The sequence below is a fragment of the Bos javanicus genome, chromosome 14, assembly GCF_032452875.1.
Source record: "Bos javanicus breed banteng chromosome 14, ARS-OSU_banteng_1.0, whole genome shotgun sequence".
Taxonomy (NCBI): Eukaryota; Metazoa; Chordata; class Mammalia; order Artiodactyla; family Bovidae; genus Bos; species Bos javanicus.
In genome coordinates this window covers 24,803,283-25,091,640 of record NC_083881.1, presented here as the reverse complement: position 1 = coordinate 25,091,640, position 288,358 = coordinate 24,803,283, and the positions used below count along the sequence as shown (strand labels likewise).

General features: G+C 42.5%; 4 protein-coding genes, 1 long non-coding RNA gene and 2 other non-coding genes across 11 annotated transcripts; 5 read left to right on the top strand and 2 right to left on the bottom strand.

The window, feature by feature from the left end:
* Positions 1-237: 237 nt before the first annotated feature.
* On the bottom strand, positions 238-29,085 carry LOC133260454 (uncharacterized). The gene is made up of 2 exons (XR_009740816.1): positions 28,806-29,085; positions 238-486 (listed from the first exon to the last, which is right to left on the bottom strand). It is a non-coding gene; the product is annotated as an uncharacterized LOC133260454 (long non-coding RNA).
* A 73,813-nt stretch (positions 29,086-102,898) lies between these two features.
* Positions 102,899-168,714, top strand: NSMAF (neutral sphingomyelinase activation associated factor). Its single transcript, XM_061438792.1, has 31 exons — positions 102,899-103,122; positions 121,371-121,460; positions 127,199-127,277; positions 127,376-127,443; positions 127,530-127,566; positions 133,617-133,667; positions 136,462-136,533; positions 136,818-136,865; positions 136,969-137,021; positions 142,482-142,611; positions 145,242-145,313; positions 147,233-147,341; positions 149,425-149,601; positions 151,219-151,298; positions 151,834-151,924; positions 152,021-152,084; positions 153,325-153,376; positions 153,476-153,596; positions 154,343-154,474; positions 155,191-155,233; positions 155,993-156,156; positions 157,676-157,784; positions 159,482-159,540; positions 161,981-162,048; positions 162,861-162,928; positions 163,512-163,635; positions 164,910-164,993; positions 165,791-165,941; positions 166,552-166,654; positions 166,770-166,879; positions 168,019-168,714. Exons 1-31 carry the CDS (start codon positions 103,064-103,066, stop codon positions 168,111-168,113), a joined length of 2,763 nt encoding a protein of 920 aa, XP_061294776.1. The 5' UTR covers positions 102,899-103,063; the 3' UTR covers positions 168,114-168,714.
* Positions 137,032-142,475, top strand: LOC133260452 (S-phase kinase-associated protein 2-like). The gene has a single exon (XM_061438799.1). It carries the CDS (start codon positions 139,582-139,584, stop codon positions 140,089-140,091), a length of 510 nt encoding a protein of 169 aa, XP_061294783.1. The 5' UTR covers positions 137,032-139,581; the 3' UTR covers positions 140,092-142,475.
* Positions 168,715-169,247: 533 nt separating the features above from the next.
* Positions 169,248-222,562, bottom strand: SDCBP (syndecan binding protein). Of its 5 annotated transcripts, none has more exons than XM_061438797.1 (9): positions 222,463-222,562; positions 187,881-187,946; positions 180,784-180,862; positions 179,409-179,518; positions 176,582-176,743; positions 174,838-175,013; positions 172,120-172,291; positions 171,376-171,467; positions 169,248-170,349 (listed from the first exon to the last, which is right to left on the bottom strand). In XM_061438797.1, the coding sequence occupies exons 2-9, from the start codon at positions 187,929-187,931 to the stop codon at positions 170,295-170,297; spliced, it is 897 nt and encodes a 298-aa protein (XP_061294781.1). In that variant the 5' UTR covers positions 187,932-187,946; positions 222,463-222,562; the 3' UTR covers positions 169,248-170,294. The 5 variants fall into 5 exon arrangements, with proteins under 5 accessions (XP_061294781.1, XP_061294777.1, XP_061294778.1 ...); XM_061438793.1 differs by lacking the exon at positions 222,463-222,562 and adding an exon at positions 203,551-203,832; XM_061438794.1 differs by lacking the exon at positions 222,463-222,562 and adding an exon at positions 203,551-203,656 and having other exon boundaries at positions 176,582-176,740.
* Positions 222,563-236,364: 13,802 nt separating this feature from the next.
* LOC133260831 (U1 spliceosomal RNA) lies at positions 236,365-236,528 on the top strand. Its single transcript, XR_009740977.1, has one exon. It is a non-coding gene; the product is annotated as a U1 spliceosomal RNA (small nuclear RNA).
* Positions 236,529-257,934: 21,406 nt separating this feature from the next.
* On the top strand, positions 257,935-268,438 carry LOC133260448 (cytochrome P450 7A1). The gene is made up of 6 exons (XM_061438791.1): positions 257,935-258,171; positions 260,329-260,569; positions 261,761-262,338; positions 264,446-264,576; positions 265,981-266,156; positions 266,971-268,438. Exons 1-6 carry the CDS (start codon positions 258,095-258,097, stop codon positions 267,268-267,270), a joined length of 1,503 nt encoding a protein of 500 aa, XP_061294775.1. The 5' UTR covers positions 257,935-258,094; the 3' UTR covers positions 267,271-268,438.
* TRNAG-CCC (transfer RNA glycine (anticodon CCC)) lies at positions 261,163-261,235 on the top strand. The gene has a single exon. It is a non-coding gene; the product is annotated as a tRNA-Gly (tRNA).
* Positions 268,439-288,358: the final 19,920 nt, after the last annotated feature.

Genomic DNA, 288,358 nt, shown 5'->3' with positions numbered 1-288,358 from the left:
CTTGCATGAAGTGACAAGATCATCAAAAACCTCCCAAAGTCAGCAGAGGTGGGAACCTGCAGTAGGAGCACTGGTGAGGTATGAGAACCATCCTCCCATCCTCTCCCCAAGAGTGGATTTCCATGGGATGCAGAAATCGGGCTTTGAGTAGATTTGACCAGGTCTTTGGAACAAGTAAATTTTAGACAATATGTGCATGCGCCATCAACATTACATAATAAAGACAGAGTCTCAAAATCTTTGGGCAAAGTCTAACTATGGCTTTAATAGTCAGATTTGCATTCTTCCTTCTGTTTATTTCATTACAATATTACATTTCCCCCTTGATATATCATGATTGGGCTGAAGAAAAAAAAGACAGGAAATTTTCCAGATTGTTGTTTTCTATCCCAAGAAAAGTTTTGACTCCAGCAGGCCTTGCTCTGGATTTCACAGCATCTCGAATGGGACCAAGGCAAATCTTCAAAATAATATAAAAGAAGGATGCTAAAAGAGAAAACAAAAGATAGGGCAGCTGCTTACAACCAGTTTGGAATTCTTTACATCGTAGTTTTGGACATATTATTCTTTTTTTTTTTTTTCTCTAAGATGGCTTGTTCCACAGCCACGCACTCGGGGAAAGATCATCTGAAGCTGTCATATCAAAACAGGTGAGTGAAAGTGTAAAGACAAGTCTTTGATCCCAACTAAGGTGCCCTCTGCATACACTCACCTCTTGCTCTTTCCCAAAGGCTCCAGCTGGGACCAGAGGACAAGATGGCACAGAATAGGTTGAGCTCATGAATAAGGTAATAATGTCTGTTTCACACATCATCTAGTAATTTGTTAAGAGCTGGAGGGGATGGTGGCGACTGAATTATTTTATGTGATCACATGCATGCATGCTAAGTTGCTTCAGTCATGTCCAAATCTTTGTGACCCCATGGACTGTAGCCCACCAGGCTCCTCTGTCCATGGGATTCTTCAGGCAAGAATACTGGAGTGCAACGTTGCCATGCCCTGCTCCAGGGGATCTTCCCAAACCGGGGACAGAACCTGTGTCTCCTGTAGCTCCTGCATTGCAGGCAGATTCTTTACCGCTGAGTGATCACTGGTCTAACCAATTCTGGTGAGACATCACTCAGAGACAGTTTTCTGTATCCATGGCAAGCTTAACCTGAGACCTCACTCTTCTCCTGAAGCCACCAGGAAAGTAATTCAGGAGAATAGCAACAGTTAGTTGACCCCTCCGTTCTTTTCTTTTGGCCTTTCCAATGCTTTTAATTTTCAAGTGAGTCATTTATTTAATTGAAAACTGTCTTCTGAAGCTGTATAGGAAAGAATGCTTGGAAACCAAAATGACAATCCATTGTTTTTATTGAAGGGTAAGTGGCATTTTCCATTAATTTCTACACCTGAGACAAGAAGGTTACTAGCTGGATTTGCTAGGGCCTTTCTAACCTTTGGCTTTTACTTTTGGTGTATTTGTTAGTTAAAATTGGGAGCTTTCTAATTCTGCAAGTTAGCTGGTGTATTTTAAGACAAAGTGAAAATGCAAAAGAAACTTGGTTTTTTTCACACACACATAAAAGAGCCTAGTGTCCCTCTCTCTATTCTTCCCCTCCGCCTTGCGCTCCTTCTGTCAGCACAGTAGGTTAAAAGTTCACTTATGAAAAAAAAAAAACTCCCTTTTCTCCTTCACCATGTGATGGAGAAACTATTGAAAAGCATGATCTTAAGGTTTTTTCCAGATTCCTGTCTCTTTAAGACCACTCAAGTTAATTTAAACTAATTGTAACCAGAAAGCCTCTTTGTTTATTCCATTAACGGGAGGTGGAGGGGGGAGGGTGCCCTTTTGAATAAAAAACAGAAATCTATGCTCTCTGCTGAGCTTCCCAGGTGGCACTAGTGGTAAAGAACCCACCTGCCAATGCAGGAGACTTAAGAGACATGGGTGCGATCTCTGAGTCAGGAAGATCCCCTGGAGCAGGGCATGGCAACCCACTCCAGTATTCTTGCCTGGGAAATCCCATGGACAGAGGAGCCTGGGGGACTACAGTCCATGGGGTCACAAAGGGTTGGACAGAACTGAAGTGACTTAGCACACAGCATGCATGCTCATTACTAGGATAAGCCTCATCTCTTCTAGGCGAGACCTCAGAGGAGTTGTAGGGCTTCTCTGATAGCTCAACTGGTAAAGAATCTGCCTGCAATGCAGGAGACCCCGGTTCAATTCCTGGGTCAGGATGATCCACTGGAGAAGGGACAGGCTATGCACTCCAGTATTCTAGGGCTTCCCTTGTGGCTCAGCTGGTAAAGAATCCGCCTGCAATGTGGGAGACTTGGGTTCGATCCCTGAGTTGGGAAGATCCCCTGGAGAAGGGAAAGGGTACCCACTCCAGTATTCTGGACTGGAGAAGTCCATGGACTGCATAATCTATAGGGTTGCAAAGAGTTTATTCTAAGTGGGGACGCAAAGAGTCAGACATGATGGAGCGACTTTCAAGAGAAGTTGTCCTAGTTCCTACAATGAATAGATTTCTGCCACAATCAACTAGTTCCTCTGAAATATGTCCTATTAAACTAACATAAAGTAGTTTTTTGAAGTCATACCCCATCAAGGGGCTTACAATCAAAAAAGGCTGGCTGACTCGAGACTCTTTGAGGGAGGGGAATTCGTGAGACGTTTATCTGTGGCTTGTAGTGCTGTTCTCTCTCCTGCTGTGGAGAGGCTGATGCTGGTGCATTTCTCACTGTTGAGATACTCTCCAAATGCCAGCCTCATGCCCACAGCTGCCACCAGGAGAGCACCAGCAACACCACACTGGCAAAGCAGGCCGGGTTCTCCCCACTGGTAGCCGTGTTCACAGTCCTGTTTCCTGGGAAAACACCAAGCATCTCACTGGGCAGATGGTTGAAGATGACTTTCAAAGGCTAAACTGCTAATCCTCTCCTCAGACTGTATGAAAGTTGCTCAGTCGTGTCTGACTCTTTGCGACCCCATGGACTGTAGCCCACCAGGTTTCTCTGTCCATCGAATTTCCCAGGCAAGAATACTGGAAGGGAGGGTTGCCATTCCCTTCTCCGGGGGATCTTTCCAACCCAGGGATTGAACCCAGGTCTCTGACACTGCAGGCAGATTCTTTACTGTCTGCGCCACTAGGGAAGCCCATTATAGCTCCTTTATAAAAATCAGCACAGAGAGAACAAGATGGCGGAGGAGTAAGTGGATGTGGAGTACATCTCTCTCCATGGATACATCAGGAATACACCTTCAGACACAGAAGCACATGCAGAACACCAGCTGAGAGTGGACAGGGACTGCGGAAAAGAATATACAGACCCACGCAAACCTTGGTAGGATGAGGTACTAGGGGGGAAAACAGGAGTGTTAGTAGGACTGGACCTGCCCTCAGCGGGTGGGGGAACTGAAGCAGGGGTCCCATCCCCACATCGGGGGGATTGTCTGAGTCAGAAGAGAAACATTTAAGGCTTGAGAGTGAAACAGCTGATCTGTGGCAGCCTAAATGGAATGAGAATCAAACGGTCCTGGCTACAGCCATACATACCCCGGACAGGGATGTAGATTCCCTGGAATGTGCAGTGGCTGGGAGCTGGAGTTTAGGGATTGTGGCGCAATCCCAGGGCGAGGGCTGCTGTTGACTGCAGAGAGACAGATCAAGGGGATGTGAGGGAGGAGGTCGTGGTGGGGAATGCCTGTGGAGGAAAGCCAGGCAGCAGTCGAAGCAAGGCTATCGCTGAGTCACGCGAAGGGAGTGGAGCCATCACCATAGCCTCCCTCGCCCTCAGGCCAGCCTTGGCAGATGAACAATAGAGAAGCCGGCCCATCAAACGCCTGACTCACTGAACTACAGAGTAGGACCCCACCCAGGGTGCCCCTTTAACTGCCTGACGGGCGGATCTACAGAGTAGGACCCCAGCCAGGAGGGCCCCTCTATGTGCCTGATGCACCAAACAACAGAGAAGGATCCCAGACAAGGGAGCCCTCTCAGTGCCTGAATGGGCGAAGCTACAGAGAAAGACTGGCCAAAGAGGCCTTCTGATCAGCAGCTACAAGAGGCTCAAAAGAGACTCTGATAGGGCCATAACTCCTGCAAAGAGGCAGTTTGTGTCCGTGCGCACTTGGCACTACCAGGGTCCTCACAAGCCAAGCAGCTGGGCCACCTTCACGCTCAACTCTCACTGGGGCAGAGCTGCCACAGGCAAAAAAAAGTCTCTTGCCTATGCACACATGCAGGGTCACTTCGGTAGTGTCAGACTCTCTGCAACTCTTTAGACTGTGGCTTGCCAGGCTACTCTGTCAGGAAAGGGGTTTCTCCAGGCAAGAACACTGGAGCATATTGACCAATACTGGTTGCCCTACCCTTCTAGAGCACTATATTTCCTGCTGCCCTAGCCACCAACTCCCCTGAGTACCTAGCGCTGCCAGAACCCCTGCAACCCAAGCAGCTGCACCACCTCCACACCTGGACCTCACAGGGGCAAACCCAGTCCTCCAGGGCAACCTCAGGAGCAAACCCCAGTGGACAACCCACATGCAGAGGTGGAAATAAGACTACAGTTGAAACCCAGGGGCAGTGTGACTAAGGAAGAAGACCCAAAACCTTCCCATCAGCTGTACAGGCTGCAGATTAAATCCACATGATCAACTAGGCAGACTCTGTGTCTATGAAATATATAAAAGGTCATTGAGAGCTCCCACAAAAGAAAAGGTGTTCTGATGGTGGACATTGGAGGCAAGAACACAGAGGAGTAGGACCAGATTAGAATCTGAGCTGCCCCCACAGCAGGTCCAGAGATCAGCACAGTGCTGGAGGGCATCGCAGGGAGGGGAAGTGGACTGTGACTCCCAGCAAGGGAAAGGACACTGACAGCAGTGGCACGAGAAAAACATTCATTATTATGTTTTGATTTGTTCTGTAGATTCTTCTGGATTTTTTCCCCTTCTCCTCCCCCCACCCCCGGTTGTAGTTGTCAATTATATTGGCACTGTGAAATCTAGTTAAACTTTTAAGCGTTTTTTGGGTTTCTTTCCTCAATCACATTTTTTATAGTTATGATAAACCTCTGCCTCTACGTTGGGCTTTTGCACTTCTGGGGAGTTTTCCTTTTTTTTTTTTTTTCCTTTTTTCTTTACTCTTCTGTTTTTGTTTTTTTTTTCTCTCTCTCTTTCTTATAATTTTAACTTTTACTTTTTTTAACCTATTATATTTTTTCTACATTTATTTGTTTGCCTTTCCTCTGCTCTTTTCCTCTTGCAGTTAATCTTTAATGTATATAAATCTTCTTCATCTACCTCTATTTAACTTTGCATATCTATTCTTTCTTTCTTTTCTTTCTTTCCTTTCCTCTCCACGTATTTGTTAGTTTTATTTTCATTGCTTTATTCCCCACTTGGCACCTTGCTTTAGTTTTGTTTCCAGTTTGTGCTTTAGTTAGTTTTATTCCAGTAGATATGCTTTTTGGTTTCCTTTGTTAGCCAGGTCAATCTATTGTACTTTATTTTTGCTGGACTGTTTGATTTTGCTTATGGGTGTATATGTATATGTGTATATTCAGCCACATTTTTTACTGTTGTTATAAACCTCTGCATCTGTGTTGGACTTTTGCAGTTCTGGGGAGTTTTTCTTTTTTTCTTTTTTATTTCATTTTTTTTCTTTTCTCTTGTATAATTTTAACTTTTAATTTTTAAACCTATTATATTTTATTCTACATTTATTCCTTTGTTTGCCTTTCCTACTGCTCTTTTTCCCTTGCAGTTATCTTTAATATATATAAATCTTTTTCATCTATGTCTATTTAACTTTGCATATCTATTCGCTCTTTCTTTTCTTTCTTTCCTTTCCTCTCCACATATTTGTTTCCCATGCAAATGGGAAGCAAAAGAAAGCTGGAGTAGCAATCCTCGTATCAGAGAAAATAGGTCTTAAAATAAAGATTACAAGGGATAAGGAAGGACACTACATAATGATCAAGGGATTAATACAAGAGGAAGACATAACAATTGTAAATATCTATGCACCCAATATAGGAGAACCTCAATACATAAGACAAACACTAACAGACATAAACGGAAAAATTAACATTAACCCAATAATAGTAGGAGACTTTAACACTCTACTCACATCAATGGACAGATCATCAAAACAAAATAAGGAAGCACAAGTCTTAAATGATACATTAGCTGAGATGGATCTGACTGATATCTTCAAGACATCACATCAAATACAGAAGAATATACCTTCTTCTCAAGTGCCCATGGAATATTCTCCAGGATAGACCCCATCTTGGGTCACAGATCAAACCTCAGTAAACTTAAGAAAATTGAAATTGTATTAAACATCTTCTCTGACCACAACACTATGAGACTAGATACCAATTACAAAAAAAAAACAACTGTAAGAAACACAAATAAATGGAGATTAATTAACACATTTCTAAATAACCAACAGGTTACTGAAGAAATCAAAAGGGAAATCCAAAAATTTCTAGAAAAAAATGACAATGAAAATGACAACTAAAAACCTATGGAATGCAGCAAAAGCAGTTCAAAGAGGGAAGTTTACAGCAATACAATCCTACCTCAAGAAACAAGAAAAACATCGAATAGACAACCTAACTCTACACCTAGAACAACTAGAAAAAGAAGCACAAAACAACCCAAAATTAGTAGAAGGAAAGAAATCCTAACGATCCAAGCAGAAATAAATCAAAAAGAAATGATAGTAAAGATTCAGTTCAGTTCAGTTCAGTCACTCAGTCGTGTCTGACTCTTTGCACCCCATGGACTGCAGCACACCAGGCTTCCCTGTCCATCACCAACTCCCAGAGTTTACTCAAACTCATATCCATTGAATCTGTGACACTATCCAACCATCTCATCCTCTGTTGCCCCCTTCTCCTCCCACCTTCAATCTTTCCCAGCATCAAGGTCTTTTCCAATTAGTTAGCTCTTCTTATCAGGTGGCCAAAGTATTGAAGTTTCAGCTTCAGCATCAGTCCTTCCAATGAATATTCAGGACTGATTTCCTTTAGGATGGACTGGTTGGATCTCCTTGCAGTCAAAGGGACTCTCAAGAGTCTTCTCCAACACCACAGTTCAAAAGCATCAGTTCTTCAGTGCTCAGCTTTCTTTATAGTCCAACTCTCACATCCATACATGACTACTGGAAAAACCATAGCCTTGACTAGATGGACCTTTGTTGGCAAACTAATGTCTCTGCTTTTTATGCTATCTAGGTTGGTCATAACTTTCCTTTCAAGAAGTAAGCGTCTTTTAATTTCATGGCTACAGTCACCATCTGCAGTGATTTTGGAGCCCCCCAAAATAAAGTCTGACACTGTTTGACTGTTTCGCCATCTATTTGCCATGAAGTGATGGGATCAGATGCCGTGATCTTCGTTTTCTGAATGTTGAGCTTTAAGCCAACTTTTTCACTCTCCTCTTTCACTTTCATCAAGAGGCTCTTTAGTTCTTCTTCACTTTCTGCCATAAGAGTGGTGTCATCTGCATATCTGAGGTTAGCGATATTTCTCCCGGCAATCTTGATTCTGGCTTGTGCTTCATCCAGCCCAGCGTTTCTCATGATGTACTCTGCATATAAGTTAAATAAGCAGGGTGACAATATTCAGCCTTGACGTACTCCTCTTCTTATTCGGAAACAGTCTGTTGTTCCATGTCCAGTTCTAACTATTACTTCCTGACCTGCATACACATTTCTCAAGAGGCAGGTCAGGTGGTCTGGTATTCCCATCTCTTTCAGAATTTTCCACAGTTTATTGTGATCCACACAGTCAAAGGCTTTGGCATAGTCAATAAAGTAGAATAGATGTTTTTCTGGAACTCTCTTGCTTCTTTCAATGATCCAGCGGATGTTGGCAATTTGATCTCTGGTTCCTCTGCCTTTTCTAAGACCAGCTTGAACATCTGGAAGTTCACGGTTCATGTACTGTTGAAGCCTTGCTTGAAGAATTTTGAGCATTACTTTACTAGCATGTGAGATGAGTGCAATTGTGAGGCAGTAAAGCAATGGCAACCCACTCCAGTACTCTTGCCTGGAAAATCCCATGGACGGAGGAGCCTGGTAGGCTGCAGTCCATGGGATCACTAAGAGTCGGACACGACTGAGTGACTTCACTCTTCACTTTAGCATTCTTTGGCATTCCCTTTCTTTGGGACAGAAGTGAAAACTGATCTTTTCCAGTCCTGTGGCCACTGCTGCATTTTCCAAATTTGCTGGCGTATTGAGTGCAGCACTTTCACAGCATCATCTTTTAGAATTTGAAATAGCTCAACTGGAATTCCATCACCTCCACTAGCTTTGTTCATAGTGATGCTTCCTAAGGCCCACTTGACTTCACATTCCAGGAACAAAAAGAATTAAATATCTTTAATTCGCAAAACACCATTGCAACAAAAAGAATTAAATATCTAGGAATAGACTTACCTAACTAAGATCATGACATCTGGTCCCATCACTTCATGGAAAATAGATGGGGAAACAGTGGAAACAGTGTCAGCCTTTTTTTGGGGGGTCTCCAAAATCACTGCAGATGGTGACTGTAGCCATGAAATTAAAAAACGCTTACTCCTTGGAAGGAAAGTTATGACCAACCTAGATAGCATATTCAAAAGCAGAGACATTACTTTGCCAACAAAGGTCCATCTAGTCAAGGTTATGGTTTTTCCAGTGGTCATGTATGGATGTGAGAGTTGGACTATGAAGAAAGCTGAGCGCCGAAGAATTGATGCTTTTGAACTGTGGTGTTGGAGAAGACTCTTGAGAGTCCCTTGGACTGCAAGGATATCCAACCAATCCATTCTAAAGGAGATCAGTCTGGGTGTTCTTTGGAAGGACTGACGCTAAAGCTGAAACTCCAATACTTTGGCCACCTCATGCGAAGAGTTGACTCATTGGAAAAGACTCTGATGCTGGGAGGGGTTGGGGGCAGGAGGAGAAGGGGACAGCAGAAGATGAGATGGCTGGGTGGTGGCATCACCGACTCGATGGACAAAAGTCTAGGTGAATTCTGGGAGTTGGTAATGGACAGGGAGGCCTGGCATGCTGCAATTCATGGGGTTGCAAAGAGTTGGACATGACTGAGTGACTGAACTGAACTGAAGGAGACAAAAGAACTGTACACAGAAAATCATAAGACAGTGATGAAAGAAATCAAAGATGACATAAACAGATGGAGAGATATTCCATGTTCCTGGGTAGGAAGAATCAATATTGTGAAAATGACTATACTACCAAATGCCATCTACAGATTCAGTGCCACCCCTATTAAATTACCAATGGCATTTTTCATATAACTAGGACAAAAAATTTCACATTTCATATGGAAACACAAAAGGCCCCAAATAGCCAAAGCAGTCTTAAGAAAGAATACTGGAGCTGGAGAAATCAACCTTCCTGACTTCAGATTATGCTACAAAGCTACAGTCATCAAGACAGTATGCTATTGGCACCAAAAAAAACCAGAAATATAGACCAATGGAACAGGATAGAAAGCCCAGAAATAAACCCACGCACCTATGGGTACCTTATTTTTGACAGAGGAGGCAAGAATATACAATGGGGCAAAGACAGCCTCTTCAATAAATGGTGCTGGGAAAACTGGACAGCTACATGTGAAAGAATGAAATTAGAACACTTCCTAACACCATACACAGAGATAAACTCAAAATGGATTAAAGATTTAAATGTAAGGCCAGAAACTATAAAACTCTTAGAGGATAACATAGGCAGAACACTCAGTGACATAAATCAAAACAAGATCCTCTATGACCCACCTCCTAGAGTAAGGGAAATAAAAACAAAAGTAAACAAGTGGGACCTGATTAAACTTAAAAGCTTTTGCACAGCAAAGGAAACTATAAGCAAGTGAAAAGAAACCCTCAGAATGGGAGAAAATAATAGCAAATGAAAAAAATTGACAAAGGATTAATTTCCAAAATATACAAGCATCTCATACAACTCAATACCAGAAAAGCAAACAACCCAATCAAAAAATGGGCAAAAGACCTAAAGAGACATTTCTCCAAAGAAGACATACAGACAGCTAAGAAACACGTGAAAAGATGCTCAACATCACTCATTATTAGAGAAATGCAAATCAAAACCACAATGAGATATCACCTCACACCAGTCAGAATGGCCATCATCAAAAAGTCTACAAACAATACATGCTGGAGAGGGTGTGGAGAAAAGGGAATGCTCTTGCACTGTTGGTGGGAATGTAAATTGATACAGCCACTATGGAAGATGGTATGCAGATTCCTTAAATTACCATATAACCCAGCAATCCCGCTCCTAAGCATATATCACAGGAAACTAAAATTGAAAAAGTCACATGTATCCCATCATTCATTGCATCACTATTTACAATAGCTAAAACATGGAAGCAACCTAGATGTCCATCAACAGATGAATGGATAAAGAAGTTGTGGTACATATACACAATGGAATATTACTCAGCCATAAAAAGGAATGCATTTGAGTCAATTCTGATGAGGTGGATGAATCTAGAATCTGTTATGCAGAGTGAAGTGAGTCAGAAAGAGAAAGATAAATATAATTCTAATGCACATATACAGAAATTAGAAAAATGGCACTGAAGAGTTTATTTATAGCACAGCAGTGGAGAAACAGACATAGAGAATAGACTTATGGACATGGAGAGAGGGGACAAGAGGGTGAGATGTATGGAAAGAGTAACATGGAAACTTACATTGCCATGTGTAAATTAGATAGCCAATGGGAATTTGGTGTATGGCTCAGGAAACTAAAACAGGGGCTCTGTATCAACCTAGAGGAATGGGATGGGGAGGGAGATGGTAGGGAGGTTCAAAAGGGAGGGGATATATGTATACCTATGGCTGATTCATGTTGAGGTTTGACAAAAAAAACAACAAAATTCTGTAAAGCAATTATCCTTCAATTAAAAAAATTAATTTAAAAAAATCAGCACAGGTCCAAATGAACTTAGTCTAGAAAAGAATGCAAAAGGGCCTTCACTAGGTTTACTAGACCATTAATACTAGATTAATGACAACCTAGTAAAAACTGGCATCTCTCTGCTTTATACCAGTGTGTCTTTGGGTTCTGACTTTTGTACTCCTGTATGTTTGAGAAAAAAAAAAAAACCTTAGTGGAAAATATGTTCAATGCCAGTTGCTCCTGGTCTGTCTTTCGGAGAAAGACAGGAGACGTGGGCAGAGCCAAGGACATTAGGCATGTAGACGGTACCATTCCAGATTGTTTAGGCCACGTACCATGGACAAGCTCCACCTCCCTAAGGCCATTTGCAAGGCCTTAGAGGAAGCCTGTGAGATTTGGTGTCAAGAGGCCTCAACTCAAGAACCAGATCACACATCATCTGAATTAAGAAATTTGTGTAGATGAAAAGGGGTGATGTTCACAATTACACCAGAACAAATGGGGCCACATGAAACAGACTGGCAGGCCAAGAGCCATGCAGACCCTGGACATGTGGGTTTAACCTCACAGAGCCTCATCCTCTTCCTCAGTAAATCAGAAAGAATTCTGGCATCTGGGGGGTTGACAGCAAGCTCTGGGCAGATCTGAGGGCCTCATCTGTGACAAATATTTGGAAATGGGTCATTCAGGGGCTAGACCAAGGCTGTGTGCTGTCCCCCACAGAACAGCCTCTAGAACTCGCCAGCTCCTGGCAGCTGACACCTCAGAGCCAAGAGATAAGATGTGTGTTTCTCTGGTCTGAGAGCCCACATCCCTGTCCAGGCTCCACAGATCCACCACAAACTGCTCTTCGAGTGAAAATGCTCGCTTATCGTCCTGTGGCTGCGAACGCTTGGGATACTGTGGTCCTTAAGGCCACACCCAAGCCTGGCAGAAGACTTTAAATCAGATACACTTTTAAAACTCATTTCAAAAGCACCTCCCCGCTGGAGGCTTTGCATGCCTCTGAACACCCAGAAAGGCCCACAACATGTGAGCACCCCAGCATAGCACACTTGGGTAGATACAACCACAGATCATGTGATATGGCAGTAGATATGGATATATGAAAGCTGGATGTGTCACACACACACAAACACACACACTGCATAGAAAGACTAAATAAATATTGGTGGGAAATGAAGAGTCCCTTGGGGAAGAGCTGCACCAGGCTTTGCAGAAAACTGAGAGCCAAACGTTGGTTTCCATGATGCACCACCTGGCCTCCCCTGCATGACTCCAACCTCACTCTCTAGCTGCGGAGAGGGTTAGCTTCTGGGCTCTCAGTCAGGTCCCTCTCTGGGAATTGCTCTGCCTCACCTGAGTTCATGACCCCTTCCCAGGGGCAACGTATATCCACTGGCTGGAGCCTGTGTTCTTGCCTCAAGCTAGAATGACCCTTCAGGACTGTCCCCACCCTGGAGCTCCCCAGGGTCAGCACCAGCTGCAGCCTGTTTGGTGGATATGTTGCGGTCCTCCTTCATTCATCCTGCATGGATCCATGGAGCTCTCCCCTGCCATATTCTTGCACACGAGGCTCTGTTCCAGGGGTGGTTTCCTAGGAAACCCAACCTAAACAATGCATCGTTCATCTTCTTGGTTTCTTGGATGAAAGATGTACTAATAAATAAAAAGAAACTGTGTTAAAGATGGAGCCTTCTCAGGAATAAGCCAACCTTCAGCCATGCTAGATTCAAAAGAAAACCAAGGCACCACTCGCACCCAGAATAAGGGCTTGTACCTGAAAGGCTTTTTCTTACTAACAATCACTGAGTCATTTGACTCTTTTTTTCTTCTTTTTGACCATTCTGTGAGGCACACAGGATCTTAGTTCCCCGAGCAGACCCGTGCCCCCTGAAGTGGAAGGGCAGAGTCATAACCACTGAACAGCCAGGGAAGTCCCCATTTGACAGTTACTTTAATAAAGTCATTAAAAAAAAACAAAACTTAAATATATAAGGCCATATTTTTTTAATTGCCTATTTTGTCTTTCCTTTCTCCAGGGGATCTTCCCAACCCAGGCACCTAACCCAGGGCTCCTGCATTGCAGGCGTTCTTTACTCTCTGAGCCACCAGGGAAACCCCTCCAATTATCTGACATCACGTTAATCATGTCTGAAAATAAAATCTATCCAGTTATTATCAGCCACCTGCTTCTTTAGGGAAACCTACCTGGGCTCCCCTGGTGGCTCAAATGGTGAAGAATCTCCCTGCCATGTGGGAGACCCAGGTTCGATCCCTGGTCTGGGAAGATCTCCTGGAGGAGGGCATGGCAACCCACTCCAGTATTCTTGCCTAGAGAATCCCATGGATGCAGGAGCCTGGAAGGCTACAGCTCATGGGGTCACAAAGAGTTGGACGTGACCGAGCAACTAACACCCGAACCACAAGTAACTCTAAGGAGGAAACGTGTCTCTCTGGCAGTTTTGGAACACAGATATTGGAGTACTAGTCCTGGGTCCCAGAACCCAATTCCAGGCGCTTCTCTTCACCAGAGTTCCCCACTCACTCATTTTCTTGGCTGGGCACTGCTGCGGAGAATGCACCTCGTATTTGACCTTCTGTCTTTCTACACACATCTGTATAAAGAATCTTGCCAGAGGGTTTCCCCTCAGGCTTCTGGTTGGCCCAAAGTTTTACAGTATGATGACAGAAATGCTCTAAAGCTGATCAGAAAGCTCGCCCTCTGCACAAGGCAGAAAGTACCTTCAAGGTCTAGTTTCTCATCCTCTCCGAAGCCCTGTGAGCTGACGGGCAGGAAGATGCTACAGAATAACAACTCCTGAGTCCACTTTTGAAACTGCACTGTGCATGTAAATTCTTCCTTTTAAATGATGAACCACCATCCATTTGTAGTGAAATCGAAACTAGGTGAGTGAAATTCAGGGGTCGGAAATTATTCCATAGGATTTGCCATGTGGGATCCTGGTCTGTTTGAATACCTAAAGGACTGTGAACAAAAGCTTCACAGAAGCAGTGTTAGCACCAACCCCGACCCCACGGGTCTTGTGGCCACAGATGTAAACCCTTCCCTTTCACCCACAGGCCTGTACCTCGAACCCAATGGCGAGTGCAAAACCACAGGCTTCAAAGGTGGACCGCCCTGGCCTCCCCGCCGACCCCTACAAGCTGTTCAGGGTGCCTCCCCTCCAAGAATGGGTTGAGAATTAACGTTGTCTGCTCCTGTCCTGTTAACCTTTCGTGTGATTGATGATTTCATTTGATTAGTTAGTTTGGTACAAGCTAACCTCTAAGAGCAACATGGAGGCCTCTCACTGGCGGCCTGGTGCAGCCCCTCCCCAGATCCATAGCCTTTTGTTGTTGTTCAGTCTAACTCTTTGCAACCCCGTGGACTGCAGCACACCAGGCTTCCTTGTCCTTCACTATCTCTCAAGGAGTTTGCTCAAACTCATGTCCATTGAGTCAATGATGTTATCTAACCATCTCATCCTCTGTTGCCCCTCTTCTCCTCCTGAACCTTTCCCAGCATCAGCCCAAGAGACACACCGCAACTCACTAGTGACAGAGCAGAGAGAACAATTCAGAACGCCTGCTTCTTACTCTGTCTTTTGCTATTTGAGTCCAGATGACCTCTGTCCTGCCCTCTCATGTCTGGTCCACCACCAACAGATTGTATGCTGCTGCTACTAAGTCACTTCAGTCGTGTCCGACTCTGTGCGACCCCATAGATGGCAGCCCACCAGGCTTCCCAGTCCCTGGGATTCTCCAGGCAAGAACACTGGAGTGGGTTGCCATTTCCTTCTCCAATGATGAAAGTGAAAAGTGAAAGTGAAGTCATTCAGTCGTGTCCGACTCTTCGCAACCCCATGGACTGTAGCCTGCCAGGCTCCTCCATCCATGGGGTTTTCCAAGCAAGAGTACTGGAGTGGGGTGTCATTGCCTTCTCCGAACAGATTGTATACCATATTTCAAATCTCTCTGGTTAACCCAACATAAAAATATTCACTAAATTCATATTTTTCTTCTGAAAAAAAATTAAGGAGCCATATTTTTCCAGGATAATATCCAGTGAGATTAATGAAAACCAAAAAAAAAAAAAAAATATATATATATATATATATATATATATATCAGTTGAATTCAGTCTCTCAGTCGTGTCCGACTCTTTGCAACCCCATGAATTGCAGCACGCCAGGCCTCCCTGTCCATCACCAACTCCCGGAGTTCACTCAGACTCATGTCCATCGAGTCAGTGATGCCATCCAGCCATCTCATCCTCTGTCTTCCCCTTCTCCTCCTGCCCCCAATCCCTCCCAGCATCAGAGTCTTTTCCAATGAGTCAACTCTTCGCATGAAGTAGCCAAAGTACTGGAGTCTCAGCTTTAGCATCATTCCTTCCAAAGAAATCCCAGGGCTGATCTCCTTCAGAATGGACTGGTTGGATCTCCTAGCAGTCCAAGGGACTCTTAAGAGTCTTCTCCAACACCACAGTTCAAAAGCATCAATTCTTCGGCGCTCAGCCTTCTTCACAGTCCAACTCTCACATCCATACATGACCACTGGAAAAACCGTAGTCTTGACTAGACGGACCTTTGTTGGCAAAGTAATGTCTCTGCTTTTCAATGTGCTGTCTAGGTTGGTCATAACTTTTCTTCCAAGGAGTAAGCGTCTTTTAATATATATATATATACATACATACATACATACAAGAAAACCCAAAACAAAAAAATTTTTGAGTCTGTTAGTTTCACTACAGCAGCTGAGGTTTTATGTGCCTGGGGTTTCTATTATGTAAATATAACTCAACCAATATGGGTACTTTCCAGGTTTTTTGGCTTGATTTTCAAAACCGTTCTGCATTCACACTCTCCCTGAAACATAACCCCTGCTACGGAAGAAGAGAGGTAGTTTTGTAGGGATACAAAAATCTTTCATTAGAACATCTGCTCCACATAAGAGTTTGTTTCAATCCTAGAAATTATTCCAGGAACAATTACAACTGAGTCTGGAGAACTGAGTCATTTCTACATTAAATGAAGGCCAAAACTTCTGAGCATCGGTTCAGAGACAGAGTTGTTCGCAAGTGGCCTGTCATGGGCTGTCGGATGATTGAATCTATCGACTTTTCACTTATTAAACAACAACAACAAATTATTCAGTGTGTTTTTAACACTGGGCTAAAATAATGGCCATATGTTCACTACTTTAAATCTCCAAATTCCATTTATATGATCTTATTTCCTTAGAGTGACTCTTAAACTACATGAAATTTTTGGCAAGTATTTCTGGTAGGGTTGAGTGCTCTTCCTAATTGGGGTTTAACCCTTCCTCTTTCTGAATTCCATTCAAAATTTACAGGAGACATACTATGAGGAAGGAATGATTTTAAGTACTAGAAATATACAATATAGCTTTTAACTGCCCCCTCCCTAAGCACCACGACCTCACCGCCCCCCCCAACACACACTCCTTTACCTGCATCCTTCATTGGTAACACCTGTACCTCCCTTCTCCACGTGGAAGTTCCTCATCAAAATGTAGCTGAATTACCTTTGCCAAGAAACCATCATGACTCCTGCTCTCCCTGCCCTCTCCCTCTCACATAATTTTATTGTGCCATTTACTTCAGTGAATTTAAACCATTTTCATCTCTCTCCCACACCATGTTGAAAGTTATGTGAAGGTAAGTTAGTTTTTGGATTTTCTCTGTATTCTTAGCATCTACTATAGCACCACATCCCACGTATATTAATAATCCACTTTCATGAAGCAATGGCTAGGGGAATGCTGATCTTCATCCTCCTCCTAGTGCAGTAGCATTAGCACAGCTGATTGCCGATCTTTCTAGAATGTTCTAGGTGTGTGTTCTCCGAAACACTTTTCTTCTTATCTCCCCATACCTCTCTGGACATCCTTTATCCAGATCCCCTGATAATTCCTATTCTTTCTCTTATTCCTGTAATAGCTGACATTTTAGTGGTTTCTACATTGGTTCTTCTCCTCCTGCATCCTTCCCCTGGATGGTAAATTGAGACCTTTGCCTGTGAACATCAGTTCAGTTCAGTCGCTCAGTCGTGTCCAACTCTTTGCAACCCCATGAACTGTAGCCCTCCAGGCTCCTCTGTCAATGGGATTTCCCAGGCAAGAACACTGGAATGGGTTGCCATTTCCTATCCCAGGGGATCTTTCCAACCCAGGGACTGAAACCATGTCTCTTTCCTCTCCTTCATTCGCAACTGGGTTCTTTACCACTAGTGGCTACCTGGGAAGCCCTATATAAACATTCAGTTCAGTTCAGTTCAGTTTAGTCGCTCAGTTGTGTCTGACTCTTTGCGACCCAATGGACCACAGCACACTAGGCCTCCCTGTCCACCACCAACTTCTGGAGCTTGCTCAAAATCATGTCCGTTGAGTTGGTGATGCCATCCAACCATCTCATCCTCTGTTGTCCCCTTTTCCTCTTGCCTTCAATCTTTCCCAGCATCAAAGTCTTTTCCAGTGAGTCAGTTCTTCACATCTGGCCTGTGAACATTGTCTGAGATGTAATCAGCATTACCATCAGCCAGAAGCAACCAGCCCTGAAGCACAACTTCTCTGATGTTTCTGTCTATTCTCAGAGGTGTTTCTCCAGCAGTGAGGTATGTTTTCAGTCATTTGTGGCACAATGAGTATCTATATTTTTATATATATTCTAGATTGAATGAAATAAGTATCTTTTGTCATTTATAAGGAATCAGTAAATCGAAGGTCTAAAGAGATTTCAAGACCAAAATAACCATGGAAATAAACAAAGCCTGTGTACATCAGAACCAAAAATATCAGGGTGGACCTAAGAGAATTCAGACAGAAAGTACAAACAGGTCACCTTACTTTCTATTTCTATTTAGGAGGCCATTCATGGCAAATTGTTGTGATTACTCAACTCTTAGAATGATAGTTCAGTTGCTCAGTCATGTCCAATTCTTTGTGACCCCATGGACTGCAGCATGCCAGGCCTTCTTGTCCATCACCAATTCCCGGAGTTTACTCAAACTCATGTCCGTCGAGTCGGTGAGGCCATCCAACCATCTCATCCTCTGTTGTCCCCTTCTCCTCCCACCTTCAATCTTTCCCAGCATCAGGGTCTTTTTTAATGAGTCAGCTCTTTGCATCAGGTGGCCAAAGTATTGGGGTTTCAGCTTCAGCATCATCCTTCCAATGAATACTCAGGACTGATTCCGTTTAAGATGGACTGGTTGGATCTCCTTGCAGTCCAAGGGACTCTCAAGAGTCTTCTCCAAAACCACAGTTCAAAAGCATCAATTCTTCATGGCTCAGCTTTCTTTATAGTCCAACTCTCACAACCATACATGACTCCTGGAAAAACCATAGCTTTGACTAGATGGACCTTTGTTGGCAAAGTAATGTCTCTGCTTTTTAATATGCTGTCTAGGTTGGTCCTAACTTTTCTTCCAAGGAGCAAGCATCTTTTAATTTCATGGCTATAGTCACCATCTGTAGTGATTTTGGAGCCCCCCAAAATAAAGTCTGCCACTGTTTCCATTGCTTCCCCATCTATTTGCCATGAAGTGATGGGACCAGATGCCATGATCTTAGTTTTCTGAATGTTGAGTTTTAAACCAACTTTTTCACTCTCCTCTTTCACTTTCATCAAGAGTCTCTTTAGTTCTTCTTCATTTTCTGCCACGAGTGGTGTCTCCTGCATATTTGAGGTGATTTATATGTCTCCCAGCAATCTTGGTTCCAGTGTGTGCTTCATCCAGCCCAGCATTTCTCATGATGTAATCTGCATACATGGAGAAGGCAATGGCACCCCACTCCAGTACTCTTGCCTGGAAAATCCCATGGATGGAGGAGCCTGGTGGGCTGCAGTCCATGGGGTCGCAAAGAGTCGGACACGACTGAGTGACTTCACTTTCACTTTTCACTTTCATGCATTGGAGAAGGAAGTGGCAACCCACTCCAGTGTTCTTGCCTGGAGAATCCCAGGGACGGGGGAGCCTGGTGGGCTGCCATCTATGGGGTCGCACAGAGTCGGCCACGACTGAAGTGACTTAGCAGCAGTAGCAGCAATCTGCATACAAGTTAAATAAGCAGGGTGACCATTTACAGCCTTGATGTACTCCTTTCCCGATTTGGAACCAGTCGGTTGTTCCATTTCAGTTCTAACTGTTGCTTCCTGACCACATACAGATTTCTCAAGAGGCAGGTCACGTGGTCTGGTATTCCATTCTAAAATGTGAATCCTACTGCCTTGGCCTTACCTAACTGATAAGGTGTGAGGGCTTTCATTGGAGTCCAGAGTCACTTGAGGCAACAGCTTAATTCTGGTCGAGATAAAGCCTGTACAACACTTTCCTTAGAAGACTCTCCTGGGAAGCCAGAAGCCAGTGTGAATCCTGCTCTTGGAAGGGCAAACTTCACTCTGGCAGTGGTTGAAGGTTTTTATAGCTGATCTTTTGCCAGCTTCTCTGTTTGTCTTAATGGGATTAGAGAAAGCAAGGCTCATGTTCACTCATCACTCAACTCACAGCCTTATCATTGGCAATTGTTTTTATATTTATTTGGCTGCATCAAGCCTTATTTGTAGCATGGAGGGTCTGTACTTTGTGGCATATTGGCTTCTCTCTAGTTGTTGTGCACGGGTTCAGTATTTGGGGTGCACAGGCTTAGTTGGCCTGGCAGCACATGGGATCTTAGTTCCCCGACTGGGGATTGAACCCATGTCCCCTGCTTTGAAAGGCAAATTTTTAAGCCCTGCACCACCAAGGAAGTCCCATCATTGGCAGTTTATTCAGCTGTGGAATGGTACCCAGGTCTTGGCCTTAACAGGGAAAATTTTAGGATCTGAAAAAATAGCACTTATTTCACAGTTCAGTTATTTCACCTGATGGATAGAACACAATTTACCAGAAGTTCTAGTACTTTATTATGTGTTTGTGTCTGGGTTTGAAAGGTGTGATACAATCTTGGTCAAAGAAAATCTGCTAGGGGCAGTGGTGGCGGTTTTTCAGAAAGGTTTCTTTACTGATAAAAAGATACATACATAGATGTCTTGCTTTTCTCCTGGTGCCTCATGTGACATGACATTTATTTTGTGATATATTAGAAAGATAACAGACATCAATAGGCATGAAAGTTACAACCTTTTGGCAGTGATAATTTGAAGAGACAAGAACTTATGTGAAATAGACATGTCTATTTAACATTCATTATTAATATCTTTGATTAAAACTAGCCTTTATGAGGTTTAAAAATTAACTGGAAAATTTAAATTTACAGAATAATAATGGGTCTGTGTCCTGAAGATTAAGTAAAAGAGCCCCTACACAGGAGACTAAAGGATCCTCCAGCGTTGACATCCTGGTTGATGGTGTTGGGTGTGGGAAGGAATAGGTCCAGTATCCCAGCCTCAGGACAGATCTGATTCTGTAGCTCCCCAAGTGGGTAAAAATCACCCACAGTAAAAAAGAGCCCCAGTGTGTGACGAGCAGGCCGAGACCCCAAGCAGCCCCATGGTGAACCCTCCATGACCTCACTTCTCTTAAACAAAGGGTTGAACTTGTTGATTCAGAAGCCCCTTCAATTAGAGACCGTTCACTTTGCTGGTGCTGACTGGTGGCCCCCATCCCAGGAAGGGGTCCCCGGCTAAGGCGTTCAGAAACTCAGGGGTATGAGAAGGGACTTCCTAGACCGTCTCGTTCTTTTCTTCTCTGCAGGTAAAGATCTAATGGAATGTGCTCCTCCTCACACCCTGCTCACCCCCCACATCTGTCCTCTTTCCAGGCCCTGCTGCTTCTTGGCCAGCTGTATTCTCTCTGCTCAGGACAGAGGCAGCCTGGGTGTCCCTCTGCCCAAGCCCTCCTTGAGGCCACTGACTCTCCCACATGGCAGGTCCTGTTTTCCTACAGAGGTTCATCACCCCAAAGGCCTAAAGGCACCAGACCCTCTCCCCTTTCACTCAGTGACAGTCCTGCTTGAAAAGAAATTACACCCCTTGTGATGATGATTAATGTCATGTGTCAGCCTGGTTAGGCCCTGATACTCAGTTTCGGGTCAGACAGCAGTTTGGATGGTACTGTGAAGGTATTGGTCGGGTGTGATTAGCATTTAAACCAGTAGACACCGAATAAAGCACATCACTCTCCATAAAGTGGGTGGGCCTTGTCTAATCAGGTGAAGGCATTAAGAGTAGAAGACTGTGGTACTCTGGTGGTTCAGATGGTAAAGAATCTGCCTGGAATGCAGGAGACCCAGGTTCAATCCCTGGGTCGGAAAGACCTGGAGAAGGAAATGGCTACCCACTACAGTATTCTTGCCCAGAGAATTCCATGGACAGAGGAGCCTGGAGAGCTACAGTCCATGGGATCACAAAGAGTCGGACATGACTGAGCAGCTAACACACCCCTGGAAATAGGAGTTCTGTCCCCAGATGGCTTTCAGACTTCAGCTGCAACATCAGCATTTCCCTGAGTCTCCAGGGTTCCTGACTCACTGCAGATTTTGGACTTGCCAGCCTCTACAATTGCATGAGCCAATTCCTTCAAGTAAGTTCAGTCTCTCTGTGCATGTGTGTCTGTCTGTCTGTCTTTACACACACAGACACGCACACACACAACACAACACACCCCATTGGTTCGGTTTCTCTGGAGGACTCTGACTGATATACCCTCAAAGCACAAATCTAAGGCCCTCCTAAAACTGAAGGAGAATCAATAGAACAGCCTCTTTTCTGACTCGTCAGTGCTTCACCTGGCTTTTATGCCCCACCACTTACACGGACCTCTTTGTGAACGATCATCCACAGGAATTTTAAGATTTCCCTGGAGGAACCATGTGATTATGAGACTAAAGGAGGAAACTTGCTTTTATGTCTGAATTAAATTTTCAGATACAGTGATTTACTAAAGCAGCTTCCTCTCTCTGGATTGTGTTTTTGGTTGTTTTGTCTAAAATTCGCGTTCTGTTTCTCTGTTCTGTTGTAAGGAACAATTCTTCCTGTCTTTCTGTAGAATCACCCTGGTTGGTCTCAGCGTTTTGCCTAGTGTCTGGCACTCTTTTCCATTTTTAAGTCTGGTATTAACGTCTGGCACACAATAGGATCTCAAACTCTTCTAGTGCACTGACCACACCAGGTTAGGTGTGCCTGGTTAGGTGAGATGGGACAGTCACCTCTGTGCTTGCCCGGCAACCCCTCAGACTGCCCCTCCTCATCTCTTCTCTGTTCTTCTCTGCAGCTGTGGGTGCAGCGCTCAGCTCCTCTAAATCTATCTGCTTGGGAAATACCAACAGGAGAGAAAGGGAGGTACAGTCAAAAGGAAAGGAAATTCTAAATGTAAATTTTAATTTCTGAGCACTTGAAATTCTCTCTCTTTTCGCCCACTCTTTAACAAATAAGTAGGTGATTTTGTTTAAGACCTGTATCAACCTTAAAGCAGCAAAGAATTGCTGAGGAAAGAGAAGTGTTTACTCTAGATTCCAAAGAAATGAACCAGTGACTTGGGGACACAACCAAAATGAAAAAAGGATTTTTCCCTCAAAAAGTCCAGAGTCCAGAGGAAATAAAAACAGGTACACCTTAAAAAAAAAAAAAAAAGGGTTACTTGGGATATATTGACAGGTTAAAAGGATAGATGAAAAATAAATCTTTAGGAAGGTGTAAAGTCTTGATCAAAGTCTCATGTTTCAAAGATATCTGAAACAGAGATGGTCCCTACTGGGGGAATAATGGTAGATTTAACCAGTCAATATGCATAAAACCCATAAGCATATTTCCTTTATCCAAGCAGCTTTACTTTTAATCACTTGTCTTAAAGAAATAATAAGATAGGGTGGAAACATGTGTATGTAATTCATTTGATTACAGTGTGGCATATAATGCAAAAAGCTGGAAACACATTTGTAAGAGACTGATTAAATTATGGTGCACATATATCAGGTCTTCCCGGGGGCACTAGTGGTAAAGAACCTGCCTGTCAATGCAGGAGACATGAGATGCAGGTTCCATCCCTGGATCAGGAAGATCCCTTGGAGGAGAGCATGGCAACCTGCTCCAGTATTCTTGCCTGGAGAATCCCATGGACGGAGGAGCCTGGCGGGCTACAATCCATGGGGTGGCACAGAGTCGGATACAACTAAAGTGACTTAGCATGCACGCACACACACACATATAAAGAAAAGCTATGTAATGATTGTAAAAGACAAGGCAAAACCATATGGGTTGAAATGTAAAGGTATTTACTATTTACAGTGAATGATAAAAAGAGATTACTTATATAGAGACTATACTAAATTATATATCATATTAAATAGAGGGGGTTTGAGGAATTGTCAGTTATTGTATCATCATTATCATTGTTACCATCTTTGTCATTTGGGGTCACATCCTAAGTATCAGATGATTTACAAATGTTACCACATTAAATCCCCATGACAACTCTCTGTCAGAATTTACATATGAAAAAAATAAAGTATGGAATGCCAACTTGCCCAGGGTCTAACAGTTAGTGAGAGGCACAGCTGGACTCAAACATCTCTGCCTGACTTAAAAGCTCTCACTCTTTCAAGACACCGTAAATACATAAGATACACTGCCCACTTCTAAAAAAGTAAGTTTATAATCTAATGGGGCAAGAGGAGAGGAAAAAATATGTGTAACTAAGGACGATGGTGGTGATAATGATGATGATAATTACTGAAGCTAATTTAGGTCTGTTTGCCAAACTCTATTCTAGGTGTTTTATGTTTAATCACATGTGTGAGCTTCATGGTTACTATGGTAACTATGTGAAAGGTATGACTATTATCATACTTTACAGAAAAGAAAACTGAGGCCCTAGGTCATACAGTTGTAGGACCTGGCCGTTTAGTTACTCCATTTACACCACCACCAAAGGTAGCACAAGGAAAGAACAAGTGAATTTTCACGAGACATCTAAGGACGTATTACTTCCAAATAAGGATTTATAAACTCGTAGGCTGGGAACCTCATCTGCCTGTGTTTTCAGGACCTAAAACAGAGCCTGACAAAGAAGACTGCCGTAAACGTCCACTGGCTGGACTAAGCATTCTAGCCCAGGCATGCTTAGTCCAACCAGAGGAAGCTTTTTATCAGGACCTTTCAGAACTGTGAGATTTGGGTGGGAGGGTAGGGGCCGAGGAGTGGGAAGGCCCATGAAGACACAAAATAAACCCTGTGAGTTCATACTCAGTCTGTGAAGGGCAGGTCCCGGAGAGAGAAAATGGAAAAGAGACGTCTGGTGAAAGTTCAAACCCATGAAAGGGCCTGCGGAAGATAAGTTTGGAAGTTAGATGAGCACTAGGTGACAAAGGGCCTTGACTGGCAGGCAAAGGAGTTTGAATTTTAATTAGTAAATAAACCCAGATTTATTAAGAAAAAATATATATATTTTTTTTTTTTAGCAAAAGCTTGACAGACACGGGATGGCACATCAGTTAACATCCAGTAAGATCAAATGAAAGGGAGAGAAACTAGGAACAAGAGACCAGCTAAGGGCATCATCCAATAGTACAGATAAGAGACTGAGAATCTGAGCTAATGAAGTCATAGTGAAGATGGAGAAGAGGAAAGGATGTGAGAAAGGTATTCAGAACGGAGATGATAAGTCCTTGGGTCCTGTCTGTAAGCATGCATTGTGCTTTTTAAAAAATGACTGTAATTCTGCGACACTCCTCCTACTGGACCTGGGGTTTATGCCTGCCCTACTTGAACATGAGCAGAGTGAGTCAAAAGAGACACCATGTGACTCCCAGGGCCAGGTCGTAAAGGCCCACGTGGCTTCCAACTGGCCATGCACCACGTTAGAGGTCTTACCACCCTGAGACACCCTCCAGAGGGGCCACGAGGGCACCAGGCAGTTATCCCACTGACTCCTCTCTCAGCCTCTCTGCTGGAGTCTGGGAGGAGAGTCTTCTTGAGCCCTCCTGCCAGTCAACACCACCAACAGCTGCCCTCAAGACAAACAGATGTACAAGAATCGACCGTCTGAGCCTGCATGAGTGCCTGACCTATGGTATCAGGAAGTGTATTAAAACTGTGTGTGTGCTTAGTCGTGCAATCATGTCCGAGTCTTTGCAACCCATGGACTGTAGCCCACCAGGCTCCTCTGTCCATGGGATTTTCCTGGCAAGGATACTGGAGTGGGTTGCCATTTCCTCCTCCAGGGGATCTTCCTGACTCAGGGATCGAACCTGTGTCTCCTGAGTCTCCTGCATTGGTGGGCGGATTCTTTACCTCCAGTGCCACTTGGGAAATTATTGTTTTTTTAAGCCGCTAAGTTTGGGGATGGATTTGTTACATAGTGATCACTAACTGGTGATAGGGGAGTGCAAGTAGGTGTTAGTAATTATGGCAAAAGAAGGGCTCACATGGGATATGGTTATCCTATCTGTAACTTCAGTATTAGATCAGCTGCACCTAGCATTGTGCATAAGCACACCTTTATTGACTAAATAAATCAGTTTCTTCTTTCGTGCTAACATGTAACCTCAATAAAGTTTACAAATCTCAAGTGTACCGTTCAGGGAGATTTTAAATATACATAGGTCCACGTGACCACTACCCAAATCAAGATTAGACTATTTCCATCTGTTTGGAGGTCTCTCTTATGTCCCCTCCTAGCCTATATTCCACCCAAAGGTTCTATTGTTCTTTTTTATTTGAGGACAATTGCTTGACAATGTTGTGTTGATTTCTGCCAAACAATATCGTGAATCAGCCGTAAGTATAAATATGTCCCTTCCCTCTTGAACTTTCCTGCTACCCCACTACCCTATCCTATCCTGCTACCCTATTCCACCCCTCTAGGTTGTCACAGAGCACTAGGTTGAGCTCCCTGTGTTTACAGCAACATTTGTTGTTGTTGTTGTTCGGTCACCCAGTCGTATCCAACTCTTTGCAACCCCATGAACCACAGTTCGCCAGGCCTCCCTGTCCCTCACCATCTCCCAGAGTTTGCACAAGTTCATGTTCGTTGCATCCATTAGAGGAGGGAATGGCAAACCACCCCAGTGTACTTGCTATGAGAACCTCATGAACTGTATAAAAGGCCAGACTTCCCATTAGCTGTCTATTTTAAGGTAGCATTATTTTAGTCTCTAATGCCATAAATCAGTTTTATCTGTTGATAAACTTCATCAAGATGGAATCCTCTCATATGTACCCTCTGCAGTTGTGAAAGTCCTTGTGCGGTCAGACCTCTGCAGATGACCATCCTCTCATTCTCTCTAGAGTCTCAGCTTCACCCACATGACTATCCAAATCCTCTTAATTATAGGGCTTAATTAGTCCCTGGGAACTGAGTCTTTCTGACCTCAGTTCTGCCTGTAAATGGTAGCCTCCTTCTCCCCAAGTAGAGAAGACTGCTCCACGTCCAATCTGCTAGCTACCTGCTGTAAACGGGAGGGTGTCACTGGGAGATCTGGGTGAGATGTCCTGTTCAACAAGCCATTCCTGTCTGTGTTGTTTTCTCCAGGCTCTTTCTTCGGTCTCGAAGCTGAGCAACCACAAAGCTTGCCAGTCTGCAGTTGCAGCCCAGTGGGCGTGTGTGTTTTGTGTAGTGATAGCTTGCTTTTCTTCACTGCTACGTAGCATTTGCCTGTACCACTGCCACAATTTATCCTACTGTTGGTGGAGCTTTGGGTTAGTAACTCTGGGTTATTATGAATAATGCTGCTATAAACGTGTTTGCAAATCTCTTTTGATCTATCCACTGACAACCCAATTACATCCTCCTTTTTTTCTAACAAGATTTTGGAAACCACTAACTCGCTCATTATATTTGTTTGCTTGATCAATATCTAGGAAGAATATCTTAAATTTTTTTACTGATATACAATAAGTGATTATTAATTTACCTGCTACACTTTCACTAAGAGGCACATTTTAGCCAAGTATTCTCAGAAGGGGGGAAGGGAATTATAATAGCATTATCTTTAAAACATCTTTGTCAGTGTTAGTTATCCCAAGTTAATGATGTGTAGAGCCTATGTTTCTTGCTCAGGAATGCCCCTGAGGCTTGGATGGTAGGTTTTATGGTCACCTGAGCTTCTCCCACTCCAGGTAGGATTCACACTGTGTGGGAAACATGCCCCTTTTTACAATAAAAGTGGAAGAAACATGATCACAACTGTGGAAGTGATTTATATGTGTGTTCTCAGGAAAACTAATTTTAAGAAAAAGAGCATATGTAGAAGTCAAAGATCTGCATGTTGATTCCTTTAAAGTGATTTTGTCTGTGGACCACCTGGAAAATCTTTTCCATCCTCAGAAAGTACTTGGATCCCAGTTTCAAGACAGTTGGCTCAGTTCATCCCAAGTGGAACTCACCTGGAGATCAGACAATTGAATTTACTAACTAAAAAAATTAAATTAAATTAGCTGTTCAAGAAAAACTCATTAAGCATGGAAAAAGAAGTCCTGGTACAAGATCCTTTGTTCAGTAGTTATACTTCTCAAAGTCACTCATTCATTTATCCAGCAAACATTTCATGAGCACCAGGTGTGGATCAGGCATAGAACTAGGCTCTGAAAAGACAGCAGTGAACAGGACCCAGTATATCCCCACATGCAGAAGTCTACAGTCAATAGAAAATGTTGCAAATAAAGGGAATTGATGAAGAGTCCTACAGAAGGAGCTCTGAGAAGAGACCGTGAAGTTGATCTCAAAGGACATTTTCATTGCTTTGGTTTACAACTTAAAAGATGTGTCATATGCACGTGTATATAAATGTGTGTTTAAATGTAACTTACTAATGAAAGCCATCAATCCTATAACCCCATGTGACTCAGACAGTAAAGAATCTGCCGGCAATGCAGGAAACCAGGTTCAATCCCTGGGTCAGGAGGATCACCAGAAAAGGGAATGGCAACCCCCTCCAGTACTTGCCTGGGAAATCCCAAGGACAGAGATATAGTCCATGGGGTCACAAAAAGTCGGACATGACTGAGCAACTAACACTTTCACTTCTTTCAACCCTATAGCAGATAGAACAGAACTAACCCACGCGGACCTCAGAGCCTGCAATGTCATTGTTTGGAACCCTGTTTGCAGTTCTATTGGTGTCTCTCATTGGGTATTGCCACCTGTCAGTAAACTTGATAGACACATTCAAATTTCGTACATTTTACTTTCAAACTTAGGAAGAGACTAATAGTTTACATATTAACACTTAAAATCAAAGCCATGGTGGTTTATTTAAATTTACACATTATGATCCTTCACAGAGCTATGAACAGAACTCTGGTTCATTAAATTGGTAATGACTGCTCCCTGCAGAGAACATTCATTTCTATTTAGTCCTGAGCCACAGCCCATGCCTACCCACAAGCTCAGGGACCTCGGGTAAGCTGTTATCTGAGGTTTGCCAAAAAGTTTGTTTCAAAATAACTGTCCCTGTTAGGCTGCAGAGTTCCACAAAGGAACCAAAACTGCTATTGTGTTTCCAAGAGCCAGCAATTCTGAAATCACCTAACATAAACGTTTATGAAATCTGAATAGCAGATAAAAGATTCCTTTAAAGTTGCAAATGTATTAGTCAGAAGATCAATACATTAAGCTCTTATCAGTCTAAGTGAGATTGTGTTAATATTATTTAACTGTCCAGTTGCCTAATAAGGAATCAAGGAAGTGGAAAGAGTAGCTTTTGCCCTAAAACCTCTCTGCCTTAAATGCCACAACCCTGATTAGAAAATTTAAGAGGAAGCTGAGACAGTTCAAGGTATTTGGGGAAAAAAAAAAAAAATCACTCATTTTAAATGCCCCATAGACCAGAGCTGCACCTTGAACTCCCCTTTTCCAGTCCCCCAAAGTGCTAGAGGACCAAAAACAGTGTTGTTCTCACCAAAAGTCTTTCCAGTCATTTGGTTCCTCTGGACTCAGCCGAAACAGATTCCTGACCACCTCTGGGCTCCGTCGGTGCTGTGGTCTATTAGTACTGTCTGCCATGGGTGTGGCAGGGAGGACAGGCAGGACAGATGGCATGTATCTGCCATTTCTGAGCCCCGCAAAGAGGTTTCTGGCAATGAGCTGGGTAAACTTCAAAGTTCAGGAAATGAAAACCATCATCTCCCTGGTAAATGAGATTAGATGATTAGATGGATCATTTAATGCCTCACCCTCTCCTTTAGGTGAGTCATCCAAAGAACAATTTATTCACTGTAACTGCTTTGGGTATTTTCTTCCTTAAATAAGCCTGCAACATTTTTAATGGAAAAAAAAACTTAAAATTTAAGTGTCTTGTAGTTTTTTTAACTAAGGTCTATCAATCCAAAGTAATACAATTCCACAATTCAGAACATTTACTTAAAATACCAATTCATACAATGTAAACCATAAATTAAACAGCAAATTGATGAACTGACTGGTTACATTCACATGTATATTCCAGCCAGCCACTTAGTTTCCTTCCTGTTTCTTTCAGTTCCATCCCCTATAACTTTAGGCAAGTTGTTTAAATCCTCTAAGCTGTGTATTTCCTTATTGTAAAATGAGTTTATAATAATTCCTTCTTTGCAGGTTGTTTTGAAGAAATACTGAGATAATCCTAATAAAGTACATATGACACATTGCATGAGTAAATATCAGCTCTCATTATCACGGTTTAGAAAAACCTGGAAGAAGGCTGAGTTTTTAGCTCATTCAATAGCTAAATGGAAGTAAAATTAATTCATTTGTTACATCTCTTCTTCCTTCCATGATCACAAACCACTGACTTCTGATTTTGAAGGTTTTATATATGTTTATGTTTAAGAATGTTCTACATGTGGAAGGTCCTATAAGATCCACATAAATAAAGTCAAAGGGAAGTAGAAATTAAATTATATTTGAGCACAAAACACATCTGCAGAGACTGTAATGTTTGGAAAATCTTCTCAGATGTGCGGGATTTCTCAGAGAAATTCTGTAATTCCACAAGCTATCATAGAGGCACAAAGAAGAATCAGAAATACGGCTCTAGTTACTCTAAAGGGAATAACTATATTAAAGGTAACTACTCAGTTGCCTGGTAGCTCCCACCTTGGCCTTTCCCGCACATTTTATCTTCCTCTCCTTGTAACTATGAACTGGCCTGATGGTGGATTAAGCTGTTTATCGTCTTAGGATTGTTGTTTAGTCACTAAGTTGTGTATGACTCTGTGACCCCGTGGGCTGTAGCCCACCAGGCTCCTCTGTCCATGGGATTTCCCAGGCAAGAATACCGGAAAGAGTTGCCATTTCCTTCTCCAATCATCTTAGGATATGTATGGGTAGCTCTTCTTTCAAACCCATTGATCATGTCTACATTTACAATGTGGGAGTAACATACAAATATTAACGTCTGATCATACTTGCTTTGTATAAAAATGTTTACCTGAAGTACAAACACTGCAGCTTTCATAGAGCAAAGGTTCCTATTCATTTTGTGATATTATTTTTAATGTTTGGTTCTTTTGTGTGTGTATGGGTTGTGTATGTGTGTGTTTCTTAATCATAAAAGACCTTAATTTTCCTGTTTAGAACTCCCACTTGTTTTATTCTTCAAATATAATGGCCTTCATCATTTCACTAAGTAACTTAAATACTTGTTCACTCATGTTTAGAAATTAAAGAATCAGTTTACATTAACCTTAATAGTATCTTTTTAATTTTGTGAATCAATTTAATTGTGAATCAATTATACTTAATTTTTTTTTAATTTTAGCATAATTGATTCACAATGTTAATCAAATGTATTAAACATAATTTAAAAAGTATTAATTTTGCTATAGAGCAAAGTGATTCCATTATATATATATATATATCTTTTTATATTCTTTTCCATTATGGCCTATCACAGGTATTGAATTTAATTCCCTGTGCTATGCAGTAGGCCCTTGTTGTTTATCCATCCTAAATATACATAATAACTTGCATCTGCTGACCCCAAACGCCCACTCCATCCCTCCTCCACCCCCATTCTTAATAGTATGTTGATATATGTTGCAAGTTCTATTCTCTGAAATCAGATGCTGAGATGGAATTTGGGTGTAAATTTTTTTATTAGGAATCCATACCCATGAAAGGAAGGAAGTGAAAGTAGACTCAGGCAGAGAAAGAAGCAGAACCGCAGTGCAGGCCAGACAAAACCTCAGCCGCAGGGCAAGAAAGTCTGGAATGAGGGCGCTGACCACCTGTGCCCCACAGCCAGCTAAAAGGGCCACACTTTCCCCACCCATCACACTCAGTCACCAACACCCCAGGAAGGCCATGACCCCGGTGAGGTGGCTGTTCACAGCAGGCAGGTCCCAGGGTGGCTGGCAGCAGGCTGTCCAGTGAGCACACTGCCACAGTGACACGTGCCCTTCCTTACAGGGAGCTGGGGGTGTGGCTCTGTGTGCATCACGGTCAGCCAACGGACATACTGTAAAACTGGTGGCCTCCAGACTGAGGTAGTAAAACTGATCCATGGAGACAGGAAAAAAAATTAAGAACTTGAATGTATCTTCTACTTTATCTTCTGTTATTATGATTTGTTGTTGTTGTTGTTCAGTCATTAAGTCATGTCTGATTCTTTGCAACCCCATGGACTGCAGCAAGCCACGCTTCCCTGTCCTTCACTTTCTCTCAGAGTTTGCTCAAACTCATGTCCATTGAATCAGTGATGTCATTCAACCATCTCATCCTCTGTCGCCCCCTTCTCCTCCTGCTCTCGATCTTTCCCAGCAAGTTGTTTCACACTTCATGATATCCATTCTTTATTAGTCATAAAATTGTTAGGTCATAATGGAAAAATAAGATAACCTTGTAAGGCTTTTTTCAATGTGAATATGCATCATTTATTTAAATATTATGCTAGAATGGACATAGCATAAAACTTAACCATTTAAACCATCTTTAAGTGTACAGTTCAGTAGTGCTGTGGATATTTACATTGCTGTGCAACATATCTCCAGAAAGTTTTTCATCTTCGAAAACTGAAACTGTATTAAAACTCACCATTCTCCCCTCCCCCCAACTCCTAGCAACCAACCTTTCCCCATTTCTATAAACTTGATGTTCTAGGCAACTCATGTAAGTGGAATCATAATGGCATTTGACTTTTTGTGACTGGCTTATTCACTTCACATATTGTCCTCCAGGTTCATCCATGTAGTAGCATGTGGCAGATTTGCCTTCCTTTTATAGGCTGAATAATATTCCCTTGGATGGATTGACCACATTTTGTTTATCCATTCATCCACTGGTGGACACTTGGGTTGCTTTCACCTCCTGCCTAGTACAAATGTTGCTGTTCTGAATATGGGTATACAGATGTCTGAGTCTCTGCTTTCTGTTCTTCTGCACATGCATCCAGAATGGATGCTGGATCATATGGTAATGCTACTTTTAATTTTTGGAGGAACTTCCACACTGGTTTCCATGTCAGCTGTACCATGTGCATTCCCACAAGCGGGACACAAAGCTTCCAACTTCTCCATCTCTTCGCCAACACTTGTGATTTTCTGCTTTTTTGATAATAGCCATTCTAATGGCTATGTGTTGATATCTCACTGTGGTTACTTCGTCTTTTTAGCTTTTGTCTGTGATTGTAATACAAATGCTCTATTTCTACAGTGGCAGATGCATGAGTTCACTCACTCAACCAGGAGTTCTGAGCAGAAGTAAGGGCCAGAGAATGTATAGCCTTGCAAGTCCTGGGAAGGGAGTTTCAGCATCTGCACGCCAACCTGGAAACTGTTGAACGATCAGATCAGATCAGTCGCTCAGTCGTGTCCGACTCTTTGCGACCCCATGAATCGCAGCACGCCAGGCCTCCCTGTCCATCACCAACTCCCGGAGTTCACCCAGACTCACGTCCATCGAGTCAGTGATGCCATCCAGCCATCTCATCCTCTGTCGTCCCCTTCTCCTCCTGCCCCCAATCCCTCCCAGCATCAGAGTCTTTTCCAGTGAGTCAACTCTTCGCATGAGGTGGCCAAAGTACTGGAGTTTCAGCCTTAGCATCATTCCTTCCAAAGAAATTCCAGGGCTGATCTCCTTCAGAATGGACTGGTTGGATCTCCTAGCAGTCCAAGGGACTCTCAAGAGTCTTCTCCAACACCACAGTTCAAAAGCATCAATTCTTTGGCGCTCAGCCTTCTTCACAGTCCAACTCTCACATCCTGTTGAACGATAAGTATATAAAAATATATTGGGATGGTGATGAAATATCTTATCAATAACATTAGAAGATCAAAAGCTTCTAGGCAATTGTTTTAAGGGAAGTTCTTTGGAGCTCCAAAAAACAATCTAGGCTCCTGAGACAAATGCTTGCTTCCTGGTTTTCAGCCAAAAACACACATAAAATTATTATTTGGCTTGTACAACACATATACACATTAAGACCTAAATTAAAATGTGCAAAATTCATACTTTTGGCAGAGTAGTAAAAGTTGCATGCATAGCAATAAAACGAAATAAAACCCAAATACATTTAAATTAATGTTAAAGAATAAAACCAAATAAAACTCAAAGACATTTAAATTACTGATTGGAAGAGAAGCATCTCTCCTTAGCTTTCTAGTTGTTCTCAAAAGCAAAAACCCAAGTTGGCACATAGAAAATGTCATGGTTTAGGTGTTTGAGGCAAATTTGAAATTATCTGCACAGGATTACCCAGTTTTTTGGAGACTGGAAACTCAAATGACTGCATACCAAAAACAGCCCTGCAAGATGATAACAAAAAATAAATAGAATCAGACAGTCCCATTAGACACAGCTCTCTTCCACATGAGTTTACCTACTGAGTGAGTATCAGAAGACACCAGTGTGCAAAAGAATGTTCCAAAGGTTCTCTGGTGGCTTTTGTACTAAAAGCCAAGTCATCTTTTCCTATCCAATTCCTTTCAAACATTAGAAAAGCCTGAGCAAGATTGAAAGCAGATAGATTTCAAAGAGATACTTGGAGAGCATGAATGTTAGATATAATTATGAGCTCCTTAGGGCTTCCCTAGTGGCTCAGATGGTACGGAGTCTGCCTGCAATGCAGAAGACCCAGGTTCAGTCCCTGGGTTGGGAAGATCCTCTGTAGAAGGGAATGGCAGCCCACTACAGTATTGTTGCCTGGAGAACCCCATAGACAGAAGAGCCTGGCAGTCTACAATCCATTGGGTTGCAAAGAGTTGGGCACAACTGAGCAACTTTCACTTTCATGAGCTCCTTATAAAAATACAAAAGACTGATATGGGTTAATCAATTACTACATTAAGTGCTACAGAAGAGTTACATTTATTCCACCAGAAAGCAAAAGGTGACTTGAGACCAACAGAGAGTGAACCAGTGATGTGTTCCAAGAGAGACCTTGGACTAGATGGCAGCCATCACAGCCTTTCAAGATCTGATCTGGCTCTTACAGGAGTAGCAACAGTGAAAGAAAGCACTAACAAATCTGCTTTCTAAGGCTTTTATTCTTGTTGCTGCTTAGTCGCTAAGTCATTTCTGACTCTTTGTGACCCCATGGACTGTGGCCTACCAAGCTCCTCTGTCCATGGGATTTCCCAGGCAAGAATACTGGAATGAGTTGCCATCTCCTTCTCCAGGGGATCTTCTAGACCCAGGGATCAAACCTAGTCTCCTGCATTGGCAGGCAGCTTCTTTACCACTGAGTTACCAGGGAAGCCCTTTTCTAAGGCTGTATTTGCATATATTTCCCATATATTTCCCACATGCTTTACAAACCCAGCTAGCTCATATTATCTCTAACTCCTAAAAGTCGTAGAAATAAAGTACTACCAGTGAGGCCTGGACCATTTATGAGAGTCTAAGTGCCTGAAAACTACTCAGAGTTAGTGAAACCCTTGTAATAGTAACCTGGACGTCGCCTAGGGTGCGGGCCCAGGTGTGTTATTCTCCACACTACCAAACGCAAAGCCAAATGTTCCATCTTCATAAAAAATGCATCCAGACCTGCCACATATTCATAAGCAATATGTGCAGGCATGAATTTTCCATTTCTTGTCATAATAGAGCTATGATAAGGTAGTAAAACAACTCTCCTAGACGACGGTTAAAAGAAGATAAACCTTTACAATTAACATCGGCCACTTCCCTGAGATAAGGGATGTTTTGTGGGTTTCTTCATGATTAAATTGACACAGTGTGAAAAAGCAGATATAAGCCCCCAAACTGAGGTCAGTGCCATTCCTCATAGGTGATCCTGTCATGCTTAAAAAGATAGGTTGTTTAGCAGTGATGATTTTATGATCAGATTGTTTCAATCCATTCTATAACAGTAGATAAAGTTATTTAAAAAGAAAAGCAGATTTTAAAACTAGTCTGAGAGCACTGGTGTATGAATACTAAGAAGAGGGCCTTAGACTTTGTTGTGTAAAATTCAGCTAACTTGTGTGCTCTGGGCCCCTGCTAAGGGCTGTTAGCTGCCAGAAGAATCACAGTGGGCACTGCCTAGACCCACAGGGTGCCCAAGCCTAGAGCCTAAAGGACGTAAAGGACACACGAGGGTACAGCTGCTCTGGGTTTAGAGTCAGATCTCATTTACTAAGGGATCCAGATGTCATATATCCACTTTTTAATGGTCACAATATGGGCTTCCCTGGTGGCTCAGTTGGTAAAGATCTGCCTGCAATGCGGGAGACCTAGGTTCGATCCCTGGGTTGGAAAGATTCCCTGGAAGAGGGCATGGCAACCCACTCCATTATTCTTGCCTGGAGAATCCCCATGAAAGAGGATCCTGGCAAGCTACAGTCCATGGGTCACAAAGAGTTGGACACGGCTGAGTGACTGAGCACACAATGGCCACAATATAATATCACTAATGATGACTTCATTTGTGTTTTCTTTTTTAGTATGTGCTCATCAATAAGGCACTGTGCTAAGCACTTGTACATATGGATTTTTCTTTTCAGTTTAACTCTTTAAAAAATATGAGGTAGGTACTATTACTGTTTCCATTTGACAAATGGAGAAATTGATACATAGAAATAGTAACTAGGAGGTAAATTTTATTACATTATTCATCTATTTAAATTTGTATGTTGTAATTAGGAAAGAGTCACCAGGGTCTGAAGCCTGGCAGCCTGGCAATTAAAGCCCCAATTTTCAAAACACCCCTGGGAATGGAAGTGTGTGTACACTGAAATATATATATATATATATTTATTATATATATGTATGTATGTATATGTAATTCTTTTCTTTTGGCCCCACTGCCCAGCTTGTGGGATCTTAGTTCCCCAACCAGGGATTAAACCTAGGCCACAGAAGTGCCGAGTTTAACCACTAGACCACCAGGGAATTCCCTGAAATATATATTTTTACTAAATGTATATTCTTTTCCCCCCTGCAATGTCTGGTCATAAGGAGAAGTTCCCTTTAAAAAGAACTGCCAAAGCATCTTGAGTTAATCTGGGTAAACCTTTCATTTTGAAGCCTAATGAACATCTTAACTCACTCTTTCCTTTTACCATAAATCTTTCCAGTTTCTCATGTCCAAGCTGTCCTCTTTTTTTCTGAGGTATCAAAACACACGTGGCCAAATCAAACAATAAATTTCCAGGAGCTCTGAATTTGCAGAGCCCTGTGGCTGGGAGCAGACTTGCAGGGCTGCAGGCACAACCCTGAACCAACCAGGCTCCTTCCCACATTTCCAGTTCTTATACAATACACACAGGCCCCGTCTCTGTTACTAGAAGAGTTAGAGGAATTGGCAATGTCCTTCCAGATAGACCTGTTTGTCTACTGGCTACATCTTGAAATGAGCTTCACTTAGATCCAGTGGAAAAGTCCAACAGAGGAGAAGGCAGGGTTCTGGCTGAAGAGAAAGCCTTGGGTTTCCTGTCTGCAACCTTGACAAAGCTGTTAAATGTCCAGGGATGACAGCAAAGAGCGCAAGGAGAATTCTGAATATGACAGCCAGTCTGCCAGCTATTTCATCTACACACCACAGGCTTCACCCACTGCCCAGAAACACTCATGTCTACACAGCAAGAGAGAACCCTGGGGCTGGGTGCTGACCAGGGAGGCAGCCATGGTGTCATCAGAGTCATGCCGAATTGCATCTGGGACTCAACCCATTGTGGTTTTTAACAGTGTGGGGGCCATGAGGCAGAAAGCTGGGTTAGAGTCTGTGCTCTCACTACCACACATGTGATTTGGAGAAAATAACCTGAAACCTCACTTTTCTCATCTGTATAATAGGGATACGTCTCCTTCTCAGGTTTTCTGACTATAAAAGCAGATAGTGCATGAAAAATTAATAGAAATCCTGGCATGTGGTCAGTCACTCAGTCGTGTTCGACTCTTTGCGACCCCATAGACTGCAACACGCCAGGCTTCCCTGTCCATCACCAACTCCCAGAGCTTGTTCAAACTCATGTCCATTGAGTCCGTGATGCCATCCAACCATCTCATCCTCTGTCATCCCCTTCTCCTCCTGCCTTCGGTCTTTCCCAGCATCAGGGTCTTTTCCAATGAGTCAGTTCTTCTCATCAGGTGGCCAAAGTACTGGCATTTCAGCTTCAGCATCACCTTAAAAATGTTACTTTTTCTTTTGTTTGACTTTGATAACACCAGCATTGGTATGTTTTTCCCTCAGTAAATCACACTGGATGCTTTGGTATCATCACAACAGACTTTATCTTCCCAACACAACTGTTTAGTGTCTCTTATTGATGTTTAAAGTAGATATCAAGTTCAAATATGTTTTTTAATAAGGAAACCCCAGTGGTAATAATTACTTTAGTCCTGACTGTGGAATAATTTCTTACAGATAAAAATATATATTGAACGTAATATAACAGCAATTCTATTTTTTAAACTCAAATATTTAAAAATTTAAATAAGCCAACCAGCTTTTGAAAATTCTGCAGGAAAGATTTTCTTCTCTAAAATTGATAAGACCCTGTTAGGTTACTTTTAGCTTTTCAGAAATAGGACGGCATGAATAAAAGATGTTCATCTGAAATATTTTTGTCCTTGAGGGCAAAAAAAGAGAAACCACATCCTAACTTGCCTGCACCCTCCTCCGGGACCCAGTGCCTGGTACCAGATACTGGCCTGTAGAGGGCGCTGGGCGGTGCCCCCCACTTGCTCTTAACTGCCATGCCACCAAACACCCCACCTTGCAATTTTATCTCCCCAAACCTATTAGCTTTCCAAGATACTCTCCAATAAGCCTTTCCCTGCTACTGAACTCACTTTCTTCAGCTTCTACAACTTTTACAGTCTAAGCACATAGTGCTCTGTCAACCACTGTTGATCTCAGCAATTCAGCTTTGTCATCCCCAAGCAGGTTATAAATTCCTCCGTGGTCGAGACTTCTTTTAACCCCCACTGATAAGCTGGAGTAATTGTTCAGTGCCTGTACTCTAAAATGGGACAGTCTGGGTTCAAATCCCAGTTTCCCACTTGGTAACTGTGACCTTGAGCAAATGGTAGGAATAATAAGAATACTTTGCCTCATTGGGACGTTGTGATTTAATAACATGAAATCTTAGGAAAGGGCCCAGCCTGTCTTAAGTGCTGCGTCATTGCTAGCATTTGTTATTGTCCTGGGCCACATAGTGAAATCTCTTGGATCTCTGTATCAGTGAACGTGGGAAGCTGCAGATGAGGCCAAGTATGGGATGAAGAGATGGTTCTGCACAGAACACGTGGAACACAGAGGAGAAGAGTCAGCCAGGCATTTACGGAGTAGAGAGTGCACCTCACGAGCTGTATGAGACTCATCTCTCTCATGGTCCAGTCTGTGGCACATGGAGGGTATTCAATAGATGCCTGTTGAATTAGGCAATCACTAGACTACCAAAGGAAGCCCATTTGGTAGATGCCTCCAAAGGCACACTGCTGCTACATGATGGTCCAAGAACAACTGTAAAATGAGAAACCTTATTGGACTGAGAAACATGGTGGTGTTTGAAAATGGGCCAGCAAATTCATCATCTCACCAGGTCTTGCTTGGCTCCATTAGTGTCCTTGGATTGGCTTCTGAATAGACTGACTGTTATGAACTTAGCGAGCTTGGAGCATCATGACAGCAGCAGCAAAGATCACAGGGACCACATTATAGGATCACAGCATCACACCTTCTCATCACCCCACCCACCACCAGGCTTCCCTACCTGTGACATCTTCTAATTGAGACCCAGCCTGGAGATGCCCTCTCCATTAAGTCAGCTAGGACTGAGGACACAGCTAATGAGGTTCTGAGTTGAACCTCATTAGTTGAATCAAATCAGATTTGATTTCTGAAGTCAGTTGTCCACACACCTCTCTCTCCCATGTGTCCCAGTCTCAGGAAATAATACAGAGACCCATCTCTCAGAGCTCCTCCCCCACTCTGGCAACTTCTTCCTTCTTCCTGAATCCCACCCATCCCAACCCCTGCTTCCAATGGGGAGGCCTCTTTCCTGAACCCCTGTCTGAATCCTACCATTGTCTTTGCTCTGCCCACCTAAGAAGACACACCTGGATCCTTTGGTGCTGGTTATTGACAGAAACTATGACTGAAGGCTGAGTTTTTTAGATACCATGCGACCTGAACCTCTACTTTTACCCAGGCCGCTCCCAAGGATTAATGGCAGTCCAGCAAGTGAATCTCATGAGAGGTCATAGCTCCTTCCCCATATTCCTGCCTCAACATGGAATCCCAAGATGTCACAACTAGAGCAGGGTCCTACCCCGATCGCCCCTCTGCTAAAGTCCCAAGTGTGGAGAACGTCCAAAAGCCCGCTCACGACTCATAGGCCGCTCACCATGAAAGTCATTTCCCAAATGCCATCCACAGTACTTTGTTTTTTGTTTTTTCAGTCATGCCAGTTAGTAAGAAGAAAATGGTGCTGAGAATGATGTAGAAAATTTTTTTTTCAAGCTTATACCATATACCATCATACATTTATATATGAATTATCTCTGGATGAATATTTTTATTGTTTCCCCCAATTCTTATTGTAAATTACTCTGCAATAGCCTTTTACATACAAATTTGTACATGTGTCCATTTATTTCTGTAGAGTGTATTTATGAAGGCAGAATTATGGAATCAATATCATTTTTAGGGCTTTTGATATATTGGATATGTATAGTCCTTCAGAAAGATTTTACCTTTCAGAATTCTGTTGAGTATGTATGAGTCATAGAATTCTAAGACTAATAGGAGCCTTGGGAATCACCTGCCTAACTTTTACTTTGAAGATGTGGCTATTAAGACCAGAAATGGTAAGCCATTTACCTAAAGATGGAAGTCAGAATGTAATTTTCGACTTGTGCATTTTTATGACATTTTTCCTTGCACACTGCTTGCATAAGATTTAAGCAGCCAAAATTGTGAACTTAAGGACTTAAATTTAGACAACACATTCTGTGTTTTCACCATCACTCCTATTTCTAAGTCTTAATATTCCATGCCACATTATAAACTCATGAAATAGAGTTTCAATATTCAAGGAAGATCTCAAGCTTTCAATTACCAAGAAGGAAATTCTACTTGGAAAAATGCCTGAGTTTAATCCATGGTCCAGCCTTCTGGTCTCTCTTTCAAAACCATCTGTTTTATTGATGGACAGAGCTGGGCTCAGAAACCAGATGTGTTTTCCAAAGAAGTTGCTGTTATTCTAGAGGACAGAATGTCTGACTCATGACAAAAGGCAGGAATTTTCTTGTTTATATTAGTTGTTAAATGTGGAACAAATCGACAATATGTCTCTTCTTAAAAATACTTTGGCAGGCTGTAGCTCTTTTCTATTTACAAATCTTTGCTAACATAATTATAAGATTGCTTGCCTTAAATATCTTTCTCTGAAGTTTGCTAGCCTGTAGCTCCCACCACACAGCCCAGAATCCTGTGTGCTCTGTGGAAATTTTCACAAACACAGCACTAACAGCAAACAAATGTGCCTTCTCATTTTCGTTCTCACATAATAGGGCCCAAGGACAGAAAGATTGACTGGATGCAGAAAGTTTCTAATGATCACAAATATTTTAAGTTTAAGGCAATAGAGGAAAGGTAACTAGGCTGATCATTCGGTATGTTAATTCAACAAATATTTATTGAGTCTTAATTATATATCAAGTACTTTGCCAGACAATAGAGCTAAAATATGAAGGTGAACAAAACAGATGTGAACATAACTTAACAGTGATGTTTTCTTTGGGGGAGGGTTTTGATTGCTTTGCTTAAGTCTAATTTACAAAGAATCAGTTTAGCTTTGTTTCCTTGTAAGTCCAAATATAACATCTTAAACCTTCAATCAGTCCTCGGTGAGGTCTGTGCTGGATCTCTCTCTTGCAGCCTAAAAGCTTGAAAGTATCATGCATTTTTCCTCTGTCAGGTAGAAAGTACACAGGGCTTTAGAAAAGAACAGATGTGACAGTTTTATTTTCCCCCGAGTCTATTCCAATAAGATCGACAATATCCCATTCATTGATGCCAATCTTGATCTGCATAGAATGGAGAATCCATTCTAAGTTAAGATGGAGTCTTGGTACGATGATTTGGCTTATTATGCACTGCCAGGAATCTGTAATTCCAAAATATGTTCAGTAGGTCTTGGCTGACTCATGCTTTTTTAAGTTCTAAAATTTCTTCTAAGAGATCTCTCTATCACTGTAATAAGTTGTTTTCTTCCACAAAATGTCCTTTTAAAAGTTATTTGCACTCTTCAGTTCAGTTCAGTCACTCAGTCGTGTCTGACTTTTTGTGACCCCACGGACTGCAGCACGCCAGGCCTCCCTGTCCATCACCAACTCCCGGAGTTTACTCAAACTTGTGTCCACTGAGTAGGTGATGCCATCCAACCATTTCATTTGCACTCAGGCAAATCAGTAAATGTTTTGCAGGCTCAGGTTAGGGCATAATCATGCAAATTATTTCTTAACTTTAATCCAGAAAATTTCGTTTTGGCATATCCTTTAAAAGAGCTAACAAACTCCCCTCCCCACCCCCTACCCCCGCCCCAACACTGCTCCAGTAAATCCTTACAAGACAAACAGGATTCTAGGTCTGAAGAGTTCCAGAACCTTCCTGACCCTCTTGTCTCCCCTCTCTCCCTGCAAATCCACTGTTAAAGGTCATTTTTCAGTGTTCCATTTCTTTTCATGTCTTCAGGTGTTTCCTATGACTATAGGAAGACTAAGTCTTCATTCATTCATTTTCCATTTATTCAACAAATATCAGGAGGGAAAATTTTAAATATCTAGCACTGTACTTCCTTTGTAGTGTCCAGAGTGATTTAAGAATCGCTGTGTCGTAATAACCTATAATGGGAGAGAATCTGAAAGATACTCTATATATGAACCACTACACCTGGCACTAACACAACAGTGTAAATGAACTAAGAAATCAACTGAGAAAAAGAAAACGGCTAACGTGTCCACAGAGCTCACCTTGCTACAGGACAGCACACAGGCTCAGACTCTGTGCAGATGCCTGTGGATTATGCCTGTGGATTCAAGCTTTAGTAATAATGTCAAAGATACAGGTCACTGTGAGTCAACACGCACAGCAGAGTGAGGTCCATCACCCTCACACAGTCTCGGGGGTCTTCACAGCCATAGCAGGCCTTCCCTGGCCACATTAATTCAGAAAGCCCCCTAAGAGATGTGCGTCACTGACACCGAGGAGCGCCTTCTCAGGCAGGACGTTTTTCCATCAAAGGTAGGGAGTCGCACAGCTTATGTGAGGAAGTCCGGGATTCTGGGGACACCGTGCCCCACAGATCCCAGCTTTGTTTCCCACAAGCAGTCAGTCCTGCACAAACGATACCACCTAAAAAACACTGAGCTTGTTAGGGACACCACTAGGGTGTTTGCACAAAGCTTACGAAGAGATCCCATGGGAGGAGAGAGAAGGAATTGCAAACCTACTGCTTCGTTTATAAACTTCCCATTACCCAATGTGAGACCGGCTCCAAAAGGAAGACGGTGTGACCCGCCCCTTCCACTCTGGCCCCAATTAAGGTCCTCCTGCCCCGTGTCTGTCGGCAGCAATAGGAGACCAAAACTGGGTTTAGAAGCAAAGGAAGGCTATATTCTTTGGTTAAATGATGAACAGGTGGGAGCTCTCTGGCTGGAGCACAGGCTTTCTCCCACACAGGTTGCGGGAGAGGCTGTTTTAGAGGTCAGAGGGGGAAGGGGTGGTGTTCTCCAGGGAAAGACAGAGCTGTGCTGTTCACAGCCCCAAATCACGGCATCTGGCATAGGCCCCTCCACCCAGTTCACTGACGCCATCTTGGATCCAGGTGCCGTGTGCAGCCCTGCTGCACTCAGCTCGCAGATGCCAATGCCGCCATCTTGAGTGGAGATGGCATAGCCTCCCTTTGGCACCAGGAACTCCAGAGGGAAGAGCCTGGGGTAAGGCCTCCACGCAGCATCCCAGGAGCAAATAAAGCTGAACTAAGACAAAGGAAAAAACAAGGTAAGACTTTATTATCTGGGGGTCTAGCTTTATCCCATGGGGATTGTTAATGAGCTCTGTGGTGAGGATGGAAGACCAACAGAGACCTAGGGGGGATAAGAGTTGGTGATTTTTGTCCAGCATTGGCCTTGACAAGTCAAACTGAACCATTGTGTTAGTTGCACAGGAGGTGAGAGGGGAGAAACTGCCCACTGTTACATTTCATGGGGATTTTGCCAAACATTTTTGCAGCAAGGGTCCACCCGCCCCAGCCCCCCAACCCATGCCCCACATTCCCTTTCATGTCTTAGAACAGACACCATTTCCACCGCAGCTCCTGGCATGGAGGGTCCCTGCAGGGCAGGCCTGGGGCTGAGTGTTTGCAGGTAGCAACTCATGGAATTAACAGGCCTGAGGGCTGGTACTACTAACCTCTCACCACCTCTGAGCTCCTGAGGCTCTGAGAAGTTACACCCTCGCTCCAAAGCCTGCCAGTCTCCACCCAGGCCAAGGTCAGGGTTTCAGTCACCACCCTCCTCCAAGTCAGGGTGGGGGACACAGGTGGGGGTGCCCCAGACGCTTCAGGGGCCCTTCACTCTCCTGAGGCCCCAGAAGCTGTAGAAGAGAATCACCCCAAAGAGCCAGCTCTCTTTCTAGACCCTTCTCTGGATTGGGGGGAGGGTGACCCACATACCCAGCAGCCCAGTTTGCTAGGGAGAACACTGGTTAAAGTGTTCTGTAGAGCACAGGGCCTAGATGGGAAAAGCACTTCTTGGTCTATACCAATCATGAATCGTGACTCACCTCTGAAAGGTCCCAGAAATCATTCATAACTTTCCCTATTCAGGCATCTTCTAAAGTTTATGATAAACTGTCAATTATTATTGCAGTTACTATGTTGCTGCTGCTGCTGCTGCTAAGTCGCTTCAGTCATGTCTGACTCTCTGCAACCCCATAGACGGCAGCCCACCAGGCTCCCCCATCCCTGGGATTCTCCAGGCAGGAACACTGGAGTGGGTTGCCATTTCCTTCTCCAATGCATGAAAGTGAAAAGTGAAAGTGAAACTGTAAATTAATCAAAAGACTTCAGTGTTGGAGGAAACTGACAAGGCGGGGGTGATTCCTAGCAGTACAGAGTATCTCCTGAAAGATGCTCAAGGAGACACTATGTTTTGATGGCTGTGGCTGTACACACGAGCAAAAATTGAAGCCTCTCCATTCCTATTCCCAGGGCTAGTGGGGTTTCAGGAGAAGGCAATGGCACCCAACTCCAGTACTCTTGTCTGGAAAATCCCATGGACAGAGGAGCCTGGTAGGCTGCAGTCCATGGGGTCGTGAAGAGTCGGACACGACTGAGCAACTTCACTTTGACTTTTCACTTTCATGCATTGGAGAAGGAAATGGCAACCCACTCCAGTGTTCTTGCCTGGAGAATCCCAGGGACGGGGGAGCCTGGTGGGCTGCCGTCTCTGGGGTCGCACAGAGTCGGACACGACTGAAGCGACTTAGCAGCAGCAGCAGCAGTGGTGTTTCAGAGCATTTCCTTGAACTCAGAACTCTTTGTACTGAATGAACTCATGTTACACTGCAAAAGGCCCTTCTGGCATTGTTCTTAAGTCCTAAAGAACAAAATAAGTAAAGATTTTTTGTGGCGATAATACTTTTCCAGGAGTAAGACACAAAAAAAGACTTTAATCATATCAATTTTGTAATTGAATTTGGGTATTTTTTTCCTCCTGCTGTAATGGAGACAATTTTTAGAAAGAAATTGGATGTATGCAACCAAGACAAAGAACATTTTGAGGCAACACACATCTGTGGCTACTGAGTGCATGTTTTGAATTACATTTAAATTGCCTGAAGAGCATTTGGCAAATGGAAAATTTTAAGTTGGTTTAAGCTTTTCCATGGACAATTTAGGTTTTGTACTGTTATTGTTATATCTGTGCTTTTGCATTCAAATCTTTTCAACCAGCCTGGAAAAGAGAAAAAACATTGTGTTAAAGGCTTTTTAATGACATAGTAACTCCTCTTGACAAACAGTGGATCTGTTCCATTATCTTATCTGCCAAAAAAGAAATATCTTCCAGGAGAATAATATGTGCTTAATCATGAAAGCTTTCAGCTTTGAAAGCTTCAAATGATAGAATCAGCAACAGAAATAAGTACTCTACATCCCCAAATTAGATGTGTTCTTTTGATTATCTTGCAGTAACATCTGTGGTAACAATACTTTCTGGAAACCACTGCTGATATACTCAAATAGCTTTACTAAGTTGGCCTAGTTTGTCATATGAAAAATCAATGACTTAAACAAACATGGGATTGCCCCTCCCCTCGCCATTTGCCCTTTGGCCTCTCTGCTCCACTGCTCCATGGCGGGGTTGGGGGTGGGGTTGCCATCAGCACCAGCTCTGGAATGGCATTCCTCAAGTTCAAATCCCTCGCCATGGAGGTGACTGGAATCTCAGGAACAGTGAGGCCAGTCAGCTCCAGTGAAGCCATATTTATTTTATTTTTGTTGCCTTGAGAATGGCAGAATTATTATCAAAGCACAATTTATAAATTAGAAAATGCACCCACCCAGAGTGGATATATTGTCCTGCTTCTAGACCACTCTTAGTAGACCTTTTCTTATCCCCAAGGTCAGGCTACTTTGCAGGTGAGAACTCAGGTTCAAGAGTTCTAAAGCCCATCTTACCTGGGTAGGCCCAGATAAGGGGTAGCACAGATACATGGCAGTCTGGCAGTCTCTGATCATGAACAGGAAATTCTATGATTTGACCTCGTTAAGAAGTAGTTCCTGGGGACTTCCCTGGCAGTCTAGTGGTTAAGACTCCACTTAAGTGTTTCCACTTCAGGGGGCATGGGTTCAATCCCTGGTCATCATTGTCATTTGGTCACTAAGCGGTGTCCAATTCTTGCCACCCCATGGCTGTAGCTCGCCAGGCTCCTCTGTCCATGGGATTCTCCAGACAAGAGTACTGAAGTGGGTTGGGAGAACTAAGATCCCACACACACTGTGACAGGGCCAAAAGAGGGAAAAAAAGAAAAGAAATTGGGCCTGTTCTCCCTCTGTGTCTGTAGTGTTTTGTCCTTTGGTTGTACATTTACTGGAACGACATTGTATATTACAGTACTAGAAAAGACAGTCTCCGTTTGGAGCAGTGTCAGGGTTGTGTGGTGCTGGAGGGTAGTTTGCTGATTTGAGGAGAGGGTGAGTGGAGAACTGATGAGAAGATTACAGAACTATCAAAGTTTTGGATACAAATGTGTTCTTGGTTGTCAAATGGATGATAACAGAGGCTAAATTTCTGAGAAATGTTGAACGTTTCATGGGAGACTAAGAATGGGAGACTAAGGGAACGCTGAGAATTTCCACGCCATTGCCTTAGGACTTTTCATTCCTGGCCCCACTTCACCCCTCCACATGGGAGAACCTGTACTGAACAGCAGAATTGGAAAGAAGCCCTCAGCCTTCCAGAACCACCAAGTAGTCTATTATTCATGATCTGCATTAGCCCCAGTAGACAGAAAAAGCTTCCCTGTATCTTAGGTGAAATATTATCAGTGCCGAGACAGAATCAGGGGATTTGCTTTCACAATGTTATACTTCATATGGAAAGTGTAGAAACAGAAAACCCTGAACAGATGATATAATCTGAAAATAAATTTCATTGACTCTGCCTCTTTCTCCAAAAAAATAATAATAACACAATCAAAATACAGCCAAACAATATTATCCACGAGAAGGATTGCTGTATTCTTACAAATGCCTCATTGGTAAGATTCATTATAGCTCGTCTTACAAAATATAAGAACTTTAATATAAAATCATTCTGATAGTACATTAGGTCTTTAAGTAACATACAAAATTTGGGTTCTGAGTATGCTTCTATGTGTTAAAAATAAGTTCACTTTACTCAAATTATTTACGCATGTGTAATGCAAGGAGTTTAATGATGGTGATGGTGGTGATAATGTTTGGAACAGCTGTGGAAGTAGATTCATACACTGATTTGGTCTATGTGACAATCCAGATGCAGAAAGATTCCACCCAAACTTGGGGGAAAATGTATGGCCATTCAAAATGAACTGAAACGCACTTTTTTGAAAAGCATATTAATAACAATGCAAATGCTTTTTCTATCTGAATTTTGAAAAGCAGAATAAAAATGAAACTCATTAGAGAGTATGTGTGGAAAATTTAGATGTTAAAAACCTGACTTAATTGACTGAAAAACAAAGACTGCTGAAGTGAATGTGCCTTGAGTTAGGGTTTATTTTAATTAAGAAGGAGCTAGCAGTCCTAATGACTTTGAAGGAAACTATGTAATTCTCTGCACTTGAGCGAGGCTAATACGGCCAACTGCCAACATGTGTGCCTTTCTGCAAATGGGCATTTTAAGCAGCGCTTTACTGCAGTGCTTACAGGGCTCAGCCGAGTCAGTCACAGTTTGGTTGTCTTTTTCTTGGTTGCCACAGAGGCCAATCACTGCTAAGTCGCTTCAGTCGTGTCCGACTCTGTGGGACCCCATAGACAGCAGCCCACCTGTCCCTGGGATTCTCCAGGCAAGAACACTGGAGTGGGTTACCATTTCCTTCTCCAATGCATGAAAGTGAAAAGTGAAAGTGAAGTCGCTCAGTCGTGTCCGACTCCTGGCGACCCCATGGACTGCAGCCCACCAGGCTCCTCCGTCCATGGGATTTTCCAGGCAAGAGTACTGGAGTGGGGTGCCATTGCCTTCTCCAGAGGCCAATCACAGCATCCTCAAATTACTCGTTAAAGGTTAATTTGATAGGAATGCTAAAATTATCTGGGCTAGCCATATTGTGCCCCACTTATTGTGATAATTGGAACTGGGTGAGTCGTGTGTTGATATAAACAACTGTGCTACCATTACCCTGAAAATGGTTGATCTCAGAAGCTTTATACACATGGACATTCTCATCCCACAAATCAGGAGTGTGGCTGAGTTGAGGCTGGTCAGCTCCAGAGTTCTGAGAGATAAGCTAGTTTCTCAACTTTCCACAGTTTTAAAACCAATCAAAAATATTTCCTAGAAAACTTTCTGACTAAAGCAGTGAAACTAGTTCTTGCTTATTGAACTGACTTAGAAAAATGCCGTAGGGCTGAATGTTAACCTGCCCGTTTTTCTATTATTTCTGGTACTGAAACAGGGGACTGATTTCAGGTCATGTTAAAATTCCCCACACACATTTACCACCATCTCTGGGTGTGTGGCCGGAGAAGGCAATGGCAACCCACTCCAGTACTCTTGCCTGGAGAATCCTATGGACGGAGGGGCCTGGTGGGCTGCAGTCCATGGGGTCGCTAGGAGTCGGACACGACTGAGGGACTTCACTTTATTTTTTCACTTTCATGTATTGGAGAAGGAAATGGCAACCCACTCCAGTGTTCTTGCCTGGAGAATCCCAGGGACGGGGGAGCCTGGTGGGCTGCCGTCTATGGGGTTGCACAGAGTTGGGCACGACTGAAGCGACTTAGCAGCAGCAGCAGCAGCTGGGTGTGTAGCAGAGGAAGGTGAGAATTCACCCCAAAACAAATTTTTACTGCCACCCACATTGTCCCTATGGTAAGCCTGGTCAGCAGGGTAGAGATGCAGTCATCTGGAGAAAACGTAGAAATAGGAAATCAATCCTGAATATTCATTGGAAGGACTGATGCTGAAGCGCCAATATGTTGGCCACCTGATGCAAAGAGCTGACTCATCAGAAAAGACCCTGATGCTGGGAGAGATTGAAGGCAGGAGGAGAAGGGGATGACAAAGGATGAGATGGTTGGATGGCATCACCAACTTGATGGACACGAGTTTGAGCAAGCTCTGGGTGCTGGTGATGGACAGGGAAGTCTGGCATGCTGAAGTCTATGAGGTTGCAAAGAGTCAGACACAACTGAGTAACTGAACTGAAGTACAAACAAAAAGCAAAAGATAGTAAAAGTATTAGTCATTCAGTTGTGTCCGACTCTTTGCAACCCTATGGACTGTGGCCTGCCAGGCTCCTCTGTCCATGGGATTTCCCAGGCAAGAATACTGGAGTGGGTTGCCATTCTCTTCTCCAGGGGATCTTCTGGACCCAGGATTGAACCCAGGTCCTCCTGCATTGTAAGTAGATTCTTTATTCTCTGAGCCACCAGGGAAGCCCAAATAAAAAGTAACATGCCAGGAACTCTCCTTTCCTTGGCCCAGAAGGAATTTTTAGGCAATGACTCAATGAATTCTTCTCTCATTCTTGTCCATGACAAACTAAGCCAACTGCAGACATAGGGTGAGATCTGGTTTATCCTCTTTGTTACATTACACTCACACAGAGAAACCATCAGAGTTAAGAGACATTCTACCATTGCTCCAGAAGTCATGGTAAAAGTCAACCTTGGAATTTGTGATAAAGAAGGAGCATATCTTTAGAGGAATGAAATCTAATAGCATCTTTCCTCCACAGGACAGGCAGTCAATCAAACCGTATCTAAGCCCAGCGTGGAGTGGAGTACAGAGACACACTCTAAACTCACTCTAAAGCCACTCCTGTGGCTTATCCTGTTTTGTTAGATAGGTTCTTAAGGAAACAATGAGTTAAGCTTTAAACTTGGTGCTCCAAATTATTGGTTCTTTCCCCCCCACTTTATGTATATCTGTATACACATACATATCTTTCATCTTCTGTTTTTTCTTACGATTGTGACTGTGTAGTTTAGATAAAGTAGACATATAAATTGGATAAGTCAGGTATCTTTTATTCTCCCTTAATTATGCTATGCTCAATCAACATGAAAAAGGATAGGGAAATTTCAGTGTTGAATAACTACACAGTTAAACAGAGTGAATGGTGGCTGTCTAGTCTGATAAAATAACCCCCTGAGAACTGCCTTCTTACAGAGAGGCTCTGCTGTGGTTCTCAGGGAAATGTCTGAAACAGTGAATGCTTACTGGAAGAAGGAGCACAGTGTGAGGGAAGCCTTTCTCCTGAAATTGTTCACCTGCTGTGTAAGAGGGGGATGGTGACTAACATTTATTATCCCTGAGATATGGAAAGCCAATCTGGTACTGAGAACAACTCAATAATCTGTCAAAAATTGAACACGCTCTGATGTCCTGGTTTCCAATTTTCCTTATATCAAGTGTATGGGGAAAGGATTGGAATAGATGAGGGGACAGAAAAAGTGCTAGAAAGGGGTTTTCACACATTCATGAGTGGATAGATTTACAGAACAGACCTGGGTCTGACTCTGTGCCTTGTCCTGTGTTAGGTGAGTCCTGGCTGTTTGACCCAAGTTGTGTCTAGCACATAGAGAAGAGTGTTTGAATCAGAATTTACCTCTTGGGAGGAGAATTGGTTCTAAAAAAGGAATTCATCTGGAAGGAGGAATGTGGTACTTAGCTCCCAGGTCGTCAGACATCTAAGGAAATATCCTTGTCTTGGCTCATATCTGGTATGGTCAGAGATACGAGTATGTGAAAGAGGCAAGTCTACACCTGTGCCCAGGAAGGAGTATTTTTTGTGATCATACAGAGACAGTTCCAGAACGGAAGTGTATTTGCAGAAGCTGTCTGGTTATGGAGACCCAAGGCTAATTATCCTAAGTAAGTGTTCATAAACTAAACTGACTGTATCTTCTTTGGGGCCTGAGGAAAGGTCTCAGCATGGACAGGTAGCCTCTCCTATTGCAGACTTCTTATTCTGCTGCACGTTTCATGGAGAATGTGACCCCTATGGACTATATCACTGAAGCTCCTTGCCTGCCAGTGGATCTGCCAGTAGGAGGCATTAGCAGGAGAAATAAGAGGTCCAGATATTTCTCTACTTCCTCTCTGGTGTCCCAGTGCTGGCAGTACTTTTTTCTATTGAGTACTTGAGTTCTTTTTATATTTAGGATAGTAATCCTATTATTTATGGTCTTTCCTATTTGGTAGGTTGCCCTTTCAATTCATAGATATTTTCCCCTTTGCTGTGCACAGGCTCTTTGGTTTGATATAGTCCCACTTACTCTAGCTCTTGTTGCCTGTGTTTTTGTGTCTTACTCAATAAATAATTGCCAAGACCAATGTCAAAGGGCTTTTCTGTGTGTTTTCTTCTAGGATTTTTGTGGTTTCAGGTCTTATATTTAAGTCTTTGATCCATTTCAAGTTCATTTTTGTCGAGGGTGTAAGATGGTCCAGTCTTACTCTTTTTCATGTGGCTGTTCAGTTTTCCCAGCACCATTTATTGAAGAGGCTGTGCTTTCCCTATTGTGTGATTTTGGTCAAAAATTAGTTGACCACATACATGTGGATTTATTTCTGGGCTCTCTATTTTGTTCCATTGATCTATCTGTCAGTTTTTATGCCACTGCCATGCTGTTTTGATTACTATAGCTGTATAGGGTAACTTGAAATCAGAAACAAAGCCACTTGCTTTGTTCTTTCTTAGGATTTCTTTAATTATTTAAGGTTTTGAATTTTTTTCTACTTCTGTAAAAAAAATGGCTTTGGGATTTTGTTAGGAATTACATTGAACTTGTATTAATAATATTACTTTGGGTAGTATGAACATTTTCACAATATTCTTCCAATCTGAGAAAATGGGATATCTTTCCATTTATTTGTGTCTTCTTCAGTTTCTTTCATCAGTGTGTTACAGTTCTCAGTGTACAGGTCTTTCACCTCATTGGTTAAGGTTTTTTCTAGATATTTTAATTCCCTTTGATGCTGTTATAAATGGGATTGCTTTTTCTGTTTCTCTCTTTCAGATAGTTTCTTATTAGTGTATAGAAGTGCAGCTGGGTTTTGTGTATGGATTTTGTATCCTGAAACTTTGCTGAATTTATTTGGAACCAATTTGTTAGGCAGCCTCATTTTGATAAATTTAGTTTTGTGGTAAAGAGCACAGATGTGGAGACTTCACAAGTCTGAAACCCCCTGTCTAATCTTGATCTCAGTCAAGATTTTGTAACTCGAATCATATGTAGATCATATGTCAAATAATAGTGATAATAGTAACTGTCCCAGAAGCTAATGTGATATTTTAATGAGAAAATACATACTTAGCACAGCAACTGAACTATGGTGAATTTCAGTATATGTTCACTACTTCTACCCTTTCCTTCACAACCCCACCACCACTGAAAATGTTCCTTGTAGCAGAGGCCAGAAGACACAGACAAGTAGTTAATTTATGCATCCGTAATGAAATTGCCATGACTTCTCATATTTTCATACATATGTGACTATTAGAGTGTCAGCAGATTTCCTAACCTGCCCTGAGCAAGAGTCTTATTTCATTCATTGTGCATGAATCTCATACATAAAGAGAAGGAAGAAGAAAAAGAGTGGTAGGAAATGGAAGAAAGTGGAGAAGCCAATAAATAGCATAGCAGGGAAGGAGAAAGTCACTTGCATCTTCTTAGTCTGCTTTTCCTAGAAAAGGTTCAGTCAAATAAATACTGTGTTTATCTTCCAGCTAAAAGGTCTCTCTCTGCAATTCCCATTGCAAGAATAGGTAGATGTGGGGAGCTGGCAGAGCCCTGGATTGGTCCATGGAATTCAGATTGCATAAGCCTACATGTTCTCTTTTTATTTTGCTCACATCTTTTTCCCATTGTCAACATTTATTATAGCTATCTTTAGCACCTCTAGAAATTGAAAGAGAAACATTTAATATCTCTTTATTGAGGAAACAAAGCACAATATGAAAAAATTAAGCCACTTTTTTCTTGAAAATTTGCATTAGTGTGCAATTAGAAACTTTATCACCACTGCTTTAGTATCTTCTCATCAAACACACATTAAGAATTTGAACTTTTAGAGCAGATTTTCATTTTTCCTTGTCAATATAAGTGTTTCCATTATATGATGGAGCCACATAATGATCTCTAAGAAGGTAGTGGAGGAGGTGAATAGGAACATGACGTACTTCTCGTTTAGGGGACGGGTTTCCATTAAACGTGCTATTCAAGTGAGAAGGGACGGTTCAGATGATCAGTAATAGGCCACAAAGCTTTTCACCTACACGTCAGTGGGTCCAGCATCTCTGTTAGAAAGGTCTGACCATATGACAAGCTTTCAGTGATGCATAGATATAATTCCAGTAGGGGTCCCTGTAGAACAGCCCATTCTCCAAATGACACTGAGAGGAAAGAGCACTAGATTAGGAGTCGTAAAACCTGAATTCTAGTCTCAACCATCACTATTTTATAATTTCTAGCTCACTTAACTTCCTAGGGGCCTCTATTTCTGTCAAAAGAACGTATATTAAAGCCCTATGAGTGTCACAGAAGCCCTATTAACTTCACACAAGAGAGGTGCTTTTAAAGTGCTGTGGAAAGTAGTCGTTGCTATACAGACTGTAATCCTGTAATCCCAGAGCAAGGTGACTCTGGTCAGCGCCACTTGTCCCTGAGGTTGTGGGAACAACCACCAATAGAACATAGCCCACGTGGGCCACGAAGGTGACTGCTGTCTCTTCTACAAACCTGGGGAGCCTGGAGCACACCTATGTACACAGCGTCTCTGCCACTTCCACACCCACAACACGATGCCTTGCATTCTTCTCTCCTCACTGGGATGCTTTTTAAAGTCAGAGTCCTAGTGATTGTATCTAACTGATGGGAAATAGATCATAACCCTCTCAGCAAAGTCTGGGAAGTGTAGTTTTTAGTTTTTAGCATTTTAAAAGGAAGTTGGGATGAATATTGCCACAGACAAGAGTCAGATTCTACCATATGTGCCTGTAAAATTCCTGGCACATCAACAGACATTCTTGGACTGAATTCAATATAATTAAAGAAAACATTATAAAAGCAATCAGGCAACAAATAGTAATTGGATTTCTACTATGTGCAAAAGACATTCTACCCAAGTGAGAAAATCTGAATTACCAGAACAGGAGTCCGGTACAAAACTGCCTGTACTTTCTCAAGCACTCCATATTGCTTTGTGTTTCTAAGCTTTTGAGCAAGCTCTTTCCTCTGCCTGGGGTGACCTCTCCCTCTCCTTCATCCTCCAGGATTGAATATCTTTGGTCCCTTATGGCATTACTCAAGCATCACTTCTTTGGGTAACCTTCCATATCTGTTAGTGTACTTTTGACTTCATATAATGGAATAACTGAAAGTGGCTTAAATAATAAGGATTTATTATCTCATTATAACAACAACAAGAGGGAATTCCCCAGCGGTCGGGTGTTCAAAACTTTCTCTTCTAATGCAGGGGATGTGGGTTCCTTCCCTGGTTGAGGAGCTAAGACCCTACCTGCCTCGCAACCAAAAAAAAAAAAAACCAATAAAGACTTTAAAAATGGTCCACATCAGGGGAAAAAAATAACAAGAAAAGATAGAGACAGAAGATTCCAACTTTGTAATTTAGCAACATGATGATGTCAACAAGGACCCAACAGCTTCCCTTATTTCTGTTCTTCAGTCCTCTGAAGAACAGCAAGGCTGTCCTTTCATGATGAGAACATGAATGACACAACTCAAATATCACGAGGTCACGTGTGCGTGTGTGCTAAGTCACTTCAGTCATGTCTGACACATTGCGACCCTATGGACTGTAGCCCACCAGGCTCCTCTGTCCATGGGACTCTCCAGGCAAGAATACTGGAGTGGGTGGCCATGCCCTCCTCCAGGGGACCTTCCCGACCCAGAGATCGAATCAGCATCTGCATTGTCAGGCAGGTTCTTTACCACTAGCACCACCTGGGAAGGCCCAAGTTGTCACACAACTGTGAGCGAAGCCAGAAGAGAGGTTTCTCCTTGCAATGGTTCCTTCTGTCAGGAGAAAAACCTGTCCTGAGGCCCATCTGTAGAATTACTTCTGCATTTTCTTTCTAGGGGTGTCACATACCCTCATCTAAAACAATCATTGAAGATGAGCATAGGAGTACAGTGATTGACGGTGACTGAGTTAGACTTGTGAGCATTCACTTCCTGGCCCCACCAGGGAGGAGGAGAGGGAATCATCAAACCAGGGCTCTTCCAAGAAGGAAGGAGGAGGGAGAAGGTCAACCACAGCATCAGCTACACCTTCCCACCTGCAAACATCACACTCGCCTGGGCTGTGTGAGGTTCCCCACCTCTGTGCTCTCATAGCAACCGGTAATTAGTATAATTGCAGTACTTACCACATTGTCAACTTGCTTATCAGTTCTGCCTCCCTCTGAGCTCCTCGGGGCAGAAGCTATTTATTATTCATTTCTGTCTCTAGACTTAGCTCAGTGCCTAGCACATAGAATGTATACAGTAAACACTGGATGAACTCAAGTTAGATTACATAGATCATAATTCCGTCCATGTAAATGGATATTAGCCACTCAAAATAATTACTTTATTACCCAGCTAGATCACATTTAGACAGATCACCTCAAGTATTCTTGCACAATTAAAAGTAGTTATTTCAAAATGCCAGTAAAGCAACTAGTAAGATGGACATTAATAAGTAAACCAAGAGCTGTCTTGCTTATCTTGTTCTTTATCTTGCTTATCCTGTAGAGTAGCTAATCTTTGTAGTTAATCATTTCACATTCAGCCCTTTCATTTATATCATGTCTATATAAACAAAAGTTTGGTAACTTGACTAAATGAAAACAATTTTGAATTAAGTTCAAAAACATGTCAACAGCCACTAAATTTGTGTGCTAATATGTGGAGCCACAAGAAGGGAGAACAAACATTTTATGATCATTTATCCATCACATTCTGGTCTCACACCGCCACAATGAAGAAGCAGAAACGGGACTTATCCTCCACCTGAAACAGCCAATAAACAAATACGTATGAAGTATTGGCTCATAACACACAAGGAAGGCGACAAAGAACAGTGGTTCTCTCAGAAACAGACAAGTGAGATGAGCCCTACAGTTGTCCCAGCTTACTGCCCTGAGAGACTTTCCAGGCACTGGTGCAGGATGGGGGTCTGGTTGGAACCCAGAGGACTTGCTAGATTTGAGATGAGGCTGAAGGCTGGGGAGACCAAGGCAGCTAGTGTTCGTAGAACAATACTAGAAAAAAAGAACGCTGTGCAGTGAGAGATCAGTAGAGGTCCTCCTTAAATATTCAGCTGAGTCCAGATCAGAACATGGGAAAAAGGGAACTCTCAGGGACTGAGAAAAGAACCGTCCAACAGACCAGAGGTAATGGAGTCGAGCACTTGCAGTGGGCCAGGAATAGTGCCTGTTCCCACCAGCCAGACTGGAAAACCTCATATCCATGGGACTTTAAGAAGAGTACCTTGAAGGGTCACATCTCAGTAGAGAGGAAAGTTATTCCTAGGCTGCTGCTGCTGCTGCTAAGGCGCTCAGTCGTGTCCAACTCTGCGAGACCCCAGAGATGGCAGCCCACCAAGCTCCACTGTCCCTGGGATTATCCAGGCAAGAACACTGGAGTGGGTTGCCATTTCCTTCTCCAATGCATGAAAGTGAAAAGTGAAAAGGAAGTCGCTCGGTCGTGTCCGACTCTTAGCGACCCCATGGACTGCAGCCCACTAGACTTCTCCATCCATGGCATTTTCCAAGCAAGAGTACTGGAGTGGGGTGCCATTGCCTTCTCCAATTCCTAGGCTGAATGCTGTTCAAATTCTGCCTGACAAACATTAAAATCAAGACCTGAAAGGATTCACCTGTTTCTAAGGAATTTAACTGTCTTCTGTTTATAAGAATAGAAGAATTTTACCCCAAAGATAAAATTTGAAATGTCATCCTTCTAATCAAAAAGTACCTACAGATTGAAGACAATCCCTAAAAAAATTTAAGTGGCATTTATTTTCACAGAAATAGAATGAAGAATCCTAAAATGTATGTGGAACCACAAAAGACCCCAATAAAGCAATCTTGGGGAAAAGGACAAATCTGGAGGCATCATACTCTGATTTCAAGCCATATTACAAAGTTATTGTAATAAAACAGTATGCTATAGGCATAAAAATAGAACAACAGAGGAGAATAGAGAGCCTTGAAATAAACACATGCATATTTGGTCAACTAATTTACAACAAAGAAGCCAAGAATATACACGGGGAAATTCTTCAATAAACGGTGTTGGGGAAACTGGACCCCTTATCTTATACTAGACAAAAGAATCAACTCAAAATGACTTAAAACTTGAACAATAGACTGAAACCATAAAAATCCTAGAAGAAAATACAGGGGGTAAGCTTTCAGACATATATTTCAGCAATGATTTTTTTGGATTTGACATCAAAAGCAAAGGCAACAAAAGTAAAAATAAAGTGAGACTACATCAAACTAAAAGGCTTCTGGGCAGCAAAGGAAACCTTCAACACAATGAAAAGACAGCCTACAGAATGGGAGAAAACATTTGCAAATCAAATATTTAATAAGATGTTAATACCCCAAATATTTAAAGAACCCATATACTGCATTAGAAAAAAAAAAGCTAGTTTAAAAATGGGCAGAGGACCTGAATAGATATTTTTCCAGAGAAGACATACAGATGGTTAACAGACACATGAAAAGATGCTCAACATCAGTAATCATCAGAGAAATGCAAATCAAAACCACAATGAGATATCACCCACACCTGCCAAAATAGCCATTATCAAAGAGACAGCAAATAGTAAATGTTGGCAAAGGTTTGAAGAATAAGGGAACCCTTGTGCACTATTTGGGAGAAGGTAAACTGGTGCAACAGGTATGGAAACCAGTACAGAGGTTCCTCCAAAAATTAAAAATACAACCACAGTAATTCCACTTCTGGATATTTATCTGAAGAAAACAAAAAACATCATCTCAAAAAGATATTTGCAGTCCTGTGTTTGTTGCAGCATTATTTACAATAGCCAAGACATGAAATGATCTGAGTGTTGATCAACAGATGAATGGATAAAGAAAATGTGGTATATGTCTACAGTGAAATATTTTGGGAGCATAAAAAAGAAATTCCTGCTATTTTTGACAGTATGGGTGGATCTCAAAGGCCTTATGCTTAAGTGGAAAAATCAGACAGGAAAGCTAAATGATCTCACTTTTATGTGGCATTTTATGGACGTGAGTCTGAGTGAACTCTGGGAGTTGGTGGTGGACAGGGAGGCCTGGTGTGCTTCGATTCATGGGGTCGCAAAGAGTTGGACATGACTGAGCGACTGAACTGAACTGAACTGAAAGTTAAAAAAAAGAAACACAAACTCATAAAAGCCAGAGGAGAAATGTGAAGGTGGATGAAGTGTAACTGGTGAAGTTGATCAGAAGGCATAAATTTTCAATTATATGATAATAAAAGCTTGAGAATATAATATGCAACATGCTAACTATAGTTACCAATAGATTACTAAATATTTGAAAGTTGCTAAAAGAGTAAATCTTAAAAGTTCTCATTACAGGAAATAAAAAGTTTAGCTTTGTGAGGTGGTTGTCTGTAACTAAATTTGTTGTAATAATCATTTTGTCATATATACATACAGCAAATCATTATGTTGTACACTTTGGACTAATACAATATTATATGTCATATCTCAGTAAAACTGGAGAAAAACAAAGGAAATAAGGCAAGCAAGAATTCTGTAGATAAAAGAAAAAAGAATTCTGTAGATCAAATGCTTTAAAATTCTGAAAGAAAAATTGTAACTCTATAATTCTATTTCTTTTCATTCTATTTTCTTTCAAGAGTGAAATCAAAATAAAGACATTGCAGATATACAAAAGCTGAATTAGCATCACCAGCAGACTCACACTATAAGAAATATTAAAGGAAGCCCTTTAGGCAAAATGAAAAGAATACCAGATGGAAATCTGGATCGATGCAAAGGATTTTTTTAACCAGGCTGTCCTATTTTATTTTATTTATCTATTTTTGGCTGCATCACACTGGCATGTGGGATCTTAGTTCCCTGACTAAGGATCAAACCTGTGCTCCCTGCAGTCTAAGCGTGGAGTCTTATCCACTGGACCACCAGGGAAGTCATCAATCAAGAAGGATTGATGAGCACAGAAAACAGAAAAGAATTTTCTGTTATTTAAATCTCTTTTCAGAACAATTGACTATTTAAGTAAAAATATTAGGAATGTAGTATGGGATTTATACCATAGGGAAAAGTAGAATGTATGATAAAATAGGACAGGACTTGGGAGGGGAGAGATGAAAGTACACTAGTATAAAGTTATGCTGTGTGGAAGGTAACCAACTGCTTCAACTGACCTGGGACAGAGGACCTTCTTAGGACACCAGACTTTCAGTGCTGCACTGAACCAGCTCCAGGCAAATTGAGATCATCAATCACCCTCTTCTAACAGGCGCATAATGTCACAGAAAGGTAGCTCTGCCAGAGCCAGACTGGTCTCTCTGCTTGACCTCTCTGTGCCTCAGTTTACTCATCTCTAGTCTCAGGAGCCTTAATGCCTTCTTATCATTGTTGCTACAGGAGTTTAATTATGTGATGCATGTGAAGTTTGGCACATACTAGGAATTAATAAATATTAGCTCTTATTATGACCTGATTTGCTTTGGAAAAAAATCAAAGTTATATTGTAGAGAATGAATAAGAGAAAACATGGACAACAACCAAAGAGATAATTTAGTAGGCTAGTGTTGGAGAAGACTCTTGAGAGTCCCTTGGACTGCAAGGAGATCCAACCAGTCCATCCTAAAGGAGATGAGTCCTGGGTGTTCACTGGAAGGACTCATGTTGAAGCTGAAACTCCAATATTTTTGCCGCCTGATATGAAGAGCTTACTCATTTGAAAAGCCCCTGATGTTGGGAAAGATTGAAGGCAGGAGGAGAAAGGGACGACAGATGAGGTGGTTAGATGGCATCACTGACTCAATGGGCATGAGTTTGGGTAAACTCTAAGAGTTGGTGATAGACTGGAAAGCCTGGTGTGCTGCAGTCCATGGGATTGCAAAGTGTCAGACACAACTGAGCGACTGAACTGAGTACAGTAAACAGACCAGAGATGATGAGAACCAGAACTGGGACAGTGACTTTAGTGTGGAAGTAAGCAGAAGGACTTGAGAGAAAGTAGCACCCACCATGTGCAGTGGTTCCTTCTTTCAGTAAGTACTCATTGAGCTCTGACTGGGTGTCAGGCACTGTGCTAAGGCAATGAGGGCACATGTCCTGAACAAGAGACTTTTATCTGCACCAAATATTAGTTTATAGACTCAAACAATGAATACCTTTTCTCCTCTGTGTGTTAAATTTTTTTAAAATATAGAAACAGGCAGCATTTAAAGTCAAAATATGAAAACATTTCTAAAGCAAATTAGAAAGACCCATATGAACCATTGTCTTAGCAATTTTTCTTATATGATAAAATTATTGTATTTTTTTATTCATAAAGCACATGATAATATTTGATATTGCCTGTGAAGATTTTTTTCTACATCAAGAGAAACTGTCATTAAAGATAGGATTTTTTTTTAATATATACAAATAGAGCTTATTTACAAAATTGAATGGACTCACAGACTAGAAAACAAACTTAATGGTTATTGAAGGGGAAAGGGGGCAGGGAGGGGTAAATTAGGAGTTTGGGATTAGCGGATATACACCACTGTATATAAAATATATAAACAACAAGGGCATACTGTACAGCACAGGGAACTATATTCAATATCTTGTAATAACTTATGATAGAAAATATGAAAAAGAATACATATATGTATGAATCACTTCGCTGTACACCTTAGAGTAACACAATATTGTAAATCAACTACACTTCAACTTAAAAAACAGAAGGTTTTTTTATTCATAGCTTTTAAATTACATATTTTTAAATTTTAGGAAATATACCCTGTGATCCTTTCCTATTGTTCTAATACTTCAGAGAATTTGTATAGGCCCATGGGGTCGCACAGAGTCGGACACCACTGAAGTGACTTAGCAGCAGCAGCATGAACACAAATTTGGTTCACAGAGCTCTGCCTGCCTGAATTCAGGTTATAATTAATATCCTACCTGTGTATAATATTGCTTTTGGCATTTTGACAAATGCTTTATGATTCAAGAAATATAAAGATTAAAAGGATCAGATTTTGTGTGTCTTTTTAGCCCGTGTTGGGTTTTTTTAAGTCCAAAAGACCTACTTATTTTTAAATTCTTATTGTTCAAATACATTTATTTTTTGTTTCTTACAGGATATATTTTATTGTCAAATAATGCTGAAGGAGTGCTCACAAACTTTTTCAATTCTTGAGGGAAATAAATGTTATCTGAAGTATTATGGACAAAACTGCTGGTACTTTGCAGCAAAAGAGGAAGGAAGTGGTAAGGAAAGTGCAGAGTGGGGCTTTATTTTTAAAAATGTATAGCATTTAGATTTAAAAGTATGCACACAAAGCATTTCGTTTTCTATCACATTTTCTTCCTTTAGGCTGGGATGACCTTACTTCATATATAGACACGCTAGACAACCAGACCTTCACAGGAAGGAAGGAAATATAAGATCAGATGTTAGATTGAACATAATGACAATCCAGTTGTCATATTCATGTTTATTGAGCAGCCATCTAAGTCATTGGGTTTTCTGCTGCCAGGACTAGAGATAAACATAAGGCACAGTTCCTTCTCTCCAGAAGCTTCCTGTCTCCCCGGAAACAGAGCCCACCATCTCCTGAGGCCGTTGACAGGCAAACAGCACCCCGAAGTCTTCACACAGAAGGGAGATTCTCTGCAGGATTTTTAAAAAAGCACTTAGATGAACTATTTCACTGTATTACAAGTCAGGGAAAGGACCAGTTACAGGTAATGTAAGAACAGAGATCCCCATAGCTCTCTTTTAGGGTCACTATTGATGCTCCATGCAGCACTCACAGGTTTCCTGATTGTTTTGCAATATCATACATTGATACACGTAAAGCAAAATTATTTCACTCAGAGAAAAGTGGGACAGTTTCTTTCTTTACAGCCATGTGTACTGTGAAACTAAAAGTCAAGACCACTTAAATTACTCTGTTTTCAATAAAGGCACCCAAAAGGAGCAGTGCACTCAGTCGTTCAGTCATGTCCGACTCTGCGGCCCCGTCATTACAGCTGCAGCTCACCAGGCTCCTCTGTCAGTGGGATTTTCCAGGCAAGAATACTAGCCTGTGTTGCCATTTCCTCCTCCAGGGAAAAGGATCAGTAGCCGCTCCCATTTCTTCAGTGTCCCAATTCTCTTCACCAGCAAAGAACCACTTCCCACTGCTTATAGATGAGGAGTCATAGCAAAGAAGCCTTATTCTGCTTTAAGAGCCAAACAAAGATGTTCCTCTGAGAAGGAAGTTGCAGAGCCTAAGCCTGTGAAACTGCATCTTCGATGCCAGGGTGCAGAGGCTCCACCCCTTCCTGTGTCTGCTATGCAAAGCATCCTAAACAATGTTGGTGTCCCCCAAGATCCATGTGCTGAAATCCTCATCCTCTCTGTGATGGCATGGGGGGACAGCAGGTCAATGGGTCATATGAATGGAGCCCTCATGAATGGGATTTGGGCCCTTTTATAGAAAGTCAGGAGAGCCTTCTTCCCTTCTCTCCTCTCTGCCATCTGAGGGGACCTGCAAACCAGGAGGCAGGCCCTCACCAGACACTTGGTCTTCCAGCATCTTAATCTCAGACTTTGCAGCCTACAGCGATGTGAGAAATAAAGGTCTGTTGTTTCAGCCCCCAGTCTGTGGTAGTCAGCCCAAGCTGACCACGGGGGCAAAATCATCTCCATTTCATTCTCCTCACAAAAGAATTCAGACTGTAGTGCTGCAATGCATATATATCTATCATGCCATCTAAGAGCAATGGTAAGGGTACTTCAGTGAGCCAATGAGATCTGATTCTAAAATCTTACAGCCCAAAATTATTTATTTCTTCTTTCTAGGGTACATAATTTGGAGATGTGGGAAAGGCAAGAGTAAAGAAGACATGAAAAGCCCTGTTTGTCCTGAGACTTTTAATGTATCTTTCTTTAATGCTCAAAACCAGCTTTAATTCTTTAAGAATTTTTAATCCTTTTTTTCCCTACTGAATGTATTCAAAGCTCTAAGTCAAAAAAGACCTTTAGATTTCACAAGGTCTAAGATTATGAAAACATATTGAAAACACATTAATGCATCAAATGTCTATAGAGGATTAGTGCACATCCCGTGTTAGTTTAGTGCCATCAAGTGGACTAGCTAAAGAAGTACCATCTCTGAAAGCTTTCATTACAGTCTGATTTGTAGACACTTATGCCTGGAGGCCCCCAGTTTTCATCCCCACTTATGCCTGGAGGCATTTACTGAAAATGGAGTAAATTAAGGAAAATCTTGACTTTTAGTTTCACAATACATATGGTTATAATAAAAGAAGTTGGCCCACATTTTCTACAAAATTTGATTAAACAGATTGTCATTGTCAACAAATTTTGTGAGGAATCTTTCTGTCTATAGCACTTATGGTAAAAAAAAAAAAAATGACTATCAAACTTCAGAAAAGTCTTAAGTATTTATGATTCTAAAAATTAAATACTTGAACACACTGCATCATTAAGTATTTTTGTGTCACTCAGAAATTGTCATTTGCCCAAAAGCAGGCTGTATGGATATCATATTCTTTCTTTTTTAAATAAATAAATGTATTCATTTAACAAGTTATTATAAAAGTTATGTGACCACTACCTACATTATGAAATAGAATATTCTCTGAACCCCAAAAGGCCCCTGGTTGCCCTTCCCTTTTGTTTATAATTAACTTCAAACTGAGTATCCTTAAATAAAATATTAAAGTTTTCCCTAAATAAAATCACAAGATATGTGGTATGTGTGTATGAGATTACCTTCTTCCCCATAACCATGGATTTTTAAGATTGTTCTACGTTGAAGAGTATATAATGATCCCATTTTTGTTGCTACATAATATTCCATTGCATGAATTATTTATCCATCCTGCTGTTGGTGGACATCTCAGTGCTTCCAAGTTGAGGATACCGTGAATAATTCTCCTTTTAATGTGTTCATTCATGTGTTTCAGTACCTCTCAGCATACAGTTCTGAAGATGTACAGGAAGGGTGTACACATAAGAGAGGGTTTGCTTTGTCTCGGAGGATATATATGTTCAGTTTTACTTACCAAGTGCCAACAGGTTTTCTACAGGAGCTGTATAAATTTACACTTCCACCAGTGATATGAGGCTTCTTGGTGGTCCATATCCTGACCACAGTTGTTATTGACAGGTCTCTTTTTCATTTATTTTGAACAGTTTGCTGTGAGCTCGTGATTATTTCTTTTTGGTTTTAGTTGGTGTTTCCTTGATTATCAATGTGGTTAAGAGTATTTTCATGTTTCGTGACCATTGTGATTTCCACTTTTTCAATGGTTTGTCTCATGCTGGTTTTTGGAGTGCTTCACATATTCTGGCATGACCTTTGTCACATATATGAGTGGATATCTTCTATTTTGTGATTTGCCTTTTCAGTCTCCTGTGGTATCTTGATGAGTAAATATTATTAATTTTATTATAGTCTATTTTAATGATTACAGTTTCATATTTTGTTTTTAAAATTCCAAAGTAATGTCTTATCACCAGTTATGTTTGACTTAAGCACTTGGCTAGGTGGATGTCTGCTGGATTTTCCACTGTAGTTACTCCCTTTCTCACTGAACAGGTAATATCTTGGGGGAGATAATTTGAGACTAGGCCTACTTCTCCCCAAAATTTTGTCAATCAATTTAGCATCCAGCAGTTTTCTTGTCTGTGACATGTGTTACTGTGGTATTTGCCTACTGTGATTCTCTATTTCCCACTTTTAAAAAAACTTAGTAGTTGGAATTCTTCTGTGAGAAGAAGCTGTCTCCTCTTTGATTGATTAATTCAATTGTTTATTTACATCAAAAATCACTTTTGCTATATTGTGCTTGTTAAAGAGAGTGACTAGAACCAGCCCTCAAGAGGAGGAGATTACACAATGGCATAAATTCCAGGAGGGAGGGTCAACAGGACCCTCTTCAAGTTGCCAAAAATGCCAGATATCCCTTTAAAAAGTACCCACCATATTTGACCTTTAATATTAATGCCATCTGAAATAACAATTTAAGAACTACTGTATTAGTTAGTAGTCAGTACAGTCCTACAATCAGAAATCATTTTTTATACCTGGGCACCATATAAATTATCTTTTTTCCAAATAAAAACCAAACTATGCACAAGTAAGTTGGTAATAGCAATCATTTTTAGTCCAGCACAGGGATTAAGAGTTGGATATAAGTGGATTAAAATCCATGTTCTGCAGTCGGTACAAACTAGTTAACTTCTCTATACCTCAGATGTTCATAAGTCAAGTAGGAATGCTATTAGAATGCTATTAGGATCTTCCTCTAGGTTTATTGGGTCTTTCCAGGTGGCTCAGCGATAAAGAATCTGCCTACCAATGCAGGAGACATGGGTTCTATCCCTGGGTCAGGAAGATCCCCTGGAGGAGGAAATGACTTCCTACTCCAGTATTCTTGCCTGGAAAAATTCCATGGACAGAGGAGCCTGGGCTCCTGTCCACGGAATCACAAAGAGTCAGACATGACTGCGTGACTGAGCACACACGCACACTAGAGTTATTGGACTGGGCATTTGTCTTTTGGGGTATGTCTAACATCTATGTTATTTCTATTCGAAGGAATCCTGTTGTTTGTGGTTCTGTATTTACCCTTGAGAATTATTACTACTACAGTCTCAAAAAACTTTTTTTTTTTGCCCCATTTTAAGGCTGTTGTGGGAGAAAGCAATGGCACCCCACTCCAGTACTCTTGCCTGGAAAATCCCATGGACGGAGGAGCCTGGTAGGCTGCAGTCCATGGGGTCGCTGAGAGCCGGACATGACTAAGCAACTTCACTTTCACTTTTCACTTTCATGCATTGGAGAAGGAAATGGCAACCCACTCCAGTATTCTTGCCTGGAGAATCCCCGGGACGGGGGAGCCTGGTGGGCTGCCGTCTGTGGGGTCGCACAGAGTCGGACATGACTAAAGCAATTTAGCGGCAGCAGCAGCAAGGCTGTTGTAACTTATTCAGATTTCCATCTTCCTTTTTATGTGTCTGTCTTCAATGGGGCAAGGATCTGATTTATGTCCACAACACTTGGGAAAAGCCCTGGTTTACAATTATTGGTGATCCCTATATTTTTGTTAAACAAGTGAATGAATGAATAAATGAGGCAGAAAGCATAGATTTACTTCAGTGTTATCTGTGTCAGCATCAGGAGCAAACTTTGAATTGAAAACCAACCTAAAACATTTGACCTTTTCGGTGAAGCACAAATATACATAGAACAGCATTTTGTACCATATTATAAATGAAACTGTTAGACCATGGCACATTCTCTTGTCTTTTCCCATTCCCACCAGAGCATGGAGGCCGAACTTCTTGACGGCAGTTTCCCACAGCAGCACTGAGACCAGACTGAAACACGCAGTCAGTTTTTGTTAAAGTCCTGAGGAAATTACAGCTCAGAGCAAAACTCCCAATGACCTTTTGGATGTGGTCACTCTGCTGTGTGAACCTGTGGGCACGAGACCTTGGGTACTTGAGGTCTCCAGCTGGCCTGCCTTCTTGCTGCTATACATGCACGTCCTTGCTTAGAACACAGCTCCCTCCGTGAGGAAGAAGCCCTTGTTTCTACACCAACCAAGAATGTCCTCAGTGACATGCAGATGCCCCAAAGTCCAAGCCTGAGATTCCCAAAGACGCGAAGGCGACTTACCCAGCTCAGAATCAACCTCCAGGGCCTCACTTCTGGGTCAGGATATTCTAACTCCAAAGGTGGCTCACAGTAGGAACTTCATTTCTCTTCAGTGGACACCCAAGATGAACAGGGTGGGATCTTAGTTTGTGGATTTGAAAGGACAATTTTCTCATTATCATAAGAGCCAGCAGTTACTTAGGAATGCTGAGACTTTATAGACAGTAATTACACTTACTCATCACAGTAACTTTGTGAAGTCAGTAGTATCCTGCCATATACTCAGATAAGGAAATGGGTATGCTTATTTAACTTGCCCCAAATTATATACATAATGAGTAGCATAAACGTGTATCTGATGCTAAAGTCTAACTTATTGCCCAACATTAATGCAAGGGCTATACCCATGAATTAGCCAGGCCTATAAGATAGTCAGAAAGGTCTCATTTCATTCCCCTGAGGTATCAGGGAAAACCCCTAGAATTGGAGCTGGACACACCTGGTTCAAATCTAACTGTAACTTACCAAGAGTGTGGTTATGCTAAACAAGATACATAAACTCTAGCTTACTGTGTGGATTAAAAGAGATAGTGCAAGCAAAGTGCCTATAGTGCTGGGTCAGCTGTGGGTATTTAATAAATGCTAACTGTAATGTTATAACAGAATTACTTCCTGATTTCTGTTCTCACTGGGCCCATCTGCATTTCCACACATTTGGAAAAATTCACGTTTAATATACTTACTGAGAAATGTGTAATATAATTTTAAATCCATAAAAACATGATATTTTAAATTATGACACAATCATATTCTTATAGGTCAGGTGACCTTATAAATTATTGTATAAACTGAGGCACCTAAGAGCAAAAGAAAGCTTTATTACACTGATATAAAAAAAATACTTGCAGTTACAGGCTATAAATATTTTCCTGTTTTTGGAATAGGCAACAATAAAAAGAAAAAAAATTGATGACATGTGTGTAGTGATTTTAGGTAACTATACCCTTACTCTGGCAATAATATATCTATATATGGATGAAACAATGTTTGTTTGAGAGATTTGTAATCAAGTCTTGTATAAATATCTACACTTCTCCCACATACTCATCATAGCTACCTTACATTTCTATTTATAAGAACACACAGGGTTTTCTTCTTTGTTCTTTTGAATATTCTTTATGGGTTTAATGACATTTTTGCTGTAATAACCTATAATGGAAAAAAATCTAAAAAAGAATATATACACATATACATAATTGAATCAGTTTGCTGTACACCTGAAATTAACACAACATTGTAAATCAATTGACATATATTTATATGTCAATAAATTTTTTTTTAATTTAGTGACATTTTGGGATGAACTAGATACAGTATTTCCTTCACTCTTCACCTAACACTTACCCTTAGAAAAAAGTGCCCAGACACAGATAGCAGGGGCTTATTGTTCCAGTCGAGGAGTGGCTTTAAAACAGTCTTAATTGCTATTAAGAAGAAAATATTCAGATAAACTATTTCAAAGTTGTACTTTCATAAATATTGTTTAACATTTAATGGGTTTAAAGCTTACTATCTATTCTGTAAAGTATCCTACTTACCAGGATTTTCCAGCCAGTTAATCTTTTTAAAAATTTTTTATTTTATATTTGAGTATAGTTGATTAACAATAGTGTGATAATTTCAGGTATACAGCAAAGTGATTCCATTAGTATCTATTCTTTTTCAAATTCTTTTCCCATTCAGTCTGCTACACAACATTGAGCAGAGATCCCTGTGCTATACGGTAGGGCTTTATTGATAATTTTTAAATATAGGAGTGTGCCCATGTCCACCCCAAACTTCCTAACTATCCCTTCCCCCTAGTAACCCTAAGCTCGTTCTCTAATCTGTGAATCTATTTTGTAAGTAAGTTCATTGTATCTTTTCTTTTTAGTTTCTGCTATTAAGTGATATTATACAATATCTCTCTCTCTGACTTATTTCAGTCAGTATGAGGGTCTCTGGGTCTGTCCATGTTACTGCATCTGGCATTATTTCACTCTTTGTAATCAGGCCAATTCATCTTGCAGGGCACACTAGGTTGTGTCATCCAGAATTACACATCTTACTGAGTCTTTTAGTGAGATTATTTCTTTATCAAAGTTTAGATTCTTGCTTAAAATTTCTTTGAGAATTCCTCAAGTAGTGCAGCCACATTCTCTGAGATTTTTGATTGTGTTATAGCAGAAACAAAGTAATTTAAGTATTTTTCTCAATACAAAGTTGATAGATACTCACTGTAGAAAGTACTGATGTATAGAAAGAGAAATTTTCTAATATTTATAATCCCACCAAGGATAACTGCTTTTTTTGGAATATTAATTGCTTTACAGTGTTATGTTAGTTTCTACTGTACAACAAAGTGAATCAGCTATACACACACACATATCCCCTCCCTCTTGGACCTCCCTCCACCCCACCCCCATCCCACCCTTTAGGTCATCACAGAGCACTGAGCTGTGCTTCCTGTGCTTTATAGCAGCTTCCCACTAGCTAGCTATTTCATATATCATCATGTCAATCCTCATCTCCCAGTTCGTCCCCCGCACCTCCTGAGTCCACGTGCCTCTCCTCTATGTCTGCATCTCTATTCCTGCCCTGGAAATAGGTTCATCTGTACCATTCCACATAAATGTATTAATATGCAATAATTTGTTTTTCTTCACTTACAACACTTACCCTTACACATATTTTTCTATGTATGTAAAAGTATTTTATAAAATAGGATCATATCTGTTATTTTATAGATTGCTATTTTTATTCAACAAGATATCATAAATATCATCCCATGTCAATAAATATTCACCTACTAAAATTATTTTTTACTAATTAAAGAGTATGTCATAATGGGTGACTTTTAGTTTCAGCTCCAACATGTAAAAGTCATCATTCCTATTTTTTTGAAAGAGCTTTGTAGAGATACAGTTTATACACAAAATCATCTGTTTAAACTGTACAATTTAGTAATTTGTGATATGTTTACAGATATGCACAACCATCACCACAGTAAATTTTAGAATTATTTCTATCACTCCAAAAAGAAAAACTCTTTAAGCTTTAGCTCTCACACTCATAACTCCCTAGATTTCGTTCCTGCTACCCCACACAGTGGCACTGTGGTCAAGAATCTGCCTGCCAATGCAGGAAACACAGGAGAGATGGGTTCGATCCCTGGGTGGGGAAGATCCCTTGGAGAAGGACATGGCACCCCACTCCAGTATTCTTGCCTGGAGAATCCCATGGACAGAGAAGCCTGGTGGGCTACAGTCTATGGTGTCTAGAGAGTCAGACACGACATGCACACGCACACACACACACACACACACACACACTCCACACAACCAGTACCACTAGCCATGAGCAACCACTAAGCTACTTTCTGTCTCTACAGATTTTTGTGTTCTGGCCATTTCACAGAAATGCGATCACATAATATGTGATCATCTGCTGAGGACTTTTTTCACTTTTCAGCATTCGTTCATGCACGGCATGTATCCATATTTCCTTTCTTTCCATGGTCAAGTGATACTCCATTCGTGGATGTAACACATTGTGTTTATTCATTCATCAGTTGGTGGACGCTGGGGCTGTTTTCCCACACAGGTTTCAGTTTGGATATGTTTTCATTTCTCTTGAGTCTATACCTGGGAGTGGAATTGCTGAAATCATATAGTAACTCTATGTTTAATCATTTAAGGAACTGTCAGACTCTTCCAAAGTGGCTGCGCCAGTTTACATTCCCACCAGCTGTGTATGAGGATTTTGATTTCTCCATATCCTTTCCTACATTTGTTATTATCTGATTTTTTGATTCTAGATATCCTAATAGGTATAAAGTAGTATCTCACTGTGTGTTTGACTTGCATTTTCCTGATGGCTAATGATGTCAGGCATCTCTGGATTGTGCTTATTGGCCATTTATATATCTTCTGTGGGTTATTTACCTTTTCATCATCAAGTTATAAGGGTCCTTTGTATATTCTAGACACTAGGCCTTTACTAGATACATAACTTACAAATATTGTCTCTCCTCTGTGGGCTGTCATTTTACTTACACGATAGTGTCCTTGAAGCACATGGTTTTAATCTTGGTGAAGTCCAGTTCACCTAATTTTTCTTTTGTTATTTATGCTTTGTTGTGATATCTAAGAATCATTTGCCAAATTCAAAATCATAAGTTTACCATTGTGTTTTATTATAAGCGTTTTATAGTTTTAGCTCTTACATTTAGGACTTTGATCTGTTTTGAGTTTACTTTGATATGGTGTAAAGTAAAAATCTAACTTTATTCTTTTACATATTGTGTTACCCAACACCATTTGTTTAAGAGTATTCTTTCCTCATTGAATAGTCTTGGCACCCTTATAGAAAATCAGCTGACTATAAATGTATAGGTTTATTTCTGAACCCTTAATTCTTTTCAACTGATCCATATATATGACCTTTCTCATGTCAGTATCTCACTGTCTTGATTACCATTGCTGTATATTAATTTTGAAATTGGGAAGTATGTGTTTTCCTTCTTTCTTCTTTTTCATAATTGTTTTTGGCTATTCTAGGCCCTTTGGAATGTCACATGCATGTTAGAATTAGTTTGTCAATTTCTAAAAGTCAGCTGGAATTCTGATAGAGATTGCACTGAATCTGTAGATCAGTTTAAAGAGTATTCTCATCTTAACAGTAAATCTTCCAGTCCATAAACATGGATGTTTTTCCAATTGTTTAGATACTCTGTCAGTATTTTCTTTCAGTAATTTTCCTTCAGTATGGTTTTATTATAGTTTTCAGAGTATATGGTTTCTAGTTTTTTTATAAATTTATTCTGAAGTATGTTCCTTTTTGATATTTCAAATGAGATTTTTTCTGAACTTCATTTTATTATTCATTGCAAGTATATAGAAATACAACTGATTTTGACATATTGATCTCATAACCTGCAACCTTGCTGAATTTGTTCTATAAGCTGAATCTTAACAAATTATTAAGGTTATTAAGAAAAATTAAAGTATAATAAAGCATATTTTTAAGCTTTTCATACATTTGCTGAATTTCCTTAGAGAAGTAGTACACTAGTTTGTACTTTCACCAGAAATCCAGTCCATCAAAATTAAGTTTTAACTTGTCTTCTTCTTTACAAATTAAAAAGGTAAAACAGTTTCTAATTTTTATTTAAACTTGCAATTTTTAGATTACATCTGTACTCATTGGCTCAACGGTAAAGAATCCTCCTGCCAGTGCAAGAGACAAAGATTTGATCCCTGGGTCAGGAAGATTCCCTGGAGGAGGAAATGGCAGCCCACTCCAGTATCCTTGCCTGGAAAATCCCATGGACAGAGGAGCCTGGTGGACTACAGTCCATGGTGTCGCAAAAGAGTTGGACTTGACTTAGTGATTCAATGACATCAAAACTCATTTAAGGGATGCCTTCCAGAAAGTAGGAGCCCAAATGAAATCAGGAACACACAGTCATCATAGCATGGTCCCCCTGACAGCACAGTCCCAGCCTTGTCAGTTGTTCTTTTTGGTGTTTAAAAGCCCGTGTTATCAAGACAAGCTTCCTACTATAACTCTTCTATCTTTTATATAATTTTTGGACAATAATATAGACTGTAATGATATTTATGAGGCTTCTCACAGTGTCGGTAGATTTCCACCAGTCCCTAACTGCACACCAATCTAGTCTTTCTGTATTATCCACTGCTGCTTGACAAATTAACCTCAAAGTTTAGTGACTTCAAACAGCATTAATCACCTCATGGCTTCTGAGGGTCAGGAATGCGGGAGCAGCTGGGTGGTTCTGTCTGTCTCAGGTTTTCTCGTGAAGTTGCAGGCAAGCTGGCCGCATGGATTGCAGTGATCTGAAGTCCATTTCAAGGAGGCTCACTCAGGTAGTTAAAGCTGGGATGCACAGTTGCTGCTGGGTTGGAAGTCCTGTTTCTTTCCCACATGGCCTCGCGTCAGGTTGTCTAGTTGTCTTTAAGACCCGGCAGCTGGATTCCTCCAGCATGATGAGTGATGAGGGGTTGGGGGTTGAAGCGGGGGGGCGGGCAGAGAACTTGAGATGGCAGCTGCAGTCCTTTATAACCTGACCTCATCACTTGTGCTCTATGTTATTGGTCACAACAACTGAGGGAACTAAACAAGGCTGTGAGCACTAGGAGAGGGGCATCACCGGGACCCCTGTGACAGAAAGAATCATGCCGCTTATGAATTGTGATTTATTGCTGTTCGTTGCTTAGTCGTGTTGGTCCCTTTGAGACCCCATGAACTGCAGCATGCCAGGCTTCCCCATCCTTGCATATCTCCTGGAGTTTGCTCAAACTCATGTCCATTGAGTTGGTGATGCCATCCAACCATCTCATCCTCTGTCACACCATTCTTCTCCTGCGATTTATAATCAGAACATTCATTTAGTCTTCATCCCTATTTCTGGCCCAGAGCTCCTAAAACCCTTGGAATTTCCTAAGAAGTGCCATAAAGGTATCTTTTGTTCTGTTCAGGCAGTGACTTTTGGAAAGCCCCGAAGTAACCTAAGCATGAGGGCTGGTCACCAGAGGAAGCAATTATGTTATTAGAGGATTGGAATTTACAGTCACACCCCCCCCCCAACCCTTCCAGGGAACAGCTGGGCAGATCAAACTGTTATCAGTGGCCAGCAGTTTAATCAATCACGCCTGTGTCATGAAGCCTCCATAGAAACCCCAAAGGACAGGGCTGGTGGTGAACACATGGGCTTGTGGGGAGAGTGGACTGCTCCACATTCCTTTCTCCATATCTTGGGCTATGTGTCTCTTACATTTGGCTGTTCATGAGTTAAACCCTTTTATAATAAACTGGTGACCTAGTAAGTAAAGAGGGATTTGTTGGAACCCTCAATGGCTTCCCTCGTAGCTCAGACAGTAAACAATCTGCCTGCGATGCAGGAGACCCATGTTTGATCACTGGATTGGGAAGATCCTCTGGAGGAGGAAATGGCTACCCACTCCAGATTCTTGCCTGGAGAATTCCGAGGACAAAGGTGCCTGGCAGGCTATAGTCCATGGGGTCACAAAGAGCCCAACACGACTGAGCGACTAACACTCTCAATCTATAACTAGTTGGTCAGAAGCACAGGTGACAACCTGGATTTGCAAATGGCCTCCAAAGTTGGGTCAGTGGTGGGATGGGGAAGGGGAGAGTCTTGTAGGACTGAGCCCTTACCCTGGGGGATCTGAGGCTGTCTTTAGGTCAACAGTGTCAGAATTGAGTTGACTTGCAGGACATCCAGCTGGTATCTGAGAATTGCTTGGTCATGCAGGAAGAAACCATGCATTGTGATTGGGGTCAGAATCTTGTTCCTCATCAAAAATTTGTTTTTGTTCAGTCACTCAGTTATGTCAGACTGTTTGTGACCCCATGGACTGGAGCATGCCAGGCTTCCCTGTCCTTCACTATGTCCTGGAGATTGCTCAAACTCATGTTGTTTGAGTCGGTGATGCCGTCCAACCATCTCATCCACTGTTGTCCCCTTTTCCTCCTGCCCTCAATCTTTCCCAGCATCAGAGTCTTCTCTAATGAGTCAGCTCTTTGCATCAGGTGGCCAAAGTATTGGAGCTTCAGCATCAGTCCTTCCAATGAATATTCAGGACTGATTTCCTTTAGGATGGACTGGTTGGATCTCCTTGCAGTCAAAGGGACTCTCAAGAGTCTTCTCCAACACCGCAGTTCGAAAGCATCAATTCTTTGGTGTTCAGCCTTCTTTATGGTCCAAAAACTAGCAAGTCCTAATTCCTGGAACCTGTGAACATTACCTTATATGGCAGAGTCTTTGCAGATGTGATTAAGTTAAGAATCCTGAGGAATTTCTCTGGTGGTCCAGTGGTTAAGAGCTGGCCTTGCAAAGCATGAGACACAGGTTCAATCCCTGGTCATGTAACTAGGATCCCACTGCAGGATCTAAGCCCACACACTGCAACTACTGAGCTGCACACCACATGAAGATCCCAAGTGCTGAAACTAAGACCTGATACAGCCAAATTAAATATTTTTTTAAAATCCTGAAATGGGAAAATTATTCTGCATATTCCAGGTGAGTGACACAAATAAATTCCATCACAAATATCCTTGTGAGATAGTGGTAGATGGCATTTTCACAGACACACAGAGGAGAAGGTAATATACATATGGGGCAGAGACAGAGTTGAAGATGTGGCCCCAAGTCAGAGTAAGCTAGGAGCCACTAGAAAATGGGAGCGGCAAGGAGTGTGTTCTCCCCAAGAGCCTCCAAAGGATGCATGGCCCCACCAACACCTTGATTTTGACCCAGTGATACATTTCAGACATCTGGCCTCCAGAGCTATGAACAAATACATTTCTGTTTTAAGTCACCAAGTCTGCAGGAAATTTTTTTAACAGCCACAGAAATCTAGTATAGCCATCTTAGAAGTTGGCTACCACGCATTCTATATCCTCAAACATTTTCTAAAAGATTCTTTAAGCAACTGTTGTGAAATTTCCCTTTAAGCATTTATCTTAGATTACGTGATTCAACACTACAACTTGCGTGCATTTTTCAGCCATTATAAGTAAAAATTATTTTCACACACAAAATAAATATCTTATAGGCCAAGCAATAAATATCACATTTAGCAGAACATATTTAATTTGGCAGAGCACTTGCTAGTTTAGAGTACAGTTTGGTGCGTCAAAGCTCAGGGCGCAGAGCAGGATTCATTCTGCTTCTAGCTGGTTTCAACATTTGAATTTTGAGGTGATATAGTTGAGTATATAACAGCATAATCTGAAGCTAACTGCCATTGAGTACTTATGGAAAAAACTGAGCACTTTTCTCTTCTATTCCTCCAAATGAAATCAAATGATAGAAATACATTAAGATAATATTTTATAATAGCAACGAGCATGAGAAGTATCAACAGCATATGAGAGATATCAACAAATCGGTGGACCATGTAAAGGGAGGGAGCATATTGTCAGGTGACACAGCAGAAGGATCAGCCATCAGGACTGTGCTCCGAGGATGCTGCAGGACAGGTGGAAGCCACATGCCTTCTGGAGCTTGGATGAGCCTCTGGAGGCTCAGAGTCAGAAGACCTGATGGAGGACAGGAGTAAGAACCAGGGAATTGATAAAAGGTCTGATACACAAAGGATGGGCTTCCCAGGTGGCTCAGTGGTAAAGAGTCCACCTGCAGTGCAGGAGACCCGGGTTTGATCCCTGGGTGGGGAAGATCTCCTGGAGAAGGAAATGGCAACCCACTCCAGTATTCTTGGCTGAAAAATCCCAAGGACGGAGGAGCCTGGTGGGCTACAGTCCGTGGGGTCGCAAAGAGTCAGACACGACTGAGCAACTTCACATACAAGCCTTCTCTTAAGAATGTCAATCATGAATCACTAGAAATAGGAGAAAACCCAGCAGCATAAAAATCAAATATAAAGACAGAAAATTTAGAAAACAGAAAGATTTATAAATGCATTTTTAGTATATTCGGGAAGAACTGAGATATTATAACCACAGAAAAACAGAACAGTATGCTATCAAAGAGAATAATCAGGAACAAAATAAGAGCTCTTGGAAAAGAACTTCAATGTTAATAGTAAAAGCAGAATTTGTAAAGCATAATAAATGGATAAGGATATGCCCATAAAAATAGAAAATGAGAGAAAAGAGGCATAAAGGATCAATTGACTATGGAAGGTTGGTAAGTAGAGAAAATATCCCAGGAAGTAGAACAAAAAAGACTAGAAAACAGAGAAAAAATATAAGAAAATTAAAGGATCATTTCCTTAGGCTTAGCATCTGAATAGTAAGTCCAGAAGGGCAGGATCTACCAATTGAACAGGTCCATGGAATAAGGGGAAAACATCTACACACAATGCTGTGAAATTTAGATCATGCAGGATAAGAGGTCATTTGAGTTTTTCCAAACTTTCGGCCAACCCAATAGTAAGTGCCTCTGAAGAATGAGTCTAAAGGATGGGGAGGATCGGGGAAAATTGTTGCTTGTGTCAAAGCTGTTATCTACTATTTGATACTGTCCATGAAAAATTAGCCAGCCAATCTAAGAAATAAATGGAATATTTTACTGGAGCCAAGTTGAGGATTATAACTCGGGAACAGAGTCTCAGAAAGCTCCAAGAACTCTTACACCCACAAGAGATCAAGAAACAGTTATATAATTTTTCTGAGACAGAGGGCTATACACCAAATGACGCATTATTGACAGTTTACAGAATCCAGTCCTGGCCCCTTACATGATCAAGAAGGAATGTTTCCCTTTAGGTGATGGCGTGTTGATGCTGGCTGAGCAGGTATTTCTGCCCTTGGGGGAGGCTCGATGCATAGTGCAGACATACAATGCACAGCGGTGGGGAGAACCAAAAGGGAGAGGAAGTATTTCATGTTTAAATTTTTCATGTCTTACCACAAAATGTGAACTTTATTTCACACTGCTTTACCATGTGCGTGTATTATTCTGGGAGACCTTTTAAAAATATTTACAAATGTCATTGAGAAAAGCTATCTTTGTGGAGGATACCTGAAGGACACAGTCTAACCCTTCCGCTACTCGTATGGCTGGACCGAGGTCAGAGTGCCCTAGTGTTGGTTATGGTGGCCATGTTGCTTAGGCTCCCCACCCAGAAAGTTACTCACTGAACTGTGATGATCTTTCTTGAGATCTTTTCTATAAGAGGCAGCCCTGAGTAATTCATTATTGTGTTTACAGTAGGCATTTTTAAAGACATTGTTCAGTCCACTGCTCCTGTCCTCCTGATGAGAACCGCCAAGAAAACATTTTCTCTGGACTTAGTGCCGAAAATAAATGTGCTTCTCCTAAGCCCTGATTAAATCTTCTCTTATGATCACTGACTCAGCTAAGATACCACATTTCCTTCCCTGTGTTACCATCTCAGAGTATATTTTTATAGTCATAGCATTTGCTAGAGTGATTGTAACCTGCCCCCACAGAACTTTCCTGTCCTTTGTGGACAGTCACACTTTGAGTCATTGTTCTTCATTTGTAAAGCTGAGCATCATTCTGCTGCAGTCTATTGCAAACAGAACTTCTGTGATTGTTTGGGTTAGCAGGTCTTAGCAATCACCGCAAGCTGAAATGGATGCAGAGGCCACAGATGGATGTGTCATAACAGCTTTAAACCACCAGGAGGAGCTCTAAAACAGACTACTGGGGACTATTAGACCTTCTGGCAAGGAGGGGGAAATAATACATTGTCTACATATGGAGAGTTTAAACCACGTTAAAACTTAATAAAGAATTGCAGAGGGGTTGAGGGAATTATCACACTAAAAAGTCTCCAGAAGACAAAATACAGGTGCCTAAAGGCATTAGGTTAGTTCTGTCTTTGGATTTTTTGTTTTTAAGAGAAAAATAGACACAAGAAACTGATTCAACTAGTGAAGTCAAACAAGTCATGAGATTGTAAATGAGTAAATTTACACAGAGCTTCTCAACCCCTCCATCTGCCAAAATATTTCTTTCAGTGGAATCATCCTTTTGGATGAGTTTTGGAGAATGATTCAAAAGATGCTGAAAGTTTCCTTAACTCAGAAACTCTCTTCTGATTAACTCCTGGTACCTGACATCCTTTAAGAGCTTTAATTATGTCTTAACATTCTTAATGTCTTTGAATTAAAGGCTTTACCTCAACTTGGAGGGCCCATATTGATGATTGCAAAGATTAGCTTGAATGGCTTAATCTTCTGCTTTGCATCACCATGTGGTAGGAAGGAAAGGCTTTGAAGATTAACTTGACAATGACTTTTATTTACGGGAGAAAACCAGGTGTAGAAAGCTCTGGGTGTAGACAGCTCTGATACAACCCTACAACTGGAGGCTTGTATCAGGAAATCTGCCAGGAATGGGGGCATCTGTGGAAAGAAAACAGTCAACCACAAAGAAACAGCAAAGAAGGTGACACACCTCCCAAGGGGGCTTCTTTGCTCCAGGCCGACAGACAGACAAAGCGCCGCAGACAGACAGCTCAACCGTCAGAAATAGGTTTCCTCACAGTTCTGGAGGCTAGAAGGTCAAGACCAAAGTGTCGTGCACTTCTGATGCCGCCTTCTACCTGTGTCTTCACGTGTACATGTCTGTGTCCAAATGTCCTCTTTTTTATTATTATTTTGTATTGGGATATAGCCACTTAACAATGTGATAGTTTCAGGTGAACAGCAAAGGGACTCCGCCATACATGTACATAGATCTGTTCTCCCCCAAACCCCTCTCCCATCCTGGCTGCCACAGAATATTGGATGCTCCATTAGTTTTTGACCAGGGAATGCACAGGGACCAGAGAGTATCGTATCTCACTTTATTTTTTTAATTATGAAAGTATGATAACACATTTACAGGAGACTTGGAAAATACAGAACAAAGTTACATATAGTTCCACTATATACTACAATTATTTTTATTAAATAGGTAAATTGGGCTTCCCGGGTGGTGCAGTGGTAAAGAATCTGCCTGCCAATGCAGGAGATGCAAAAGACTCAGGTTCAATCCCTGGGTTGAGAAGATCCCCTGGGGGAGGAAATAGCAACCCAACTCTAATATTCTTGCCTGGGAAATTCCATGGACAGAGGAGCCTGGTGGGCTATAGTCCATGGAGCTGCAGAGTTGGACATGCCTGAGCAACTGAGCATGCATGCATGACACAGACAAAAAACGTAAAATCAAGATTTTTAGTTGGAGTTTCAATATCAAACTCTTAAAAATTAATAGAACAGACAGAAAAGTAGATGGATATAGTTGACCAGAAAAGCATTATGAACCAATTCAACATAATTATGATTTATACAGTTTTCACACAACAGTAGGATATGCATTCTAGTTGAGTTCCCATAGACTGTAAACTAGGAGACACTGGAACATATCCAGGGCAAATGTCCTCTTTTTATGAGGACCCTGGTCATGCTGTTAAGGGCCTACTCTACGTACTCATTGTAACTAAAGACCCCCATCTCCAAATATGTTCACATCACAGATAGTAAGTGTTAGAACTTCAAATATTGAATCTGAGGGGCTGCAGTGCAGCCTGTAACACTGCCCTTCTCTCCAGTGGTGCCCAGTATTTCTTAAAATTCTGCGGGGCAGTGCAGTGGCCATAGGCAGTCAGTGGAGGGGGCTTGAATTTGGGAGTCAGGCCTGTACTAGTCTGCTGGCTTGACCATTTCCAGCAGTGTGAACTGGGGAATTATTTAGCCTATTCTTAGCCTTGGTTTCCCCATTTGTAAAATAAGGCTAAAAATACTCCCCTTGGCAGGCAGCGGAGAAAAGAGGACAGAGATGATTAATGTGGAAAAACGGTCACAGCGATTCTCAGGTGTGGACCAAACCCCTCTGAGGCCCCCACTGCCCTGGAGAGAGGAGTCCAGTCCTGCCACAGCCAACAAGGCCTGTGTGACCGGCTCCCAGCCCCCAGCAGAGGTGAGAGGGGCCCAGTGCCTGTGGGATGTTAGATGCTACGAAGAAGAAAGCCCCCAAAAGATAAAATGGGGAGTCAATGGGCATGTTTACTTAATAAACCAATGCTTTAAATACTCATGTACAGTGCAAGTGTGTGCACAACCTCAGCTGGAGCTAGGTATCTAAATTTGAAGCTTGTGTGAACTTGAGGCCACAGATCCCCACAGGGGATGTGTGTCTGTTTGGCTCTTCTGTCCACTTTTTGATTGGGTTGTTTGTTTTTTGGGTATTGAGCTACCAGAGCTGCTTGTTTATTTTAGCAAAATAGATAGCCAGTGGGAATTTACTGTATGACTCAGGGAATTCAAACCCACGCTCTGTGACAACCTCAAAGGGTAGGATGGGGTGGGAAGTGGGAGAGCGGTTCAAGAGGGAGGGGACAAATGTATTCCTATGGCTGATTCATGTTGATGTACAGCAGAAACCAATACAATATTGTAAAGCAATTATCTTCCAATTAATTGATAAAAAGAAGTTTTCTGGACAGGTATCAGGAATTTGGAGAATCTGTGGCTGAAGAAGCAGAGTTCTATGGACAGGAGCCCAGGTAACTAGAGAACACGAAAGGCAGGAATGAAGTGGGAGTGAGAACAGCTTTTCCTAGTTTGTGCCTCGAATAAATCACTGAAGCTGTTCTCAGTTTCTGGCTCTCTAGTCAAGATTTAAGTTGCATGGAAGGTGCATCAAGTTTGGGTCGTGTGCCCAGCCATCAGCTTGGCAAGGCAGAAACATCTGTCTAACAAGTTCCACCAGATTAAATTCAATGGGAGATGAGATCATCCTCAAAAGGCAATGAGTATTCTATGGCAAAGAGGCAACGGATGCTGATTGCCAAAAATCCACAAACACCTTCTGCGTTTGTGTCCTCAATTATCTGGAACCCAACATCGTAATGATTGTTATAATGCAGTTATTATTAAATCATATGCTTTTTCATCCATAGCTTCTCACTCAGAGTAGACCACTAATCCAATTTTTTTAAAAACAAGCTTTTGTATTTTCTCTTAACTGCTAACTTATGAGACAGTAGATATGCTGTGACAGGGCTTAAGTGAATGAGCGTTAAAAAAAAAAATGGCCAGTGGTACAAAGACATCAGTGAGTTCCAACCATCAGCCTCCATCTGGATCACCATCAAGTCGGCATCCTTGCGGCTGAAGGGTGTGCAGTGATGGAGTTATTCAATAGCCCTTTCGGGCCAGCGCTGTGTTACGGTCCATTGAGCTCCTGCCTGTAGCTAGTGAAGCCAGAGTGTTGAGGGAATCACCAGCTCAATTAACTAGCATTAAAATACTGTACCTCTAGAATCATCTTCAGGGGAATGTGATCATTTACTCTGGAAAATATCTGAGACATTTTCCCTGCTGGATAGAGAGGGAAAATTAAATTACCTGAAATGAATTCCCAGTTCTCCATATGTGAACTCTCTGTATTACAGATTGTCAGTTTAAGGGCTGTTATTTGTCACCATGGCCATGACCCAGCTAGTGGTGACAAGGCAGCTGAGAAATTATACAGATAAAAATTGTTTTCTCTGGTTATCTACATTTATGTTATACTTTATAAAAACTACAGGAATACAGAATGTTTCTTAACTTGAGGTTTTATTTTAGCTGACATATTAACCCTTGTTTCAAATATCTCTTCAGCCAAGTTAGAGATTCCAGTCTTTTCTTGGTATGTAATTCTGTTTATTGCAGAGTTTATATCTTCTTTTTTTGGCTGCATGGCATGTGGGATCTTAGTTCCCCAACCAGGATCCAATCCCATGCCTCCTGCAGTAGAGATGGGGAGTCCTAACCACTGGACTGCCAGGGAAGTCCCTATCACAAAGTTTCTTAGTGGCTATTTTCTCTAGAACAGCTCCAAAACTCTTACCTTCTAGTATCAATTTCCCTTCTTATTTTTTTTCTTCTTTCTTTTAATAAAGTACCATCTTCTCCTGAAGCAAGGGATCAAAATCTTTCATACTTTTGCACATTTTATTACTTATAGGATAGGAAAATCTCTTTTATATTAAAGTAATTCATTTACAATTCAGTTTATCACAACAACTAGACACCTTAGAAGTTGCGTGGATAACTGGAACTGTTCTTAGAATTGTGATTTTATTGATTGATTGATAGGTGCACTGGGTCTTCATTGCTGCATGTGGGCTTTCTCTAGTTGCAGCGAGCTAGGGGCTGCTCTCTAGTTGAGGTGGACAGGCTTCTCATTGCGGTGGCTTCTCTTGTTGCGGCTCCCTGGCTCTAGAGCACAGGCTCAGTAGTTGTGGCTCGGGGGCTTAGTGCTCCATGGCATGTAGAATCTTCCTGGATCAGGGGTACAACCCATGTTGCCTGCATTGGCAGGTGGATTCTTATCCACTGAGCCATGAGGGAAGTCTGAATTCTAATATTCTTAACCCTTCCTGAGACAACAGGTGTGTCAAATAAACAAGACTCCTTGCTAACAACTTTTCCGTCTCTCTGTCAGAAGTTGTTAGAGTCTAGAACTTCCTAATGGCTTATTTAGCCAGTCTCAGACTTCCTCTCCCAAATCCATTTACACCCTTAAAAATTACTGAGAACTTTTATGTGGATATTTACTATCTTAGAAATTGATAGCTAGATGTTTTTAAAATATTTTTAAATGACAGTAATAAATCTACTGCCTGTTAAAATAAATATTTGCATAAAACATGTTTTGGAATAAAATTAATTAGAAGAATGTCATTGTTTCAAACTTGACAGCTTCTTTAATGTCTGGTTTAATAGAGGAAAACTGGATTCTAGCAGTATCCTGGGCTTGTAATCCCTTGTGATATGCTGTTCTGGTTGAAGTATCTGAAGAAAATCTGATCTCAGAGGGATATTTAATTAGAAAAGGGAAGGGTATTTAATAGTCTTCTCATGTAAATGAACTTTCCTCTTTGGTTCAACAGTAGCTCAGCAAGTCGTAACTTCTTAAAGGCTGGTTGAATGGGGAAACTGAAACTATATCAGTGAACTTTTCAGTCCATCAATCTGTCTCCCACTCTGGAAGAATCTTTCACCCACATGTGATTTTGTAACTTCCAAATGTTGACAAATCTCATTATTACTATGTTTTTAAAAGAAATCACAGTTGGTAATATCCACACTGACTCCATCAAGAATATTCTTTTGAATATTAGGAAAATATAAAGCGTATAGTGCTATATGAAGGTTTTTTAAAATTCTAATTTTTGATTCACAGATGTGTGTGTGAGTGTGAGTGTGAGTGTGTGTGTGTGTGTGTGTGTTGCACCTCAGAGTATTTAGAAAGAGAATTTATTACTGACTGGAAAACTTGGTCTTGGGTCATGATTTTCAGTATGAATGACCTGAATGACCTTTGAACCAAATCTTTTTGCAGTAAATAATTTCTTCTTTTGCTCACTTCCATTTTTTTTTTTTTGTTAACATACAAAGTGATATATATTTGTTGTACAAAAATTAAAAAAGCTAAGCAAGTATATGGATAAATGGATAGGGGAAATATGTATACATGTGTACAGTGTCCACCGTCATCTGTGGGGAATAAGTTCCCCCAGCTGCCAGTGGGTGCCTGAAATCATATGTAGGACCAAACTCCATAGATACTGTTTTTCTCTTAGACATGCATACCTATGATAAAGTTTAGGTTATAAATTAGGCATAGTAGGAAATGGCAATAGGCATAGTAAGAGATTAACAATAATAACTCATAATAAAATAAAACAGAAAAGTATGCTGTAATAAAAGTTATATGAATGTGCTCTCGCTCAAAATCTTTTATTGTACTGTTCTCACCCTTCTTGTGACAGTGTGAGAAGATGAAATGCCCATGTGATGAAAAGGAGATAAGTCAGTGGTGTAGGCAGCGTGTTAGGTTACTACTGACCTTCTATCGGTGGGTCAGAAGTAGGGCCTTAAACCTTGGGTTGACTGTCAGGAGCTGACCATGTCTGTGGCTGGGACCCCACGTAGGGGCATGGAACTGGACAGGAAGATTGCATCACACTGTTAGGTAGTTAGAATAGGAAAAAGGAGTCCAAAATGGCAGTGGCTAAAAGACAAAGAAGGGAAAAGCCCACAAAAGTAGAACAAAGGAAGGTCTGAGGACTGGAGTGAAGACCTCAAGTAAAACAAACAGCCCTCCTGGCTAGCCCAATTTACATAGTGCAGGATGGAGGAGAAAAAGCATATAAAAAGAGGAGCCAAATTGAGCCAGGGATTTCTCTTCCCATCTTTTGGGTCTACTTGCCCTCATGCCTCAAGGATATATTTTCCTTTACTTGCCAATAAAACTGAGCTATAACACTGGTCTGTCCATCACTTCAGATTTTTGCTACGGCAGGACAGAACTGAGGAAATTACACACCCCCCTGACATATATGGTGCTGTTTCTTGGATTTAACCTGGCTGAAACAACCTCGGCTTGGCCCCTGCAAAGTGGAGGCCAAGCACAGCAGAAGCCCAACTCGGTGAAGCTCCTGTGGCAGAAGCTGAACACAAAGAAAACCCAGCACAGTGGAAGGGACAAGACGCCCAGCGTGCTGGAAACCAGGACAGCAAAAACAAACTCAGCAGAGAGCTCATGCGGCTCAGTCTCAGATTCCAGGAGACCTCCTGTTCAGGTAGGAATCCCTCATTCCTATGTCTGGAAGGACATATGGCTAACAAAATCTTAATTCCTTTACAATCTCTCATTTCTTGTTTCCTTGAACCCCCCGCAAACAGGCCAATGGCAGTGGGTGCAATTGAGTGACTCTGGAGAGGCTACTCCCCAGTGTGTCCCAAAGGCTCCATTATCCTTTGCGCTCTAGTAGCTGTTGCCCAAGTGGGTGGGAGTTCTTCTGTCCTTAATCTTCTTTGTGCCAAGGACCAGGCCAATGAAAACTGTGAGCATAGGTCAGGTATTTTTAGCAGATTTTCCAGCAGGTTATGAAGGGGATTCCTCAGTACAAATTTCCCACTGCTTTTTCCTCCCGTCCTTCAATTCCTCTCTCCATCTATGCCACTGCTTACAAACTATTGGGCAGGTCATCATCTTTTCATTTCTGAAAGTTGTGCTTGAAACCGTTGGGACTCAAACCCACGTGGCAGGAACTCTGCTATGTTTAGTCACTCAGTCGTATCCGGCTGGGACTTGCGCCTGGCCGGAACCCACAGTGCCTGGCTTCAGGACCTAATGAAGCTCAGGCTCTGATGTCTCATTGCAAAATTTCTGTGAGAGACACAACAGTAGGCAAGAGGTGGATTTGTTTGGATTCAGAGAGAAGCACACTCCACAGGGTATGGGCCATCACAGAGGAGGGTGCAATGCCCGTGGAATGTGGTGTGGTTAGTTCCCACCCCACCAACTGGGTGATTTCATATGCTAATGAGTGGGAGGATCATTCCAACATTTCAGGAATCACCCCCTCCTCCCTCTTTTGACCTTGCCTGAACTGTCCTGGCACCTCTGGGTGTGTCATTTAGCTTGCAGATTGAGGATCAAGGTTTAGTTGAATTTGACTTGTCATCTCGGACCCATTTGATTTTAATCAGCTTGTGTTATGCCCTTGGGCTATGTTATTCTTTCAAAAGTTGTGCCCAGTCCCCTTCCCTCCTGTTTCTTGTGCTTTTCCTGAGCCCCGTCCGGGCCCACAATGTTGCCTCTACAATCTTCTGGAGGGTCAACCAGAAAATAGCTGACCTTTGGGAGAGAAATGCCTGGGGTCCCAGGAGGTCGACCTGCCTAGGGATCCAGTCCCCAGGAGGTTGTTACCTCTCAGCCTGCTCAGGGATCCACCAGCCTGGGGTCCCAGGAGGTCGACCTGCCTCAACCTGCCTGTTCCCTGGGAGGTTGTCACGCCTCAACCTGCTCAGAGATCTGCCAGTTCAGGGGCCCCAGGAGGTCAACATGCCTCGACCTGACCAGGGACCCAATTCTCGGGAGGCTGACATGCCTCGACCTGCTTGGGGATTCGATCTCCAGCAAGTTGTTACGCCTAAATCTGACCCGGGGATACCTGACTCACAGGTTGCAACAGTACTGGGTAGGATACGCTTCAGAAAGACTCCCCTCTCAAGAAGTCCACCTATGGAAATAGAAGGAAGCCTATTAGCTGTGGGACTACTCCTGGTCTCAGCAATAACTCAGGAGTCCAATGAGAACCCCATTGCCTTTCTGGAAAGGCTAAAAGAGGCCCTCCAAAAGTTTACCAATCTGGACCTAGACTCTTATGAGGGACAGGTGATTTTAAAGGACAAATTCCTGTCCCAATGTGCCTCAGATATCGGGATAAAGTTAAAACCGCTAGAGCAGCAGGACCCTGCTGCCTCTTTAGATGAGATGGTCCAGACAGGCACCAATACCTTTTATTACAGAGAACAGGATAGGGAGGCCAAGGCCCAGGAAAGGGAGAAAAGGAAAGAGACAAGGCATGCCCAGATGCTGGCTGCCCTCCAGGGAAGCCCTATGGCGAACCCCGAGTCCTTAAAGGACAAGGCACAAGGCAAAAGCCTAATCTGTAGACAGGCGCAACATCGGGCCAAAGAGTGTCCAAACAGTGACAAGTCTCCTAAAATAGCTTGCTACAAATGCCATCAATTGGGACACTGGGCAGCACTCTGCCCTCAGGGCCCAAGAGCCTCGAAGTCAGGTGCCAAGCCTTTCTTCACGATGGTTCAACAGGACTGAAGTGGCCTGCTCCAGCCATCCTGCCTGTCACATATAACCATCACAGAGCTGGAGCCAAGGGTGCAACTGGATGTGGCAGGTACATCTGAGAATTTCTTGTTGACACAGGGGCTACCTACTCTGTCCTAACCTCTTACTCTGGAGCCATCTCCTCCCAAACCTGTACCATTTTGGGTGCTACAGGAAAAACAGTTAACAAAAAGATTCACCTGAGCACTTCTTTGTTGCTGGGATGGACAAATATTTTCCCACCAGTTTCTGGTGGCCCCTGAGTGTCCTGTTTTCTTATTGGGAAGAGATCTTTCCCTGCCTTTGAAATCTTGTATCTATTGCAGTCCTGATAGAAGATGCTTTAAGACTCTCTTATGGGGGCAAACTATTTTTACCAGCCACCAAGTGAAACAACTCCTGAACGGGAGAGGCCATTTATGGATGTGTGATCAAAGAATCCTCAGATATCAAGTAGTGCTGATGGAAAATCCAGGCCTGAATATATCCCCTTGTGAGGTTCTTAACCCAGCTACCCTCCTGCCTACCCCCTAGAGCTCTCTACCCTTTCACTCTTGCCTAGAAACTTTGGACCACTGGACAAAACCCCGAGAGGGACTGTCAGAAGATCCTCTGACCAATCCTGAGGAAATCTGGTACATTGACAGAAGCAGCTTTGTCTTGGATGGAAAAAGAATAACTGAATTTGCTGTAGCCTCCAATTTTGAGACCATAAAGGCTAAACCTTTGCCACCAGGTACTTCAACCCAATTAGCTGAGCTCATAGCCCTGACTCGAGCTTTAGAGTAAGGAAAAAGAGTAGCCATTTACACTGACTCCAAGTATGCCTTTCTGGTGCTATATAAACTGCTGCTATTTGGAAAGAAAGAGGCCACTTGACCATCTGAGGGACCCCAATCAAATGTGGTGATCAAATCCTTAGGCTCTCGGAGGCAGTTCCTCTGCTCTCTGAGGTTTCAGTCTCCTGTTGTAAAAGACACCTAAAAGGGAGCATGGAAGTGGCACGAGGGAACCAAGCAGCTGATCAGGCAGCTAGGAGAGCAGCATTACAGAACAGTGACCTAATAGGGGTTGCCACCTTAGTTCCACAGACTAATTTGCCAGAAACTCTTTCATATCCTGAAGGTGAGACTCTTAAAGCTACGAGAGAGGGCTTTCAAGGTCATATGGGTGGTTCCACAAGGAGGGACTCCTTTTTCTACCTGGGAACCTCCAATGGAAGCTGGTTAACTCCTTACTTGCCACCACTCATTTAGGGGAGAAGGCCCTCCAAAGATTACTAGAAAGGTCCTTTAGAGGAACAGGCCTCCAAACGACTATAAGGCAAGTGGTCTCCTCTTGTCCCACTTGCCAATTAACCCCCAAGGAGCTCAAAGACCCCAGCTGGCCCAGCCTGTCCAGTGATGTGGGACATGCCCAGGAGAGGACTGGCGTATGGACTTCACCCAGATGCCAGTTTTTCAAGGGTATAAATACCTGTTAGTCATGATAGATATATTCACAAGATGGATAAGGCTTTCCCACCTAGACTGAGAAGGCTGAGGAGGTGGTTAAAAAAAAAAAAAAAAAACTGCTCCATGAAATCATTCCAAGATTTGGTCTGCCCAGGTCATTACAAAGTGGCAATGGGAAATCATTTACTTCTAAGGTCACGCAAGGGGTCTCTAAAGCATTGGGCATTACTTATCATCTCCATTGTGCCTGGAGGCCTCGGTCTTCAGGAAAAGTAGAAAGAGCCAGCCAATTATTAAAATTGGCAAATAAAAAAGATAACCCAGGAGGCCTCCCTAGGATGGAAGGAGGCTTTACCAATAGCTCTCCTCCACACCCATATTGCCCCTAAGGAACAGGTTGGTTTTAGTCCTTCTGAGATGCTATATGGGAGACCTTTTGTTTATGTCAATAACCTCTTCCTAGATCCAGAGGCTCAGACCCTCCAGTCTTATACCATGGCCATTGGACACAGTTCCAACAAGATATGTACTTTGGGGTGTCAACCAGGACCCAAAATATTCTAAAGAGCCACCACTATATGCTCCAGGGACTCAAGTCCTAATTAAAGTCTGGAAGGATGGGTCCCCAAAGGCTCAACTCCATCCCACATGTGAGGGCCCCTATCCTTATTACTTTCTACCCCTACAGCAGTGAAGGTACAAGGACATGACTCCTGGATTCACTACTCACAAGTCAAGCCGTGGAAGAAAACAGAAGAGGACACTCAATACACCTGTGAGCCCCTGGGAGATCTCAGATACCTATTCAGGACTGCAAATGAGTGCCAGTCTAATGAACACCCCCAAAACTAAGTTTCTGGGGATAAGATTTCTCAGGATAGTGCTAAAAAGCCAACACAGCTTGGCAGGGGTTATACTCTAAAACAGACAGGAGGTAGATTTCCTGATCCCTGAATGAGGAGGGGCTTGAGTCAGCTTGAATGAGACATGATGCTTCTGGGTAAATAGCTCCAACTAAGTTAAAGAAAGTCTCACAGTCCTCAAGGAAAACATTCAGATTCTACAGGATCTCAAAAAATGAGCTGGAGAGTTCTCAGGGTGGCTACAGTCTCTCTTTGGGGGATCCTTCTCCTGGCGAGGGGAATTTGGAGTTGACTAATACCCCTACCAATTCCTATTATCACCATATTGATGCTGCTTATGATTGCTCCATATATTTTCAATTGTCTAACCTGTTTTGTCTCTGCCCAGGTCAACAAGCTACAACATGCAGTGCCAGTTCAACAAGGATATATAAAACTACAGCCAACCACAGAAAATATCACTCATCCTTAGATGGACACCACTATAAGGACTCTGAGGCTTAAGACTAGCAAGAGGGGGAGGCCCAATGCCCCTCACCATCCCAGTTCAGCAGGAAGTAGCCAGAAAGACTTCTATGCCCTTATTCCCAAAGAATTGGGCCTCCCATCTCTTGAGGGGGGAATGTTAGGTAGTTAGAATAGGAAAAAGGAGTCCAAAATGGTGATGGCTAAAAGATAAAGAGGGGAAAAGCCCACAAAAATAGAACAAAGGAAGGTCCAAGGACTGGAGTGAGGACCTCAAGTAAAACAAACAGCCCTCCTGGCTAGCCCAATTTATATAGGGCAGGCTCCTGGGGAGGAGAAAAAAACATATAAAAAGAGGAGCCAAAATTGAGCCCAGGACTTCTCTTCACCTCTTTTGCATCTGCCTGCCCTCACACCTCAAGGATGCATTTACCTGCCAATAAAACGGAGCTGTAACACTGGTCCGTCCATCACTTCAAATTTTTGCTGTGGCAAGACAGAACCTAGGAGATTACACACTCCCCCGACAACACTACTGAGAATGGTATGCAATTTAAAACTTATGAATTGTTTATTTCCAGAATTTTCCATTTAGTATTTCCAGGCTGAAGTTGACTGTGGGTTACTGAAACCACGGAAAGTGAAACTTCAGATAAGGGGGACTGCTCTACCCATAATCCCACTATTGAAGCGATACTGTGAACATCTTGGTGGATATTGTGCTGTCTTTTTCTCTGTTTTAAGTGATCATCAGGCCTGTCTGGAAAATAATGGTCAAAGATAATTCATGTTCTCCAGTCATGTTCCCCATTTCCATCTAAATTATATACAACTCTCAGCCAGGGTTTCACTGGGTTGGTTGGTTTTTCTTTCTGGAAAGCCATTCCATCCGCCTTACAATACTGTCCTGTTTTGGTTTCCTATGGCTGCGGTGTCAAATTACTATGAATTCTGTGGCTTCCAACAGAGCTGGAATCTCACTGAGCTAAAACCAAGGCTCTGCTCCTGTCTGGAGGCTCTGGGGGAGAATCTGGTTCTCTGCTTTTTACAATCTATTGAGGGCGCCTGCATCCCCTAGTTTATGGCCTCTGTCTTCCAGGTTAGCAAGTGTGACTTGAATCTCCCACTGCCATCTCTCGGGTTCTCTCTTCTGCATTCACACTTCCCTGTGACTACAGCTTGGAAAGGACTCATGTGATTAGAGTGGGCACATCTAGATGATCCAGGATAATCTTGCCCTTTCAAGGTCCTTAAATCAGAATCTTTTTGTCCATGTAAGTTAATATTCATCCTTTTTGACGTGAAGTTGTGAACATCTTTGGGGAGCATTCTGATGAGGTTTCATTATTTTCAAAAGCAGTTTATATCATTTATAAAGCAATATGCCGGGACTCTTAGCATGGCTAAGACTCATGCTCCCAATGCAGGGGGCCCGGGTTTGATCCCTGATCAAGGAACTGGATTTCACATGCCACAACTAAGACCTGGTAAAACCAAATAAATAAATATATATTTTTTTAAAGCAATATGCTATATAATGGGTATTTCCTGGTGGCTCAGACAATAAAGAATCTGCCTGCAATGCAGGAGACCAGGGTTCAATCCCTGGATCAGTAAGATTCCCTGGAGTAGGAAATGGCAACACACTCTAGTATTCTTGCCTAGAGAGTTCCATGGACAGAGGAGCCTAGCAGGCTACAGTCCAAGGGGTCACAAAAGAGTCGGACTCAACTGAGTGACTAACACTTTTTTTTAATGCTATATATGCATATTCTTCATCAGATATCTTATTCATTAATCTTTGCTAAAGTAGATTTGGATGTTTTGTGTTGTCCTAACCATGACTGTGTTCTAATTTCCACACTCTTTATATATCTAGAAACAGGTAATCTGTCTATACCTTGTCATTTGTCAATACCCTCTAAATAAAGGATATATATGTTAAAGGTGGCAAGCCACACAACAGATATCATAAATCTAGTCTACTTTGCAACTAAAATCTCTTGACTGTTAAGACCACATATAGAGTGATATTTTCCACTCATTCACGCAGTGACAACCAGGCCCGTTTTCAGTCAACGTTCCAAGCTGATTTTAAGCCCTAGTGAAGAAATTAAGGAATAAAAGCAAGGTGAAGCAAGGAATGCTTTCTGAATATTGAAACAAAGGGAGTCTATACTCACTTGGGCAAAGAAGGGCAGTTGAAGTGACCTTAACAATGGAGGCGAGAAGCTTCATTGAAAGAACAAGCCACCAAGCATGGACACTTGAGTTTATCAGGATATAGACTCACACAGCACACAGGATTCTATACTGCATGAACAAGATGACATGGATTTGTTAGCTATGCTCAAAGTACTAATGGAAAGAGCATGCTGTGAAACTTGAACAAGGTAAGTACAATAAATAAGAGGAAGTATGGTTTCATGAAACAGGTAACAGGCCAATGGAGTTGAATTTCTATGCTTTCTGTCAGCTTGTGTTGGTAAGATATGCATGGGACTGACACCATGAATTGCTATGATTGCTGTAGATCAGAAATGAGTAACATAATCTCTGTCCTGAAGGGGCTGTTATGAGAGCAAGGTAAACAGAAATGTAAACAAATAATTACATGAGGGGATGAGCTAAAATTAGACTCTGAACTGGAAGCTTCGAGAATCCGGGTGATTCAAATGTCTGCTCTTTTTCACTTAGGGTGTGGGTAGGTACAAATGGTGACTGGGGAGCTCAAAGAGGAAGTGAAATTTGACTTGTATCATGAATGGGAGGTCAGAGGACAGGGAAATTACTGAGTCAGAACAGCTTTGCAAAGGCCTGAGTGTGTGGACAGGCACGTTGTTACACCTGGTCAAGCATCCCTTTCAGGCTTCTGAAGCTCAGAGCAATCACAAGTGAGCAGAAGCCAGAAGCCAGGGAACCATATACTCAGGACCCAAACTACAATTTTCACTATCTGTCCTCCCATTTCTCACCTATTTACTTCTGTTATCATTAGTAGCCCAGCTTCTCCAGCTGTTGACTAGGTCAGGACACTCACTCTGAACTTCATCTCCTCTCCACCCCTCTCCTCCCAACTCTTTGGGAGTTAACATAACAGCCCCTTCAGGACAGAGACTATGTTACTCATTTCTGATCTGTAGCAATCATAGCAACTCTTAGTCCTTTGTCCTGTGTAATCCTTGGTTCTTAAACCTGTGCACCTTAGGACCGAGAGATAAGCATCTTCCTTGCTTCCTTTTGCTATATTCACATGATATATTTTTCTCCTTCAGGAACCAGAATTCCTTAGAAGTTAATGACATCAGGCTTTATCATCTATTGTCCTGTTGGGAATCCACCTGATTCATGAAAGGCTTTGACTCTGGGCTAACCGAGTCCCTCTTCCCTAGCCCATCATTAACCTTGATGGCATCTGTGCCCATGTGCCTGACCCAGTTATCTCGCAGCCTGTTATTCTGTGACCTTCTCACCTCCAGCCAAGTTTTTCTGTGCCATATGGCAGCTAGTAGTGTCATCTCATCTCTCTCTAGCACTCATGGTTTTCAATCTTTTTTTTTTTTTTTGGCTGCACCATGTGACTTGTGGTATCTTGTATCTTACTTCCCCAAACAGGATTTGAACCTGGGCCCTCCACAGTGGAAGTACAGAGTCCTAACCACTGAACCTCCAGGGAATTCCCTGCAATTATTTTATATTTTGGTTTGTTTATAGTCAATTTTACCCACTAGATGCTCTGTAAAGACTGGAATCTTCTCTGCTTTGTTTATATTTATCCCCAGCTCTTAGCACTGTTTGGGTGCATAGATACAAATTTGTGTCAGAAAATATTTAGAGATATACAGTGGGAAAGACAAAGAAAGGCTCCTAAAAAGTATCAGTGCAATGCTAGGAGCTGGGCTTTACCTTGGGAACACATGGGAGCCTCCAGGAGATGGCCCCTAGGACATGGGAGAAAATGTATATTCTAACAAAGATGTGTTCAGTTCAATTCAGTCGCTGATTTGTGTCCAACTCTTTGCAACCCCATGAACCACAGCACGCCAGGCCTCCCTGTCTATCACCAACTCCCGGAGCCTACTCAAACTCATGTTCATTGAGTCAGTGATGCCATCCAACCTTCTCATCCTCTGTCATCCCCTTCTCTTCCTGCCCTCAATCTTTCCCAGCATCAGGGTCTTTTTCAATGAGTCAGCTCTTCGCATTAGCTGGCCAAAGTATTGGAGTTTCAGCTTCAACATCACTCTTTCCAATGAACACCCAGGACTGATCTCCTTTAGGATGGACTGGTTGGATCTCCTTGCAGTCCAAGGGACTCTCAAGAGTCTTCTCCAACACCACAGTTAAAAGGCATCAATTCTTCGGTGCTCAGCTTTCTCTGTAGTCCAACTCTCACATCCATACATGACTACTGGAAAAACCATAGCCTTGACTAGACAGACCTTTGTTGGCAAAGTAATGTCTCTGTTTTTTAATATGCTGTCTAGGTTGGTCATAACTTTCCTTCCAAGGAGTAAGCATCTTTTAATAAATTTCATAGCTGCAATCACCATCTGCAGTGATTTTGTAGCCCCCCAAAATAAAGTCTCTCACTGTTTCCACTGTTTCCCCATCTATTTGCCATGAAGTGATGGGACCAGATGCCTTGATCTTAGTTTTCTGAATGTTGAGCTTTAAGCCAACTTTTTCACTCTTCTCTTTCACTTTCATCAAGAGACTCTTTAGTTCTTCTTCAGTTTTTGCCACAAAGGTGGTGTCATCTGCATATCTGAGGTTATTGATATTTCTCCTGCAATCTTGATTTCAGCTTGTGCTTCATCCATCCCAGCATTTCTCATGATGTACTCTGCATATAAGTTAAATAAGCAGGGTGACAATATACAGCCTTGATGTACTCCTTTTTGTATTTGGAACCAGTCTGTTGTTCATGTCCAGTTCTAACTGTTGCTTCCTGACCTGCATACAGGTTTCTCAAGAGACAGGTCATGTGGTCTGGTATTCCCATCTCTTTCAGAATTTTCCACAGTTCATTGTGATCCACACAGTCAAAGGCTTTGGCATAGTCAGTAAAGCAGAAATAGATGTTTTTCTGGAACTCTTGCTTTTTTGATGATCCAGCAGATGTTGGCAATTTGATCTCTGGTTCCTCTGCCTTTTCTAAAAGCAGCTTGAACATCAGGAAGTTCACGGTTCACGTATTGCTGAAGCCTGGCTTGGAGAATTTTGAACATTACTTTACTAGCGTGTGAGATGAGTGCAATTGTATGGTAGTTTGAGCGTTCTTTGGCATTTCCTTTCTTTGGGATTGGAATGAAAACTGATCATTCTGTCGTTTTTGAGATTGCATCCAAGTATTGCATTTCGGATTCTCTTGTTGACTATGATGGCTACTCCATTTCTTCTAAGGGATTCCTGCCACAGTAGTAGGTAAAATGGGCATCTGAGTTAAACTCACCCATTCCAGTCCATTTTAGTTCGTGAATTCAAGGAAAACAAAGATGTGTACTCAACTGTTAATAGCAGCTTTATCCATATTAGCCCAAAACACTGAACACATCCCAGATTTCCATCAGTTGTTGAAAAGACAAACTCATTGTGATTTCTTCATACAAAGCTTACTGTTCAGCAAAAAAAAAAAAGAAAAGAAAAGAAAAGAAAAGAAAAAGAATGCAGTAGTGTTCCAGGTAACCACGTGGATGTACCTTAAGAGCTCTGGGCTGAGGGAAGGAAGTCAGACGTGCTTCATAACTCCATTTATATCAAAGTCTAGAAAAGAGGAGTAAACCAACAAAAAGCAGATCAGTGGTTGCCAGGAATCAGGAAGGGACACCTGGCTTCCTGACAACAGGGCACAAGAAAGCATTTTAGGGTGATGGAAATTCCTACATCACAAGCATGGTGGTGGTCACATGACTCCACATGTGTCATAATACATCCATGGCACACTTACAACTGAGGAACATTATTGTAAGCTATACCTCAGTAAACCTGACTGAAAACGGGTATGTGGATATACAAATACTATCAATTACTAAGAGAAACTGAGGAAAAGCAGACTTTATGAGGATGTCAGGGATGTCCCTGATGGCCCAGTGGCTAAGACTCTGGGGGCTGGGTTCAGGGAGCTAGATCCCACACGCCACAACTAGGAGGTCACGTGCTGCTACTGAGAGCGCCTGCGTGCTGCAACTAAGACCCAGTGTGGCCAGATAAATAAAACTAGGTATTTTTTTGAAAGGGGATGTCAGAAACACTGAGTTGATCCTTCCCCCTCCCTGCCTTCAAGGAAGATTGTCCAGGAGCAACTGTCACTGGTAGGTATGTTGGGGCTCCCTTGGGTACACTGACAGTGGAAATTTTTGTTTTCTTCCTGTGAGGTTACTTAGAGCTTTAATACAATAATGAGGACTTCTGATTCTTAGTTTTGTCTTTTTTTCTTTAAGGTCTCAGAATTGCCACTGCTGCTGCTGCTGCTGCTAAGTTTCTCCAGTTGTATCCGACTCCGTGCGACCCCATAGACGGTAGCCCACCAGGCTCCCCGTCCCTGGGATTCTCAGGCAAGAACACTGGAGTGGGTTGCCATTTCCTTCTCCAGGGGATCTTCCCGACCCAGGAATTGATCCCAGGTCTCCTACACTGTGGGCAGATTCTTTACTAACTGAGCCACTGCTGCTAAGTCGCTTCAGTTGTGTCCAACTCTGTGCGACCCCGTAGATGGCAGCCCACCAGGCTCCCCCGTCCCTGAGATTCTCCAGGCAAGAACACTGGAGTGGGTTGCCATTTCCTTCTCCAATGCATGAAAGTGAAAAGTGAAAGTGAAGTCGCTCAGTCATGTCCGACTGTTAGCGACCCCATGGACTGCAGCCCACCAAGCTCCTCTGTCCATGGGATTTTCCAGGCAAGAGTACTGGAGTGGGGTGTCATTGCCTTCTCTGCAGAATTGCCACTAGAAATGTATAATTGCAAAGAAAGTAGATTTGACTCAGGCAGACACGGGATCAGATCTTGTCACTGTCACTTATCAACTGGCATTGTTACTTACTATTGGACATATTATTAAACTGCATAAAGCTTTAGCTGTTCTCTTCCAAAGAATGGAAATAATAGAACAGTCTAGAGATTTGCCAAGAAGGAAGTCAAATAGTTCCTCTGGAGTGGCAGGTGACAGCTGCTAGATGGGCTTGGCAAATGCCTCTAGATTTAGCAGGTACAGGGACAGTGTACTCACATGGATTTGGAGAGTGTGTCACTTACCAGGGAGCAGGCAACATGAGCCACTTGACCCTCACGTCCCACTGGAGCGATGAGGCGGTCAGTGGATGTGGACGCACCGTGGTCCTGCATCATAGCTCAGGAATTCGCATCTTTGGAAATCCCCAGCCTTCTCCAGGAAAGTGAAAGTTGCTCAGTCTTGTCTGACTTTTTGTGACCCCATGGACTATAACCCACCAGCCTCCTCTGTCCCTGGGGATTCTCCAAGCAAGACTACTGGAGTGGGTTGCCATTCCCTCCTCCAGGGAATCTTCCCACCCAGGGCTCCAACCCAAGTCTCCTGCATTGCAGGAAGATTCTTTACTGTCTGAGCCACCAGGGAAGCCACAGCCTTATTCAGAGGCTGCTGGCAAACCTGCGCCCTCTGTCCTCTGGAGAGAACTATTACATTAATTATCCTGAGAGGTCGGCAAGTCTTCCCTGGGGCAGGGAGGGTGTGGTCCTCATCATCCCCAGGGTGTCTCTGGGCAGAGGATACTCTTGATCTCTACTCTCCTAGAATGGAAATAAATCTGAGCAAATTGACTGATGATGCCTAACACAGAGAAATGTAAAAGATTTGTGGAGAATTAGCTCCCAACGGGATTGAAGAATAAAATGCATGCAAAGTACTCAGCATCGTGTTTTCTACAAAGTAATTGCATCATAAATTCAGATAGCAATAATATTGACAATTACAATGATGAGGCAACACAGTGGGGGGAAAACAAGGCTTATTTTCTTTAAACCTGGCATCTCATGCCTCTTAGAGGGGAAACTGCTTGTTGGGGGAAATGTGCTGATAAGTGCTTGCAGTAAAATGTGAGCACACCACTCCCCCACCTGAGGTTGCATATTTGCTGATGCCAGGATGAAGAGAAGGGCAGGGGGTGGGGGTAGGGGGAGGTGGAGGTGCTGCTGTCTTTAAGACTGGGAAGAAATTTGTTCTAAAGCCAAGTTTCTCAGAGTGGTCTCTAGACAAGCATCAGTACTACCTGGGGGCTCAGGACTCTCGGTTCTCACCTCAGATCTGTGTGCTCAGTCACAGTCATGTCTGACTCTTTGCGACCTCATGGACTGTAGGCTCCTCTGTCCTTGGGATTTCCCCGGCAGGAATACTGGAGTGCGTTGCCATGCCCTTTTCCAGGGGGTCTTCCCGACCCAGGGATCCAACCTGCATCTCCCATGTCTCCCACTTTGCAGGAGGATTTTTCACCTGATTAGCCATTGGGGAACCCATCTAGTAGATCAGAAACACCAGGGTGGGGCCAGCAATCTGTGTTTCTAACAAGACCCCAGAGGATCCTGGGGCCGGACACTTTAGCCCTAGAAAGGCTGTGGGGTGGGAGAGGGGTAAGGAGTTTGTAAGCCTGGACTCTTGGTGGAAGAAAAATGTGAGGGCTCCTCAGTGGTGGTAGACTTAAAACAGCTAAGAAAATATTCATAGTTTGTTTTTTTTTTTTTTTTAATGTTTACTTATTTGGCTGCACTAAAGGAGATCAGCCCTGGGATTTCTTTGGAAGGTATGATGCTAAAGCTGAAACTCCAGTACTTTGGCCACCTCATGCGAAGAGTTGACTCATTGGAAAAGACTGTGATGCTGGGAGGGATTGGGGGCAGGAGGAGAAGGGGATAACAGAGGATGAGATGGCTGGATGGCATCACTGACTTGATGGACGTGAGTCTGAGTGAACTCCGGGAGTTGGTGATGGACAGGGAGGCCTGGCGTGCAGCGATTCATGGGGTCGCAAAGACTCAGACATGACAGAGCGACTGAACTGAACTGAACTGAAGTCTTAGCTATGGCATTCAAACTCTTAGTTGCTGCATATGGGATCTAGTTCCCTGAACAGGGATCGAGCCCAGGGTTTCTAACATGGGTTTTTAACAGAAGTTTGCACTGATGTTACTGCTGCCAGGATTCACAACTCTCCATTAACGTGGTGGGGAGGCGGGCAGATAAAATGCTCCCGTGGTGAAAGCAAAGACACATGTCAAGAAGCAGGATCTCAGGAGGCAGAGAGAGTCATGATGATGGAAGCCCTCAGAGAAAGGAAGCGACATGTTGGAAAGGGTGTTGAATTCTGTGAGCTTTGAGCCAATTTTATCTATAAATCAGTGGGCTGGAGTGGGCTTCCCCGGTTGCTCGGATGGTAAAGAATCCGCCTGCAATGCAGGAGACCTGAGTTCAATCCCTGGGTCAGGAAGATATCCCCTGGAGAAGGGACTGGCTACCCAGTCCAATATTCTTCCCTGGAGAATCCCATGGACAGAGGAGCCTGGCAGGCTATATAGTTCATGGGGTCGCAGAGTCAGACACGACTGAGAAACATTCTCACATGAGCTAGAAGAGAGAGAATCAGCTTACACATGGGCCATGGTAATAACATTTCAGTAATCAGATCATTCCCACAGAGATCTTGAGTACTGGTAAGGGAATACCAAGGAAGGATAAGAATAATTTTTCCAAAAAAAAAAAAAAGAATAATTTTTCCTTAAGAAAAATAAGGATTATTCTTCTTTAAGAATTGCAGGCAGATTCTTTACCAACTGAGCTACAAGGGAAGCCCTTTTAAGAATAAGGCTGAAGTCTAATGAGTGTGATACCACCCTGTTTAATTGAATCCTTTCTGTGATGAGACATAAAGAACCTGAGCTTCAGAAATCCGATGTTCTAAATCTCCTTGCTTTCCGGGTGGCTCAGATGGTTAAGAATCTGCCTGCAATGCAGGAGACCTGGCTTTGATCTCTGGGTCAGGAAGATCCCTTAGAGAACAAAATGGCAACCCACTCCAGTATTCTTGCCTGGAGAATCCCATGGACCGAAGAGCCTGACGCCAGTCCATGGGGTCACAAAAAGGCAGACACAACTTAGCGACTAAACAACAACAACACAGAGTGGAAACAGAAGTCCAGGTGGGGCAGACTGAAGACAGGCAGGGTGAGAAAGCACCCCGGGAGGCAAATGTTTCCAGAAGTCTGGCTAAGAATGGGGAGACGGAAGGAGATGCGGGGTAAGGGGAACATCGTTCGAAACTATATATTTGGATGGGAATGACTTAGTGAGGGAGAAAAAGACAAAGCAAGAGAGAAAGAGGGAAGAGAGAAGGGATAATTACAGAGGCTAAGCTGACTGAGTGGGAAGAGGAGGCTGATGTTGGGAAAATGCACTTGGAAATGGCAGAACGAAGTGAAGGGCACAGGTGTTGGGGGGCTGGTGGTTTGGGGTGGAAGGAGGAGGAGGGAACCACCCCCCCGCCCCCACAGTCCTTTCTTCATTATCAAGGAACACAACCACCATAACAGCAGAAGCGTATCTGAGCTGTTGTTCAAGAAAGTCTTTTTGAGAGAGTTTTTTCCCTTCTCCTGTTAAAGGTAAGCTGGGAAGTGAAAAATCTCAGAGTGGATAGCTGTAAATGCAAGTCTTTATCTGCTGGCTGGCAGCTGCCTTCCCAGGGAGAGCAGGAGATAGACGCCCTAAACTTCCTGATGATATTTCAAATGGCTTTCGAGTCCTTTAGGAAGCCAATCCTGGGTTGTGGGAGACACATCTCAAGGGTTCAGAGAAAGAATTCACAGCTGTAAGCCCTTTTTGTAAATGCCCTAAGAAACAGCAGTCAGGGCCCATGTCAGATGTTGGCTATGTATGTACTCAATTGTGTCTGACTCTTTGTGACCCCCAACTGTAGCCTGCCAGGCTCCTCTGTCCAAGATATTCTCCAACAAGAATACTGGAGTGGGTAGCCATTTCCTCCTTCAGGGGATCTTCCCTACCGAGGGATCGAACCCACTTCTGCATTGCAGGCAGATTCTTAACCACTGAGCCACCAGGGAAGCCCCAGGTGTTGGCTACAATAAATAGTAAATCCTCTGGGAAGCCTTAAGCCTCCTCAGATAGGCACTTCAGGGGAGCTGGGGATACCCAGGGATGAGGCCTGGGTAGTCAGAAACTGCTTCTGTTTGTACAGGTCTTGTACTGTGGCAGGCAAAATCATATGTGCTGAAGAGGAACTCAAAAGCCTCTTGATGAAAGTGAAAAAGGAGAGTGAAAAAGTTGGCTTAAAGCTCAACATTCAGAAAACGAAGATCATGGCATCTGGTCCCACCACTTCATGGCAAGTAGATGGGGAAACAGTGGAAACAGTGTCAGACTTTATTTTTCTGGGCTCCAAAATCACTACAGATGGTGACTGCAGCCATGAAATTAAAAGACGCTTACTCCTTGGAAGGAAAGTTATGACCAACCTAGATAGCATATTCAAAAGCAGAGACATTACTTTGCCAACAAAGGTTCGTCTAGTCAAGGCTATGGTTTTTCCTGTGGTCATGTATGGATGTGAGAGTTGGACTGTGAAGAAAGCTGAGCACTGAAGAATTGATGCTTTAGAACTGTGGTGTTGGAGAAGACTCTTGAGAGTCCCTTGGACTGCTAGGAGATCCAACCAGTCCATTCTGAAGGAGACCAGCCCTGGGATTTCTTTGGAAAGAATGATGCTAAAGCTGAAACTCCAGTACTTTGGCCACCTCATGTGAAGACTTGACTCATTGGAAAAGACTCTGATGCTGGGAGGGATTGGGGGCAGGAGGAGAAGGGGATGACAGAGGATGAGATGGCTGGATGACATCACTGACTCGATGGACATGAGTCTGAGTGAACTCCAGGAGCTGGTGATGGACAGGGAGGCCTGGCGTGCTGCGATTCATGGGGTCGCAAAGAGTCGGACACGACTGAGCGACTGATCTGATCTGAGAGTCTGTGGTTTTCTAGGCCAAGGCCTGGTGGAGAGGAAGGCTCAAAGTGGCAAGGCTGGAGTTCGCTCCGGCAGGGAATCTTTGTCACTCTCCATCAGCAGGGTCACATCAGTCGCTAATGTTTAACTGAATGAAGTAAACTTGCAAGCTGTTTTCTGGCCTTTTTTCCAGCCGAGGTGACTCTCTTCTGAACTCAGAGCATCTATTGCTAGACCAAGTGGGTTTCAGGGAAGAGTGTTCATAGGCAAAATGTGGGCTGTGGGAGGAAGGGTGTTTGCCTTTCTTCTCATTGTTTGGTGGTGAGGGAAGAGGGAAGTCCTGTGGGCAGCCAGAAGTTAGCATCGTCCCCCTGATCCGGGGTCCTTATCCGGGTAGCAGAGCTCAGCTGCACTGGCTTCATCCTGAGGAGGAGCTAGGACTCTGCTCTGCACAGTGTTGGACTGCTTTCCCTTCGTCTCTGCTTCCCTCTGCCCTGGTTAGTAACTGCATGAAGCTGCCCTTGGGAACTCAGGGAAGGCCTAGGAGACTAAAGCATTTTTCTTTAAACATAAACAGGGACCCAGAAAGGCTTTTGTAGCCAGGAGCCACCCTGCCCCCTCCCTCCAGGGTCCTGCTGGATTTCAGCTGCACGAATAGTTGGACATATCTGTGAATATACTAAAAACCACTGATTGGTACACTCTAAATGGCTGAATTGTTTCGCGTGTAAGTTGCATCTCAAACACAGCTGTTAGCAAAAAGAGAATCATGTGACTAGTTATTTCAATTAAAGACTCAAATGTTATTTAGAACCTCCGTGGCCCACACGCTGACTTAGTTCAGGGTGGGCTTCCGTCTTCATGAGGAAAAGCAGTGAAATGGAGCCGCGGGGCGGCGATTTGGGGCGGAGGGACGGACCCCAGGCCGGGCCCTGGGTCCTGGGCGCCTCGGGCGAGCGCCCGCCCCTCCTCCGACCTGAGTCACGGCCGAGGCCCCACGCGGCGGGGATGCGGCGCTGAGCGCGGGCTCGGGACGCCAGGCCGCAGGCGCGCTCTCCTCGTGGGGCCCGCAGGCCCGCTGTGCCCGGCCCGCCTCCCGGGCTCCCAACCTCTCGGCCGGCGGCGGCGCCGCGGAACCCGAGCTGGAGCCGCGCGCCCCGCCCGCCCTCCATGGCGTTCACCCGGAAGAGGCAGCGCGAGCAGCAGCTGCAGCTCTACTCCAGGGAGAGGTGAGCGCCCGCCGGGGAGCGCAGAGGCCGGGCCGCCGCCGGGACCGCGGAGCAGGAGCGGGTGCCGGGCCGGGCCCATCCCGCGCCGGAACCCCAAGCCCGGGCGGCCACGCGGGTCCCGCCGCCGCGGCCCGGCTCACCCGGAAGGGGTCAGGGGTCGGAGGGTGGGTGGGAGCGGGGTGTAAGCGGGCTCGGCGGGCCCTCTTCCCCCGGTCCCGGGCATCGGATCTCCGCACTCGGTCCCGGGCTGTTCGCTCGGGCGACACCGCGCGGGTTGGCGACCACCCGCCCGCGGGGCAGACGCAGGTGCTCCCATCCCAAGTTCAGCCCCAAAGCATATGCCCGGGCCGCTCTCTGCCCTCCTGGGCCGGGAGAGAGCCTCAAAGAGCGGCCTTATTCAGAGAAAAGCCGGCGTCCAGCTCCCCCGCGCCCCAGACGTCCTCCGCCGAGCAGTGGACCTTCTTATGAGTGCTTGTGAAAGCGCATCCCGGGGGGATTCGGGGTCCCGCGGGCGGAGGCTGAAATGGTCTCAGAGCAGTTAGGATTCAGAGTTTCTGATCCTCGGTTTCTCCAAGGGAAGCCCTTTATAAGCTCACTTCTGCTGTAAGCCAGTTTCCAGTGTATTTCGTGTGACGGAAACAGCTTGCTGGTCCCAGGTGCCGACAGAAACTGGGAATGAATCGTTTTACACGTATTTTGGTCGTGGAGCCGTAAGTGCTGCCAGCTTGTCACGTTGTGTGATCAGTGGAGACCCACAAAACAGATTATACATGAAATACAAGTGCAGGCGTTAAGGGTTACCTGTTCTTGCAGCATCCATGCTTCTTTTTCTAGAGATTGACTGGACCCGGTGCAACCATTCACACCTCTTTCCAATTGCTAATTTCCACCCGCCTCTGCCAGGGTGTCCGGAGGCTGAAATTCTATTTTCCACTGTAGGGAAGAAGACATACCAAACGCTGTATCTTGGATGGGGCTTCCAAGAACGATTTTGGTGGCATCATTAGGTTTTATCCACAGAAAGGCTTGTTTATTGAATAATAATAACTGGATCCTCAATAAAGGAACTCACTCTCATAAGAGGCTGTTCTGACTTCCCCTTTGAATGCTTGTTTCATGTGGCGACAGCTTGAATAGTTTCTTTGTTCAGTGCCAACCACATTAAGACTGGGTATTCTGTATTAAATAGATGAATGTTCAAATTTACATTGTAAGAACTTTGAAACACTTGAATTGCCATCGTGTTCTATGATCTAAGAGTCATTTGTAACAATTCCAGGGGCCTCTTTGATATACAGGGAAACCTGTTTTCTGCCAGTTACTTCCATGGCAGTAATTTGTGTTTAATTTGGTTAGCTGGTACAGCTCTGCAGTATCACACAAATCTTTAAAGTCTGCACTGGCATTTCTCTGTATAATCCGCTTTGTTGCTATCCATTGATCACGCAGCATGACAGGTTAGCTGCGCTCTCTGTAGCTTGAACAACCAAAATACTTATTATTCATTAGTCAGGAGGTGGCAACTGTTCTTGAGCATCGGTAATGTGAAAAAGTCAGTGCTATAGTTTTTTCACTTGCCTCTTACTTACCGACTACCTAAATTCTCTAGTGCTCTGCTCTGTGGCTTTGCAACCTTGGGTTGATGGGCACACTAACCAGGATGGTTTCTTAGAATAGCAGTTTGAAGGACAGGAATATCTCACAATCAAGCAGTCTCTTTCTAAATCTTGGAATTCTTTCTGAAAGACAAGAGTGTTTTAAACCAGCTTTATTGAACTACTGATTTACTTGTGGCTGCACAGATTTTCTTAGCTTATCTCTTTGTAGCAATAAACACCATTTAGCAAGATGATTGATAGAGGTCATTGACTTGGACACACCCAAGAGAACTGCTACTTTCCTTGGAGCTGTTTCAGAGATCACCCCTGAAAAGTCCTCACTCTTCAGAGCTGCGATTTCATGGGTCCCTCTGATGCTGCTTAAGAGAGTTTAGGTTGCTGCTATTCAGCTACTCAATAATGACCCGGAAAGGGGAAACTTGAAGTTAGCTTTTATTTCTCTTAGTATAAAGTTAATGCTGATACTTTTAGAGAAAGTGGTATTTCTACAAAAGTAGAAGCAGAGAGGCAGTTGGGAAATTCTTAGATTGGTGGCTTAGACCAATGTGATGGCAGAAGAAATGGAGAAAAGTGGATGGATTTTAGATGTTTTTAGGAGGGAGAATCGATAAGCCTCGTTGGGATGGACTGCATGTGAGAGGTAACAGAGGGAGAATTCTATCTTAGAGTTGTCTGATAAAATACAGGACGCCCAGTTAAATTCGAATTTCAGGTGAACAGTGAAAAATCTTCCAGTATGTCGCATGTGATATGTGGTACATACTTGTACGAAAAAATTTTTGTAACTTATCTGAAGTTCCAACTTAACTGTTGTCCTGTATTTTTACTTGCTAAACAGCAGTCCCACTCTCAGGTTTCTGGTTTAAACAGCGGTAGAGTGGTATCAATTATTGATGATGCTTTAAAGTAAAGCTTTGGGTAGTTTTCACTATTAGAAAACAAAGAGCTAATTGGCTATTCAAACTAAATACTCTGTTCTTCTGGTTAAGACTTAGATGGAAGAAACCATATTGATCTCACTGGTGTTCTGAAATGTCCTTTGCATGTGTTAATGAAGATAAATGTAAAAATCTAAAGACAGTTCACATGTCTTGGAATTGTTGGGAATGGTAGATGTGTATAGTGGGTTAACATACGAGGGAATTCTACAAACTACCACTATTTAGATATTTCTATTTCAGGATTTCAGTTCAGTTCAGTTGCTCAGTTGTGTCCGACTCTTTGCAATCCCATGAACCACAGCATGCCAGGCCTCCCTGTCCATCGCCAACTCCCAGAGTTCACTCAAACTCATGTCCATCCAGTTGGTCATGCCATCCAACCATCTCATCCTCTGTCGTCCCCTTCTCCTCCTGCCCTCAATCTTTCCCAGCATCAGGGTCTTTTCAAATGAGTCGGCTCTTCGCATCAGGTGGCCAAAGTATTGGAGTAGCAGTTTTAGCATCAGTCCTTCCAATGAACACCCAGGACTGATCTCCTTTAGGATGGAGTAAGCTAATTGTTACATATTTTTTATCTTCAGGTCTAGGAGTGGTGTGGTGGGACCACAGCTATTTTCTTTTAAGGTGATAGAGAAATTGAGACAGTTGAGGCTTGTCCCTACTGGGAGAGAGTCAGTTTTCTGTCTACAGTTTCAGAACAAATTACTTAGCTGTGGCTTGAAAGCTGTCCTTCCAGGCTAAAACATGACGATCATGAATACTATATTGGGCTCACAAATTACATTCATCATTTTACAGGCATATCTCAGATTTCAGCTTTGCTTCAAACATTCTATCTGTGCATAATTCTCTTGGTTATGCTGATGTTAAATTTCTTGCCTGATATAAAATCTGTTACTTAATATGTTTGTCAGTGTGTCTGTATTTGTTATACTAAAAATAATTGCTGAGAGGGAAAACTGATTTGTTATAGTCTGGTTTAATCATTCGTTTTAAAGACTGTTCATCCTGTTCCTTTCATACCTCTGTGGAGTTTGCCAGGTGTCGAAAATAAACTCAGAATCAGCACTCAATTAGCCGCCAGGAACACTGATGGGCTGAGAGAAATTGACATAACTATGATGTAAAGAAATAGGATTTATTTTTCTTACATAACCAAAAAACAGAGTAAAAATAAATGTTGCAAATTTTTTGGTTAACTTAAAATTTACATTGGCTTTACTGGAAATACCTGTCACCTTATTCCCTTCTTACTGTCTCAATTTCACTTCTTCCAAAGTGGCTACCATTTAAAAAGACACCAGAATCTACACACAAATGGATTTTGAGTGTGTTTGCTGTATGGTTTTTTAAATGATGTAAAATGGAAATGATCATTTAATGAATTCATTGCTTTTTTTCCCCTAAATACTGTTGTGGTATCATTTTTTACTCATCAGATATTTAACATTTCCAACTTCAGATTTTCCAACTTCAGAAGATTTTTAAATTATCTTCTTTTAATTTGTTAATCTGTGCTCAGTGAATAAGGTCTGTATAATAGTTTGAAATTTTGTATTGTAACAATATGTAGTCAGTTTTCACAAATATTCAATAGGATGTTGAAGATAGATTTATATTAATATTGTTACAATATCCTGTATATGTATTAACATTAAGCTTATTAATTGTTTAGATCTTTTATTTCCTTAATGAATTATTTTTCTGATTGAGAGAGGGTTCATGATGCTAAGTTCATTTTGTATTTCTATCAACTTCACTGTAACTATTTTCAGGGTATGTTATTAAGTCTACTTAACCTTAGAATTGATGTCTTAGCAAATTAAGTTTTTCATCAACATACAATGAACTCCATCTAGTAATAATTTTTTTATATTTTGTCTGCTATTAATATAGCTATATTTTCTTTGGGTTGTTTGCATTATATATGTTTTCATTCTTTTACTTTCAACTTTTCTTATCCTTAGATTTTAAGCTTATTTCTTGTAGTTTGTAGTTGAACTTTTTATTCTTTCTGATATTTCTTCACAGATTGGCCCACTTATATTTGTTAATATTGCAGATATATTTGGAATCATTTTTACTTTTTTATCTTATTTTTTCCTTTTCTTGGATTAACTAGCAAGATCCCTTTGTTCCCTTTCATTTTTCCTGAAGAATGTGGAAGTTATATATTCTGTTTCTGGTTTTTCTAGTGCTTTTCCTTGAAATTTTAACATTTATGTTTACCTTAAGGTCTGCCAAAGCCTTTGACTGTGTGGATCACAATAAACTGTGGAAAATTCTGAAAGAGATGGGAATACCAGACCACCTGACCTGCCTCTTGAGAAATCTGTTTGCAGGTCAGGAAGCAACAGTGAGAACTGGACATGGAACAACAGACTGGTTCCAAATAGGAAAAGGAGTACGTCAAGGCTGTATATCGTCACCCTGCTTATTTAACTTACATGCAGAGTACATCATGAGAAACGCTGGGCTGGAAGAAGCACAAGCTGGAATCAAGATTTCTGGGAGAAATATCAATAACCTCAGATATGCAGATAACACCGCCCTTATGGCAGAAAGTAAAGAGGAACTAAAAAGCCTCTTGATGAAAGTGAAAGAGGAGAGTGAAAAAGCTGGCTTAAAGCTCAACATTCAGAAAACTAAGGTCACTGAGTGACTGAACTGAACTAAGGTCTGAGGCCAATCATTCTCTTTACCCTCCTTCCTAACAATATAAGGACCTTGGGACACTTAGCTCCTTTTGTCCCATTTTAAATTATAGTCTGCTATTGTCCAGTATTTGCAATCTATATTTTAATCAGACAGTATCATTGTCTCGTTAATACATGTATAGTTTACATGCATATCTTTCATTGTCTTGGCATTCCTTCTTGCATGTGTCTTCCCTATAGAATTTTCTCTCTCCTGAAGAATGTCCTTGAGGAGTTCCCCTGATGATGGGGGTCTGATGATAGTAAAGTATGTTTGTTTTTGTCTGCCTGAACATGTCCCTATATGGCCCTTGTTTTGAAAATCAATTTTGCTGCTTGTTTAATTCTCTCAGCATTTTGAAGATTCTGTAATATGCATGCGACTTATTGGAGCAACATTGGATGGGGGAGAGAAGACCCAACAAAGTACAGATAGATCAGTAACCTGTGTGCCCTGCCCTCTGGGTGTGGCTCTTAGCCCCCAACAGGGTCAGGCTTCACACTTCAGGAGGAGCCTGGGCCCCGTGGGGTGATCGAGGGCCAGGATACAGAGGTGTTGTTATGCTGTGATGGAGCCTTGCTCTCCAGGTCCCATGCAACTTTAGTGCCATGGGTTGGCCTGGCCCCTCCCCTGGCTTGCTCAGGGGCTATCTCAGCCTGGAACTTGAGTCTGCATGACACAGTGGATGAGGCAGGTTCTGTGTATCTGTAAACATGGTTAGGGGCTTGCCAGCACTTTCTCTGGCATGATTAAGACACTGGGGTCCAAGCCTTGTTGACCCAGACTGTTGCCATAACACAAGACTGAACAGGTTTCCATGGAGCTTTGTAGGGGGCCACCTTCTATTTGGGGAGATGAGCCTGCAACACACCCCTGTTGTTCAAGTCTCATTGTTAGGAATCTGCCCTTTCTCTGGCTGCTTGTAAGGTCTTTTCTTTGTACTGTTTTGCTGTTTGTCTGCATAGACGCTTCCTTCGGTTCATCTCTGCTAGTTGGGGCTCCTCAAGCTGAAATAGTTTTGGAAAATTTGTAGCTAGATCTTCAGCTCAGCTCCTTAAGCCCCTGATCTCTCATAACAACTGTTTCATATGTATCTTGATTTTTCTGTGTTGCATGTAGTTTATTTAAATCCATCTTACCACTTACTTTTTCACTAGTTGCCTAATTTGCACTAAGGTTTTAATTTCACTTTCTTTTTTTTTTTTTTTTTCCTGTTTTTGGCTTCCCCGCGTGGCTTATGGGATCTTAGTTCCCCAACCAGTGGTTGAACTCAGGCCCTTCCTTGGCAGTAAAAGTGCCGAGTCCTAACCACTGGACACCCAAGGAATTAACTAATTTCACTTACTATATTTTTAAATTCCTAATTTCATTTGGTTCACTTACAGCTGCCTTGATCATTTTTTTATAAAAGTCTGATCTTTTGTGTTTTTGATGTCCTATTTCTTTAATTCTTGTAATGATCAGGCTTCCCCTGGTGGCTCAGATGGTAAAGTGACGTGAAGTCGCTCAGTCGTATCCGACTCTCTGCGACCCCATGGACTGTAGCCTACCGGGCTCCTTGGTCCATAGGATTTTCCAGGCAAGAGTACTGGAGTAGGTTGCCATTTCCTTCTCCAGGGGATCTTCCCCACCCAGGGATTGAACCCGGATCTCCTGCATTGTAGGCAGACGCTTTACTGTCTGAGCTACCAGGGAAGCCCGTCAGATGGTAAAGAATCTGCCTATAATGCAGGAGACCCAGGTTCAATCCCTGGCTTGGAAAGTTCCTCTGGAGAAGGAAATGGCAACCCACTCCAGTATTCTTGCCTAGGAAACTCCATGAAGAGAGGAGCCTGGTGGGCTACAGTTCGTGGGGTTGCAGAGTCAGACACGACTGAGAAACTAAGCACTATTCTTGTAATGAACAGATGCAGAAAATAAATTAACTGTAGACTTTACAGGTTTGACTAGTGGTCTGCTGCTTGTACTGACCTTCATTTAGTCATTTTACTTCTTCATTTGTTTAATGGTTTTCAATGGTGGCCTCTTTGAATTTATTCTTGGAGATCTCGGTTTAATGAGTGTTTTTCCAGAAAGTGTTTGCATGTGTATGTGCCTGGGATTGGGGGAGACAGAACTGGTCTTGTTTGCTCTGAGTGTTACTGGGCTAAGTAGATAGTGTGAATTCTAACCCTAATACGTGTTAAGGCAGGCTTGTAGTCTCAGGCTGTAAAGGAGACTTACTATGTCCCCTGCCCGGGGCCAAGGTCCTGCAGTATCCCTCTGGGAAGATACGGTGGGTGGTTTTTTATTTTCACCCTCAGTTCAGTCGCTCAGTCGTGTCCAACTCTTTGCGACCCCATGAACTGCAGCACGCCAGGCTTCCCTGTCCAGGCTCCCTACTATCTCCAGATCTTGTTCAAACTCATGTCCATCAAGTCGGTGATGCCATCCAACCATCTCATCCTCTCTCATCCCCTTCTCCTCCTGCCTTCAATCTTTCCCAGCATCAGGGTCTTTTCAAATGAGTTAATTCTTCGCATCAGATGGACAAAGTATTGGAGTTTCAGCTTCAGTATCAATCCTTCCAATGAATATGAATAGGGTTGCCTGGTTTGCTCTCCTTGCAGTCTAAGGGACTCTCAACAGCCTTCTCCAAAATAACAGTTCAAAAGCATCAATTCTTCAGCGCTCAAGTTTCTTTATGATCCAACTCTCACATCCATACATGACCACTGGAAAAACCATAGCCTTGACTAGATGGACCTTTGTTGGCCAAGTAATGTCTCTGCTTTTTAATATGCTGTCTAGGTTGGTCATTGGAGAAGGCGATGGCACCCCACTCCAGTACTCTTGCCTGGAAAATCCCATGGATGGAGGAGCCTGGTAGGCTACAGTCCATGGGGTTGCTAAGAGTCGGACACGACTGAGCGACTTCACTTTCACTTTTCACTTTCATGCATTGGAGAAGGAAATGGCATCCCACTCCAGTATTCTTGCCTGGAGAATTCCAGGGACGGGGAGCCTGGTGGGCTGCTGTCTATGGGGTTGCACAGAGTCGGACACGACTGAAGTGACGTAGCAGCAGCAGCAGGTTGGTCATAGCTGTTCTTCCAGGGGGTAAGCGTCTTTTAATTTCATGGCTGCAATCACCATCTGCAGTGATTTTGGAGCCCCCAAAAATAAAGTCTCGCACTGTTTTCATGGCAAATAGATAGGGAAACAATTGAGTGATGGGACCGGATGCCATGATCTTAATTTTTTGAATGTTGAGTTTTAAGCCAGGTTTTTCACTCTCTTTCACTTTCATCAAGAGACGTTTTTGTTCTTCATTTCTTCCATAAGGGTGGCATCATCTGTGTATCTGAGGTTATTGATATTTCTTCTGGCAGTCTTGATTCCAGCTTGTGTTCCGTCGAGCACGGCATTTTGCATGATATACTCTGCATATAAGTTAAATAAGCAGGGTGACAATATACAGCCTTGACGTACTCCTTTCCCAATTTGGAACCAGTCTGTTGTTCCGTGTCTGGTTCTAACTGTTGCTTCTTGACCTGCATACAGATTTCTCAGGAGGCAGGTAAGGTGGTCTGGTATTCCCATTTCTTGAAGAATTTTCCACAGCTGGTTGTGATCTACACAGTCAAAGGCTTTCACGTAATCAATAAAACAGATGTTTTTCTGGTATTCTCTTGCTTTTTCTGTGATCTAACGGATGTTCACCCCTAGAGGCTGTTACTTTAGGGACCCTAGCTTTTTCTGCTCCTTCCCTCTCCCCATCTCAGTTCCCTCCTGAATTCAGGCTCTGCTGCTCAGACAGTTGGGAAAAGCCTCCTCCAGTGCCTTGCTGACTTCTTGGTTTCTCTCTTCCAAGACCTTCCCTTACTTTTCCATCACCTCAGCCAAGCATGTGAAGTTTTCAGTAATCCAGCAGTTTTAGAGGCTCTGTATTGAGATTGTTTCTTTGGAAATTTAATCTGCCATGATGCCCAAAATGGAATTCCTGCTGATTCTTTAAACTCAAGTTTATTTAATTAATCTATAAACCCACTGGTACTTCCCTGGTGGCTCAGACACTGGTTAAGAAAGGACTTTTGAGGTCATCTAAGCTGTGGCTCCCTACCCCTCACTTTATAGTTGGAGGCCTGAGAAAGCAAAGTGGTTTGACCAAGAGTCCAGTAGCCAAGACATGGCTGTGCTGAGCCTAAAACAAATGTCCTCTGATCCAGCCCGGCCCCGTTTCCACTGCAGCATGCTGCTCCTGTTTTACATCCTGGGTCAGTGCTTGTTTTTATCGTATCTTTGACATTTAGAACAATTCAGGAATGCTCCAAGCCTGGTTCATGGAGACTTAGTACCTTGTTACACTAAGTGTGGTCTTTGGCTCTCCCGTCAGCTCTGTCTGGGAGCCTATTAGCAAATGCAGAATCTCAGGCTCCTATCAGATCTTCTGCATCAGAATCTGCATGTTAACAAGATCCCCGGGTAATTAAAGCATGAGAAGCCCTGCTGGAGATAACAGTAATCAAGCATTCATCTGGATTTCCTGTTGTTTGTTCCTTCAAACTGTCTCTACCTTTATCTTCTCGATGGTGTAGAGAACCCTCCTGGAAGCCTGCTCCCAGGGCTGTGACTCTTGGTGAAGAAACTGAAAGACCTTGAGAAACACAGGTTTAGTGCTCATTCTAGATTAGACAGATTATTTATAAACCGAAGAGGAAGTTGTCACCCATCTGCAGCATAAACTCCCTGTGAAGTCATCTAATGCTAATCTAATCTCTTTTGACAGGGTTCTGACTGGTGGGTTGGGAAAATGGAGTAGATTCGGTTCAGCTGAATTTTGGCAGAGAGTAAGCTTTCGTTTTGTGTTAATAGCAGAATTGGGAAAGGAGAAATTGACGTTCATAGAGTTAGGTGGAGTAAGATTCATTTTTTCAGAGGTTGCTGTCAAATGTACATTATTGGGGGCACATTTCTAACAGTGGGTCACAGAACTGTGTTCTCATCCTTGTCCGTTCAACGTTTTCTTCATTTCATTCCTTTCATTCATTTCATTCCCTGCAGTGGAATCACAGAGCCCTAACCACTGGATCACCAGGGAGTTCCCCTTAATTTCATATTTTGTTTCAGAGGCCATTTTAAGACATGCTCAAGTTAGTTAAACCAGCTCTCCAGGTAGGTAGTGGAGTCCCTACAGTCTGGCTAAATCCAAGGATCGTGTTGAGGTATTCAGAGTAAAGATGGAAATAGAGGACAGCCGGCTGTGAACACACTCCTAACGTGAGCTGGCACATTTTCCCTTCTCTCAATCTCCTCAGCATCTCCAGCCTAGAAAATCGACTGACTGGCAAAATCTTTGGGCTCCATTCTAAACACTGTTGGTCAGTGGAGTGTTGAACAATCATTGAGCAGCTGTGAATGCAGCCTAGCTCTGAGGGCTGCCCGCAGTGAACTTGTTTACATTGTTGGTTAAGTGTTGAGCAGGATGCTTTATGAGGATGGGCCAGAATCTTTCTCAGGAAAGTTCAGTTGCCGAATGAGTCAATTTATCTACAGAAAATGCCACTACAGCTCTGTAAACATGGATTGAACTAAGGAATACCCAGGAGCAGGACCCAGGGTCTCCTAAAGAAAGAATTTATAGTCTGTTATACTGATATAACACTATGGCTGAGATCATAAAATTATAAAAGGGTTTTTAGGTTCTCTTAAAGCGTGGAAACTTTTACTCCATGGAATGCAGTTTGAAAATCATTGTTCAAAAACACAGTGTAAATTTATGGTAATAATTTTTACATACAAAAATTCTCAAGCAGGTATAATTGAACATTTCAGTACAAAGGAAATAACTCTGAAAGGTTTCTTAATCCTTTAATTTTGAATAATGCGATTGAGTTATATTCCTTCATTATGTGTTTTACATTTCTTACAAAATAGGCATATTGGTACATTAAGGAGGATATAAATTATTCACCAAAATAATGCCTTTAGTTCTATAGTACCTGATGTGATTATTTTGGCCAAAAAACCCACATACTTCAACAAAATAAAAAAAAAAATTTAAAAACCCTTTTATAAAAAAAAGCACCTAAGATTTACTATTTTTTTACTTAAGTATTTACAGTTTTAAGTCACAGTATAGTAGTATTAAGTATGTTCACGTGTTGGGTGGCAAATCTCTAGAACTTTCAGTTCAGTTCAGTCGCTCAGTCGTGTCTGACTCTTTGCAACCCCATGAATCGCAGCACGCCAGGCCTCCCTGTCCATCACCAACTCCCGGAGTTCACCCAAACTCATATCTAGAACTTTCAAATCTTGCAAAACCGAAGCTCTGTCCTTCCCCCAGCTCCTGGCAACCATTTTGTTTTCTCTTAGTAAGAGTTTGACTGCTCTTAGATACTTAGATAAGTGGAACAATGTGGTATTTGTCTTTTTGGGACTGATCTATTTCACCTGCAGCAGTGCCTTCAGGGTTCCTGCATGTTGTAGCATGTGACAAGACTTCCTTCTTTTTTTTTAAGGCTGAAAAATATTTTACTGTATGTATATGCCTCATTTTCTTTATCCACCCATCCATCAACAGATACTTAGATTGCTTCTATCTCTTGGCTGTTGTGAATAACGCTGCAGTGAACATGGATATGCAAGTATCTCTGATACGTTTTCAGTGCTTTTGGATATGTATTCAGAAGTGTGACTGTTGGGTCATAGGGTAGTTCTGTTTTTATTTTTTAAATGTTATTGGAATATAGTTGATTTACAGTGTTGTATTAGTTTCAAGTGTACAGCTTAGTGCTTCAATTATGCATAAAGATACATTCCTTCTTTTTCAGATTCTTTTCCCATAGAGGTTACTGAGTAGAGTTCTCAGGCCCTTGTTGGTTATCTGTTTTCTATATAGTCGTGTGTATGTTAATCCCAAGCTCCTGATTTATGCCTCCCACCCAGCCTTTCCCCTTTGGTTACCATAAGCTTGTTTTAAAAATCTGAGTGTCTGTTCCTACTTTGTAAATAAGTTTATTTATATCATTTTTAAAAATTAAATTCCACATATGATTCATCTATGATATTTGTCTATCTCTTTATGACTTTCTTTGTATGATAATCTCTAGGTCTGTCCATGTTGCTGCGAATGGCATTTCATTCTTTTTTATGGCTGATTTATTTTCCACTGTATATATGTACCATATCTTCTTTATCCATTCTTCTTGTTGATGGATGTTCGGGTTGCTTCTATGTCTTGGCTGTTGTGAATAGTGCTGTGATGAACATTGGTGTGTATGTATCTTTTCAAATTATATTTCCAGGCGTGGGATTGCTGGGTCTTATGGATCACAATAAACTGGAAAATTCTTCAAGAGATGGGAATACCAGACCACCTGACCTGCCTCTTGAGAAATCTGTATGCAGGTCAGGAAGCAACAGTTAGAACTGGACATGGAACAACAGACTGGTTCCAAATAGGAAAAGGAGTACATCAAGGCTGTATATTGTCACCCTGCTTATTTAACTTATATACAGAGTACATCATGAGAAATGCTGGACTGGAAGAAACACAAGCTGGAATCAGGATTGCTGGGAGAAATATCAATAACCTCAGATATGCAGATGAAACCACCCTTATGGCAGAAAGTGAAGAGGAACTAAAAAGCCTCTTGATGAAAGTGAAAGTGGAGAATGAAAAAGCTGGCTTAAAGCTCAACATTCAGAAAACGAAGATCATGGCATCCAGTCCCATCACTTCATGGGGAATAGATGGAAAAACAGTGGAAACAATGTCAGACTTTATTTTTTTGGGCTCCAAAATCACTGCAGATGGTGACTGCAGCCATGAAATTAAAAGACGCTTACTCCTTGGAAGGAAAGTTATGACCAACCTAGATAGCATATTCAAAAGCAGAGACATTACTTTGCCAACAAAGGTCCGTCTGGTCAAGGCTGTGGTTTCTCCAGAGGTCATGTATGGATGTGAGAGTTGTACTGTGAAGAAGGCTGAGTGCCGAAGAAATGACGCTTTTGAACTGTGGTGTTGGTTCTCTTAAGTGTCCCTTGGACTGCAAGGAGATCCAACCAGTCCATTCTGAAGGAGATCAGCCCTGGGATTTCTTTGGAAGGAATGATGCTAAAGCTGAAACTCCAGTACTTTGGCCACCTCATGCGAAGACTTGACTCATTGGAAAAGACTCTGATGCTGGGAGGGATTGGGGGCAGGAGGAGAAGGGGATGACAGAGGATGAGATGGCTGGATGACATCACTGACTCGATGGATGTGAGTCTGAGTGAACTCCAGGAGTTGGTGATGGACAGGGAGGCCTGGCGTGCTGCGATTCATGGGGTCACAAAGAGTCAGACACGACTGAGCGACTGAACTAAACTGAACTGATGGTAGTTCTAGGTTTAGTTTTTCAAGGAACTTCCATACTGTTCTCCGTAGTAGTTGTACCAGTTTACGTTCCCACCAACAGTGTAGGAGGATTCCCTTTTCTCCACACTCTCTCTCCTGCATTTGTTGTCTGTAGACTTTTTGATGATGGCCATTCTGAGCCACGTGAGGTGATAACCTCATCGTGCTTTTGACTCTGGCTCTAGGCATGGAGCATTAGAAGCCAAGCCTTTTAATGAATAGGAGTCTATAAACATATCCTGGTTGCTAGAGCAATTAGATGACTTGGAAGGACTAAAGAGTAGCTAAAGAAGCAGGTGGAGAAGGAAGTGGCAATCCACTCCAGTATTCTTGGCTGGGAAATTCCACGGACAGAGGAGCTGGTACAGTCTGTGGGGTCACAAAGAGTCGGACACAACTGAGTGACTAAACGACACCAACAGAGAAGCAGGTGGTGAGAGATGCCTGAGTCTGTGGGCCTGTGAAGGAGGATAGGAGTCATCTGCCCACCAGAGGGAACCTGAATATGATAGTTCTAGCTTTAATTTTTTGAGGAACCTCTGTACTGTTTTCCATAGTAGCTACATCATTTCACAATTCCACCAGCAATTTCTCCACATCCTCCCCAATGTTTATTGTTTTGTAATAGTGTATGAGATTTTGATTTGCAGTGTCCTGATGATTAGTGATGTTCAATATCTTTTTTATACACTTTCTGGCTATTTGCATATCTTTGGACAAGTGTCTATTTAAGACCTTTGTCCATTTTTTACTTTAATTTTTGTTGAGTTGTAACAGTTCTTTCATGCACTGGAGAAGGAAATGGCAACCCACTCCAGTGTTCTTGCCTGGAGAATCCCAGGGACGGGGCAGCCTGGTGGGCTGCCGTCTATGGGGTCACACAGAGTCAGACACGACTGAAGTGACTTAGCAGCAGCAGCAGCAGCAGCAGTTCTTTATATGTTCTCAATATTAACTCGCTATGAGATGCATGGTTTGCAAATATTCTCTCCAATTTTGTAGGTTGCCTTCTCTCTTTGTTAATATTTGGCTACACTGGGTCTTAGTTGCAGCACGTGAAATCTAGTTCCCTGACTGGGGATCGAACCCAGGCCCCTGCACTGGGGGCATGGAGTCTGAGCCACTGGACCACCAGGGAAATCCCTCCGTCTCACTTTGTTGACTGTTTTCTTTACTGCAGAGTAGTAGTCATACTTCCGTGTCATAGAAGTCGGATGTGGTTACACTTATCTATTTTTGCTTTTGTTGGGCTTGCTGTGTCATAGCCAAGAAATCATTGCCAAATCCAGTGTCATGAAGCGTTCCCCTTATGTTTTCTCCTAGAGTTTTATAGTTTCAGGTCTTAAAATTAGGCCTTTAATTCATTTTGAGTTAATTTTTATATATATTATGAAGAGTTCAGGATCGTTCTTTTGTATGTCAATACCCAGATTTCCATTTGTTGCAGAGACAGTTCTTTCCTTATTGTGTGACTTTGGGTCCCTTGTTGAAGATCCGTTAGATATGAGAGTATTTCTGAGCTCTCTATTCTGTTCCTTTGGTCTACATGTCAGGACCACATTGTTTTAATACTATAGCTTTGTAATATCTTTTGATAAGGAACTGTGAGACTTCCAGTTTTTTTATCCTCAATTATTTTAGCTTTCTGATTCTGTATGAATTTTAGGATTTTTTTTTCTATTTCTGCAGTAATTGGCATTGAGAGTTTGTTAGGGATAACACTGAATATATAGATTGCTTTGGCTGGTATAGACATTTTAACAATATTATGCTTTGGCTAAGTATGACATTTTAACAATATTAAAGATACGATTATATCTTATTTATATGGAAGAGCTTGCTGTTTATGAAGGCTACTTGTGCTACAGCTAAGTACGGCTAAGTCACTTCAGTCGTGTCCGACTCTGTGCAACCCCATAGACAGCAGCCCACCAGGCTCCCCCATCCCTGGGATTCTCCAGGCAAGAACACTGGAGTGGGTTGCCATTTCCTTCTCCAATGCATGAAAGTGAAAGTGAAATCGCTCAGTCGTGTCCGGCTCTTAGCCTACCAGGCTCTTCCGCCCATGGGATTTTCCAGGCAAGAGTACTGGAGTGGGGTGCCATTGCCTTACAGCCACAAAATTATGCCATTGTCTTACTGACAAATACTTTAGTTTACCCTCTCTCTAAGAGAAGTGGGGAGATGAAGGAGGAAGGGTTGCCTAGCTCCCGCCCAAGCAAAGCATTTCAGCTTATTAAGATATTAATACAAGCTAAAAGTAAGGGGCAATGTACTTAGTAACTATCTCTCTGATTTATACCTTCCTGGAAATTATCTGATGCATCAAAGGATGTTCCTAGCAATCCCAACTTTTGTGATTGTATTGAAATTCACAGTAGGTACTAATAGTGAGCATTTTACCCTGAGCTCTGGCAGTTTAGCCTATGATTAATTCTTGTTCATGGATTTTACAGTGTAGAACAGGCCAATAAAAGTTGCCTGTTGTGATGGTAGAGCTGGTTCCTGCTGTCATTATTTTTAGTTTATGAGTTACTTTTCTGTTGGTTCAAAATTTTTAAGTGAGCCATATCTTGGTTTATGGATATAATTTCTTCTTTGTAAGGATGTTAATTATAGTCTTTGGACCGCTTTTTCTGTACACGTTTCTAGTCCTTCAGGTTGTATTCTTCTGCTTGCTTGGTCTATTTCTTTCACACTGGAAGCTGGTAATCCTGGGGTGTCTTATATTTAAGGGTGAAGCATGTAATTCTCGTGGGCAGGCCTCTTCTGCTGGGCTTCAGTGTGGGATGATGCTCTTTCAAATGCTGGTAGCCATGGGTCTTTTCTTTAGCACTAGTTTTTTCCAAAGATAATCCACCAGACTGCTACTTGGAGTGTGATATGTCTTCCTGATTTTTGTGTAACCACCTTCTCACGCTCTGCACTGTGCTTGATGTCTAGTTGGGAGCCTCTTGTTTAACTTTGTTACTGAAAAACTGTGTATCGGGAGAACTACCAGGGGAGGAATCTGGGTGACTAGCCTCATTCGGACTCTCAGCATCACCTTGGCTTCATCCCTGCCTTCTTGCTGCCTTATTCCTGCAGTCGTGGAACTTCGGGTTTTCTCCTGACTGGTGCCTTCTCTGGAGGCATCCGCTCTCCTGGTTTCTGGTCACTGCTGATTCCTCCATCCACTGGCTGTCCGCTTTCACTGTCTTGCTCACAAACTTACCGTTACTTGTCACTTGCTTGTATGCCCCTCCAGTTTTCTTTAGTCTATGGCTTTTTACTATTTAAAAAATACTTCTGTTTACTTTGTATTGTTGTTCCCAGAGGGAGCAGAAATAAACCATGCATATTTATTCTGCTGTATTTAATCTCGAGGTCTGTTCTGCGTAATCTAGGTTCTATTCTGCCATATATGATTTAGAGGTCTATTCTGCCATATTTAATCTAGAGATCTGTTCTGCCGTATTTAATCTAGAGGTCTGTTCTGCCGTATTTAATCTAGAGGTCTGTTCTGCCGTATTTAATCTAGATGTCTTTCCCTCTTACACAGGAACTTCAAGACCCAGCTCAAGTGCCACGTTTTTCATGAGACCCTCTCCCTCCCTGTAACTCTGGTGCCGTCGGTGTTTCTGGGTCCTGACCACAAAACAAAACAGTTGCTTCCAGTTCTTTGCCATGTGTTTCTTTCTGTGGCCATACAACTAAATAATGCATTTCTTTAAAGCTTTGTTTTTAAAAAAGCACTTCAAACTTTAAAAGCAACTATTTTTCAATCCCATTCAGTTTCAACTTGCTTATTTTATCTATAACATAGTCATTGTGTGCAAGCATTAGGTTGGTTGTTGAGTGAGGCAGTCATGTCCGCCTCTTTGCGACCCCATGGACTGCATCACGCCAGGCTTCCCTGACCTTCACTATCTCCTGGAGTTTGCTCAAACTCATGTCCATTGAGTCGCTGATGCCATCCAACCATCCCATCCTCTGTCGTCCCCTTCTTCTCCTGCCCTCAATCTTTCCCAGCATCAGGGTCTTTTCCAGTGAGTACAGGGGAATATCTAAAGATCTACCTCTCAGAGGCTTGTGGTCTTGTGAGAGTAGCAGGAGGCACTCACCCACCCATGAGCCATGACACTGGAGTGGTGTGTGTGGTACAGGAGCCTAGGGTGCAGTCACAGGGAACAGAGGGCGAGAACTCTGTAGGTGGGAAGGCTCTGAGCTTTGTTCAGGCAAGAATAAGTTTTGTTTCTTGAAATTATTGAGTTTCTGTAAAGAAATAATAGATCCACTTGGTAAACAAATTTGGAGAAGGAAATAGCAACCTACTCCAGTATTCTTGCTTGGGAAATTCCATGGAGAGAGGAGCCTAGTGGGCTATAGTTCATGGGATTGCAAAGAGTCAGAGGTGACTTAGTGACTGAGCAACAAAACAGTTTTACTTTTGACATAACTAGACAGGTCTTTCTGGATGGAGAGGCATGCCTGGCATATAATACACACTTAATAAGTATTTTTTGATGTTAAAGATGGAAAAGCACTTTGGGAATACGTGTAAAATATTCTGCTTTCTTAATATGTTAAAAAAAAGTAACCTTTTTCTTTTTTTCTCCCCAAATGTAGATTTTCCTTGCTTCTGCTTAACTTGGAGGAGTACTACTTTGAACAGCACACGGCTCATCACATTCAGCACAAGGGCAGCCAGAAGGAAAGGTAAGGAGGAGTTTTAGATCTCTGCAGACTTACAGACTTTTCTGTTGTCTGTTTTAAAATTAAATGTATGATCACACAGTTTTCCCCTTCTTTTATATTGGGAAAGTAATGAAAAGAAAGGGATTTATAAATGCAGTGTACAGATTGTCATAACTTAAGATATTTTCTAAAGCTGAAAGTGAAAGTTGCTCAGTCGTATCCGACTCTTTGCGACTCCGTGGACTATAGAGTCCATGGAATTCTCCAGGCCAGAATATTGGAGTGGGTAGATTTATCCTTCTCCAGGGGATCTTCCGAACCCAGGAATCGAACTGGGATCTCCTGCATTGCAGGCAAATTCTTTACCAACTGAGCTATCAGGGAAGCCCTTTCTAAAGCTAAGTACTAATTCCTCAGAGGTTGGGTCTGGTTCCTAAATCCACCCGATGGGCCCCTGATTCATTCCATCACTTTTTTCTTGCATCCCTTTTGTCCTTGTATGCTCAATTATTTGGGTTGTGGTGTTTTAGAGTAATGATCATAAAACATCAGTGCATGTGGTGTAAAAATCAGGACTTTCAAATGAATAATTTGATTTGAACTAGAAGCAAAATACTGTATATTTTAATTATTATTGTTTATTACTGTAAAAGTAGATTGTTTCTTTGGCCACACCCTTTGAAAGGTATGTGCAAAAGTATATAATGAAGGGTTTTTTTATTTTTGGTTTAAAATGCCAACTTTAATTAACTAAAATGTATCTGTTAATTCTCTTGGTTTGTCACTTAACAACTACGGGCTACAATTTAGAACATGGCTTTGGTATTAGATAAACACTTTACTTTTTACCATTTTAAAAATGAAATATCCTTTAATCCTGAAAGGATCAAAACCGTGTTCAGTTCAGTCCAGTTGCTCAGTCATGTCCGACTCTTTGTGACCCCATGGACTGCAGCACGCCAGGCTTCCCTGTCCAACACCAATTCCTGGAGCTTACTCAACAAGTCAGTGATGCCATCCAGCCATCTCATCCTCTGTCGTCCCCTTCTCCTCCTGCCTTCAGTCTTTCCTAGCATCAGGGTCTTTTCCAATGAGTCAGTTCTTCGCATCAGGTGGCCAAAGTATTGAAGTTTCAGCTTCAGCATCAGTCCTTCCAATGAATATCCAGGACTGATTTCCTTTAGGATTGACTGGTTGGATCTCCTTGAAGTCCAAAGGATTCTCAAGAGTCTTCCCCAGTACTACAGTTCAAAAGCATTAATTTCGTGTAGTTTTTGTTTAAATCAAAACTGTGTACTATTTATATAAATACAAACCAAAGTGAAACTCACTTAGCTTTTTGTTTGATAGGTTTGGGCATATCGGTTTCCTTGGCGTTCAATCATATTAGATAATTATTTTTCTAATTGAAAGTGGAACCTTGCTTTTTTACCTCTAGAATTTTGAACATATTTTTTTCTCTAATTTCATACCTTTTTTTTCTCCCAATGCTCCTCTGCTGTCATAATAATGTCCTGCTTAAAATTGAATACATTGGTCATTATTGAAGCACAAATATAAGCAAGCAAACTGAAACCTGTTTTTGTAATTTTCAAGTTATTAGGTTGGAATGGTACAGTTCCATGGAAGTGAATTTGGTAATATTTAGCAAGATTGCATGTACATTATCCTATTGATCTAGCAATGCTATTTGTAGGAAACTACCTCAGAGATGCAGAGATGCACTAGAAAGTATATAAATGGACATATGTCCAAGATCATTTATTGTAGGACTACTTGTAATAGCAAGATGCTGGAAATAATTTAGTAGGTGACTGAATAACTTATGGAATGACCACATACTGGAGCATTATGAAACTGTAACAAAGGAATGAAGAGGTTCTGTGTGTTACTGTAGATTTTTCTCCAACACATATTAAGTGAAAAATGCAAGGGAAGAATATTTGGTGTTGGATGCTATCTTTCATATGAAAATGGGGCTGTTATATTGATTATGTTTTTAAAAGTTAAATATATATATATTTTAAAGCATAAGCAAAAAGCTAATGGAAATGGTTATCTACATAGAAAAAGGAGGATCAGGAGATAATACAGAGATGACAGCTAGATGCCTCTGAATGTACCTTTTTTTATAGCTCTGTTTTTGGAACCATAGGAATATTTATATGCAATATAAAATTTATTTCTTTGTTAAATTTCAGGAGAGGCAGAAAACTCTAAAAATTAAAAAGAAAATGAAACAAATAAACCTAGCTATATAGAAAGCTGGACGATTAATCACGGAAAAGAATTGTTTTAATCAACTTCACAACACAATAATTTGTGTCTCTGGTGAAATATATTTTCAGTTAAAGAATAATTGCAAAAAATATTGTAAATTGTTTTAGTAGTAATGTTAAGTATTTTTGTATTATTTTGGAACTGTTTTATACACACAGTTTTATACAGTTAGATAAAGAAAAATGCCAAGATCGAGATTTTCAGTACAAAGGAGATACAGATCTAATATTAAAGGAGTTAAGTAAAAACCTTGGGATCTTTGATTTGAGTTGGTAATGCTTATATGGAGTCATATGCTTTTCTTTTAAAAGAAAGTAGTTTCTAGCTCTGCCTTCTGAAAAGACCTAGAAACAGCTCAGTAGCAATGAGCTGCCCTGTGAATGCCTCTCTCCAGTAAAAGCAATGAGGGCTCTTTGGAGAAGTGCCTGAGTCTAAGTTAGGGGCAGGAAAAGTGAGGGAGGTGAGCCTGGAACATCTTGTTATCCTGGCAGGTAAGGAAAAATATCAAAAATGATTGCATACTGAATTAAAAGGGCACAAGGCCACCCTGAAAAGTTGGGGGGGAAAAAAAATGGAGCAGATTGAGCATCAAAAAAGAATGACTATAGGGGATTGGAATGTATCATAAGGGCTCAACTCCTATGAGTTCATAATGATATATATATATATATGTGATATAAATAATTTCATACGTATATATATATGTGTGTGTGTGTGTATCATTTAACTTCAAAGGATTGTAGGACACCGACTCATTTTTCTAAAACTTGATAAAAAACATCAAGCATTTTTCCTGCTTTCCTGGTACAAATTGTACTTCAGGGTGGCCAAATCATAGATAATTAAAGCTGTTCTTTGATAAATTCTAGATAACAAACACTGAAGGATTGTTAAAAATTTCAATCCCTAGTGAATCAGGGATCCACAGACTATGGTCATATCTGGCTGCCACTTGGGTTTTTAAATAAAGTTTTATTGGAATGCAGTCACACCCACTTGTTTACATCTTGTATCTGGTTGGTTTTCTGTGACAACAGGGAAACAGAGCTGAATAGAGACAGATACCAAATGGCCCACAAAGTCAAAAATATTTGCTCCCTGGATCTTTACTGAAAAAGTTTGCTAACCCCTGATCTAGACATACTCTTCAGTGGCTGCTAAACCAGCAGGTGAAAAGCTGCTGAGAAATATTTTAATGCACGTGTCAAGGTGGGTATTATCTGAATCCACTGGGGCCTCCTGATATGAGGGCAGTACGTGTGCACTGCCTCTGACATAAAGGAAGTGTGATAGATGAAAACCACAGAGATGTGTTTAGCAAAGTCCATAAAGCGGGGAAATGAACACTGTCTTAGATTAACAGATATTAGGAGCCATATCAGCTAAAGGAATTGTGGCTTTTTACAAACCAACTATAAAAAACAGTTATGAAATAGATTTGAACCCTGACTTTATCCTGGATGACATTAAGGAATTATTATTTTTTGTAGATGTGTAATGATGGTCATTTATTGAAGGACTTGAGGGATTCATGTTAAAGTATGTTTAGATGAAGTATTGGAGAAGGAAATGGCAACCCACTCCAGTGTTCTTGCCTGGAGAATCCCATGGACAGAGGAACCTGGTGGGCTTAGTCCATGGGGTCACAAAGAGATGGACGTGACTGAGCACAGCACAGCAGATGAAGTATAGGAGTCTGGGAATTTATCTAAAATCCAGGAGGGTTCTAGGGTGTTAGACACAAAACAGAAATGACTGCATGTTAACAGCTGCAGGAACTAGTGGGTTGGTACTTGGGAGTTTTCTGTTCTATTTGTATTTCTTTAGCTTTTGCCTTAAAAGTACTTAAGTTATTATTAGGTAATTTAGGGTGTTAGAGAAGTAAATGCAATTAACAGCATGGAAAAAATGATATAAAAATCAACATTTAAAAGAGCCTTTGAGGAAGAAGAACTGTAGACTATATCATGGCCTTTACCATGACCCTGCTCATCCGTTTGGTACATATACATGTGTACACAGAGGCAGGCCTTTCTCAGATTGCGATGGGGCTTTATCATGTGCGCTAGGAAGCCATTGGCATTTTTGTAAGCCAGGAAGGAGGTGAGATTTTTTGGCAGAATAATTGACTCAGGGAGGGGACACAGGGACAGGGAGAGCAGGTGGGTCTTTCTAGAGTCCAAGTAAAATAATTGCTTCAATTAAGAGACCCCTGGGATGGGCAGAGTGAGAAGGGTTCACTAGGACACCAAGGAATGGCTGGAGGAAAAGCTCAAATGTCATACAAGTAATTAAAAAAAATCCATGGAGCTTTCCTTGTAGACAAAATATAGTCTTGGAAACTAAGATGATTTTTTTAAAAGGTTTCTTTTTTCCCAGTATTTCTTAACCTGTGTTCTGATTACATAATAACTTATTGCCTTGGTCTGATCATTGATAAAAGTCATTCAGTCAATAAAAGACAATAAAGTGTAGCTTTTTATTGGCTTCAGGCTAGTGAGGCACACTAGCCTCTAGCATGCTCAGGCAGGCGTCACCCTAGACTCACTAGAGCCTTATCCATGTCCCAGGAAAGGAGAGAAATGGTCAACAGCTGATCTATTTGGTATTATAGTAGTTGGCAGATCATTTTTAAAATTGCTTATTCTCAAAGAAGCAATTTTACCTTGAATTCCCATGTACCCCAGAATTACCACTAAAAGCATTTTATGTGCTAAATTCAAACTGTTATTTTCCCATGATTATAAATAAGGAAAAAAAAATCCCTTACCCAATCAATGTCAGGTTTAAAAAGGATTAGGGTTACAGTATGGTCTTCTGAATAAGTGTTTAAGATGTAGGAAATTCAAAGTCAAAAGAATTAACCACACACAGGATGGAATCAGCATTTCTTAAGGATCAGAAAACTGCTTCACATTCATGCAGTTGTGAGGGCCAAGTGAAGTGATAATGAATAAAATTCCCGGACAGTCCTCAACCAGTGAGACTGTATTACAACACGTGGAGTTTCTTTAACCTCCAGGGAGGAGGTGATGGTTGTTGCTAAGTCGTGTCCAACTCTTGGCAACCTCACGGACTATATGTAACACAGTGAACTCTTCTGTCCTCCACTATCCCCCAGAGTCTGCTCACATTCCTATCCACTGAGTCGGTGATGCCATCTAACCATCCTCTGCTGCCCTCTTCTCCTTTTGCATTCAATCTTTCCCAGCATCAGTCTTTCCCAGTGAGTAGGTTCTTTGTATCAGGTGGCCAAAGTATTGGAGCTTCAGCATCAGTCCTTCCAGTGAATATTCAGGGTTGATTTCCTTTAGGAGATGAGGATAATTATTTTGCTATGTTGTCCAACCTTTCATACCTTTGTCTTTGATCTTTTATTAGTTGATGCTTTAGTCATCTACATGCTAGTTAAAATGTGTTATGATTCTTCTGTGACTTGTTATGTTCATTAATAATATCTCTTTGTACTTTATCTCTAGGAAAATCAGAGGCTCCTTAAAAATATGTTCAAAATCAGTTATTTTTGAACCGGATGCGATATCCCAACCCATCATTAAGGTAAACACACTTTCAATGTGAAGAGAAATAGCCCTATATTTGTGTGCGTTTTACCTTGTCTTATTTTTATAACCTCTCTCTCTCTCAATTTTATACAGATTCCTTTGAGGGATTGTATAAAAATAGGAAGACATGGAGAAAATGAAGCCAATAGACACTTTGCAAAGTATGTCACTGTTGCAACTGTTTGACTTTACTTCTACCAAAAAACTCTCTCTATATATATTTAATGACTTTTATCTGCATTTTTAGGACAGTATCTGGGGCGATTTCACTCATTTTCAGCCAGGTAAGGATCACTTGGTAAATATTTTTTCTAACCTGAATGAACATTTAAATGAATAAATACATACATTATATGTGTGTGTGTGTGTGTGTGTGTTTGTATGGGCTTCCATATACACACTTTTTTTTAGCATAATGAAATTATTTGTACAAATCTCAAATGAAGACCGCTGGGAAAGATGTTTAAATTCTTTTAAAATTTAGTCACTGGGAAATACGTTTTAGCAGGTGTGATCCCTGCTGAGATCCTTAACATTCCTCGGGTAGGTAGGGGTGTGTGTGTGTGTGTTACCTGCCGGCTGTGGGTTCGCCCTTAGGAGTCCTGACGGTGTGTGAGGTTGAGGTGAAGGACTACAGGTTCTCCTGTAGCCTGCACAGCAGGGTGACTGTTTGCTAGTTATTAAGTAGAAATGGATGGTCACAAAGGTCTTCATCCTTGTCGTCTGTCTTCGTGCCGAGGAGGAAGAGGGGGTTTGGTTTTGCTGTCCCGGCGGGCAGAGGAGGAAGGGGTGGAGGAGGTGGGTGGGTGGGGGTGCAGGAAAGGCAGACACATTCAGTTTAAATTTACAGAAATACATCATAATTTCTGTCTTTTTCTGCTTTTTTCTCTAAAAGTGTTTCTCTACGCACCCATCCTTCTTCCACAGTTGGCCTTAGTTTCAGCGCCTGGGTCGTAGAAGGGTCCATGTTGTAAAAAGAAGTCAAAAGGCAGGAAAAAATAAAAACCCAGGCGCTTCTGCTAGCTTGTCTAATGTCAGCTTATTACCCAGCGCTTACAGCGTCTCCTTCCTCAGGTCTGGTTTGGGAGCACTTGTCTGCATCGGGTTGTCTTCTGTTCTCTCCTCTGGTGCGGTGTCCATTAGTCCTTGAATCTCTCTGAGATCCAGGTCTCGAAACGTTTCAGCCCCCTTCTTTTTCGGCCACATCCATACTCTGATTGGCTCTGTCATAAATGCTGTGTGGTTGTGCGCAGCATCTGAACAGTTTTCTCTAGCAGGAACGTGTGGTTTTCAGCTTAATGGCATTCATGGCTTTTTCTTGAACAACCTGGGCATCTTCAGTGGTGCGGTCCTTACAGACTCTGAAGATATTCCAGCTGTCAGCATTGACAGCCCTTTCCATAGAGCACCATGCGCACAAACCTTAAAGGTTCTTATGACCCCTTGATCTGGAGTCTCAATTAGAGATACTGTGTTTTGGGACAAGTAGACCACTTTGACAGCTTTGGTGTTGAAATCACTCGAGGTAGCCAGGGTATTGTCCAATTAAAAAAAATGTTAAAGGGTAGTCCCTTACTGGCAAAATACTTCCTGACAGCATCAATGGGACAAAGCATCGATGGAACCAATCCAGGAAAAGGGTCCTTGCTGTCCAGCCCTCTTGCTGTGCAACCTAAAGACGGCAGCTGTGGTCATCTCTTCTCTTCAAGGCTGCTGCTGCTGCTGCTAAGTCGCCTCAGTCGTGTCCGACTCTGTGCGACCCCATAGCCGGCAGCCCACTAGGCTCCTCTGTCCCTGGGATTCTCCAGGCAAGAACACTGGAGTGGGTTGCCATTGCCTTCTCTGCTCTTCAAGGCTAGAGGTCAGCAACTTTATAGATCAGGACAGTCCTGGTCATCAACTCCACTGAACTTGTGCAAAACAGCAGACTTAGCCTATCTCAGCCTGCCGTATTAACTCCTGGTCGTCACTTCTCTTCCTAATGAATGTCCTTTGTGGATTCCCTGCTCACCCACCCCTAGAAGAGGGCACTTTCATCTGCAGTAAAAACCTGTCCAGGCAGATAATCTTTTTTCCTCAGAGATATTTTTCATGCTGTCTGGGAGCTCATCTGCTGCCTCTTGGTTGGCAGAAGCTGCTTTTCCTGTTATCTTGACATTTCTAAAGCCAAACCTCTTTCTAAAATTATCAAACCATCCTTTGCTAGCATTAAGTTCTCCAGCTTTAGCTCCTTCACCTTCCTTTGGCTTTAAGTTGTCATGTGATGACCTCATATTCATCTATAGGTGTGGCTTTCTTACAGCAATCCTGCACCCACATAAAAGCTGCATTTTAAACATGAGATAAAGAAGTATTTCACAGAAAGTGCCAGGTTCTCCTGCCTGCGGGCTAGCTGCGTGACCACTTCATGAATTTCCTTTTCCTTTCCACCATGGTCCTTAATGCGGGATCCGTTTATCTTGACATGGCGGCGGCCCCCGCTGTGGACCTCAGCTCAGTCAGCGGTACACACATCAAGTAGCTCGGCTGTTGCTTGTAGTGTCGTGACTTTTCTCGGCTCCTCTGGAGCACTGCCAGCATCACTAGTGGCACCACGTGGTCCCGTGGTGTTATTCAAGGTTACGATCTGACACTGAACACGACGCACAAGAACCAGGAGAAACCACTTTGTACTGCAGTGGAGTTTACTGAAGAGATGACTGTTCACAGGGAGATGAACGATGAACAGTGTCCTGTGGCCTTTTGAGGTTACTCTCAACACTTGACGTCCGCACAGGGGCTGGCTAGGAAGCTATGGCCGTGGTGCAGTGTGAGCTGCAGGGAGGGAGCGCTGTGGCTTCACGCTGTGTCTCTATATAGTTATTTACATTTTCTCTCCACTTCAGTTGGTGCCACGTCTGGTCAGGAAGTTTGCGCATTAAGTTGTGATAAATTTATCATGTATGTTTTATGGTTGTAAATGATATGATAGACTAGTATCTACATACATTTTATGTACTCATGACATACTTAGGTCTTAATTTTTCTGATATTTCTAGGCTACACAGTTCATCTTCTTTCCAATTGTCCGAAATCTCCACAAAATTTCCCAATGTATTTATTGAAAACAGTCCACATGTAGGTAGACCCACGTGGTTCATGCCCATGTTGTTCAGGGGTCAGCTGTACTTAATTCACCTGTAGATCTTTAAAAAATTGTAAGAGTAGAGCTCATTTTTGTTGTTTAGTCGCTAAGTCGTGTCCGACTCTTTGTGACCCCATAGATGGTAGGCCGCCAGGCTCCTCTGCCCACGGGATTCTCTCGGCAAGAATTCTAGAGTGGGTTGCCATTTCCTTCTCTGAGGATCTTCCCAACCCAGGGATCCTCTGCATTGTCAGGTGGATTCTTTACCACTGAGCCATCTGGGAAGCCCGTTAGCCCTGTCTTTTTGCTGTGAATCTCACCTTCTTCACCTTGAAAATGAAAGGGAGAGAGGAGAGCAGGGTTGCCTCCCCTCTGCAGAGCCCCAGATCCTTGAAGTGTTCAAAGAAAAGTATCTTTCTGTGAAATGTAGGAAGAGCCGTGGGAAACAGATAGAGAGGTTTCTTCGCTTCAGGACTTGACTCAAAGCCTTGCGAGTCTCACGGGGTGAATAGTCTGGAGCAGAGAGCCTCCCAGTGGTGTTCAGATCACACAGCCCTCTTGTTCATGGCCCTTTTTAGTGTATATTGAAAATTATTTTATGAAAGCTGGGAGATATCAGGGTACGTGATATTCCAGATCTGCCTTCCATGGTTCTATTAATTTTAGAATGTCTGTTAGTTTTGACTGGCATAAATGAAAGCAGTTACCGCCATCTCTTACTTTGGGGAAGGAACACCATTATTGATAATTCTGGCCCACAGCTGCATGCTCATTATACTACAGTATCATTCTGCACTGTGGCTTTATTCTGGAAAGTCCGTATCTTGAAAGGATTAGGTAGGTTTTAAATTGGAAGTGTGGTTTCTGTTATAAAAGTATCCATTTTAATATAATTTTAATAAACCTAGAACCAAAATCTTTCTATTGCCTTTCAATAGTTTATGTAAGATGTCTCATATCAAGCTCAAAATCAGCTATATTATATCAAGGGCAACTAGACATAAGCTACTCTTTCAAATATTAAGTTTCCTGGGTTAACTGCACAACCAGGAAAACAAAATGTGCGTGTGTGTGTGTGTGTGTGTGTGATTACTTACTAGGTCACAGTGCTTTAGAAATATGTTATGGTTCTTTGGGCTTTAGAGAGCTTTGCTTCTATATACGCTTTTGCTGGTAAAATAAAGAGGAAGGGGTGTGTGTGTATCAACAATAGTACTCATGCATCCTGGGCTTCCCCAGTGACTCAGATGGTAAAGAATCTGCCTGCAATGCAGAAGACCTGGGTTCAGTCCCAGGGTCGGGAAGATCCCCCAGAGAAGGGCATCCAACGCACTCCAGTATTCTTGCCTGGAGAATTCCATGGACAGAGGAGCCTGGCAGGTTACAGTCCATGGGGTCATAAAGAGTCAGACAGGACTGAGCGACTGACACTTCTCACTTTCTTCATGCATCCTGTAAGTATCACAGTCAGGGTTTTAGAGACAGAAGTGAAGTTGCTCAGTCATGTGTGACTATGTGCGATCCCATGGACTTCGGCCTGCCAGGCTTCTCCGTCCGTGGAATTTTCCAGGCAAGAGTATTGGAGTGGGTTGCCATTTCCTTCTCCAGGGGATCTTCCCAACCTGGGGATTGAACCCAGTTCTCCCGCATTGCAGGCAGACGCTTTACCCTCTGAGCCACCAGGGAAGCCCAAGAGAGAGGAGGGAGATAGAGGGAAGAATAAAATATCTGAAGTCCCTCTCTCCAGGGACTTTACCTCTCAGTGGGACAGCAGACAGTGAGCAGATGTCTTCTCTGACGTCAGGCAGAGACAGACGCCATGAGGAAGGTGAACCAGGCCAGAGGCCAGAACGTGAGAAGGCATGCACGAGCTACCGTAGTGCAGCAGCGGCGGATGCCTCGCTGAGAAGGGCCCCGGTCTGATTGGTCTCTGTCTGTGGTTCTCTCCAGTGCCTGGGGTAGCCGGGGACACCAGGCGAGCATCTGGGAGTAGTGACTCAGGCGTGTGGCCCAGGCTGGTGGCTGCGGGAGGGTGAGAGGGGTCGGCGTCCCGGTGTGCTCTGAAGAAACCCTGACAGAGGTGCTGCTGGGCTAGTGGTGAGGCTCGATGTGGGAGCAGGCTTTGTAGATGTGACCTGGAGGAGGCGCCACCGACGTCTGGAGGCCTCTGTCTGGGCTTCAGGAGGAGGCTGGGCCTGGAATGACAGACACTTGTTAGGCCCCGGGGCTACGGGGAGGGAAGCAGGGGCCCTGGGAAGCTGGAGGAAGCAGCTGGTGAGGTCGGGAGAACCTGGAGCATGTGCCGCGCAGCCGGCTAGAAACCTGCTCCAGGAAGGGCCCGGCTATGTCGCGTCTGAGAAACAGAATCCAAGCCCTGAGAAGAGTGGCCTTGTGCATCCTCCCCGACCTTGTGTGTCCTCGCTGACCTCATCAGGAACGGCTGCAGTGACACAGATCAGAGGAAAACCTGCTTTGGGCCCTGGAAAGTACATCAGCTCTGGCAAAGAGTTTTACCACTAAAATGAACAGAAAAGGGGTAAAAGGATGTGAGACCAAAGGAGTGTTTTTTAATCTGTAGTGCATTTAAACGGGAGAAAGTGCATCGTGTGATCGTAGGAACTACGTTTTTGAACAGCTGATGGATGTGGGGGAGGCAAATTTTCTGTCCTAACTGGAGGGAGGGCGGGATTAGGGCGCACGTGCGAGGAGGTTGATGCTCTGGGGCGTGTGTGTGTGTGAGATATGTGGTTGGTTGTGTGTGTGTATATGTGATATGTGGTTGCTAGTGTCCCATGTGAGGACAAGTGGCCTGGTGCATGTGAAAACTGTGCCTCTAGATAAGAGAGGTTTCTCTATGTTGATGAATGGATTTCATACCACAGTGACTGTCTTAATCATTTCTTAGACAGTGAACACTTAGGTTAGCCTCCTTCACTTGTGTGGTTACTGGGCTCAAGTGATGACATTGACAAGCCATCTTAAACATTGTATCAATCCTGCAGGGGTTGCTACCTTGTTTCCTTGATGAATCTCTTTTTAATTTAATGTTTGTTATTTTAACATCAGAACTTTAAAGCCATACTAATATTAATGCAAATGCTTTTGGAAATAGAGGTTAAATAACAATGATTTAAATTTGATTCGTAACATCCATCAGCTCATCACTGACAACGTTTAATTATTTTACAACTATTTATTTGTCTTTTTCAGGTGTATTTCATTAAAGAACACAACATTGTTGCACCATATAAAATAGAAAGGGTAAGTAAGGTTTTTCCTTCATCCCCAACAATTTCCATAGTGATTTTGAGCAATAAGGTTCTGTGTCTGTGTTAACTTCTTTGATGGAGTATAATGATAACAGGTATTTAAAGGCTTGTTACTTAGCAGTTATAACAAAATTATCCAAGGGAGCCACAGACTTCAGTTCAAAAGATTTCAGTTAACTTTTTAGCTTAAAAATAAGTGGGTCTATTAGTGGGGGAAAAGGCTTAAATTATTAGGTTAAAAATTGAAATCAGAAGATGCATCATATTTAATGGGAATCACTGAGGACTTCTTTTAAATGTTACAGAAATATTTATACTTTATAAAATACCCTTATTTAAGAGCTCAGGAGAAGGCAATGGCAGCCCACTCCAGTACTCTTGCCTGGAAAATCCCATGGACAGAGGAGCCTGGTAGGCTGCAGTCCATGGGGTCGCTAGGAGTCGGACACGACTGAGCGACTTGACTTTCACTTTTCACTTTCATGCATTGGAGAAGGAAATGGCAACCCACTCCAGTGTTCTTGCCTGGAGAATCCCAGGGATGAGGGAGCCTGGGGGGCTGCCATCTATGGGGTCACACACAGTCGAACATCACTGAAGTGACTTAACAGCAGCAGCAACAAGTGTATAAGTTCTCCTGATTGGGTAGAAGCTATGAAGGACCATGAACACAGGACTCGTCACTAGACATCACATCAAACCACTCTGTGCTTTACTTAATGTTGTGGCTTCCCAAGTGGCTCAGTGGTAAAGAACCCGCCTGCCAAGGCAGGAGACGTAGGTTCAATCCCTGGGCAAGGAATATCCCCTGAAGGAGGAAATGGCAACCCACTCCAGTATTCTTGCCTGGAGAATACCATGAACAGAGGAGACTGAGCACAGACCCATGCTGCAGTTTAGCATGTAGTCTAATGTAGCATGTAGCAGAGGAGACCTTATAGGACCTAGAGATGGGCCTAATGCTCCTGTCATGACTCCTCTGAATTAGGAAAAGCCCCACGTCTGAGCAGACTGCTGCTGGCTAGATGGCAGTCCTGGTCACAGGCCGGCCTGGCATGCGAGTCCTCGGCAGCAGCTGGGACAACTGGCCCCCAGTAGCCACCTCCAGGTTTTATGTGCAGGAAGCACCTGTGCACACCAGTCAGTCAGGAGCAGTGAGTCCTGAGTGCTTGTTACTCACAGGCAGTGCCGTTGGCATCTGGGAAGGTTGCTTCTTCACTGTGAGGGGCTGTCCCTCACGTTACAGGCTGCTCCACCCACTGAGTGCTACCCCCCCCACACACTGTCCCCTGTTGTTGTGTGGCGCCTCCACATGTTGACAAATGCCCTGCAGGGGTGGCAGGACCATCCCCCTCCAAGCTGAGAACCACGGGTCATTGCACCCTCACTGCAGAGGTTCTCCTGACGCCTACTCAAGGTACAAATCTGCTGAAAAGTGACGTCAAAGGAAGTGGGTCAGGTTGTCTGAAGCAAAGAAAAGCTCTTTTGTTCCAGTGTGAATTAGGACACCAGAGGATTCTCAGGTTTAAAGGGGGGCATGATGACATTGACGATGGTGATGAGAGATGATAGACTGGGAAAACCCTTATTCCTCTGATGGGGAGACTGGTTCAGAAACAGTACATGGATGAATTCCCTTTGTGAGAAATCCAGAAACCGGTTCAGAGTGCCCTGTGCCCAGGTGAGAGTGAAGTGAGCCACACTGAAGGTGTAGGAATGTTGGAGCATCGTCTCACCATAGTCCCTCCCCTGGAACAGTGCACGTGATTGGAGGGAATGCCCAGTCCCCATCTTCTCACCTGTCCTGGAGCTCTGACAGGACCCATAATGCTCTAGATGTCTGGGGACCCTCCTCCCAAAACAGGAAAGAGCTGGGCTTGTGCAGCTGCTCCAGACTTTGAGCCAGAGACACAGGCAGATGCAGCCCAGCATACTCACCCTCGTGGGGAAGAGAAGAGTGCAGTTTGTGACACATAAAAAGTAACCGTCACAACAGTATGTGCACCCAGCCTCAGAGCACGTGAGTGTGTGAAGCCGGCACTGACAGGCTGAAGGGAGAGACTGACAGCTGCACTGAACAGAGGAGGCTTCCACGTTCCACCTTCAATAATAGGCAGGTCATCCAGGCCGACGATCACTCGGGAAGCAGGACTCGACTGTACTCTAGCCAGATGGGCTTCACAGACACATGCAGAACATCCTGCCCAAGGACAGTAAGACACACTGTCTCACGCGCACAGGGGACATCCTCCAGGACAGATCACACGTCAGGTCACAAAAGAAGTCAGTAAGTCTAACAAGACTGATGTCATTCCAAGTATCTTTAACAGCCACCGTGGAGTGAAACCAGAAATCCATAGTAGCAGGAAGATTCATACGTATGTGGAGATTAAACAACCTTCTTTTGCAAGCAGTGGGTCAAGAAGAAATAAAAAGGGAAATTTTAAAAATACTTCAAGATGATCAAAACGAAAACATACCTAAACGCCTAGGATGCTGCAAAAGCAATCCTAAGAAGGAAGTTTAGAGTGTTAAACGCTTACCTTAAGAAAAGAGGAAGATCTCAAATTAAAAAACCTAATTAGATACCTCAGGGACCTAGAAAAAGAAGAGCAAACTAAGCCCAAAGGCAGTGGAAGGAAGGAAATAGTAAACACAGAAGTAGATCTCCCAGGTGGGCTGAGGGAGTTGCCTGCACCTGTCAGCAGGGGTTGCAAATGTTCTCAAAATGATAGGTCCTGATGTGCTTGTTCTCCTCTGATTCAGTTCATCTTCCTCTTTTTCAGGGCATGATGGAGTATGTCTTCGAGCTGGATGTTTCAGGGAAAGTAGAAGATGTTGTGGAGACACTGCTTCAAGTAAGTCAGAGCTCTTCTCAGATATTCACTGGCAAACTTTTTTTTTAAAAATTTCATGTTCATACATCTCACCAAAACCATAACCTCTGGTATAAATCTGAATGAGATTTACTTGAATGTGTTGAACTTGAAAACTCTACATTAGGAAGAAGTCATAGATGTTTTAGAATGGCTCTTAGCTGTTACTGAGTAACAGAATGGTGGTTGTGTTTCATTGCTTCTAAGGAACTATCTTCTTATCATCAGAGAGAGAAATAAATCCGTGTATATTTCTGTACTCGTAGCTTCATAGAGCATCCTGTCTGGACAAACTGGGGGACCAAACTGCCATGGTGAGTTTCTAAAGACCTGTATCTTTATTGTGAATGAACCTGCATTGACGTGTCACTTACAGATACTTACAGCCATATTTTTTAAATGATTCTGTCTTAACAGATAACCGCTATCTTGCAGTCCCGTTTGGCTAGGACGTCGTTCGACAAAAACAGGTAAGTTTTCCATGATTTTGATTCCTGGTGGTGAAAGCAGCGGCGTTGTCATCTCAGGCCTCATTCAGTGTGTCTGCCATCGATGATGGGTGCTGGCGTCTGCCTCGCCCCAAAGCTGCTGACCTGGGGCAACGGCCCCGGCCTCAATGCCAGCGCAGAGTCCGGGGGCTCCTGGCCTCTTGAAGGCCTGGGGAATGGTGTCCCCCATAACCTCCCAGTCTGTGAGCTTCTATCCTTTCAACGTTACTACCTCCGTTCAGGCCACCAGCCCCCACTGCTCAGGTTGCTGTGACGGCATTTAGCTTGTCACCCCTACACTCTCGAGTCTTTCCTTCTGCAGTCCCCTTTTCTCTACTCTTCTGAATGCGCTTTTAAAATGCTTTCTTTCTAAAGAACTTACTTGTTTATATCACTTGTGAGTTTGAAACTCCTCCAGAGGGTAAAGTATTCACTTTTCTAAGTATACAATATATTTTCTGCAAGTAACTATACTTTCATATTAACCTGTTCTCTGATTTGTTTCTTCCCATATTTTAAGTAGATTTCCTTCTGTTAAATAGATCTGGGCTATTTGTCTGTGTTTCCGTCTGCAGTACCACTGTGTTAATCACTGTGTCTTAGTATCTGGCATGGCATTTCCTTTCTAATTTATGTCTTCAGTGTTTTGGTCTTACACATCCTGCGTCAAGTTAGAATCAGCTTGTCAAGTTCCCTAGAAGAAAAGTATACTCGGATTTTTACTCCGATTGCAGTGAAACTCTGTTTAAGTCTTCCTTAGTGTCTTTTTTTTTTTTTTTTTACAATTTTCTTTGTAAAGATCTTTCTTCTCTTGTGCTAGATTTATTCCAAGTACTTCATATTTTAGTGGTGTTTTAAATGGTATCCTAAAATATGTCATTTTCTCTTTATTGTTGACAAGTAGAATGAAGTATATTTTTGTGTATTCATTTTGTTTTTAGCAACCCTGCTAAACTTTGTTCAATTCCATTTACTTAATATATATGTATAGATTGTCTAATGTGTATAAAATCTTAGGTATGGATTATTGCAGTCTCTAGTCATGAGATGTCATTTTTACTTTAGATTTTTGTGTTTTGCTGTATCCTTGCAGCTTAGCAAAACAAAGTAGGACAAAGTAGAACATATTGGTTGAATAGATTATTCCGTGTTGGCTTTGGCTGAAAGCTTATGTGTATAAATGAGATTAGTTTGTAATACTCTGTTTTAGTGCTACCTTTATGAGATTTGTGAGCCTTGCACTATGTTTAAAAATGTTAGAGAGTTTGCTGGTAAAGTCATTTGCCAAGAATGTCTTTTCTATGGTTATGTTTGTTCTTTCTCTGTTTCACCTACATAGCATTACTTTTCATTTTTGTATTTGTAGGATGTTCCAGTTAAATGTGTTGCAGAAGGGCAAGTATAGCATTCATTTTAGAAAGGAAAAGAATAAGAATTATATAATAAGAATTAGCTTCTTTTGACCTACTTAGAATGGATAATTTTTCTAAGTAGCAATTTAGACTTTAATCCTGGGCTTCAGCATGACATGAATTTTAAAAATGGTTCACCATGAAAGTTTTAACTTATTCCAGTCTCCAGAGTGTTAGGCTGAAGAATTTGGGGGAGAAATATTTACAACATAAAGTGAAATATTGCAGGATTATATAATTCCTCTAAACGAAAGAAAATAAACTTTTGCTAAATAAATTTTCATCATACTTCCAAGGAAATACTTTTTTTTATTGAAGTATATTTTTTTTCCCTACTGTTCATTCTGAAAAATTTCAAATCCTCACAAGTCAAAAAGGTAATAGTGAACACAGATTCCCTGTGAGTCACGAAGTATTAATTTGTCAACATTTTGTGTAATTTGCGTTGGTCCTTGCATGGGCTTCCCTAGTGGCTCAGAGGTTAAAGCATCTGCCTGGAATGCGGGAGACCTGGGTTCGATCCCTGTGTCAGGAAGATCCCCTGGAGAAGGAAATGGCATCCCACTCCAGTCCTCTTGCCTGGAGAATCCCATGGAGGGAGGAGCCTGGTAGGCTACAGTCCATGGGGTTGCAAAGAGTCGGATGCGACTGAGCGACTTCACTTTCACTTTCACGTTGCATGCTCGTACTGTTGCTTGCTGTGTGTGTGTACGTAAGTAACACACGTGTGTCTATATGTTATATAAATAGGTATACATGTACAGCTGATGTGCATATGTATGTTGGTATGATGTATTTAAAATATGAGTATAACTTTTTCCTGAGCAATTTGAAATGACACTGCAAGACTCCCTCACACTTCACCCGAAACTACTTCAACATTTCTCCGTTACAGGAAGATCTCTGCCGCCCTCCATACTGTCACGATACTCACGCAGCAGTAGTCTGCATGCCAGGCAGCTCATGGCTCCATAGTCAGGTTTCCCCATTTACACCCCGAAATGTCCTTGTTAAAATACTTGGGATTAATTTTAGATTGAAAGATGTAAAGACAGGACAAAGAGTTCTTACTCTTCATCCAGTTCCCTGTACTGTTATATGTTTATATATAACATGTTTTATATATATACATGTTATATGTTTATATACAGCTTGTGTCAGAGACTATCACCCAGCTGAATCTCAGCGGGTACCGAAAGAACCTGCAGAGATCAGATGTCTCTACCTTAGTTGGAAGATGTCCCAATCTTGTCCACCTAGACTTAAGTGATAGTGTCATGCTGAAAAATGACTGCTTTCCGGAATTTTATCAACTCAACTACCTCCAACACCTATCACTCAGTCGGTGCTATGACATAATACCTGAAACTTTACTTGAACTTGGAGAAATTCCCACATTAAAAACACTACAAGTCTTTGGAATCGTACCAGACAGTACCCTTCAACTGTTAAAGGAAGCCCTCCCTCATCTACAGATTAATTGCTCCCATTTCACCACCATTGCCAGGCCGACCATTGGCAACAAGAAGAACCAAGAGATATGGGGCATCAAATGCCAACTGTCACTGGAGAAGCCCAGTTGCCTACGAAGCCTCTATTGCAAGATGGTGTCTCCTCTTTTCTTTGAACAGGGAAAGTAAGCAGGAAGCCCAATTGTGGAGAGCTCAGCTATTTTTATTCTTGGTTTTCTGTTGCCTTCCTTCTACAAGTATATTAGAGAACCATTGGAGACAGAAAACTATGAAGTATTGCTTTTTAGAAATGATTGTGAAAGCTTTTATCACTGCTATACCCTTAAGAGCCTCAGCTCTACACTTTTTGAAATTTTAGGGAGAGTGAGCCTATAATTTCAAGATACCTTAAATAGCAAAATTTGAACCACATCTTCCAAGTGCCATTCTTCGTAAATCTATTTAGAATCAAGCTTAAAAATCACCAGCAAATCATTTTCGTAGCCTATATGGCAACTGAACATTCTTCTATTTAATTTTTCAGCACTGCTTTATTATAAGACATAGGTTGCAAAAAATAATAAGCTATTTGTATTGTAAGCTGAAAAGAATGAGAATCATAGAGTAGATCTGCAGCAGTCTCTTCTGAGGATGGCAAGAAAAATAGACATTTCAACTGTGCCTTTAGATTTGCAGTCAGGTTGATGGAAACAAATAGCCCCAGGTCATTCACCTTAAAACCTAAATAAAGAAACAATCTGCCAACCAGAGGTATAGAATTGGTATAGAATTTAAAGACTTAAAAGACAGTTTTCTATAACAGGTTAACCTGGGGTATCCTCTAATGCACATTAATGAAGTCTCCTTTATGTACAGTTGGGAAGGTCCCCTGGAGGAGAAATGGCAACCCACTCCAGTATTTTTGCCTAGAGAATCCCATGGACAGAGGAGCCTGGCGGGCTACAGTCCATGGGGTCGCAAAAAGTCAGACATGACTGAGCGACTAATACTAATACTATATATATATATAATATGTTTATATTATAGTATGTGGATGCTGCTGTCTTTTGAGCATAATCCTAGATTTTGATGCTATCAAAATTTTATTTTCCAATCATTTTTTACGGTATATAGAAAATAGGGGTTTTTTTTTTTTTTCATTTTTTTTTAAACAATGACCTTGTATCCTATGGCTTTTCCAAATTCAAAATTTACTATTAGTTGGCTTTGGCTAGAACCTTATGTGTATAAATGAGATTAGTTTGTAATATTCTGTTTTATTGCTACCTTTTTGTGAGATGTGTGTCTTATACTACCTTTGAAAATGTTACAGAATTTGCTGGTAAAGCCATCTGTTTTGGGGGGTTTTTTGTAGATTCTATAGTGTTTCATCTGTCCATTATTGTTTAATCTGTGAATAATGACAGTTTCACAGAAATTCTTAAGGCTTTTATTTCTACTTCTCGCCTCATTGCACAGTTTGATTAACAGATGTGGTGAGAGCAGACATTCTTGCCTTGTTCTTGGTATTACAGGAAAGAGGTGTAATGTTTCACCGCGAAAGAATGCCAGCTGTAGGTTTTCATAGCTGTCCTTTAATCAGGATGAGGAAGTTTCTTATTATGTGTGGTTTGCTGAGAGTATTCTCAAAAATGAATGTAGAATTTTGTGAAGTGCTTCTTGTGCGTTTATTGAGATCATCTTTTTTCTTTCATTCTGTTGATAGTATGAATTATGTTGATTGGTTTTTCATTGTTAAAACAACCTTGTATTCATGGGGTGAATCCAACTTGCTTATGATGTATTGCTTTTTTTGTTTACGTATTACTGGATTTTCTTTGCTAACATTTCATAAAGGACTTTTTAAATTCCTTTTTCTTTTTGGCCGTGCCGGGTCTCTGTTGCTGCTCTCAGACTTCCTCTGGTTGTGGCAAGCGGCATCTACTCTTCATCTCGGGGCACAGCTTCTCGTTGCGGTGGCTTCCCTTGTTGGGAAGCCTGGGTTGGCTCTGGTAGGGTACACGAGCTTCAGTAGTTGTGGCTGTAAAGGATTTTACATCTCTGTTCATGGATATTGCTCTGTAAATCTTAGTGTATTTGTGAGGTTTTGCTATCAGGGTTATGCTTGCCATATAACATGAGTTTAGAAATGCCTTTAGTCTCTGTTTGCCAAAAGAATGTGTGCAGGATTGTATTTCTTCCTTAAATTTTTAGTAGAATTTATTGGTAAAGCCATACAGGCCTGAAGTGTTATTATTCAATTTATTCACTCGACGTAAGACTACTTAGGTTGTCTGTTTCTTCTTGTGCCTGTTTGACAAGTTTTTTCACTTGTCTGTCTTCTCTTCTGTGATACATAACCTCATCTATTTTTTCAAAATCAAGTACTCATTGTACCCATTAAAAGAAAGGCAGTTTTATTTAGGCGACTAGCTTACGTCACCGCTTTTCTTATATTAAGTGTTGTGTTTAGATACCTGTTCTGCAGAGTCACCCTGGAGCTCCCTCAGATAAAGTTAAGCCTAGAAAGTAGATTGATTTCTGATTTTTCTTGCTTTTGCTGGAAAACGTATCCTCAGGTTCCAAAGTGTTTCTGAAAAGCTGCACATGGAATGCAAAGCAGAAATGGTGACACCTCTGGTGACGAACCCTGGCCACGCCTGCGTCACTGACACCACCCTCTATTTCCAGCCTCTCAACGGGTACCCGGTAAGCGGACTGCGGGCCAGGGAGAGCGCCTCTGCACTGCAGTTTTCGTCTTCTGTGAACTTTTCATTCTCTGAACTTGACCTTACTGTGTTCTCACATTTTGGTGAGAGTCAGAATGACCGCCCCTGCTCATCCAGCATCTGGTATTTAACAGGCTCCCCGTATGACCTTGACATTTGACCTCCCCTAACTTGTTTTCTGTGACTTCGGGGTCACTTGCTGTCAGCGATGCGAGAAGAAACCCCACCCCTCCCGATTTTAGTAAAGGGTCCTTAGAGATTTATACCTTCTGCACTCATGCAAGTGAGCAGTGAAATCTACTAAGGTTAAGGAAAATGGATGTTTCCCGTGTACCTGCTTATCTGTACCCCTGAGTCGTATTTCTCGTTATTCCTTAATTATAAACACAATCAGTAGGTCTGAGTCTTGCCCAGAGAAGTGGTAGAAAGTGGTCCTCTCCGGCGGCGCAGAGGTGCGTGCTGAGATGCTGTCACTGGGCAGCTGCAGGGGTGGTGCTGGAAGCAGGCTTCTCTTCCACGATGCCTGTAGACTCACTTGGCCAGACAGTAGAGACTCAGATTTCTACACTAAACCTTGTTAAGATTAGAGGCTTTATCTAGATCTGGCCCCTTTTCAGAGCGGTTCATTGAAAGAGCAGAAATCCCAATACTCTGCTCGTGCGGTTGGTCCTTTTGGCCGGCAGCTTTAAGAACAGGAGTGTTTTCTGCCATGGAAGAAGTTCTCCCAGTTGGTCAGTCATTGTATGTGCTTCCCTGGTGTTGCTAGAGGTAAAGAATCCACCTGCTAATGCAGGAGATGTGATAGACACAGGTTCCATCCCTGGGTTGGGAAGATCCCCTGGAGAAGGAAATGGCAACCCACTCCAGTATTATTCCCATGGACAGAGGAGCCTGGTGGGCTACAGTCCATGGGGTCGCAAAGAGTCAGATGCAACTGAGCACACCACACACACACACCCACACACACACACTCACCCACACACACTCACTGAAACGCAAATATATCCTTTTCTGTGCTGTGCTTAGTCGCTCAGTTGCATCCGACTCTTTGCAACCCCATGGACTGTAGCCCACCATGAGGATTCTCCAGGCAAGAATACTGGAGTGGATTGCCACCCTCCTCCAGGGGATCTTCTCAACCCAGGGATTGAACCCAGGTCTCCCACATTGCAGGCAGATCCTTTACCGTCTGAGCCCCCAGGGAAGCCCTTTTCTACGTGGTGCTATAATGAGTCTGTCCACCAGGTGGTGCAGCACACCGGGCCCTCCAGTGGACAGAGAACTGGCCTTCCGTGTGGTGTGATAAACTGTATGGGCCACCACAGTTGCTGTGGCTTGAGTCAGTACTTCTGCAAAAATATCTGAGTATGTGCCATAGCTTCAGGGTCCCAGGTGTCTGGGCTGGGGGCCTTGGCCAGTCTTCTTGCAGCTTCCACCGCTGCATACCCTGCCTCTGTGGGCTCCTCCTCCCTCTCATGTGGGGAGGAGGGTGGACCTGTAGCCTTTTGTAACCTTGTTCCTCTCTTACTAGCATTTCAAGGCTCCAGAGAAGCAAGAAAATTTCTTTCATAAAGTATAGAGGCTCTCGTTTTTACTATAGTTTATGAGCTTTATTACACTGAGGTTTGGGCTTCCCTGGTGGCTCAGTTGTAAACAACCTGCCCTGCTAGTGCAGGAGACGCGGGTTCGACCCCTGGGTCAGGCAGAGCCCCTGAAGGAAGAAATGGCAACCCCCTCCGGTGTTCTTGCCTGGAAAATCCCATGGACATAGATGCTTGGCAGGGTACAGTCCATAGGGTCGCAGAGTCGGACATGGCTTAACGCCTGAACAGCACCACTGTAGTTTAAGGAGACAAAAGACAGGGCTCTAAAAAATATGCATATTAGTTTCTGAGCAAACTATAGGTCTATAAAAGCAAAATTCCTGTGAGGTTGTACACACCAATCCTTTAATGCTCTATATCACTCAACAGCTTTCCAAAAACCTGAAAGGTAGATGCCTAGGGATCCCCTGGTGGTCCAGTGGTTGAGACGTCAGCTTCCAATGCAGAGCGTACAGGTTCACTCTCTGGTTGGGGAGCTGTAAGATCCTATATGCCTCGCGGCCAAAAAACTGAAATGTAAAACTGCTTCTGCAGTATCGTAACAAATTCAATAAAGACTTTAAAAATGGCCCACATCAAAAAAAAAAATCTTAAAGATGAGTGCATTATCATTCTGAGAAGTTGAGTACCAAAGCGGAGTGAGTAGAGGGACATGTCCACGGTCACAGAGCTAGTGGAAAGGGCAGGCTGGCACATAGTGGGGTGTGCCCTGTCCTAAGAGCCCCCTTTCTAGCTGTTCACTTGTGACCTGTTGGGAAGTTAAGATGGGCTCATCTTTCCCTTTCTGATACCGAAGGGGAGCTTCTAATTGCGTCAGAATGTTGCAGTTTGAGATCTTCTCTCTTTTGTTGTTCAGTCGTGTCCGACTCTTTGTGACCCCATGGACTGCAGCATGCCAGGCTTCCCTGTCCTTCACCATCTCCCAGAGTTTGCTCAGACTCATGTCCGTTGAGTCGGTGATGCCATCGAACCAGCTCATCCTCACTCTCTCTCTCTACTTTTAAAGAAACCCGTGGTCCAGATAATGCTCCAGGACATCCGCCGCATTTACAAGAGGAGACACGGCCTCATGCCTCTGGTGAGTTCCCTTGGAGGATGGGCGTCTTGTCTCCGGGTTGGTCAGTGGTTCATTGACTTAAAGCCCCCGGGGCCACTCTGGAAGGTGCCTGCATGTTGTGTTGTAAGCAGATGGGCTCTGAGTCTCATGGCTCCTTCTTCTGGGTAAGCTGGCAGTTTTTAAAGGAGCAGCTCTTTTGGTAGGTGGGAGGGCTGCGGGGAACATGTTCTTGGCTCCCAGAACAAGAGGACTCGAACACCCTGGGTTTCTCCCTCCCAAGTAAGTGCTCAGGGCTCTGGGTTTGTACATGTAGAACCGGTCCAGGGCTCCTTGCCGCCACCCTGTTACAGCCCAGCAAGGTCTCCAGGCAGAGCTTAGAAGTTCTTACAGAGCCAGCCCTCAGTGGAACTGTAGCACAGTCACTGTGGACTTCGATTACTTCTGCCTGCAGGCCTGGGGAGATGGAGAAACAGATAAGGTAACCATTTCAACAACCAGGGCTGTCCTGCCTGCCATGCCTCTTATCTCAGGGATAAGCCCAAGTCCACCCTCCTGTGAGTCACACACTTATAATCTAGAAACCAGTCCCCACAAAGGATGTGACTCCAGGGGCTTGTCATTTGATGTCAATATCAATGTATTTGTTCTCCTTTGAAGATGAACCAGTGAGTTGGTGGCATTACAAAAGCATTGTGGATATTAAAGCAGCTTGTTTTGGTGTTTTATCTTTATGAAATTTAACTGTTTTCCTGCCTCTCTTACATAGAAGGTGATTCTCCATTTTCAGTACCAGTAGAGGATTAGGGAAACAGATGCTGTTAAAAATACAGAAATATAGTCATAAAGAGAGAAGAAATTGGCATTGATTAAGTACTTTGTGTGTACTGGGCAGTTTATGTACAATATCTGTTCACCAGCACAGCCGCTCTGAGGTTACAAGATACCCTATTTTACAAAGAAATTGAGACTCCAGGAGTTAACTAGTAATATGAAAGCCTGTATTTGAACCTAGGACAATGCTTTGTTTTCATCCTTTCTGTTACTGTCCCGTCTTGGCCTCACCAACACATCATCTATACAGCTCAACAGTTTCCTTAAGAATAATTGCAAGTTCCTATTTGAATGAATTCAATTATCAATTTGTTAAATTGAAATAGTTATGGTTGAATTAGTTTTTCATCAATAAGAGGATCACTCAAGTAATTTATGTTTCCATGTGGCGCTTGTGGTAAAGTATCTGTCTGCCAATGCAAGATATGCAAGAGAGACAGGTTCGATCCCTGGGTAGGGAAGATCTCCTAGAGAAGGAAATGGCAACCCATTCCAGTATTCTTGCCTGGAAAATTCCATTAACAGAGGAGCCTGGTGGGCTACAGTCCATGGGAATACAAAGAATCAGATACGGCAGGGCACACAAAGTGAATTATATTCATTCAGTGAAATATTACATAGTCATTAAAATATAAACCAACCATGTATAAATCAACATACACAAATCTCAAAAACCTAATCAGAAAAGTATGTATTTTTTAATATACAAAAATGCTACATATATTTAGAGGCACATAAAAATGTACTTAAAAGTATAAAAAGTATGCCTGAGAGTTCTAAATACAAAAATCAGAATTATGATTGAATTTATAAAGGAAAGCTAAACATTTGTGTTTGAAAAACATATGTGAAGACACAAGTTGCCAATTTTGATTCAGCACAAATTCACAAATGTGATTACCAATAAAAATACTCAGCACTAAAAGCGATTTTATAAAGTTTAGCTGAAATACATGTCTTGTTCTCATGTTATATAAATTAGATGAAGAGCTGGGGAATATGCACACAAGACCTACAAATAAAAAAATGCAAGTGTTGAATTGAAAGGCTTTTGTACTTGAGTCCCTCACACTGAGGTGCCCTTTGTTCTGTCCTCCCTGGATTTGTAGGGCTTGGAAGTGTTTTGCACAGAAGATGACCTGTGTTCCAACATCTACCTGAAGTTCTATGAACGTCAGGACCGAGACGACCTCTACTTTTACATCGCTACATATCTAGGTTTGGTGCCCACCCGCCCTTGTATCTGTTCACGTGGGGGTGGTTCAGCAGTGGAACAGTCGCTGTGTCCACTGTCACCTCTCCAGGGTCCCCTTTATCTGTTCTCATCGGTAACCATCATTAGCAGAGTGGCATTTTAAAAACAAAGGGAAATATAAATGAAATTTGGTAATAGTTCACTCAAATTCGGTTTTTTAAAAAACTCTTGGTGAGCTTTTTCTGTATCTTAACGACACCCAAGTTGAATGGATTATAAAGAATACACGTGGTCATTTTTTATGTCCAGTCCTATCTTCCGTTGGTTTATGAATGCCAGGACTGGGTTTCCTCATGTGAGACAGTGGGGTATGCAGTCATGTGTTTGTGATCATTAATTGCGGTCCTAATCACAAAACTGGGAAACGGTACAAAAGGAACACATGAACCTGCGATGCTCTTATGGTACCCTGGAGCGCAGTTTGCTCCTAACTACTACTTGCTCAGTCTTCCATGGGAAATGTGAATTTTCCCACTTTTGTCAGAGAGGACACCTGTATTTTCCTTTTTTTTGAGCACAAACATATTAAGTTGTATGGTTGAATTAAGTTATTCTTGGTTTCAAAGTTGTCAGATGACTAGAATGGGATGCGTTAAGTACATGTTGGAATTTTATTAATACCATCTCAGTTTTGTTTGCTGTTCCAGTGTGCAGTGAACCCATTTATGAAGTAGTGAGTTAATTCCCTTAGAAAAGAAATTTTCTCTCAAGGAGGAATTGTTTGTTTTCACGTGAAGAACATAGTTTAAAGTTTATAAGTGAACTTTACTAAAGTTCATATTTGCTTATTCTCACATTAAGCTATTCAGTTTAACTCAGTCCATAACTATAGCTTTGCTTTGGGTTTACTGTTATCTCCTGCCTCCCAATTTAATTTTTTCATTTAATTTTTCTAACTGTAACAAGCTTGCAACAAAAAACTCATCTCTCATAGTGAGTCCTAAAATCTTAAACCCACCATGGTCTAGAAAGTCTGCTTCTGTGAAGTGTCCTTTCCGAGTTTATTCCTGAGATTGTTCAGACTTCCTCTGTGATGTTCTAAGAATGGAAAATCAGAGGATAAGTGTTCTGATTTTTTTTTTTAAGCCCTTTCCCGGTAGCTAGAGAAGAAACTTGGCAAAGTATTTAAGAATAAATATTGAATCAGCAAATGAGGGAAGTTGTTTTATGCTGCCAATAAAAAATTGAAAGCAGAATTTTCTAAACATAATAGAAAAATGGACTCATTTCTCAGGAAGATTCTCACTGGTGTCACACAATCTGTGTTTTCCTTCTTTTCTGAGGTTATTTCCAGGTGGTCTCTCTGGGCCTTCTAGTTGAGAAATCACGTCCTCCTGACAGACACCTGATTTCTTCTTCAGCAGTTTCTGTTCTTTTCTGTATTCCTCACTTGCATAAATAATACATAGTCATTGACAAATCAGCCGTGTGCCTGTCTTCCAGATCTAAAAGAGAAAGAAAAGATGGTTTTGTTTTGATTTCGTAGGAAATGGAGGAAATGAGCTTTTTCAAATGGTAATGGCTTCTTAAAGACATTGAAATTCAAGCACATTGGGAACAATTCTTTGTTAGTAAATACATGTTGTAGACTACAGATAAATATAGTAAACATTATATGTTGCCATGTAATATTGATGTATTTGCTTTATATTTTCATGTTTGTTTTATGTCATATCTATTTAATAGATGTGATGCTTTATATCCTATATTTTATAGATGTGATATTCTATGTCATATCTCTCACAGATATGATGTTTTATATATTTAATAGATACAGTATGTTTCCTGTCATGTATCTCATAGATATGTTGTTTCATATCACATATTTGATCATTTTCCCTCCTGGATCTTAGAGATGCTCATCCTTGACCAGACAACTCTTTTGTGAAAACAGATTAGCCTACTTTTCTTTTTTTGAAATGTGCTTTTCAACAGTGGGTTGAAGGGTCTACACTGCAAGCCCCTGTAGGAACGTCACTTGCTGAGTGGCCGTGGCCTGCGTGCACTGAGCGTGGTGTGACCCGGCCTGTCCCCCTGTCCCCGCAGAGCACCACGTGCCGGAGCGCGCGGCCGAGGGCTACACGCTGCAGTGGCAGCGCGGCCTCCTGTCCAACTACCAGTATCTGCTGCACCTCAACTCGCTGGCCGACCGCAGCTGCAGCGACCTCTCGCAGTACCCCGTGTTCCCCTGGGTCATCGGCGACTACAGCAGCTCCGAGCTGGGTGCGTGCGCGGGCCGGGCTTTCAGAGCAAAGAGCTCGCTCCGTCCTAGGACCACGTTGTGATTCGTGAGCAGAATAAAACCCATTCCATCTCGTGACTCTAGGTGGCCAGTTTCTGCGCCGTGATGCTGGATAACACGTGTTACGTGAATTACGTGTGTTCTGTGTGTTCTCTCTACTGTCTCTGAATTTTTTTTAATCCTAAAGAAACTACTCACATACGTCTTGAAAGCCATACCCAGAAAACACGCATGTGATCTTTAGCCAGTGTTACCATAATTACCAACAAGTATTGTTTTCAAATACTGAAGAGTTTACTTGGAAAATCGCATCTCAGGTTATCATATTAAATGTCAATTCATATTCAAAACTGTGATTATCAAAAGTAATAACTATTATAGAGCACTTAGTTCAGTTCAGTAGCTCAGTCGTGTCTGACTCTTTGCAGCCCCATGGACTGCAGCACGCCAGGCCTCCCTGTCCATCACCAACTCCCAGAGTTTACTCAAACTCATATAGAGCACTTAGAAAGTACTGAAATACTCAAGGAAATAAGAATCATCAATAATCACATTACTGAGAGAGTATATTTCTTTCTCTCAAATTATTTTACCAAAATTATTGTGATTGCATAGTAATTTTATAATGGCTTAAAATTAGATATTGTGAAGATTTAATTACTTTTGACAGTTCACTGATTGCTCCCTTTTACTTGAAAGAGGTCACAGCTTTTCTAGGAATATTATTTATCTGATAATTTTCAGGTCCCCAGTTCTCCAATTATGCTATTATCATAGGATAATATTCACAGTAACTCAAACCTAAAAAATAAATTTTGATAGAATAATGGGCTTTGAAATTTGTTTACTTTTTTTTGCTGTCATTTTACTTGGAATATAATTTTTCTTAATCAGTAGGTCTTTTTTTAAAATCAATATTGTGAACATTTTCAAATTAGATTTTATTCTTGAGTGGTTGTAGCTAACACTCAAAAGTTCTAACCTTTACAGCTGTATAAATAACCACCAGAAATACTGTGATTCTAATGAATCTGTAACTTTTAGAAAGCTGTTTATTATTTGGAAATAAATGTGTGCATGTGAATCAGTTCAGGGGGTAATGTTATTAAGTATAAGCTTGCCGGCTTTCTATTTTCTTTTCTTTTTTTTTTTTTATTGAATTATCATTGGTTCACAGTGTTGTGCCAATATCTGTTGTACAGCAAAGTGTCTCAGTTTACACACATATGCAGTATTTTTTTATATTCTTTTCCATTATGGTTTATCACAGGATTTTGAATATAGTTCCCTGCATTATACTGTAGGACCTTGTTGTTTTTCCATTCTAAATGTAACAGTTGGCATGTGCTAACCCCCAGCAGCCGCTCATCCCTCCCACCTCCGCCATATCCTTGGCAACCACTAGCCTGTTCTCTGTGCCCGTGAATCTGTTTCTATTTTGTAGATGGGCTCATTTGTGCTATATTTTAGATTCCACATATAAGTGATATGATAGAAGGTATTTGTCTTTTTTTTTTCTGACTCACTTCATTTAGTATGATCATCTCTAGTTGCATCCTTCATTTTAATTAATTTTTGACAATCTGTTTCTTTTGCAGATCTGTCAAATCCAGAGACCTTCCGGGATCTCAGTAAGCCAGTAGGGGCCCTCAACCAGGAGCGTCTGGAGAGGCTGCTGGTACGTGGACCCGGGGATTCCTGGTTTCTAGGCAACCCAGGAGCCATGGCCTGTGTTTTTATAGCTCCTGACACTCGTTTCCCCAAAACTTGGTGGAGGTGTATTTGAAGAGACCAAAGGTTCTGAGCATATTCTTTACCCTCCTCTGCCCTCTGCCTTCCTTCCCCGAGGAATTTAGCTGCTTAGCATTTGCTTACAGTTCAGTGGGTAGGAGCTGAGCTCATCATAGGTTTGCCAATTTATTTTCACGATGAAGTTACCCTTTGGCGAATGGCACAAAAGATAGGTAAAATTTCTTCTTCTCAATCCTACCCCAGCAGACATTGTTACCACTGAGCCAAGAAAACCAAGATGCTTGTTGCAAGAATGCTGTGTTTCTTCAGTTTCCCCCCTCTTTTTATCTGCTCCTTTTCCTATTTAAGAGAGAAACTAGGGGCTAGGATGTGATCAGGTCATGGTTTCCTTAGGCTTTGCTCCCGGATCAGTTACTGTCTTCCCAGCCGGCCCTCACAGGCCTCCTCTCCCCATGCTGCAGACCCGCTACCAGGAGATGCCGGAGCCCAGGTTCATGTACGGCAGCCACTACTCCTCCCCAGGCTACGTGCTCTTCTACCTGGTCCGGATCGGTGAGCTTCTTCGTTGTCACTCCCGGGGACGCACGTGTGCACGTGGGCTCTGCAGTGATTCTGTGAGCTTATTAACTCTGGTTTCTCCCCCTCCAGCACCAGAGTACATGCTGTGCCTGCAGAATGGAAGGTTCGACAACGCAGACAGAATGTTCAACAGGTAGACATCTGTGCCTCACATTCTACTTTTTAAACCTTCTCATTTATACATGCACAATATGTTTATCTGGAAAAACTAGATATAAACAAAAATGGAAGGACATGTAAGAAAACATATATAGTGTAAGTTTAAAAACACTTCTGTTTATTCCATAAACTTTTATCCAGTATGTAAAAGATTGTAGTTTTCTATATATACATAAATGGTTGGACTTCCCAGGTAGCTCAGACGCTAAAGAATCTGTCCACAGTGTGGGAGACTTGAGTTTGATCCATGGCTTGGGAAGATCCCTGGAGAAGGAAATGGCAACCCACTCCAGTATTCTTGCCTGGAGAATTCAGTGGACAGAGGAACCTGATAAGTTACAGTCCAAGGGATCACAAAGAGTGGAACACAACTGAGCGACTGACACACACACAGAGTAATGTTATATCTGTTCCTCTTACGCTTTGTGTAGTTGTGTGTGTGTGTGTGTGTAAATGTGAGAACATACCTTAAATAGTTTTTTGTCCTGCCTTTTGCAGTCTTGTATTAAATCTTAAAATTTTCCCCATATTGTTAGATGTTCTGCAAAACGGTGATTGTTTTTTTTTTTTTTAATGACTGTATCCCTTCCTAATGTATGACATAATTTAACTGTTTATTTGTTGTTGGACATTTAGGCTGTTTCCAACATTTCATTATTCTAAATAAGCCTGCTATGAATTGAATACAATTCCCTGTGAGTGTTTAAATATTTTTTAGTTACAAAAGTAATTTTCTTACCATGAAAAGCAGAGAGTATAAAGAAGAAAATAACTTTGCTTGGCATCTGACCACACTGAGACAGAACTCACTGTTCATCTTTTGGTCTGTGTCTTTTCTAGTCTTTTTCTAAGCTCTGCACGTGTCTATTTATAATCCCTTTTTGAAATGAGCTATTAAAATAATTGTGCTCATTTTTCATGTTTAAGCACCTGCCCGGAGTGGCCCTTCAATGAGGCCATGTGTGGGGGAGGCTCCTGTCTTAGACTTGTGGATGTCCCCACCCCAGGTCCATGTCCTGACCCTGTGCTCACACCCTGTGTGGACCCAGAGTTTTCTTGTCTGTAAAAGGGGAGTGGGGGGGACTCACATGAATGTTGGGAACTATGAATTAATAAGAGAAATGATCTGACTTAGGTAAAGTGTAGAATAGCGCCCTGGCTATTTCCATACCCTCGATTTAAAATCAGTTGAATTTTTTTTTTTTCATATTTAGTATTGCAGAAACTTGGAAAAACTGTTTGGATGGTGCAACCGATTTTAAAGAGGTAAGCAGTTACCAAGCTAATGATTCACTGGGCTTGTGGCTTCTAACTGCTTTAAAAATGTTTGCTGCTGTTCTTTTCTTTCTTCCGCAAAACTTTCAGCTGATCCCGGAATTCTACGGTGATGATGTCAGCTTTTTAGTCAACAGTCTGAAGTTGGATTTGGGGAAGAGACAAGGAGGGCAGCTGGTTAACGACGTAGAGCTCCCCCCTTGGGCACGGAGTGAGTACCACCTGGGAAGCGCTGAATCTTGGAAACCCTCCACTTAGTCGTGCAATTTCAGTATTGTTATTTAGTTGCTTAGATTTTTTAAAACAACAGTAGAATTCTCTGTCTGGAGGAGATGGTAAAAATCTTACTCCAAATTGTAAGTATTCTGTGAGACCGTGATGTAAAAACATTATTATGTACTTGAGAGAGCTAAATGTAAAAATGATTTTTGCCTCTTCCTCCACCGCAGATTTATATTTTACATGATGGAAGGGGTGGGTGAGCCTCAGTAAGGACCATGTCCCTCTGGCCTGTCCCAGAAGCCCTGCCTGCATGCCTGCGTGTGTGCTTAGTTGGTTAGTTTGTGACCCCATGGACTGTAGTCCGCCAGGCTCCTCTCTCCATGGAATTCTCCAGGCAACCCACTCCAGTATTCTTGCCATTTCCTCCTCCAGGGGATCTTTCTGACCCAGGGATAGAACCTGCATCTCCTGCGTTGGCAGGCGGGTTCATTACTGCCGGTGCGCCTGGGAAGCCCCAGTGTCTGTCGACATGTGGATTGACAGAAGGAATGGGAGAGGTATCCCTGGTGGTCCGGTGGTTAAGACTGCACATTCCCAATGCAGGGGGTCAGGGTTCAGTTCCTGGTTGGGGAACTAGATCCCGCAAGCCCTACAGCCTGGCCAAAAGGAAAAAACAAAGGAATGGGAGGAAGTCAGGTGGCATCCCTGGGTGTTCTGATGGTGGCTTCCTCCTAGGTCCCGAGGATTTTCTCCGGAAGAGCAGAGCCGCGCTGGAGAGTGAGTACGTGTCCGAGCACCTGCATGAGTGGATCGACCTGGTGTTTGGCTACAAGCAGCAGGGCCAGGATGCTGTCGGAGCCCATAATGGTGTGTAACAGCCATGGAAACTCCATTCAGCATTTGATGGAAGCAAAAGCAAACCCCCCACAATGGGCTCAGCACAGCCCAGCTTGTTTCCTTGGCCAAAGCATCTGGTCTCAATATATGGGGTCTCCTGGCTCAGAGACCCCGGATTCGATCCTGAGTAAAGAGGAGGAAGTGCTTTTGTCTAAAAACACCCACTCCTCTGTGATCCAAGGGGTCTATGCTGAAGTATCCTACCTTCAGCATGTCCACTACTTCCCATTCAGTAATTTCTGCTAAAGCTCAGTCAGGATAGGATTGAACAGCTCCTGCAAGGGCCCTGGGGCTTCTGTGTTACTGAGCAGATGGGAGCCAGCTGCAGCCCTCCTCTTCACGGTCAGCTCTTGTCTCCTCCAGGCTCCTCGGCACTGGTGGCAGGAGGTGGTCTGACCCCTCACTTGTCCTCCACACACGGCACTCTGTGCTTACCCCAGGAGAAGGCGCCGACTGAGACACGCACCCAGATAACAGAGTGTCTCACCACCAGTTAGACTGCAGCTCAGAAAACCAACAGTCCTCATTGATGTTGGCCCAGGCTGGGTGGTATAAGGCTATTTTGCAAAGTGAAAATCAGTTTCTTTGAATACAACTTAAAATTTGTTGTTTTTAAAATTCTGAGCATTGTGAATTGGAAGAAAACAGTACAGCTTTCAATAGTGTTTTTGTGTCTCTTTTTCCAGTGTTTCATCCGCTGACCTATGAAGGAGGTGTGGACTTGAACAGGTATTTACGTGTCTGTAAGGAATTTTCTTGGGCTTCCCTGGTGGCTCAGACAGTAAAGCGTCTGCCTGCAATGCAGGAGACCCGGGTTCAATCCCTGGGTTGGGAAGATCCTCTGGAAAAGGAAATGGTAGCCCACTCCAGTACTCTTGCCTGGAAAAATCCATGGACGGAGGAGCCTAGTAGGCTACAGTCCATGGGGTCGCAAAGAGTCAGACATGACTGGGCGACTTCACTTAAGGAATTTTCTACTTGAGCCACAAATGAGCTCTGTGTCTAAATGATGAATGCAGTTATCTGAGGATATAAAGGCATGGGAATGTTACAGTGAATTATAGCCCGCTTTTACCATTATATAAAATACTGAGCCTCAGAAATTAAAGACATGTAATATGGTCTGGGGGCCTTCCCTGGTGGCTCAGTGGTGAAGAACCCACCTGCCAACACAGGAGATGCAGGTTCCATCTCTAGGTCGGGAAAATCCCCTAGAGGAGGGGATGGCTACCCACTCCAGTATTCTTGCCTGGAGAATTCCATGGACAGAGGATCCCCATGGCTATAGTCCATGGGGTCACAGAGAGTCAGACACGACTTAGCAACTGAACAACAAATAAACAATACAGTCTAGACAGTTCTAGCATATAGTTGCTGTTACTATTTGAGGGTTAATCTCTCTCCTGGTGATCTGCATTATTTGAAATGCACGCACTCAGGGAGCTTGACCCCAGTGGTCACCACAGGGGTTTGTGTTCTGTCCTAAAGCATTGAGGATCCTGACGAGAAGGTCGCCATGCTCACCCAGATCTTAGAGTTTGGACAGACACCCAGACAGCTCTTTGTGACACCCCATCCTCGAAGGATCACCCCAAAGTTTAAAAGCGTGTCCCAGCCCTCCAGTTACAATGCCTCCACGGCAGATTCTCCAGGTAAATCTTGTAAAGAGAATAACAACATGAGCACCTTCTGTTTCTCTTTCTTGATTAAGCCATTTTCTGAAGGTTCTAGAAAAGAGACAAGTTATGAACCCTGAACAGCTTAGAGATGATTCTGTTTTACTGTCTCACTGAGTTTCTCCTACAAACAGACCTCTTTTTGTTGTTTTGTTTATTTTTTTTAATTTTATTTTATTTTTAAACTTTACAAATTGTATTAGTTTTGCCAAATATCAAAATGAATCCGCCATAGGTATACATGTGTTCCCCATCCTGAACCCTCCTCCCTCCTTCCTCCCCGTACCATCCCTAAAGGAAATCAACTCACTTTTAGTTTCTGGTAATTTAATGCAACCTGGCAGCGTTTGTTGTTGTTATGTTCTTTCTTTTCTGTTGTTTTCCAAGTTGGCCTCTGATTCTTAGCCATTCATGTTTTCATGTTGATCTGTCCTGGCTGTGGTTGCTGTTAACAGGGTCACCTAGCCCTGTCCCAGGAGTGACTTCCAACATCCCTGTTTTTCCACCCCCACGTACAGATCTTCAGTGCAGGGTGCTCTGTTTATTCGATTCTGGTTTTTTATTCAGTTATTTGACAGACATTTACAGAGCCTCTGTGCCAGGTGGTAAAATGAACTTGACCCTGTTCTCACGGCTGGTATTTAGAAAGGGAAGAAAGAATGAGTCCCTTCATCCAGTTATCCACGTTGTACATTTCACATAAAACGGCCTCAGACCCCCAGGCTCCCAGGAATCCGACCCTGCGTGGACCTTGGGAGCGGAGTGGTTGGGCTGCTTGTCATCTCCCAGTTCTACATTCTGTCCCTGGCACGTCCAGGCTCCCCAGGCCATACACTTGGGACCTGCTCGGCTCAGCGGTCCAGCTGCCCGCAGTCTTGTGACCTGAGAGAGAAAGCTCCACGGGTTGAGTCATGAAGACCATGGGATTATCTCGTGATGCCCTTGAACCCATGCTCAGTTTAATCACCAGACCCATCCACGGGGATTTTCTCAAAAGCGAAATTGTTCCAGCCCTTCTCAAAACAGAAGCAAAGGGATGGCTTAGCTAGTCCAGCCCAAGAGGGTGGTAGTAGCTGGTTTCATCTCTTCTTTCTCCTGCTCAAAACCGAAACCAAAACCCTGCAGTGTTGTTAGGGAACTGGCAGGTTTTTGAAAAGATTGCTGACAAGGAAATGGTTATTCAGTGCCGTGTTTCCTTAAGTTCCCAGCTTCAGGGTTGAGTGAAAACTCTGCAGACATTGCTAAAAGTGCACGAAGGCTTTAGTAGTCAAAGATACTTCTTAATCTTCAAATGATGTTTTATTTAGATCATACACCTGATTCTTTTTCCCTTCACTAACATGGAGCTGTCTAACAAGTGCATTTCAAAGTCGTTCTTTTTCGGTGGGCGTTTTGCTGTCTTAGTTGTTTGATTTTAATGGAAATTCTTGAGACTCTGACACTTGTCTCCAATGCTGGTTAGAAGCTTAGTTGACTGAGTTGCAATTTAATGTAGTCTCTCCAGGCGAAGAGTCTTTTGAAGACCTGACGGAAGAGAGCAGAACCCTGGCCTGGAGTAACATCACCCGGCTAGAGCCCCAGGAGCAACACAGAATCCACAAAGAGTAAGAGTGTGTCTGCACTGGCCGTGCGCACGGTGGGGTCTCGGCCTGGGGTGAAGCCAGGTTAAGCTGAGTCACGGGGGGCCGTTGTCATTCAAAGCTGTCTTGGTTGGTTTTTATCCCCCTACACCGTCCACAGGGACCAGCCACCCGGGGTCAGTGTGGCACAGAAGGTGGGTGTGTGTTGTTTCGGCCATTGATCATTCTGGAGCACAGACGGATATACTGATGGCAGGTGGCTGGGTGCTCCTCAGACAGGCTCACGGCCCTCGAGTCCGACGGTGTGAAGTTCTTGAGAAACAGGATATATCTCCCCCATGTGTCACATTTACTGTTATCATCTGGGAAAATGTGTCCTTTTTAAAAAATGAAAAACGTGTGTGCATACATGGAGAGAGAGAGCGTTGCAAAGTTCATAAGAATTTTTTTTAAACGCCCTCCCCCAAATCAGGCTTGCGTTGGCCCCAAAGGGGTCGTGAGCATCTGAGGCCCCTGTCTGCAGGGGTGGTGATGGACTCGGTGGGAAGGTTGGGAAGCACTGACCTCGCTGACCCGTCCTGCTCCAGAGAAGAAAACTCAGGCTGGGAGGAGGCCCCACGTCCTGCTCCAGGGCCACCGATGCCCTGTCTGACGCTTGATGCCATGTACACCTGGTTATGGGTGGAATGGAACAGGCCTGTCCCCGTCCGATCCACAGCCCCCAGTCAGAGCATGGCTTCCTGCAAAGAAACCTGTGGGTCCCCCTTATTCCTTGTAACACTGGCTATCCCTCATCACCCTTTCTAAACAGCAGGTAGAAAGGGGCCTCGACACCTGAGGCCATGAAGACATGAGGGAACCTTGAAGAGGACCTGCTGGGACTGATACTGACCTGGGTTCTTGACCCCCTCGATCTGTAGACATTGATCAGAGGCCAGACAGGAAATTCTGGCGAGGCTTTGTTGGGGCCCCGGCTGCAGCAGAGGGAGCAGGAACAAGCAGCAGGTTCCCTTGCTTGCTCCACAAGGAGGGGCAAGCTGGTTCCTTAAGTGGAGTGAGGGTAGGGCTGGGTCCAGGCGTCGGGCCAGAGGGGTGGCATATGTGGTTGCTCTACCCCTTGGGTGCTGTGTGCAGGGGACATGCGCAGTCCCCTGCTTTTGCTCCCAGCTTTTCAGAACTAGCATCAGATTTTTTTTTTATCTTTTTCTATCTTCTTGTCCATAATTTGCCCCAGCTGCCCAGGCATGCAGTTATTTTTAGTCTGTTATAGTTTCTTTGCATTTTGTTGTTGGAGGAGATGTTTGTCCAGGTACCAGCATTGCAGCAGAGGGTCCTGGGTCCCAGCCCTTCTCAGGACCAAACAGCATCATCATGGAACAGATGCTAAGTGACCAAGCAAGTGAAATGACCACACGGAGGCGTTTCCGTGGTGGTCAGCGAGCGTCACTGGTTCTCTAGTGGGCAGACGTGGGGCAGCCTTCCCGCAGGGCAGCCTGGGAGCTATGAGTGGGGGTGTTTTCCAGCCATAGGCGTCACCAGAACAGAATTAGGAATTGCCGAGCCATGACTTGCTAATGCCTTGTGGAAGGTGGGATGGGTCCAGCAGTCATGCTATGAAGAAAACAGTCACAGGAATTTGCACTCAAATCAGGGCCTTTTGTAGGACACCGGCGTCCAAGCACATGGTTGATGGTAATTCGCGACACTTTGTTTTCCGACAGGGCGGTCACTGGAATAGCCGTGTCCCGCAATGGGTCGTCCATCTTCACAACCTCACAAGGTGTGTTTTCCTACCTGAAAGCTGGGTTATCTTGAGTCATAAAGCGTCCAAGTGTCTCGTCGTCTCTCAGTCCAGGACTGTACCTGCTGTGTCACCGGCACGTAAAATTTGGGCAGTTAGTTTGTGGTATAATACGTAAAATCTCAGTGTTCATTTGCCAAAAACGACCGTGGAAAATGCCTTTCTATTGCTGATAAGCTTCCTAGAATTTTAAGGGGCGGGGCAGCAAGAGTGTGCGGCGGGCCTGTCCCTCCCTGGGGCGCGAGGGCGTGACCAGAGGCAGCACAGCAGCACGCGGGGGCAGACGTGCGATTATGTTTTCCACTCTGTCACTCAGTGTGTAGTGTATGAATTCGGTTTTTTGATTAGGTGTTGATTGTAGGGTTAAGTTCAAAAATCTAATTCAAACGCTGTTAATGTGCCTGTACATTGTCAGAATCCTGCAGAAGCCCTGCGCCGGCTGGTTGATAGTCTGGTAACTGTATCTTAGTGACACACGAGAACTTCACTGTTTTCATCCTAAAAAGGGGCTCAGCCTTGGGCTTTTCCTGCTAGCCACAGCTTTGTTTTTCCTGGAAGTCTACACGACATGCCATTAACTGATGCATGTCTCATCTGCGTCCCATTTGAATTGTGGCAGGTGCTCAGGAGGGGTAGGAGATGAGAGGGGAAGAGCTTAGCTGCCCCTCATGGACTTTGAGATGCCTGGTTTGGACAGAGTTTGTAGCGGTAACTGACCGCCTACCTGTGCTTCAGTCTTTATCATAGGAAATTCTGTTTTTCTTCCATTAAGCTGAGGCCAGATTCTGTGCAGCCACACCGCTCCAGTAGGTCAGAGCTGCTGGTCTCAGATCCTGGGACCATGGCTTTCATTCCTTGGCATGTCATTCCTTTCTCTGTCAAATACAACCTTGGATTTCATAAAATAGAATTTCCACAAAGCCCAGAAAGGGATCCTACGGTGGACCAGGGAGTGTGCCTGCAGTGTGCACAGGCCACGCTGGGGGCGGCCAGATGGCAATGCTCACGGGAGGAAGTCGGCACGCTCGGCCAGGGTTCCAGTCCCCCCAGTCTGCCGTCATCACACCAGACAAAAACCCTTATTTTTTAGCAAAGCCTGCGTTCTTAGCTGGGTTTGTTTGTTAAATCCTTAGGTTCCCTGTACTTGTCTGACCTTGTAAACCATGAGTTTTACAGGCATCAAGGCTTTAAACCTCTGAGGCTTATGAAGCCTATGGCTTCTTTGTGAACCTGCCAACATCCTTTTTAATCAGAAGCTTTTGTTATTTTCTGTTTGTTTCTTCACTGTTAATAGCTCATATTGCTGATCTGTGTGCATTTATATTTCCATGTGTATTACTGACTTACATGTACCCTGACGGTCACCCTGGAGTTGTAGCTTTTCATCAGAGGTGCGTGTATCTAGGAGTGTGGGCAACCCCACAGGCGATCCCATCATCTGGGAGACCCACTTGTGGCAGCCTCTGGCGTGGTCACCCCCAGAACGAGGGGACCCTCTGATGTTGAGAAAGCATCTTCACATGCCAGGCTAGCTGGCAGTTTCCTGTCTGACACCCCAGCACACTTCTGCATGTGGTGTTGGCAAAAAGTAGGTTGAAATATTAGATTGTGCTATAAAGAAGAAATGATTTAAAGCTCATCTCACCTTTTATTTATCGTTTGTATGTTTTCAAGTTGGGAAACATTGTTGCATATTTCAAATATGGGTGTTTGGAGCACGTTGCAATTTGCAGTCTTATTTAAGAGGTAACCTTGATGCACTTCTAAAGCTTCTGTTAGGCAAGAAAATTAAAAAGCTTGGACATTTTAATCCCCAGTTTATTATTTAGAAAGTTAGTGTTTCTCTTCCGTAAATGCTAATGCAGCACTAGGGTTGCTGTTTAGTCAGTCAGTCGTGTCTGACTCCTTGTGACCCCCATGGACTGTAGCCCGCCAGACGCTTCTGTCCATGAAATTTTCCAGACAAGAATACTGGAGTGGGTTGCCATTTCCTCCTCCAGAGGATCTTCCCAACCCAGGGATCAAACTGGGGTCTCCTGCGTTGGCAGGCAGATTCTTTACCACTGAGCCCCCTGGGAAGCCCGCAGTACATCACTCTATAATGTGGCTACTTAAAAAAAAAGGCAAAAAAAACCCCTTACATTGCCAAGATCTTTTGGTTTTCTTTAATATTAAAATTTGTCTTTTCCTCATGTGTAACTTTAGAGTCTTATCAGTTATTAGGTTTAACTCTGCCTCTGGTCATGGCTCTCAGTTGACCTCCTCGTCATGGCGCCATAGGTCATAGACTTCACAGACTAGAGAGTCCTCGTGGGGGACCCAGCCCTCGGTCACCTTGCCCATTACCTCAGCACGTGCTGGTCATGTCTAAGGGTCAGGAAGCCTTTCTGATGCATTTGTTTTGTTGCTGTTAAATTAGATTCCACCTTGAAGATGTTTTCCAAAGAATCCAGGATGCTACAGAGAAGCATATCATTCTCAAATATGGTGAGTTGAGTTCGTTTTCATTTTGTATCAGTGTTATGGTAGAAATTCATGGAGCAGTTTGCTTTATACACACACACACACGTGACATTTGTTTCTTCCCAGATAATTGGGTTTATTTCTGTGTGGTAGCTACAGAATGCCTTAGGTAGATGCCTTGTAAATTAAATCAGAAAATTTTCAGGTTACCTCTTTCTCGTGTTATCGTGGTTTTATTTGTAGCCTAGAAAGCTTACATTGCTATCCAGTAGAATTCTCAACAGATCATGCCTTTTTTGGAACTGTCAGACTAAATGTATGTGTGCTACTTATATAACTTTTAATGCATTTCTAAGTTGATATCTAATACTAGAAAGTCAGTTCTTCTGCAAAAAAAAAAACAAAACACATTTTATTGTTGATGTAAAGCATCCGAAAGATTTTGAAATTCCCTAAAGATTTTAGAAGTTTTCCTTCCCCACCTGAGTCTGTAACCCAGAGTGGGTGTTGGGATTCTTAAAGACAGTCCCTACCTGCACCCCCCCGACTCTGATGTAAGTGGGGGTCCCTCAGCCCAGGGCAGTGAGGGCGCCTGGACCCCATGAGAACCATCACGCTAGATCCTTGCACACTCGACCCACTTTCACTTTTCTACATTTGGGAGGAAACGAGGCATCTGGAATTAGCCAGATGAAGAGAAACTTCATGAATATGAGGAAGACCAACATAACCAGAATTGGGGGTTAATTTTGGGGGGAACTTGTCAGATAGTTTTATCACATTAAGGAGTCATTTAATTTTTGTAAATTATTAATGGTGAGTCACTTGTATTTCAGGCTTTATCATCCTGTTTGCTTTTACCGGGAGACGCCACTGTCATAAGCTCTTCCTGGGATAATAACGTGTATGTATCTGCGGGCCCCTCCCTCACTCCCCACGCCGTGTAGCCCCTATGTGGACCTGAGGGAGGGGAGCACGGGCTCCCTCACTGTTTTCAACAGGGAACGGACGAGGATGGTTGGATTTGAATGTGATTCTTTGGCAGCTCAGTGGTAAAGAATCCGCCTGCAATGCAGGAGATATGAGTTCGATCCCTGGTCCAGGAGGATCCCCTGGAGAAGGAAATGGCAACCCACTCCAGTAGTCTTGCCTGGAGAATCCCATGGACAGAGGAGTCTGGTGGGATATAGTCTAAGGGGTCACAAAAGAGTCAGACATTATTTGACTTTAATAATTTCTCCAGTTGGATTCTATTTTTCTCTAAGTTTTTAAATTGAGGGGAAAACACAGATGAGCCAGACCCAGAAATTTCTAGTTTTAAATTCACATTTTAAGTATTTGGTTTGATAACATGAGAACAAATGATTTGTAATTCCAGTGGGCCATAGTGAGCGTAGAATTAAACAATCTAATGCTTCTTGAAAATGTGTTTAAGAATCTTAACATTGAGCTGGAATGCTGTCTTAATAATTCTCATTATCTTTTAGCTATTTTTATTCCATAGCATTTGGAAGACGCCAGGACACATTAATGGGACATGATGATGCTGTTAGTAAGATCTGTTGGCATGACAACAGGCTGTATTCTGCATCGTGGGACTCTACTGTGAAGGTTTATAATTTCTAGATTAAAATGTTTGGATAATATAAATAGTATAAGCCATTCAACTCCCTGCTGTTGATGTGTTCAGTCACTTTTTCACTGCTTTTCACAGAGTGGTATGGAAGGATATGGAGGTTATCCCCTTCGTGTGTTTAGTGTGCAGTGTGGGGAGATGTTTTCCTGAGCTTGCCCTGTGCGCTCCACTGGGGGTCTAGTGGTTCATTAGAGAAACACGCAGCGGCCCATCTGAGCTCATGCAGCTGTGAGCTAGCAGCTGACCAGTGAATCAGAAAGTATCAAAATAAGTGGAGAATCGTTGAAAAATACAGACACACTCCTTCATCGTTACTGATACAGGGCCACACTTGGCCTTTTCTCTGAAATCTTGCACAACTTTGCTGCATGAACCACAGCAGCATTCATCATCCTTGGTTTCCAGTTTGCTTTTATGTAAACAGAAAGCAAGAACCTAAAACCATTAGAATTCCTTCAAGTTTTTCATCATTTCTGCTTCCCCCAGAGGGGGCACTTTTGTTGGTAAATTTTCTTGCCTACATGTAAAGTCAAGTCGCTCAGTCGTGTCCGACTCTTTGCGACCCCATGGAGCCTACCAGGCTCCCCTGTCCATGGGATTTTCCAGGAGTACTGTAGTGGATTGCCATTTCCTTCTCCAAGGGATCTTCCCGACCCAGGGATCAAACCCGGGTCTCCCACATTGTAGACAGATGCCTAACCATCTGAGCCACTAAATTTTTTTGCCAACTTGCCTTTTTGAGTTTTCTCAAAACCTTAATGGGGCTTCCTAGGTGGTGCTAGTGGTAAAGAATACACCTGCCAATGCAAGAGACATGAGACGTGGGTTCGATCCCTGGGTTGAGAAGATCCCCTGGAGAAGGGAATGGCAACCCACTCCAGTATTCTTGCCTGGGGAATCCCATGGACAGAGGAGCCTGGTGGGCTACAGTCCACGGGGTTGCAAAGAGTCAGACACGACTGAGCACTCAAAACCTTAATAGACATGACTACACTTCTGCACTTCAATTTTAGTTCACAAAGTACTTAAGTCACAACAGTAAGTGCAAGGGGTGGAGCAGACCCGGGCACAGCGGACCCTCAGGAAGCACGATGGCAGAGTTAAGAGTGCAGGCACAGGCCAGAGAAACAGCCTTAAGACGCTTTGTTTTGTTGGGAGCTATTAAGTGGGAGTTGGTCAGTCAGGAGAGTGTTTGCTGCGCATTAGCAGTGCTCTTAAAGGAAGTGTTCTGCGATGCATCCCATCCCAGGTGTGGTCCGGGGTCCCCGCAGAGATGCCGTGTGCCAGGAAACAGCACTTTGAGCTGCTGGCTGAGCTGGAGCACGACGTCAGCGTGAGTACCTGGGCCCAGCGGAAACCACCAGGGGAAGCGGGTTCTTGGCTTGATCTTTTATTTTGCTCACTGGAAGAGAGCACGGGGGCTGTCAGTTCAAGTTGATCCTTTGGGTTTCCAAGTCCACTGTGCCTGTTTTTCCCTGTTTTGCTGTTTAAGAATTGGCTGCCCTCCAGCCAGATTTCCACAAGACCAGTTTCCTAGCATGACATTGAATATCTGGGTATCCTCAAACTATTTGGGCAACCGATGTGTTTCTGACACCTTAAGTGGAAGAAGCTGTCTGTCTAGGGTGAGGACACCGACGTGTCTACACGGCCCTGTGCTTGCAGCAGGGGCAGAACTCAGCTGGCACCGCGCCCTCTTCACTCAGTCCGTCTCCTCGTGGGCATGGCTGCATCTGGCACTGAGGCCTGTGGTATTGTCTTCCCTCTAGGCTGTGAACTGTTGCCTGATCTTCATGGTCAGCAGAATAACCAGGGTTGAGGAATATTTATACAGGATGTAGTTTAGCCAACCTTGAGATTCCCCAGTTCCCCCAAACCCCCCACATCCTCATGGAGCCCCTGTGCTTCAGGCAGCCTGGCATGCCCTGCCACTTGTCACGCATGGAGTCACTATTCTGAGTCGGTCAATTTTAGGCTCTTTGTCAAACAGCATTTTCCAGTAACACTTCATTGTAGTCACTGGCCTATGAAGATTTCACTTGTAAATAGGTGGTGCTGAAAGAACGGGCTGAGAAACACAGCTTCATGACCGTGGCTCTGATGGACTACTGCGTGTGCTTCCTTCTCCAGGTGGATACGATCAGTTTGAACGCTGCCGGCACACTGCTGGCCTCGGGCACCAAGGAAGGCACACTGACCATCTGGGACCTCACCACGGCCACCCTGTTACACCAGATTCCATGTCATGAGGGGACTGTGGGCAACACTGCTTTCAGCCCAGGTAGCATCCTTTTTTAATACAGATGATACCAGGGGAACTGGAATTACTATTTTGAAATAAATAAGAATGTAAACACAGTTTTCCAGGAGGCTCAGTGGTAAAGAATCAGCCTGCCAATGCAGGAGATGCAGGTTCGATCCCTGGGTCAGGAAGATTCCCCTGGAGAAGGAAATGGCAACCCACTCCAGTATTCTTGCCTGGAGAATCCCATGGACAGAGAAGCCTGGCAGGCTACAGTCCATGGGGTCACAAATAGTTAGACATGACTGAACAACTAAATGACAAAAATGCTATTTGCTGATAAAAGGGGTTTTGCCTGTGGGTTAAGGCTGCTTTGTGGGAGAACACAGTGCATATAGCATGTGTACCTATTAGAAAAGCTGTATCGGATACTCTTAATTGCTCAAATCACTGGAGAAATTAATTTATGAATTCACACCAAAGGGTCATCAGCCCAGTGCCTTAAACACAGAAGCTTTTCACAGAGAGGTTAGTCCTCATTGGTTAATACAACAAATAACTCACGTGAACATTGGGCTCCTGGACTCAGAAGTGAAATCTCAGATGGTCTAAAGCCGTAACCTGCACCCTGTCCTGCCCCGTGTTGCAGACAGTCGCCACGTCCTGAGCACAGGAGCCGACAGCCGTCTGAACGTTATCGACGTGCAGACAGGAATGCTCATCTCTTCTCTGACTGCGGACGAGCCCCAGAGGTACTCTCGGGTTACTCATGATGAAGACGTTTACAGACAGGCTCGCAGTCACCACTCTGGGCCTGCTCTAGCCCTTCCTTCCTGACGAGGGATGACTTCCAAATCCTTCTTGCAGGTGCTTTCTCTGGGATGGAAACTCCGTCGTATCTGGGAGTCAGTCTGGGGAGCTGCTCGTCTGGGACCTCCTTGGGGGAAGGGTCAGCAAGAGGATCCAGGGCCACGCGGGTAAGGTGTCTCCCGCTGACCTGCCTCTTCTCCCTACATGCTCCAGTGCCTCCTTTCCCACCAGAGAACACGCTCTTCTCAGGTTATAAGCCCCCGGGGACCTCTGTGCTGTGAACGTTCCCCTCCAGGTCCTGGCCAGCCTGGCCACCTGAATCTCTTGGTTCTTTCAGGATTTAGATCTGTGTTGGCAGACATTTGACTCCAAAATGGAAAGTTTTTACATTAACTTCTATATAGAGAGGAAAAAAAAGTAAAAGGTATAGATTTTTTTAACACATGCATAGAGATTTTTTTATATATATATAAAAGCAACTTTCTTAGTGGTTCAGTGGCTAAGAGAACGCAGAGGGACCAGGTTCGATTCCTGGTCAGGGAATTAGAGCCCACATGCTTCAACTGTGACCCAAATAAGTTTTTAAAAAACAGGCAACTTCCCTGGTGTCCAGTGGTTAGGACTCAGTGGTTCTGCCACATGGGGCACAGGTTCAATCCTGGTCCAGGAACTAAGATCCTGCATGCCTTGTCACCAAAAAAAAAAAAAATAATAAATTACAGAGAAAACAGTCTTGTTCCCAGTGACTTCCACCTCCCAGGTCCCCTCCTTGGAGGACTTCTCCAGCTGGTGACCTGGCGTGTCTATTATCCAAGGATGTTTTCTTGTGTACGTCTGTGTCCTTCTGCCTGTTGGCTTCTTAGTTTTCTTTACATTTTCAAGTTTGCCCTTTGAGCATTTGGAGGACAGTTAATTCTTGGGTCGATGCTTACAAGTAACTGTTGACAGCCCACCTTCGTCCGCTTCCCACCGTCACTGCTGTGTGGTCATTTCTTCTCAACACTACATTCAAGTGAGGTCTGTGCCTGCCTTCCTCCGCTCACCTGATAGGAACGGAAATCAGCACACTCACCACCAGTTCCCCACTTGTCCCTCATGATACCTGACTTGTTGTAGGTGTAATATTTGTATGTTACACACCTGTGACTCCCAGCTGTTTTAGCTGTAGCTTTACATCTGCGTGGTCTCCTAGTCTTCCCAAGTTCCCTGTCCTAAGCACTTGAGTTCAGGCAAAGATTGTTTCAAAGGACAAGACGATGTGGTGGCAGCTGGGCAGCTCACCCTAACCCCGTGTCTCTCCTTGCAGGTGCCGTGACGTGTATGTGGATGAACGAACAGTGCAGCAGCGTCATCACAGGAGGGGAAGACAGACAAATTATGTTCTGGAAGTTGCAGTATTAAGTGCCTTTTCCTCGAATGTTTTTGAACTCTATTTAATGTACTTTTAAACCAAACTTTTAAAGGAATTGGTGAATGTGCAATTACAGTAATTACAAATTTCACCACATGAGAAATTTGTGGTTTTAGACTTTATAAATCATGGTGACTTCATTGAAAGCTGTTAGTTGTCATCCTCGAAGGCGGACAAGGATGTGGGAGATTTGGGGAGGGAACATCTGTGAGGCAGGCGGTTGTCCCAGGGTTATGACGATCAGAAAGCGAGTCTGGGTGAAAGAGCAGCTGAAAGATAACTAAACCAGCTGGGGGAAACCTCCCGAAAGCACTGAACAGTTTAAGGACTTTGCAAGAAAACCTGAGTATTCTCCGCTGTTGCCAAGTCACTCTGTCTAAATGACACACTTGTGGCATGCCCGCTGGATTGGGGATGTGTGTTTTCATGGAGTGGTCACTTTCTATTACCTGCTAGCCCCAGATTCTGAGAACCTGGGCAAGGATTAGCAGTTCTTATAACAGTTTACTGTGTATAGGAATGGTTTATTTCATTATGGCTGTTACATGCTCATCTTTTCTATGACATTAAAAATATTTTTCTGTAATGAAATTCTCATTTTCTTATTTAAATAACTTGGCACAAAGTACTAGGTACTTCAAATGTTGATCCTTCTAGAAAACCATCCTTAGTACTGTGTAATCCTGTACTTCTGGAACTATCTTGAGAGTCAAGTCCAGACAGATAACGAGGAACATCATCACTGAAAAACCTGAGTGGGTTGGCTTTTCTGAATTCCACACAAGATAAGCCATGAATCAGTAGCACTGATTTATTTTGTATTCAACCTCTGAACCACAGAAAGCATGCAAGGTAAGATTTTTCTCTGTTACTTAAAAACCACTGGTGTATCCTGAATGTTAAACATGGCTTGGGTGTTGCCAGGAAAATCAACAGGCTCGCTGAGGCCCTGCTGCTCGGCCTCCAGTGTGTCTGGGCTTCCAGGCTGAAGGTACTTCTCTGGACACTCAGGGCCTCTCAGCACAGAGGGCTTGTCCCAGGCTCCTGGGTGTTAGCCACTCTGGGAGAGGACTCTCCTACAAGCCTGACATTTTCAAATGATGCAATAACAGACAGACTAGAACTTAACTTTATTTATACATTTTTAATTAAAATAGAATAGGCATAAGCCAAAGAGGGGGGGAAAAAAATCAGGATAATGTGTCATTCTTTGAGCAGGGAGGAGGCAGGAAATGGAACACATGACCAGGACAGTGTCCGGAGACCGTCCCGGGGCAGCTAGGTTACATACTGTGTAAATGCCACAATCAGGTCTTAGCCCACTTAATCTACACATGAAAAGAAGAGTCAAGGTTCATTCTATTTAGTACAAGAATTTTTACATTAAATATATACTGCTTCATTTCTCAAAAAGTGATATCAGTTACTTTTAGAAGAACGAAGTTCCATTACATAAGGAAGGATTAGAAAGTCTCAAATGCACATCGGCAGCTGTGCTAGCTCGGGAGGTACTGTCAGGCTGCGCGGGGCCAGTGCACATCTCAGGCGAATGCAGAACTGCGTCTGGGTTTAGAAAGGCAGCAATTGTTACATTTTGGCTTTTATTCTAGATGCTTAACTTAGTTAAGGCGACAGTTCAAGCGTATTAAGTGAAGGTAGATAAAATGTAATGACAATCATCGATAAGTCTCTTGCAGCTACACACACTGTCTAATAATGCTTACATGGAATGAAACCAGTGTTACTTAGCTGGTGTTACACACACATAGAACTGAAGAAAAGTAATTCTAAATGCACTATGGTGACAGTAAAAATGCAAATACAGCACAGAACTAAGCACTGCTCGATATCAAGGTGATGGTTCTAACAGAGCTGAGCCTGGAGCAGTCATTCTACTCACAAGGCTGTGAAAGCATCAGGTTTCCAGTAAAGAAGCTAGTCTGTAAAAGTCTTTTCAACTGTAAAACCAGGGTAAGGCTACAACTATCTTGATGTCTGAACAAGATATACTGGATCGAACAGTAAGATTCCCAGCCCTACTGTAAGACAGGAAGTCCTCATGCAGCATATGCTCGCTGGCTCCTAGAAAGCTTCAGGTGCATAATAGAAAGGTCAGTTGCCCAAGACGTAAACGGGAGAACTTCTGGGAAGTTTTCACTGTGCCGTGACTTCTAAACCTCAGGAATGGTGTGATCCATCAAGCTTTTCATAATGCTTGGCGCCATCCTATAAGACAGTTACTTTTGTTAGATACTGAGGGTTGGGTTTCTTTTTTCAAAACTGCTACAATGATTCAAGAAAACTCTAATTCAAACTCAGTACTGTTAGCATCAGGTGGGAATGGAGCAGGTTTTATAATGAGTTCAGTTCTAAGGGTCTCAGGTAATCTAGCTGATTACAAATAAGCTATCTATCCTGGCCAGTAAGATACAGGTCCTTGAATCCTTATATGTTAAGGCTGAATGGTTAAAAAAGACAATGCTATTAATGCTATGAACTAGAGGGAGAAGGCAATGGCACCTCACTCCAGTACTCTTGCCTGGAAAATCCCACGGATGGAGGAGCCTGGTGAGCTGCAGTTCATGGGGTTGCTAAGAGTCGGACACGACTGAGTGACTTCACATTCACTTTTCACTTTCATGCATTGGAGAAGGAAATGGCAACCCACTCCACTGTTCTTGCCTGGAGAAACCCAGGGACGGGGGAGCCTGGTGGGCTGCCGTTTCTGGGGTCGCACAGAGTCGGACACAGCTGAAGCGACTTAGCAGCAGCAGCAGAGGGAAAGGTGTGTGGGGTTTTTTTGTAGGGGGTTGGGGGGCGGTGGGGAGGCTATCACTGATTTAAGACAAGTGAGCTCTTCAAGGATTAGTCCTGACAATTCTCCCCCCAACAACCCCCAAAAGGAGCTAGCTGCATTCTATTCCAGCTTCTGGGTAAACAAAAATTCCATTACAGGAGTTACATTTTTTAATGTTTTAAATATCATTTATCTTTCAGGTAGATACTGAAAGGACTGTGCTGGCTGAGCCAGGACAGAACGTAAGATGCTACCAGACAGACAGCCCCAGCCACCCCTGTTTTATTCTCTCTCCTCAGCTTCCAGCCAGGACTTCCAAAATGTTCAAATGTCTAAATAATGCCAATGTCATCCACTAAAGAACCAAAGGTTTGAAAAGCTTGAGAATTAAAGAAGTACAGAGACTCTATGAAATCACATGAGCACAGAATCAAGTCAAAGAATTCTCTACTTACCGTTTAATAATGTGTTCAAAGATAAAAGCAGGCATGATTGTAATAGTAACTATATTTCCAGCTGTGGACAATATGTCTGCGATCTGAGAGTCCTGTTGAAAACAACGAAAATTCTGAGAGACTTTATTAAATATAAAACTAAGTTATTCTTGGTAAAGAAATATATATGTTCTGAGGTTTTGCTAATGTCTCTAAAATCCTAACTCCTGGTATTTAAATTTTTTCCAGTTTCTTTACCAAGTTTTAATTCATTAGAATCAACTACATTGAATATATTAGCCAACAAAGCATTCTTTTTCTAGAGATTAAATAACTGCCCCCATATACAATATTACCACACCCCTCTGCTAACATTAATTCTTAATGAAAACCTTTAGACCTCAAAATAGTTCTATTTAGGAATTTGTAGAGGGCATAAACCATAAAAAATGAAGTACTAATTTGACCATAAACTATTACTCATTTCCTACAACCCCTGGACTAAAAAAAGCAATTGGACAAAAAAGCAACCATTCATTCAGAATCTCATCAACATCTTCACTGCCCAGGTCTTCACAGAATTCCAGTTCAAGGGACTTCAGAGATCTCACCCATACAGAGGCCACAATTCTAGAGGTTAACATGAGGGCACAGCCAGCGCCCCAAAGAATGTCTCCATTTTGGTCAATAACAGCACCACCCCGACAACACAAATGAAAAAGAGACTTCTAAAACTAAACAATATGATGTAAGTTCTGCTCTGACCTTCAGTCCGATGACGTTCTGTCCGTTGACCTCACAGATGTTATGTTCCGTGAGAAGACCATTTCTAGCTGCAGAACTGTCTTTCACAATGGATGTGATTTTTCCATTTTTAAAAACAAAGCCAACGTGTCCAGTACTGTCCTTATGCATGGTAATTGTCCGTTCAAAGGGCCTGTGAGCATAACAGTTTCAATTAAAATTGTAATTCCAAGGTAAACATTTCAATGGATTTCCACTATGTTGTACTGGATTCTTTGTTACCATAAATTATTTCAAAACTATTTTACTTGGTATGTACATCTTGTGTAAAAGTTTAAAAATTCTCTCCATTATGGCTGGACTAACTAATCAAGATTTCCTTCCTTTAAGTATCAAAGAATTAACACAATGCTTCATGCAGTTTATCAATGTGCTTTTTCCTTTAACATTATGTTTGAACAAAAATCAGTGTTAAAAATGAATTAACTTTTTAGTATTTCCTGGAGCTTAATTTTTCTTAGGAAGTACTTAGAACCTTTATAATATTTCTCACATCTTGATTTTGAAAACTTTACAACGGTATTTTTGCTGCAGCAGCAGCAAGACGGAAGCCCCCAGTCCCTTAGAAAGGGAGGAGCTTCAGAAAGATGGCGTCCGCTCTTGAGCACTGACAACTTGTTACTGCACACGTTTCATGACAAAATACAAATTTTACATTATAAAGTTCACAGCAGTCATGTCTTCCTGGTGATCCAAGTTACTTTTTGAAACTTTGCTCACCTAAGAGCAAAAGTGCCATCTGTCTGCAAAATGTTTACTTAATACCTACCATGTATTATTCAAAGTGAAAACACAAAGGTAGATAAAAGCCAGTTGAACCAACATGAACAAAAATGCCAAAGCTAAAAATGTGTTACAAGGTCTGCCCTTCAACCCCTGCATGGCTGAGAAGGTGGTGGTGTCCGTAGTACAGGTACCGCAAGCTCCATTATAAATGAGCTAAAGATGATGTTCCCACCAAGGACTACAGCCTCAGCCACCCAGAAGGCCAGGCTGGTTTTTGGGAACTGGTAGGCCCCCATGTATCCACCCTGAGCAGGAAACCGGGGGCAAAGTCCAGACACCTGTTGCTGTTAACCTTTCTAACCTCTTCTATTTTCCAGAGAAACGGATTAAGACAGGACAGGAACTTCTCAAAGGACAAATTTCTGTAAGCTCTGAATTAAGGTGTAGGCAAAACCGAACACTGTTTTTAAAAAGTCAAACTATGTAAGAAAGTGAAAGCAACACAGAACTGCAAGAGTATAAATATAAAACTCATCAGTAACATTTGATTATTTTCTGCAACAAAATGCTGTATTTAGTTCAGTTCAGTTGCTCAGTCGTGTCCGACTCTTTGCGACCCCATGAACCGCAGCACGCCAGGCCTCCCTGTCCATCACCAACTCCGGGAGTTCACCCAGACTCACGTCTGAGTCAGTGATGCCATCCAGCCATCTCATCCTCTGTCGTCCCCTTCTCCTGCCCCCAATCCCTCCCAGCATCAGAGTCTTTTCCAATGAGTCAACTCTTCACATGAGGTGGCCAAAGTACTGGAGTTGCAGCTTTAGCATCATTCCTTCCAAAGAAATCCCAGGGCTGATCTTCAGAAAGGACTGGTTGGATCTCCTTGCAGTCCAAGGGACTCTCAGGAGTCTTCTCCAACACTATAGTTCAAAAGCATCAATTCTTCGGCGCTCAGCCTTCTTCACAGTCCAACTCTCACATCCATATATGACCACAGGAAAAACCATAGCCTTGATTAGACGAACCTTTGTTGGCAAAGTAATGTCTCTGCTTTTGAATATGCTATCTAGGTTGGTCATAACTTTCCTTCCAAGGAGTGTCTTTTAATTTCATGGCTGCAGTCACCATCTGCAGTCATTTTGGAGCCCAGAAAAATAAAGTCTGACACTGTTTCCACTGTTTCCCCATCTACTTCCCATGAAGTGATGGGACCAGATGCCATGATCTTCGTTTTCTGAATGTTGAGCTTTAAGCCAACTTTTTCACTCTCCTCTTTCACTTTCATCAAGAGGCTTTTGAGTTCCTCTTCACTTTCTGCCATAAGGGTGGTGTCATCTGCATATCTGAGGTGATTGATATTTCTCCCGGCAATCTTGATACCAGCTTGCGTTTCTTCCAGCCCAGCGTTTCTCATGATGTACTCTGCATATAAGTTAAATAAGCAGGGTGACAATATTCAGCCTTGACGTACTCCTCTTCTTATTTGGAACCAGTCTGTTGTTCCATGTCCAGTTCTAACTGTTGCTTCCTGACCTGCATACAGATTTCTCAAGAGGCAGGTCAGGTGGTCTGGTATTCCCATCTCTTTCAGAATTTTCCACAGTTTATTGTGATCCACACAGTCAAAGGCTTTGGCATAGTCAATAAAGCAGAAAGAGATGTTTTTCTGGAACTCTCTTGCTTTTTCCATGATCCAGTGGATGTTGGCAATTTGATCTCTAGTTCCTCTGCCTTTTCTAAAAGCAGCTTGAACATCAGGAAGTTCACAGTTCACATATTGCTGAAGCCTGGCTTGGAAAATTTTGAGCATGACTTTACTAGCATGTGAGATGAGTGCAATTGTGCAGTAGTTTGAGCGTTCTTTGACATTGCCTCTTATTTCCAGAATATTAAAACCCCAAGAAAATGGAAAACTAGTCCTGAATGTCCACATGTAGTGTTTAGTCAGCTCACCTGTCCCGAATGGTCATGGTGATCTTCTCTCCGAAAGCCTGTTTGAGCACCTTGTGCGCCCGGTCCGAGCTCCAGCCAGCACAGTTCTCGCCATTTATCTGCAGCACCTGGTCCCCAAACCGCAGGCCCACCAGGGAGGACGGAGAATTGGCCTGGACAAGCTGAACAAATATACCCTGGAGGACGGAAATCACTAAGTAAGTGCTGGAAAATCAGGAACCAGCTCTTTAGGCAGCTACTCTAGTAATTTTTTTTAAAAAAGGAAAAACTACACAAGTATTACCCCCAAGAAGGAAAGTGAAAATGCTATCAAGGCAACAGGAAGATGTGAGTGGTAATTCCTAGCTCACATCATGACTCACCTGACCAACTTCCATCACCCCCTCCACCTTGGAATAAAAAGACTAAGGAAAATAAAGGCAGATTACTATAATAAATGTAAGGTTCCATGAGTCTGATAGTATACCAAACAGGTATTACTGCACCTGATCATTATTTAGGGGGAAAGACAGTAAAGTGTTGGAAGTTTCATTTAAAGAAAGTGATAGGTTAAGGTCAGAAGTTTACCTTTTGGGCTGAATATTTCCTTTACCCACTTGCTAAATTACACATAATCACTACTATTAAACAGCCTAAAAAGGTGGGTACACAGAATACAACCCCCGTTCTTAAAAATCTACAAGGTAAATACAGAGAACTCAAGTACAGGTAACTGAGAACTAAACGGGGTCTTTTTATTCATGTAAACTAAATTTCAGATGCTGAACACTATAAACAGGCCAAGTATAAAAGGCATGCGCCAGTAAGAGATGAAAGCAACCACAGGCTGCACCCCTCTCCATCCTGAGCTGCCTGAGACTTGGCGCTGCGCATCCTGTAGTTGAGGGCGGCACCCAGCAGAGTGGCCACTGGACAAACCACTGCAAGGATAAGTGCTGCAGGGGTGGAGCTGGGGAGAGAGTGGTCTCTCTCTAGGATGGAGAGGGCAGTGAAGCACGAGCTTCCCAGAGCAGCACACTCAATGAGGGTCTCACAAGAGCCACAAGTGTGCAAAGACACAACGCCCTCAGCCTCTGAGGGGCACGTGGGGCGGGGACTGGCCTCAGCCATCTTCCGCCAGGCGCCACATCTTCTACGTGCAAAGGCTGGATGCGCTGAGCTATGAGACCAAAGACCGAAAAGAAGCCCAATAACTACCTCGGAAACCCACAAATCAGGGTGAAGACTCAGCACCTCCTTAGTGATCCTAAGTGCCTCCCCAAAGAGTAACCAGGTTTCGTTTCTTCCATCTGGTAAGGTGAGAGGTAAAGTAATGTACTTTAGAAAGTCACTGTTGCCTAGAAAATGCCCCATGAAAGTCAAATTCAAGGATAGAAATAACAAACCCAAAACCACATTACAAGTCACATGATCCTCTTTTAGTTTAAAAATACTCACGACCACTGACCCCACCTATCAGTCTTAACTTGTACACGTTACCCTATTTCAATGCCAGCATTCTTGTATGAACTATGTTACGATACACGCAGACTAGTGAACTTTATTCCAGAAAAAGGACTGAAAAAAGAAAAAAATTCATCCATGGTCATGCTCAAGTCCCAGCTCTGCCTCTTCAGAAGAGGGTAGCATCTCACGTGGAAAAGCAGATTAAAAGTAGTCCCGATCAAGGATTTACATTTTAAATTGTAACTCAGTCACGTAGTCACGTAACAGCTAATCAGACAAGAGTACTGAAAGTGCTTACGTTGTCTATGGATTTCAGCCTGAGCCCAATCTTCCCGTCTTGATCCTTACACAAGATGACTTCCCGGATCCCTTGCTTGATCTCTGCCCTGCGGATCCCAATGTCGCCACCAGTGATAGGGGCCACCATGTGGTTCATGCTGGAAGGCCGCGCCACCACCTGCTGACAGAGACACATACAACACGTCAGTATTCGCAAACACACGCCCTGAGAAAATCCAAAATGATAACTGAATATATTCTGCTGTGGTTTCCTAAAATGTAATTTGCCAATTATTTCCTTCAGATCTGAGTTTTGCAAAAATGACCCTATTTTGTTTTTTAAAACTAATTCTGCAGGTTACTCACCCTCCCAGACACCATCTCCAGCAGACTCAATGACTCTCTGTTGCCGATGAATTCGCTGGCATTGGTTTTATGTGTACCCTGGCTTGTTTTCGACTCAAATGTATTATCCTTGAACTTTATAAAGGCTGTACCTTACTTTTAAATTCACACAGCATCTTCCTGAGGGTTCTTTTATATGGCCTTATCTTCAAAAATGTACTTAGCTTTTATTAAAGAGGCAAACTTCTTACCTCACAGCTCCACTACAAGGACTAAAAGTACCTGTTATTCAAGTGCTGACACACACAAGACAAATGTTATTTTTCGTCCCTTTAGTAAACATCTGTGGATTAACCAACTGTATGGAGAACAGCTGTACTAGGGACTCCGTTAGGTACCAGGCCTCACATTCCTTATTTTTTTTTCTTGACCAAAATCAGTTTATTGTTTTAAGAACCAAAGACAGTGAGGGAAGAACATATTTGTTACCAAGGCATCTTAACCAGAACCTGTCATAAAAAGCTCTGGTCTGACACCTGTGATGCTCAGAGCAGCCATGATGGGGGAGAGAAACCTCAGCCGCACACACACACAGGCTGCGAGTGTCTCCTTCAGAATCACAGTCACTGGGACACCACACACACACAAGGAACCATACTACGAATCAAGCACACACCCAGAAAATACAACTTTTGAAGAATTACAAAACTTCAATGCTTACAGCTATAAAAGCATAGAAATCAGGCAATGGGACAGAAAAAATTAAGCAAATGAATTTAGTTTAGCTGGAATACAGGACAAAAGGGAGGAGCTTTGGAGTATAACTTTTGGAAAAGAATTTTTTTCCAGCAAGTACAATTAAGTGCTTACTCAGTGTTCTTACTATGATCCATATGACCAACACATGACCACTGCCCCCTCCTGCTAAGGCCTACTATAACCACCATCTACTCTTGCCCTTCTATTTGCCCTCCACACAGCAAGCACAGAAACCCTTTTTTTAATCAATTATATCTATCATTCCCACAACTCAGACCCCCAACCCCTTACCCTGTCCACAAGGCTGCAGACTAGCTGGCCTGACAGCCCTTCCAATGCCAACCCCCCAATGCATTTGCTACAACATTCTGTCTCATCTGCCCATCACCTAGGTCTTGTCTCTCAGGTCTCTCAAGTTCATTTCTGCCTGAAAGCCTTTCAAGGTCTCTGCATATACTGGCTAGTAAAGCTGAAAGTATGTACTATGGTTTCTTTACCAGAAAGTATCTGTTGAGCATCAACTGTATGAAGAGAGAAGCTTGTGGGCACACTGAAGAGAAGAGAGGGCAACAACAAGTGTCACAGACTCTCTGTCCCTTCCAAACCCACCCTATGTGGTGAGCCCTCTTCTGTCACTGGCTTTCTGGTCAGGACCCCTCAAGAGGAGGAGGTGCCAGGGCCTGCCCCTTCCTGTCTGCTTCCTGCTCCTGCCAGTACTACCTGGGGCCAGCCCTTCATGCTGCTGGCAGCAGGTGACCAGTCTCCAGATTCCAGACACTCCCAGAAGAGCCTCCGTGCAGCCCCCAGAGGCACCAGCGCCCGTCACAGGGCCCCTCCCCTGAGGCCCAGCTCACGGGACTCCTCCACCATCACTGTCGCTCTGAGAACTACGACCCCCATCCTGCGTGCCCCAGTTCTAGAAGCAGCTTTCTAGGTTCCGCTTTTGCTTTTTTCAGTTCTTCAACCTCTCTGATTCTTGTTATCTCTGTTAAAAAATCTAGTGTGATTTCTATTGTTCCGACTGGACCCTGACTGACGTAAGCAAGTTTCAATAAATATTTGGTGAATAAATTGAAAGCCAGGTACTGTATTAAGCATGGGGGTCATGGGAACAACAGAGACATAAAGGCTGTCTTCATGAAGTTATGCATTTACCTACGACAAGTACTATAAGGTATTATAGTCTTATAGCAATAATCTTAACACAAGACTGTGACTCACTATATTTAAGCCAAGAATTTGGGGTCAAACTATAAGAAGCTTTAAACTTAAAAAGATTATGAGCAAAAAAATGGTAACAGACCTGAATCTCAGAATGATAAAGTTAGCAGTAGCTCAGTATTCATTGATATACCAAGTTCCTGGAGGAGTTACTGGAAAAAGAGACAACTGTAACAATCTAGGTTAGAGGTAGAAACACAGGGACGGGGCCACAGCAGGCTACAATGAAGAACATGAGTATAAGAAACGCGGCAGTGGCAGAATCACTAGGTCCATAACTAAATGCAGAAGACAAAGGAGAATGTGCCAGTTAAAGGCACCTGAACCTTTAACTCCTACTCAATTAGGAAAGTGGTAACAGCGCAGAGGAAGCAGACTGTAAAAAGCAATACCAGAAGACAGTCCTGAGAGGAGATCAATGCTAAGGCTATACATTTGTGAGTCTGCCACAAAGATGGTAGCTTATATCTCTCTGTAAAGTATGATTTTATATAATTCAGAACGAATTACATTATACATACCCCCTGACTTGGTGCTCCAGGGACCAAGGCCATATTTGCACATATTTCTTCTTCATTTAAACTCAGGCCCATGTACTGAGAGAGCTCCGGATACAGCTTAGGATAGAGATCTAATAACAAATGAATGAGTAGAGGAAAAATATTAGTAGAATATTTTTAAAAACCATTGTTATTATGGAGTTTTACTTGTATTTTAAAAAATCACATTTATTTTATAAAATCTAGGGTGAATTTAAATTAGTAATCTAGAAAACCCCTTTCTCTGTAATGACAATTAGAAATGGAAAACAGAAAAATAAAAGTGAAAGTATGAAGACATTTTAACTGAAACCTCAGACTTCTAAATACTCAAGACTTGAAATAATTTTCCCAAGTTATCTTGCCTTTTCTTTCTCTTAAACCTATTAGGAATTTTCTACACATATCACTGATTCTCCACTCAAGAACAACTGACCAAAATGTACACTTCAAATCAGCTATGTTTTAATTCATTCAGTAAACACAGCTATAAAATGATTCTTCTACCAAAAAAAATGAACTGTGGGGGAAAAAAAAAATTAAAGCTTGTAAATTTATTTAGTGTCCTATCATTTTAAGAATACACAGCAATGAAATCTTTGAAACAGTACATTTAAATATTAACAGTATTTAACTGAACAGTAGAGTTAGACACTATTTCCAAAAGCTCTTTATGTGATTTATGGATTTTCTAAAGGAAACAATGTTATAAGCCAACAGGCCATAAAAACCTATTTAACACTCCTGTTGTATTTTTTTTTCATTTTATACTGGAGTAGAGCTGATTAACAATGTTGTAGTGGTTGCAGGTGGACAAGGGACTCGGCCATACACATACATGCATCCATTCTCCCCCAACTCCCCTCCCATTGAGACTGCCACACCTTTTGTATCTGAAGTCATATTATTTAAGAGTTCTGTCCTGAATTCCTATGAATTTAGAAGGAAAAGGAACCAGGGAGAAGGGTATGGAGTCAGAGTAGAGACTCCAGGATTTGGGAAGTTCCCCCAAAGGAGAACGCTATCAATCCCCACAGCCCTGAAAGACAGGGGAGGGGACAGTTCAGTGAGTTACATCTTTTCATAAATGAATCACTCCTAAGTCAAGGACTTACAAAGGGTGAAATTTAAGTAACAATTTTTATAAAGTCATAAACATACTTTCATAGTCACAGTTCACTTTCTTGATTAAAGGGTTGTTTTGAAATAAACATTTGTATTTTCTTACTACTAGAGCAAGACAATTTCATGCTGTATATGTTAAAAAAAAAAAAAAATCCTGGATTCTCTATTTCAGTAAAAGAAGGCTTAACAGGTATCCCTGTTCAAGGAGAAGGAACCCAAAGAATAAACCTACTTCCATCTTGAGAGACGGGAGCAGAGGCTTCAGATAAAATCGCTGGGTTGGCAGGGTTTGCAGAAAATGCAGTCTGAGCCTAAAAAAAAAAAAAAAAAGAATTCTAACAACACTCTATAGAGACTCACTTAAACTTCTCATATAACTTAAATCCAGTAATTAAAAAAAAATCTAAAACCCTTTACTTTTAATTAAGAAATTCTAATTTCAAACAATTAAGCAATATATTTTCAAAGAAAATACATATAATTAATATTTCATAATGCTACTGCAAATATTTTCACAATGCATTATGAAATGATAGTTACACTTTAGTCTAAGTGAAAGTACCTTCTTTACCTAAAGAAAAAAGCTTAACCATATTTACATTAAGTATATATCAGGAGAACACCTAAAAATTTAAATACTTAAGTTGCTAATATTTATTTTGCCATTTCAGCATATCCCAATGAAATGTTTATCTACATTTTACCAAGTATAAGAAGGTGTTCAGTCAGTCAATTCAGTCGCTCAGTTGTGTCTGACTCTCTGCGACACCATGGACTGCAGCACACCAGGCTTCCCTGTCCATCACCAACTCCCGGAGCTTACTCAAACTCATGTCCATTGAGTCGGTGATGCCATCCAACCATCTCATCCTCTGTCGTCCCCTTCTCCTCCCATCTTCAATCATTCCTAGCACCAGGGTCTTTTCCAATGAGTCAGTTCTTCGCATCAGGTGGCCAAAGTATTGGGGTTTCAGCTTCTGCATCAGTTCTTCCAATGAATATTCAGGACTAATTTCCTTTAGGATGGACTGGTTTGATCTCCTTGATGTCCAAGGGACTCTTAAGAGTCTTCTCCAACACCATAGTTCAAAAGCATCAATTCTTTGGTGTTCAGCTTTCTTTATATTAAAACTCTCACATCCATACATGACTACTGGAAAAACCATAGCTTTGACTAGACGGACTTTTGTTGGCAAAGTAATGTTCCTGCTTTTTAATATGCTGTATAGGTTGGTCACAGCTTTTCTTCCCAGGAGCAAGTGTCTTTTAATTTCAAGGCTACAGTCATCATCTGCAGTGATTTTGGAGCCCTCCCAAAATAAGTCTGTCACGGTTTCCATTGTTTCCCCATCTATTTGCCATGAAGTGATGGGACCAGGTGCCATGATCTTAGTTTTCTGAATGTTGACTTTAAGCCAACTTTCACATTCTCCTCTTTCACGTTCATCAAGAGGCTCTTTAGTTCTTCTTCACTTTCTGCCATAAGGGTGGTGTCATCTGTATATCTGAGGTTATTGATATTTCTCCCAGCAATCTTGATTCCAGCTTGTGCTTCATCCAGTCCATTATTTCTCATGATGTACTCTGCATATAAGTTAAATAAACAGGGTGACAATATACAGTTTTTCCATACTCCTTTCTCGATTTGGAACCAGTCTGTTATTCCATGTCCAGTTCTAACTGTTGCTTCTTGACTTGCATAAAGATTTCTCAGGAGGCAGGTCAGGTGGTCTGATATTCCTATCTCTTTAAGAATTTTCCAGTTTGTTGTGATCCACACAGTCAAAGGCTCTGGCATAGTCAATAAAGCAGAAGGAGAACTTCTGTAACTCTCTTGCTTATTCGATGATCCAACAGGTGTTGGAAATTTGATCCCTGGTTCCTCAGTCTTTTCTAAATCCAGCTTGAACATCTGGAAGTTCACGATTCACGTACTGTTGAAGCCTGGCTTGGAGAATTTTGAGCATTACGTTGCTAGCATGAGTGCAACTGTGTGGTAGTTTGAGCATTCTTTGGCATTGCCTTTCTTTGGGATTGGAATGAAAACTGACCTTTTCCAGTCCTGTGGCCACTGCTGAGTTTTCCAAATCTGCTGGCTTATTGAGTGCAGCACTTTCACAGCGTCATCTTAGGATTCAAAATAGCTCACCTGGAATTCCACCACGTCCACTAGCTTTGTTCATAACGATGTTTCCTAAGGCTCACTTGACTTTGCATTCCAGGATATCTGGCTCTAAGTGAGTCATCACACCATCCTGGTTATCTGGCTCATGGGGATTTTTTTTATATAGTTCCATACCATTTCTGTCATTTACTGTGCCCATATTGTGTACCAAGGGCATGAAATGCTCCCTTGGTAACTCAAAGGGTTACCTTTTCTTGAAGAGGTCGCTAGTCTTTCCCATTCTATTGTTTTCCTCTATTTCTTTGCATTGATCACTGAGGAAGGCTTTCTTACCTCTCAGTGCTATTCTCTGGAACTCTGCATTCCAATGGGTGTATCATTCCTTTTCTCGTGTGCCTTTAGCTTCTCTCTTTTTTTTTAGTTCTACCAGTTTATTGCTACCAACACGTCACCCTCCACCCTCATGCACACATGCTCAGTCATGTAACCCCATGGACTGCAGCCCGCCAGGCTCCTCTGTCCATGGAATTCTTCCAGGCAAGAATACTGGAGTGGGTTGCCATTTCCTTCTCCAGGTAGCTTCTCTTCTTTTCTCAGCTATTTGTAAGGCCTCCTCAGACAACCATCTTGCCTTTTTGCACTTTTTTCCCTTGGGGATGCTCTTGATCACTGCCTCCTATACAATGTCACGAACCTCCGTCCATAGTTCTTCAGGCACTCTGTCTATCAGATCTAATCCCTTGAATCTGTTTGTCGCTTCCACTGTATAATCATAAGGGATTCGATTTAGGTGATACCTGAATGGCCTCATGGTTTTCCCTACTTTCTTCAATTTAAGTCTGAATTTTACAATAAGGAGTTCATGATCTGAGCCACAGTCAGCTCCCGGTCTCGTTTCTGCTATCTGTAATAGAGCTTCTCCATCTTTGGCTGCGAAGAATATAATCAATCTGATTTCAGTTGACCATCTGGTGAGGCCCATGTGTAGAGTTTTCTCTTGCGTTGTTGGAAGAGGGTGTTATGTTATACTAAGTACAAAAATATTACAAAGTATGCAAAATGCATACTTAATCACCGACATAACAATCATGGTAAAGTAATGTAATTTATGTGTTAAAACTTGCCAAAACTTTGAAAACATATACACTTAATACTAGTCAGGGGCAGGTATGCCAGGAGCTCCCCTCAGGGCTGCCTTCACAGCCCATGCTGTACGGACTGTTCCTTTTTCCCTTACAGATATATCTGAGCTCCTCAAGCAGACATGTCTCTACTGGCAGTTAAGTTGTAAGATCCAGATGTAAAATTTTTACTTAATCAAAAATATACTGATTAAGTGATAGGAGTTTAAACCTATACTCTTCATCACCAAGCTCTGAAACTGATGCTAAGAGCAGTCCCAAAGATGCCTGGAGAGATGGTAAGGAAGTCCACAAAAGTACTGCAAGTACATCACTCATCTGGATTCCACATGTTCTGATATGACTTATTGAGTCATTCTTTATTACTGTTTCATAATGTCACAATCTAAATTCAAATAAAATGCAGCAAGCAAACCTTTTTAACTTTAAATATATCCACAAACTCAAAATATGCTGAATTTTGAAAATTCTCTCACCAACTATCAACTAAAAGGAGCTAGTGGCCAGTGGATTGCTTCCTGGATAAACTCTAAGGAAAAGAAAAAAAAATACTGTTCCTCACTAAAAAGAAAGGAGCTATCAAAGCCACGAAAAGACATGGGGGAACCTAAAATGCACATTACTAAGACAGTGAAACCAATCCGAAAAGGCAAATTACGGTATGAGTCCAACCCTGACATTCTAGAGGAGGAGGGAGGCCTGGACAGAGCGTGGGGACTGTGAGGGAGTGACAGTGCTCTGCGTGACACCGAACGGTGGCTCCACATCAGCACACCTTCGTCCAAGCCCACGGAGCGAGCACAAGCGTAGCTGTGGACGTGGGGAAGCAGCAGCAGGTCAGTGACTGTCACAAGTGTACCACTCTGGCGAAGATGCTGCTGGTGTAGGGCGAGAGGTGTGTGGTGTGCAGGTCAAGCGGGGGAGGGCGCACAGGGAAGGGTCACTGAGATGGAAACTGTACCTTGCATCACTTCTGCTGTGAACCTAAAACCGCTCTGAAAAACAGAATTTACTAACTTTAAAAAATTGATCCTTTTTACACTGGTCTATTATTTCTATTCTTTCATTCATTGCTCTTGTTCTTATCCAAGGAATACTGAAGTAAGCTCTCCAAACACAAAGTTACATATTTAATTACTATATAATTTGTAGTAAAAATGAAAGATGGTACAACAAAGGCTTAAGGACTATAAGCCATTTAAATGCAGCAAAATATTCCACACTCACTTGAAATCTCAAACTAGTGAAAAAAGCGGGGGGGGGCATGTTGTTTCTACAACTACAGAAAGCATGAGAAGACACCGTACTCGTGGAGCCACCACAGTCAATCTCTGCTCACTGTGTCGGGATGCTGATGACTGTTTCTCAGTCTACTACGCACAGGCGTGGCTCCTGTTTGAGACTCACAGTGGACAGAGAGGCGCAGGGGCTGCACCATGCTCAGAGCCACAGCCTGATGGTTCCTGTGAAACACTTTACAGAATATGAATTGCCAAGTCACGGCTGCCGTGTAAAAGGAGAGATCAGAAAATAAATACTACCTTTACAGAAGCACGTCAAAAACAAAGACTCAAGTAACACTACCACAGAAAATGAAGAAAAAATAAAACAGAAGCAGTCCAAGATGTTAGTGGCTAGGCTGGGAATCTTTTTAAATCCAGCGAGAATTTAAAAACCATGTTCCCCCCTCCTTACTCTCTGTCACATCTCCAGGCAGCTAGCTTTGTGCTCAGAATATAAAAGGCTTTGAAATGGAAATATCCATACAACGAGCTGCTCCTTGAAGAGCTCAGCCTGAGGTGGACTGCAGCCGTGTTCATTTTCTGATCCAACATTTGCCAATATCAACTCTCGCCTTCTTTTTCTGCTGCTTTTGAGATAAAAAAAACCTCTGTTCAAAGTCTACGGTGGTTTAGGTTCAATTTCATAAAAACTAACAAAAAAGGACGAAAAGGAAATGAGTCATCCTCTCATATCACTTAGTGCTCAGATGTCATAGTAACAGCTTAACTGTTATACTTCAAGGTAAATATCTCAAATAAAAGCTTTTTAAAAAAGAAAGTATACTTGTTCAGATGTCCTGGGTGGAAATAAAAACCACATGAGAAAAATAATAAAATAGCAAAGGAAAAACAGATTTGAGATGACTGAATAAACCACTTAAAACTGTCAGGCATCAAAGCCTTGGCAAGCGAACAGATTTCAGAGATTTTACAAACCACCCATCAATACCCAGAGAAGGGATAAGAAATACACGCTCATGAACTCCCCCACATTCAACCAATCACTGCCAGGGGGCTAACAATTTCAGCCACACATTTGTTACTATTTTTGCTGATTTCTTTCTACCCTTAAAGAACATTTTGTCTAAAAAACACTTGTATTGTGTTCTTCTCACAAGTTTGTAATAAATATTTTATGCTAATTAATTAGGAAGTCAATCTCACGTAGAGTAAACTGAGGCCAAGATCTCTAGTAAAATGATCTTTAGGGTAAAAAACTTTGAAGTACTTTAGCAACTTATATGGAGAAGGCGATGGCACCCCACTCCAGTACTCTTGCCTGGAAAATCCCACGGACAGAGGAGCCTGGTGGGCTGCAGTCCATGAGGTGGCTAAGAGTCGGACACGACTGAGAGACTTCACTTTCCCTTTTCACTTTCATGCACTGGAGTAGGAAATGACAACCCACTCCGGTGTTCTTGCCTGGAGAATCCCAGGGACGAAGGAGCTTGGGGGGCTGCCGTCTATGGGGTCGCACAGAGTCGGACACGACTGAAGCGACTTAGCAGCAGCAACAGCAACTTGTAACAGAAAAGAATTTCATCACATTTATCATATCAAAAAGATTTCCAGAATAAAGTGTAACACGGAGTTTAATTTATCTTGTCAAATTAGAAAAACAAATAACAGCTGAAGAAATTCAGAAATAAGAGTTTATAAAAGACCAAGTTGAAAGTAAACTGGAAACAGGATGGTTCACTAAACACTACAATTATCTCCAGTTAAAACCAGTAACGAAAATTCACAGAACAGTGAGACTTGATCCCAATCCCAAACTTTCTTAAGCAGAAGAAACTATCTTACAAAGCTAATACTCAAAGGAGTACAAAAATGCCTGACTTAATGAGTGTTAGAATCACTGTACTGTCTTACATAGCCACTTGGAGCAGGACTCTCTGTTGCTGTAGCAGAGACTGTCTGCTGCTTACGTTTAAAAGACACATATGCACCACATAGATACACACAGACCTAATGTCCTTGACTGAAATATGCTACTTGCGTTAATTTTTTGATAAAATTGTTATTAAAAAGCAATGGCATAAATTATAGTTCTTATCAGAATAAACACACGTATATAAAGTTGACATAGAGATTCCATGTGTCATGGAAAAGACAAAACTTTCTAATAGTAACCAAAAAAAAAAAAAAAATCCATAGGATTCATTCTCTTAATCCGTAAAATAAAAGGCTAGTGCTACATAATAGTGTCCCCTTTCTACTTCTAACATCCTCTTTCTCCAAGTGTACAATTTAGTGGTATTAAGTATATTCATATTACTTCTCTATTACTAACATTCTAATTGTATGATTAACAATTTTCTGCATCTGAAAAAAAAAAAAAAGACACATTGCTCGGCTTTCACTGAGCTCTTCTTACACTCCTCCTCCTCCTAAAACAGTATGTGCCGCCCCGTTTCGATAATGTTTAACTTTGGAGAAGACAATTACTTCAAAGACTGGTCATCCCTGAAAACCCAACAGTACACATACTAATTTTAAACAAGACAAACTTTAAAATGTACTTAAATTAAAACTAGTCATGAAACCAAGTTATTTCCGAAGCGTCTTAAGTCCCATTTCAAAGAAAAAATATCTCGTACCCATTAATTCACAGTGAAATGAAGAAATCTCTAGTTTTCTAACGTTCTAGTTAGAAAAACTGAGTTTATACAGTGTAAATTGAACAAATACATCTGCTATTTAAGTTTCTCACTTCACTTCACCTATAATCAGAATGTATGGCAGAGGACATGGAAGAAGAAAAGTATTTAAAACATACCTGAATCACCTTGTCTACCTTCAGGTCTTCAAGAGATGGGTACAGAGACATTTTTGCAGGATTTTTCTAAAGAAAAACAACAAAAAATGTCTATGATTCAGACTTCATTGAAATTTAAATAGTGCATGGAGCCAGCAGCATACACATAAACATATGTAAGTCGTTTAACACAAGATTTAAATTGCAAAACAAAAGAGTATGACCATCTAGCTATACTAAAAATTGCTGACTGATGGTTGCCAACTACCTTTCTCTCGAGCTATATCCATTACAAATGTGAAACTTCCCTGAATACAAGTCCCTTCATTTCTATAGTTTAGAAAATCAAAGAACAATTATGTGACTCATCTAGTTTACAAGAACAAGGGCTTAGCAACTGAGAGAGAATTATATCCTTCTAACAAAAATCTAAAACAGCTGATACATGTTATCTATGTACAAAACCTCATTATTACAAAAAAATATATATACACACACATTACATAAGTATATATATAAAATAATATACACCATAGGAGACATGAATGAAATGGAGGAATAAAAGGGAAAGGAATTTTTATATTCTAAACACTCCTATATTGTTCAACGACTTTTAGTGACCATGAATTGCTTTTTGTAGTGATTTAAAACAAAATTCTCAAAGTATTACAGGCATACATACTCCAAAACTTTGTTTAGGTATTTTGAGATGAATACTTCCTTGAAGCCCAACAAAACAGAACATGTTCTAAATTGATATAGGGGTTGATACTCTGACTGCCTCCCAATGAAAACCCACCCACGACTGGCTGCTCTGTGAAGATGGAGACAGGCCCTTTAAATGCTGCTCTTCTCCAGCTGGGAAGATGCTAAGCTTTGTCAATGGGGAAGCTGGAGGTACAGTGAAGAGAAAAGGGTGTTTTCTCCCAACTTGCAGTGTCCTCCTCCAGCCAGGCCACTGCAGGGAGCAGCAGCGACAGTCCCCAGCACTGCTGAGCAGGCTCCCAGCACGGGGGCAGCAACAAGGCACTCCCCATGCCCTTCCCCATTCACTTCTGGGATCCAGTCAGTCGATGATGTTTTGGATGACTTTTCACTTTCTAACTTATGAATAATGCTGCTAATAAGGCTAACAAGCATTTACACCCCAGTTTTTACATAAACATATAATGTTCAACTGTCTTCAGACACAGCTAAGAGTAGAACTGCTAGGTTATATGGTGACTCTGTATTTAACTTTTTGAGGAACTGGTTTCTGAAGTGACTGCACTATTTCACATTCCCACCAACAGGTGTGAGGGTTCCAATTTTTCCCTAACTTGGCCACTACAATACCGTTGTCCCTCGGTCTCTGCGGGGCACTAGTTCTAAAAGTCTCCCCTGCATACATGGAAGTCTGGAGATGCTCAAGTCCCTTATATAAAAGGGCTCATACACACTTGCTATTGTCGGTCTTTTCAATTACAGCGGTCCGAGTGGATGTGCAGCAGCACTTCACTGTAGATTTGACTCCTAATTCCTTAATAACTAAGGATATTCATGAACCTAGATGGCCAATCTGTGTATCTTCTCTGAAGAAACATCTATTTAAATCCTTTGCCTATGTATTCCTTTTTCTTGCCTAACCGCCCTGGAATAGAACCTCCAATAAAACGCTGAAGAGAAGTAGCATGATACAGTTTTGAAGAGGAGAATAGGGCCTCGGTTTGTGAATAAAATGCAAATTCTTAAAAAAGCACAATCAAATACGTCTTAACCCTATTAATCCAGGAAAACAAAAGTTACCTTTTGTGTCTCCAAAGATCAGTTCTCTAGAAGTTTTCTCCTTAATCACATTTTATTGACACTTTCCACCCATGTATCAACATCATAAACAAAACCATTCTAAATTCACTGAGACTAATGCTGACTAGCAATCCAGGTGTTAGTTCTATTCTTGGTTCTGCCACTGGTCAGGGTCTGCCACTGGTCACCTACAAGATCCTTTTTTTTTTTTCCCCGTCAAAAATGAACTGGATGAATGGTTTAAAACTCAGAGTAGTTTTCTAAAATTTTTTTCCCCACAGACGCTTTTCTTCAAATATTAACTGACGTTGTTTGAACAGCTTTGAGGTCACTCATTACTCCCCCTCCCACCAACACACACACATTCAGGCCTAGAAAAGATACAGCATCTTTTAAAACAGCAGCAAGTATCACCCCAACTTACACTCTTTAAAAAGTCAGTTTAAGTAAGCTGACCTTAAATCTCACTATTCTTATAAAATACAAAGGATTCCTCAATCATTTTACCTGAAACGATTTTTGTGGTCTCATCTCATCCAATTTCACTCCAAGCATTACGTGCTTCTGTGCCTCGGGATCTTTGTAAAAGCTTTGTCTACTCCCTGGAATGTCCTTCCAGGGCTTTTCCATCACAATCTTAGTCAAGAGCCCCTTCTGTGAGGTCACCTTTGATGACCTTAGTCTGATATTTCTCTCAGTTCAGCAGTTTCCCTCTGCCTTTCAGTATAGCTATTTTATGTTTAACTCTGGCTATTTGAGATCAAGGACCACATTTGTCTAACACAATGTCTTATTCTGACAGAAAACAAATGTTTATTAAATATTTTAGACAATATCATCAAAATAAGGGAGAGCAAAATAACTGTCTTGTAAGTCTACTCCTTCATTGGGGTTTTGGGTTTGTTTTTTTTTTTTTTTTGCCATGCAGCTTATAGGATCTCAGTTCCCCAACCAGGGACTGAACCTGGGCCATGGCCATGAAAATCCAGGATCCCAACCACCAGGCCACCAGGGAATTCCCAACAAGTCCACTACTTTGCGGAGAAGGCAATGGCACCCCACTCCAGTACTCTGGCCTGGAAAAACCCATGGATGGAGGAGCCTGGTAGGCTATAGTCCATGGGGTCGCCAAGAGTCGGACACAACTGAGCGACTTCACTTGCACTTTTCACTTTTATGCATTGGAGAAAGAAATGGCAACCCACTCCAGTGTTCTTGCCTGGAGAATCCCAGGGACGGGGGAGCCTGGTGGGCTTCTGTCTATGGGGTTGCACAGAGCTGGACACGACTGAAGCGACTTAGCAGCAGCAGCCACTACTTTGAACAACACTATTAACAGCTTTCCATGAAAACAATAAATTCTTGCATTATTTCTGAATCACTTGTATGGTGTATTTAAATCTTTGACCTAATGAGAAGTGTGAAAAACACTCAGACCTCTGTGAAGAACCACAAAGCTACTGGATATCCTTTCAATTATGGTTGGAATTTCAGAATGACCACTAATGAGATTTAAGAGGATTCTGAAAATACCTGCATTACATCAGTGTCAAAATTCTCACTTCACTCTCACTTAGGACTCGATCAGATAAACACTACACTGTAGCAAGTGAAGAAAGGAGTCTCGGTCCAGGCCTTCCCTTCAGCTGCCTGGAGAACCAGGAGGAGGGGAGCTTAGCTCTCAGTGCTCCAGGCCCTCTGCATCTACTCCAGTCATCACATTCCTCACTGTGACAGCATGGCTTCACTGGTCTAACTCCTGGAAAGAACTGGTGCTCCTCACTGACCCCAGCCCAGATCTGGCTCGCTCTACGCTTTCTGCAGCCTCCCTGAATCTCTCCATGCCTTGTTCAAGGCCTCTGTACCCCTGTGCATCCCACTGCCGTTGTTCAGTCGTGTCCAACTCTTTACGACCCCATGGACTGCAGCACGCCAGGCTTCCCTGTCCTTCACCATCTCCCAGAGTTTGCTCAAACTCATGTCCATTGAATCAGTGATGCCATCTAACCATCTCATCTTCTGTCGTCCCCTTCTCCTGCCTTCAATCTTTCCCAGCATCAAGGTCTTTTCCAATGAGCCGGCTCTTCACATCAGGTGGCCAAAGTATTGGAGCTTCAGCATCAGCCCTTCCAATGAATACTGAGTGTTGATTTCCTTTAGGATTGACTGGTTTGATCTTCTTGCTGTCCAAGGGACTCTCAAGACGGTCTTCTCCAGCACTGGCCCCCAATTTGGATTCTACTAAGAAGCTTCTCAATGCTTGGAACAGTCTCAGGGTTTTTCCAGAACATCTAAAGACAAATAATACTTGAGGATTCTGCCTCAGCATTAAGATTTCTGACCTCTACCTCCTCAGGGCAATGTTGCAGTAACTTCCTTTAAATATGCACACAGACCAAAGACCTCAAGGACTCAAATACCATAGCGGTTTATCTGTGAATATCTTTCTAGCTGCGATGCTTTGATTCTTGAAGTAGGAAACCTGCTGGTAAAGTCATCTAGTTAGTATCACCTGAAATGGCAGTACTCATCATTTTCTGAGTTACTGACTCATTCCTTCCCTCAAACCACCCACTAAACTGGTCTCCCCTTTGACTCCCCATGCAGGCAGTCTGGGTTCAATGCCTGGTCAGGACACTAGATTCCACAAGCAGCAACTAAAACATCCTGAGTGCTGCAACTAAGACCCAGCACAGCCAAATAAATAAAAATAAATTTTTTAAAACCATGCGATCATTTAAAAGTTAAAACAATACTTATCTACTTGTTTAGTCTTAAGGTTTTTTTTTTTTTTTTTTTTTAAGAAATCTTAGGATGATGGAAATTCAGGATTGCAGAACCAGTTATTAAAAAAAAAACAACAGCGCAACACATCAGGTGCTCTGGTTTTTGTAGCTGCCACCAGGGATGCCTCCTGATAGCCAGGCTCTGATGGTCAGCAAGACGTCCGTTCATGGGTCCCACAGGACTGCAAGTGCTCCTACGGATGAGGAGCAGGCAACTGGGCTAGAGAGCGGCTGTCATGACGGACACCTGGGAGGGACTGAACCCATATGACACACTCACCCCAAAGGCAGCTTCAGGTATCCAGGGAGACCCTAACTGAGTGCCGCATCACTGACAAGCCAAGAGTGGGCTGTGTCTGTTGAGGAGGACAACAGGGCTTTCACTTGGTCCTGGTCGCACCCAGGTGCGACCCCGTGATGGTCTAACTGTGAAACCCATTTCAAGTTGGTGCCCCATCAGCTAGCCTACTGAGAAAACAGTTCTTCACACGTTCTCTCCAGGGCACAGTGTAAAGACAGCAGACTGAATACACCCCAGACTCTCTAGAAGAGATCTATTACCTTATCTTCATAGCTGGGGCCTGAAGAGCAAGCAGGCTTCTAATTAAACATACACCCAGGGGCTATAATTCTCTCCAAAGACTGGAAGGGCCAGCAGGCCCCATCTCTGCACCCGCCTCTGCCCCATCTGTGGTAGCCAGTGTCTCTGAGAAAGGACCCAGTGCCAAGGTAGTCACCTATAGGGAACATCCCGGGACAGCCTCGCTCCGGAAGTCAGCAGGGCTTGTCTTCCTCAGCTCAACAGGACTGCAGCAAACAGACACAGGAAACTGGCTCTCCTGCCAGGCTCAGTGTAGAGGGAACATTTGTATACTTTAAAAGCTGCTGCCTGAGGGTCTGGTGTCTGGCTTCACACCAGCCTGAATTTAGGTGCTGACTGGGATCCTCCCCTTTGGGCCAGTGACAGACCCGGGCACAGCCTCAGCTACTGAGAGCCAAAAGCAATACAGTAGGCTGCTTGGAAAATTAAAAAGGTATGAGATACACCAAGGTACAAGTGCAGGGCTGAATGAGAAAGCTCATCTCCTATGAGACTAGTCATTCAGGATCAGATGGGGTGCCTGTTTTATCTAAAAAAGGGTGTCAAGAAAAATGAAGAAACAAAAGAACAGAATCCAAACAAAAGACCAAGATAAAGCCTCAATAAAAAAAATTGGGCTTCCCAGATGGCACTACTGGTAAAGAACCTGCCTGCCAATGTAGGAGACGTAAGAAACACGGGTTTGATCCCTGGGTCAGGAAGATCCCCTGGAGGAGGGCACGGCAACCCACTCCAGTATTCTTGCCTGGAAAATCCCATGGACAGAGGAGCCTGGCAGGCTGCAGTCCATGAGGTTGCAAAGAGTCAGACATGACTGAGGGGACTTAGTACACACAAGCGATTTACCAGATAAGGTTTTAAGTTACAATAGAGGCTAAGTTCAGGAGAACAACATATGAACAAAGTAAGAATTTCAAAAGATACAGAAAATGTAAGCAAGCAGAAATCTTAAAACTAAAAAATATGAAAACTGAAAAAATATGACAGAGGGTTCACCAGCAGACTAGAGGAAGCAGAATGCAGGAAGAAACGAACTTGAAGAAGAGAAGAAACAAACCAGTAGACAGGGCGGTGCAAGTCAGAGCAGCAGAAAGAAAAAAGGATGAAAACAGCTTAAAGGACTTAGAGACACCACCATGCTACCAACATTCGCATGGTAAGGGTCTCTGAAGGAAAAGAGGTAACTAATTTGAAGAAACAATGGCTGTAAGTTTCCCTAACTGGAGGAAGGAAACAGACACTCAAATCCAGGAAGCTCAGGGAGTTCCAAAAAGAGATGAAGACACCCACACCATGACATGTTATAACTCAAACGTCAAGACGAGGAAAGACTCTTAAAAACTCACAAGAGAACAACTTGTTATGCACAAGAGAACCCCCAAAAGACTAAGCAGTTCTTCAGCAGAAACTCTAGGACAGAAGGGACTAACAGCTGAAAGAATACTCCACCCTGAAAGTCCTTCAGATTTGGAGGTGAGGTAAAGAATTTCCCAGACAAGCGAATACTGGAGTTTATCACCACTAGCCCAACCTCAAGAGAAATTTTAGAGATTTAAGTTGAAACAAAAAGGTGCTAATTAGTAACAGGAAAACACAGTTTAAATCCCAATGGTAAAAGTAAATATAGAAAATTTAGAATAGCCTAAAGCTATAAAGATGGTGGACTAATTACTTATAAAGCTAGAATAATCATTGAAGACAAAAAATCAAACATCTGTAACTACACTCATTTGTTAAGGGCAACACAGATAAAAGGATGTAAACTGTAACATCAAAAGCATAAAAAGGGTAGGGGGGTATAAAATGCAGTGACAAGAATCCCACCTTGCCACTTTTACTCAATACACTACTAGACGTCCTAGCCAGAACAACTAGGTAAGCAAAAGTTAGAAAAGGCACCCTTCCAAAAGGAAGGGAAGAAGTAAAACACTTACTATTTACAGGTAACACATTATAAATATGAAGAAAACCTAAGATTCACCAAAAACTATTAGAATTAATAAAATCAGTAAAGCTGCAAGACACAAAATCATACACAAAACTGTTGCATTTCTATACACTAAAAATACACTATCAGAAAGAGAAATTAAGAAAATAATTCCACTTACAATTGCATCAAACAGAGGTATCAATTTAAATAAGGAGCTGAAAGACCTGTACACTGAATCCAATTAAAAACTGGGCAGAGGAGCTGGACAGACATTTTCACAAAGACAGCCAGCCAACAGATACAGGAAAAGGTGTTCAACACCATCAGGGAAATGCAAATCAAAACCACAACGAGGTATCACCTCACAGCACAGGAAACAATTGAAATGTTCTATAGAAAAGTAGCCCAGAGTACTACCATAGTAAAAAACCTGCTTAAGGTTCTCAAACATCGTGTCTTAAGGCGAGTGCAGAGAAAAAGAGTAAGCTGAGCAGTCAGGCAATAAAAGGGAAATTTATTAGAGGAAAAAGAGAGGGTGACTGGCTCTTATGGAGAACCAGTGTCCTCCCTTTCTGATGGGGTCCTTCTAATACCCCACCAATGAAAAATTCTCTGAAGGGATGGTTAATTTTTAGCCTGTAGTTGAGTCCTGTGGTCATGCAGCTGAAGGTCTGGAATCTGGTGGTCTCACAGCTTTGAGAAGATAGGGGCCAGTGAGAAAACAAAATGCCATTTGGGCAATTTGGTCAGTCTCGCAGATCACCGTGATTTTATTCTTCATTTGCGAGGCAGACATAATGAGCCATCTTATCAATTAGACCCCATGTGAGCCCTAGCATCTTCAATTTTTAAGTCCATAAGGATAATCTGGAAATCTTGTTAATAACAGAAATTGAGTCCTAGACCCAGAAACTGAAACATAAGTCTGAAACAGAGTCCAGAAATCTGTCCCTTAACCCTCTTGTGCTGCTTCTAAGTCACTTCAGTCGTGTCCGACTCTGTGTGACCCCATAGACGGCAGCCCACCAGGCTCCCCGTCCCTAGGATTCTCCAGGCAAGAACACTGGAGTGGGTTGCCATTTCCTTCTCCAATGCATGAAAGTGAAAAGTGAAAGTGAAGTCGCTCAGTCGTGTCCGACCCTCAGCGACCCCATGGACCGCAGCCCAGCAGGCTCCTCCATCCATGGGATTTTCCAGGCAAGAGTACTGGAGTGGGGTGCCATTGCCTTCTCTGTTAATCCTCTGTATCAGGGTCCAAGGGATACAATTTAAAATTAAGATTTTTTTTCTCACAAGTTCTACTTCAAAACTTTCATTCTTTCTTAGGAATAAGGGAAGGAGGAAGGAATTGGCACCTACCTACTCAAGGCTACGAGACCATTGGATTCCAGACCTCCAGCTACATGATTACAGGACTCAGCAACAGGCTAAAAATTAACTATCCCTTCAGAGAATTTTTCAATGGCGGGGTGTAAGAAGACCCCATTAGAAAGGGAGGACACTGGATCTCCTTAAAGGCCAGTCACCCTCTCGTTTTCCCTCTAATAAATTTCCTTCTCTTGCCTGACTGCCCGGCTCACTCTTTTTCTCCACATGCGCCTTACAATAGCAAGGTAGAGAAATTTTTGAAACTTTGCTGCACTGACTATTCTAATTGATGTTTATAAAAGTATAAGTGAAAATTCTCTGAAAATAGAGAAATGGACAGTCATCGCCACAAAATTTCACACACAAAAATTCTCTGCAAATATAAATTGTCATCCCCACAAAAAATATTGCTTTTTGACAACACAGGTACAAAAGTTACCAGACAGTAATGTTAGAACCTATTAGAGATGAATATGAAATCTAAAACCAGTAATGTAAAAGTTTTGATAACCAACTGCAGGAAGAATTAAACGCACTAGTAAGCTGTATTAGAAATGTGACTGAAATCTGGAAGAGTATAAAATGGGTTATCCCTCAACTTTATGGATGACATCTGATGAGCGATCAGTTGTCCTCAAAGACAATGCCCATTTCATCTACATATACCTTTAAATGCTACAAAAATTTAGAATAAGATTTTGGGGTTCTTATGTTCAAGTTGATTCATACAATGAATCATACAATCATACATTCCAGACGACTCCAGATGGTGTCAAGGAACACACTTTGATGCAAAGTCTTCCACAGCTATGTTTCTAAACCTGGCAAATCACCAAATCACAAGTATTTGAGCACTAGTTAAAAATACAGACACAGATTGCATGAAACGGCTTAGGAATTTAGGAATTCTTTCAATAAATATCCAGGGAGATTGTTATGATAAGCCATTGAGAAATATGGTCATATGACATCTACTCTAAATAGAATAACATTTTTTTACCCATTTCCCACCCATTGAACAGACAAAAATACAAAGTTTGACAATGCTCTCTGGTAATGAGGCTTTGAGAAACACATATATTACTGGTATAAGTGTAAAGTAGTACAATTTCCATAAAAAGTGAGTTGCAGTATCTACCAAAACTGTAAATGCAGATACTCTCCAACCCACAAATACCACTTCAGGTTTTAGTCTATAAATATATCTACATACAAAAAGCAACATATGTAGAATTTTATTCACTGAAGTACCAACTATAATAGCAAAATTCTTGAAACAAAAGAGGAAGTACTAAACAGACAAGATAGTGAAAGAGATCCAAAATATTATCACTACCTGGAAAAAATACAGCACCATTTAGGCCAGTATATAAAGCACGCTCAAATTTGTGATAAAATAAGGGGGAAATAAACAACCAGAAAAGAAAACACAAACTAAACCCAAAGCTAGCAGAAGTAAGCAGCCGAGATGAGAACAGAAACAAATGAAATAGAGAACAGAAAAAATAAATTAAAATTACTGAAACCTAAATTTGGTTCTACAAAAAGATCAACAAAATTGACAAACCTTTAGCTAAATGGACTAAGGAAAAAAAAAAGAAATATATGCTAAAATGAAAGTGGGAATATTATCACTGTTTCTACAGAAATAAAACAGACTATATGAAAAGTGCACTATGAACAAATGGACACTAAAAAACTGAATAACCTAGATGAAATGGACAAATTCCTAAAACACAAAACCTATTAAGACTCACAAGGAAACAGAAAATCTGAATAGGCCCAGTAACTAGTAAAGAGATTGAATCAGTAGTCAAGTCTCTCAAGAAAGAAAAACCCTGGATCTGATGGCGTCTTTGGTGAACTCTACTAAATATATAAAAGAGAACTATACCAATCCTCAAAATTTTGCTAACAGTTGAAAAAGGAACACTTTCATTCAATGAGGATAGTATTACCCTGATACCAAAGCCAGACAACTACAAACCAATATCCCTTATGAACACTGATGCGATCCTCACCAAAATACTAATGAACAGAACAGCATATTAAACAGATTAGACACTTCTTAACAAATGGGGTTCATTATTGGGAGAGAAAGTTAGTTCAACATATAAGAACTGTTCAAAGCAATACATCATATCAACAAAATGAAGTGGAAAAAAACACAATCATCTCATTGATATATAAAAAGCACTTGACAAAATTCAGCACCTTTTATAATAAAGACACAAAAGGCACAGGAGGAAGCAAAGGCCACATAATGAAAGCCATATAATGCAAAACCCATGGCAAACATTATACTTAAAGGTGAAAGACTAATTATTTTTCCTCTGGGATCATGAACAAGGCAAGAATGCCCACTCTCAACACTACTCTTCCACACATAGTACTGGAAGTTCTAGCCAAAGCAGTTAGGTTAAGAAAAAGAAATAAAGGATACCCAGATTAGAAAAGAAGTAAGTGTTAAGTGTTAGTCGCTCAGTCATGCCCGACTCTTTGTGACCCCATGGACTGCAGCCCACCAGGCTCCTGTGTCCATGAGACTTTCCAGGCAAGGATACTGGAGTAGGTTCCCATTTCCTTCTCTGAAAATAAGTAAAATTATCTACATTTTCAGATATGACCTTATATGCTTAGAGTTTAGCAAACCTTAACAACTTCACAAAAAAGCATTAGAACTAATAAATTCACCAATGGAACAGGATAGTCAGGGCACAAAAAACAATTGCAATTCTACACATAAATAGTGAACAATCAGGAAAAAACACAAAGACAATTCCATTTTCAAGAGCATCAAAAATAATAAACTACTTAGGAATTTATTCAATCAAGGAAGTAAAAAACTTGTACAATGGAAACCACAAAACACTGCTAAAAGAAATTAAAAACAATCGTAGAAACAAAACTGGAGAACTCGCATGTCCTGATTTCAAAACTTACTATAAAGCTATGGTATTGAAAATGGTATAGTATTGGCACAAAGACAAACACAGACAAATGGAAGAGACAGCCTAAAATAAACCCTCATATACATGGTCAAATCATCTCTGACAAGGGTCTAAAGACCATTCAATGGAAAAAGACCATCTTTACAACAAATGGCACTGGGAAAATTGGATAACCACACACAGAAGAATGATGATGGACCCTTATCTAACACCATATAAATATATATGCGTGTGTATACTTTGTGTGGATCACAATAAACTGTGGAAAATTCTGAAAGAGATGGGAATACCAGACCACCTGACCTGCCTCTTGAGAAATTTGTATGCAGGTCAGGAAGCAACAGTTAGAACTGAACATGGAACAACAGACTGGTTCCAAATAGGAAAAGGAGTACGTCAAGGCTGTATATTGTCACCCTGCTTATTTAACTTATATGCAGAGTACATCATGAGAAACGCTGGACTGGAAGAAACACAAGCTGGAATCAAGATTGCCGGGAGAAATATCAATAACCTCAGATATGCAGATGACACCACCCTTATGGCAGAAAGTGAAGAGGATCTCAAAAGCCTCTTGATGAAAGTGAAAGTGGAGAGTGAAAAAGTTGGCTTAAAGCTCAACATTCAGAAAACGAAGATCATGGTATCTGGTCCCATCACTTCATGGGAAATAGATGGGAAAACAGTGGAAACAGTGTCAGACTTTATTTTCCTGGGCTCCAAAATCACTGCAGATGGTGAATGCGGCCATGAAATTAAAAGACGCTTACTCCTTGGAAGGAAAGTTATGACCAACCTAGATAGCATATTGAAAAGCAGAGACATTACTTTGCCAACAAAGGTTCGTCTAATCAAGGCTATGGTTTTTCCTGTGGTCATGTATGGATGTGAGAGTTGGACTGTGAAGAAGGCTGAGCGCCGAAGAATTGATGCTTTTGAACTGTGGTGTTGGAGAAGACTCTTGAGAGCCCCTTGGACTGCAAGGAGGTCCAACCAGTCCATTTTGAAGGAGATCAGCCCTGGGATTTCTTTGGAAGGAATGATGCTAAAGCTGAAACTCCAGTACTTTGGCCACCTCATGCCAAGAGTTGACTCATTGGAAAAGACTCTGATGCTGCGAAGGATTGGGGGCAAGAGGAGAAGGGGACGACAGAGGATGAGATGGCTGGATGGCATCACTGACTTGATGGACGTAAGTCTGAGTGAACTCCGGGAGTTGGTGATGGACAGGGAGGCCTGGCATGCTGCGATTTATGGGGTCGCAAAGAGTCAGACAGGTCTGAGCGACTGATCTGATCTGATATATATATATATATAAACTCAAAATGGATCAAAGATCTACACGTAAGACCTAAAACAATAAAATTCTTAGAAGAAAACATGGGACAAAACATTCCTGACATTCAATTTGAAAATGATTTCTTGGACATGACACCAAAGGCAAAGGTCACAAAAGAACAAACTAACATACTGGACTTCATGAAAACTAAAAAACTTTTTGTGTCAAACAACATTATCAACAGCATAAAAAGGTAACTCATTGAATGGGTAAAAATATTTGTAGATCATATCTGATAAGGGACTAATGTCCAGAATATTTAGAGAAGTCCTAAAACAACAAAAACAAAATTGGCAAAGAACATGAATAATCATTCCTCCAAAGACTATAGAGAAACAGGCAACAATCACGAGAAAGGATGCTCAACACCACTAATCATTACGGAAATGCAAATCAAAACTATGAGATACCACCTCACATACACAAGAGTGACAACTACCCAAAAAACCAAACAAGTTTTGGTGAGGATGTGGAAAATTTAGAACACTTAATTCACTGTTTGTGGGAATGTAAAATGGTGTGTGTTCACATGTGTGTGTTCAGCTGCTCAGTCGTGTCTGACTCTTTGCAACCCCATGGACTGTAGCCCACCAGGCTCTTCTGTCCATGGGATTCTCCAGGCCAGAATACTGGAGTGGGTTGCCCTTCCTTACTCCAGGGGATCTTCCGACCCAGGGATGGAACCCAGGTCTCCTGCACTGGCAGGCAGACTCTTTACAACTGCATCCCCTGGGTACAGGTGCTTTAAAAAACAGTATAGGAGACCCCCTCCCCCCAAATTAGCTCAACCTTGGAAGCAACCCAAGTGTCCATCAACAGATGAATGGATAAGCAAAATGTGGTATAACTGTGTGTACAAATGTATGCCCGCACACACATACACAATGGAATTTTACCCTGCCTTAAAATGGAAGGTGATTCTGCAATATATAACATGGATGAACTCTGAAAACATGAACCAAGTAAAATAAACCAAATATAAAAAAGACAAACACCCTGATCCCACTTACATGAGGTTGCTGCACTAGTCAAAATCGTAAGAGACACAAAGTACCAAAATGGTTGCCAGGGGCTGGGAGGAGGAGAGAATGGGGCATTACTGTTTACTGAGAACAAGATGAAAAGAGCTAAGGGAATGGACAGTGGTGATGGTTGCATGACAACGTCAGTATATTTAATACCTCTGAACTGTACACTTGTAATGTTTACATGCACTTGTGATGCCTGCTGTTCAGGCACCAAGTTGTGTCCTTTACCGCAATTAAAAAAAGAAAAGTAAAATATCCCTATAAAGATACCTAAGAAATGCAAAACAGCTGTTTCCTACAGTAAGAGAATAAGGCTGGCTAGAGGACCCTGAAGGAAGGGAACAGTACACACTATGTACCCTGCTTTTCTTCACTTAAATGTTGAGTCACGTTAACTGATTACTTCCTCAAAGACTAATACACAAAAAAATCTTGGCAGCACTTGGAAACATTAATAATTGTGAATATATCTATTACTACACATAACAGTTGAAGGGGTGGGAATCCTTTTAGAGACTTTTGGCATTTGCTATCTAAAAGTACCTAAATCCGGCAAAAACAGGAAAAAATATAGTTGAGTCATGCTCAACTTAGGGAACTGTTTATTGAAAAGTAGGTTCAACCGCCGACTATTAGTAAATACTTCCTCTTTTAGTCACGATTTTCACATCCTTTCTTAAAATGCCCAAACATAACGAAAAATTAATGCTGCCAAAGATAAATATGTACTATAACAGGATGACTATTTCCTGAACCTATTAAAAGACATTCCCTTAATTCTGTAGCACAATCTGATTTATAATGTTTACATACCATTTAAAGAACAAAAGTTTGTAGAATTAAGTTGGTAACAGAGCAAATGAAAACATACATTTTTACTGTTTGCCCTCAACCTCAAATAGAAAAGCTTAAAGGAACAAACTTTAAACTGACCATTTATATACATTTGAGATACAGCTAACCAGCCTGTGGCTCTTCTTCCATGTCATTTTCCTTTTTAGTCAGGAGTTTTTCCTTCGAAACACTGGATGTTATGAGCTTGGTAAACCAAACCTACTTTCTAGGAAGTGCACACGATATTTAAAATAACAGTAAATGTACATGATATTAAAAATAACAGTAAATGGGTGTGCGGACCACATACACAACACAGACTAGATAAACCTAGACATTTCTTTTTAAAATCGGCATCATACAAGACTCCACGATGATATAAGCACGTTTTGGTGAAAGGGGAAACTTTCCGTAGTTGTTAAGTTTCCGCCTTCCCGTCATTATAGGGAAATCCTGGAAGGAAAGCTCGGAAGGCTCTGAAAGGCGAGCCCTCCGGGAACGTTTCCTGCCGCGCTCACCCAGCCAGGAGCTCTTCTCCCTTTCCTCCAACTTCTCTACAAACCAGCGCCGCGAGCAGCCTCCCCACCCCCTTCCAGAAAGTCAAGGCTGCGCCCGCCGACCACCACCTCCCTCCAACTCCGGACGTTCGGACGCGGCCGCCGCCGCCGAGGGCGACTCCGCACACCCGGATCGCGGCACAGGGACCAGAGCCGGCGGCTGCCCCCGCACCGGCCCCGGGCCCACCCAACACGAACAAAAAGAGTCGCGGCGGACGGGGGGCTGCCTGCGTCGTCCCCGGCCGGGCCTCAGGCTCCCTCCCCGGCCCCCTCTCCGGACGGGGACCCCGAAACCCGCAAGGCCGCGGGCGGGCAGAGGGGCGCCGTCGCGCAAACTTACGCCCCAGGGCCGGCTGGGCGCCGCGAGGGGCGCGAAGCGGAGCCCACTGAGGAAAGGCCGCCGCCGAAATGTCCCCAGCCCAGCGGCCCCGACTCCCCCAGGTTTCCCGCTCCCCGTCCCCGCGCCCGAGACGCCGCGCGAGCGTCCCCCGGTGCCCCCCAGGGCTGCTCACCGAGGCCGCTGAGACCCGCGCTCCGCCACCGGTCACTGGCTCGGACTTCTGAAACCCAGAGGGAAGAGGGCGGCGCGCTCCCGAGGACCGCCCGCGCCGCGCGTCACCGCACCGCCCCCGCTTTCCGCCCGCGCAGGCGCGCGGCGCCCGGTCAGGTGACCCGGTCCCCATGGTAACAGGGCGGGGGGCGGCTCTCACCTCCTGCCGCTCTAGCCCACCTGCTCCTCTCCCCACAGTTCCTGCACTTCGGCCCTGTACCACCTGCCTACTGCTGCTGTTCACCTGCGCACATGCTCACTTGGTTCCCATCACCTCCAACAGAGTCCTGAGAACCTGTCGTTCGGCGATTTCCTGGCCAGCCTTAGACTTCCACCACACTCACAGGCTGTTAAACATTCCTCCCACTAACCCTTCTGGACTCCTGCCTTCTTTGCGCTATAACTTTTCTCTTTGGTTTTTATTACTCTTTGTCTGTCTGATTTAAGTTTGCTGGTTGTTGAAGGTTATGTGTCGTAGTCCACAAAAGTAATACCTGTATCCTAATCAAAAACTGAAAAACTATTAGGAACTGTCCTAAGAACATAAGGTATACGGTAGTCTTAATTTGGTGCTTACATCAAAGGTAGATACAACCATCTTCTTTAGGGGGCAAAGACACTGAGGCACATTTTACCTACGTTTTCCATACTTACCATGGAATAGCAGTACTTGAAAAAACAGCATTAACTTAGAAGCATTTTATTTCTAGCTAAATTATTTAGTGCCATGATAATTTAACCTATGGTTAAATAAAAATCTGAGCATAAAAGAGACAATAAGATGAAAACTTAAGACTTCAAAGAGTTGTTGGTCTAACTAATAGACATGTAAAAACAACTGGAACGGGAAGAAAGAAGTAAAATTGCTTTTGTTCACAGGCGACATAGTTACTTAGAAACTCCCGAAGAACTGACCCCCCACACAAAAAAACCTAAAACTAATAAGCAATTACAGCAGGGTTGCAGGATTCAAGGTTAACATACAAGAGCCAATTGTTTTCCTATATGACAGCAATGAACAACTGGAATTTGAAATTAAAGACAATATCACTCAGCACAAAGAATGAAACAATACTTAGGTATATCTGACAACATATGTAAAAAATCCATATGGAAAAAGCTAAAATTCTAATGAAAGGAATCAAAGAAGATACAAATAAATGGAAAGAAAGTCTGTATTCATGAAGAGGAAGAATCCCTATTGTCAAGACATCAGTTTTCCCGAAGTGGATAGATTTCACAAAACCTCAGTCAAAATCCCAACAAGGTATTTTTTGAACATCAAGAAAATGATCTAGAAGTTTCTTTGGGAAGACAAAAGTCTCAGAAGAGCCAACCCAAAATGGAAGAAGAACAACAAAGTCACAGGCTTGTGTGTGCCAACATCAAAATGTATTATAAAGCTACAGTAATCATGTAGTCAGGTATGGATGTGAGAGGCGGACCATAAAGAAGGCTGAGCACCGAAAAATTGATGCTTTAATATTGTAGTGCTAGAGAAGACTCTTGAGAGTCCCTTGGACAGCAAGGAGATCAAACCAGTCAATCCTAAAGGAAATCAACCCCAGATATTCACTGAAAGGACTGATGCTGAAGCGCCAATACTTTCTCCACCTGATGCAAACAGATGACTCATTGGAAAAGTCCCTGATGCTGGGAAAGATTGCGGGCAGGAGAAGAAGGGGACAACAGAGGATGAGATGGGTAGATTGCATCATTGACTCAATGGTCATGAATATGCACAAACTCCTGAAGATCATGAAGGACAGAGAAGCCTGGCATGCTGCCATCCATGGTGTCACAAAAAGTTGGACACGGCTTAGCAACTAAACAACAATAGCAGTAATCAAGGCAGTGACTTCCCTGGTGGCTCAGAGGGTAAAGCGTCTGCCTACAATGTGGGAGACCTGGGTTCGATCCCTGGGTCAGGAAGATCCCCTGGAGAAGGAAATGGCAACCCACTCCAGTACTCTTGCCTGGAAAATCCCATGGACAGAAGAGCCTGGTAGGTTACAGTCCATGGGGTCGCAAAGAGTCGGACACAGCTGAGCGACTTCACTCACTCACTCAATCAAGGCAGTACGGTAACTGCAAAAGACTAAAAATGTAGATCAATGAACAGAATACAGAACCCAGAAATAGACTCACACAAGTATATTCAATTGATCTTTAACAAAGGAGCAAAGGTATTCAACAGACAAAGGGTAGTCTTTTCAACAGATGGTACTGGGGCAACCGGGCCTCCACATACAAAAATTTAATCTAGACGAGACTTTACACCTTTCACAAAAATTAACTTGAAATAGACCATAGATCTACATTTATAACTCAAAACAATAAAACTTCTGTAAGGTAACATAGGAGAAAATCTAGGTGACCTTTGGTTTGGTCATAAATTTTTAGATACGACACCAAAAGCACAATCCATGACAGAAAAAATTAATAAGTTAGACTTCATTAAAACTTAAAAATTCTTTGTGAAAGACAGTGTTTAGAGAATTAAAAGACACCAACTCTATTCTATCCCATGGACTGTAGCCTGCCAGGCTCCTCTGTCCATGGAATTCTCCAGACAAGAATACTGGGGTGGGTTGCCATTTCCTTCTCCAGGGAATCTTCCCAACCCAGGGATTGAATCCAGGTCTCCTGCATTGCAGGCAGATTCTTTACCATCTGAATCACCAGGGAAGCTCTTATAGAGAATGAAAAGACAAATCACAAACAGAGAAGATATTTGCAAATCAAAAAATCTGATTACACATCTAATCAAAGACTTGCACATAAAATATTTAAAGAACACCTAAACTTCAACAATAAGAGCCCAGTTTAAAACTGGGCAAAAGAGCTGAACAGACACTTCACCATAGATAGCAACTGAGTGTATGAAAAGAGGGTCCACAAGCATGACATTAGGGAATTACAAATTAAAGCAACACTTTGAAATACACTACTGCACACCTTTTTAGAATGGCTACAATCCACAACACTGACAATGCCAAATCCCGAGGAGGATGCGGAGCAACGGGAACTCTCATCCATTGCTGATGGAAACGCAAAATGGTACAACCACTTTGGAAGGCAATTTGGAAGTTCTCACAAAGCTCAACAAATTCTCAGCATATCACCCAATTATCATGCTCGTGGATATTTGCTCAAATGAGCTTAAGACCACACAAAACTCTGCACAGGAATATTCATAGCAGCTTTATTCATAATCGTCCAAAATTTTTGAAGCAAGTGTGATATCCTTCAATAAAGGAATACATAAACCATTCTACATCCATAAATGAAATATTATTCTGCAATAAATTGAAAATGAACTACCAAGTCATGGAGAACAGGGAGGAATCTTAAAGGCATGTTGCCATTTCCTTCTCCAGGGGATCTTCCTGATCCAGGGATCAAACCCAGGTCTCCTGCATTGGCAGGCAGGTTCTTTACTTCTGAGCCACCTGGGAAGCACTTAAATGCACATTGTATGTGAAAGAAGGTAGTCTAAAATGGTTACATCCTATATGATTCCAACTATATGATGTTGTGGAAAAAAGTAAAATGATAAAGGCAGTAAGAATATCAGCAATTGCCGGTGGTTTGGAAAATAGGAGAAGGATGAGGTATGTGAAGCAGAGGGGAATTTTTTTTTAGGATGATGAAGCTATTCTGTATGCTACTGTAATGGTAGATCCATGACATTCTGGATAGCAGGTAGTATAATTATGTATGTATATATATTAAGTCTTCATTTCCAGTTCTGTGATTGGAGCATTAAGAACCCTTGGAGTTTCATGCGTGACCAATGTGTCCTTGTTATGCTAATAATGTGGCTCCTGATTGGAGCAGGGCTCGGGGGAAAAGGGGCCCTAGAAAACTTCATGATGGAAGCTGATCACCAGAAAGACCAAGCCTGAGATTAGAGGGTTGGTGCTTTCAGCACCACTCCCCAACCTTTGGCAAGGGGAGGGTGCTGAAGAGTGAGTTCATCTATGGGCTAGTAATATTATCCATTGTACCTAGGTAACGAAACCCCAAATAAAAAATCTAAACACCAGGGCTTGATGGAGCTTCCTGGTTAATGAACATATCGAAGTACCAGGAGAGTGAAGCACCTCCAAGTCTACAACGAGAACCTCCTGCCCTGGGGACTCTTCCAGACCTTGCTCTATGTATCTACCTGGCAATTTATTTGTGTATGCTAATGCTATGTCACTTCAGTCGTGTCCGACTCTGTGCGACCCCATAGACGGCAGCCCAACAGGCTCCCCCGTCCCTGGGATTCTCCAGGCAAGAACACTGGAGTGGGTTGCCATTTCCTTCTCCAATGCATGAAAGTGAAAAGTGAAAGTGAAGTCACTCAGTCGTGTCCGACCCTCAGCGACCCCATGGACTGCAGCCCTCCAGGCTCCTCCATCCATGGGATTTTCCAGGCAAGAGTAGTGGAGTGGGGTGCCATAAAACCACAATCCAAAGTACAGTGCTTCCAGTGACTAGTAGCTAAGTACCAAACTTGAAGGGGCACTGTGGGAATCACTGAATGTGTAACCAGTTGGACAGAAGTGCCAACATCATGAGGATGCCATTTGGGCTCTTGTGTGATGTGAATGCAGTCCTGTTAGAGATCTTGTCCTTTGACTTGTAGGATCTAACAATAATTCTGGGTAGTTAGTGTCAGGTTGAATGAAACCACAGGACACCCAGTTGGTGTCAAATAATTGTTGATGGAATGGAACTTGCTATACAATGGCCAAGAACCCTGATGTGCAGTGATGTATCAGTATTGGCCCATCATTGGTGACAGATGTACAATACTAATAGTCAGTTAAGTTCAGTTGCATCCAACTCCTTGTGATCCCATGGACTGCAGCATGCCAGGCTTCCCTGTCCATCACCAATTCCTAGAGCTTATGCAAACTCATGTCCATTGAGTCAGTGATGCCATCCAACCATCTCATCCTCTGTCGTCCCCTTCTCCTCCTGCCTTCAGTCTTTCCCAGCATCAGGGTCTTTTTCAATGAGTCAGTTTTTCTCATCAGATGGCCAAAGTATTGGAATTTCAGCTTCAACATCAGTCCTTCCAATGAACACTCAGGACTGATTCCCTTTAGGATGGACTGGTTGGATCTCCTTGCAGTCCAAGGGACTCTCAAGAGTCTTCTCCAACACCACAGTTCAAAAGTATCGATTCTTCAGTGCTCTGCTTTCTTTATAGTCCAACTCTCACATCCATTCATGACTACTGGAAAAACCAAAGCTTTGACTAGACAGACCTTTGTCAACAAAATTCTGTCTCTGCTTTTTAATATGCTGTCTAGGTTGGTCATAGGTTTTCTTCCAAGAAGCAAGTGTCTTTTAATCTCATGGCTGCAGTCACCACTAATTCTATAGGTTAGGAAAAGGGTGAATTGTGATTAGGGAGATAGAAGTACATGAAAACAATCTGTGCTATTTGCTCAATTTTTCCGCAAACCTAAAACTGTTGTAAAAAATTAATTTAAAATACAATAATTACACAAATAGAGTGGTGATGAGTGTTTAAGAAAAAGCTCAAGGGTTTATACAGAATGATAAACAACAAGGTCCTACTGTATAGCATAGCGAAGTATATTCAATATCCTGTGATAAAGGCAAAGAATATGAAAAATATATTTATGTACAACTGAATCACTTTGCTCAGCTTTCTTTATAGTTCTACTCTCACATCCATCCATGACTACTGGAAAAATCACAGCTTTGACTAGACGAACCTTTGTTGGCAAAGTAATGTCTCTGCTTTTTAGTATGCTGTCTAGGTTGGTCATAGTTTTTCTTCCAAGGAGCAAGCATCTTTTAATTTCATGGCTGCGGTCACCATTGGCAGTGATTTTGGAGCCCCCAAAAATAAAGTCTCTCACTGTTCCCATTGTTTCTTCATCTATTTGCCATGAAGTGATGGGACTGCATGCCATGATCTTAGTTTTTTGAATGTTGAGTTTTAAGCCAACTTTTTCCTCTCCTCTCTCACTTTTATCAAGAGGCTCTTTTGTTCCTCTTCAATTTCTGCCATAAGGGTGGTACCATCTGCATATCTGAGGTTATTGGGTGTTTCTCCTGGCAATCTTGATTCCAGCTTGTGCTTCATCCAGCCTGGTATTTTGCATGATGTACTCTGCATATAAGTTAAATAAGCAGGGCGACAATGTACAGCCTTGACGTACTCCTTTCTTGATTTGGAACCAGCCAAAGAATTGATGCTTTTGAACTGTGGTGTTGGAGAAGACTCTTGAGAGTCCCTTGGAATGCAAGGAGATCCAACCAGCCCATCCTAAAGGAAATCAGTCCTTAATATTCATTGGAAGGACTGACGCTGAAGCTGAAACTCCAATACTTTGTCCACCTGATGCAAAGAACTGACTCATTGGAAAAGACCCTGATGCTGGGAAAGATTGAAGGCAGGGGGAGAAGAGGATGAGGATGAGATGGTTGGATGGCATCACCGATTTGATGGACATGAGTTTGAGTAAGCTCTGGGAGTTGGTGATGGACAGGGAGGTCTGGTGTGTTGCAGTCCATGGGGTCACAAAGAGTCAGACATGACTGAGCGACTGAACTGAATTGAATCACTTTGCTGTAGGTTAGAAATCAATGCATCGCTGTAAATCATCTATACATCAATAAATTTTGAAAAGAAAAAGGTCAAGGAAAGATATTATAAGGGAACAAAAATTAGTCTTAAGAGTTCAAAGAAGCCATCTTTGAAGATGTGTCTTAAGCTGAAGAATAAGAGTTTGCCAAGTGACAAATGGAGGGAGTGTTTCAGGCAAAGAGAAGATCAATCAAAAAAGCACTTTGGTTAAAATGAAGCTTGATGCATTTCAGGAGCTGAAAGGCCATTTTGGCCATCACACAACAGGAAGAGAAGGATGGCTTATGATGAACCTGGAGAAGGAGGCAGGGATGTTCAGAAGCTCCTGAAAAAGAGGTGATTGGATTTACATTTAAATGATTTTGTTGTTGTTGTTTGTTGTTGTTGTTCAGATGCTCAGTCGTGTCCATGTCAGACTCTTTGCAACCCCATGGATTTCATCACACCATGACTCCCTGTCCTTCACTATCTCCTGGAGTTTGCTAAAACTCATGTCCAATGAGTCGGTTATGCCATCCAACCATCTCGTCCTCTGTTGTCCCCTTCTCCAGCCTTCAATCTTTCCCAGCATCAGGGTCTTTGGTCTTTTAAATGACTACTACTCTGCTTACTGCTTGAGGATGGACAGGATGTGTGGATAAGTCTGGAATGTGCAGAGTCACACTAGGACACTATTGCAGTAGTCCTGATGTCAACTACAGAAGAGATGGAGAAAATCAGAGAAATCCCAAAAAATGTTAGGATAAAGAAAATCAGGAAGACTTAGTTGTTGGTGGGATGAGCAAATAGGTAGGGTACATTTGCTGAGGTGGCACAGAAAGATGAGCTGACTCAGAAGCTGGGAAGATGGGAGGACTGTTTTTGCCTTTATTAAAGTTGAAGTGACATGAGCTCCCAGTGGTGGTAGGCTGAATAATGACCCCTCCCCAAAGATGCCCATGTCCTAACCCCCCACTTGTAAATATGTTACCTTATAAGGTAAAGGGACTTGGCAGATTAGGTTAAGCATTTTGAGATAGGGAGATCTTTCTGTATTATCCACTTGGGTCTGTTGTAATCACAAGGGTCCTTTGGTGGGGTGAGGGGGTGGCTAGAGAATCAAAGCTGGCAGTAGATGATGCAAGGAAGAGAGTAAAGATTGAAACTATGTGGTTGTGGGTCAGAGGACTCATGTGGGCAGCCTCTAGACTCCAGAAAAGATAAAGAACACATTCTCCCCTGGAGGCTCCACAAGGAATCAGTCCTGTCAACATCTTATTACACGGATCTTAATGTGTCCACTACCTGAGTCTGGAGAAACTGAAGACCTGCTCTCTAGTGAATGAAGGGAGAGGGAATGGAAATATGTACCAACTAGTGAGACCCCCCAGCCCCACTGTCCACCTGTCCATTAGCTTCAAGGACAACCCACAGTCAGACTTGAAGCCATCCCTGCCTCCAGTATGCTGTTGATTCAGAGATTCCTCTCAGGAGAAACTCAGGAGGAAAGACCTAAAAATACCCAGAGTTGACCTAATTACTCTGTAATGTAGGCCCTCATTAACAAGGCCCATCTTTGTTTTGGGGCTTCCCTGGTGGCTCAGTGGTAAAGAATCCACCTGCCAAGGCAGGAGACACGAGTCTGATCCCTGGGTTGGGAAAGTCCCCTGGAGGAGGGCATGGCAACCCACTCCAGTATTCTTGCCAGAAGAATTCCACAGACAGAGGACCCTGGCAGGCTTCAGTCCACGGGGTTGCAAAGAGTTGGACACAACTTAGCAACTAAACCACCACCACCACCACTGAGAACCCAGAACAATTCATCATCAGAAAGACACCACAATGCAATATTTTGAAACGTTAAAGATAAGATCCTATAAATTCCCAGGAAAAAGAAACAGGTCATATACCCATGATTGAGAATCAGAAGAGACTGGACTTCTCAACAGAAATGCCTGAAGCTAGAAAGCAATGGAACAATGCCTTCAAAGTGATAAAAAAAAAAAAAAAAAGTGATGTCTAACTGGACCAAACTAGATCATTCCTGTGTGACAGAATGAAGACATTCTGACACCAGCAAGAATCCACAAGCTTCTCTCTGAAGCTGCCTTTTTCAGGAAGTAAATGACAAATGTGCTATGTGCTTAGTCACTCAGCCGTGTCCAATGCTTTGTGACCCCATGGACTATAGCCCGCCAGGCTCCTCTGTCCGTGGGGATTCTCCAGGCTAGAATACTGGAGTGGGTTGCCATGCCCTCCTCCAGGGGATCTTCCAGGGATCGAAACCAGGTCTCCAGCATTGCAGGCTGATTCTTTTTTTTTTTTTTTATGATTTTATTTTTTTTTTTTTTTAAATTTTATTTTATTTTTAAACTTTACAATATTGTTTTAGTTTTGCCAAATATTGAAATGAATCCGCCACAGGTATACATATGTTCCCCATCCTGAACCCTCCTCCCTCCTCCCTCCCCATACCATCCCTCTGGGTCGTCCCAGTGCACCAGCCCCAAGCATCCAGTATCGTGCATCGAACCTGGACTGGCAACTCGTTTCATACATGATATTATACATGTTTCAATGCCATTCTCCGAAATCTTCCCACCCTCTCCCTCTCCAACAGAGTCCATAAGACTTCTATAAATCAGTGTCTCTTTTGCTGTCTTGTACACAGGGTTATTGTTACCATCTTTCTAAATTCCATATATATGCGTTAGTATACTGTATTGGTGTTTTTCTTTCTGGCTTACTTCACTCTGTATAATAGGCTCCAATGGATTAAAGATCTAAACGTAAGACCAGAAACTATAAAACTCCTAGAGGAGAACATAGGCAAAACACTCTCTGACATACATCACAGCAGGATTCTCTATGACCCACCTCCCAGAATATTGGAAATAAAAGCAAAAATAAACAAATGGGACCTAATTAAACTTAAACGCTTCTGCACATCAAAGGAAACTATTAACAAGGTGAAAAGGCAGCGTTCAGAATGGGAGAAAATAATAGCAAATGAAGCAACTGACAAACAACTAATCTCAAAAATATACAAGCAACTCCTACAGCTCAACTCCAGAAAAATAAATGACCCAATCAAAAAATGGGCCAAAGAACTAAATAGACATTTCTCCAAAGAAGACATACAGATGGCTAACAAACACATGAAAAGATGCAGGCTGATTCTTTACCATCTGAGCCACCAGGGAAGCCCTGTAAATGACAGAGGAAATGCGCACTGTGCTGCACTTAATAAGAATACAAGAAGAAAGGAAAGTAGGATGAGAAGGTTCCCATGACAAAAAGGCGTCCGCACTGCAGAGAGTCCCAAAGAGCTGACGGGTGATGTTGACAGGAGACTCCGGGATGTGGGCTATGCAGTCCCAGAGAAAACTGGGTGGCAGACACTCTAGGATGAGTGTCTCCACAAAAAGTCACAGTTAACTTGTTGAGTTTTGCCTTGCTTTATTTTCATATCTTTTTTTTTTTTTTTTGGCTAAGCCAATGTGTCTTTCAGGATCTCAGTTCCCTGACCAAGGACTGAACCCATGCCTTCAGCAGTGAAAGCATAGAATCTTACCCACTGGCTCTCACAGGGAATTCCTCAAAAAGTAGTAATTTGAACATAGTGAAGGATTCTTGCTTCTGGGGGTGGGGAGGTGAAAATGATAAGAAATTAGAGTATAAATCACTGCAAAAGAAGTGAGGGAAATTAACCACGAAATGTAATCATGTCACTCTACATGATTTATCTTTGAATAATATTTATGAAAACATAGTAAGATCAAAATATCATTGGTTTAAGATTAAACCATGATCATACATTAGCTATAACATGAATGTATTGATAGCTATTTTCCGGAACATGTTACTATTTTTTAGAATTTTCAGTTGTCTGATGTAAAAACAGATCCACAAATATGAATATATGCTAAGAATTACTTTGGTAGGGTATGACTACCCAAAGGTATTCAGTTCAGTTCAGTCACTCAGTCATGTCCTGCTCTTTGTGACCCCATGAATCGCAGCACGCCAGGCCTCCCTGTCCATCACCAACTCCTGGAGTTCACTCAAACTCATGTCCATTGAGTCGGTGATGCCATCCAGCTGTCTCATCCTTGTCGTCCCCTTCTCCTTCTGCCTCCAATCCCTCCCAGCATCAGGGTCTTTTCCAATGAGTCAACTCTTCACATGAGGTGGCCAAAGTACTGGAGTTGCAGCTTTAGCATCATTCCTTCCAAAGAAACCCCAGGGCTGATCTCCTTCAGAATGGACTGGTTGGATCTCCTTGCAGTCCAAGGGACTCTCAAGAGTCTTCTCCAACACCACAGTTCAAAAGCATCAATTCTTCGGCGCTCAGCTTTCTTCACAGTCCAACTCTCACATCCATAGATGACCACTGGAAAAACCATAGCCTTGACTAGACGGACCTTTGTTGGCAAAGTAATGTCTCTGCTTTTGAATATTGTCTCCGAAACCGTCCTGGAACACTGTGTGGCCAATTGACTACTCTACCCAAAGATATTACTGTACATTAAAATCTCTTTAGTATTCCATGTACAGTGGAAACCTAAAGTACAGTGAGTGCTCTGACTTAAAAGGATGCCTCTTAGATATCTTTCTGGTTGATAATGTTGCTCATAGGAAGAAGTAAGGAAGTGAATAATTACTATTCATTTTTATTCAATTTTCAGCACTGAGAATTTTGTCTTTTTAAAGGTCCCTGAAATATGAATAGTACTATCATAATTAGTATTGTTGTTTCTAAAGATTTAACCTCACCCTGAAGACCAAAAATAGTCAAACCCTTGCAGGCCACTTGCTCTACTGAATTATGTAACTTCCTCTTCCTTTTAAAAATCCCAGCCACATGACAGACCGGACTGCCCTAAACTCGTGACATTAGCCTTCATTCCGGATATGCTTCCCTCTGCAGGGTTTTATATCAACAAAGTTATGAACAATGCTTTGTTGAGGAGTGAAACCGCCACTCAGCATACTCCCCAGCTGACTTTCCTGGGACAAATTTGTCTATATACCTTCTAGACGATCTCACTTTAAAAGGGAATATGTCCTTGCAAAAAAAAAAAAAAGTAAATGATTATTTTGTCAACTTGATCACTTTTTAAATGCCTATGGGGGGCTTCATATATAAAAAGAACATTGAAAGAAATCATTTTGTTAAGCCTAAACATTGGTGAAATGTGAGTAAGTATTCCTTGGTAAGTATTACTTTTCACATTTGCATTTAGTGAAAGGGGTTATCTGATAATGGAACATTCCTGTGTAAATGATGCTAAATTACCATTCCCCTAGGTGTTTACCATTTTTACAAAGCTATTTTTACAGTTCTTTCATCAGAGGTTCTTTTGCCCACAGTTAAGTGATTATCTGTAACAATAATTCCATCACAGTCACGAGCCATGTCTCTTAACATTTGATAAAAATATAGTTGGTTGTTGACATGCCACTAAGTTAAATATAACTTGCAAATGTAAGTTAAATTAACTTACAGTATGGCATTTGGCCCCCCTTTCAAAGGTGTATGTTGAGTTCTGCTTTCCTAAAAATTAAAACACATTTTACGATGTTTAGAGATTTCCTTCCTCCACAAAATAGTTTGTGGGGCTGCTGAAAAACTTTAAAACAAAGGTAAAATCACATGTGACTTTAAAAATAGGGAGTTTCAATTGTCCATTGGCTTATTTTCAAGGTTCTATTTTCTACCTCCTTACACTGACCATGATGATATTAATAACTACAAGGCAAGAAATTTAAATATCTTACCCCCGTTGATACAGGATTTTTATAACAGAAAATATTAAAAAGTGATCAATAATACGTAAAACTTGAAAGAGATTTGAAAGAATCATGCTGATGAAAGGATACAGCTCTTTGCACATCAGTGTTCAAAACTAGTATATAAACACTAACTACAATATTTTGTGGCCACCGCTATTCAGCTTCATTTTTAATAGTATCTGGAGTACTTCAGTGCATCAGGTTGCATTAAGAACATGAAATCACTGTAGTCTCTGAATACACCCATATTCCACAGGAGATGTGCCACGTGGGCAGTTGGGTTGCCCTGGGTTCCATCGATCACTGGCTATTTCTCTACCACACAGGACAGTACTTTTTCAGTTTGCTAAAAGATGTTTTTGATTTTAACTGTGAAATTCTATTTGAGATTCCTCACCAAGCTGTGAATACACACACCCTTAGAAAGGATGCCAAATGCTCTGTTCCAAGTTACACGTGGCCAAAAGCGTTCCAGATGATCCGAATCAACCCAGTTAGCTGTGTTTACGTAGCCAGGAAAAGGCATAACTTCTGAAGCCTGGTCCTATGGAAAATTACCAGAGTTTCTATCACTCCTTTAGCTTCCGGAGTGTGTGAATAATAGGCAATTGTATTCATCTGACCTTTGGACAGGCACCTTACGGTATTTTACAGAAACGTCCTTTGCTTTTCTTCCCTGTGGTTTCTTCTGTGTTAATCATTACTTCCTGAGGCCTGGAGCTATGCTTTAAATGGTCTTTGATGCCTGGCACAGTGCCCGAGGAACAGAAAAGTATTATGGAATTCTAGAATGTACCGTATTTTCCTATTTCTAGAAGCCAAGTTGTTGTCCACATTTTAACAACTCAGAACTAAAGATATTTATAATAATCGGTCTTGGTAGAATATTTCAGCTGTCAGGAGAAGAGGAAGTTGGGACAGTCTTCTTCGCAGGCTCAGCGTTCCTTTCAGCTCCCCAGCAACCTCATGAACAGAGGTCACCTAGCTGCTTTATTTGCACTCCAACTGTTACACTTTCATCTTAAGCTTGCATTCCTTGTTGTTACTGAAAACTGCCTTCAGAAAGGTTATGCAATGAAGTAACTCAAAACCACGAGGGAGGAAGCAAATGGCTTGTGCAACGAAAGGCACAATCACAAGGCCAGAGAGAGACAGAATTTCTTATCATTGCCCTGCCTGGTTTTCAGGAGTTCTTTCCTCCCTGAGAACTAGCCTCTTCTCCAGAGACTGACCCTAAGCAGGCCACCCTCTCGGGCCAGCGGAGTGGCGGGGAGGTGCGTACATAATTGTAGACCTAACATCTGTAAGAGAGGTAGATCAAATCAGCAGGGGACTCTGAGGTGTCAGGCCTGACATAGGAAACTGGGAGAAAGAGGTGCTCTGCTGTTGTGTTTGCTCAGTTGTGTTCAGCTCTTTAGGACTTCATGGACTGCAGCCCACCAGGTTTCTGTGTCCATGGGATTCTCCAGGCAAGAATACTGGAGTGGGTTGCCATTCCCTTCTCCAGGGGATCTTCCAGACCCAGGGACTGAACCTGAGTCTCCTGAATTGCAGGCAGATTCTTTACCACTGAGCCACCAGGGAAGCCCTTGTTGTTATCTGAAGCCAAAGATCTGGGTAAGGATACTGAGATGAGCAACATGAATGATTGGAATTTTATGCCCATAGGGAGGTACAGTGATGAGGCTCTCCGACCAGGATTTTGGGAGGTCTGGCTGCCCTCTGTGCTTGGTCACCAGCACAAAAGCAGGAAGAATTTCATGTCCTTACTGCAGGTAAAAAAAATCTACCCCTGTTTCATCTACTACGCCAAACCTTTTGACTGTGTGGATCATAATAAACTGTGGAAAGCTCTTAAATACCAGACCATCTTACCTGTCTCCTGAGAAGCCTGTATGCGGGTCAAGAAGCAATAGTTAGAATCCCGTATGGAATAACTGATTGGTTCAAGATTGAGAAAGAACAGCTGTCTGCTGTCACCCTGTTTAATCTATACGCTGAGCACATCATCAGAAATGCCGCGCTGGATGAGTTACAAGCTAGAATCAAGACAGGAGGGAGAAACAACCACCTCAGATATGTGGATGATACCACTCTAATGGCAGAAAGGGAAGAGGAACTAAAGAGCCTCCTAATGAGAGTGAAGGAGGAAAGTGAAAGAGCTGGCTTAAAACTAAATAGTAAAAAAACTAAGATCATGGCAAACAGAGGTGGAAAAGGAGGCAATAGTGACAGATTTCCTCTTTTTGACCTCTAAAATCACTGTGGATGGTGACTGAAGCCATGAAAGCAGATGTTTGCTTCCTGGCAGGAAAGCTATGACAAACCTAGACAGTGTCCTGAAAAGCAGAGACACTACTCTACCAACAAAGGTCCATACAGTCAAGTCTCCCCAGTGGTCACATATGGTTGTGAGAGTTGGACCGTAAAGAAGGCAGAGTGCAGAAGAGTTGATGCCTTCGAACTATGGTGCTGGAGAAGACTTCTGAGAGTCCCTTGGACAGCAAGGAGATCAAAGCAGTCAATCCTAAGGGAAATCAACCCTGAATACTCATTGAAAGGACTGATGCTGAAGTTGAAACTCCAGTATTTTGGTCATCTGACGCAAACAGCTGACTCACTGGACAAGTCCCTGATGCTGGGAAAGACTGAGAGCAGAAGGAGAAGAGGGCATCAGAGGATGAGATGTGTGGATGGCATCGCCGATTCAATGGACATGAACTTGGGCAAACTCCTTGAGATGGTGAGGGACAGAGAGGCCTGGCATGCTGCAGTCCATGGGGTCTCAAAGAGTCGGACATGACTGGGTGACTGAACAACAACAACGCCGCAGGTAAATCTATTTGAAGTTCAGGGTTGTTACTAGAACTCTTGAAAAGTAACAGGATGACATCCTGTTTTATTATTCTTTTATTATTAGTGTAGTATTTTATTGGAGTATAGTTGCTTTCCCCATGGAAAAGAAATGCAAAAAAGCAAAATGGCTGTTTGCGGAGGCCTTACAAATAGCTGTGAAAAGAAGAGAAGCGAAAAGCAAAGGAGAAAAGGAAAGATATAAACATCTGAATGCATAGTTCCAAAGAATAGCGAGAAGAGATAAGAAAGCCTTCTTCAGTGATCAATGCAAAGAAATAGAGGAAAACAACAGAATGGGAAAGACTAGAGATCTCTTCAAGAAAATCAGAGATACCAAAGGAACATTTCATGCAAAGATGGGCTTGATAAAGGACAGAAATGGTATGGACCTAACAAAAGCAGAAGATATTAAGAAGAGATGGCAAGAACACACAGAAGAACTGTACAAAAAAGATCTTCACGACCAAGATAATCCTGATGGTGTGATCACTGACCTAGAGCCAGACATCCTGGAATGTGAAGTCAAGTGGGCCTTAGAAAGCATCACTACCAACAAAGCTAGTGGAGGTGATAGAATTCCAGTTAGCTATTTCAAATCCTGAAAGATGATGCTGTGAAAGTGCTGCACTCAATATGCCAGCAAATTTGGAAAACTCAGCAGTGGCCCCAGGACTGGAAAAGGTCAGTTTTCATTCCAATCCCAAAGAAAGGCAATGCCAAAGAATGCTCAAACTACGGCACAATTGCACTCATCTCACACGCTAGTAAAGTAATGCTCAAAATTCTCCAAGCCAGGCTTCAGCAATATGTGAACCGTGAACTTCCTGATGTTCAAGCTGGTTTTAGAAAAGGCAGAGGAACCAGAGATCAAATTGCCAACATCTGCTGGATCATGGAAAAAGCAAGAGAGTTCCAGAAAAACATCTCTTTCTGCTTTATTGACTATGCCAAAGCCTTTGACTGTGTGGATCACAATAAACTGTGGAAAATACTGAAAGAGATGGGAATACCAGACCACCTGACCTGCCTCTTGAGAAATTTGTATGTAGGTCAGGAAGCAACAGTTAGAACTGGACATGGAACAACAGACTGGTTCCAAATAGGAAAAGGAGTACGTCAAGGCTGTATATTGTCACCCTGTTTATTTAACCTCTATGCAGAGTACATCATGAGAAACGCTGGACTGGAAGGAACACAAGCTGGTATCAAGAGTGCCGGGAGAAATATCAATAACCTCAGATATGCAGATGACACCACCCTTGAGTCAGAAAGTGAAGAGGAACTCAAAAGCCTCTTGATGAAAGTGAAAGTGGAGAGTGAAAAAGTTGGCTTAAAGCTCAACATTCAGAAAACGAAGATCATGGCATCCGGTCCCATCACTTCATGGGAAATAGATGGGGAAACAGTGGAAACAGTGTCAGACTTTATTTTTCTGGGCTCCAAAATCACTGCAGATGGTGACTGCAGCCATGAAATTGAAAGACGCTTACTCCTTGGAAGGAAACTTATGACCAACCTAGATAGCATATTCAAAAGCAGAGACATTACTTTGCCAACAAAGGTCCGTCTAGTCAAGGCTATGGTTTTTCCTGTGGTCATGTATGGATGTGAGAGTTGGACTGTGAAGAAGGCTGAGCGCAGAAGAATTGATGCTTTTGAACTGTGGCTTTGGAGAAGACTCTTGAGAGTCCCTTGGACTGCAAGGAGATCCAACCAGTCCATTCTGAAGGAGACCAGCCCTGGGATTTCTTTGGAAGGAATGATGCTAAAGCTGCAACTCCAGTACTTTGGCCACCTCATGTGAAGAGTTGACTCATTGGAAAAGACTCTGGTGCTGGGAAGGATTGGGGGCAAGAGGAAGGGAATGACAGAGGATGAGATGGCTGGATGGCATCACTGACTCAATGGACGTGAGTCTGAGTGAACTCCAGGAGTTGGTGATGGACAGGGAGGCCTGGCGTGCTGCGATTCATGAGGTCGCAAAGAGTCAGACATGACTGAGTGACTGATCTGATCTGATCTGATCTGATAGTTGCTTTACAATGTTGTGTTAGTTTGTAGAATTGCAAATCCAAACTACAGTAAGGTATCACTTCACACTGGTCAGAATGGCCATCATCAAAAAAATCTACAAACAGTAAATGCTGGAGAGAGTGTGGAGAAAATGCAACCCTCTTGCTGTCGTTCAGTTCAGTTCAGTTGATGGGAATGTAAATTGATAAAACACTATGGAGAGCAGTATGGAGGTTCCTTTAAAAAAAAAAAAAAGAAAGAAAACCAGAGCCTACCATATGATCCAGCAATACCACTCCTGCCATAAACCTGGAGAAAACTATAATTCGAAAAAACACATGCATCCCAGTGTTCGTTGCAGTGCTACTGATGACAGCCAAACAACCAAGATGTCCATCAGCGAGGTATGGATAAAGAGGATGTGTTACATATACACGATGGAATATTACTCAGCTGTTTTCTTATTCTTAAATACCACAAGCTGGTGCAGGATAGGTGACCTGCTCTCCCTTGTGGGAGGTGCAAGAACTGTCCTGTTTCTTGTTTCTGAATCAAGTTAGAACTGGCTTTGCATGGTCTTACGGCTAATTCTTCCTGGTTTCCCCAACAGAGCTGCAATAGACCTACTGACGTCACTTTTCCACATGCATCATATCCTCTCCACCCCATTTCCCCTGGAACCTCCCTTCCCGAGCTCCATCTGACTAATCTGCTCCACTGTCAGCCTGGGGACTCTCCATCCCCATCATCTGGTCCTCACCTGCCTGGTCTCCTGTACCCCCAACTCCTGTATCCCCTCAGGCTCCTCTTTGGAAGAGCTACATGAGAAGCTTCCTTCATAAGAAGAGCATGAAAGGAAAAACATTTAAAGCTTTCCATTTTTCAAGATTTTATTGTCAATGACAAAAGAAAATAAAATTATGCAAAGAGGCAGGTTGGAGAGCCAACCCTGACTGAAGCATTGGTGTTAAGATGTGAAAGAGGAGTGTATTTTTGCTTCTAGTCTGCCCTGATGCTTACTGTTTCCTTTGAACAACCAGCTGTATATAAAGTCATATATGCATTCACTTAAAGCTTTTCATTCTCCAAACGCATACACTAAAAATAACAGGGCACATGGAATAAACAGGGTTGGGGCAGACCACACCACCCAACTTTGTAACAGGAGCAACAACAAAAACAATAAACATCTATTAAAAAAAAAATGCTCAGTCAACCTCCACTAGAGCCTGCCCTATGCAGCGTTCCCGCTCCTCCTTAGTAGTTTTTTTGGACACGCCAATGCAGCACCCGTATCTCCAGGTCTCCTGGGAGTTTCACTTAGGCACCTGGCCCCAAGTTGTAGCAACATGCTTGTCACAGAGATAAGAGATATCTTATTTCTCCTTTGGATAAAAGCAATTAGCTAACAGATGTGACCAGTTACCCAATTACAGGTGAATTTTGGGTGAACTATGTATGACACAGGAGGGCATGGCAGCCCACTCCAGTGTTCTTGCCTGGAGAATCCCCATGGACAGAGGAGCCTGGCGGGCTACAGTCCATACAGTAGCAAAGAGTCGGACATGACTGAGCGACTGACCATAGCATGCAGCAGCGGATCTTACTTACCCAATCAGGGACCAAAGCTGTGCCTCCTGCATTGGAAGCATGGAGTCTTAACCGCCAGAGCACCAGGAAGTCCCCTTAGGCAGCCTTTGAACTTGGGGGCTTGCATTTCCACTTTGAGATATAGAGGCATGTGTTTCTAGAGACCAGTTTTCTCAAAATTGGAAATCTGATCTAGGAGTCTTTTTTTTTTTTCCCCCAACACAAAGGAAAATTCTTTTGCAACTTCCTTGTTTGTCTTCATGGTTTTACCAGATAGCTTCATGTTGGGAAATGTAGAGCAGTTCTTGAAGCCACTAACCCAGTCCTTGCTTTCACTAAAGAAAGGTACTGCGGTAGGATTTCTTTCCTAAGGAGCCTGTATATGGCTATGGCTTGCTTTCTAACTGTGGAGAAAGTTTGCTCCTAATCTCTTGGAAATCCCGTATCAGCATCATTACACTGACATCACTCCCATTTATCAACTGTGCATGGGCTAACTCCATTCACGAAACAAATGTGACGGCACCACAAACCACACATTTTGTTCTTTGAAAGACTTCATGGAAAACACCACCCCTAAAAGCCTAAGATTGTTTTGCTTTTTTCATCCCTGTTTCCTCAATCCTCCATGTTTTTCTTCTTTGTTCTAACAAGCAAGAAAAAAATAGGCTTGACTTAGTAGTATTGTGTTTAGCTGTAAAAAGAAATCTAAAATAAAGTAGCTTAAATAAGACAGACATAAATTCTTTCTCACATAAAAGAAATCCAGAATCCACAAACAACAAATGCTGGAGAGGGCGTGAGGAGAGGGGAACCCTCCTGCACTGTTGGTGGGAATGTAAATTGATACAGCCACTATGGAGAGCAGTATGCTGCTGCTGCTGCTGCTGCTAAGTCGCTTCAGTTGTGTCCGACTCTGTGCGACCCCATAGATGGCAGCCCACTAGGCTCCTCTGTCCCTGGGATTCTCCAGGCAAGAACACTGGAGTGGGTTGCCATTGCCTTCTCCAATGCATGAAAGTGAAAAGTGAAAGTGAAGTTGCTCAGTCGTGCCCCACTCTTAGCGACCCCATGGACTGCAGCCTACCAGGCTCCTCTGTCCATGGGATTTTTCAGGCAAGAGTACTGGAGTCGGGTGCCATTGCTTTCTCCGAGAGAACAGTATAGAGGTTCCTTTAAAAAAACCAAAAACTAAAAATAGAACTACCATATAACCCTGCAATCCCACTTCTGGGCATATATCCAGAGAAGAACATGGCCTGAAAAGATACATGCACCACGATGTTCCTTGAAGACTGTTTACAATAGCCAGGACATGGAAGCAACCTGAATATCTATCAACAGAGGAATGGATAAAGAAGATGTGGTACATATACAATGGAATATTAGTCATTAAAAAGAATGAAATAAGGCCATTTGCAACAACATGGACGGACCTAGAGAATGTCATACTGAATGAAGTCAGTCAGACAGAGAAGGAGAAATATCATATCAAGCCCATTTATGGGTGCAGCACCAAAAGCCATATTTGCTTAACTTTTGGCTCCGATGGTAAAAAATCCGTGAGGTCACAAAGAGTCAGATTGAATGACTACACACACAGACATTGCCACGTGCCAGGGATGTAAAGGTCATCTTGAAGAAGCAGATTTTTCTTACACGAGGAGGAGGAAGAACCAGTTCTGGTTAAAGAAGTCAGATTTCTTGGAAGAGAGGACTCTATAGTCTAGTCCTCTAAGATATGAAGCTATGGAGATCTTCCAGAATCAAAAAGGATGATCTAGATAAAATTTCAGGGCTAGCTATCTAAAATGGGACTACCCAAACAGTTAGGGCTTCCCTGGTGGCTCAGACAGTAATGAATCCACCTGTAATGCAAAAGACCCAGATTTGATTCTTGGGTTGGGAAGATCCCCTGGAGGCAGGCATGGCAACCCACTTCAGTATTTTTGTTTAGAGAATTCCATGGACAGAGGAGCCTGTGGGCTATAGTCTATGGGGTCGCAAAGAGTCGGACATGACTGAGCGACTAACACACACAAAGAGAGGCACTATAAGAGACTCTGTATCCCACCAGCTGGGATACAGAGTCAGAGAGAGACTCGAAGGGACAGTGTATCTGGCTGGTGAGGTTTGAGTCCTGAGACTGAATTCACCCAGTCTCCAGCCAACAACTTGTGCTTGGGAAGTACTCAAACATCGGAAAGAGCATGTTGCTTCTAGATATAAGAGCTGGGGTGCAGAACTGTAGTATCATAATCCTAGAGATGTCCTTCCCCCGAGACCCACAGCCAAGAGTCTCGAGGGGAGCAGCTGGAGCAGAGGGGTGAGGCAGTAGAGCCACGCCTTCCTCCTAGCTCGCAGGGGCGGTTCCATCAGGGTAGAGGACCCTTCTTTTCCTTGCTGTGTTTCCGCCATGTTTCTGAACAATATTTCACTTTTCACCAGCCTCCGTTCCACGCCTGGACCATCTTCACCTTCCCAGAAGCCAACAAAACACAACCGCATTGTGCCACAGAAGTGCAAACCTCCCCCGACCCCCACCTGCGAGGTGACTGGCGCCTGTCCCTTCTCTTGAGTCTGGGCAGGGAAGGAGGAAGCAGACCTAGAGAACTTTGGCTGGCTTGGCTGGGACAGCCCTTCACTGAAGATAGCTTGGAGAAGAGGAAACCCACACCTGACGGTCACTATTGCTGGGGAAAGACACCACCTGCCTTTGTTCCCCCACTACTGCTGTAGCAAAATAGAACAACCTTAGTGACTGTTGTTGTTACTGTTCAGTCACTAAGTCGTGTCTGACTGAGACCTCATAGACTGTAGTCCAGCAGGCTCCTCTGTCCATGGGATTCTCCAGGCAAGAATACTGGAGTGGGTTGCCATTTCCTCTTCCAGTGGATCTTTCCAACCCCAGGATCAAACCCCTGTCTCCTGCATTGGCAGGCGGATTCTTTATTGCTGAGCCAGGGGAGCCCTTAGTGACTTACCCAGCACAAATGTATCATCTTGCTATTCTGGAGATCAGCAGTCAAAAGTGGGTTTTATGGGCTGAAGTCAAGGTGTTGGCAAAGTTGTGGCCCTCCTAGAGGTTCTAGGGGTGAGTTCATTTCCTCCTCTTGGCCCAGGGACCCTTCATCTCCAAAGTGCATCCCTCCAAACTCTGCATCCAGTATCACATCTACTTTTCCCCTCCCTCTTACAAGGAATCTGGGATTACGGGACGGCCTTCACATCTCATGATCAATGACTTAATTACACCTGCCAAGTCACTTTGCCATGTAAGTCAACATGTTTTCAAGTTCTGGGGACTAGAACATGGACATCTTTGGGAGGTCATTATTCTGTCTACTGCGCCACCCTAGCACACATGACCTCTGGAAAACAAGAGATTGTTTAGCTTCCTGCCTTGGACACCACACTCCCCACAGCCTCATGGGATTCAGCTTGCAACTCTGCTGCTGGGAGCTCACTGAGGCGGGTCCTAGGGGAACAACTCCTCCCTCCAGACACTCAGAAGCACTTAGACAATGTGTACAGGTGCTGAGGTGGATTTCTGCTCCGCCAGAAAAAAGCCCTGAAGATAGGCAGATGAGAAGGCAAGCTTATTTTCACAGCAACTCCAAGCCCAAATAAGTGAACACAAGAAGCAAAAGAGCACATTGACACTGAAGCATTAATCCGTAACAGTTAATGTATATTAGCTGTTAGAATGTAACTGTCTGAGAGAGCAGGTTGTTTCTAGGTATAAGAATTGGAGTACAGAACTATTAGGACATAGAAGATTTGCCTCTATGTATATATTCTCCTTATATATAATTTCAGTAATATATACATTATTTCAAATATATGTAATTTCAAATACATATATGTGTACATATACATGTGTATCTTCTATGCCACAAGAGAATGAAAATTAAATATAGAGAGAAAGAAACCTCAAGCCAACAGAAGTATGAAGGGAATAAGAAATAAGAAAATGATAACTGGAAAACAAAAAGCAGGATGGACAGATATGAGAAAGCAAAATAAACATGAAAAGGATAATTTCATTCCATTAAAAAAAAACGTATTCATACTGAAATAAAAACAAATTTCAGCTCTTTTGTGTTTAAAAACTACACACTAAAAATTTTTAAATTACAATAATGGAAAAGATATTCAAGACAGATACTAATATATAGAAGATAACAACATAAATACAAAACTAATTAGACTACAAAGCAAAAGGCTTTATTAATGAGATAGTCATTCCTTAATCATGAAGCTCTTCATTTGTCCCTCTAGGTTCCAGGATCCCTCATAAATGCCAAAATCCGTGGATATTCAAGTCCCATATAAAATGACGTGGTGGTTTAGTCGTTCAGTTGTGTGACTCTTTTCAACCCCATGGACAGTAGCCCACCAGGCTCTTCTGTCCATGGGACTCTCCAGGCAAGAATACTGGAGTGGGTTGCCGTTTCCTTCTCCAGAGGATACTGCTCACCTAGGGATTGAACCCGGATCCCCTGCATTGCAGGTAGATTCCATATAAAATGACAAGTCCCATATAAATGACATAGTATTTGCATATAACCTACATGCCCCCTCTAATATTCTTTGTGTGTGCTCAGTTGCTCAGTTGTATCCGACTCTTTGGCGAGACCATGGACTGTAGCCTGCCAGTCTCCACTGTCCATGGGATTTCCCAGGCAACAATGCTGGAGTGGATTGCCCATTCCTTCTCCAGGGAGGAGGGACCCCCAACCCAGGTATCAAACCCTCATCTCCTGCATTGGCAGGTGGACTCCTTTACTACTGTGCCACCTGGAAGCCCCCTTATATATGATAAATCACCTCTAAATTACTTATAATACCTGATACAACATAAATGTTATGTAAATAGTTGCAAATACAATGTAAGTAATATGAGGCATGCAAACTCAAGTTTTGCTTTTTGGAACTTTTCTGGAAATTTTTTTTCAAATATTTTTGATTCCAGGCTAGTTGGTTCTACAGTATCTACAAATCACGCAGACACTGAGGGCTAACTACATATGCCTATCATCACAACTTCAAACATACAGTGAACAACAAAGAAAAGGATACAACTGACAGAATCATGAAGAGAAACTGACAAATCCTCAACCATAGTAGGAAAGTTTATTATAACTCAGAAATGAAAATATCAAACTGAGAACAGAAAGGATATTAAAATTTTTTGTATAAGTAATAATTCTTCCTTAAAAAGGGATACAGAAATTATTTTTTATAAATTTATTTATTTTTAATTGAAGGATAATTGCTTTACAGAGTTTTGCTGTTTTCTGTCAAACCAAAATCTACTCTTAACATGTAAAAATATATAGTACTTAATTGTGAAATCCACATGAAGTACTCACCAAAAACTGATAATATATTATTAGATCACACTGAAAATTTCAAAAAGAGCCCTAAAAGCAGAGTTCATAGAAGATCATATTTTCTGACCAGAATGCAAAAATGTGGAAATTCACAACAGAATAATAATAAAAACAAACACACTTCCTTCATTTGAAACTTTACAATCACTCTTATAAATATAGTCAACCTTCTGAACAATGTTGTGGGGGGGTCCTCATTGAGTCAAAAAATCTGCATATAACTTTTGACACCCTCAAAACTTAACAACTAATAGCCTGCTATTGATAGGGAGCCTTACCGATAATATAAACAGTAGATGAACATGTTTTGGATGCTATATGTGTTGCATATTGATCTATTGTACTCTTACAATAAAGCTAGAGACAGTGCTAAGAAAATCATAAGGAAGGAAAAACACATTTATAGTGCTGTGCTGTACTGTATTTTTCTGGGCTCCAAAATCACTGCAGATGGGGACTGCAGCCATGAAATTAAAAGACGCTTACTCCTTGGAAGGAAAGTTATGACCAACCTAGACAGCATATTAAAAAGCAGAGACATCACTTTGCCAACCAAGGTCCGTCTTGTCAAGGCTGTGGTTTTTCCAGTGGTCATGTATGGATGTGAGAGTTGGACTATGAAGAAAGCTGAGTGCAGAAGAATTGATGCTTTTGAACTGTGGTGTTGGAGAAGACTCTTGAGAGTCCCTTGGACTGCAAGGAGATCCAACCAGTCCATCCTAAAGGAGATCAGACCTGAGTGTTCATGGGAAGCACTGATGTTGATGCTAAAACTCCAATATTTTGGTCACCTGATGTGAAGAGCTGACTCGTTTGAAAAGACCCTGGTGCTAGGAAAGATTGAAGGCAGAAGGAGAAGGGGATGACAGAGGATGATGGTTGGATGGCATCACCAACTCGATGGAGATGAGTTTGAGTAAACTCCAGGAGTTGGTGATGGACAGGGAGGCCTGGCGTGCTATGGTTCATGGGGTTGCAAAGAGTTGGACATGACTGAGCAACTGCACTCAACTGTATTTTTTTAATATTTATTTTTAAATATTTTTTTGGTTGTGCCTCGAGGCATTCAAGATCTTAGTTCTCTGAGCAGAGATTGAACCAGCACTCCCTGCAGTGGAAGTGCAGTCTTAAGCGCTGGACCGCCAGGGAAGTACCCTGTACTCTATTTATCAGTACAATACGTTTACATCCTATGCTTAGAAAATGAATCAACTGCCAGTATCTATATCAACACTGTCTTACATGATAGAAAACTCTGTATGTTATATGTATTACTAACACTAGACGTCACAAATAAAAGATAAATGTTTCTTTGTCACATTATTTACAAGTGTGTTACCAATATGACTGCTTCAGTAGGAAAGCTTCACAGTGGCTCAGCTTGTACACTAATGAATGAATCATTATAAAATTTTCATGTCTCCCAGTATTATAGTCATATTTCTTAATACAGCACTGGAAATGTTCCACTTTAAAAAACACTTGTGATGGTAGGCTGAGATGCAGTTCTTCCAATTATGAGAGAGAGGCATACTGTATAGTAATGGAATTCTTTGAAAACAAAGTTATAAAACAGTAATAAAATATTAAACATCACTGACCTTATGCCTCTGTAAGGATAGGCCATCCACTTCAAGTCTTGCACACTGTTTTTGTTGTTTAGTCAATAAGCTGTGTCTGACTTTTTTTCTTTGAAGTTTTTATTGTAGTAAGATACGTATAACAGGGAATTACCATTTTAACCATTTTTTAGTGTATACAATTCAGAGGGATTAAGTGCATTCCCAGTGTTGTGCAACCAGCATCATCCATCTCCAGAACTTTCTCATCAGCCCAAGTGAACAATAACTATACATTATCCCTGCTCCTCAGTCTCTAGGAACTACTGCTCTCTACTTTGTCTCTATGAATTTGCCTAATCTATGCATATCCTATAAATAGAATAACATACTTTTTAACCTCTTGTATCATGTCCGACGCTTTTGGGACCCCACAAACCGTAGCCCAGGAGGTTCCTCTCTCCATGGGATTCTCCAGGCAAGAATACTAGAGTGGGTTGCCATTTCCTCCTCCAGGGGATCTTCCTGATCCAGGGATCAAATTCATGTCTTCTGCATTGGTAGGCAGATTTTTTACCACTGAGCCACGTGGGAAGCATCTCCATGTGTATTTCTGTATAGTTATTGAAAAGAATCTGCATATGAGTGAACCCACACTGTTCAAACTCTGATTATTCAAGGGTTAACTGAAACACTTGGGTAAAAAAAAAAATAGAAATAGCATTTTAAATTACATTAGTGTGTTATTTTTTCTATATCAATTGAATATAAAAACAAAACACATTCCAAACATTGACAGTTCAGTTCAGTTCAGTTCAGTCGCTCAGTCATGTCTGACTCTTTGCGACCTCATGAATCGCAGCACGCCAGGCCTCCCTGTCCATCACCAACTCCCGGAGTTCACTCAGACTTACGTCCATTGAGTCAGTGATGCCATCCAGCCATCTCATCCTCTGTCGTCCCCTTCTCCTCCTGCCCCCAATCCCTCCCAGCATCAGAGTCTTTTCCAATGAGTCAACTCTTCTCATGAGGTGGCCAAAGTACTGGAGTTTCAGCTTTAGCATCATTCCTTCCAAAGAACACCCAGGACTGATCTCCTTTAGGATGGACTGGTTGGATCTCCTTGCAGTCCAAGGGACTCTCAAGAGTCTTCTCCAACACCACAGTTCAAAAGCATCAATTCTTCGGCAGTTACTATTTTTAACAAAGCTGATGGACTTGATTTTTATCATTCATTATCGGGATTAGAATCAAACTTTGTTTGCTTAATCCTTATGCATTTTTGTTTACATAAACCAGGGAAACAATCTGATAGCAATTGAGTGAATAAACCAGAATATAAGTTCACAACTTACTATGTGCCAAAAAGATTTATGTAAAAAGGGAAACCTACCTTTGTCCAAATGAATTATCTAGGAACTATGCCCCAAAGTGCAAAATTAATGGTCAAGTAATACTGAATAAGAAGAAGAAAGAATGCATGGTGAAAATAACTTAAGATTTGGCAATAAAAAATTTTTTTTGCCACACGGAGTAGCATGCAGGATTTTCATGCCCCAGCAAAGAATGGAACCCACACCCTCTGCAATGGAATTGTGGAGTACCAACCACTGGACTGTCACAGAATTCCGAAAAGCTGGCAATCTTTTAAGTTGATCCTTTAATATTAATTTCCTTTTTCAGTATGTTTTCCTAATCTTGCATTTGATAATAGCAACTCCTCTTCAAGGCTGGACTTCCATGTGTTATATCTAGAAGAGACTCTTTCCTTTACTGATAAGTTATAGTATAACTATCTGATTAAACACTTATATTTAGAAAAGACTGGATTTCTACCAGACTTCTCAGGAGGCACTACTGTTTAAAGATTCTGCCTGTCAATGCGGGAGAAACCTGCCAAGAGGCATGGGTTTTGTACCAGTCTCCCCTCATTGGGTGGCCTCTATGTGGAGAACCAACCAAGGACTCTTCATTATGTACTAAAAATGCCTGGAAATATGTTTAGGAGGTTTCCAGTGGGAAGAGGCTGAGCTGTATGGTAGCAAACCCATCTAGAGAGAAGTGATCAAACTCTTCTTTGAAGTAACTGATGAGAGGAATCAATGCACAAGTAACATTGGTAATTGGTGTCTACACATTCAACTTTAAAGCGATGTCTAGATGACTTGTGTGTGAACAGAGTGAGAAAGTATACCAGAATATACCCAGCAATATTTGACTATAAATAAGTTTATCCCAGCAAGGCAATGAGTGAATGAGTGAAGTCGCTCAGTCGTATCTGACACTTTGCAACCCCGTGGACTTGCTAAATGTTTACCAATACAATTCAGAGTGATAGAATCTGTAAAGAAATTAGTTTTCAACTTTAAACTAGTGCTGTATAACAGGGATGCCATGTGGAGACGTAAATTCATTGCAGCCAATCCTTTAAAAAGATGTCTTTTTCATCATAGGGGACTGGAATGGAAAAGTAGGAAGTCAAGAGATACCGGAGTAACAGGCAAATTTGGCCTTAGAGTACAAAATGAAGCAGGGCAAGGCTAACAGAGTTTTGCCAAGAGAATGTACTGGTCATAGCAAACACCCTCTTCCAACAACACAAGAGAAGACTCTACACATGGACATCACCAGATGGTCAATATCAAAATCAGATTGATTATATTGTTTGCAGCCAAAGATGGAGAAGCTCTATACAGTCAGCAAAAACAAGATTGGAGGCTGACTGTGGCTCAGATCATGAACTCCTTATTGCCAAATTCAGACTGAAATTGAACAAAGTACGGAAAGCCACTAGACCACTCAGGTATGAACTAAATCAAATCCCTTACAATTATACAGTGGAAGTGAGAAATAGATTCAAGGGATTAGATCTGATAAACAGAGGGCCTGAAGAACTATGGATGGAGGTTCATAACACTGTATAGGAGGCAGGGATCAAGACCATCCCCAAGAAAAAGAAATGCAAAAAGGCAAAATGGTTGTCTAAGGAGGCCTTACAAATAACTGAGAAAAGAAAAGAAGTGAAAGGCAAAGGAGAAAAAGAAAGATATACCCATTTGAATTAGGAGTTTCAAAGAAGAGCAAGGAGAGATAAGAAAGCCTTCCTCAGTGATCAATGCAAAGAAATAGAGGAAAACAATAGAATGCAAAAGACTAGAGACCTCTTCAAGAAAATCAGAGATACCAAGGGAACATTTCATGCAAAGATGGGCACAATAAATGACAGAAATGGTATGGACCTAACAGAAGCAGAAGATATTAAGAAGAGGTGGCAAGTGTACACAGAAGAACTATACAAAAAAGATCTCTATGATCCAAATAATCACCATGGTGTGATCACTCACCTAGAGCCAGACATCCTGGAATGCGAAGTCAAGTGGGCCTGAGGAAGCATCACTATGAACAAAGCTAGTGGAGATGACAGAATTCCAGTTGAGCTCCTTCAAATCCTAGAAGATGATGTTGTGAAAGTGCTGCACTCTATATGCCAGCAAATTTGGAAAACTCAGCAGTGGCCATGGGACTGGAAAAGGTCAGTTTTCATTCCAATTCCAAAGAAAGGCAATGCCAAAGAATGTTCAAACTACCACACAATTGTACTCCTCTCACATGCTAGCAAAGTAATGCTCAAAATTCTCCAAGCCAGGCTTCAACAGTACGTGAACCATGAACTTCCAGATGTTCAAGCTGGATTTAGAAAAGGCAGAGGAACCAGAGATCAAATTGCTTACATCTGTTGGATCATAAAAAAACAAGAGAATTCCAGAAAAACATATACTTCTGCTTCATTGATTACACTAAAGCCTTTGACTGTGTAGCTCAGAACAAACCGTGGAAAATTCTTCAAGAGATGGGAATACCAGACCAGTTTACCTGTCTCCTGAGAAATCTGTATGCAGGTCAAGAAGTAACAGTTAGAACTGGACATGGAACAACAGACTGGTTCCAAATTGGGAAAGGAGTACATCAAGGCTGTATATTGTCACCCTGCTTATTTAACTTATATGCACAGTACATCATGAGAAATACCAGATTGGATGAAGCACAAGCTGGAATCAACACTTCCAGGAGAAATACCAATAATCTCAGATACACAGGTGATACCACCCTTATGGCAGAAAGTGAAGAAGAACTGAAAAGCCTCTTGATAAAAGTGAAAGAGAGTGAAAAAACTGGCTTAAAACTCAACATTCAAAAAACGAAGATCATGGCATCTGGTCCCATCACTTCATGGTAAATAGATGGGGAAATAATAGAAACAATGACAGACTTTATTTTTGGGGGCTTCAAAATCACTGCAGGTGGTGATTGCAGCCATGAAGTTAAAAGACATTTGCTCCTTGGAAGAAAAGCTATGACCAGCCTAGACAACATATTAAAAAGCAGTCTTATTTTGCCAACAAAGGTCCTTCTAGTCAAAGCTATGGTTTCTCCAGTAGTCATGTATGGATGTGAGAGTTGGACTATAAAGAAAGCTGAGTGCCGAAGAATTGATGTTTTTGAACTGTGGTGTTGGAGAAGACTCTTGAGAGTCCCTTGGACTGCAAAGAGATCCAACCAGTCCATCCTAAAGGAAATCAGTCCTGAATATGCATTGGAAGGACTGATGCTGAAGCTGAAACTCCAATACTTTGGCCACCTGATGCGAACTGACTCACTGGAAAAGACCCCAATGCTGAGAAAGACTGAAGGCAGGAGAAGGGGATGACAGAGCATGAGATGGCCGGATGGCATCACCAACTCAATGGACATGAGTTTGAGCAAGCTCTGGGAGTTGGTGATAGACAGGGAAGCCTGGTGTTCTGCAGTCCATGGAGTAGCAAAGAGTCGGACACGGTTGAGTGACTGAACTGAACTGAATCCTTAAAAATTCTATGGGCCAGGAAAACATGAAAAACTGGAACCAGGGGATGTCCACGGTGGTGTAGTAGATAGGAATCCGTCTGCGAATGCAGGAGACACGGGTTTGATCCCTGATCTGGGAAGACTCCACATGTCATGGAGCAACTAAGTCCATGCACCACAACTACTGAGCCTGTGCTCTAGAGCCCAGGAGCCACTACTACTGAGCCCAAGGGCTGCAACTATTGAGGCCCACTCACCTAAAGCCTGTGCCCTGAAACAAGAGAAGCCACCAGAATGAGAAAACTGTGCACCACAACTGGAGAGGAGCCCCTACTTGCTGCAACTAGAGAAAAGTCTGAGCAGCAACGAAGACCCAGCACAATAAAACAAACAAACAACAGAATAAGAATACGTGAAAGTGAAAGTCACTCAGTGATGTCGTTTGTGATCCCATGGACTATACCATCCATGGAATTCTCCAGACTAGAATGCTTGAGTGGGTAGCCTTTCCCTTCTCCAGGGGATCTTCCCAACCCAGGGATTGAACCCAGGTCTCCCGCATAGCAGGCGGATTCTTTACCAGCTGAGCCATGAGGGAAGCCTAAGGAATAAACTCTGACTTGCTGTAGGAATGGATGCAGGGCTGGAGAAGGGGTGGGGTTAGGGGAGTAGGAGTAGGGAGGGGGCTGTGGAAATCTCTGGGTAGGGCTGCAGCTGTGCACAAGGTCACAATGCAGTGAGTCAGAGTTTTCAGTATTTAGTTATCCGTGTGGGTTAAGTTGTCCAGCATAACACCTGTGCCCAATCAATACCTGTGGTGGACCAGGTACAAAGGACCTATAAAGTGATGAACTAGACAGTGATGTGTCATAGTGAGTCACAGCATGCTAAATATGCATGTCACAAGGAAGCAGAGCTGATAAATCCAGATAATCAAGAGCAGGACTTCCCAGGTGGCTCAGTGGTAAGACTCCGCCTGCCAATGCAGGAGACCCGTGTTCAATCCCTGGTCAGGAAGATCCCCTGAAGAAGGAAATGGCAACCCACTCCAGTATTCTTGCCTGGGAAATCCTATGGACAGAGGAGCCTTGGCAGGCTATAGTCCAGTGGGTCGCAAAGACTCAGACATGACTTAATAACTAAACAACAATTAAAAGAAGAAAACTATCTCAGTTCTAGGGTCTGATATCAGAGACCCATTGTATATAAAGATCGGAGATCTGCCCATGAATTTTCCACATTCTTAGAGGTATCAGTTCTCTGTTTTTCTTCTAACCAGAGTGTGACCGAGGCCAAGCTCGCTCTGTTCGCCCCATGATAGGCCAATGAAACTGAGAGATGAGGTGTTGAGGCAAGGAAGAGACTTTAACCTGGGAACCAGCAGACCGAGAAGATGGCAGCCTATTGCCTCAAAATAACTATTTTATCAGGGTCTGAATACCAGGTTCTTTTATATATTACAGATGACGGGAGGTGAGGAAGCAAAGTAAAAAATCCCATTAATCTTGCAAATGTCTCCTAGAATGGCAAGCCTCAGGCAGGGGACGTGTTAATTCTTCCTTCCTGCCATCCACAGGTGGCCAAAGTTCTGAAGAAAGGCACTTTAGTTTAACAGGCAGAGGGGCAGGATTCTGAGGCAAATCATTCTGTATGATTATAATAACAAAAGCAATGAAAAGCAAGTCAAAGAAACAGTTCCAACATGGAGTCAGAATTGACTTCCTCCCTGCAATAAGAGGTCTTCGATTTTAAACTTTTGCTGGTGATTCACAGCTAATCCTACAGGAGATCTGACTGGCTCAATTTGGCAACCCTGTCATTCTATCAACGCAACTTCTGAAAAATATCTGCCTTGCTCAAAGCCTAAGGGGCAGTGGGGGCCACATCATATCACTACTGGGCAGTTCTTACATTGATCCCAAGAACAAGGAATGATGATTTAATGAAAGTAATGAATATCATTATCAAAATTGCTTTGAAGGTCATAGCCTGAGAAGCTATGGGAAATACCCCCCAACAGCTGAAGGAAAGTCAGACACCTAGAAAGGAGAATTCGATATGTGGATCAACACTATTAGAGCCAGAAATAATATCACTGGGCTCATCGGCTTAAAATGTAGATCATACTTACCTGGCAGGGGAGATACCATGATCACGAAGGTGGTTTTCCCAGGGCGAGGCTTATCTATTGCACTCCGGATGCGCTGACCCCTGCGATTTCCCCAAATGTGGGAAACTCGACTGCATAATTTGTGGTAGTGGGGGACTGCGTTCGCGCTTTCTCCTGAAAAAAAAAAAAAGAGAAAAAAAAAAAAATGTAGATCATCTTTATTAGTTTAAACCAAAATAAAATAACGTCATCTACTGCTATATAAAAAGTCAATACAATATACAGAGTCCATAAAGTTATTCATTAAACAAACCTAAAGACAGGGTGGACACATTGCCTAATTAGTAACCAGTTTTTAAAACTCAAATGGTGATATTTAAGCAGCAGGGTAAACCACTCATGCATGACAGCCCTGCCCTTGCATATAATTATCTCACTGCTGCAGCTGAACCAGATAATGGCTGTCTTTCACTTTGTCTTGCTTAATGGCTAAATACAAGGATTTATCATGCCCCAAATACACCCAACAATTTCTAATCAATAAATGCTGAAAAGTAGACTAAGATAAGGAATAGTTAGAAACCACTTCACGAGCTAAGGTTTTTTGGTGATCTGCCAAGTCACAGTACTGCCTTCATTTGGGGAAAAAGGTAGAATACATGAAGTGTCACTGAGGAGAGCAGTGCGTGTGTTAGTTGCTGCTCAGCCGTGTCTGACTCTTTGTGACCCCGTAGACTGTAGCCCACCAGGCTCCTCCGTCCATAGAATTCTCCAGGCAAGAATACTGGAGCCGGTAGTCATTCGCTTCTCCAGGGGATCTTCCTGACCCAGGAATCAAACCCAGGTCTACCACATCGCAGGCAGATTATTTACCATCTGAATTCCACACAATCTGAGGCTATTTCCTTATGAGTTGTGTTGCTGAGTCATTATAGCATGTTCTAAGTCATGAAAATTCACACTTGCTTGATGATTCGGACCACATCTGTTAGAAACTTGAAGAAATCTGTCTTCTAGTAGGGCTTCCCAGGTGGCACCAGTGATAAAGAACCTGCCTGCCAGGGCAGAAGACTAAAGAGACATGGGTTCGATTCCTGGGTCGGGAAGATCCCCTGGAGGACGGCATGGCAACCCTCTCCAGTATTGTTGCCTGGAGAATCCCATGGGCAGAGAAGCCTGGCAGACTATAGTCCATGGGGTCGCAAAGAGTCGGACATGACTTCTAGTACTCCTGTAGAAAAAGTGAAAAGTTATGCAGTTAAACATTATCACTGTCAATTATCTCTGGATGCAATGACCAGATTGTTACACAAATTCGGTCTGTGAAGATCTCTCTCCTGTCTGTGTCTCTCCTAATTTAGGAAGAAACCGAACAGATTCTATCTTTGAAAGCAGGGCTCCATCTTGGGCCAGACTGTGGACTTTGAGCTATATGCCCAGTATCTATGGAAACACACACCAGCCTGGAAAACCAGGCCCCCGGAAGGAAGAGTCCCAGGGCTCGTACCTAGACTCTCTGTTGCGTAAAATAATACCCTAATTATCTGTATAACTGCATAGAATCATACATTCTATTATGCTTATTGGGGTATGACCACAGGCCTAATGATAATTCTCCACTGTTAACTAATTAGGCTTAAGGCATGTGAATCACAGGTTAACTTTGATTGTATCTTTCTTTTTCCTTTGTTCAGACCAGTTTCACAGAATTTGGGGAAGCGGGTTTGTGCACGTACACTTAGGGTATATAATGTTTTCACAAAAACTGGTCAGGGTTCTTGGCTAAGAGGAGACTCTGCCTTTGGCCCTCTGGTGTAATAAACTGCAGTCCACTCTCTGCATCGTCCTTCTGAGTGAGTTTGTTTCCCGGAATGTGTGGCTACAACACTAAGACATAAAAAGGGAAGTTCCTTCATTGTACACAGCTCTGAAGTAATGTTGGAGAAGTCTAAATAAAAGATGGTTGAGAAATCACGGCAGAGAACATTCAATTACGTAATGATCCTAAGTAAAAAATAAATGGGACTGTCTTGAAAAACATTCATCTGAGGCCTCCCTCTTGGCATTCTGATTCTCATTACTTTATGGGAAAAAAAGTAACTTGAGTACTATTAAAGAAAAAGGATGCTTCTGCAATCTTGGGTTAGCAACTTAAATATAGCTTTAAAATGGTATGCAAGTGAAAATATAGCCTTAAAAACAGATATTAGAAAGATTGAAAATAAACTAGGCATACAATTCAGGAAGATAGGCAAAGTATATCAAATAGCCACCACCCCCAAAGAGAAGGAATCAATAAATACAAAAGCTGAAATGAAATCAGAAACAAAAAACTGATTTTGTTAGGGGAAGCACACTGAAACCTCCCACCCTAGCCAGGCACCATAGTAACCATTCACATGAGTTGTTTTATGACAGGAGATCCTGATAAGGAATACGGAACTAATAAGCCACCACCAACCGGAAGAGTTTGGGAAAGGTTGAAAGGAGACACCACGTGTCCATCCACTTCCCAGAATCCCTCTTGCTAGCATTCATCTTGGCTGAGCGATGCATGTGCCACCAGGAAAGACTCTGAATTAGAATGATTGGCCAAAGACCACCCGGAAACTAATCCTATCACCATAAAACCCGAGACTGCGAGCTGTGCAGCAGAGCAGTTCTCCTGGGTTCCCTTACCCTGCTGCTCTCCAGCCGGGTGCCCTTTCCCAATAAAATCTCTTGCTTTGTCAGCGGATGTGTCTCCTCGGACAATTCATTTCCGAGTGTTAGACAAGAGCCCAGTTTCGGGCCCTGGAAGGGGTCCCCCTTCCTGCAACAATTTGACCAATTATCATCAAAAGTTTGTTAGTTGAATAAAATAGATAAATCTGATCTAGAATTAAGATACATTTAAACAACAGTAGAAACAGGAAAGATATATAAGTACTGGGCACAGAGACTTTTAAAGTTATAAAAAAATTACCCAGAGAAATGTATTGAACTGGCTTATTGATAAACTCTAAATTTATTAGGACTGATGGACTTGCCTGGTGGCTCAGACAGTAAAGAATCTGCCTGCAATGTGGGAGACCTGGGTTTGATCCCTGGGTTGGGAAGATCCCCTGGAGGAGGGCATGGCAACCCACTCCAGTATTCTTGCCTAGAGAATCCCCTTGGACAGAGGAGCCTGGTGGGGTTCAGTCCATGGGTTTGCAAAGCACTGAGCGACTAAGCACACATATTAGGAATGATAGTTTAAAATAGCTGATTTTTTGTTCCTGAATAGCGGACATCTGCCAGCAGATCCACAGTTCCTCTCTTAGTTGTAGATTTCAGTTTGACGTTTTTGTGTGCAATTTAAGCCTCTCCCCTTCCACCTGAAAATGTCTGACCTAAGAGTTGACTCATTGGAAAAGACTCTGAAGCAGGGAGGGATTGGGGGCAGGAGGAGAAGGGGACGACAGAGGATGAGATGGCTGGATGGCATCACTGACTCGATGGACGTGAGTCTGAGTGAACTCCGGGAGTTGGTGATAGACAGGGAGGCCTGGTGTCCTGCAATTCATGGGGTCGCAAAGAGTCGGACACGACTGAGCGACTGAACTGAACTGCAGCTTGGAAAATTGCAGTGGAAAAGAGGGGTGGGGTGGCAGTCTTCTCTCTCCTCCCTGATCCCACCCCCCTCACTGGATGTCTGTTGCTAGTTCAGCCCCCACCCAACCCCTGACCAGGCAGGGTGAGTTGTGGGTGGACTTTATAGACTGGAATGGTGGTTATCTGGCCTCCTGACTTCCTGAAGTCCATTTCCATGCCTCCACACCCCACAGGCCCCCCAGAGCACGAAATGGCAACCAACTCTAGTATTCTTGCCTGGAGAATCCCAAGGACAGAGGAGGCTGGCGGGCTACAGTCCAGGGGGTTACAAAGAGTTGGACACAACTGAGTGACTTTCACTTTACTTCTGATGATGTGCTTTGTCTAATCTTGGAGCCCCTGTTCCTAGGGGATCTCCTACCAGGAAGCCCCTATTTGTAACCCACCTTCAGCTCCTGTTTCTGAAGTCTCAACCCACTTGTACCCTTCCTCTGGAGTCTCTCTCCTCCAGGTCATCCTTCTGGGGGTGTCCTTGTCAAGGTGACTTAGCCGGAGACTTTCTTTGCCCAATGCTGGAGGTGTAGGCTGCTTCCTGTGAGGCTCTCTTCTCTGTCAGCCCCCTGGCTCCAGCAAGTCTCTTAGCTGTGTCCACCAAATGCCAGGGGGCACATGAAGGCTCCTGGAGCAGTTCTTTGAAACCCTCTTGTTTAGTTTGAGGTTAGGGGAAAAAACCCCTCATTCTTCCATTATCTGGGGAGCAAAAATAAATATCAGAGAAACTGTACTGCTGATTTCTTAAAGAATTTCTTCATTTTCACTAAAACCCCTAAAATACTAGACAAAATAAAAAATTTTTTAAATGTCCAACTACGCAATTTTTTGTTAGTCCTTTCTCCTGGGATGCAGCTTTCTGAGGGTCAATTACTAACATACATGTAATTGGATGCCCAGAAAAAGACAGTAAAAAAATGGTCCTGGGTATATATGCCTTGGTTGCATGCTCCAGTTTGCAGAGAGAAATTCTGGTTCCTCCTCACCATTCTAATTTTCCATTTTCTGCCTCAGTCACAAATTCAAGCAGAGTCAGCTCTTAACCAGAAATGTCCAAACCTTCCTACTGAAGCCCAATCCGCAGTACAGATGTTCTCTTCTCTCACGGTGAGTTTTTAGTTCCTGCTATCTAACATGGATGAATTTAAATCTCATCATAAATAGATTCTACAAAAAGGAAAAAAAAAATCAACCATCTTCAAGAAATAAAGCGTTCAAAAGATCCAGACTCAGAGATGACCAAGATGTTGGCGCTGATAGGGAATTTAAAATAACCATGAAAGAAATGTCAACCGATCTAGAGGCATTAAAAGGACAGCGCATTAACAGATGGGGAATTTCACTAGAAAAAGGGAACTTTCATAGGAAAGACGGAAACCATAAAACAGTCAAGTGGAGATGCCAGAAACAAACATGAGATCAGAGATGAAGAATTTCTTCAATAAGCTTACGGGCAGCCTGAAAACTAGAGAAGAAGGAAAGCAATGGACTTGAAAATAAGTCAGTAGGGATCATACAAACATAAAGACAAAAAAAAAATAAGGAACAACTATGGGTTAACAATAAAATGTTCTTGTTATTGTAAAGTTATTGTCAACTATGGGTTAACAACAAAAAGTCCCTTGAATTGCAAGGAGATCAAACCAGTCAATCCTAAAGGAAATCAACCCTGAATATTTATTGGAAGGACTGATGCTGAAGCTCCAGTACTTTGGCCTCCTGGTGCGAGGAGCCAACTCATTAGAAAAGAATCTGATGCTGGGAAAGATTGAAGGCAGGAGGAGAAGGGGACAACAGAAGACAAGATGGTTGGATGCCATCACCGACTCGATGGACATGAATTTGAGCAAGCTCTGGGAGATAGTGAAGCATGGGGAAGCCTGGTGTGCTGCAGTCCATGGAGTCAAAAAGAGTTGGATAGGACTGAAGTGACTTAGCATGCACGCATAGAAGAGTAGTGACTATCTTCAGTGGAATCTTTCCACAGCCCTACAAATACATATAGGCCAACAGTGACGTCACCCACAACACAACCAGGGCAGCACGGAGCCTCCCTCTCCTCTCAGGAGAGAAAGCTCTCCCTCCTCATCTCTTCTCCCTTTTCCACCTTCCAGGGCTGCATCACTGACTCAATGGACATGAGTTTGAGCAAGCTCTGGGAGACGGTGAAGGACAGGGAAGCCTGGTGTGCTGCAGTCCATGGGGTTGGAAAGAGTCAGACTGAGCAACTGAACAACAGATGGGTTAACAAGCTAACATACATGTAATTGGAATCCCAGAGAAAGAGTGAGAGAGGGCAGAAGACTACTTGAAGATATAACGGCCAAGAATTTTCCAAAAATCAGTGAAAGAACACAAGCCATAAAGTCAAGGAAGGAAAAAACCCCTAAAAACATCAAACTGCTGAGAACCAAAGTTTCAAAGCAAAAACTTGAAGATAGAGGGGAAAGTACATTACACAGAGATCCAGGACCACAGGCTGATCATCGTGAGTGACTGGCAGGCTGACCCACTGCTGGATTTTGCATCTCTGTCCACAGGCTACAGAGACAGAGAAGCTCATGAGGACTAGTCCTGGCATCTCTGGGTTTGGAGCTTCTCCAGAGTCCTGCACCTTCGTGGTCTTACCACCTTGTTTTTGAGAATACCAGTACCTTGGCTTACAACAACAGAATGGAGGATCTCCAAGCCTAGGTTTTGCAGGCTCCAAAATGTGGGGTGTGAGACTGGGCTCTCTTTCTGTAAGTTGGGTTTATGTGGTGCTTTCTACAATTCTAGTTCAGTTCAGTTCAGTTCAGTCACTCAGTTGTGTCCAACTCTTTGCGACCCCATGAATCGCAGCATGCCAGGCCTCCCTGTCCATCACCAACTCCCAGAGTTCACTCAGACTCACGTCCATCGAGTCAGTGATGCCATCCAGCCATCTCATCCTCTGTCGTCCCCTTCTCCTCCTGCCCCCAATCCCTCCCAGCATCAGAGTCTTTTCCAGTGAGTCAATTCTTCGCATGAGGTGGCCAAAGTACTGGAGTTTCAGCTTCAGCATCATTCCTTCTAAAGAAATCCCAGGGCTGATCTCCTTCAAAATGGACTGGTTGGATCTCCTTGCAGTCCAAGGGACTCTCAAGAGTCTTCTCCAACACCACAGTTCAAAAGCATCAATTCTTTGGTGCTCAGCCTTCTTCACAGTCCAACTCTCACATCCATACATGACCACAGGAAAAACCATAGCCTTGACTAGATGGACCTTTGTTGGCAAAGTAATGTCTCTGCTTTTCAATATGCTATCTAGGTTGGTCATAACATTCCTTCCAAGGAGTAAGCGTCTTTCAATTTCATGGCTGCAGTCACCATCTGCAGTGATTTTGGAGCCCAGAAAAATAAAGTCTGACACTGTTTCCACTGTTTCCCCATCTATTTCCCATGAAGTGATGGGACCGGATGCCATGATCTTTGTTTTCTGAATGTTGAGCTTTAAGCCAACTTTTTCACTCTCCTCTTTCACTTTCAAGAGGCTTTTTAGTTCCTCTTCACTTTCTGACTCAAGGGTGGTGTCATCTGCATATCTGAGGTTATTGATATTTCTCCCAGCAATCTTGATTCCAGCTTGTGCTTCTTCCAGCCCAGCGTTTTTCATGATGTACTCTGCATATAAGTTAAATAAGCAGGGTGACAATATACAGCCTTGACGAACTCCTTTTCCTATTTGGAACCAGTCTGTTGTTCCGTGTCTAGTTCTAACTATTGCTTCCTGACCTGAATACAGATTTCTCAAGAGGCAGGTCAGGTGGTCTGGTATTCCCATCTCTTTCAGAATTTTCCACAGTTTATTGTGATCCACACAGTCAAAGGCTTTGGCATAGTCAATAAAGCAGAAATAGATGTTTTTCTGGAACTCTCTTGCTTTTTCCATGATCCAGCAGATGTTGGCAATTTGATCTCTGGTTCCTCTGCCTTTTCTAAAACCAGCTTGAACATCAGGAAGTTCACGGTTCATGTATTGCTGAAGCCTGACTTGGAGAATTTTGAGCATTACTTTACTAGCGTGTGAGATGACTGCAATTGTGCGGTAGTTTGAGCATTCTTTGGCATTGCCTTTCTTTGGGATTGGAATGAAAACTGACCTTTTCCAGTCCTGGGGCCACTGCTGAGTTTTCCAAATTTGCTGGCATATTGAGTGCAGCACTTTCACAGCATCATCTTTCAGGATTTGAAATAGCTCAACTGGAATTCTATCACCTCCACTAGCTTTGTTTGTAGTGATGCTTCCTAAGGCCCACTTGACTTCACATTCCAGGATGTCTGGCTGTAGGTCAGTGATCACAGCATCGTGATTATCTGGGTCATGAAGATCTTTTTGTACAGTTCTGTGTATTCTTGCCATCTCTTCTTAATATCTTCTGCTTCTGTTAGGTCCATACCATTTCTGTCCTTTATTAAGCCCATCTTTGCATGAAATGTTCCTTTGGTATCTCTGATTTTCTTGAAGAGATCCATAGTCTTTCCCATTCTGTTGTTTTCCTCTATTTCTTTGCATTGATCGCTGAGGAAGGCTTTCTTATCTCTTCTTGCTATTCTAGTTCAGAGTTGTCTCAGGTGAGTGTGTTGCTTCTGGTTTCCTTAACTACAGAGGAAGTGTCAGTGCACACAGCTCTCCACTAGAGGGCAATATAAGCATTAGGTTTTTAAAACATGAGGCCACAGATTTCCAGCACAAGCATACATTACTGAAAAAATAAATGAACTCCTAAATAACACAAATTTAATTTTTCATATTACCTTTTGATTTGTGCTATGGTTGTAACATGTCTAACATTTCTTAAAAATACACATTAATAGAGGAAAAATCAAGCACATGTAAGGTAAACGGTATTGCTAGGATGATAAAAGGGTTAATCCATCTAGCAAAAACAGTTGTAAGTATAAATCCACCTAAAAGTTACAAAATACATGAATCAAAACTGGCAGAATCTGAGAGAGAAATAGGCGATTCAACAATTATAGAGCCTTCGATACCTAATTTTCAGTAATGGAACAGTGAGCTAGGAGGCCAACAAGGATAGAAGACTGGAACAGCAGTGTACGCAAACCAGACTTGATAGATGTACAGAGGGCAGGCCACACAGCAGCAGCAGAATACAAAGTGCCCTCAAGTACGTGTGCAACATTCTCTAGGACAGATATACGTTAGGCCAGAAAATAAGTCTTAATAAGTTAGAAGTAGATTCCCCCCACTCCTCCCAGGGAAAGCAATTTGAGTTCTTCCCCTGTGGACTGCAACTCCAAAATATCTGTGGAGCCCAGGAGGCTGTGCCCTGGCCAGCTAAAAGATGAGACCACACATTTCTCATTCTGAAAATCAAGGAAAACTTCCTGACTAGAAAACTCCTTGGAGGTCAGAAGTGGAGTGGTGCTAAGTCTACCCACAGGCCTCTTCATAGGAATATATCTTCGCTGAGAGACTGCACGCATACAAGGCAGGATCCTGAGATGTTTGAAATAAGGACTCAGAACCAGGCAAATAAAAATGGTTGGCCCAAGGAAACCCAGACAGATGCCCCGTAAAACTGACTGACACCACCACGAGGGCAGACTGTCTCTCTGAGCCCACCCGTGTGTCTACCCACATGTCCTCTTTTTCCTTCTAATGAACACTTCTTTTGTTTCACTGCTTTCTGTCTTTGTGGGAATTCTTTTCTTCAAAGCCAAAAGGTCAGGGCCTTGTCACTGATCACTGGTCTAGTGGTGAGGATTTGGTGCTCTCACCTCCTCTACTTAACTTTAATCTCTGGCTGGGAACTGAAACCTTCAGCTTCAGGCAGCAGTGGGCTGAGTTCACCTGAGATCATAACCACTCAACATCCAACTGGAAGCTACATACAGAGCAGCTGGGCAAGAAAAAGAAAGGAAAGACATACACATTTGAACAGAAAACTCTCTCTTTTCAAAAGACATAATCTTGTATACATTTCCCTGGAGACTCAGTGGTAAAAAACTTGCCTGTAATGTAGAAGAAGCAGGTTTGATCCCTGGGTCAGGAAGATCAACTGGAGAAGTAAATGGCAACCCATTCCAGTATTCTTGCCTAGGAAATCCCATGGACAGAGGAGTCTGGCAGTCTATAACCCATGGGGTTGCAAAAGAGTTGGACATGACTTATCAACTAAAATAACAATACTCTTAAAAAAAATAAATAAAATAACAATACTCTTGTATACACTGAAAAGCCTAAAGAATCCATGAAAAAATCTGAGTGCTAATAAACAAGTTCAGAAAATGTGAAACCAACACCGCTAAATCAGCTTATTTCTATATATTAACAATGAACAATTTATAAATGAAATTGAGAAAAAAATTCCTTGTAAATTACATCAATAAGAATAAAATAACTTCAGTTCAGTCACTCAGTTGTGTCTGACTCTTTGGACCCCATGGACTGCAGCACGCCAGGCCTCCCTGTCCGTCACCAACTCCTGGAGTTTACTCAAACTCATGTTTATTGACTCGGTGATGCCATCCAACCATCTCATCCTCTGTAGTCCCCTTCTCCTCCTCCCTTCAATCTTTCCCAGCATCAGGGTCTTTTCCAATGAGTTAGTTCTTTGCATCAGGTGGCCACATCAGCTTGGAGTTTCAGCTTCAACATCAGTCCTTCCAATGAACACCCAAGACTGATCTCCTTTAGGATGGACTGGTTGGATCTCCTTGCAGTCCAAGGGACTCTCAAGAGTCTTCTCCAACACCACAGTTCAAAAGCATCAATTCTTCGGCACTCAACTTTCTTTATAGTGCAACTCTCACATCCATACATGACTACTGGAAAAACCATAGCTTTGACTAGATGGACATTTGTCGGCAAAGTAATGTCTCTACTTTTTAATATGCTATCTAGGCTGGTCATAGCTTTTCTTCCAAGGAGCAAGCATCTTTTAATTTCATGGCTGCAGTCACTATATCCAGTGATTTTGGAGCCCCCCCAAATAAAGTCTGCCACTGTTTCCATTGTTTCCCCATCGATTTGCCAGGAAGTGATGGGACCGGATGCCATGATCTTCGTTATTTGAATATTGAGTTTTTCATCTCTTTTTCACTTTTTCACTCTCCTCTTTCACTTTCAACAAGAGGCTCTTTAGTTCCTCTTCACTTTCTGCCATAAGGGTGGTGTCATTTGCGTATCTGAAGTTATTGATATTTCTCCCGGAAATCTTGATTCCAGCTTGTGCTTCATCCAGCCTGGCATTTCGCATGATGTACTCTTAGGAATAAATTTAACAAAAGAGGACAAGAATTGTAAACTGAAAGCTGCAAAACATCACTGAAAGAAATTCAAAGATGGAAATAAATGGGAAGATAACCCATTTAATGGGTCAGAAGACTTAATTTTGGTAAGATAACAATACTTTCCAACTTGACAGAGTGAATGCATTCCCTATCAAAATCCCAGCTTTTTTTTTTTTAAAGAAATTTACAACTTCATTCTAAAATTCATATACAAATTTAAAAGACACAGAATATCCAAAACATCTTTAAAAAGAACAAAGTGGAAGGACTCAACACTTCCTGATTTCAAAACTGAGTACAAGCCTACAGTAATAAAAATTGTGCTTGGGACTTCCCCAGTGGTCCAATGACCGAGACTCAGTGCTCCCAATGCAGGAGTATGATCCCTGGTCAGGGAACTAGATCCCGCATGCTGCAACTAAAGATCCCGCATGCTACATGAAGACCCAGCATAGTTAACTAACCAACTAAAAGACTTCGATCCTGGCATAGGGATAGACCTATGTATAGGCTCATGCTCAGTCATGTCCGACTCTTTTCAACCCCATGGGCTGTAACCCACCAGGCTCCTCTGTCCATGGGATTGCCTAGGCAAGAATACTGGAGTGGGTAGCTGTTCCCTTCTCCAAGGGAGCTTCCCAACCCAGGGATAGAACCCTTGTCTTTTGTGCTCCTGCATTGGCAGGTGGATTCTTTACCATTAGCTCCACCGAGGAAGCCCAGGGATAGACCTACTGATGAAGGAAAAAAAGGAGTTCAGAAATAAACACTTAACTGTATGGTCAATTGGATTTCAAAAAGGAAGCCAAGAGATTCACTTCCCCAAATGGTGGAGGACAACTGAATATCAATATACAAAAGAGTGAAGTTGGATCCCCAGTTCAGTTGCTCAGTCGTGCCCAACTCTTTGCGACCCCATGGACTGCAGCATGCCACACTTCCTCAACCTCATAGTAAGTGTTAAGTAAGTGTTAGTCGCTCAGTCGTGCCCAACTCTTTGTGACCCCATGGACTGCAGCCCACCAGGTTCCTCTGTCCATGAGATTTTCCCCAACCTCATACCGTATTGAAAAAATAACACAGAATGGATCAAATACTGTCTTGCTGTATCTTACTGGTTCGCTCAACTCAGGGTAGGCAAGGCATGAGCTAGAAAGTGGATAAAAAGAAGCTGAAAGATGATGGGAGGAGCCGTATGAACTTCAGACTTGTTTATTCTCTAATGGCTGGTACGGCGGCCACAGCAGCAGACATGCTGTGTATTCTCATGGTTGATCCAGTGGATACAGCCATAACGCAGCCTCAAGGGCTTTTCAGGTGGAGCTTATATATGCTGACAGAACAAAAGTGGCCCACGGCCAAGCGGGTACATTGTGACCAGCATGTGCAGTGCTCTCAGTGATCTCAGCTGTTACACAATCATATATTTACAAACTGCCGGGTGAGAGGCTGCAGCACGAGAGAGAGTGACCACTGCCAACTTGGCTGATTTGCTCTTTCCCTACAAGTGCCTATGTATAAGAGCTAAAACCGTATAACTCTTAGGAGAAAACAGAGCCTTAAGTCTTCATGACCTTGGATTTGGCAATGCTTCTTAGATATGACACCCAAAGTGACCAATAAAAAGGCAGGTACAACTTCCCTGGTGGTCCAGTCGCTAAGATTCCGCACTCCCAGTGCAGGTGTCTGGGTTCAAACCCTGGTCAGGAAACTAGATCCCACACGCTGCACCTAAGACCCAGAAGAGCCAAATAAATATTTTTTTAAAAGATAGGTAAATGGGACTTCAACAAAATTAAACACCTTTGTTCACCCAAAGATATTATCAAGAAAGTGAAAAGACAACCAGCAGAATGGGAGGAAATATTTGAAAATCATGTCTGATAAGGGTATGGCATCCAGAATATGAAAAGAACTCTCAAAAGTGAACAAGAAAAAGATGAATACTGAGTTAAAAAAATGAGCAAACGGTTTGAGTAAACATGTTCCAAAGATTTACAAAGGGCCAATAATCACATAAAAACATTTTTACTCATTAGGGAAATGCAAATCGAACCCAGAATGAGGTATTATCTCACACCAACCAGGAGGGCTGTACTTAAAAACATGGAGACAAAAGTAACAGTTGACAAGGACACAAAGAAATCGGAACCCTCTTACCTTGCTGGTGGGAATGTACAGTGGTGCAGCCACTTCGGAAAATAGTTTGTCGGAAAAAGTTAAAAACACACTATTACCGAACCAGGTTTGTTTGCCCGGCTCGCAGCAAGCCAAATGCTGAGACGCTGAGGTTTGCCCTCAGAGAAAGCACTTACTCACAAGACAGCCATGCAGGAAACCTCAGTCCCACCTGCCCAGAGGGGAGGGGCTTGGGCTAATTATGGAATAAGCCTTGGGGTGGGGGGTCTGGAGCGTGGGGAAAGGTGACTGAGGATAAGAAAAAGGTGAAGTCATCCTGGTTGTGCAGGTACAACTGAGCTGCTTGCTTCTCTGTGGGATGCTCTGATGTTTTGGGCCATCTCAGGTCACAAAGTCATGATCAGACATTTGAGCCTGTGCAGTTGGAGGGTCTGTGGTCCCAACCAGGGTTTTACAGGCTTCAGCTCAAATTGGATACACGTTCCTGAAAAACAACTCCCACAAGCCTCTTGTTTAGGCTACCGTGAACCTTCGGTTCAGTTCAGTTGCTCAGTCGTGTCTGACTCTTTATGACCCCATGGACTGCAGCACACCAAGCCTCCCTGTCTATCATCAACTCCTGGAGTTTACTCAAACTCATGTCCATTGAGTTGGTGACGCCATCCCACCATCTCATCCTCTGTTGTCCCCTTCTCCTCCCGTCTTCAATCTTTCCCAGCATCAGGGTCTTTTCCAAGGAGTCAGTTCTTCACATCAGGTGGCCAAAGTATTGGAGTTTCAGCTTTAGAATCAGTCCTTCCAATGAATATTCAGGACTAATTTCTTTTAGGATGGACTGGTTGGATCTCCTTGCAGTCCAAGGGACTCTCAAGAGTCTTCTCCAACACTACAGTTCAAAAGCATCAGTTCTTTGGCACTCAGCTTTGTTTATAGTCCAACTCTCACATCCACACATGACCACTGGAAAAACCATAGCTTTGACTAGACGGACCTTTGTTTGCAAAGTAACGTCTCTGCTTTTTAATATGCTGTCTAGGTTGGTCATAACTTTTCCTCCAAGGAGCAAGCGTCTTTTATTTTCATGGCTGCAGTCACCATATCCAGTGATTTTGGAGCCCCCCAAATAAAGTCTGCCACTGTTTCCATTGTTTCCCCATCTATTTGCCATGAAGTGATGGGACCAGATGTCATGATCTTCGTTATTTGAATGTTGAGTTTTAAGCCAACTTTTTCACTCTCCTCTTTTACTTTCATCAAGAGGCTCTTTAGTTCCTTCTTGCTTTCTGCCATAAGGGTGGTGTCATCTGCATATCTGAGGTTATTGATATTTCTCCTGGCAATCTTGATTCCAGCTTGTGCTTCATCCAGCCCAGAATTTCTCATGATGTACTTTGCATATAAGTTAAATAAGCAGGGTAACAATATTCAGCCTTGGCATACTCCTTTCCCAATTTGGAACCAGTCTGTTGTTCCATGTCCAGTTCTAACTGTTACTTCCTGACCTGCATACAGATTTCTCAGGAGGCAGGTCAGGTGGTCTGGTATTCCCATCTCTTTAAGAATTTTCCACAGTTGGTTGTGATCTACACAGTCAAAGGCTTTGGCATAGTCAATAAAGCAGATGTTTTTCTGGAATTCTCTTGCTTTTTCAATGATCCAACAAATGTTGGCAATTTGATCTCTGGTTCATCTGCCTTTTCTAAATCCAGCTTGAATATCTGGAAGTTCACGGTTCATGTACTGTTGAAGACTGGCTTGAAGAATTTTGAGCATTACTTTGCTAGTGTGTGAGGTAAGTGCAATTGTGAGATAGTTTGAACATTCTTTGGCATTGCCTTTCTTTGGGATTGGAATGAAAAGTGACCTTTTCCAGTCCTGTGGCCACTGCTGAGTTTTCAATTTGCTGGCATATTGAGTGCAGCACTTTCACAGCATCTTTAAGGGCTTGAAATAGCTCAACTGGAATTCCATTACCTCCACTAGCTTTGTTAGTAGTGATGCTTCCTAAGGCCCACTTGACTTCTCATTCCAGGATGTCTGGCTCTAGGTGAGTGATCACACCATTGTGATTGTCTGGGTTATGGAGATAGTTCTGTGTATTCTTGCCACCTCTTCTTAATATCTTCTGCTTCTGTTAGGTCCATCCCATTTCTGTCTTTTATCGAGCCCATCTTTACATGAAGTGTTCCCTTGGTATCTCTAATTTTCTTGAAGAAATCTGTAGTCTTCCCCATTCTATTGTTTTACCCCATTTCTTTGCACTGATCACTGAGGGAGGCTTTCTTATCTCTTCTTGCTATTCTTTGGAACTCTGCATTCAAATGGGTATATCTTTCTTTTTCTCTTTTGCCTTTCACTTCTGTTCTTTTCACAGCTATTTGTAAGGCCTCCTAAGACAACCATTTTGCCTTTTTGCACTTCTTCTCGGGGATGGTCTTGATCCCTGCCTCCTGTACAATGTCATGAACCTCTGTCCATAGTTCTTCAGGCACTCTATCAGATCTAATCCCTTGAATCTATTTCTCACTTCCATTGTATAATTGTAAGGGTTTTGATTTAGGTCATACCTGAGTGGTCTAGTGTTTTCCCCTACTTTCTTCAATTTAAGTTGAATTTGGCAATAAGGAATTGGCAGTCTGAGCCACAGTCAGCTCCTGGTCTTGGTTTTGCTGACTGTATAGAGCTTGTCCATCTTTGGCTGCAAAGAGTATAATCAATTTTATTTCAGTATTGACCATCTGGTGATGTCCATGTGTAGTCTTCTCTTGTGTTGTTGGAAGAGGGTGTTTGTTATGACCAGTGTGTTCTCTTGGCCACCTTGAACCTTGAACCATGAACCACGAACCTTGGTAGACAAATCAAACTTGATCAGTGAAAGCAGGTGTCAGGACAATTAAATCAAACTTGATGTGAAGTTTATTATTTCTTTAGCAAGTTACAGTTTAACTGATCTAACTGATGAGTACCCTCACGTTCAATAGAGTCACCATATGATCCAGAGAATCCACTCTTAGCTCCATGTTGTTGTTCAGTCGCTAAGTCATCTCTGACTCTTTGTGACCCTAAGTGCTGCCAGGCTTCCCTGTTCTTCACCATCTCCCAGAGTTTGCTCAAACTCATGTCCACTGAGTCGGTGATACCATCCAACCATCTCATCCTCTGTCATCCCCTGCTCCTCCTGCCCTCCATCTTCCCCAGGGTCTTTTCCAGTGAGTCAGCTCTTCCCATCAGGTGGCCAAAGAATTGGAGCCTCAGCTTCAGCATCAGTCCTTCCAATGAATATTCAGGGTTGATTTTCCTTAGGATTGACTAATCTCCTTGCAGCCCAAGGGACTCTCAAGAATCTTCTCCAACACCACAGTTTGAAAGCATCAATTCTTCAGTGCTCAGCCTCATATAGGACCTTTAAAACCTATGTTCACACAAAAAGTTGGATATGAATGTTTGTAGCAGCACAGTTCATAACAAGTAGGAAAAGGCTCCGCCCTCCTTACCTTCCTCCCTCTTTCTCTCTCTCTGTCTCATCCCCCTGCCTGCTTTCTCCTTTCTCTCTCTACCCAAGTTCCCTTACTCTCTGGGGAGCTTGGTTGGGCCCAGCGGGTCCAAGGGACCATGGTTCTCACTTCTTACCTCTGTCCAGTTGAGCTTCATGGATAAGCTTCAGAGGCTCAGCTTAAGGTAAAACTGAAAAGCAAAGCCAACCACTTCTCTAATTCTAGCCCTTGGGCCTGTCTTTCCCTTGGGCAACAGGAGTTCCCCTGTGACATGGCCTGGCAGGGGCTGCGCTGGGACTGGAGCCAGGACATTACAGCATGAAGCCACCCATAAATGAGGCAACTGTGTCTGATTCCATGTGCTAGTGCCGATTATAGGAGCAAGCATGCGAGGGTCTTGGCACAACATGTTGATGCACTGCCTGACCTTTTCTGATCATACACACGATGCTTTCTTTATCAGAAACCAAATAGTGGGTTTGTTCTCCTGTCAATTGCCTGTGTTCCCTTGAGCCTGCCTGTCTTACCTATCTCTGTATCTCCATCACCTAAAAAGTGCTTTACAGCAAGTGGGTGCTAAGTTAACATGAATGAATGAAATGTTTGTTAAATCATCTATCTAGCTTTCCCTCATTCCCTAACAGGGCTTTCTATACACTTGGTGCTCAGAACATGTTTGATGAATCAACTTTACATTTGAATGTGCAGGTGGAGTGCTTATTCTTCCTTAATCTGGAGTCAGGCGCCCATAGGTTCTGAGCTATAAACGAGGAATGTGTGTGCTCAGTCACTCAGTTGTGTCTGACTCTTTGTGACCCTATGAACTGTAGCCCACCAGGCTCCTTTACCCATGGAATTTTCCAGGCTTCTTGCCAGTATTCTTTACTGGAGTGAGTTGTCATTTCCTACTCCACGGGATCTTCCCGACCCAGGATCAAACCCTAGTCTCTTGCACCTCCTACAGTGGCAGGTGAATTCTTTACCACTAGCGCCACCTGGGAAGCCCGTAAAAGAGGAAGGCTTAAACTCAATTCAGAAAATCTGAGGTTGCATCCTGGATTTGCCACTTCCCTGGTGGCTCATATTGTAAAGAATCTGCCTGCAATGCAGGAGACCCAGGTTCGATCCCTGGGTTGGGAAGATTTCCTGGAGGTGGAAATGGGTACTCACTCTAGTATTCTTGCCTGAAGAATTCCATGGACAGAGAAGCCTGTCAGGCTACAGTCCATGGGGTCACAAAGAGTTTGACATGACTGAGCATGCAAGCTCACACACATACACACACGTTCCACCACTGAATTAGTTTTAGTTGTGAATTCAGGAAAACAACTGGTTTGACTCAATTGTTTAACCATATTGACAGCTTATTTTATTTTGAACAATCACACATACGTAAAGTATGTTTACAGCGTTTCTCAATAGAAGGAACCAGTTATGCCATCAGGTTACATAAGCAGATAGCTTGAGCAGTTCTCTCTACTTTCTCTTCCTCTAGTTTGAGTTCCCAAGTTTTGTATGTCCCTGTTCATGGAATGGGGTGTTGGACTCAGGCTCTGTGTTCTCTGAGGCTCAGAACAAGCTCTTCCTCTGAACATCAGTGTGGACCCTTCACTACCCTACAAATACAGAGGAAATTGATAGACTACAGAGGGATTAAAGTGTTTATATAAGCTCGGTTCATGCCAGGCCTTCTGGCAGCTCAAACATCCTCCTTTCTGCATCAGAGCACTTACTTTTTGTCTTGTTGCTGTGGAAACCCCACAGGTCAGAGCCCATGCCAGACACACATGCTCAGCATGTGTGTATGTGTTTGTAATAAAAATTCACAGTTTGAAACATAGTAGAGAATAAAAAAGTAAGTAAATGACTTTCCAATTCAGCTGGCCTTTGCCTATTTCCTGATACTCTGATCACTGCGCTAGCCACACTGAGATGCCATGGCACCCAGGCCTGAAACGGTGTGCTTGACTCCTCAGGAGACCTTGCAGGTATTTACCTGCAACCTGTGAAGAGTTGTGATGACATAAGGAGCATCTCAGTCCCCACTCGGCAGATTAGAGGCAGCATATTAGGAGTGTGATGGATCCTTGTGCGGACAGGACGGTAGAGAGAAGTGACATCCTAGAAGGAAGATGTAAACCACAAAGAAAAGTACGAACATGGACATCTATGTCTCTGCTTTTCCTCAGCCCACTGAAGAAAAGGGTGTGTGTGTGTCCTGGGCTTTTTTGTCTAGAAGAGGGACAGTGAGAGAAGAAGTAGGAAGAATAGATGAGGCTAAAGGGAATCCAGGTTATATCTGAAAGGAGTTTCGTGGTGTGCTGAGAGGGGATGGGGAAGACAAGGCTTAAGAACATTTTCTTGGAGTTGTGAATGTACTCCTCCTTTAGCATTTTGAAAACATTCTAATTTTGACAAAATTAAAAATGCACCGGAAACTTCAGATAATTTCTAGAGGCCCCAAGTACCATTTTTTCCACATTTGTCATTTGTTTGCTTGAGAGGTTAAACTGGTTAACCCAAGGGTTAAACTGGTTGGCTCTTAGGTTGGTGTTTACTCTGATTGTGACATTCTGTTGTGACAGCCCAGTTAATGTAAAGGTTTCACCTTTGATGAGTCATATAGAAAACAGACACAGGAATTCAAAAAGGCACACCAGTCTAAATGTATTTAATGGGTGCAATGCCCTAGAAATATCTAAATGGACTGAAAAGTCTATGTACTGCCACAGAATGGTGGATATTCATAACTATGATCACAAATCCCCCATGAGAAAATATTTGTAGTTTCTGTTTAAGGAGGCAAAAAAGCATGAAATGAATCTATGGATTCTGTAGCCAAGAACTGGAGACCAAGTACCCACCAGTAGAGAATCAGTTAACGAAATAATAGTACATTTAGTCAATGGAAGACTATACACACAGAAAAAAAATGAAGAGATCTTACATATACAAATGTAATACATACAGATGTGTGTTGTCATGGGAAACATTCACGATATTCATTTTTTTGTGCTATATAAAGTCTTTAATGGAATCCCACCTTTGCATGTGTGTCTATGTGTGACTCACCAACTATCTCCTCCTTGTCGAGTCCAGCGGTCCTTTCTCTGTCCTCTTCCTTGACCTTAGAGTAGCGTGTGATGCACTCATCTTTCTTCAAGGGCATCTTCCTCTTCCTGTGACACTGTATTCTCTCAGTTTTATTCCTGCTGTTTCTTCCCCATCTCCTCTTTGTCGCTCTCTGACTGATCTCAAGAAATGGGCTGCTCTGGGGTCTGGTGTTGGATTCTATTCTTTTCTTGGGCTTAATTGTCTCCCTGGACTTCCTGTGGCTCAGATGATAAAGAATCTGCCTGCAATGCAGGGGACCTGGGTTTGATCCCTGGGTCAGGAAGATCCCCTGGAGGAGGGAATGGCAGCCCACTCCAGTATTGTTACCTGGAAAATTCCACGGACGGGGGAACCTGGCAGGCTACAGTCCATGGGGTTGCAAAGAGTCTGACATGACTGAGCGACTCACAACTTTCAATTTCACATTGTCTCCCAAGGTGATATGATATAGTTTCTGGGCTCTAAACATCATTCAAACACTGATGACTTGTGATTCCTATTTCCACCTTTGACTCTTCTCCCTTGTTTCAAACTCAAGTTCAATTGTTAACCTGACAACACAGCAGTCTGTGTAGCTGAAGACACTGTTTTGATCTGCCGCCCTCCAAAATCTCTTTCCCTTCTCTCAAGTGTCCTGTATGTGACTGAGCTCTTGCCTGTCTTTTGTCTTACATCTTAACCAAGCTTCCCCTCATTCACTCTGCTCCAATGTATCCTACATCCTTTCTGGTTCTTAGATAGACCAACCTCATCCTTAACTCAGGACTTCTGCATTTGCTCTTTCTTCTTGAATTTCTCGTCCTTCTAGTTTTGTCTTGGCTAATCCCTTGATCTCAGAGGAGCAAGTCACCACGCCTACAGTTGCTCTCATGCCCTAATAGCTCTCTGCACTTTGCCTTATTTTATGACTTATATTTTATTATCTGTCTCTCGACGAAAATAGTGCCTTCATTAAAGCAGGGAATCAGGTCTTATTAATACCTGTAGTCAGAATACCTTTAAAGAGTTCTTGGTACAGAATAGACGTTCAATCACTACATAAGTGTGCAAAGAAATAAAGTTTGGGAGGATATACACACCAAACAGCTAACAGTTCTGAGTGGGGAGATGTGGCAGAGGTAGATTATGAATTGACTTTCCCTTTCTACTAAGATATGTTTCAGTTAGTCTTGAATTATTTGAAATTAAGCTATACTCCTTTAACAATCAGAAAAATTAATAAACTTATTTTCAATTAGAAAAAAGTGGTTGATAAAGTTTTGATGCTTTAAGATAAACTGTGTTGTGGGGAACTTGCCTGGCGGTCTAGTGGTTAAGACTTCACCTTCCAGTACAGGGGGTGTGGGTTCAATCCCTGGTCAGGGAGATAAGATCCTACATGCCAAAAAGCTAGAACATAAAACAGAAGGAATATTGTCATAAATTTAATAAAGACTTAAAACACTAGACTGTGTTTAGCTGGAGGATAATTTTTGTGGGAAACTTTCTTTCTTGAGGGTGATAGGTAAGTAACATGTTACTATATATAGTAAAATCCCTCTGCTTTTGTAAAAGCACTGAAACGTGAAGTAGCAGAAACATTTCACTCAGTTCTCTTTCCTTTGAACTTTACAGCTCTCTCTCTTGTAAATCATTTAAATTGATTTCTTTTTAAAGGTAACAAGATCAAATCATTAGCTTAATGATAACTTGTACTTACTTTTCTTTGCCTTATTATATTTTACATCTCTATTTGATATGTTCATCTTGAACAGGTTTATTTGTTCTTTTCATAAGCGTCCTAAATTTGTAATACTGGCTGTCATTCCCAGGTCTGAATGTTAAGTCAACATATGTTTGAGTGACCTTCAACTTACCAAGTATGGCAGGCCTCTGATTGTTTTGGAACCTCTTCTGATACTTGTGGACTTAGTTCAAGGCCAGTTATTTTATTTTATTTTTTTACCTAATAGGGATGGTTAATTGTTTGCTTTGATCACTCAAGTGAAGCATCTTACCGTGTATAAAAAGTCTAGCTGGAGTCTGTTGTTACATCCTTACCTTTCTCATCACAGACGCTTCTCCTCAGAGGTTTCACATTAGATTTGCAAAATGATGAGCCTCTCTTTGATTTGGGGGATTGTTATAGCAGTGTGCTGTTGTTTATACCTACTTGGAATGAGAAGAAGGTAAGTTTTATCTTTAAATTGCATTTTTGTTCATTCATTTAAGGTTATTTAACTTTCATTGTTATACCATAGAGTTGGTTTTCTGTACTTACAAATGCTGGCATTTTCTTACTTAATATTTTTAAATTAAAAAAAATTTTAAGTATCTTTTTTATTATATCTCACAAGAGATATAATGGCAATGTTTCCTTTTTAGCATTGAAATATATTAGTCTTAATGTAAAAATGGACAAACTTGTTAAACATCACTGACAGAAACTTTGTAAGATCTGTGTGTGTGCGTATGTCTGTGTGTCCACGTGTGCATATAAAGTGTGGGGTAGTAAGGACAGATGTGGTCAGTGGGATCCGCAGTTCTATCTCGTAGATTAAATAGATGCTCTGACTAAATAAATGTTCTCTTTTTAGCTAGTTCTTGTGCACTGTATACACTCAGGCTGAGCTGGACAAGAGCATAGAGCCTGCAGTGATCATCCTGTTATTCTTTTTTTTTTTTTAAGCTTTATTTTATGTATTTATTCAGTTTTAGCTTCACTTGGTCTTTGTTGCTGCAAGGGCTTTCCCTAGTTGTGGTGAGCGGGGGCTACTCTTTGCTGTAGTGCTCAGGCTTCTCACTGCAGTGCTTCCTCTTGTCGTGGAGCACGGGCTCTAGGTGCTCAAACTGCGAGGGCTTCAGGAGTTGGGATGTGTGGACTCGGTGGTTGTGACTCGCTGGCGCCAGACCACAGGCTCAGTAGTTGTGGCACGTGGACTTAGTTGCTCCTCGGTAGGTCAGATCTTCCCAGACCAGGGATCAAACCCATGTCCCCTTAACATCAGGGTTAAGAATCTATTATTATTACTAATGATAATCAATCATGGTGAATTGGGAAACTGCTAAACACATGAGACATCACTTATTTGTGTGCATCATTTACAATTGGTTGAAGAAATACAATAAAGTCAGATATATCCACCATAATTATTTAACTTCTGATTGGTTCAAAGAGCATTTGGGGGAGGGCATATAAATATTCTCGACTATGTCAGTCTCCAAAACAGAATTACCCACTGCATATCTTCAGCTATGTAGGCTGCTATGGGTTGTCCACCTTTTAACAGGTTTTTTTTTTTTTTTCCTTTTCAGTATTTTAATTCAGGCTTAGTAATTTCTATTTTTAATTAAACTGCTTACCTGCAAACTATGAAAATAAAAATCATTATTTTATGCTATGTTATTCTACAAAGAGGGAGAGTGGTTTCTGTTGGAAAATAAATGTTTATTTTATTAAATGAAAACATTTAAAATAGCATGAACATTAAATTATAATGCTAGATTATAAGAAAGGGCATTAAATTATAATCAATAACCATGTCAATACCTATCTTATTCAATTTCATTCTATAATGTGCTAATTTCTCAGATTCCCCTCTTCAACTATCATTACAGAATAATGTTTAAACTATGAAGATTTTTAAAACTTCAATTCTGCAATCCTTTCTGTCATTCAGTATGCTATACCTTTAGAGAAGACAATAAAATAAAACATTTTGAGATACTCAGGCAAACAATGCCTAGAAACAAATATAAACACTACAATGTAATTTCATTTCTACACTGAGAGCAAAAATCTTATTTGCCTTGGTTGATCCTTTTATCCTCATGATTGGGAAGAATAAGCAGCATATATTAGACATTCAGTAAGGGCTTCTCGGGTGGCGCAGGGGTAAAGGATCCCCCTGCCAATGCAGGAGATGCAAGAAATACGGGTTTGATTCCTTGGGTCAGGAAGATCCCCTGGAGATGGAAACGGCAACCCACTCTAGTATTCTTGCCTGGGAAACTTCATGGACAGAGGAGCCTGGCGGACTACAGTCCATGGAGTTGCAAAACAGTTGGACATGATTGAGCATACTGTACACAAACACACGTGTGCACACATACACATACGTGTTTGCTGAATGGATGCATGGATGGATGTATTTATCTATCATTTTTACCAACATACCATGTTACTAAGTTAAGATGACTCATTATTTTAGTAAAGGAGCAGGGCCCCATCAACCAAAAAAAATCAATAAACTATAGAGTTTGAAATTTGACATCAGTGGTAGTAAACTTAAAATACACAAAGAACTATGTACAGTTTTCCATATTTACCATCTTGTTTCTTACAGGCAGATGGGCGAACCCCCTCTGGAGAATGGGGTGATTCCGTATCTGGGTTGTGCTCTGCAATTTGGTGCCAATCCTCTCGAGTTCCTCAGAGCGAATCAAAGGAAACATGGTCATGTTTTCACCTGCAGACTGATGGGAAACTATGTCCACTTCATCACAAATCCCTTGTCATATCATAAAGTACTGTGCCATGGAAAATACTTTGATTGGAAAAAATTTCACTTTACTGCTTCTGCAAAGGTAATCAGATTTGCATTTACATAACATTAGACTTGTTTATTTTCTATCTTGTCTATGTCAATCTATTTAACCATTCTGATGTACTTCAATTGAAAGACAGAGATGTTGAAGAGAGCTACCCTTACATGAAGATTCTTAGAAACACAATAAACCAAATTGGACATAATCTCTTGGTACTAACCATTTAAAAAGTTGAAATAGGTATAGATTTGTCATTTTCTAACCAGTTTACGAGGGTGAAATAAAAACTAAATGTTTTACTGCAGTAGACGGTACTGTATAAGACAGATTAAAAACTCACTCATGTCAATAATTTTTACACACCACCCAAAGTGCACGTGGGAACTTAACGTTCAATAGTTGTTTTACCACACTCATGCCACACAATTGTTTAATTTTGTTAAGGAATTGTCCATATATTTTGGCATCACTTTAAAAGGCTCTTCTACAGAGAAAAATGAATCAATATTAAGTGAGTTTCTGCAAAGAAATATTAGACCTGGTCTCTGCTCCTAAGTAACTTAAAATCTGGTTAAGATATATCTACAAAGAATATGAAAGAGAACCAATGATAAAAAAAAATTCTTCAAACTTCCCTGGTGGTCCAGTGGCTAAGACTCTGCACTCCCAATGCAGAGGGCCTGGGTTCGATCCCTAGTCAGGGAACTAGATCACAGATACCTCAACTAAGAGTTCCCAAGTACCCTAATTAAGACCCAGTGCAGCCAAATAAATAAATAAACATTTTAAAGAAATACTCTTGATTAACGCCAAATTAACATGCAAATAAATGTAGAAGCATAGAAAAATAAGAAAGAGAAGAGCAGAGTGGTACAAGGAAGGAAGTTTCACTGATAATCTGGGACTTAAAGTTGGCCTTGAAGGATGTGATTTGGCCATTTATTTGAAGAGTTATTTCAAATATAACTGCTATGAAATTGCAGGTGGGAAGGCTGGTTCCCCCTCCTCCCCTTTTTTAACAAGTAGAGAATCATGAAGAATCACGCTGTTTACTATTCCTGCTGCTAAGTCACTTCAGTTGTGTGACCCTATGGACCACAGCCCGCCAGGCTCCTCCGTCCAGGGGATTCTCCAGACAAGAGTACTGGAGTGGGTTGCCATGCCCTCCTCATTTACTAGTCCCGGGTCAGGCTTAATTTCTTTTTCTCCCCACATTTTATTGCCCATCAGGCATTTGGACACAGAAGCATTGACCCGAGTGATGGAAACACCACTGATACCATAAGCAAAACTATCATCAAGACCCTGCAGGGTGACGCTTTGAGCTCCCTCACGGAAGCCATGATGGGAAACCTCCAGCTTGTCCTGAGACCCCAGGGGCCACCACAGCCCCCCACACCCACCTGGGTGACCGAGGGGATGTACTCCTTCTGCTACCGGGTCATGTTTGAAGCTGGCTACTTGACGCTCTTTGGCCGCGATCTCGCAGGGCAAGATGCCCAAAAGGCGCTCATTCTAAACAGCCTGGACAACTTCAAGCAATTTGACAAAATCTTCCCTGCCCTGGTGGCTGGCTTCCCCATCCACGTGTTCAAGACAGGACACTACGCCCGGGAGAAGCTGACGGAGGGCTTGAGACTCCAGAAGTTCAGAGAAAGAGACCACATCTCAGAGCTGGTCAGATTTTTGAATGACACATTCGCCACTTTGGACGACACAGAGAGAGCCAAGTCACTCCTCGCAGTCCTCTGGGCATCGCAAGCAAACACCATTCCAGCCACTTTCTGGAGCTTGTTTCAGATGATTAGGTAATTAGCAGATTATCCATTAATTTCTTTATTTTAGTTGAAAGCAGAAATTCAACCATTGTAACTCAAAGAAAAACTCATGGTACCTTCTCATGCTGTCAATCATGAATGTGGCATTTACCCTCATAAATGTTCAACATTTACATCGGGTCATCTGATCCTCTAAAAAGAGCTGTGACCGGTAAATGCATCTTATAGAAGCAGAGACTGATCATCCTGGGGAAAGGAACGTACTGGTACAGGGTCAATGAGGCTGTCTGCACCCAGAGCCCTTCTCCTTAAGGCCAGGTTGTTCTTCATGACGCCTCTTTAAGTGCATGAATTTGGTCTTTATAATCATAAAAATATCCTTATATGATTGCTGATGAACTGTCAGCAAAAAGGACAGTGCGTGCATGCTTGCTAAGTCACTTCAGCCTGCCTACATTAGCTGTTTTTTCACTCAGTTAGTGGTTGCTGTAATACTATTTGACCAACTCTAATACCTATGAATCAATCATAATATACTGTTATTGATGGAATTTAGCTAGATTTTGCCTTTTAAGTTCAGCTCAGTTCAGTTGCTCAGTCGTGTCCGACTCTGCAACCCCATGAATCGCAGCACGCCAGGCCTCCCTGTCCATCACCAACTCCTGGAGTTCACTCAGACTCACGTCCATCGAGTCAGTGATGCCATCCAGCCGTCTCATCCTCTGTTGTCCCCTTCTCCTCCTGCCCCCAATCCCTCCCAGCATCAGAGTCTTTTCCAATGAATCAACTCTTCGCATGAGGTGGCCAAAGTACTGGAGTTTCAGCTTTAGCATCATTCCTTCTAAAGAAATCCCAGGGCCAATCTCCTTCAGAATGGACTGGTTAGATCTCCTTACAGTCCAAGGGACTCTCAAGAGCCTTCTCCAACACCACAGTTCAAAAGCATCAATTCTTCGGCGCTCAGCTTTCTTCACAGTCCAACTCTCACATCCGTACATGACCACTGGAAAAACCATAGCCTTGCCTTTTAAACACTGTATATAAAAAAAAAACTTGGATGCAACATAAACTTTGCATAAGGTGATTTCTTTCCCAAAGGTTAGTCTTTTGGGAATTTGACATTCAAACGTTTTATTGAATTATTCCAGTTAAACTGGATGTTGCACAGACACAAAATTACTCTTCAATTGGATTGGGAATGCCAAAGTTCTGTTGAGGGCTTCTAATTTTATGTCTTTAAAATATATATATTTTTTAATTTCAGATAAAAAACTCATCTGTCTCAAAGATTAAATGTCTTCTAAAATGTTTACTTCGGAAGGCTCTGTCTGGAGTAAATTCACATATTAACAGCAAGGTTACAACAGCAGTTTTATATCCTATAAGCAATAGTAGTGATTTCCTGACAGTCATGCAGAAACATCAATCAGATGTTTCTGAGACTGTGATCCTGGTCCATGGACACCTCACCACGTGCTGAGGATCCAGTGAGTGTCAGTGTCCTAAAATGAAGTCGCATTCATTTCACAGGTCCAAGTGTCAGAGGAATAAATTATCATACAAGTGGAAAAGCTGCTTTATGTGGAATCATAGGGATTTTAAGAGTGAATTTAAATTTCCTTTGGCAGTTTAGCTAGTACTTTAGAATCGTTATCTTGGAGGCAACTTTCTCTCTCACTTGCCATGTAATGACTACTTTGACCACTTAATCCTCACTAGAATCACTTATTTAAAAGTCTAGCCAAAGTTTTACTTTTATGTAGCGAGACCCTTTCATCAGTTCTTGCTGATATCCAAGGACTTAAAAAACTATAGGGATTTCCTTGGTGGTTCAGGGCTAAGACTCCATACTCCCAGTGCAGGGGCCCAGATTCGATCCCTGGTCAGGGACTAAGAGTTCACAAGCCGCAACTAAGAGTTCACACGCTCCAACTAAGGCCTGGAGTAACTAGAAAAATACTTTAAAAGCACAACTATAAAACAGAGTAAAAAATAAATGGGAATGTCCCTGTATCACCTTCTCTGTATCTTGACCTGTATCTGATTAAAAGAAGGGGGAAATGCCTATTTGCAGACTTTTTGGTAGAGAAAAAACTTATGCTCTGTACATCTTTTCTTTTCTCTTAACTTTTCATAGAAACCCGGAGGCAATGAAAGCGGCCACTGAAGAAGTAAATAAAACACTAGAGAACGCTGGTCAAAAAGTTAGCTTTGAAGACAGTCCTATTCATTTGAATCAGACACAGCTGGACAACATGCCTGTGCTAGGTGTGCTTGTGTGTGTGTTCCGTGTTATTTTCTGTGTCCTCCTACCCGCGATCGTCAGCTCACATCACACACTTACTTGCTGAAGGCGTCATGTCCCATCTGACCCTCCAGCAACCCTATGCCTGGAGACTAGTACTGTTTCTATATAACAAGTGAGCAGACGGGCATTTACAGGTTACATCACAGCCTGGGATGGGATGGAGGAACCAGTGACAGCCTGACATGGAGCTCTTGACCCTATACTCTCAAGCTCTTCTCTGCACTTCCTCCCTTGTTACTGCTTTTACCACTCTTCTTATAGTTAGTACATTATTCGTGTGCATGAAATCAAAGGGGAAATGGTATCACCATGAAACCACAATTAGCTGCATGGGTTGGGAAATGGGGTGGACGGTTATTTCATTGAAAAATGTTTGATTCTCTGGATTTTATAGAAATACAGAAGTACTATGTTTTTAAGTAAGAAAAAAGTTTTCTCTTGCTTTTGTTATGTTTCTTTAGAGGAAAGAAACCAGTGTATGCTTTCAGGGCAGTGTGTCTTAGCGGAAGGGACAGGGAGGCAAGAAGCACGGGCCCCGTGGGAGGACTCTGACTTGCTGTGGAGACCTCGGACATGTCATTTCACTTTGGGGACCTTATTTTCTCATTTGTGAAATCAAGTGCTAACGTGCTATGATTTTATGCACAATTGTGTGATGAGCACTTAAAGCACGACAATTAAAAGGACAGAAACTGGAAGGTCTCATCATATATTTCAGCTATTCTCAGCATGTTCTTTGTGTCCCTTTATGTCCCTACGAGAATGCAGGGTGTACTCACATAACCCCAGGCAGTGTAATGATAAGTACAGGTTCTTATAAACACCGAATCCCAGGGATGGAAGAGCCTGGTAAGCTGCTGTCTATGGGGTCACACAGTTGGACACGGCTGAAGTGACTTAGCAGCAGAAACAGCAACATAGACACCAAAGTGAAGCTGCATCTTGAACAAATATTTCCATAAAAAAGTGTTAGTATATTAAATATCAAAAGTGATAAACTTTGAATAATTCACATAAAAGTTATTTACTGATTTTTTGTAATTATTAGATGTCTAGTATCGTGTAGAAATAAGATTGTTTTTCTCTAAAATTATGAAAGTCTAGTTCTCATTGATGATCAAGATTATATCAAGAGATTATAACTCAGATTATTGGATTAAAAATACATTAGGCACAACTAAACCATTGATCACAGCACATAAAAAAGTTTGAGAAATTTGGATCTGGCCAGCTTCCCCTAGTCTGTTTAGGTTTGTGTTACTGGCTGCTAGGGGTATATCAGACTCTAGATTACATGGCCTTATAAATACTTTGTTCTTTCTTCTTCTTTTTCTCTCCTCCTTTATTCCTCTTAAAATCTTTAGACAGTATCATCAAGGAGTCTCTGAGACTTTCCAGTGCTTCCCTCAACATCCGTACTGCTAAAGAGGACTTCACTTTGCACCTCCAGGACGGTTCCTATAATATCCGCAAAGATGACATCATAGCTCTTTATCCACAGTTAATGCATTTAGATCCAGAAATCTACCCAGACCCGTTGGTAAGTGACTGTTCATCAAAGTTCAGTGTCCGGGTGATGTGTACTCAGACTGAAATAAAGAGGAAATTTACCACTGCAGAATTCATTTGATCATTGAAACCACAGGGATTGTCTCTTTTATTAATGTCAAATATTCATATTATATTTTGGAGAATTTGGATGATGGCTGAAATTTTAATTTTTATTCTTGGTATTTGCCATCATATCTCTACTAGAGGCTTCCCTGGTGGCTCAGCAGTAAAGAATCCACCTGCCAATGCAGGAGACACAGGTTCAGTCCCTGGGTCAGGAGGATCCCCTGGAGGAGGAAATGGCAAACCACTCCAGTATTCATGCCTGGGAAATCCCATGGACAGAGGAGCCTTTTGGGCTACTACCCATGGTGTTCCAGAAGAGTGAGACATGACTTAGTGACTAAATATCAACAACAACAATCTCTAATAGATTATATCTGCAGTTGCAATAATAAAGCTGCCTCCTTCCTTCCTTAAAAAGTGCCTCTTCCCAAGTCTAGGAAATTAGAGGCTAATATACTGACTCCTCTAATTTCTGATCTAAATCCTTCTTTCTCGTTCTGCCTAAGGGAGGGAGGAACTAGTCACCCAGGTAGGATGGTAGGTATAAAGCTCTCCCATTCCCCTCAATTCTCTTTACATTCCTATTTCTTATTACTTTCTGATTCAAGGTAGGGTATGTGCTATGTTACTCATATATTGGATTAAAAAAGAAAATAACCCTTTGGAACTTCCAGGTTTAGAAAAAGATTCTTTTTAAACTAGCTTATGCATTTGTTTCCTTTGTATCTTTATTGCAGACTTTTAAATATGATCGCTATCTTGATGAAAATGGGAAGACAAAGACCACCTTCTACAGTAATGGACTCAAGTTAAAATATTACTACATGCCCTTTGGGTCAGGAGTCACTATATGTCCTGGAAGATTATTCGCTGTCCAGGAAATCAAGCAGTTTTTGATCCTGATGCTTTCCTATTTCGAACTGGAGCTTGTGGAGAGCTGTGTCAAATGTCCACCTTTGGACCAATCCCGGGCAGGCTTGGGCATTTTACCACCATTATATGATACTGAGTTTAGATATAAATTCAAGCATTCGTGAACATATGCTTGGAGGCCCCCTGGTGCTGTTACAAGGCTGCGGGCACCATCACTCACCGGTGCCCTGTGGGCAGACGTGTTTAGTGGCAGTATGACGGTGCAGCAGGTTCCCTTCTGCCCAGCAGTGCTTGCTTGTGAATCTTAACGTTTTGGTGATGGTTTCCAGATGCTGTTTCAGACTCTGCAAGTGAAAAAAAAAAGAAACTAGTTTCTAGAAGCACAATAATTTGTTTTCATTTGAATAAGTCTGTGAGTGTTCACATTGCCAGGAACTGAACTTTATTATTTTCAGAGGAAAAAGTCTTTTTTTTTTGCTTGTTTTTTCCCAGAGTATTTGGCAAAAGTTCTTCTTTTTTTGTTTTCCTAAGGAAACTGTTTTATTTTTATATAAACCTCCCACGGTTATACAAAAGGTACACATTCACGTTTTAGTGAAAATGCATGACTTTCTGATCAGATATGGGGCTCTTTGGGCATAGATGTATATTACAGAGGATATTTTAAAGGATTATATCATGCCTTTTAATAAAAATTTTTTTCAGCTTTCCTTATATCTAGTATTTATAGCTTTTAAAATGACTGTCTTGATGTCTTGAGAACATTAAAGATGGTTTTACTATATTCTCTTTATATTTAATTTATTTTTGCTGGAAACTCTAATATCTGTGTCAGGTTTCAATCATTTTACCTACACTTTTATTAGATTTCATATTAATTGGAAGATTTTTTTTTCCAGAAAAGGCAGGTTTTTTTCTGATGTTATTAACATGCATCCATGAAAACAATGTAGCTCTCATGTGATGTATTTTAAAATTAAAATTGGATGATAATGACCATCTGAATGTTTTGGATATGAAACTGCAAAGAATTCATTAAATTGGCATTGTGTTTTATTTGAAAACTTTTTATCTTTAAACAAGTTGTAATCAAAGGAAATATAGTTTAGGCTATAGGACAGTGTTCAGCTACTGTGTACAACAGTGCTTTAGTGAAATATTTTAAGTACTGGAGTTATGAACTGTAATACTTTACTGATATTTCTCTATGTATATATTGTAAATTATATTTAACTTTTTCCTTGCACTACAAATACTAAGATATATTGTAATATTTGCTAATGTTGAAATGATTCACTTTTCAGAAATAAAAGTGTGAATTTTTGTTTTAAATTTTTAAGTATTCCAAATGTTTAAAGCGATCACCTACTAAGTTACAACAATTTTGCTCATTTTGCATCTCATAGAAAAAGCAAAATAATTATTCACTCAAAAATCTCCTCCATACTTTATAAAATTCATTAAAGATTTTAAATCTATTTATTTAATTCATTAGTAATTGAATTTATTAATAATATAACCATGGGATTATCTCCCATGTAAGTTATTTTTCATATCAAGAAAATTAAACTCATTTACATGTGCCCCAAGATTAACAAAATCCCCTTTTACAAAAAATTTGTTTTAGACTAAATTTCTAATATGGTTCCCTAATATATTTCATACAGATGCATCCTGGAGATATAATGGGTTTGGCTCCAGTTCAGTTCAGTCGCTCAGTTGTGTCCGACTCTTTGCGACCCCATGAATCTCAGCACGCCAGGCCTCCCTGTCCATCACCAACTCCCGGAGTTCACTCAGACTCACGTTCATCGAGTCAGTGATGCCATCCAGCCATCTCATCCTCTGTCATCCCCTTCTCCTCTTGCCCCCAATCCCTCCCAGCATCAGAGTCTTTTCCAATGAGTCAACTCTTCGCATGAGGTTGCCAAAGTACTGGAGTTTCAGCTTTAGCATCATTCCTTCCAAAGAACACCCAGGACCGATCTCCTTTAGAATGGACTGGTTGGATCTCCTTTGGTTCCAGACCAACCCAATAAAGCAAGTCACAAGAATTTTTTGGTTTCTGAGTGTATATAAAAGTTATGTTTTTACAGTATATTTTAGTCTATTAAATGTGCAATAGCATTATACCCGAACAAACAATGTACATACCTTAATTTAAAATACTTAATTGCTAAAAAGTGCTAATCATCACCTGATGGTTTGAACTTCTTTCAGAATTGGAGTGAGTCCTCTCAAACCCTGCCACTGCTTTAGCAACTAAGTTTACGTATCCTCAGTTCTTTGTTGTCACTTCAGCTACTTTCATGGCATCTCCCCCAGGAGTAGATTCCATCTCCAGATACCACTTATCAGAAGAACTCATCATATGTTAAAGTTTTATCCTGAGGAAGCAGCAACTCACTCACATCTCCAGACCCCATTTCTAGTTCCCCCCACTATTTCCACCATATCTGCAGTTATTTCCTCCACTGAAGTCTTGAACTTCTCAAAGTTATCTATCAAGGTTTGGAATCAACTTTCTCCAAACTCCTGTTGATATTTTTGACCTCTTCTCATGAAATATGAATGTTCTTAATGGCATCTTGAGTAATGAATCCTTTCCCTAAGATTTTCAAATCACTTTACCTGGCTCTAGCAGAGGAATCACTGTCTATGGCAATATATACTTCTTATGAAATACATATTTCTTAAAGAATAACACTTGAAAGTCAAAATTACTCCTTGATCCATGGGCTGCAAAAAAGATGTTGTGTTAGCAGGCACGGGAAGAGTAATTAACCTAATAGTTCATCTCCAGCAGAGCTCTTGGGTGACCAGGGGCATTGTCAAAGAGCAGTAATATTTTGAAAGAGATCTTTTTGTCAGCATGGTAGGTCTCAATAGTGGGCTTAGGATAGTCAGTAAACCATGTTGTAAACATACGTGCTGTCATCCAGGCTTTTCTGTCCCATCTATGGAGCTCAGTCAGAGTATGTTGAGCATAATTCTTACGTGCCCTGGGATTTTCAAAATTGTAAAGGATCATTGGCTTCAACTTAAAGTCACCAGCTGCATTAGCCCCTGATGAGACAGTCAGGCTGTCCTTCAAAGTTTTGAAGTCATGCATTCACTTCTCCCCTCTAACCAGGAAACCCTGAGATGGCATCTTCTTCCAACACAAGGCTGTTTCTTCTACACTGAAAACCTGTTGCTTAGTGTAGCCACCTTTATGATTATCATGATTAGCTAGATCTTCTGGGTAATTTGCTGCAGTTTCTACATCAGCACTTGCTGCTTCATTTTGCACTTCGATGCTATGCAGACAACTTCTTTCCTTAAATCTCATGAACCAACCTCTGCTGCCTTCAAACTTTTCTTCTGTAGCTTCCACACCTCTCTCAGCCTTTACAGAACTGAATACAGTTAGGACCTTGCTCTGGATTAGGCTCTGATTAAGGGAATGTTGTGGTTGGTTTGACCTTCTATCCAGGCCGCTAAAACCTTCTCCATATCAGCAATAAGGCTGTTTCACTCTCTTATTGTTCCTGTGTTCACTGGAACAGCACTTTTCGTTCCTTCAGGAACTTCCCCTTTGCATTTACATCTTGACTAACTGGTATAAATCTGTATGCAGGTCAGGAAGCAACAGTTAGAACTGGACATGGAACAACAGACTGGTTTCAAATAGGAAAAGGAGTACATCAGGGCTTTATATTGTCACCCTGCTTATTTAACTTCTATGCAGAGTACATCACGAGAAACGCTGGGCTGGAAGAAGCACAAGCTGGAATCAAGATTGCTGGGAGAAATATCAATAACTTCAGATATGCCGATGATACCACCCTTATGGCAGAAAGTGAAGAACTAAAGAGCCTCTTGATGAAAGTGAAAGAGAGTGAAAAAGTTGGCTTAAAGCTCAACATTCAGAAAACTGAGATCATGGCATCTGGTCCCATCACTTCATGGCAAATAGATGGGCAAACAGTGGATATAGTGACAGACTTTATTTTTGGGGGCTCCAAAATCACTGCAGATGGTGACTGCAGCCATTAAATTAAAAGATGTTTACTCCTTGGAAGAAAATTTATGACAAACCTAGACAGCATACTAAAAAGCAGAGACATTACTTTGCCAACAAAGGTCCATCTAGTCAAAGCTATGGTTTTTCCAGTAGTCATGTATGAATGTGAGAGTTGGACTATAAAGAAAGTTGAGTGCCAAAGAATTGATGCTTTTGAACTGTGGTGTTGGAGGAGATTCTGGAGAGTCCCTTGGACTGCAAGGAGATCCAACCAGTCAATCCTAAAGGAGATCAGTCCCGAATATTCATTGAAAGGACTGATGTTGAAGGTGAAACTCCAGCTGATGGGGCCACCTGATGCAAAAAACTAACTCATTGGAAAAGACCCTGATGCTGGGAAAGGTTGAAGGCAGGAGGAGATGGGGACGACAGAGGATGAGATGGTTGGATGGCATCACCGACTCAATAAACATGAGTTTGAGTAAACTCCAGGAGTTGGTGATGGACAGGGAGGCCTGGCATGCTGCAGTCCATGGGGTTCAAAGAGTCGTACACGACTGAGTGACTGAACTGAACTGAACTGAACTGGTATGAGTCCTAGCTTTCAGTCTGTCTCAGCTTGGACATGCCTTCCTCACCAAACATCATCATTTCTAGCTTTTAATTTATGAGAGACATGGGACTCTTCCTTTCACTTGAACACTTAGAGGCCATTGTAGGGTTATTAATTGTCCTAATTTCAATTCTGTGGTGTCTCAGGAGATAGGGAGGCCTGGGGAGAGGGAGGGAGACAGGAGAACAGCCAGCAGATGGAGCAATTAGAACGCACACAGCATTGATTAAGTTCATTCTCTTACTTGAACATGGTTCAAATGGTTACAATAGTAACATCCAAGATCACGGATCACACCATAGCAAATATAATAATAATGAAAATATTTAAAATATTTCAAGACTTACCGAAATGTGACACAGAGACCAGAGTAACAAATGCTGTTGGAAAATGGGGCTAACACACTTGCTTGATGCAGGGTTGTCACAAACCTTGTTAAAAAAAAAAAAAAAAAAACAGCATCTGTGGAGCAGAATAAAGGGAAGTGCAATAGAATGAGGCATGCCTGTCTCTTGCTGAATGTGTCCACACATCTTTCCACATCTTTATTCTTGTATAATAGGGGTTGCCAGTCCATAGCACTGTGGGCCAAAGGTGTCCTGTTTGTGTACAGATTGAAACCTGAGTGGCTTTTACGTTTTTTATTGGTTGGACAAAATCAAGAGAATAATAATATTTCATGACATATGGAAATTACACAAAGCTCAGATTTCCATGTCCATAAGTAAACTTTTTTTTAAATTTATTTTTGGCTACGCTGGGTCTTTGTTGCTACGCAGGGTTTTTCTCTAGTTGCAGCGAGCAGGGACTACTCTCTAGTTGCAGCGCTCAGGCTTCCCGTGGTGGCTTTTCTTGTTACAGCGCATGTGCTCTAGGGCATGCAGACATCAATAGTTGCAGCTTGCAGGCTCTGTAGCGTGGGCTCAGCAGTTCTGGTGCACGGGCTTAGTTGCTCTGCAGCATGGAATCTTTGAGGACAATGGATCGAACCCATGCTCCCTCCACTGGCAGGCAAATTCTTAACCACTGGACCACCAGGGAAGGCCCCAAAGTGAAGTTTTATTGCCTCTTTATTAGTGCTCTTGTCTAGGTCTGCTCTTATAACGCAATCACAAAGCTGTGTAGTTGCAACAGAGACCACGTGGTTGCAGAACCAACAATATTTACTATCTGGGCCTTTATGGAAAATGTTTGCCAACTCCTGCTGTAGAGCAATCCCAAAGATTGTTTTGTTCTATAATTTTTATTAAACTTCTGAAAAGTGTACTAGTATATGAGATTTTTGTTTTTTCATTTAAAAAAAGAAAGTATGTGAGAGGGCTACATTAAAGCAAAAACAAGGTATAATTTTCTTGTAAATGATCTTATTTTAGAACTTTATTAAAGGCTAAATTTTCCCATTTAGTCAAGACATTTTTATTATGACTCTAACCATGACCCCATACAGTATTGCAATGTTAAACTATGTCCCACCCTTCCACACAGGAAGGTCTTCCCTCAACTCACTAGCAGCTTGGACTTGTTAACTGTGGAATCTCACGTTGCTCTCAGGATTAGTTTGAGTCATTTTTGCAGTTAGGATCAAAGCCTTGGTCTCATTAATAGAAGATGAAATGCCAACACCATAGTCACCAGCCCCCTTCTCCATCTGCCTGGGCTGATACCAAGTCAGAGGCTCAAACCTAGAAAGTGACACCAAGACAGGGACACTGATGTTTCAAAGAGAACTGCAGATTCAAAGTCACTTGTCTAAACTCTCGTTTTAGTCAGAAACTGGCATCTGGTGAAGGAGAAGTGATTTTGTGAAGAAGCCTGCTCAGCAAGTTATAGGGGCGGGTTTGGGCCTGAAACCTCCTGTTTGCCAGCAAATACCACATCCATGAAATTAACCTGTATACATTTAATATTAAAGATTTCATGCTATGCATGCTAAGTCACTTCAGTCACGTCTGACTCTTTGTGACCCTATGGAACGTAGCCCACTAGGCTCCTCTGTCCATGGGATTCTCCAGGCAAGAATATTGGAGTGGGTTTCCATTCCTTTCTCCAGGATATCTTCCCCACCCAAGGATCAAACCTGCATCTCTTACATCTCTTACACTGGCAGCACTTCACCTGTGCCACCTGGAAAGCCTAATATTAAGGAACCCACCCTCTAAATCAAACTAAGAGGGACCACGGAGTCAGAGACCCCAGAGTCAGAGACCATGGGGTCAGTGACTTTTATAGGTCAGCTCAGGGGTCAGCCTATCATTTCACACTTAGGTTCTTACTCTGTACTAGGATATCTCCTATCTTTTCCTCCTGAATGGACAGCAGGCCTGTCATGTTCCTGCCCTGACTTCACACAGAACCCAATTCTCCAAACTGACATAGTTGATGTCTGTGTTGACAGTCTAACCATTCTTGTTGATGCTTATTTAACTCAATCTCTCCGTTGTTATTGTTACTGTTCAGTTGCTAAGTCATGTCTGACTCTGCGACTCCATGGACTGCAGCACACCAGGCTTCCCTGTTCTTCCCTATCTCCCAGAATTTGCTCAAACTCATGTCCATTGAGTCAGTGAAGCTATCTAACCATCTCATCCTCTGCTGCCCTCTTCTTCTTTTGCCCTCAGTCTTTCCCAGGGTCTTTTCCAATGAGTTTACTCTGCATCAGGTGGCCAAAGTATTGGAGCTTCAGCTTCAACAACAACCCTTCAGTGAATACTCAGGGTTGATTTTCTTTAGGATGGACTGGTTTGATTTCCTTGCAGTCCAAGGGATTCTCAAGAGTCTTCTCTAACATCACAGTTCAAAAGGATCAATTCTCCAGCACTCACCCTTCTTTATGGTCAAACTCTCACATCTGTACATGACTACTGGAAAAAGCATAGCTTTGACTGTACGGACCTTTGTCAGCAAAGTGATGTCTCTGATTTTTAATGTGATGTCTTGGTTTGTCATAGCTTTCCTTCCAAGGAGCAAGCAGCTTCTAATTTCATGGTTGCAGTCACTGTCTGCAATGATTTCGGAGCCCAGGAAAATAAAACCTGTTGTTTCCACTTTTCCCCATCTATTTGCCATGAAGTGATGGGATTGGATGCCATGATTTTAGTTTTCTGAATGCTGAGTTTTAAGCCAACTTTTTCACTCTCCTTTTTCACCTTCCTCAAGAAGCTCTTTAGTTCCTCCTGTCTTTCTGTCCTTAGAGTGGAGATTATCAATCTCTCCATAATTAGTAATAAAACTAGGAAAGTGAAAGTGAAAGTCAGTCTGTCGTGTCTGACTCTTTGCGACCCCATGGACTCAGTCGATGGAATTCTCCAGGCCAGAATACTGGAGTGGGTAGCCTTTCCCTTCTCTAGGGGATCTTCCCAACCCAGTGATTGAACCCAGGTCTCCCACATTGCAGGTGGATTCTTTACCAGCTGAGCCACACCATAGCAATATCCTAACTTTCTCCTTTTGCTTTGTAAACCAACAGAGGTTCCTAGAGGTTCTGACACTCCCAAGATCATTGCCACAGTTAAGTGATGGCAGAGCTGTAACTAGATTTGGTCTCTCCTTTCCCCAAATTGGACTTCCCTGGTGGCTCAGACGGTAAAATGTCTGTCTACAATGTGGGAGACCTGGGTTTGATCCCTGGGTTGGGAAGTTCCCTGGAGAAGGAAATGGCAACCCACTCCAGTACTCTTGCCTAGAAAATCCCATGGACGGAGGATCCTGGTGTCCATGGGGTTGCAAAGAGTCGGACACGACTGAGCGACTTCACTTTTCACTTTTCCCCAAGTTGGGCAAATTCAAGATGACTGTCAGTAGCTCAAAGTGGTAATCTGGTAAATAAGCTCACATAGCACTCAATTATCATTGTACCATTGTTTTCTAATAAACAGTTTCTATAGTTCAAAATATATATATATATATATATATGGACATCTATACAGGGAACAATTTTTCTCCAGAGATTTTCTTCGCCTGTGGGGAGAATGTGGTTAGGGAGGAGGTGCAGGGAGCTTAGTGATGGTGTCCCCTAGAGTATTCAGTGCTCAGGTAACATGGCCTGTTGTCAAGGGCTGTCCCTGGGGCAAGGGACCAGGGTATGCCCCGAGGAGTGAGTGCAGGTGTCCCTGAGAGCACTCTGGCCACAGAGATTTGACTATCAAGCAGAGTCAGCAGTTTCTCAGAAACCTGGCCATAAGGGCCTTTGCTTCATCACTTTTGGGGAGTGATTCCAGGAATGCCAGCCCCACATGAAGAGCAGTTCTCTATTGTACTCAGGTCTACAGTTCAGGGAAGCATCTAGCTGGCACCTTGTGCTTGGTAGAAGCACCCACACTTGAAAACAGTGACGAAAGGAAGGAATGACTTTTGTGAGGAGGCAGAGTGCACCCTGAGGTCTCTGTTTTTCTGAGCCCAGGCACCAAAAAGTTGCAAACGATTTACTTGGCTGCTTTGTGGGCAGACCTTTCTGCTTCTCTCTATTGATCTTCCATCTACTGAAATATTGGGAAAGAGTTACACACAGATCTGAGAACACAGCTGTCGCATACTCAGGTCCATGCTGCGTGATAAGGCAGGTTTGTTCTCTGCCAAAATCAGGTGGATGGTCTCGGAGGCAGAAGTGGAGCAGAGGCCGGCAGGAATCACACAGAACTTCACGGGCTCCTATTCAGTCATTAGTTTACTGAATACCCCATGTTTATACTCTGTTTTGTTACTCAGTGAAGTTGCAGAAATGTGCGGCCTGCTGAGCAGCTGGGCCTATTTTTGGTTTTAATCAGGCCTTTGCTCATGGCCTGGTGAGGGAACCCACTCATTGTACAGTTTTCTAGACTGGAGGATGAAGCTATAATGCCAGTCACCTCTTAGATGACTGTTCTTATTATAATTAGGTCAAGCTGATTGTTTCATCATGATAAAAGGGTACTGCCAAAAAAAAAAAAAATCAAGATTTATACTTCTTTCATTCAACTATGTTTAGACAGTCCCAATGTATAAGGAGTGGGCTTCCCTGGTGGCAGACAGTTAAGAATCTGCCTGCAATGCGGGAGACCTGGGTTCGACTCCTGGGCTGGGAAGATCCCCTGGCGCAGTGCATGGCAACCCACTCCAGTATTCTTGCCTGGGGAATCCCCATGGACAGAGGAGCCTGGTGGGCTACATTCCATGGGGTCGTGAAGAGTCAGACATGCCTGAGCGACTAAGCACAATACAGCACAATGTATAAGGAGTATGTTCCAAAGATTCACTTGTGACTAGAAGGTTTGGAACTCTGAGCCTATTTTATGGAAGAAACTGTGTTAGAAGAGGGACTTAAATTTCCAGAGAAATGCAAAAAACTAATTTAGTCTGTCACATCCTGCCGGTCATTCTGTTCTGAATGATTTTTCAATGCAAGGAAAAAGAGGAGAAAATGCTCAAATCAAGTAAGAAATAGTATTAATTTCCCTAAAAACAGAGGTCTCAAAAGAGGACTGGAGATGGGACATGATGTCTCTAAAGGGGTTACCTGGGTACTTCTATAGCAGGTGGTCAACATCATGGCGTCTCCAGATTATGGACACTCACTTTGTAGCTGAGGGAAACAAGAAGCAGAAGGTTACTTATCTTACTGTGAAGCTTAACCATTTTCTTTTCTTTCTGCTTAGCTGTGTCAGTAATGGTGGGGAGGTGGGGGACACAGCTAACAGGACATGAGGAAGAATGTGAGAAAATGGGGTGGACCAGGCTGGGTGGCTTCAACAGTTCTGGAGGCTGGACATCCAAGATCCAGGCATAGGCAGGTCTGGCTCCCCTCAGGCCTCTCCTTGGCCTGCAGACCTCAGTCTTTTCTCTGTGCAGTCACATCCCTGCTATCTCCTCCTCTTCTTACAAGGAACCAGTGGTGTTGGATTAGGTCCCCCTCCACCTCTTACGGCCTCATTTAACCTTAATCACATCTTTAAAGTCTGTCTTTCCAAATACAGTCGCAATCTGAGGTGCTGGGGGTTAGGGCCTCCATGTATGAATTTTGGGAGGACACGGTTCAGCTCATATGAGCAGAGAAAGGAGAGGAAGCAAGAAGAAAGTCAGGGAGGCAGTAGTGCTGCCCATGGTCAAAGGGATGGGGCAGGGCCCACAGAGCTGTGCTGGGACAGACAGAGCAGGCTCTGTCACAAGGGGTGGGGGAGGGTGGGGGAGTGAACATGAGGGCTGGGCTCCTGGGTCAGCCTCAACCACCATTTTTTCTGTGTGTGTTTGTGTGTATATGGGTATGTATGGGGCAGTTGACTAAGAAGCCTTGAGTCTCATCACCTTGAATTTTACTTTTGCCTTCGGGGCCCTAAATGCCAGTGCCATCACACATGGCCTCCATCAAGGGCACTCTTATCCCATGTTTAAGGTCTTGAATGGGAGGTTGGCTGAGATGACTGTGCAGCTCCTAAGGAGGATCCCCTTCCCATCTCCTGTTTCAGATACGCAGATAGCCAAGAAGCCCCCACCCTGTGCTGGAAGGTCTTCACTGTGTCTCACGGGAGTTTCAGGATGTCCTCAAGGCATCTGGGAACCGCTGTCTGCATCCCACTCTTCTCCAAGCTGAATGGGACTGGTTCCTTGCACTTATCTAGCTCTGCCCCAGCCTGGTTCCTAAATTCTCCAGGCAAGAATACTGGAGTGGGTAGCCATTCCCCTCTTCAGGGGATCTTCCAGACTTAGAGATCAAACCCAGGTCTCCTGCATTGCAGGCAGATTCTTCACTGTCTGGGCCACCAGGGAAGCCCTGTTTTAGCTCAAGAAGGGAGCTGCTCTGAACTGATCAGAAAGGTGGATAATTGCAGATAATGACATGGGCTCATCAGTTTCTGTTCATCATCCTCTTAACCATCAACTCCTGCCTCTTGCACAGTTAGGCTGGGGCCACTCGTCTGGTTCTGGCTAACAGGACAAGGCCCCAGCACTGTGGACACTCCCAACCTGGCCTTGAAAAACCCCCTCCAAGATCTGCAGCTGCTCTCACCTCTGCCATGGTGACCTCAGGTGATGGTGAGAGATGAGCACACGATGGGGAGAAGCCACCTGGAAGCTGTGTCAGTGAGAAGGAAATCGGCATTGTGATCAATTACTGGAATGCTAGCACCTCCCAGCCTTTCTGACACCAAGGCTGCCTCACTGTTTCCTTGTTTCTTCCCTTGTTTACTTCCCTTAAGATCTTCTTCGGTATTTACTTTCACAGACATTTTGTGTTTGAAATTCCAGCCCATCGTATGTGCTATAACTCACTTCTCACAATTCCCCCCACAGCTTGCTTTCCAAAGCCTCGAACAACTTGTGAGGCAGCAGATCCGAGGTTCACTTCCCAGATCTCAGCCCGCTCTCCTGTGTGCATCTAGCATCAGAATCAGTCAGACCAGTGGCGGCTCGGCTGAGCGGCTGACCCCTGAGGGTCACAATGAGCCAAGTATTTGCCAAAACTGCTCTCCAGAAGGCAGTGATGAGCCGCTGTGATGCGGGTGGGGTGGAACCATTGAGGAGGGGCACATTCCAGAACTGGCTGGCACCTGCTCTGTTGCTTTCCAGGGAAAGGAACTCAGAATCCTGAAACCCAGCTGATCTGTTCAGGATGAAGAAGGAGAGGCTGAGAATCCCTTTCTCCCACTTGGAGCTTAGGGCTTTGATGGGAACATGGATTTGGTCTGATCCTGATCCTTGTTTGGGCTTTCTTGGTGGCTCAGATGGTAAAGAATCTGCCTGCAGTGCAGGAGACCTGGGTTCTCTCCATGGGTTGGGAAGATCCCCTGGAGGAGGGCATGGCAACCCACTCCAGCATTCCTGCTTGGAGAATCCCAAGGACAGAGGAGTCTGGTGGGCTAAAGTCCAAGGGGTTACAAAGAGTCAGACACGACTGAGCAACTGATACACACAGATCATTGTTACTGTGTGATCAACTTACCACTCATTCACCTCAACCCAAGGGTCAGAAACAAAGCATAAACATCTATGCATGCGGAAGCCTCTCCCCGCTCAGGTTCTACTGGGTAGGCAGGTGATGGCAGGACTACAGGGACCACAGAGCAAGCCTCAGCCTCACCTGTACCTTGTATTACCTGCAGGCAGTGGGTCCCTTAGGAGCTAGCAGATAACACATACTACAACTACCTGGAGCCTACAGCATTCATGTAACTGCAACTGTCGAGTCCTAGACCAGGGTTTCGGTGCAAGACCTTCAACCAAGGCCACAGATGCAGAGCCCTACACCAAGGTCATCTCAGAAATGACTGAGTCCCATAGCGACTGTTGCCATAAGCCCCCCTGATCTAAATCAAGAAGCAACCTGACCCCATATTAGGTAAAAATACCCACCCTAACCAGTCACCTCATGCCACCCTTCCAGCAGGAATTTTGGTTTGAGGCTATAAAAATTGGCTGATAATCCATTAAAGGGGATCAGCTCTCCCTGTCAGGAGCTTGGCCCACTATGCTTGCAATGCCCTCAATACCTTTGCTTTTTGTTCCTAATAGACTCACTTCTTTCTGAAATACTCTGTGTCTGGAAATTCCTTTCCAAACTGTGCTCAGACCACAGCAAGAATGACCCCCACTGAACTTCTGGACGAACCCAGTGTTATTCGAGTCTCAGGCCTGAAAACAAGGCAAAGAGAAAGTACAGAGTGAGGTGTGTCTTTGGTGGCCCCTTGCTCACCTCATGGCGTCCATCTTTCATGCATGAGAGAATGAAGAGCTGTTGGGGTCAGGAATGGTGATTTATAGGAAGGAAAAGATTCAGTTCCTGCCTGTAAGGAGTTTAGTCCAATCATGTCAGAAGCCCTAGTGGGTCTAATTCCAACACCCACAAACCTAAAGGTGGATTTTTTTAAAATGACATGACCCTTTTAAATTTGGAAAACTAAACTATGTAAAGTTTAAAAATAAAATAAAATTTAAAAATAAAATCACCAAAATATAAAATGTTTACTTATAAGTAAAAAAAAAAAAAAATTTTGGAAAACTCAGCAGTGGCCACAGGACTGAAAAAGGTCAGTTTTCATTCCAATCCCAAAGAAAGGAAATGCCAAAGAATGCACTCATCTCACACGCTAGTAAAGTAATGCTCAAAATTCTCCAAGCCAGGCTTCAGCAATACGTGAAACGTGAAATTCCAGATGTTCAAGCTGGTTTTAGAAAAGGCAGAGGAACCAGAGATCAAATTGCCAACATCTGCTGGATCATCGAAAAAGCAAGAGAGTTCCAGAAAAACATCTCTTTCTGCTTTATTGACTATGCCAAAGCCTTTGACTGTGTGGATCACAATAAACTGTGGAAAATTCTGAAAGAGATGGGAGTACCAGACCACCTGACCTGCCTCTTGAAATATCTGTAGGCAGGTCAGGAAGCAACAGTTAGAACTGGACATGAACAACAGACTGGTTCCAAATAGGAAAAGGAGTACGTCAAGGCTGTATATTATCACCCAGGGTATTTAACTTATATGCAGAGTACATCATGAGAAACGCTGGGCTGGAAGAAGCACAAGCTGGAATCAAGATATGCAGATGACAGCACCCTTATGGCAGAAAGTGAAGAAGAACTAAAGTACCTCTTGATGAAAGTGAAAGAGGACAGTGAAAAAGTTGGCTTAAAGCTCAACATTCAGAAAACTAAGATCATGGCATCTGGTCCCATCACTTCCTGGCAAATAGATGGGGTAACAGTGGAAACAGTGAGAGATTTTATTTTGGGGGGCTCCAAAATCACTGCAGATGGTGATTGCAGCCATGAAGTTAAAAGACGCTTACTCCCTTGGAAGGAAAGTTATGACCAACCTAGACAGCATATTAAAAAAAAGACATTATTTTGCCGACAAAGGTCTGTCTAGTCAAAGCTATGGATTTTCCAGTAGTCATGTATGGACGTGAGGGTTGGACTATAAAGAAAGCTGAGCACCGAAGAATTGATGCTTTTGAACTGTGGTATTGGAGAAGACTCTTGAGAGTCCCTTGGACTGCAAGGTGATCCAACCAGTACATCCTAAAGGAGATCAGTCCTGGGTGTTCATTGGAAGGACTGATGTTGAAGCTGAAGCTCCAATACTTTGGCCACCTGGTGCGAAGAGCTGATTCATTTGAAAAGACCCTGATGCTGGGAAAGATTGAGGGCAGGAGGAGAAAGGGATGACAGAGGATGAGATGGTTGGATGGCATCACTGACTCAATGGACATGAGTTTGGGTGGGCTGTGGGTGTTGGTGTTGGACAGGCAAGCTTGGCGTGCTGCAGCTCATGGGGTCACAAAAAGTCAGACATGACTGAGCTACTGAACTGAACTGAACTGAACTGATCCTTTTTTTTCCAGGGTGGGTAGGTATTTAAAGTGTCACCTCTACTTGCAGAACGAACAGACTCCATTCTAGGCGAGAGGACCTGCAGGTACAGATGGGCGAGACTGTTCTAGAAGCATGCTGTCAGGCCTGGAAACAAACCCTCTTTGGCACTGGCCCAGTCTTAGGGACAAGATGGCTGCTTCTTCTGTCTGCTCACTTACAAAACACCAAGGGTTGTTTTCTGGGAAGCTGTTTGCTTTATTCATCATAATTCTTGTGTCCTTAACAATACTTGTATGATGTATAAATCCTGCAAAACAACTCCGGGGCTCAGTGCTCCAAACTGAGAACTCTCCCTGGCTCTCTTCCAGTGCTGTCTCATTGTGTTTGAAATTTTGGCAAGGGACCCGAGGTCAGTAGTTGTTTGCAAAGTACTTGCTTTGGTTACCTCTGGTGAAATGATGTAAACATTGCTGTATCTTTGGTAAATCAGGTATCCTTTAACTCTAAAGTCATTTAAGGGCAGTGGCAGGGCTGATGGGTAAATGTAGAAAACCCTACTCTTGCCCAAATATGGCCTGGTTGAAACGAACATATACACACACTCATACATGTACACACACACTCACACATGTACACAACACATATGCAATTAACTAATGCTTTGCATCCATATAAAATATGGCTAGGAAAAATTATTTTTAAATAATGAAATATCTTGAAATGAGATGGTAAACTGAAAATGATGCAAGGCAAGGAACTCTGAGAAGAAAGACTAACAATAAACAGACTAAGTGCTTCCTTGGCACTCAGAGATATACTTTTAAGACGACTTAAACTTAACAAATTTACAAAACCAGGTTTCCCTGGTATCTCAGACAGTAAAGAATCTGCCTAAAATGCACTAGACTTGTGTTCAATCCCTGGGTTAGGAAGATACCCTGCAGAAGAGAATAGCAACCCACTCCAGTATTCTTGCCTAGGAAATCCCATAGACAGAGGGGCCTGGCAGGTTACAGTTCATGGGGGTCACAAAGAGTTGGACACAAATGAGAAATTAACACTTTCACTAATACTTTCTTTCAAATTTACAAATACCATTGTGACATATAATTCCTCCATAAAACATACCTTCCACAAAGAATTAAGCTAGGACGGTGATGCTGGTTTGATGATCCGGTGTCTACTCGTGAGGTGAGTGCCTCACTCCTGTACATAAATATCAGCTGGCAAAACCGCAAGTTACTAAATGATATAAGGTCTTACCCGATGGCTCAGATGGTAAAGAATCTGCCTTCAGTGCAGGAGACACAGCTTTGATCCCTGGGTCAGGAAGATCCCCTGGAAAAGGGAATGGGGGAAACAATGGAACCAGTGATAGACTTTATTTTCTTGGGCTCCAAAATCACTGAGGATGGTGACTGCAGCCATGAAATTAAAGGATGCTTGCTCCTTGAAAGAAAAGCTATGACAAACCTAGACAGCATATGAAAAAGCAGAGACATTATTTTGCTGACAAAGGTTCATATAGTCAACGCTATGGTTTTTCCAATAGTCATGTATGGATGTGAGGGTTGGACCATAAAGAAGGTTGAGTGCTGAAGAATTGATGCTTTCGAGCTGTGGTGTTGGAGAAGACTCTTGAGAGTCCCGTGGATTGCAAGGAGATCAAACCAGTCCATCCTAAAGGAAATCAACCCCGAATATTCATTGGAAGGACTGATGTTGAAGGTCCAATTCTTTGGCCACCTGATGCGAAGAACTTATTCATTGGAAAAGACCCTGCTTCTGGGAAAGATTGAGGGCAGGAGGAGAAGGGGGCAACAGAGGACGAGATGGTTGGATGGCATCACTGACTCAATGGACTCAAGTTTGAGCAAACTCCAGGTGATTGTGAAGGACCAGGAAGCCTGGTGTGCTGCAGTTACAAAGAGTTAGACACACCTGAGCAACTGAACAGCAACAACTAAATGATATGGACCTTCCTGAATGTTCCAAACTGTGAAAAGTGAAGATGAAAGTGTTAGTCGCTCTGTTGTGTCTGACACTGCTTCTCCATGGACTGTAGCCCACCAGGCTCCTCTGTCTATGGAATTACTTTAAAAAGGGGACTATAAAGCAGCAGCCCCATAGAGACGTTATGAGGAATACATGAGTGCCTAAAACACTGCCTGGCGCTCAGGAAGCCTTACAGAAGTTCTAGTTATAATTACAGAGGTTTGCTTACTGCCCTTGGTTTCAGAATGTTCTGGGGAGTAAAAATGAGAACTTGCTGTATTAGTTTACATAGTAGGCAATACATTTAAGTGCATGAAATGTATTGGGAAGAGGGATGAGATGGGACTGAGGGAAAGATAATATAGTTCAATGTCAAGAATGACAGAGAATAGACCTCCTTGTCGTGGGAAGGGCCTCATATGAAAGGCAGGGCTGGACTGGAGAAGTCAACATCTCATGGTGGAAAGTCCTAGAATACAGAACCCGAAGAGCGGCATCTTTGAGCTGCTTCTGATGGTTCCTTTTAGCTCTATTCTTGGAGAAATGAAGAGATGGGGGAACCTCTTGAGTTTGCCCTGCAGAAAAGATATACTTGAGAACTGTCCATTTGAGCTCAAGATTACAGGATTTCAATTAAACTAAATTCAAAGTAAACATATCTATGCCAGTTGCTTCTGACCTTTGAGCAAGGCTATGCCTCCCCACCAGGCCTGAAAAATGCCACTGCCAGTGTAGAAAATGCAAAGGGCACTCAGGAGGCACCTGCCAGGCTGGAGGGGGCAGGGAGATGGCAGGTCAGAGGCCAGGCTTCAGCCCCTGTGAGGGTCACACATAAGGCGCAGGGGCCATTTCCCAAAACACGTCTTCTTCAGGTCATGGCAGGGTGAGAATTCTAGATTTTTATGATCCTTCTCCATCCCCCAATCCATCAAGAGAAAGGAACCCCGTGGACTGACAGTAGCCTGTCAGGCTCCTCTGTCCATGGGATTTTCAAGGCAAGAATATTGGAGTGAGTTACCATTTCCTGCTCTGGGGATCTTCCTGACCCAGGGATTGAACCCACATCTCCTGCATTGGCAGGCAGATTCTTTACCAGTGGGCCACCTGGGGAGCCCACATTTAACTAAGAGGGATGTAAATGAAAATGGATCATGAGTGGCTTCTAGATACCCTGACCTTGCTCCAGAAGGTCAAGTAAGTTTGTATCAATCTTAAAAACATCTAGAATCATCAATAGATTAAACAAAGTGTGGTAAGTGAACCCAGTGGGATGTTAGTAAGGTTTGTTTTCAATATATATATTTTTTTTGATGTGGACCATTTTAAAAGTATTTACTGAATTTGTTACAATATTGCTTCTGTTTTATGTTTTGGTTTTTTGGTCATGAGGCAGGTGTGGTCTTAGCTCCCTGACCAGAGATCACACTTGTTCCCTCTATGTTGAAAGGTGAAATCTAAACCACTGGAGCAGCAGGAAATCCCCCTATTCAGTCTTGAAAAGGAAGGAACTCTGACATCTGCTACAGCACATGTGCATCCTAAGGACACTGCTAAGTGCATGAGCCTGTCACAAAAAGACAAATACTGTATGATCCCACTTACATGGGGGACTTGGGGTTCCCAGGTGGAGCTAGTGGTAAAGAACCTGTCTGCCAATGCAGGAGACATAAGAGACATGGGTTTGATCCCTGGGTCAGGAAGATCCCCTGAAGAAGGAAATGGAAACCCACTCCAGTATTCTTGCCTGGAGAATCCCATGGACAGAGGAGACAGGTGGGCTATAGTCCATGGGGTCGCAAAGAGTTGGACAGACTGAAGCAACCTAGCACGCACACACATGAGGTACTCAGAGTAGTCAAATCTGTAGGGACAGAAAGGAGACTGGCGGTTGCCAGGGGCTCGGGACAGGAGGTTGGGAAATTGTTATTTAAGGAGTACAGAATTTCAGTTTTGTCACATGAAGAGTGCTGGAGATTGACGGCACAACAATGCGAATGTCCTTAATACCACTGACCTGTGCACATAAAAATGGGTAGGATGGTCAAGTTTTTATGTATTTGCCACCACCACAACAAAAAAAATCAACTGGTAAAATGAATGCTATGGAACCTTGTTGTTAGAAAACAAATCTAATTATTGATAAGTTAGATGTTACACTAGATGACCTTTCACCCCACTGCTTAAAAATTTGAGGCTAGCTATTATCCTCTATTTTTCTCCCATTCATGGTACACATGGAAAATCATTCTATTTTGACATATGGGGGTGGGCTTCCCAGGTGTCACAGTGGTAAAGAATCCACCTGCCAATGCAAGATACTCCCGTTCAATCCCCTGGTCAGGAAGATCCCCTGGAGAAGGAAATGGCAACCCATTCCAGTATTCCTGCCTCAAAAGTCCCATGGACAGAGGAGCCTGGGGGCGGCTACAGTCAATGGGGCCTCAGGGTCAGACATAACAGGGTGAGTGAGCACAGTACACGTGAGGGTAACTGGAAGGGCCTGCTTGGAGCTGAGGGTGGTCTGGGGCTTCCCAGGGTCCCAGAGCCCAAGCAGCTCCCCAGGTGCTGGCCCTCTCTGCCCTCCAGTTGCCCTTTCACACACACATACTGGGCAGCCCATACCCCTGGGTCTGTTCACAGGATTGTTACCTCGGTCAGTGGCTTGATTCCAAAGCTGACAAAGCATGTGGCGTAACCTGCAGTCTGAAAAGATGGAGAAGTTCTGCTTGCGTTGTTGTTTTATAGCTGACTTTTACCTGCAAAGCCTTGAACACCACATGATGTGTACCTCATAGCAGTGACTAGCTGCTATTAGTGGGTCCTCAGATGTTAGTGGAGACTAGACTGAAAATAAGAACAAGTGTTAGTTGTTTACTAAAGTAGATAAAGCACAACTATCAGGCCCTGAGACATTATTTTTAGGGTTCACTATTACTTTTGGATATAAATATAAATATTAGTTGATTTCAGAAAAATTATTTCTTCTCCCTATCCAACCAGCCACAAATTCTATTGAAATAACTTATTCTAACCTGGAGTAGTATTTTCTGAAGCTTTAATAACAAGGAAAATGGGTGCTCCAAGTAGGGCATTGGCATTGTGCTAGACACCATTACATATTACATTACATTTATGTGTGTGCTCAGTCCTTCAGTCGTGTCTGACTCTTTCCAACCCCATGGACTGTAGCCCCCCAGGCTCCTCTGCCTGTGGGATTTTCCAGGCAAGAACACTGGAGTAGGTTGACATTTCCTCCTCCACGGGATCTTCCTGGACCAGGGATCGAACCTGTATCCCCTGTGTGTACAGCATTGCAGGCGGGCTGTTTACCACTTAATTCCAAAACAAACAAAGAAAAAGGCCTCTGTATCTCAGGCCAAATGTTGCCTCTGTCACTCTTAGAATCCATCTTGGTTTTATGAAGTGACACTTTAGGTAAAAATGTTTGAGATGGTTTTTCTGGAAAGTGACATTGTGGCAGACTAATGGTGATAATTGATCTTTGGGAAGGTGGGTTGATTCTCCCTCCCTTTGGCCTGCGTGGACTCTGGGGTTTGTTTGATTAGAAGTGATACTCATTATAGAAGGCTTGGTTTGAATAAGCTTTGCTCACATTGAAATCTTGCTTTCTGCATACAGTAAATTAAGTCTATCTGTGAGCTTGGACAATTTTGTCTAATTCAAAACTAAAACCAAAAGAAAAATTCAGATATTTCTGAAAAATCTAGGCAAATAGGGCGATTAGCACAGATGGAGTTAATCTGAGCTAAATATGAAACAGTTCATGCACAGAAAGTTCAAATAATACTTAACTGAGGGCATAAATGATTAATACCTTACATTTATATTTTATTTCTTTCCATTCTGGTCATAGTCCTCAAGAAATCTCCAAAGCATTTGAAAGTTGAAAGAATCTTCAAAGACCTGATCAACACTGATTTCCTGTTTAGGGAGAAATAAGTAGGCTTCTAAGTCCACTTGTGGTTATTATAATCAAATGATAAGAGGAGTTTTGGGGGATGACTATTAGATTATGATAGTAACCAAGAGGGTGACTTTATTTTTCATCAAATTCCAAATCATTTAAAAAGTACAGGCTCCTTAAGATGTAAACAGATTTTAGCAAAATGAAAAGGAATAATCCCTACTTCATAGATAGTAGTGAGCAAAGCAAGGCGACCTTAAGTAAACAGATGGTAGATGCACTATAATTTATTATGTTGTATAACATTTTACAGGATTGGGTAGTTTGTCTAAGGTCTCTTAGTGGCGAATAAAGATGCTAAATGGTGAATAAAGACTAGGATTCAGGTTGTAGTCATAAAACTGTAGACCACACAACTCCTATGGAAACACA

Coding starts and splice junctions, on each gene's coding strand:
- SDCBP (XM_061438793.1), bottom strand. CDS start 203,721: ATGGGGACCGGGTCACCTGACCGGGCGCCGCGCGCCTGCGCGGGCGGA. Junction 187,947..203,550: donor CGCGGGTCTCAGCGGCCTCG/GTGAGCAGCCCT, acceptor GTTTTTCTTTAG/AAAAATCCTGCAAAAATGTC. Junction 172,292..174,837: donor ACCATGACCATTCGGGACAG/GTGAGCTGACTA, acceptor TTATGCTCACAG/GCCCTTTGAACGGACAATTA.
- LOC133260448 (XM_061438791.1), top strand. CDS start 258,095: ATGATGAGCCTCTCTTTGATTTGGGGGATTGTTATAGCAGTGTGCTGT. Junction 258,172..260,328: donor CTACTTGGAATGAGAAGAAG/GTAAGTTTTATC, acceptor TGTTTCTTACAG/GCAGATGGGCGAACCCCCTC. Junction 266,157..266,970: donor AAATCTACCCAGACCCGTTG/GTAAGTGACTGT, acceptor TCTTTATTGCAG/ACTTTTAAATATGATCGCTA.
- NSMAF (XM_061438792.1), top strand. CDS start 103,064: ATGGCGTTCACCCGGAAGAGGCAGCGCGAGCAGCAGCTGCAGCTCTAC. Junction 127,444..127,529: donor GCCAATAGACACTTTGCAAA/GTATGTCACTGT, acceptor CTGCATTTTTAG/GACAGTATCTGGGGCGATTT. Junction 159,541..161,980: donor CATCTTCACAACCTCACAAG/GTGTGTTTTCCT, acceptor CTGTTAAATTAG/ATTCCACCTTGAAGATGTTT.
- LOC133260452 (XM_061438799.1), top strand. CDS start 139,582: ATGTTATATGTTTATATACAGCTTGTGTCAGAGACTATCACCCAGCTG.